We start from the raw sequence: 288,358 nt of genomic DNA, 5'->3' as shown, positions 1-288,358 counted from the left end.
GCGAACCCCAAACCCAACCACTGTTTTGAGTCCAACAAACCTTTTGATTGGTGAGCATGAAGTTTTGACCCCTCATAGCTTAATCTAGTTAGGTATAGGAGGTGGGATAAGGATAAGGGGATTGTTAAGATAGTTGTTTTCCCTCAATGTGCCATGTGTTCCCCATTCCCTGTATAAGTATAGTTATTATTCTTTGTATTTTCACCTGTAGAAGTGTACACTAGTAATTTTTCCATAAGATTGTATCAAGTTTTTCCTCTTCAATAAAATCTTGGTTTTTGTTTACATCCAACCACCTGTCTACTCGAGTCTTCTCTGTACCGTCGCCTTGTACCTAAGTCTGGTGTCTAGAACCCAGGGGCATGGGAGCGATTCGAACCGCTCACAAAACAGTCAGGGGCATAACTGACTGGGCGTACGCGCCAAACACCACCACACGCCACCCCCTACAGAAATGGCGACCATGGCAGGACACCGGCAACAAGGTTGCGATACAGTAGACCACTTAGCTGCTGCATCTATCGGACGCCCGGCCCTTAACGCCACCCCCTACAGAAATGGCGACCGTGGCAGGACACCGGCAACAAGGTTGCGATACAGTAGACAATGGTTCAGATGAGCGAACCATGATGGAGGAAAGGAAAGGTGAATATCACTAAGAAGTGGATCACCACTCTGTTAAGGGCTGGGCGTCCGATAGATGCAGCAGCTAAGTGGACAGAGGTAAAGGAACACAAGAAGTCCTTAGAGAAGGCAGTTTGGCTGATGTGCTTTAAAAAACAGGTCCAGCTCTTGGACGGGCTCGTTGCAGCACAGGCAGTCGAGTTAAGGGAGTCAGCCCTGGAGATCCAGGATAAGGCTCTCGCAGGGGAAAAGTTATTAGTAGCTTTGCAGGCTTTGAACCAAGAAAGAGTACATTTAGTGGGAGAACACAAGGCCCAGTTGGAATACCTACGGTGCCAAGTCACCGAGGCCAAGGGAAATGAGTTCAGGTTGCAGGAGAAGAACGCCCGCTTGGCAAGGCAGATTAGGGAACAGGAAGAGAAAGTGCAGGAGGTAAAAGCCGCTTATAAGCTAGCAAGTGAACAGGGGTTTGAGGAGGCAGACCACGGCCCCTGTAGAGAGAGGACAGAAAATCTGAGCCGGGCCCTCCGGAAGGCAAAAGGCATGGTATGCCTCATAAGCCCAAAGGCAGGCCAGGCAGATTTTATGGGGAACGAGGGGAGGACAGTTCCAACGTCACCGGTGGTGCCCAGGGACGACCCAGTTGAGAGAGAGGAGACCTCACGGCCGCCACCCGTAACGCTAAGTTTCAGTGAGGTTTGGCAGCAAGGGGGGGTGGAACCGGGGATGGAACCCAAAGTGGAGCCAGAGGTGGAGGCGAAGGTAGAGCAACCCCCGCCCGAGAGGCCGGAGCCGGGACCGATGTGCCCAGTGTAGTGTATGTACCTTTAAGAGAGAACTACTTTTACAGCTCCTGTATACTGTAGTACCACAGTGACCACACCTGTATATAAGCCTTGAGCATGCCTCTGTACTGTTAGTCTTTGGACTACCCTCCTCCAGTAAACACCTGTTGATTGTTAATTTACAGCCTCCGTCTAGTTATTGGAAAATATCATACTTTAAGAATCACGGATTCAACAGTGGTGACGAGGTCGATTCGAATCTACCTGCAACTCTGCATTTCCTTTCAAGGATTCGCTCCGGGAGGACGGTGGAAGAAAGTCGAGGCCAGAAGCACGGGCGTCGACCACGAGCAACCGCCCAGTCATCCGGCAGAGAGTGAACATCGCAGGGGAGGCTGTTGAGAGCTGGGCTTGGTTCTCCAGCCACGACGATCCAGCAACAGACTGGCGACAGGTACAGCGCAGACCCTTCACGGACAGCGGCGGCTGGAGCCGACCGACGGCACAGAAAAGGCCGAGCAGCGTCGACGGGGTAAGAGAGAGGGTGAAGCGCACAGGGCGCAGCCGGGGGTTGAAAACCGAGCGGCGTCGACGGAAAACAAAAAGAGAGAGAGGGTAAAGCAGCAGCCGGGTTCAGGACCGAGCGGCGGCAATGAGAGAGGCGCACGGGAGAACACGCAGAGCACAGCCAGGGCTCAAGGGCTGAACAGCGTCCGCGGGGGAAAGAAAGCGCGGGAGACGCCATTGAGCCGCGGAGAAGAAGGGAGGGCGCGGGAGATGCCATTTTAGAAGCCGCAGCGGAGAAGAAGGGTGAGCGCGGGAAGAAAGGAAAGCACGGGAGACGCCATTTTGTGCCAGCGGAGAAGAAGGGAGAGCGTGGGAGACGCCATTTGAGACAGTTTAATCACACCCAGGGATGCCGAAGAGTGGCAGTATCACTGCATTCGACAATGAAGTCGAAGATTGGGCGACATATGTGGAACGCATTGAGGTGCACTGCAAGGCAAATGAAGTGCCAGATGCTAGGAAAGCACTGGTTTTGTTAAATTCCATGGATGCAAAAACTTATGGCTTACTGCGAAACCTAATAACCCCAGAGAAGCCAGTGGATAAGAATTTCGAAAGCATAGTGGAAATCCTACAGGACCACTTAAACCCCACACCACTGCTAATAGCAGAAAGATTTAAGTTCCACAAAAGGAACCAGCATAAAGATGAAAGTAATGCTGAGTACTTAACGGAACTGCGCAAGCTATCGAAACACTGCCAGTTTGGATTTGGACTAGCAGATGTGTTAAGGGACAAGTTTGTGTGTGGGCTTCAAAGTGAAGGAACCCAGAAACGGCTTCTATCAGAAAAGGATCTTACGCTGGAAAAGGCTTTCAGCATGGCAGTATCACACGAAGCAGCCGCACAGGGCGCTGCAGAGATACAACGGAGACTGCAAGAATATGGCACCAATGAAATGTCATATGGAGCAGGGAAGTGTTATCGCTGCGGCAGAACAACACACGACCAGAAGGATTGTTGTTTCAAGGACCAAGTGTGCAGACAGTGTGGAAAAGCAGGACACATAGCAAGAGTCTGCAGGTCAGGGAAGAAAACCAGCAGCAAGAAATCTCCACAGGAGAAGTACAAAAAGGTACATAAGGTGATGGACAGTAGTTCAGATGAACAGAAAAGTGATACAGACTCCGGAAGCAAGGAGCTGGGTTGTCTGAAACTACATAAGGTAATCAAAATGGCGGATCACCAGACTATCTGGGTCACGCTCAAGATAGACGGAGTCCAAGTGAAAATGGAATTGGACACAGGATCAGCCCTAACAGTCATAAACCAAAGGGACTACAAGCGGCTATTTTCACATATACCCTTGAAAGCTACAGGGATTGTCTTGAAGACGTACATGGGGCAAAAGGTCTACCCGAAAGGAAAAATAAGGGTGAACGTGATATACAAAGGCCAGGAAATACCCAAAATGGACCTATATGTATTGCCAGATGGAGGACCACCACTACGGTTTCCTCCGGGTGCTCCGGTTTCCTCCCACAGTCCAAAGATGTGCGGGTTAGGATGATTGGCTATGATAAATTGACCCTTAGTGTTAGGGGGATTAAATACGTGGGGTTACGGGGATAGGGTGGGATATGTGTTGGTGTAGGGGTTACAGGGATCGGGTGGGATATGTGTCGGTGCAGGCTCAATGGGCCGAAATTGCCTCTATCTGCACTGTGGGGATTCTGTGATTCTGTGATTCTGTGACTAGGACGTGAATGGATCCGGAAGATACAATTAGATTGGCATTCCATACAGGCACTGAAGATTGAGGCCAAAAAGGATGACGACGTCACACCTGAACGACTGTCAAAAATGCTAACTGACGCACAAGAAGTGTCCCAGGAGGGACTCGGAACACTAAAAGGCACAACAGCGACGATTAAAATAGAGGAAAATGCAAGCCCAAAGATTTTTAAGGCCAGACCGATGCCTTATGCAATCCGACCAGCCGTCGAAGCAGAGCTGGAAGGGTTGGAACGCTCAGGAGTACTGTCCAAAGTAGACTGGAGCGAGTGGGCTACACCCATCGTTCCTGTAATGAAGAGGTCATTGAGTAATACGCCTGGGGAACCAAAGAAGGTCCGCATCTGTGGGGATTTTAAGGTGACAGTGAACCCAGTCCTTCACACGGTACAATATCAACTTCCACGGATTGAGGATATTTTCGCCTCGCTATCTGGAGGTAAACGCTTCACCAAAATTGATCTGGCCCAGGCGTACCTGCAAATGGAGGTAGAAGAAGCCTCGAAACAATACCTCACGATAAACACTCATAAAGGTCTCTACCAATACAACCGGTTGGTGTTCGGGGTAGCATCGGCTCCGGCTATTTGGCAAAGGGCAATGGATCAAGTCCTGCAAGGGATTCCAGGGACCCAGTGTTATTTGGACGACATCCTGGTCACGGGCGAAAATGACAGTGATCACCTCGCCAACGTCGAGAAGGTGCTCATTAAATTAAAGGAATATGGGCTACGAGCTAATCGCCACATGTGCGAGTTTTTCCAGAAGCAGATCTCGTATTGTGGTCACGTTATTCATGAAGAGGGGTTACATAAGTCCCCTGAAAAGATTGAGGCAGTAGTCAAGGCTCCAGCACCGGAAAATGTGTCACAACTGAGGTCGTTCCTCGGGCTGGTGAACTACTACCATAAGTTCTTACCAAATTTGTCTACAGTATTACACCCACTGAACACCCTACTGCAAATGGGGGTACCATGGAAGTGGAATGACGAATGTAAACGAGTTTTCCAGAAGTGTAAAGAATTGATCACATCAAAAGAGGTGTTGGCCCATTTCAACCCAGCACTACCAATTCGGTTGGCATGTGATGCATCACCCTATGGTATTGGAGCGGTGCTGTCGCACAAATTCCCAGACAGGTTGGTAGCCTTTGCGTCTCGGTCACTAACCTCAGCCGAACGCAACTATGCCCAGATCGACAGGGAGGCCCTCAGCCTAGTATGGGGAGTAAAAAAATTCAATCACTATCTGCATGGGCAGAAGTTCACCTTGCTGACTGACCACCAACCACTTGTCTCCATCTTTAATCCAAAGAAGGGCGTTCCGGTGATGACTGCACAACGGCTACAAAGATGGTCCCTTTTTCTAGGGGCGAACCAATATGAAATAAAGTATAAAGGCACGAAACAGCATGGAAACGCTGATGGGCTATCACGCCTGCCACTGCCTACTGTGGAGGAAGCACCAGCAGTGGACCCTATCGAAATATTTTATTCGTCGATAATTGAACGATTTGGTTAAGTTGATTGGCTATGAAAAATTGACCCTTAGTGTTAGGGGGATTAAAATATGTGGGGTTACGGGGATCGGGTGGGATATGTGTCGGTGCAGGCTCGATGGGCCGAAATGGCCTCTATCTGCACTGTGGGGTTTCTGTGATTCTGTGATTCTGTGATTGCCAGTAACCAACGCGGATATAGAGAAGGAGACCCGCAATGATCTGACACTGTCTCGGGTATATGATTTGACGGTGAAGGGATGGCCAACACATGGCGACTTCACTGTTGCCAGCTTTCTCATCCAGAAGAGAGCAGCTGTCAGTATGCCAGGGGACAGTGATGTGTGGATCCCGAGTGGTAATTCCACCCAAGTTAAGGGAGAGAGTGCTCAATGAGCTTCACGAAGGCCATCTGGGAGGGGTGAAAATGAAAAGCCTTGCTAGGGCTTATGTGTGGTGGCCGGGGATCGATCAACAAATCGAGGACCTAACAAAGAGCTGCTCAGGATGTCAGAAGGTCCAAAATGCACCACCACATTCCCCTCTACACCCATGGGAGTGGCCCTCATCTCCATGGCAACGGGTGCATATTGATTTTGCTGGTCCATTCATGGACTCAATGTTCTTAATAGCAGTGGATGCGCACTCGAAATGGCCTGAGGTGATCAAAATGTCCTCAACCACTACAGAGAAAACGATTGCAGTCCTACAGACCATTTTTGGCAGGAACGGCTTGCCAGAGCAGATTTGCTCTGATAACGGACCACAGTTTGTGTCCGAAGAGTTTCGGAAATTTATGAGACGGAATGGGGTAAGGCATTACACATCCACCCTGTATCATCCAGCCACAAATGGATTGGCTGAGAGGTTCGTACAAACCTTTAAAAAGGTGGTAAGGGCCATGTGCGATGATGAAATTCCACTACAGCATAAGGTGGACAATTTCCTGTTAGCCTACAGAAATGCGACACATGCAGTTACCAACCAGACCCCGGCCATGATGTTCTTTAACCGAAGGTTGAGATCTCGTCTGGATTTGCTCAGACCAAATGTGCGAAGAAATGTTGAGGATAAGCAATTCCAGCACATCAATGAGAAGCCGACAAGGAGCTTCAATGTAGGACAACCAGTCTTGGCCCGCGACTACCGAACAGAGAAATGGCAACCCGGAACGATATGCACACGGCAGGGGCCATTAATGTACACAGTGGATGTTGGGAAGAACATTGTGAGACGCCACGTCAACCAGATCCTAGCGTCACAGGAACGAGTCAACCCCATGTCTCGCGTACCTGGGGATGAACCCGACATACCGGTAGCATCTACCTCAGAAACAGTAGCAGCGGAAACTGATGAACTAACCGACGAAAGGGGGCCAGAATCGCCTCCGCACCAAGAACAAGAACCTCAGGAAAGGCGCTATCCAGAAAGATCAGGAAGCCGCCCCAAAGACTGAATCTATAAATGGACTATTTCAGTTTAATGTGCACGTTAAAGTGTTAACTGTTATTTGAATGTTATGGGTACTGTTAATCTAAAAGGGGAGGAATTGTAGTGTATGTACCTTTAAGAGAGAACTACCTTTACAGCTCCTGTATACTGTAGTACCGGCAGTGACCACACCTGTATATAAGCCTTGAGCATGCCTCTGTACTGTTAGTCTTTAGACTACCCTCCTCCAGTAAACACCTGTTCATTGTTAATTTACAGCCTCCGTCTAGTTATTGGAAAACATCATACTTTAAGAATCACGGATTCAACACCCAGCACGGCATCGGAGGTTCGGCCCACCCGCCAACGGCGACATTGAGGGACCCCTCCAAAACCAATTCGTATTACCCTTTGACACCCAACAGCTCAGGGTTATGGTCAACCATATCCCGAAGCTTTCCGTAAGGGGAGACCCCTCGATCCACTTCAGAGAAATAGAGCAGACCGCCAGCGTCAACAACTGCGATGACGCTGAGAAGGCCAAAACGCTGCTATTCTCCCTGGAGAGTAATCTCCTCCAATCCCTCTCTGACGAGTGTAAAAGGGGGCAGAGTGGGTACGAGGAGCTTAGAGATGCGGTTCTAGAGGCCATGGGGATGGATGAGTGAAGTCCCTTCTCCCGCGTGGAGAAGACAATCCAGCTTTCTGGGGAAACCCCGCAGGCTTTTGCGGACCGGCTGTGGCCGGTGTACCGGAAAGCTTGCCCGGGGACGCCAGGCTGGACGTTCCTGAATGGGGATTCCCTGACGCATTGGCTTCGTTGCCTGGTGGCGAACAGCTTGCCACAGGTCCGGGCCAAGGCAGAAGCCTGGTTCGTCCCCAATGATCCCCAGACCACAGAGCTCACGGTAATTAGGCAGCTAACCCTAGCCTGCAAAAATGGCAGGGGAACCGATGCACATCCACCCAAGGGGAAGGTGCATGAGATAAAACCAGGAGTGCAGAGTAGAAAGGAGTGGCACCAGGAAGGGAGTAACCCCCCCAACACCAGTAGACCAATTGTTACGGGTGTGGGAAGGATGGTCACTGGCGGAAGGAGTGCAAAAACCCTTGGAAGGATAACAAGGGAAAGCATCCCACAGCCCCAGCCCAAAAGGCAGGGGTAGGGACCCCTTCCGCAGAGGTCGAGTCACTTTTAGATGCCATGAGGTCTTTACTGACTGGCCAGGGGAGAGTAGCAGCCGCCACCGGTGCTCTCACCCCGTCAGCCCCATCCAACCCACAGCCGTGACTAGAGCCGGTGCAACCTGTTTATCTGTGTTCGCTCCGATATGATGAGTGGAGGAGACCCCTTTTGGAGATGGAGGTGGAAAAGGTGACAGGGACCTATCTGTTGGACACGGGGGCATTGCGCACCGTGATCTACTCAGCTAACCCTATCACCTCACCTCTCTCCAGCGGGGTCCCATACAGTCTATCGGGGTTCACGTGTAGGGAACAGGCCGGCTCGGTTTCCATCCCGCTCGCCATTCGGATAGGACCGCTCCGCTCCAAGTGGACGTGTGTCCTGATGAAATGGGACATGGAGGATGGAAGAGGGGTCCTGGGGGCCGACTTTATTGTGGGCCATGGGATCCTAGTGGATTTGAGGAATCACTGCCTTTGGGGGGCAGGAAAAGTAAAGAACGGTGAGATCATAGTTATCTCGGGTAAGGAAGGGAAGGGGACCCTCTGCACCATGAAGCCCAAAGAGGATTATAACCTCGGGCTCATGGTCAGCATCACCCCACCAGAGTTCCAGGCATTTGTGCAGGCCCACCTGGCCACATTTGCCACTCACAAACACGACTGCGGGAGGGTCACAGGGTTTGAGGTCAGCGTAGACGGGGACCCCATGGCCCAACTACAGAAACAGTATAACTTCCCCAGGGAAGCAGAGCCGGACATGGAAGCAGCCATGTCCTCGTTAGTACAGCAGGGAGTTCTGAGACCGATAGCTACCCACGTGAATTCTCCGTTATGGCCGGTCAGAAAGCCGGACAATTCCTGGAGGGCCACGGTGGACTATCAGGTGCTCAATAGCAACATCCCAGCCTGCGCACCCACAGTAGCAGCAGTTGCCGACCTCATCGGGAGTATTCCAGCATTCGCGACCACTTTCACGGTGCTGGATATTTCAAATGGGTTTTGGTCCATCCCTGTAAGGAGGGGGGACCAGTACAAGTTTGCCTTTACGTTTAAAGGGCAACAGTACACATGGAACTGTTTGCCACAGGCTTCCACAACAGCCCCAGCATTTTCCATCAGTGCATGGCCGACAGTTTGAAGGATTTTAGCCAACCTAGACAGTTGGTTCAATATGTGGATGACCTGCTCCTGTTCACTGATTCGAAAGAGGAGCATGGCCCACTATTGGCCGAACTGCTGGTGCTGTTAGGGCAGAAGGGTTTCAAAGTAAATCCCAAGAAAGCGCAGATTGGCCAGCAGGAGGTGAAATTCTTCGGTCTGACCGTGCGCGCTGGAGAAAGGGCCATAGATAAGGCTGGGGAAGGAGAGTCCCGGGACCCCTATCGGGCAGGTCCAGAAGCCGCAGTCCGGGACAAGAGAGGCACACAGGGGGTAGTTTTGGCCCCGGACCTAAAGCGGGTCCGGGCCCAAGATCCCGTCTGTAAGACCGTCCCGGTGAGGAAAGAGAAAGGGGAGCCCCTAGAAGGTCCGTTCGGGGCAGCGGGCGAGCCTTCAGCACAGGTTTTAAAACAGGCCACTGGTTACATCAACCGGTGTAAGCTGTTTACGCCTGAAAGGGGAAAGGAGCCAGTTGGAAAAGGGTCTGAGGATAAAGATCCTCAGCCTGCAGCAGGAGCGAGTTCGCAGACTGCACAGGCAGGCGCTGTGGCTTGCTTGAAGGGAGGGGCCATCCCACCCATCGATTGGGACACTCCCCCACTCTTCTGGGATCCAGACGAGGGGGAAAGACCTGAGGGCGAAAACCCCGCCCCTAACCCAGGTGTAGAGAGGGAGGAACCTGAGGTCAAAAACCCCGCCCCGGACCCAGCCATGGGACCTGGGGGCGGAGACTCTCAGCTCACGGCAGCAGGCTGCGAAAAGTTACCTGCCCCCAGCCCAGGTTCGGGAGGGGTCAAGCCTGGGGGAGCAGCGGTTTGGATAAAAGGCCCAGCGGCCGAGAAAGCCCCACCCGTCAAAGCCCCTAGAAGGTCCCCATGGACGCCCCAGCCGAGAAAGCCGTGGTCACCAGCCCTCCAGTTACCAAGGGCCACCCCTCGAGTCAGGGAGAGGTCCAAGGACACAGGCCCTCAGCCAGCAGCCACGGGCTGCGAGGGACCAACAGTCAAGGATGGTGCGGTCACGCTGGGGGTAGCGGCGAACCGCAGTCCAACCAGGGATTAGCCTGGCCACCCGGAGACGGGCGGCGCATGTATATAGTTTTAGTTTTAAGTTTAAGTTTTAAGTAAGTGTAATTATTTAGCTTAAGTTTGGGTCCTTTTGATTTAAGTTAAATAAGGTGATGGGTAGTTTTATGTAAGTAGTCTGTTAAGAGTGTATCTTTGGGTCGAGGTCGCAGGACCCGACTATGCTTCACCAAGCCAGAGAATCTCTTAGGGACCTGGCTGCATGTTCTTTTACATCTTTCTGCAGAAAGATTTTCGGGATGGAATGGATCGTGATCCTATTCGCCCTGATCGGGATGAGTGTGGAGAGGAGGGGCGACGTCCAAGACTCCCACATCTACGGGTGTTTGGGAGACAAGGTGCCCCTGGCGATCGATGGGAGCGGTGAACGGGATGCGGAGGAGACCGCCGTTTACTTCCACGAGGGAAGGTGGCCAGGATGGCTGGGGTCCAATTCGTCTCAGTACTCCAGCCAAACAGGATTCACGTACGGGGAAGCCTCTCTCCTGTGCCCCAGGGTATGAGTTGTTACCACGAGAGTCAGCGTCATCGTTGGAAAGCGAATATGTTTGACGTGTAAAGGACACATTCCACTGGGTAGGTGGTGGTGGCTCAGGAAGTTGAGCAAGGACATGAGGAACCCCGAAGTCGAGTGGGAACGGTTGGGAAATAACACCCATCGGACGATTACCGGGGCTCATGGAGGACTAAGCATGTGTTGGGACAAGTGGTGGGAACCGGATCAAGGGATTTACATCTGTATGTGGGGGTCAGAGAAGGTCTGCCCCACAGGCATATCCATTGTTTTCCACCGGCAGTGGCACAACACCGGGGAGGGGATGAAGTGGGCTACCAGCCTGAAGGTGTGTGCGGTCCCTTACACCCCGATCCCAGTCAATGCCACTGAGCTTGTGCCCCGCCCACGGCGCAGGCGGCGAGGTTACCCAAGGAAGGTTTCCCCACCACCATCAAGGGACCAGGGAATGGGTTGGTACTAATTCCCACTGATCAAATGCTGTCGCAGGATTCCCAGTTTCCTGTCTCCGGTGGCGGTTTCGGCTGCGGCTATGGCAGTGGATGAGTTTGCAATGAAAAATTCGAAGCATTGGAACCAGTGTCCGAACTGTGTGGCTGCGTCTGAGGCATGGGGGTCCAGATCCAAGCGCTCTGGTTTCAGGAGTCGATCCATCCTGGTGTTTTAGTGATTAAAAGCCTTAGTTGAATCCTTTAAATTCCTTGGCCTAGAAATTCGGTGGGGTTAGCGCCCAATTAGAGGCGTTAGAGGGTCTTGCGCCGGAATTATAGCTGGTAACGAAATTGCGTTGAGCCCTACCATCGGCGTTAGCCGGTAGCGCTGCGCCGGCACCGATGACGTCATCGGTGTGCGCAGCGTCCCGGTTGCCGTGGTAACCCGGCCCCAAGCCCAAATACAGTTGCGGCCGCCTCGCCCGTGGCAGCCGCAACCAACGATTGTTGAAAGGGATGTTACACACCTTTGCGCCGGCGCATAAAGGTGGAGCGGCGGCCAGCCGCTTTCCCGGCGGCCGCCTGCCCGCACCTCCCTCCCCGGACTCCTCCACCACCCCCCCGCGGCACTGATGTGTGTGGCCCGCGAGCCAGGCTCTTCCCCGAGGTGCCGGGCTCATTTGTCGGGCGAATCGACCGGCCAGCGGTCGGCTGCAGGCAGCTCCTCCTTAACAGAAGGAGGAGGCCTGCAGTTCCCCAGCCTGCCGCACCGCCTCGGGTGCCGCAGCGGGGGATTAGCGCCTCAAAACTGCACTGAACGCCCATAGTGAGGCGCAAAAACCCTCCATTAGCGCCCGCCGCTGTCTGGGCCCGGGGCAACCGAATTTTCGTCGGGCGCAGCGGCATTAACGCCGGTGCAAAATTTCGGGCACTAAAGCCCTGGCGGACCCACAACCGAATTTCTAGGCCCTTGTCTTTGAGTTATTGAAGGCACATCAATTTTAATCACTAAGAACATAGCAGCATTACAGGTCTTCCCACATCGGGCGTCTGGTAGGAATGACTCATCCAGCTCCTGAGACCTTTATATGGCAAAAGACAGGGGCGTAGCCAATACACACAATAGGAACAAAAGGGGGCGGTTCACACAATACAAGCAGGTGAAACACATGGGCTGATGAAGGCATATATTTCATCACATTATATCCAGACGGTTAATCTATACACCCAGCTAGACGCCTACCCTCTGCCCCGCATAGCGGATATGGTTAACCAAATCGCGCAATACCAGGTGTTTTCCACCATCGACCTAAAATCGGCATACCACCAGCTCCCCATTAGGCCGGAGGACCGTCCATACACCGCCTTCGAGGCGAACGGACGTCTCTCCCACTTCCTCAGAGTCCCCTTTGGGGTAACGAACGGGGTCTCAGTCTTCCAGCAGGAGATGGACCGCATGGTCGATGAGAACCAGTTAACAGCCACCTACCCATACCTAGACAACGTCACCATCTGCGGCCACGACCAGCAAGACCACGACTCGAACCTCGCGAGATTTCTGAAAACCGCCCTCAGACTCAATCTCACCTACAACGAGGATAAGTGTGTCTTTAGCACCACGCGCCTCTGTATCCTGGGCTGCGTGGTGGAAAACGGGGAAATCGGTCCGGACCCCGACCGATTGCGCCCCCTACGGGAGCTACCCCTACCAAACACCCCCAAGGCCCTGAAAAGGTGCCTGGGGTTCTTCTCCTATTACGCCCAATGGGTCCCCAATTATTCCGACAAGGCCCGTCCCCTCCTGAAATCAACGTCCTTCCTGCTCACGGCCGAGGCCCACGCCGCCTTCAACAGCATTAAACACGACATTGAGAAGGCCGCGCTGCGGGCAGTGGACGAAAACATCCCTTTCCAGGTCGAAAGCGATGCGTCCGACTTCGCTTTAGCAGCCACCCTCAACCAGGGTGGGCGGCCCGTAGCCTTTTTCTCAAGAACCCTCCAAGGGCCCGAGATCAGGCACTCCTCGGTAGAGAAGGAGGCCCAGGCCATAGTGGAGGCAGTGCGGCACTGGAGGCACTACCTAGCCGGCAAACGCTTCACCCTGCTTACTGACCAGCGGTCGGTAGCCTTCATGTTTAACAACAAACAGATGGGGAAGATCAAAAACGACAAAATTCTCAGGTGGCGGATCGAACTCTCCACGTTTGAGTACGACATAATATATAGGCCGGGGGCCCTCAACGAATCCCCCGACGCCCTATCACGAGGGATGTGTGCCAGCATCCAGGGGGACAGGCTACAGGGCCTCCACAATGGCCTCTGCCACCCGGGGGTCACCCGGCTATTCCACTTTATAAAATCCCGTAACCTGCCCTATTCCATCGAGGAGGATGACCAGGGACTGCCGCACTTGTGCGGAATGCAAGCCCCGTTTTTTCAGGCCCGACCGAGCCCACCTGATCAAAGCTACACGGCCATTCGAGCGCCTGAGCTTAGATTTCAAGGGACCACTCCCCTCCACCGACCGCAATGTGTACTTCCTCAACATTGTGGACGAGTACTCCCGCTTCCCATTCGCCTACCCCTGCCCAGATATGACCAGTGGCACGGTCATCAAGTGCCTCGGCAACCTGTTTTGCACGTTCGGCATGCCCAACTACATCCACACTGACAGGGGGGGGCGTCGTTCATGAGCGATGAACTGTGCCAATACCTGCTGTCAAAGGGGATAGCCACGAGTCGGACCACTAGTTATAACCCCCGGGGTAATGGGCAAGTGGAGAGGGAGAACGCGACAGTGTGGAAGGCGGTCACCTTAGCACTAAGGTCTAAAGGCCTCCCCACCTCCCGCTGGCAGGAGGTCCTCCCAGACGTACTCCACTCGATAAGGTCGCTACTGTGTACTGCTACTAACGCCACTCCTCACGAGAAGATGTTTGTTTTTCCCCGCAAATCAACCTCAGGAGTATCCCTACCCTTGTGGCTCTCCGCCCCAGGGACAGTCCTGTTACGGAAACATGTGAGTGGCCACAAAACGGATCCCCTCGTGGAGGCAGTACACCTGCTCCACGCAAACCCACAGTACGCATACGTCAAGCACGCCGACGGGCGTGAAGACACCGTGTCCATAAAGGACCTCGCCTCGGCAGGAAGCGACGACGACGACCCATCACCACCACCCCCAGAAGAACCTCCACCATCCCCAGAGGTATCCTCACCACCCCCAGCAGTACCTGCAACACCCCCAGCACATGGGTATGCCCAGGAGGGCACCACGGACTCCCGGTCGGAACCCGAGGTACTGTTGCGACGTTCAGGAAGGACTATCACACCCCCGGACAGACTAAATCTGTAGAAGGGGTGAATGTGATGAAATATATGCCTTCATCAGCCCATGTGTTTCACCTGCTTGTATTGTGTGAACCGCCCCCTTTTGTTCCTATTGTGTGTATTGGCTACGCCCCTGTCTTTTGCCATATAAAGGTCTCAGGAGCTGGATGAGTCATTCCTACCAGATGCCCGATGTGGGAAGACCTGTAATGCTGCTATGTTCTTAGTGATTAAAAGCCTTAGTTGAACCCTTTAAATTCCTTGTCTTTGAGTTATTGAAGGCACATCAGGGTTGGTACTAATTCCCGCTGATCAGATGCTGTACCAGGGGGTACACTATGCGGTAGCCTCCGTGATTTTAAATCTCACCGAGGTACATTTACCGGAGCGGTGCCCCACAGAAACAGAGCAGTTATACCAGGGCCTATTAAAGGACATGTTCAAGAAATTTTACGAGTTCGATTTTGCCCACGTGGACAAGACCGAACTCTACACCACACACCGAGAATTTTTGGGTAACCCAGGGAGGCAAAGAAGGGGTGTATGGAATGATGTTTTTACTGCGTTTAATACTGGGTCCTCTGTCATCAACAGTTTGGATGACATAGAGCTGCAGACCCAGATAAACGGTTTAAAAACACAGTTAAAAAGGATATTACTGGATGAGAACAAGGTAGTGGGCTCGGAGTTGCATGAGGACCAGGCCATGACGGTCCATTTAAAGGAGATCATAGCCGAGTTGGAAAAGCAAGCAAAGACGGTAAATGCTCTCATAAGGGAGGACAGAAATGCTTCTGACCAGGCTGCGCAGAATGAGGTGTGCGTGTTATATGGGACATGGTTTCTGGGCGAGGGCCGCAGTAATCTGCAGGATTTAAAACAGGGTTTGGTCCCCTCCTGGATTAGCAACAAGCACCTCGCAGCCCTCCACCCTTTTGAGAATGCATTGAGCCCGTGCCAACTCCGGCTAGCCTCCGAAGCCTATCCAGTCCCCATGGATTGTGGACGGTCCAACCACACAATCATGGGAGTAGTAGTTAGGATGCCGGTCATGGGTAGGACAGCCCGACCCGCACCAGTGTAGAGGGTTGAGAACATTGGAGTCATTCAAGGGGGTGCACACATTCGTTTCACAGCGGTCCCGCCTTACGTCATTAAGTGGGAGCACGCTATGACAAGTACTGACCTCTCAGGGTGCCGGAGCCGGGGAGCACACATAATCCTGTGTCCCCAGCACTTGAATGCCTTTTCAAAACTGTAGTGTGGGTTCAGAGCTGCTGACGCGAAGCCTATAAATTGTACCATGGAGGCAATGGCACATGGCCATGTTCCCCCGCAGGTAGCATATGTAGGGGGTGGGACATATTGTGTCACCACTGGCACGTCCCACTACCAGCATGGACAGCATAGCTGGTGTCCGGTTAGTGACAGCAGTTTCTGTTTTAAACCCAAGGCAGAAGTTCAAGTGGCCCAGGAGCGAATTGTCCCCATTCCTGAACCCTCCACTGTCACCTCACTGTGAAGGAGAATTTTACGGATTTGCAAAAGTACGTAGCGCACTTTGGCTACGAAATTCCCCCTCTCCCTGAACATCTTACCAAAATACTCAAAGCCGTTATAGTTTCGCAGAAACATTTTTATACACTCGAACAGAAAACAGTAGAGATAGGGACTAAGATATTGGATATTGTGACTCCACCCTGGTGGAACATTTTCAGTAATATAGAGGTCCCTTCGTGGATCAAACTGGCTTCACACATTCTCGTGGTTTGCCAGTTAGGGATAGTGTTGTATTTAGTTTGTACTCAGTGTAAGGGAAAAGGTCGGTGGTCAGAATTCCGAAACCAGAGGATTTGGAAGGAACACTATGTAAAGGTGGAGGGAGATACGCCGGTTTAAGTCTTTTTCCCTGTATTTTGATTAAAGGATTGTCGTTTCTTTTGTGTTTGTTATTTTTAATAAAGGTTTTTCTTTTGTTTTTTTTTGCGATGCTGTTTAATAAAGACATGTGTACCAAGTGGTGCAGGGGTGTTGGACCCCCTCCATGCTTGGATGTGTGTGTAAAGTCTGTAATTTTACTCTCTGAATGCTGATGTACACTACATTTTCGCAGAATGGGAAGTGCATGTGTCGTAGGTATATTAGACAGGTAATTACAGGGGAAGGTTGACTATGGAGGGTCAGAAAAATTTTGCTCACCTTAAATGTATGATACTTCAAGCAAGTTTTAGTATCACAGGGTGGAATGTAAGATTTGCAAAATTTCTGCATTTCCCCGAAGGCTGTTATTAATAAACGGGACCCTGCGTGGACATTTTTAAATCAAAAAGGGTACCCAAGATGGCGTCCATGCCTCGTGGCAGAAAGCCTGTGAGATTTTAAAATGGACTTTGCAACGCAGACAGCTTGTGGATCGAAACCAAAGCTGCAGTGTCTGTGAAGAGAGAGACTTTGTATTTTGAAACCAGACAGGACTCTGAATTATGCATTAGACCAAATTGGAGACAAATCTAAATTCAGTTTAGGCCTATAGTTAAGGCCATCAAGCAGTCTACATATATTATCGGAAACAGATTAACAGAGCCATCGAGGCTGGACAGGCCCATCAAGGAACTTTCATGACAATACAAGTCAATTATCGGGCCGGTAGATGCGATTACCGGCCATCTAAAAGCAGTTAATATGGATTGCTACCATTATTTAAAATAGCCCACCAAGATTAAGACAAAGAACTAACCTGATTTGGCGTGCAGATAAGGGTTTTCGACAAAGGTATAATTGAAGGCCTCCGGGTAGCAATCGCTCTCTCTGCTCTTCAGCCCCTCACCCTCGTGGCTGCCGCTCTTTCCCCGTCCCGCGCTTACCCCCTGGCCTTTGCCCGTGCCTTTTTCCCACTCCATCTGGAATTGCCCCGGCACCGGGTTGGGCGGACACGAACAATTCAGGCCAGGCGAGGTGGGACGCGACGAGGGGAGGAGGGAAGACCACCGGAGGGAAGGCCACCTGAGGAAGACCGGCTGAAGAAGACCAACTGAGGAGACGAACTGAGGAGAGGCTTCGAATTATCGGGCCTTCAGCCTCGGCCGACCTTTGAATATCTGTACACCAACTCAAACTGGCGGCTGGCGACGAAGAATCATCCCTGCAAGGTAAAGTACCCAAACAGAGACTTTAACTTTGGGGTACTCAAACCTGGACAACGCCCTTACAGCGCCCAGAGACCACGTGATGACGGCAGGCTCCAGAGAGCACCAAGAGCGAACCCCGAACCCAACCGCTGTTTTGAGTCCAACAAACCTTTTGATTGGTGAGCATGAAGTTCTGACCCCTCATAGCTTAATCTAGTTAGGTATAGGGGGTGGGATAAGGATAAGGGAATTGTTAAGATAGTTGTTTTCCCTCGATGTGCCATGTGTTCCCCATTCCCTGTATAAGTATTGTTATTATTCTTTGTATTTTCGCCTGTAGAAGTGTACACTAGTAATTTTTCCATAAGATTGTATCAAGTTTTTCCTCTTCAATAAAATCTTGGTTTTTGTTTACATCCAACCACCTGTCTACTCGAGTTTTCTCTGTACCGTTGCCTTGTACCTAAGTCTGGTGTCTAGAACCCAGGGGCATGGGAGCGATTCGAACCACTCACAAAACAGTCAGGGGCATAACTGACTGGGCGTACGCGCCAAACACCACCACACGCCACCCCCTACAGCTGTGAAGTTCGGGCTTGCTCAATGGAACTGGGACATGGCTAGGCTTTAAGAAGAACATAAGAACATAAGAAATAGAAGCATTAGGCCATTCGTCCCCTTGAGCCTGCTCCGCTATTCAATAAGGTCATGGCTGATCTGATCTTGGCCTCAACTCCACTTTCCTGCCCACTCCCCATAACCCTTGACGCCCCTGTTTTTCAAAAGTCTGTCTATCTCCGCCTTGAATATATTCAATGACTCAGCCTCCACAGCTCTCTGGGGTAGAGAATTCCAAAGATTCACGACCCTCTGAGAGAAGAAATTCCTCCTCATCTCCATTTTAAATGAGCGACCCCTTATTCGGAAACTATGCCCCCTAGTTCTAGATTCCCCCACGAAGGAAAACATCCTCTCAGCATCTACCAGGTCAAGCCCCCTCAGAATCTTATATGTTTCAATAAGATCACCTCTCATTCTTCTAAACTCCAATGAGTATAGGCCCAACCTGCTCAACCTTTCCTCATAAGACAACCCCTTCAACTCAGGAGGCAACCTAGTGAACCTTCTCTGAACTGCTTCCAAAGCAAGTATATCCTTCCTTAAATAAGGAGACCAAAACTGTATGCAGTACTCCAGGTGTGGTCTCACCAACGCCCTGTACAGTTTTAGCAAGACTTCCCTACTTTTATACTCCATCCTCCTTGCAATAAAGGCCAATATTCCATTTGCCTTCCTAATTACTTGCTGTACCTGCATGCTATATTTTTGTGTTTCATGTACGAGGACACCCAGATCCCTCAGCATTCTGCAGTCTCTCTCCATTTAAATAATATTTTGCTTTTTTATTCTTCCTACCAAAGTGGATAACCTCGCATTTTCCCACAATTTTTTCCCACTCACTATATCCCTTTGCAGACTCTTTGGGGGGAATTTTGTCAGCCCTGGGGAGGCGGGTATCATGAATCTTACCATTCATGTAGAAATGACTCATGAGATAACACTGGGCGGCCAGCTGGTGGTGCCGTCCAAGGAAAGTATAAATACTCGGGCGTGGGCCCAGCTTGCTCAGGATGTTTTTGTAACCAGGAACTAGTGATGTAACGAGAAACTCATGGTTGTGAAACAGTTGATTAAAGCCTTGTTTTATACTCAAACCAAGTGCTTAGTAGTTTCCTTATATCAGCGGGTATGGAGGCGGTACTGATGGAAAAATGGCAGAAACTGGGAGTGGGTGCCGAACCCGCTCCTAACCAGCCTCTGTGCCATCTTCCTAGGAGGCTGGTCCCTGACTCGTGCAGGGACCCGTCTCCTCGAGGCAGGAAGGGGATTACAGCCACTTAACTGCCTGCTAACAGGTAGTTAACAGGCAGTTAAGAGGCTTATCCCCATTTTACCCCTGCAAGTGCGGGCTTCCCGATGGCTACGAACCTCGCCAGGTTCAACAAGGCGAGCAGTGGGTCTGCGGGGGTGAGAGGGGTTGAAAAGTGCGCTGTGGAGGTGAGTGATGGGTATAAGTGTGGATAGGTAATATGAGAGGTGAGTGCAAAGTGTTAGAAAAAATTTACTTACCTTTGCTTCTTTCTGCAGGCTTCAACCCTTGGGGACCTGGAGGTGCCTCATCTCAATGGCAGAGATGACAGAATGGCTTCTGTATTCTCTGATGCAGCAGCCATCTGATTTCTGCTAAGGAGAGAGGTCTTAGTGAGTCTTCAGTACAAGGACTCACCTTAGGACAGAGATTGTCAGTGTTTGACAGCTGACGTCCTCTGTCACCGGCTTTCCCTTAACTAGTCGGCTAAGACCGCAGGGCGGGCTTAACAAGGTCAATCAAGGAAAAGTAGAGTGGGTTGGCTGGACGTCGTTGGGGGCGGGACTGAAACCCGACAACCAGCAGTCCAGCCCCCAACGCACTCTGATTGACAAAATCCAGCCCAGAGAGTCGAGATAAATGGGTCATTTTCAGGTTGGCAAACTGTAACTAGTGGGGTGCCACAGGGATCTGTCAGGGTTGGGGAGCCACGGGGCCGTATAAATACGAGGCCGTGCTCTCCGGGCGAGGTAGGTTCTGGACCCAAGTGCAGAAACCAGACAAGAGACACATATACAGTACTTTGTTTGAACTTTACTAGATTCACACATAACTAGATTAACACAGCAATATACATAAGAACTAAAGACAAGAGAACTCGAAACAGAAACATAAGAACTAGAGACAAGTTACAAGACAGCTAGTCAAGATAGGAACTCAGGACAGCTTCCATGAGGAAGCCCACTTGTCTATACTGAGCTTGCGACAAGCTACCACAAGGGGCAACCGGCTTGCCGAGGCTAAACTCCAGACAAGCTACCCCAAGGGTAATCGGCTTATCAATGCAAAGCTCAAGACAAGATCCCAACGGCTCCCACATAGCAACACGCTAGTCCAAACAGCACCTTACCAAGACAAGCAACTTAACAGAACAACAGACTTAAGAACATCTTTAATCCAGAGACAAGAACACAGACTTAGATACATAGCTCGAGAGAACTAGAACACAGACTTAGATACATAGCTCAAGAGAACTAGAACACAAACTTAGGTACATAGCTCGAGAGAACTAGAACACAAACTTAGATACATAGCTCGAGAGAACTATGGCAGCCAGCTTGTGAAGGCAAGCTGCCATAGAGCAAAGGCTAGTCACACAGAGCACCTAGTCAAGACTAACTCCCTGGTTCACCCTAGTGAGGACTGAGCAAAGAGTGAAATAACAACAAAACTTATATACCAAGAAAACCAGGTGCCACCCATAAACAGCCAACAGGCTGTTTAAAAACTAACACAGGGTTAGGAACAATTAACACCAGAGACTAAGACAATTAACAAAAGAACACCACAAGTGAAGGCGCCATCTAGAGGTTACAAAAAGGAACTGACTGGCACCCTCACAGGATCAGTGCTGGGGCCTCAACTATTTACAATCTATATTAATGACTTGGATGAAGAGACCGAGTGTACTGTAGCCACATTTGCTGGCGATACTAATATAGATGGGAAAGCAAGTTGTGAGGAGGACACAAAGGGCTGGATTTTATCAATTGGGAAAATAGCATGGGTTGGTCGTCATTGGGGGTGGGATTGCTAGTTTTTGGGTTTTAGTCCCGCCCCCAATGATGACCAACCCATGCTATTTTCCCTTGATTGACTTTGTTAAGCCCGTCCTGTGGGCTTAGCCGGCCAATTAAGGGAAAGGCGGTGACAGAGGATGTCAGCGTATGACGTTTCATCTGTCAAAATTTTTTTTAGAGAAGCTGTCAAACACTGACAATCTCTGTTTTATGGTGAGCCCTCACTGAAGGCTCACCAAAACCTATTTCCTCCGCAAAAAGCAGATGGCTGCTGCATCGGAGAATGCCAGTAAGATGGCATGGAGGCAGGTTGGAAGTGGGTTCGGTACCCACTCCCAGTTTTGCCATTTTCCCGGCAGTCCCGCCTCCATACCTGCCTCCCCAGGGCTGGCAAAATCCTCCCCTCTGTTTTCTGTTAGTTAGCCAATCCTCTATCTAATCTAATATATTACCCCCAACACCATAAGCTCTTATCTTGTGCAGTAATCTTTTATGCGGCATCTTATCGAATGTCTTCTGGAAATTCAAATACACCACATCTACTTATTCCCCTTTATCCACCCTGCTCGTTACATCCTCAAAGAACTCTAGTAAATTTCTCAAACACAATTTCCCTTTCATAAAACCATGTTGACTTTCTAAATGTCCTGCTACTATTTCCTTAATAATGGATTCCAGCATTTTGCCAATGATAGATGTTAGGCTAACTGGCCTATAGTTTCCTGCTTCCCGTCTCCCTCCTTTCTTGAAAAGGGGCATTACATTTGCGGTTTTCCAATCCACTGGGACCTCTCCAGAATTCAGGGAATTTTGGTAGATTACAACCATCCACTATCTCTGCAGTCGCTTCTTTTAAGACCCTAGGATGTAGGCCATCAGGTCCAGGGGACTTGTCAGCCTTTACTCCCATTAGTTTGCCAAGTACTTTTTCTATCGTGATAGTGATTGTTTTAAGTTCCTCCCTCCCTTTTGCCCCTTGATTATCTACTATTATTGGGATGCTTTTAGTGTCTTCTACCGTGAAGACAGATACAAAATATTTGTTCAAAGTCTTTGCCATTTCCCTGTTTCCTATTATTAATTCCCAGTCTCATCCTCTAAGGGACCAACGTTTACTTTAGCTACTCTCCTCCTTTTTATATACCTGTAGAAGCTCTTACTGTCCTTTTTCATATTTCTTGCTAGTTTACACTCATAATCTATCTTCTCCCTCTTTATTATTTTTTTGGTCAACCTTTGCTGGTTTCTAAAAATTTCCCAATCTTCTTTGAAACACCAAGAGAAAAAGAGCTGTCCTTATGAGACCTCTTCATATATAACTTTTAATAGAATGAATGACTTGGTAAAATACCTGAGTACATGTTTGTTGCTAGTGAGTGAATAAGATAAGAAGACAGGGCAGGAAGACCTTGAACTAGGGGCAGACCTCCTAATTTTTTGCTCCTTCTTTGCTTCTGTAAATGCATATTTTGTTGAAGCAGAAGCTAAAGTATGGCAAAGTTAGTACTCTGTTGAGTAAAGGAGATTTTTTAGATTTGGAAATGGAACAAGCTAAAAGAAAGACAGAGGGATACGATCAGCTATTACCATTGATGAGTTTACTACACCTAGTTTCCAGTAATCATGTCCTTGTGACCTAAACTGAGGTTTCATGTATTATTGCAAGTCATCACCCTTAACTTAATCCTCACGTGGTCATTTTTCTAACCAAAAACAGATTGGTATTGTGGCTGTAATCAAAATTGTAAAGGGAGAGGAAAACTTTTCTATTACATTCAAATACTTTTCTCGTAATAGCCAACTCAGATTACTCGAGAAAAGCAGTGGCATTAGATTCAGCAGCTTTAATTCAGTAATATATGAAAGGATGCTTGCATTCTTAGAAACTGGTTTACTTTTTTGCTTGCATTGATGGGGAATTTGAGTTTCTATCATTTGTATCACCATATTGTAATTGCTTCTTCAGGTCAAATTGTTAAAGTTTCGCAGCCTCCCATCTACAGCCCACAATCAGTTGACTATATACTTCCGTGGTTACATAACTTCTTAATGCTTGCAGAAATCCATCTTTCTTTAACCCTTTAAATACTTCATAAATTCCTTACTCTCTTTGTATAGGCTATTAGGTATGACAGAATCATAAAGCTCCTGGGTATTTATGTTCATATTGCAGTCTATGTAAAATTAGGGTACTTACTCATTACAGTTAGCAAATGTTTTTGGCTCTTGAAGGATGTGCTTTAATGATAGTAGAGTGCCCTGTTGTAATTTTGATATCATTGGCTTATTTTTTCTCTGTTTATTTAAATTGTGGTGTTTAGTTACTTCCCATTCTATTGACCCGGATTTTGCAAAGGGTCGACGCTTGCCGCTGACCTCGAAGAAAGCTGCCCACAAAGGCTTAGCGGGCTCCAGAGTGTCGATTTCCCCTATTCCAACATGACTTTCAATCTGGCGCCATCTATTGGGCATCTGTGGACTTCAGCAACAGTGACATCATCAAGAAGACTGAGCAGCCAATAAGATTGAAGAATTCTCAGTCAGCAAACCAGGAAGTAAAAAGCATGGATTATAATTTACTTTTTAAACATTTTACAAAAAGCAAAATAAAGATTAGGACATACACATGGGATTAAGGTAGAAACTGAACTATCAAAAACAAACTTTAAATTAAAAAAAAAATGATTTTAAAAATCATGGAATGGAAGGAATGACACTCCACACTTCTAAAATTAGTTTTTTTTAGGATCAGAGAGGTTGTTCAGCAATAATTATGACTTAGTATGCCGTTAAAAACTCAGTTGCACCTCATTAAACAAGGCTTAATGTTCTCAATGGTTTTTACAGCGAGAATAGTGCGTAAAAGGTTGAAGTTCACGTCAAACCACTGATTCTGTGTTGATTGCATCTGTGAAGTCTGTAACAGCGCACCCTGTGGAGGAGCAGGGTATCACTGACAGCAACGTCTGGATTTCCACGTTTAACTGCACATGTGCAAACACCAGAAGTTGCTGTCAGTTTTACACAGTAATGACAGCGAAGGCAGACAGTTTCACTGTCACCATTACTGCAAAATTCTGGGCCATTTTTTAATAGACTATATTCAGCATTAGAATTCAATGAAATATGTAATTGTTATGAAAAATAGAATTCAATAATCCAACAAAATAAATGAGCATTAACAATTAAGATTTTAGCAGTCTGTAATATTTAGAATGTTAAATATTGCTTAAATTGTTAGGTTTCCAATCTCCCTCAGTGGTAATGTGATGCTAAAAAGGAGCAATTATAAATCCACTTGAGACAAAGTACAAGCAGCACTGACAACTCAAAAGGAAAAGGAAATGTCAACATTGTGACACTTATACCCTGGTTTGTTTTTTCAAATGCACAATTACATCATTAAGCTTTCTTATGCAGTGCAGTAATTCTGAAAAAAACCATCCAGTGTATTTTTAGTGTAATTGTTGCATGATTTAAACTCTCACAATTGATTTTCATGATATATTCCAGAACCTAATTGTTAGCATGCACTGTATTTATAATTCTTTGTGTGTGTGTAATTCAGCTGCGTTTTGCATAATTACTGAATGTTCCAATAAATATCTTGTTTTCTTTAGGCTACTTGAGCCTTTTTTAAATCTGTAGAATGTAGTTGTAGCCTTTATGATCCCCTAGCTGAGATTCCTGGTTAAGTACAAGTACAGCATTTGAAATAAGTGTTTTCTCAAATCGTGATGAATAATTTTATTCCATTTTTTAATTTTCTTTTGAAAAATTTAAGTCCTTTTTTTAATGAATTATTAACATGTAAAAAACGATTCTATTTCTCATGCCTATACCAAGCTATTTAGAAACCGCATGCAAATGACACAAATTGTGCATCTTTGCATGGTTGTAATTGGAGGATTCTGAGAATCTCTTGAGGAAAGTCCTTGAATATGCTATGGAATAAGATTCACAGATGCCCTATATAAAGAGAATGCCATCCTGATGTCCTATTGCTTGGACTGAGACAGTTTTGATGAATACCCTGACATCTCTATCCTCGGCGCATTCTGACCTCTCTGTCCTCGGCCTCCTACACTGTTCCAATGAAGTTCAACGTAAGCTCGAGGATAAGCTCCTCATCTTTCGATTAGGTTCTTTACAGCCTTCCGGACTCAACACTGAGTTCAACAATTTCATATCATAACCTCTGCCCCCATTTTTTTGGATGGCAGCTGTTGATGATTCTGCTATTCCCATTTACACCTCTTCTAGACCCATCTTTTGTTTCTTTACTTGTCCCATTGCCATCTCCTTTGCCTTGCACCATCATCCCTTTTGTCATTTAATCTTTCCTGCCTTCCACCTTATCACAGACCTTCCCTTTTGTTCTTTCCTCCCCTCCCCCTTTCCCTGCCTCTGCACTCGCTTAAAACCTGTTATATCTCTAACTTTTTCAGTTCTGATTTTCCAGTTTTTCCAGTTTTTCCAGTTTGACCAGCAAGGTCATCAACCTGAAATGTTAACTCTGTTTCCCCTCTCCACAGATGCTGCCTGACCTGCTGAAAATCTCTTTTACATCCTGGAGACATGCTCACTTCCTATGTATGTGACATATTCTATCAGAAAGGAAAGTTTTAGTACCATGACTGGACCACTCTATAACTGAAAACCCCCAAAACCAAGCAGTGCAGGTAAATGTCATCCTTATGGTATCAATGAAATATTAGTTGAACTTCACTATAATGAATCCCCTCGGGACTAGCAGGAAAGTTTGTTATAATCAGGGTGTTCACTAGAGTAGAGTTTGGTGATTTACTGCATCAGAAAAATGAAGAAATTACCAATTTGAATTGAACATAATTTTATTATATTTTTTAAAAAAGCTATGCTTCGTGGTTTTCTCAATGCACGATTTCTATCTTGTTAACAGTCCAAAAAGATCCTTGGTTCTAGGAATGACTGGTAAGTTTTTTGGCCTTTGCTTCATAACACATTGCCCAACACTGGAACTTTGCTCTCTCTGGCTGTTCTGAAACAGCAATAGACTGCTTCATGAACATAGAAACATAGAAACATAGAAACATAGAAGATAGGAGCAGGAGTAGGCCATTCGGCCCCTCGAGCCTGCTCCGCCATTCGATGAGATCATGGCTGATCATCCAAACTCAGTACCCCGTACCTGCCTTCTCCCCATATCCCTTGATACTTTTAGCTCTAAGAAATATATCTAACTCCTTCTTGAATATATTTAAAGACTTGGGCCTAGAAATTCAGCTGTTTGCGCCAGACGTTAGCGCCAGATTTCCGGCGCTATCCACTTAGCGCCCGGGCACCGCCGGATCTGCGCCTACGCCGAAATTCAGCTGGGCTTTAGCGCCGGCGCAAAGTGTTAGCGCCCGGTCAGCTGCGCGCGCATCTTATGACGTCATTCCGTCGTGCAACGCCGTTTGTGCGCCCCAAACCGGAAATTCAGTGGCGCCCGGCCGATGTTGGCGTGGCGCTACTAAGAACTGTGAAATGGAACTCAACAGAGGCCCTGTGGGATTCGGGGAGCGCTAATTAAAGGGCACATCCACTCACCCATAAAAGCTAGCCATTTCGCTGCAATGACTTGACTGGTTTGGATTTCTGCACAGAGAGCAAGGCACAGAGATTACTGATTTCGGACACCATAGGAGAGGTCTTTTTGGCTTCGAGCCAGTGCTTTGACATTTGCATCCTTGTGATTTTGCTGGTTGGAACTTTGTAATGGGGGCTGCATGGGGGGCCAACCCTCAGTTGCGACATTTTGTGCGAAGGGCTGGCATACGCTTTGAGACAGGCCCAGGCATGGCTAGACGCAGAGGGGCCATTAGGCATCGCCAACGTAGGCCTTACCCAGTCAGGCAATACCGGGAGCAGGTCTCATATCTCACCATGACTGCGGCGCATTGTGTTAAGAGGCTGCGCTTCAGAAGGGAGGTGGTTGAAGAGATCTGCCAGCGGCTTCATGCAGATTTGCAGCCACAGCTCATGTCCAGGGCGTCTCTCTCGGTGGAAGTGAAGGTCACGGTGGCTCTCAGCTTTTATGCAAGCGGCTCCTTCCAAGCCGCTGCTGGGGACATCGCGACCATCTCCCAGTTCGCCGCGCATCGCTGCATCCGACAGGTCACCGAAGCACTTTTCGCGAGGAGCCACCAATTCATCTCCTTCCCCATGACCCAACACAAGCAGGAGCAGCGTGCATTCGGATTTGCCAGGATCGCGGCCTTCCCCATGGTGCAGGGCGCCATTGACTGCACGCATGTGGCTATGCGGCCACCTATCCGCAATGCCGAGCAAGACCGCAACTGGAAGGGCTACCATTCCCTAAATGTGCAGCTGGTGTGTGACCACAGGCAGCGCATCCTAGCTGTCAATGCCCGCTTCCCAGGAAGCATCCACGATGCCTTTATCCTGCGACAGACTACTGTGGCTGACATGTTCCAGGCACAGCCTCAACCAAGGGGATGGCTTCTCGGGGACAAGGGCACCCTTTGTGCACATGGCTCATGACCCCGCTCCGCGCGCCCAGGACCCCAGCGGAGCTGGCATACAACAAAAGCCATCAAGCCACAAGGAACCTAATAGAGCAAACGATAGGCGTCCTCAAGCAACGGTTCCGTTGCCTGGATCGTTCGGGCGGGTCTCTTCAGTATTCGCCGGATAGAGTCTCCCAGTTCGTCGTGGTCTGCTGCATGCTCCACAACCTGGCTATCCGCAGGACTCAGGCACTGCCACCTGACATTGGGCCACCACCTCAGGAGGACGAGCAGGAGGACCCTGAGGAGGAGCAGCACCAGGCCAGGAGGGAGCGACAAGGTCCAAGGGCCGTCCGCCGGGGGCTTATTGCTCGACACTTCTAGGCCCCCTGTCAGGGAATGGCCTGGCCCACTGAACGCAGCCGCTTCGCAAGCCCTCAGCCGGTTAACCCAACAACCACTTGAAACATGACACCTGCACATGGTGAATAAATAAACATCTTTATTTGAAAACCTCAGGGCCCTTCCCACATGGAAGAGCAAAACAGAGAAGACCCCCAAAAAACAGTAACAAACTTCTGTCACTCCCAAAACCTGGGGAGGACTAACATAACATCAGCATCCAAATGGCCTCGTCACTGGCCTAACAAAAACAAGCCCCCCCAACAACACAAAGACCCCCATAAAACAAAAACACATAATGCCCCCCAGAACAGAAGCCCCCGCATCACCCAAACCCTCGGTGAACACACTCTATTGGGTGTGGCGAGAGGGCGAGTGTGTGGACAGGCGTCTTTTGCCCCGGCCCGTCCTGCTGCTGCGCCTCAAGCTGGGCCGTGAGGCTGTGCCGAGGCTGGGGGAAGGATCCTCAGGGCGACAAGGCGTCTCGCCAGATGCCCTTGGGGGTCGGCCTACACAAGGGCGGGCCCGGGAGGGGCCGGCTGGTGGCTGCTGCAGCTGTGGGTGGCCCTCTTCAGTGGCTGCAGGAGCTCCTTGCACCGTGGCTGGGGGAGTGGCAGGCTCGCCTGCACCAATGGGTGCAAGGTGGGTGATGCCAGGCGCGCGCTGGTCGCCAGACACACGTGCACTCGGGCGGCCTGGCCGGGGAGCAAGCGCGCCAAACTGTGGGTGGCCAGACCGGTGTGCGGCAGCAGGGCGGCGCCTGGCCTGGCGACGCCTCCCCGCCAGTGCGAGGGTCGCAGAAGTCAGTGCCCCAACTGCGCCGGCATGTCCCCGCATCTGCAGTCCCATTGTCTGGACAGCACCTCTCAGCTGGCGACTGGCGTGCTGCGCTGCCTCGAGTTGCTCGACCCCCCTCTCATGCGCTGCCACAAGGAGCTCCACCCCCCTGGCGTGCGCTGCAGCGAAAACCTCGAGGCCCCTGGCCTGGGCTTGGCCGAAAGCCACCACACTTTGAGAGAGGCTTTCGATGGCCTGAGGCATCTGTGCCAGCACCTCCATGATTTCCACGTGGCGGCGCTCCGACGCCGCCGACATCTCGTCCAGGAGGCGCACCTCCTGGGCGACGTCCGAGTCCGGACTGGAGGGCGCCTCCACCCTCTGGCCAGAAGGCTGGCGTGCCGCCGGAGCGCTGCCGCGTGCGGCCACGCCACTGACACCAGGTTCTGCCCTCCCCTCCACCGCCTCCCCCCTCTGGGCAGAAGGGTCGCGTGCCGCCGGAGCCTTGCCGCGGGCGTCCATGCCACTGGGACCAGGTTCGGGGCTCCCCTCCCCCGCCTCCCCCTGGCTCTCCGGCACGCCAGACGTATCCCCTTCATTGGCATGTCCTGGAGCGGAGGAGGGTTCCCCCGAGGTGGCGCCTTCCTGCTGCTCCTCCACGTCCTCCTCCTCCGAGGGCCTGGCTGTGTGGGCTTCAGGGAGCACCTCCTCCTCACCAGCTGAAAGCAGGAAGGCACAAGTGTAGCTTTAGTGTGAGGACAGGCCGACAGCGAGGGAGGCCGCACTGGTGCATTATGCGCATTTATCGGCCACTGGGGAAGGATGTAGATCTGATGCGCGAGGGCAAGGATAGAGGTGCAGCCGGTCCTGTCCTTACCAGTGGGCTCCAGTATAGGGTCGGCGTCGCCGATCGCCACAGGCCCAATCACCGGGTGCCGCAGCAGTCGGGCCACCCTCTCTTCCAGAGGCGTCAGCTCCTGGAACTCGTGAGGGCCTCCACCAGTGACACGGAGGCTCCTGGCGTTCCTCGCCAGCTTGGCCTGCAAGAGAAAGGAGGGCGTCTAAGTACAGTGTGGTGCCCTGTAGCTGTGTGTGAGGCCTGCCATGGTGGAATAGCTTGCACAGTGTGGTGCCCTGTAGCTGTGTGTGAGGCCTGCCATGGTGGAATAGCTTGCACAGTGTGGTGCCCTGTAGCTGTGTGTGAGGCCTTCCATGGTGGAATAGCTTGCACAGTGTGGTGCCCTGTAGCTCTGTGTGAGGCCTCCCATGGTGGAATAGCTTGCACAGTGTGGTGCCCTGTAGCTCTGTGTGAGGCCTCCCATGGTGGAATAGCTTGCACAGTGTGGTGCCCTGTAGCTCTGTGTGAGGCCTCCCATGGTGGAATAGCTTGCACAGTGTGGTAAGTGCAGAAAGAGCTCTTGATTAACATGCAAGTGCCATTGCAGCGGCAGCAGGGCTGGCCATTAGACCTTGGATGTCCCTTTGGCCCTAATGGGAGGTGCACATGCAAGGATGAGGGGGACATTGGAAAGGGTACTCACCTTGACCAGCCGACATAGGTCGTTGTATTTCTTGCGGCACTGGTCCGCACTCCTGGGAACATCTGAGCTGGAGGAGACCCTCCGGGCAATTTTGGTCCAGGCCTCCCTGAACTGGCTCCTGGGAGCCTTCCTGCCACTAGCCGGGCAAACGACCCGCCTTCTTTTGCGCACCCCATGAAGGAGCACACCCAGCGCATGTTCAGAGAAGCGTTCGGCTCTTTCACGGGCCCTCTCCATGTCCTCCAGGCGTTGATATGCCACACAACCACTCCTGAGGCCTAGTTGCAGGGCTACAGCATGCAGGGTGTGGCTGCAGTCAAAGTTGACCCTTCCCCCTTTAAGAGCTGGCCGGCGTCAGGGTGTCTGCTGACACTCACCACATGATCGCACCTGCGCTGCGCCCGGAATCGGCGTTATTAGGCTGCATCGCTGGATTAGCGCCTGAACACAGGGTTCCAACGCCTTGTGCAGCGCTCGGCCAAAAAGTTGGCCAAATCTACTGAATTTCGGCGAGCTCGCCTGCACTTTCCGGCGGGCGCTAAATTTGACGAGCGCCCGACTTTAGCGCCGCAATAGCGTCAGAACTGAATTTCTAGGCCTTGGCCTCAACCGCCCTCTGTGGTAGAGAATTCCACAGGTTCACCACTCTCTGGATGAAGAAATTCCTCCTCATCTCTGTCCTAAATGGCTTACCCCTTATCCTTAGACTATGACCCCTGGTTCTGGACTCTCCGACCATCGGGAACATTCTACCTGCATCTAGTTTGTCCAGACCTGTCAGAATTTTATAAGTTTCGATGAGATCCCCTCTCATTCTTCTAAACTCCAGCGAGTATAAGCCCAATCAACCCAATCTCTCCTCATACGTCATTCCTGCCATCCCAGGGATCAGCCTTGTGAATCTTCGCTGAACTCCTTCCATGGCAAGAACATCCTTCCTCAGATAAGGCGACCAAAACTGCACACAGTACTCAAGGTGTGGTCTCACCAAGGCCCTGTACAACTGCAGCAGGACATCCTTGCTCCTGTACTCAAACCCTTTCGCTATGAAGGCCAACATACCATTTGCCTTCTTCACCGCCTGCTGCACCTGCATGGTTACCTTCAGCGACTCATGAAGATCTTCATGAGTCGCAGTACTGATTCACTTTCTCTGAATCGGCATTTCATTTTTGATAGTAGAATTATTTTTTCCTCTGTTGACCCACATGGTTGCAACAGTGCTCTTTGGTAAGTCCAGTTCTTTGCAGATATGGTCCAGACCCAGATCACCGATGATTTGAAGTTTTGTTTTCAGAGACTAAGATGATCTCTTACTTGCTATCTTCACACATGTTGCCTCATATCAGTTTCCTTGTTGCAGTTCCCTTCTTGCGCTTGTCTGGTTGCAGTTTGTATGTGCAAATGGTATGCCATTTAATCAGGCAACGAATGTATACGTTATGCGGGATTCGCGCTACAATATGTTAATGTTCAATTAGCCTCACCTTCAATTCCATTGTACCTGAGTCAGTCCAGGCAAATCTTGCTTAGTAGGGCTGATTTCCATTGGAAAAAAAAAACAGGTCTTGCTGTTGAGATCTCCAAAACCGAGGAATTGTTTTAAGCAGGTCTCATTATAGTGAAGTGAGACTGTACGTCAAAGGTCTATAACAGTTCAATAGCAAGGTGATATATGGCTGGATGAACCAGTAGGTCTTCTTTCTGTCTGTCATTTTCCGGATGTTCATATGTTTTCGTAAAATACAATTCTAGGTACTAGGATAGGGAAGAAGGTTCCAATCTATAGTATTTCTAAATATTCTGTCATACCTACAGACCTGTTAGATGAAGAGTTTCAGCATATTTGTATACATGTATGCAACAGTATTGGCATTCCATTTCCTTTACAAGACCTTTGATTTACATAACGACACCTATTTCCGGATAGGAGTCTAGAAAATTAGGCAACTCCTCAAACCCAGCTCCAACATGGGATCTGAATATATCGTAGAAATAAAACCACTTCACCTTAGAACCTGTGGATTCGTGTGACGGGAAAACGATCATTCTAGTCACTGATGTTTCCGTAAAGAGAGTAAGTGAATTTCAGGCCTTCATCACTAAAAGCATCCAGAATTGTTATCACGGTGATGGCGTGCATCTGGAATCGAGAAATTGTGCCTTGCTTTATATAAAATTGAAATATTTCTGCCCATTATGTTGTGGACATGGGAAGAACTGTTACTGTACAGATAGTGAAACATGGTAGGGTATAAATGCACAGTTGTTTGTGCTCCATAGAAACAAAGCATTTGGGAAACCTGATCAGTTGATAAGATTATGCATTAGAAATATGCATTTATTTTAGAAGCAGAATATTTTTTGTTTGCAGCATTATTTTTATGTTTCATTGCGCACACCCCAACATTTGTACGTTTTCTTGGTAATTGGGCCATGAGAAAAAAAGTGGAAAAACAATTGTGGACTAAAAATTTCCATTGTCATCACTTTACATATTGATCTGTTCTTCTCTTACCATCATGTGTAAAAGTATTGGGACAGAATATTTTCTTAAAGGGACAGAATATTTTCTTAAAAGCAAGAAAAACTAACTGAAAATAAATTAACTTTTCATGTGTAGAAAAAAGCAAAAGACATTGACAGAATTGGTGGAGCAATACAAAGATTGAATTGTACACCTAGTTCAAGTCAATAATTTTCCGCTGTGCCTGAGATTTAGTTTTAAATACTGTTAGAGGACATTTGCAAAGAGCCTTTTATTTTGAATAAGCTTCTTTGTTTGGATCTGGCTACAAAGAAAGACATACATTTTTGGTAGCGCAGAGCATCAGATGAAGAAATAAAGTCAGTTATTCACTTCTAATGGCATTCTTATAGCTTTCAAAATATGTTATCTGCTACGTACTGAATTCCCCACCTTCCTTGCCTCTGAACCATTTAGTATTGATTGGATTTTCACTTTGGATTCTGATTAAACTGTAAAACCTGCAAAATGTATTGGCCCAGAAATTCGGGTCGGAGGCTTCCCGCGGGTGCAAACCTCCGACCTGCGCCTACCTAGCGCGCCAGCCGTTGAGCTGTGGGCCCGCGTGGGATTCCAATCCTGGGCCTGCTCCAACTGCCAGCACGCAGTGCTCGCGTATCCCAGGGGCGCAGTTAGTTCGATGCGTTCCCTGGGATCACGTGGGCCATGGAGAGCCAATGGTAGCAGGGAAATGCCCATTCATAAAGTTGACAGGATGAGCTGTCAAAACCATAAATACTAAAAGCCCCAAAACATCACTAAAACTTCAAATAAATTTTTTAAAAATCACATTTTTAAAATAACTATAAATTATATAAAATATCTATTTTAAACAATAATTTAAATTTTTGAAAACATTAATTACATTTTCTAACGGGGCTAAAAATAAACTTACCTTTCTTTAAAGTATTTAAAAATAATAAACCTGTGGAAAAAATGTTTCAATTTTAATTAATTCACCACTTACCTTGTTAAAAGCAGGCCTTGCGACTGCTTTTTACATGTGTAACTCCTGGAGACTTACCCTCCTGGAAAAACCTGGAAAAAAAACGTAAGTTCAATGCGCACGCGCTGCCTCTCCGGCGCACGCGTTCCACCTCTGAACCCCTTCTTTCAAGGGAACGGAAGTTCCGGTTTCCCACGCACGCACGAAACCGGCACTTCCATTGGGCCTACGGGTGAGTAACTTATGCGTACTCACCCGTGGAGACCTGAATTTCTGGGCCATTATGTCTATATATGTTTCACAAATTAAGGATACAGATCATTCATACATTTTTGTTCAACTTTATTTGCATAATTAATTCAGTTACAGGGAATGGGGCTAATGCCTGTATTCCTATAGTTACTGGAACTGCCTCAATTAAAGCTCTGAAAAGAGTTTATTTTATATCGCACTTATGGCTTAGACAGAACGATCAATGGTGTTCTTTCTTGCTCGTATTTGAAACCTATCCAATTAAATTAAGCCCGAGGATTTATTTGTTTTTTTTCATTGTTGGAATAAGTCCTCATTCACTAGCTTGCTATTAAGTATCCCCGACATAGGAACCTCTTTAGATATGTTACAAAATTAACCTGCATCATGTCTGGGCATCAATCCTTCAGCAAACAAGCAAGCTTTAACAATGCCATTTCTGCTGCAACAGAGAGTGAGATGATGAGAGTTATTCTAATTGGTTATTTTTTTTTCAACACTGATAATGGGAACCTCTCAATGAAACCCGAGTACTGCTGAAACTGGTTTAAATATGGTTGTCAGCTTTCAGTATCAGCAACTGGTTACATTTAAACTGCAGCCGTGCTGTGTGCAGTGCATTTTTGCCATCAGGCTGTTCATATAAAATCAGTGTTAACATTATGTGAAAATTCTCATAAAATCTATGGTATTGTATAAAGCTGTATAGCATTAGAATTAGAATTTGTTTCTAGGAAAATGTGAGCAGTAAGGTTTTCAACACTTTGCGTATATGATTACTGTTCCTTTATGGGACATTTATTAATGAAATCTGGATCAGTAAAGATCTAGGAGGATCCATTTGAATGTATGCAACTTGATTAGGACACTCTAAATTAATTTCATGGGGGACTCTTGCAGCACAGATAGCAAACTTCAGTCTGTGCTGGTTTCGAATCCAAGTCCCAGAGGTGAAAAGACAGTATCTAGCCCACTACATCACCTGGTCATCTTATCAAGTAGTTTTATTTCACATACGTGAACATTTATACTTCTAATTTTCCCTTTGAAGTATAGTGTTAAATATCAAGGTGACACATGGTAAGCAAGTAACGTTGGTCTAGAATTTAATCTTGATTTTAAAAGCTCCTTAAAATGATCTTTGTGCTCATCAAGGTGAAGCTGTCATTGCTGAGAAAATGGAACACGTTTCCATTGTGAGCACCTGTTTGTCAGCACTGAGCACTCTCAGGTCAGGTATGATATGGACAGATGCAGAGGAAACCATCATCTATTTTGCCCTAGCACTGCGCCATGACCATATTTTCAGTAGAGCAACCAATTTTATACAAGGGTGAGATTAACATTTCTGAGACCAACCAACTGGTAGTTGAAGTTATAGGCCCATATTTTCTGATCCCTACGGGTGTGTACGAGCTTTGTACCCACCCGTAGGGACCTCGCAAGTGCTGGTTTCAGATATGCGAAGAATACTCTTGACAGATCGCACGCCTGCCCAGGAGAAGGGCCTCTGTGGGTGGAGAGTTCCACTTTCTGCAGAACCTCCGCCCGCTGAAAACCCTTAAAAATCTTATGCCTGGTAAAAGCAGGCATAAGACCTGCTTTTACCAGAGTAAGAGTTTAAAAAGGTAAAAAAATAATTGTGTTTTCACTCATTTATAACTTGAAAATAATTTTAGAAAAGGTAAGTTTATTTTTAGCCCTGTAAAAAACTTTAATTTTTTTCAAAAAATTTAATTTTTGTTAAAATATTTAATTTAATGTAATTTTAACAAATTTTTAAAACTTTAAATTTTTTTATTTAGGCCTAGAAATTCACTGGCGCGCCAGTCTCACCAGGGCGCCAGAAGTACCGCCCCGGAAGGAGTCGCGAGCGCCCGCCGGAAATTCAGTTTCAGCGCCCCAGACGGAAGCGCGGCGCTACTCGAGGCGCCCCGCATCCCTCTTGGGGCGCTGCAACTGAAAATCGCAGCGCAATGTGTCGCAGCACCACACTCTGCGGCACGGCGCGCTGCGGTACTGCAGGCCTTCCTCCCCTTCTTAAAGGGGAGGGGCCTGCTGCAGCGCGATTGGAGATCGCGAGTGCCAGCAAAAGAGCCCGGCACCGAGGAGAAGTGCCGGGCTCTTGGGACACAGCCGGCACAACACGGGGGGGGGGGCTCAAGAGGCTGGGGATGGAGGCACGAAGAGGTGCTGGCAGGCGGCCAGCAAAAACAATGGCCGCCCCACACCTCAGCGCCTCTACCGCCGCAGGTAGGCCCCCCTGAACCGGTCGCAAATTGCGACCAGCGTTACAGCAAGGGGCGCTACCAAATTTGGCGACCGGGGCGGTAGCGGGGCGCTGCGCACACTGATGATGTCATCGGTGGTGGCGCAGCGCTAACGGCTAGCGCCGCCATTAGCGCCCCGCTAAATTTAGCGGGAGGCATGGCTAGTGGCGCAAAACCCACTAAGTGCCCTCTTTGGGCGCTAACAGGTGGCGCAGCCCACTGAATTTCTAGGCCTTAATTTTTTGATGTGTTTTTTCAGTGATCCCCATTATACTTTTGACAGGTCTACGCGTACACACCCGTAGGGATCGGAATAGCCGGCCCAATGTTCCTTGTTTCTGTCTTTTCATAACTTGTTCTATAGTTATTTATACGGTGTTTTTTGTTTATATTTTAGTTTTTTCTATATCCATTTGTGTTATTTATCCTTTCAGTGTTTTAATCTTTTTTCTATGATTATTTTTCATTTCTTTTATTTTCTTTTGTTCTCTCTTGTTTGAGGTGTGTTTCTGCCAGCATGTTTGTGTATATCTCTTAAAATCTATATGCTATCTATTTCTCCATTGCCCTCTAATTTGGATACTTGACAAATCTAAAAATTATACTGGAACTTAAGCTTTTTAAAAACCTAATTACTACTGCAGAATCCATTTTAGTATAACAAGGTGATGGTTTCATCCCTCTCCGATCATTTTAGCCTTTGTAGTTTTAAAGTCATATCTAAGATTTTCTTGCACTTTCGTAACATCTGTCGCATAAAACGATGGTTGTATGGCATATTTGTATGTTAATACACAGTACTGCAGAATGGTAGAGCGTAAGGGTTTACCTAAGTATAGAGAGCACAATTTTGAAGTTTGCGGATGATACAAAACTAAGCAATGTAGCAAATAGTGAGCAGGATAGTAGCAGGCTTCAGGAGGACATAGACAGACTGGTGAAATGGGCAGACAGATGGCTGATGCAGTTTAATGCTGATAAATGTGAAGTGATGCACTTTGGGGGAAACAATATGGAGAGGCCGTGTAATCTAAAATGATACTATTTTGAGGGAGGTGCAAAAGCAGAGGGACTTGGGGGAGCATATTCACAAATCCTTGAAGGTGGCAGGGCAAGTTGATAAGGCAGTTAAGATGGCGTATGGAAAGCTTGGCATTGTAAATAGGGGCACTGAATACAAAAATGATGAAGTTATGCTAAACCTTTACAAATTACTGGTTAGGCCTCAGCTGGAGTATTGTGTACAATTCTGGGCACTGCACTTTTAAAGATGTCAAGGCCCTGGAGAGGGTACAGAGGAGGTTTACCAAGATGATACAAGGGATGAGGGACTTCAGTTACGTGGAGAGATTGGAGAAGTTGGGATTGTTCTCCTTTGAGCAGTGAAAGTTAAGGGGAGCCCTAATAGAGGTATTCAAAATAATGAGGGGTTTTGATAGAGCAAGTAAGAGGGAAACTGTTTCCTCTGGCAAGTGAGTCGGTAACCAGAGGTCATAGATTTAAAATAATTGGCAAAAGAACTAGAGGGGAAATGAGAATGATTTTTCATACAGAGGGTTGTTAAGATCTGTAACCCATTACCTGAAAGGTGGTGGAATCAGATTCCATAGGAATTTTTAAAAGGCAGTTGGACATGTATTTGAAGGGAACTAATTTACAGGGTTATGGGGGAAAAAGCTGGGGTGTGTGACTAAATTGGACAGCTCTTTCAAAGAGCCGGCACAGGTTTGACAGGCCAAATGGACTCCCTTCTGTGCTGTAAGATTCTAAGATTCTGTAACTGCTGATTATCCATGTTCAAATACATAACCAGTGGAGGGAAGAGAACAGGGCAGTGTGATTAATTTTGGATTGCTCTAACAAAGACCTGTAAAGGACACAATGGACTTAAATGGTCTCCTTCTATGCTGTAAACCTCTATGGTTCAATGGCATGAGGAGGTAATGTCTAGCCCTCCTACTTTCCAAATTTTGGGGCAAGGCTTATGCCTCCCTCTTCCCCCCGCCACCCCCCCCCCCCCCACCTTAACACTCGAGTTGCGTAATTTCCCCTAATGTCCTTCCTCACGAAACACTTGGTAGGTGTTGCATCTCTATCTGCATTCTACATCATTGAGGTCAGCCGTGCCTGTTTTTTGTTTAGAATTGGGAGGAGGGTGTTTTTGAACATAAGCCAGACAATTTCGTTTTACAGGAAAATTGGAAGGCACAACCTCAAAAATATTGTTTCTTGGTTTCTCTAAAGCATCACAGGTTTCTGTAAAGCATCACAGGTTTCTCTAAAGCATCACAGGTTTCTGTAAAGCATCACAGGTGGAAACCTTGGAAGAGGTTACTTCCTGCCCTTTCATCTGGGAAAATCATATGTGATGCAAAGAAATTGAAAACAAAAAGGAAAATGTGTAAATGAGGAAAAAAAAAACCTCCCAAGACCTTCAGGCATTGATTTTTCTTTTCCTTTTCAGGTACTCCGTGTTTCTCCTGGGAATCAATAACTTGATGTCTCCAAGCCATTCTTGTCAACATTTTACTGGTTGTTGATAGTAGCATCCATACTAACATGGTAAGTGCAGATTTGAGTGGCATTTATGCTTTTTAGGAAATATATGGGAACATAAAATAGCTAATACTATCTACTAAATAGTAATATTGTGTCACCTGTGTTAAACATTAGTTGCTGTCTTTTCCCTTGATTCATACTATAAGAAAACAAAGTAAATTATTAGACCTAAGTGATGCCTGCAACCTAAGATCAGCAGGTGAGAAAATGAGTCACTTGCTTTCATTATCCTCTATTGTTATTGTGCTGAAACGGGTATTTTTTTTTTAGGCCAGATGGACAAGGTCTCCAGCATACTGCTGAGTTTACGGATACCATTTAGCCCAAAAATAATAGAAATCAATAATGGGGGAATATTTCCTTAAAGGTGGATGGAGCAGTCGAGTGTAACATTATCCTTTCTTCCTTAAACCTCTGGGATCTTGTTTCAAATCTAACCCAAGTGAAGGTAAAGGTCATTTGTTTCTGCTGCCTGTTCATGGTCCAAAGTAAAATGAATCTGGGCACTTTTAATTCCACTCTCAGGGAACTTGAGTCTGCAGCACAGAAGTGGCCTCACAGTGCACCATTAGTATTCGCTAACTAATGGCCACAGATAGCTATGAGTTTCCATTGCTTGATTTTGATTTTGATCTTTGGGGAAATAAAGCAGAAGCGTGTTAATCAATTCTTGGATGTACTTTAGAAGAAACTTGTACCTACCCCTTCAATGCTTTCTCTGAGCTAACAATAATATATATACGTATTCTGTTTTTCTGTTCTTTTGGTATAATTTAGCTGATGTAAGTCATAATTTTACAAAGTACAATAACTTAAGTCAATATGTGGTTGAAAACATTATTTGGTGCAAGCTACAGAACAAGTAAGGTACTCTGAAGATTAAAACACATGTGCAGAAGGTTGTAAATCAAACAGCAGTTTATAAATTTACATTAAGGCTTCCAACATTTTTATATTGAGAAATGTCTAGCATGCTAATTATATTAGGTCATCATTTTCATTTGGAAGAAAGCAATCTCTGGCTGGATTCTGTATAGATGAACTATAGAATGGTGGTATGTTGCCAGTTATTGTACTGAGGTCTTGTTTGAATTAGTGTCTGCTAAATGAATGCACCCCACTGTGATGTAAAGACTGTGCTCCCAGTGGTTTATACTATCTTTAGTGAAAGGCATATTTATATCTTCCAGACTGGTAATTAATCACTCAGTAGGTTTTTGGGTACGTGCATTCATAGATCTTTTTGTACTGCCAACAACCACAAGCATGGCCACAATTAAAATGCTGATTTAATTTATAGCATCAAGGCACGAAATGTGCATGTTTTAAATGATGCTGACTCAAAAAACCACCTATGTTATAAATGGAAACAAATGCTGGAAGAAATTAAATAATTTTAATTGCATTTTTTAATCCTGGGGAAAAATAAACATAAGCGGACATTTGCAACTCACTAATGCTGTAATAGATCTGGGTTGTCAAATTATTTTTTGCATTATGGAGGTCATAATTCTTTTGTTGACCTACAAAGGATTGTTAATATTAAACCCTGCATAACTGGCACATTTAAATATCCTTTTCTCTCTTTAATATTCAGGGGTGTTTCAAGTAATTTTATATAGTAGACAACTAATAGTATTATTCAAAACAAAGGCATCCAATTCCATTCTTCAACTATAAGAGGACCTCTAACTTCAGAACCAGATTTTACAAACTTCACTAAGAAGCTTAAATTCCCTTCAATGTATTTCCATGCAGCTAAGACAAACATTTTATACAATACAATAATTGGCTTAATGGGAGGAACTTTGGGTCTGAATTTCTTGAAAGTTTTTATGGCAACACATGACCTATTTTATGCTCAAAATAATTAAAAGAGAGGGGAACTGCCATAGAATATATTTTCCTTTTGTTTTAAAGTTCTCCAAGGTCAATGAATTAAGAAGTGTTCAATGTAATATTTTGAGTTTATATGTTTACAGAAAATAATGGTTGTAGATTTGAAAGATTTGAGTATTTTGAAAGCCAAAAGGATTAAGAAGGCAAACAGCAGAGTAACATCTGATGTTATACCGTGGAGCAGCAATGTGCAATGCCGTTGGGTGAGCAGCATAGGTTTGTTTCCATTTCCGCTCCTCTTCATTCCTAATCTGAAACAAGTGTGCATGGAGTTTCTGAGTGGATGCCAGGATTTCCTCTGTGGTTTGGGGGAGGAGGTAGGAATGGAAATTAAAGAATGTGGCTGCTTATTGGGGTACAAGTGAATTAGCAAGATGGTTTGTTGTTTGGGAACAGGTCACCTCTTGGCCCTCAGTAGTAAAGGTGCATGATTCACAAAAGATTATACAAGGCAGAAAATGAGAAAAATCTAAGAATTTGTGCACTTTGTTCAAGTGCAAATAGAGCACAGAAAAACTTTAATTATATTTTATCCATAAGAACATAAAAGTCAAGCTCAAAAAACCCATCCCTCCACCATTCCACTTTGCCCAATCTACCATCCAATTGGATCTTGAACTTCCCCAGTGTGATTGACTTTCCTTATATCATTGGATCAAAACCTTACCTGGTAGATTATTTTTAATGTTTTTCAACCTTTCAGTAGGGCCTTTTTAAAATTAAGTTTTCACTCATTTTAAAATTAAAAGTATGGACCAAATTTTGAAAATAAAAGTGCATTTTGTTATTTTGGTGTTCCCCTAACTCATCCCACAATATACATCTTCAGTTATTGGGACTGTATATCTGCAAGACCCTTTTACCTCTCTCCAAAGGGACATATGTTGGAACAATAGTGTTTTTCAAAGTTGTGAAACTCTGGCACTCCAGCTGACATTTAGATACAACATATTGAGTTACATTATTCAATGAAAACAATTTATTTTAGTATTTCAAAACAAAACAAACTATTTACTACTTCACTGATTCTAAAATTTCAATTTCTTTACCTGATCTGTAAGATGTAGCTTCTGTAAAGTGATGACCAGTTCTGCTTTCCGTAGTTACGCTGGAAAAATTGGCACTTTCAACATTTATGCGAGTGCTTATTTAAGTAATAGATTCATTGTGTGGATGTGGAAATTTCTTAAATCTCTACAGATGCATTGAAAATGGCAAGATATAAATTTTCACCACAAATATGCATTGTAATACAAATATGCCAAAGTTACAGTGGAAAAATGAGAGAATTTCTGCGGCCATTTACCCCCTTGTGTCTACATTTGTACCTTGTGTACAAAAACTAAATGCAGTTGGGGTAGTGCGGATTACTAAGGGTATTTCAATAATCCTTGTACACTTGTTCATGCTCTGAGGTTTTCCTTCCTTTATGAATAACATTTTTAGGTTTCTGTTTCAACAGAGATTAGAATTATATTTTTGGTATAATGATGACTGCTACCATCTTAATTCGGCCCATTAATATTGCACTGCTGCAGATGACTAAGTTTTTATAGAATCTACAAGTGTGTATTAGGGATTTTGAATAATTAATGACTTTTTTTATATTATTGAATTGTTCAATTTTGTTTGAAAAATAGTGTAGGTCATGAAGCCATAAAACAAGTACTGTACGATGTGTCAAAATGAATAAGCCTGTAGTGGACTTGTTGATATGAGCACTGAACGGTAGTGCACTGTCTTGGGCATATTGTACAAAGGATTCCTTGCATGTTGTCCAAATGCTGAATCATCCTTCTCAAAATGTGGAAGCCATTTTGTATTTAATGAGTGCCAAGGTAATCATAATTGTCATTTAAAATAAACTTGGAATATCATTATTACAGTGGCTATGTTATTTTGAATAACATTCTGACTTTGTATTTAGTCTGTAACTTTCCATAATTTAAATTTGGAGCTAAGTTTTGAAGCTCTTTGCCAAAGAAAGCAGTACAAAAGTATACAGCTGTAGGTAATTTCAAGTAAGCTTTGCTATGGCTGGAAATACAAAGTAAACATGGATTCTGTCCATAGTCAACAACATTCACAAATGTATGCCAAGGAAGCTACTGAAATTTGAAAATCTGCTGCATGAAAGAAAATATAAGCATGAAACAGCAGATGGCGATAATTAAATCCATACAGTGAAGTAAGTGCGGACTTTTTTTTGGAAAATAATGTCACAGAAAAGATAACTACTTGTTCTAATAAGGTAGCTAAAGGATTTGTAGTCCCTGGAGGTCTGCCAAGCTAACTATCGGCAGGTGACTACAATATTAGGTTTTCAAATGAAAAGCTTTCTTCGTATTTGCTGAAGTCTTCCAGTTATTACCACTTCTTTCTTTGTTGAGATGTTTTTGTTAAAGTCGGTTCTCTAGCTTGGCAGAACACACCGTCTGGAGTTGCACAATTAACAACTTCCTCCCGTGTGGTCGTGTTGAACAGTGACTCCCTATGCGGGAGGTAATTGTGAATTGCATAGATGCTGCAGAGTCTTTGTGTTTTGAAATATGTTCCAGAAGTGTGACAAATTTGGGAATTTTTTTTTAATCCATGGGAGGATACATGTTGAACAGCTGTGACTGAACACTGGATCATAGGAATTGTTGTCCTATCTGGAGCAGTGAAATTTAAATGAGAAAATCCTTAATATTCAACTTCTAACATGAACCAGATCGCAAACTGTTCTGTTTGTTTTGAAACAATGTTTATTGAAAAATACGATTTGTACATTTATATATATACATTTATAATAAACATTTGGATGAATTACAGTGCATGCAACCCTGAGTTGAGTTTGGGCCAACGAGAATGCAAGGTTTCAGACTTGACTACACCTACTGTAGAAGTCTGAAACTATCGAGACCCTGTTCAAACCTATAATTTTTTATTTGACCATGTGTTATTTTTTATACTGCACACAGATTCCTTTTGTTCCTTGACTGAGAAAGATAGCTGGGCTTTGCATCTGGTTACATTAACTGTACAGGCGATGAGGCACTGACGAGCTATTGGTTTCTGACATCAAAAGGGAACTGGTACAATGGAAGACTGACGTCAGGAGGTGCCGAATTACAGGGTTACAGACTGATAAAGGATATAATAATGAATGAATACAAGATGGTAAAGCAACTGATAATATATCGTCGATTGTTAAATTATCACAACTTACAAAATACAAATATACATGGAGATGGAGGAGAAATGGCATAGTATTCCCAGAGGGTGTTTTTACCTTGTGATTGCAGACACATTTTTAAACAGCTTGAATAATTGCTGAAATGTGTTACCCAACTGTGCTCTGGTATTTGAGTGACAGCTGTTGGTGAGTATAATCATCAACAGATGAGTTTTACCATTGTGAATAATCGCTGTAGAAGTGAAAGTGATTAATTCTGTTTGCTTTAAAGGTTATAAAACAGTTTGGATTATAGAGACAGTATTCCTTTCAAAAGCAGACATAAGTTGAATTACAGTAGCCTAACCTATACAAGTGGGGATGCATAAAAGATACTGTTTCAATCAGCTGGTTTAGAAGACTTTTCTTTGAAGTTCATTTTTCACATATTTTTAAATCCCATTAAAAATGTTCCCCTTCATTTTGGATTTCAATTATCCATTATGCCATTTCCCAATTGAGAGGGCAGGTGCTTAGGTGGGCAACCTACTATTGTAACATCACCAGGGTCATTGTTGAACTGACTGCAGAGAAGCGCATGAGTGGGCTAGGGTCTTTCCCACTCTGCAGGGATCTCCTAAGATGTATTTAAAACTAGGAAGTAGATATGTGATGCCACTCTTCTGTTATGAGGTTTAAATTTTTGCTAAGATAGAGTTTTCGATAACTTTACTTTTTTTTCAGTTACTGAAATTATTGTTTCGAAAAAATTTTTACTGGCAGGTCAGAAATGTTGGTACTTTGAGATATCCTGAAACAAAATATCCAAAATTATTGAAGCTAAGTTCAGATATGGATAATGTCCATCTACAGAGTTTGATATTTGATGTTTGTACATTAAGTTTTGACCTCCCACCTAATATTTCATCCCAAGACCTTTTTTAGGTAACGGTCAGTATATTTTTGGTGCAGTGCTCAATGAAAATTTCCCTGTGAAAGTGAAAAACGATTGTCCCCAAATCTGTCACAATAGTAAGCTTGAAGCACAATAATTTAACGAATTATTGGACAGGAAACATTTTTTAAAAACACAAGGAAAAGTTCTATACAAGTCCTCTCCGATACCCAAGTATAATCAAGCAAAACTTCACAATATGCAGCAATCCATATATCTTTACCGTTGAACTCCCTTTCCAATTTGAGTGATAAATTTTGATGGTAGTGAAAGCGTATTGGAGGAAGGTGTCACCAGGAAGCTAAAACATAGCAAAAACATTAGCATTTTGTCTGTGTAATAGTAATCCACTCTTGATAACCTTTTTACAATGCAGCAAAATCAGCATGTGAATGAGGCCTGCTAAACATAATTAATAATCCAAGCATTTCTGAAAGAATTTATCCTTTTGAGACTTTTTTTGTGTGTGTATGGTTTACAAGTCCCCAATTCAACCCAAGGGTCCAGGGTCCTTTCTGTCCTTCTGTACATGTCAGTGTATTTTTTTCTGGAGACAGCTATGCAAAGTTAGAAGGATAATTTCAGAATGGCATTCAGTGATTTTGTTCCTACTGGAATGCTAGTTTATTCTCAAGCGGTGGAAGACCTACCTTCTGAAACTCTCAGCATGGCCACATAGGACATAGGAACAGGATTAGGCCATTCACCCCCTCAAGCCTATTCTGCCATTCAATGAGATCATGGCTGATCTGTATCTTAACTCCATCCACCTGCCTTGGCTCCATATCCTTTTATACTCTTGTTTAGCAAAAATCTATTGATCTCAGATTTTAAATTATTAATTGATCGAGCGTCTACTGCTGTTTGTGGGAGAGAGTTCCACACTTCTATCACCCTTTGTGTGAAGAAGTGTTTCCTAACTTCTCTCCTGAATGGCCTGGCTCTGATTTTAAGGTTATGTCCCCTTGTCCGAGACTCCTCCACCAGTGGAAAAAGCAACGCATATTCCTCTGTAAAAACTTCCAAAGGAAAGAATTTCTGAGACAAAGGTTCCCTCTTTCCCACAGTTTTCAGCATTCTAACCTCTCTCTATGAGAGACACCAACCTAGCATATGTTGACCTCTAGTCAATGTCAGAGTTTACAGGTTTGAACAAACCACCCTTATTTCTACATTTCCTTTCTTCCCCCTCCCTCCGCTACAGCTGAGGTGCCTTCATATCAAAAGATTTCCAGAGCTTTTAGAAAGACAGATATACTTGCTAAATGCTGATGCATTATGATAACTTGCTGCACTTTCTAGTTCTACCATGAAATCTGTAATTGGAGAATCATAGAAATTTATGGCACAGAAGGAGGCCATTTGACCCATCATGTCTGTGCCGGCCGAGAAAGAGCTCTCCAGCCTAATCCCACTTTCCAGCTCTTGGTCCGTAGCCCTGTAGGTTACGGCACTTCAAGTGCATATCCAAGTACTTTTTAATTGTGAAGAGCGTTTTTGTCTCTACCACCCTTTCAGACAGTGAGTTCCAGACTCCCACCACCCTCTGGGTGAAAAAAGTTCTCCTTAACTCCCATCTAATCCTTCTACCGATTACTTTAAATCTATGCCCCCTGGTTATTGACCTCTCTGCTAGGGGAAATAGGTCCTTCCTATCCACTCTATCTAGGCCCCTCATAATTTTATACACCTCAATTAAGTCTACCCTCAGCCTCCTCTTTTCCAAAGAAAACAACCCCAGCCTATCCAATATTTCCTCATAGCTAAAATTCTCCAGTCCTGGCAACATCCTCGTAAATCTCCTCTGTACCCTCTCCAGTGCAGTATTTATAATCATAAAGCTAGTATTTGCTTTATCATTTGTTAGGTTTTTACTGTTGGGTTTACTCCTAGAAAACTATATTGTTCGACAAAAGAATGACATTGCAAGATACAATAAAAGTTAATTCAATTTATCCATCGCTAGATATGTTTTACTGGCTCGGATTTTGCTGCAAAAATAATGGTGAAGCTGTCAGCACTCGCTGTTATTACAGGGTAAGTCTGACAGCAACTGCTGGCATCCACACACGCGCAGTTAAACTCAGAAATCCAGAAGTTGCTGTCAGTGATACCCTGCTCCTACACAGGGTGCGTTGCTACAGTCCTTGCCGATAGACTCGGCACTGAAATCACTGTAATGGCGTAAACTTGGGGTACTTACCCATTAGTTCTGCACTAAAGATGGCTGTAAAAGTTAATGTTGGTGCATTTAGGACTAAGTGAGTTTTTAACTGCATAATAAGTGATAATTACTGCTGAACAACCTCTCTGGCTCTGAAAAAGTAATTTTATAGTGTGGAGTCACATTCTCTCAGAAGAAAATTAATGTTGCAGAAAATTAATGTTGCAGATTTTTTTTTTAATTAAATTTTTTTTTACTTTTGATGTTTGTCTCTTTATCTCTCTCCCTTAATCCCATCTGTATTTCCCAATCTTTATTTTGCTTTCTCTACATGATTTAAATATAATTTATATTTCCTGCTGTATACTTCCTGGTTTGGACGCTGCGTGTCTGTGAGGATACTTCAGTCTGATTGGTTGAAAAGCCTCGCTGTTACTGGCCCTGTTCAGAGATGTCACAGATCCACTGTAGAGGGCGCTGCACTGGAAAAGATGCCAGATTAGTGGAAATCTCCGTTGACAAGCCCGCGAAAAGTCTGTGGGCAGTTGTTAGCAAGGTGAACGGCGAAAGCCGTTCCTTCGCCACTCACAGCAAAGTCTGGGCCAATGAGTCTTGCTGCAGCATTCATCCCTGACATGCCATGCAGTTCTCTGTTTATTGTGTATACTGCTAATTGTTTCCCATAGCACTGGAGATGGCCACAGTGATATAAAAGGTTAACTACCTGTATTTGGAATGAACTAGGATGGACTTGCGACAGAACAAGGGTTTTTGGTGCTGCAGTTGGTGTGGGCCCGGTACTTTCAGAGGCTATCACTTGTGCAAAGCTATGTAGTTGCACAGAACTACTGTTGAAGCTAGTGCCAGTGGTCTGAGCATGTGCTAATTCACTCATGTCACTGGTGGAGGGCTTCTCTTCAGGTTGCCCAGTGATCTGTATGAGCCTAGAACACTAGGTTTTTATTTGGTTTTTTAATCCCTCCAAAAGTGTTTGCCAATCTAGTTGAAGCCAGTTGTTACGAATTTTCAGATTTTCAATCCAAAGATCTTACAGGAGCCACGTGAACATTCATGCAAGATGCTCCTATATGATCTATAAGTGAGGTTTTCACTTGAGATGCCACTGGCATATTTGTGTGCTCAACCTAACCTAATCATATTACCTTCCAGTGTTCAACATCAACCACATGTTCTAATCTTCTCTCTAAGGATTGTATCGACACCCAGTTTAGGATGGGCACACCACATGCTTGGCTTCTGCTCTTCAACAGGTGGCCCCTCATCACCCATGATCATTGCTTCTCCTTCTCAGTGTTGTGGAACATTCATGGAACATTTTATGTAAATCATGGAATATCTAATTAATGAGTAAATAGCTCAGATTTGAAGCTAGTACCAGCACAGGCACAATAGGTCCATACTAACAGTTACATGCACAAGACCTTCAAGCCTTTCCAAATTTAACAATTATGTCAATTTTGAATTTTGTCAGTGATTTGAAAATGCATTACAGACTAGTATTTCTTCTAAATTTAACAGCTCTGGGGATTGAGGTGTAGTAATTTACTCCAAATGCCTTATTACAGTACATTCATCCATTTTGGCATATAAAAATGTAATTCACACAAACCTGCTATTTTCTCTTTTGGTTGCTTACTTATTACATTCTGGCTTTTTGATAGTTGCAATTTTGTCATGTGCATATATATGCAGTGCCTCTATTTCATAATTGTACTGTACTTTCTATAAAAAAAACTTGTCATGGACCTTCATCTTGACTCTTCCCAAGTCCTTCAAATCCCATATACTGGGGTAGACTTTCCGCTCCTTTATGTCAGTAATATCCATGCAATCTGGTCAGAATCGGTCAAACCAGCGCAGAAGATCGGATCATTTTAAATGTGAGTTACCCCAAAAACACTTGCATTCATGTTTTCCACGATCTTTACATTCAAGGAGATATTTCACAACTTTCAAGAAAAATATATTCCACTGAGGAAAAAGGGGCGTAAAAGAAAAGACAGCCATCCGTGGCTAAGTAAAGTAATAAAGGATAGTATCTGACTGAAAACAAGGGCATATAAAGTAGCCAAATCTAGTGGGAGGATAGAAGATTGGGAAGCATTTAAAAGCCAGCAAAGAATAACTAAAAGATTAATTAAGAAAGGGAAGATAGATTATGAAAGTAAACTAGCAACAAATATAAAAACAGATAGCAAGAGTTTCTACAGTTATATAAAAAGAAAAAGGGTGGCTAAAGTGAATGTTGGTCCCTTAGAGGACGAGACCGGGAAATTAGTAGTGGGGAACATGGAGATGGCAAATATGCTGAACAAATATTTTGTATCAGTCTTTACAGTAGAGGACACTAAAAATATCCCAACACTGGACAAACAGTGGGCTAAAGGGGGGGAGGAGCTAAACACGATTAAAATCACTAAGGAGATGGTGCTCGGTAACATAATGGGACTTAAGGCGGATAAATCCCTTGGACCTGATGGCTTACATCCTAGGGTCTTGAGAGAAGTAGCGGCAGGGATTGCGGATACATTGGTGGTAATTTTCCAAAACTCCCTGGATTCAGGAAAGGTCCCAGCAGATTGGAAAACTGCTAATGTAACACCCTTATTTAAAAAGGGAGGTAGACAAAAGGCTGGAAACTATAGATCAGTTAGCCTAACATCTGTGGTTGGTAAAATGTTGGAGTCCATTATTAAGGAAGCAGTAACAGGACATTTGGATAAGCATAATTTAATCGGACAGAATCAGCATGGTTTTATGAAGGGGAAGTCATGTTTGACAAATTTGCTCAAATTCTTTGAGGACGTAACAAATAGGGTGGATAAAGGGGAACCAGTGGATGTGGTGTATTTGGACTTCCAAAAGGCATTTGACAAGGTGCCACACAAAAGATTACTGCACAAGATAAAAAATCACGGGATTGGGGGTAATATACTGGCATGGGTGGAAGATTGGCTATCTAACAGAAAACAGAGAGTTGGGAAAAATGGTTCATTCTTGGGTTGGCAATCAGTAACTAGTGGTGTTCCGCAGGGGTCAGTGCTGGGACCCCAACTCTTTACAATCTATATTAACGATTTGGAGGAGGGGACCAAGTGCAACGTATCCAAGTTTGCCGATGATACAAAGATGGGAGGGAAAGCAGTGAGTGAGGAGGACATAAATAACCTGCAAAAGGACATAGACAGGCTAGGTGAGTGGGCAGAAATTTGGCAGATGGAGTATAATGTTGGAAAGTGTGAGGTTATGCACTTTGGCAGAAAAAATCAAAGAGCAAGTTATTATCTAAATGGAGAGAAACTGCAAAGTGCTACAGTACAAAGGGATCTGGGGGTCCTGGTGCATGAAACACAGAAGGTTAGTATGCAGGTACAGCAGGTGATCAGGAAGGCCAATGGAATCTTGGCTTTTATTGCAAGGGGGATGGAGTATAAAAGCAGGGAAGTCTTGCTTCAGTTATACAGGGTACTGGTGAGGCCACACCTGGAATACTGCGTACAGTTTTGGTTTCCATATTTAAGAAAAGATATACTTGCTCTCGAGGCAGTTCAGAGAAGGTTCACTCGGTTGATTCCGGAGATGAGGGGATTGACTTATGAGGAAAGGTTGAGTAGGTTGGGCCTCTACTTATTGGAATTCAGAAGAATGAGAGGCGATCTTATCCAAACATATAAGATTGTGAGGGGGCTTGATCGGGTGGATGCGGTGAGGATGTTTCCACTGATGGGTGAGACTAGAACTAGGGGGCATAATCTTAGAATAAGGGGCTGCCGTTTCAAAACTGAGATGAGGAGAAACTTCTTCACTCAGAGGGTAGTAAATCTATGGAATTTGCTACCTCAGAGAGCTGTGGAAGCTGCGACATTAAATAAATTTAAAATGGAGATAGACAGTTTCCTAGCTGATAAGGGAATTAAGGGTTATGGGGAGTGGGCAGGGATGTGGACGTGAGTCTAGGTTCGGATCAACCATGATCCTATTGAATGGCGGAGCAGGCCCGAGGGGCCGTATGGCCTACTCCTGCTCCTACTTCTTATGTTCTTACGTTTTACGCTGGTTCAAGATTCAATTCACCTGAATTAGGCCCTGTCCCCAGGTCGACATTGCGAGTTTCCGCCGATTGTGCTGGTTAGGGAAGGCTCTTCAAATTGTACTAATTTTATTAGGCGCACAGGCACTAATGGGTTTTTAAAGTATTTTCATATCAAAAAATATTTAATTTACAAAGAAGCTGGCTAGTGTATACCAATGATGAAAGTAATAAATGGTTCAGTATAGTTTTCTTTACATCATTTTCAGTGATTTTGAAATCAGATTACTGACAGGTGAAGGACTGGAAACTCTTTTATTAAAGGCGATTTTTTTTGTGATGAACCCATTTTCAGCTGTTTTAATAAAACTGCAGCAGGTTACCACTCTTCAATACATCAAGGAATACTTTTTTAATGGAAAGAAAAAAACATAAATTATTACGTTGTCCGATTGCGCTGGTTCATGGAAGATTTTATGTTGGTGATTATGTAAATGATTTCTAGCGGAAACTTGAACTGTAACCTAACCAGCGCATTTTGGGCACAATTTCTCAATTGTGCCTGAAGTAATACTTCTACCTCACTATGTTTAAGCTCTAAATAACAGTCATTCCTGGGATCTCTCCTCTTTATAATGGGTATTGACTTCATTTGTATCTCCCACTCCTCTTCCCGTTTATCCATCACAGAATCAACCAAGTGACACCAATCCTTGTTGCTGAAACTAGATTTATGATTTTTTTTCTACCGCTTTGTGCAGAATTGTGCATTTCAACATACGACTCCCAAACTTTTTAAACTTTATCGAGGTCAAGTGACTCCTTAACTGCTTCAGAACTGTGAAAATATAATTATTGTACCTGTGTGTGTTTGATACCTTTTTGTTGCTGCTTATAAAAATCACATCACAAATTAAGTGTCATATTTCCATTTTGTTAAAAAATGTTGCAACATATCTGACAAAATTGAAGCATTTTAATCGGTTACATATTGTCACTGCCTTTCTTTCTTTTGAAACCCAATTTCATTCACAGAAAATGGCCCACTTGCTTTGAAAGATAATAAATAGCCCCAGAGAAGACTTTGGTCCTGATTTTAGTATCTGTTACATCTCAGTTTTCAAGTGTAGCTGGGATGTAACAGACGGTAATATTTGGCAGAAAGCAGTGACACCTGATCTCCACCGCTTCCTGAACAAGTTAGAGTCTCCAATGATTTGTGGGTTGGGTGGTGAAAGCTCCTGTCCAAAGCAGGCAGTAGCTACATTAGCGTATTCAAAAGGGAGTCTAGAAAGCACCTGCTATATTTCCTGCTTGGCGGGTATGCTTGTAGCCAAGTCCAATGCAAGAACAGGAAACTTGGCAGAAGTTTAGGATGGACCAACAGGCAGGGGGGATGATCCTAGTATAAGTAAGTGTTTTAGATTATTTCTGGGCTCCTTTTGCTATTTTTACCTGCTCCCTTCCTGCTGCAACTTAAGCTTTTTAGACTTTGTGCCAGTTGTCCATACTTATTCTTTTTCTCCCTCCAACTCTCTTTTTTGCTACTAGTGGGTTTGCCAATAGGCATCCTCCAAGCTGACATGTTCAAAAGGAAAATCTCTAAAAGGATGCCAGGCAGGCTAGGCTGCCTGAGCGATCCTCTGTGCCCGAGTGCCGACACTCGACACTTGCATTTGCCGAGAGAGTTGAAATGACCTCACTTTGGCAGAGAGTGCTGGTGAAGATCTCCTTCCCAAAGAAAACTGCACCAGGAGACCCCATTACTATGATATGTGAATGCATGACTAACTACATTTGTACTGCATGAAATAAGACACGCCAGGGTGATCAAAAGCTAATGTTTGATAGGCTGCATTTGCCAAGATGCTACCAATCATTACTGCAGGCCCTGGAACACCTACTGGCCAATGACTGTAGGGCTTTGTCTTTTGGGGGTTTGCTTGTTGTTTTGTTGTACAGACCACAGAAATTCACATTATAATGCAATCTGACTCTAATGTTACGATAGCAAAATACTGCGGATGCTGGAAATCCAAAATAACAACAGAAAACGCTGGAAAAACTCAGCAGGCCAGGCAACATCCGTGGAGGGAGAAATAGAGTCAACGTTTCGGGTCGAAACCCTTCTACAGAACTGAGAGAAAAGGCAGGAAATGAAACAAAAGGCAGTTTGGGAGCTGGGAAATGGGGGAGGGGATGAAAGAAGATACATTAAGAGATATTCAAGGTGAGATGGGATAGTAATAGGACAGGTAAAGAAACAGACAATGGCTCTAAATGAAGTGTGAAATGCGCTGGCAGAGTGAAAGACAGCTGCCATGTGGGAGAGAGAGGCAAAGTCACAAACCAAAAGTGTGGATAAAAAATATAAAAATATAATAGGGGCCGAGGTTATGATCTGAAGTTGTTGAAATCGATATTGAGTCCAGAAGGCTGTAAAGTGCCTAATCAGAAGAATGTTGTATTGTTTGTCGCAGCTGACGCCATGTCACCGTAATCTTAGAATTTGAGATTGTTGTGTGCTTATGGTGACCCAGAGGCTACTGATTCACATAAATTACCAGTCACCAGTGGAAATGTAACACTATAATCCACAGCCGTAAACCTTTACTACAGTGTTTTAGATGGTTAAACCTTTTCTTTCATTGAATCTGGATAGCCATTGGGCTAATAATTTAACTGAACAGCGATCATCATAGCTCAGCTGCACACTTTAATAAAACAGTAATAACTTCATATTAGCATTTTTGTTCTGGATATTTTGGTGAACACGTACAGAAAATAATCAAAAAGGCTAATGGAATGCTGGCCTTTATATCTAGAGGACTAGAATACAATTAGAGCCAGACCTTTCAGGAGTGAAATTAGGAAACACTTCTACACACAAAGAGCGGTCAAAGTTTGGAACTCTCTTCCACAAACGGCAACTTATGCTAGATCAATTGTTAATTTTAAATTGGAGATTGATAGCTTTTTGATAACCAAAGGTATTACGGGACATGAGCCAAAGGCGGGTATCTGGAGTTAAGTCCCAGGTCATTTTTATCTGAATTGCCAACTGGGGAATTTCCTGAGGTCTTGGGCTCCATAGTGAAGGATTGTCTTGATACTGGGTTGAAAGCCACATCTATTTCCTGATTTCAAGTCTTGAAAAAACAGATTACATCCACAGCTAAATTAGTAACTTAACTACTTAGATTTTTGTCTACCATTTCTTAATCTACTGCCCATCAGTCTTGGTAACAGAGAGGCTGGTGCAGAGCTTTTCTGTCTGCAAGCCCACTGCCAGCTACCATGCAGCAGAGGGTTAGAATATGCGATTTTAAGAATATGGTAATTTTAAGAATATGCTAAGTTTGTCTGGCCAAGTGCCGCCTTGTACAGGGGGATGGATCAGGGTTTTGGTTTATACCTAATGTTGTACTGTGGTATGGAAACTGTCTCTACACAGCCATTGAAATTTAAAAAAACTCTCAGAGAAAGACTCAACTCAACACTTTATGTACGACAAACTACTATATTTGACCTAGTGCAAAACTACAGTAGTACATCTTTGATCATCTAAAGCTACTCAGACTAGGATCGGTGCTGGGACCACTGTTGTTCATAATTTACGTAAACAATTTGGACTCGGGAATCGGAAGTACAACTTCAAAATTTGCGGCTGACAGCAAATTAGGGGGTATTGTAAATACTGAGGAAGACTGCAACAAAATACAAGAAGACATTAGTAAACTTGCAGAATGGACGTGTAATTGCCAAATTAATTTCAATATAGATAAATGTGAGGTGTTACATTTTGGTAGGAAGAATGAGGCCACATACTGCTTGGATAATAGACTAAATGGGGTAGAGGAAGAAAAGGATCTGGGGTACAGATACACAAATCACTAAAAGTAGGTTTTGGAGTAGAAAAACAGGCACTGGGGTTCATTTCTAGAGGGACGGAATTGAAAAGCAGAGAAGTTATGTTTAAGTTGTATTGAACTTTAGTTAGACCACACTTGGAGTACTGTGCACAATTCTGGTCAACATATTATAAAAGGGATATAGAGGCACTGGAGAGAGTACAAAAAGATTCACAAGGATGCTACCAAAACTGAGAGGATATACTTATCAGGAAAGGCTGAACAGGTTGGGGCTCTTTTCTCTAGAAAATAGAAGGCTGAGTGGTGACCTGATAAAGGTCTTTAAGATTATGGCAGGGTTTGATAGGGTAGACATAGAGAAAATGTTTCCACTTGTGGGGGAGACCAAAGCTAGCGGCCATAAATATCAGATAGTCATCAATAAATCCAATACTTGCCTTAGAGAGGGTGCAACGAAGGTTCACTAGATTGATTCCTGGGATGAGGGGGTTGTCCTATGAGGAGAGATTGTGTAGAATGGGCCTATACTCTCTGAAGTTTAGAAGAATGAGAGGTGGTCTAATTGAAACATGTAAGATTCTGAAGGGGTTGACGGGGTAGATGCTGAGAGGTTGTTCCCCCTGGCTGGAGAGTCTTGAACTAGGGGGCATGGTCTCAGGATAAGGGACCGGCCATTTAAGAGTGAGATGAGGAGAAATTTCTTCATGAGAGTCATGAATCTTTGGAATTCTCTACCCCAGAGGGCTGTGAATGCTCAGTCATTGAATATATTCAAAACTGAGATAGATAGATTTTTGGACTCTAAGGGAATCAAGGGATATGGAGATCGGGAAACTGGGGTTGAAGTCGAAGATCAGCCATGGTCTTATTGAATGGTGGAGCAGGCTCGAGGAGTCATATGGCCTACTCCTGCTCCTATTTCTTATGTTCTTGTGTTATGTTCAATAGGGAATTCAGGAAAAAATTCTTTATAGGGAGTGGTGAGAATGTAGAACTTGCTACCATAAGGAGTAGTTGAGGCGAATAGCATAGATGCATTTGAAGGGAAGCTAGATAAGCACATGAGGGAGAAAGGAACAGAAGGATATGCTGATAGAGTTAGATGAAGAGGGTTGGAAGGAGGCCCAGCTGGAGCATGAATGGCGGCATAGACCAATTGGGCCAAATGGCCTGTTTCTGTGCTGTAGACTCTTTGGCCCGTAATTTCTGATGCCTACAGGTGTGTACGAGCTGTGTACACACCTGTAGGGACCTCGCAAGTGCCGGTTTTAGGCATGCGAATGCTCTTGACACATCGCACGCCTGCCCTGGAGAAGGGCCTCTGCGGGGGGAGAGTTCCGCTTTCTGCAGAACCTCCGCCCGCTGAAAACCTTTAAAAATCTTGCGCCTGGTAAAAGCAGGTGTAAGGCCTGCTTTTACCAGCATAAGAGTTTAAAAAAAATTTTTTTTCACTCATAGAATTTTAAAATACTTTTAAAAAAAGGTAAGTTTATTTTTAGCCCTGCAAAACATTTTAATTATTTTTTTCAAAAAATTAAATGTTTATAATATTTAATTTAATATAATTTTTAAAATGTGATTAAAAAATGTATTTAATGTTTTAGTGTCTTTTTTCAGTGATCCCCATTCACACTTTTGGCGGGTCTACCTGTCAAAAGTATGAAGGGGGATTCCCTTCTCCCATTGGCTCGCCTGGCCCACGTGATCCCAGGGATGCTTGTGAACTGCCTGCACCCCGGGATACCTGGGCCTCCGCACGCATGCACCAGGAGAGGAAGAGTCCGGACCTCGGGAGCCCTCAGGTAAGGGCGTAGATTCTTTCCCGATAGGAGGCGTCCGCACGCAGGAAGCCAGCGATCGGAAAATACGAGCCTATGTAATTCTCTGTAATTAAGCTTTAGTGTCATGGATTGCAGTAATACATTACCAACGATGACTGATAATTAATGTGAATCAACAGAATCCAAATCCCCTAGACGCAGCCATAATCTCCAATCCTTGGATTACTGTGACACAAACAACTCCACATGATAGTCAGATTGCATTCTAAAGTTAATTGCTGTGGTCTATACAACGAGATAACAAATACAGACATCTGTACTAATTGCCCACACGACATCATATTAAAATAAGATGTACAACCACGTTAATTGGATGACAGGCTAATTAATCTGTTGACCCAGTTCCGGCAGTGCCCAGCTCCTCTGTGGAGGTTGTAAGCAATCTGCCCTCTGGTTTGGTGCCATGTGATGAGTGTACCTTGGGTGGTGTAAAACTTGAATGTTAAATATACGAATACTTTTCTCATTCAAAGGTAACATGTCTTTAATAAATTGACAATTTATCTCAGTTTTAACTGTCCACCCAGTTCAGTTATTCAGACGTTGCTCCTTTCATTCATATAACTTGTTCGTTCACACTCAAACTCTCTCTCTCTCCATCTTCCTTCCACGCTCATAAATCTTTCTATGTTCCTCAGTCTTTTTATGTAACCTTCACTGTATCCTATATCTTCCATATAACCTCCAACTTGAAAAACAGTGTTCAAACTTAAATAATTTAAATTAAAATACTATTTTGGGCATCAGGCAATCTGATGAATCTTAGTCAAACCTCCTTGTCATTGGTTTGTAAAGATCCAATTAAACCTATATAAATGTGCCCTAGAAATTGTAGCTGTCCAGTTAACCTTATCTCCATAAATTCTTCAGTTTGGCACTTTCCACGTGTGACAGCATTAGCAGGGTTGCTTACTTTTGCCGATAAGCCTGTCTCCAGAATTTAAATACACAATGTTATCTGACCACCAACAGCACTGAGAAGAAATCCCTTTTTGTCTTATTTACACTACTTGCTCATTACTGTGTTCCATAGCTTCAGTATTTTCTTGCACTGTGATAGCAATATTGATTGAAGGAATGTGAAATTATTAATAATGATGTAGAGGGAAACGTGGCTGTTGGCATTCCTATATTGATTTAGTCACCTTTTGCTATGCTATTTATATCTTCTATTTTGCTGCACCTGGCTAGTCTTTGGACTAACAACCTTATTTAAATTGAGATCAGCATAGGCCAGATGCATACTTTTTAATGAAACAGGAATAACTTCATATTAGCATTTATAAATTCCGGTAAGTGCATGAATTCTGATGTAAGTTTCTGTACGTCATAACTGGTACATGTGTTCTAGTGCTGTTATGAACAATCTGTATATAAGGATATGTAATAGATTGTTACAAGTATTGAATATGTGTAAAAACAGAAGTTGAGTTTATAGTTTGAGAGGAATACCTACCTGAATGCTCGCTGTAAAAGTGTCCTTTATTTTATGTGATACTGTGGTGAGCATGAATTGGGTATGGTAGTTTTATTCAACATGTTCTTTCACAAAGACAGGCATTCCTAGCTCATTTTAACAGAAATACCAACTGGGGAATTGCCTGATGTCTTGGGCTCCACCTGAAGTACTGTCTTGATACTGGGTTGAAAGCTGCAACTGTTTCCTAACTTCAGGTCTTGAAATTGCAGGTCACACTCAAAGATTGACAAGCTCTTAATGGACTGTAACCTGAAGAGCACCACTTCAAAGTCAGTGGACCACATCACCCTGCCTCCCAATGAACTCCACCATAATGGGTGCAGGGGGACAATGAAGAAATGTGGACAGGTTGTCAAATTTCTTTAATTAGTGATTAGTCCCAAAGCAGTTCCCATCAGGAGTTGCAGGATGTGAAGTTACTGAGCTGTGTCTGTTTACACTCTAAACCTTTCATACTTTTTTACATTACAAAGTGTACATGCAAAACGTTACTGAATTATAACTTGAGCATAGTTTGGAGCATATCAACCAAATGCAAAAAGTAAAATGCCACAAATGATCAATGTGCAATACCTGAATAAGCTAAATTAGTGTAACTGTTGAGGCTAGAAGAATGTTAAAGTATTTGATCCTTTCCTCCACAAAGCCAAAGTGCACCTCAGAAATGAATGCCCAAAGCTATGAATATGAAGGTGCAATGGGAGGTTTAGCAAAATCATCGCTCAGTTGTAGCTAATCTACATCACACATCTTGGGTACCAGCATTGTATAATTATCCTCAGTTCTTTTTATTTCTTTTCCCACATTTTATTTCAAGAAACTAAACATTATACACAAACAGATTACAAGCTGGAACAGGAAAGCATAACAATCAACACTAAGTATAAACAATTTTATTTTCCCAGTGCCATACTGTTTTTGATTTGTTATCATTCCACTATTTTATCTTGGAATTCTTGTTTTTTGTGCTGGTTTCCACCTCACTAACTAACTTTATTAGAGAAAATGACATTGCCAAGAGCTAACCTTAACAGGTAGAAACGCCATCGGTCTTGGGTTTAGTAGATGAGTTTAATAAATATGCTTCTTCCTATGCATGTTTGATATATTATCTGTGTGACAAGGTTGATATAATCATTGTTTTTAACTATCCCAGACTTTTTGCTACGCTCATCCTTTACTTTTCTCTATCGTGACTGAAGACAATTCTTCTATGGGGAAAAACAAAGGTAGATGTTCATCAATTTAGGAATAATCATGGCATATCAACCACCAAGAGCTAGTTACAGTCTCCCAGGTCGACCCCATCTTCTCTGACAACCATGCATCCAGTTACAAGTGCTGAATGGCAATGGCATGTCTCAACCATAATGCCAGAAAGGTGATTTGTTTTGTCTTCCTGTTCCAGATGTCAAATTGATCACAGAAAAAAACCATATAACTGTTGGCATCCCTGTTATGAGGGAACAGAAAGTGATATATGATCCCATGTCCAAGGAAAGAATATTGTGAGGAAAAGACATTTTCACCTTGGTATGACTGAGAGGTGGGGGGGGGGGGGAAAAGAGGTGGGGGGGGGGGGAAAAGAGGTGGGGGGGGGGGGGGAAAGAGGTGGGGGGGGGGGGGAAAGAGGTGGGGGGGGGGGGAAAGAGGTGGGGGGGGGGGAAAGAGGTGGGGGGGGGGGAAAGAGGTGGGGGGGGGGGAAAGAGGTGGGGGGGGGGGGAAAGGAGGTGGGGGGGGGGGGGAAAGAGGTGGGGGGGGGGGAAAAGAGGTGGGGGGGGGGGGAAAAGAGGTGGGGGGGGGAAAGAGGTGGGGGGGGGAAAGAGGTGGGGGGGGGAAAGAGGTGGGGGGGGGAAAGAGGTGGGGGGGGGAAAGAGGTGGGGGGGGGGAAAGAGGTGGGGGGGGGAAAGAGGTGGGGGGGGGAAAGAGGTGGGGGGGGGGAAAGAGGTGGGGGGGGGGAAAGAGGTGGGGGGGGGGGAAAGAGGTGGGGGGGGGAAAGAGGTGGGGGGGGGAAAGAGGTGGGGGGGGGAAAGAGGTGGGGGGGGGGAAAGAGGTGGGGGGGGGGAAAGAGGTGGGGGGGGGAAAGAGGTGGGGGGGGGAAAGAGGTGGGGGGGGGGAAAGAGGTGGGGGGGGGAAAGAGGTGGGGGGGGAAAGAGGTGGGGGGGGAAAGAGGTGGGGGGGGAAAGAGGTGGGGGGGGGAAAGAGGTGGGGGGGGGAAAGAGGTGGGGGGGGGAAAGAGGTGGGGGGGGGAAAGAGGTGGGGGGGGGGAAAGAGGTGGGGGGGGGGAAAGAGGTGGGGGGGGGAAAGAGGTGGGGGGGGGAAAGAGGTGGGGGGGGGGAAAGAGGTGGGGGGGGGGAAAGAGGTGGGGGGGGGGAAAGAGGTGGGGGGGGGAAAGAGGTGGGGGGGGGAAAGAGGTGGGGGGGGGAAAGAGGTGGGGGGGGGAAAGAGGTGGGGGGGGGAAAGAGGTGGGGGGGGGAAAGAGGTGGGGGGGGGAAAGAGGTGGGGGGGGAAAGAGGTGGGGGGGGGAAAGAGGTGGGGGGGGGAAAGAGGTGGGGGGGGGAAAGAGGTGGGGGGGGGAAAGAGGTGGGGGGGGGAAAGAGGTGGGGGGGGGAAAGAGGTGGGGGGGGGAAAGAGGTGGGGGGGGGAAAGAGGTGGGGGGGGGAAAGAGGTGGGGGGGGGAAAGAGGTGGGGGGGGGAAAGAGGTGGGGGGGGGAAAGAGGTGGGGGGGGGAAAGAGGTGGGGGGGGGAAAGAGGTGGGGGGGGGAAAGAGGTGGGGGGGGAAAGAGGTGGGGGGGGAAAGAGGTGGGGGGGGGAAAGAGGTGGGGGGGGGAAAGAGGTGGGGGGGGGAAAGAGGTGGGGGGGGAAAGAGGTGGGGGGGGAAAGAGGTGGGGGGGGGAAAGAGGTGGGGGGGAAAGAGGTGGGGGGGAAAGAGGTGGGGGGGGGGAAAGAGGTGGGGGGGGGGGAAAGAGGTGGGGGGGGGGGAAAGAGGTGGGGGGGGGGGAAAGAGGTGGGGGGGGGGGAAAGAGGTGGGGGGGGGGGAAAGAGGTGGGGGGGGGGGAAAGAGGTGGGGGGGGGGGAAAGAGGTGGGGGGGGGGGAAAGAGGTGGGGGGGGGGGAAAGAGGTGGGGGGGGGGGAAAGAGGTGGGGGGGGGGGAAAGAGGTGGGGGGGGGGAAAGAGGTGGGGGGGGGGAAAGAGGTGGGGGGGGGGAAAGAGGTGGGGGGGGGGGAAAGAGGTGGGGGGGGGGGAAAGAGGTGGGGGGGGGGAAAGAGGTGGGGGGGGGGAAAGAGGTGGGGGGGGGGGAAAGAGGTGGGGGGGGGGGAAAGAGGTGGGGGGGGGGAAAGAGGTGGGGGGGGGAAAGAGGTGGGGGGGGGAAAGAGGTGGGGGGGGGGGAAAGAGGTGGGGGGGGGGGAAAGAGGTGGGGGGGGGGGAGAAAGAGGTGGGGGGGGGGGGAGAAAGAGGTGGGGGGGGGGAAAGAGGTGGGGGGGGGGAAAGAGGTGGGGGGGGGGGGAAAGAGGTGGGGGGGGGGGGAAAAGAGGTGGGGGGGGGGGGAAAGAGGTGGGGGGGGGGGGAAAGAGGTGGGGGGGGGGGAAAGAGGTGGGGGGGGGGGGAAAGAGGTGGGGGGGGGGGAAAGAGGTGGGGGGGGGGGAAAGAGGTGGGGGGGGGAAAGAGGTGGGGGGGGGGAAAGAGGTGGGGGGGGGGGAAAGAGGTGGGGGGGGGGAAAGAGGTGGGGGGGGGGAAAGAGGTGGGGGGGGGGAAAGAGGTGGGGGGGGGGAAAGAGGTGGGGGGGGGGAAAGAGGTGGGGGGGGGAAAGAGGTGGGGGGGGGAAAGAGGTGGGGGGGGGAAAGAGGTGGGGGGGGGAAAGAGGTGGGGGGGGGAAAGAGGTGGGGGGGGGAAAGAGGTGGGGGGGGGAAAGAGGTGGGGGGGGGAAAGAGGTGGGGGGGGGAAAGAGGTGGGGGGGGGAAAGAGGTGGGGGGGGGAAAGAGGTGGGGGGGGAAGAGGTGGGGGGGGAAAGAGGTGGGGGGGGAAAGAGGTGGGGGGGGAAAGAGGTGGGGGGGGAAAGAGGTGGGGGGGGGAAAGAGGTGGGGGGGGGAAAGAGGTGGGGGGGGAAAGAGGTGGGGGGGGGAAAGAGGTGGGGGGGGGAAAGAGGTGGGGGGGGGGAAAGAGGTGGGGGGGGGGAAAGAGGTGGGGGGGGGGAAAGAGGTGGGGGGGGGGGGGGGAAAGGAAAGGGGAAGGGAGGGAGTTCCACAGATGAAAATCTGTCTGAGTGGACATCCAAACACAAGCTACAGAACTTTGCTTTCAGACTCCTGATGATGGGAGATTTGGCTGATAATAGCATTTCTTTCCTGTACTACAAGGATTATCCTTTAAAGTAATTCAGCTTGCATTTGCCAAACTTAAGTAAGTGCAGTCACACTTGATTGACTTTTGAAATCTTTTTCATTTCGAATAACTTTTTTGACGCTCCACATTTTTTTCTTATTTCATTAAATGCATTTCTTGCTTTGCTTTTAAAACTACTTTCTTTCATCTCATTTAATGTTTGCGCCAGCAAAAAATCCTGTGAAGCGCAGAAAGATAGTGAATTTCATTATGTCTTTGCAAAACATTGCTGGACTGTTGGGTGGTGCTGTAATAAACATCTAGACTGAAATGTGTTATATTTTGTGCTCAATTATATCCAGTGGTTCAAAACCCAGACAGGCTGTGCAATTTACTGCAGTTCTGCTTCTTGACAGTGCTACTCAGTTGCAGGTGTCACTCTTCAGCATAAAAGGTCACTTTTGCACTATCCAGTGATAAGATGTATAGCATGATGAAACTGCTCCCTAATGGGTTTCAACAGAGTATTTTCTGCTGGCTGAAGCAAAAATTTCAAGATGATATTTCAAAAAAGTAGTGGATATTATTTTGTTCAGTGAAATGAGATTAAATGTTGAGGTCTATCATATTATAGGGATAAAGACATCAAGTGCAGAATTTTATATGTATCCTTTTGTAGGTCACTCATCTTATGTAAATGTGCTGCTGCTAAAAGAATTTTAAAAAATCCTTGTGTCAGGTAAAGGTAGATCACTTAAAATTTCTGGAATTAACTGTAGAAATTTTCACTCAGTAGAAATCGCCTGCAAAGTTTCAGATAATCCTGATGAACTATATTACAAATTCAGCATCCAACAAGATAGTCTGTCAGCTTCAAAAACTTGAACTTCCTAACAATTGTAACTGTTAGCACATCAAATCCTGCAAATTTATATTTGGGAAATCAATGCCAACCACAAAACTGTGGAGCAGTCGGTTATTTAAATGTTTTTTTTGGTCCTCTTTCCTCCTCAAGGCATTAACTGCTTCCCGCCGTGCATTCCACGGGGGGACAGTTTCTTTGGACATACGAGTCCATCTACAGTAAGGGTTGACAGGCTGTTAAGCCACAAGATCTATTGCAGCCATCCTTGATTCTATCCACAGAGGTTCACTTCCAGCAGAGGTCGCTGCATCATCTCTCCTCAGTCTCATCACACACTCACCTGCCGCCGCCCTCACGACAGGTACACGCAGCATCTTACTTTTACCTCGGAGCAACTGCAAAGCATTTCACTCCTTTGCTAACTGCTTTGACATTTCACACTGGAACCGCTTCCTGGCTCAGGACTCTACTGCTCGCATCTTCCTCTCAGCACGCACTGTCTGAATGAAGCTGTCTCGCCCTTCTGCACAAGAACCGCACACTAACTCACTCCAACACATGTTGCAGGTGAAGTTGGACGGAAGTTGAATTTCCCTCTCCGCGCCTGCCCCGCCATGTGCTGACAGGTAATGTAGGACACAGTAGAATGAGAAAATGGCATCATGAATGGGCTGTCCTCTCCTTAAAGGAAAAACGCGTAGTGAGTAATTTTACTTTCCATTACCATGACATGCAGTAAAACCAGTGTCTACATGCAGCCCATAATTGTGGGGGAGGGGCAGTTAGGGTTAGAAAGGTGTATGCACCAAGCAATTAGATTCTATTGAGGGCTTTTATTGGGGTGGTTGTATATAACTGGAGTGAAAGAATACGCTCATTGAAAGCTTGGGCTGTAATGGCCACCCTGTCAACGGCTGGGGATTGATGGTAAACAATTCAAGCAGTTTAAAAGTGTGAGGGGAGGTCACATTGTGTTATAAAGTGTCTGACATGCTCAGTACTATGCATTCTTCAAAGCTGTGACTGACTTATTTTACTGGTGTAAAACTTCACACAGGCCTCTACTCTCAGATTACTGATATGTGCTTCTGTCACTTGAAGTTCTGTCCCAGGAATGCTAGCAAAAAAACATCTTCCCAAATCTTACCCTCATTATTCCATGAATTTGAAGATAACATTTGCCATTTTTTACTTCTAATGACCTATCAATGATATTAATATTCCCATACAAGATAAAACATTACATTTTATTCCATTAAGTATGATATATTCTAGTTATAGAGCTATGCGGGTTACATAAGAACATAAGACGTAGGAGCAGGAGTAGGTCATTCGGTCCCTCTAGCCTGCTCCGCCATTCAATAAGATCACGGCTGATCTGATCTTGGCCTCAACTCCACTTCCCTACCCGCTCCCCATAACCCTTGATTCCCTTATCGTTCAAAAATCTGCCTATCTCCACCTTAAATATATTCAATGATTAATTTTGCAAAGCTCCACTATTGGTAGGGAGCCTTGCTAGGAGTAAGCACAGATCAGGGAATCGGGACTTGTGTTCTAGCCCTATCCCTGACTCGCATTGATGCCCAGCATGACTCTGTGCCAGCACCAAGGGCGGTGTGAAATTACCCCTGATTATCGGCCTGTAATGGCCAGTCTTTCTTCTGATTCTTCCAAACTCTCAATCACATCACACTAATTAAATTTATTCTGTTTAACATTAATGTCTCTTTTTAACCTTTTATAAAAGAAAGACTTGTTTCTATAGCGCCTTTCACAACCACCGGATGTCCCAAAGCGCTTTACAGCCAATGAAGTACTTTTTGAAGTGTACTCACTGTTGTAATGTAGGAAACGTGGTAGCCAATTTGCAAACAGCAAGCTCCCACAAGCAGCAATGTGATAATGATCAGGTAATCTGTTCATCAGAAATTGGTTCATTGATGTGAAGCTGACAATGGGCTAAATTGCAATACCAAATCTAAATCAATTTACATAGAAACATAGAAGATAGGAGCAGGAGTAGGCCATTCGGCCCCTCGAGCCTGCTCCGCCATTCAATGCGATCATGGCTGATCATCCAATTTCAGTACCCGGTCCCTGCTTTCTCCCCATACCCCTTGACCCCTTTAGCCTTAAGAAATATATCCAACTCCTTGAATATATTTAATGAATTGGCCTCTACTGCCTTCTGTGGTAGAGATTCCACAGGTTCACCACTCTCTGGGTGAAGAAATTCCTCCTCATTTCTGTCCTAAATGGCTTACCCCTTATCCTTCAACTGTGACCCCTGGTTCTGGACTCCCCGACCATCGGGAACATCCTTCCTGCATCTAGTCTGTCCAGTCCTGTCAGAATTTTATAAGTTTCAATGAGATCCCCTCTCATTCTTCTAACTCCAGCGAGCACAAGCGCAATCGTCCCAATCTCTCCTCATACGTCATTCCTGCCTGGTGAATCTTCGCTGAACTCCTTCCATGGCAAGAACATCCTTCCTCAGATAAGGAGACCAAAACTGCACACAATACTCAAGATGTGGTCTCACCAAGGCCCTGTACAACTGCAGCAAGACATCCTTGTTCCTGTACTCAAACCCTCTCACTACGAAGGCCAGCATACCATTTGCCTTAACCGCCTGCTGCACCTGCATGCTTACCTTCAGCGACTGGTGCACAAGGACACCCAGGTCTCGTTGCACTTCCCCTTCTCCCAATCTATTGCCATACAGATAATAATCTGCCTTCCTGTTTTTGCCACCAAAGTGGATAACCTCACATTTATCCACATTATATTGCATCTGCTATGCTTTTGCCCAATCACCCAACCTATCCAAATCATCCTGGAGTTTCTCGGCATCCTCCTCACAGCACACACGCCCACCCAGCTTTGTGTCATCTGCAAATTTGGAGATATTACATCTAGTTCCCTTGTCTAGATCATTAATAGTGAATAGCTGGGGTCCAAGGACCGATCCTTGCGGTACCCCACTAGTCACTGCCTGCCACTCGGAAAAAGACCCATTTATTCCAACTCTTTGCTTTCTGTCTGCCAACCAGTTCTCTATCCAAGTCAATACCTTGCCCCCAATCCCATGTGCCTTAACTTTACACACTAATCTCTTATGCGGGACCTTATCAAAAGCCTTCTGAAAGTCCAAATACACCACATCCACTGGTTCTCCTTTATCTATTTTACCAGTTACATCCTCAAAAAATTCCAGTAGATTAGTCAAGCATGATTTACCTTTTGTAAATCCATGTTGACTTTGTCCGATCCTGTCACTGTTTTCCAAGTGCTCTGCTATTACATATTTTATAATGGACTCTAGCATTTTCCCCACTACCGATGTCAGGCCACTACCGATGTAATTCCCCGTTTTCTCTCTACCACTTTTTTTGAATAGTGGGGTAACATTAGCTACCCTCCAATCCATGGGCACTCTTCCAGATTCCATCAAATGTTGGAAGATGATCAGCAATGCATCTACTATTTCTAGGGCCACTTCCTTAAGTATCCTAGGATGTAGATTATCAGGCCCTGGGGATTTATCGGCCTTCAATCCCATCAATTTCCCTAACACCATTTCCCTACAAATACTGATTTCTTTCAGTTCTTCCCTTTCATCAGACCCTATGTTCCCCGACATCTCTGGGAGGTTATTTGTGTCCTCCTTTGAGAAGGCAGAACCAAAAAAATATATTTAATTGGTCTGCCATTTCTTTGTTCCCCATTATAAATTCCCCTGATTCTGACTGCAAGGGACCTACGCTTGACTTCACCAATCTTTTTCTTCACATATCTATAAAAGCTTTTAGTCAGTTTTTATGTTCCCTGCAAGCTTACTCTCATATTCAATTTTCCCCTTCTTAATTAATCCCTTTGTCCTCCTTTGTTGAATCCTAAACTGCTCCCAATCCTCAGGTTTACTGCTTTTTCTGGCCAATTTATATGTCCTCTCCTTGGATCTTATGCTATCCCTAATTTCCCTTGTTAGCCATGGTTGAGTCACCTTTTTTGTTTTATTTTTATGCCAAACTGGGATGAACAAATTCTGTAGTTCATCCATGCAGTCTTTGAATGTTTGCCATTGCCTATCCACTGTCAACCCTTTGAGTGACATTCCCCAATCAATCCTACTCAACTCGCGCCTCAGACCATCATAGTTCCCTTTATTTAAATTCAGGACCCTAGTCTCTGAGTCAACAACTTCATTCTCCATCTTAATGAAGAATTCTATCATTATGATCGCTCCAACCCAAGGGGCCTCGTACAACAAGATTGCTAATTAATCCTTTCTCGTTACATAATACCCAGTCTAAGATGGCCTGATCTCTGGTTGGTTCCTCGACATATTGGTCCAGGAAACCATCCCGTAAATACTCCAGGAATTCCTCCTCCACAGTATTGTTACTAATTTGGTTAGCCCAATCTATATGTAGATTGAAGTCACCCATGATGACTGCTGTGCCGTTATTGCACGCTTCTCTAATTTCCCTTTTAATGCCATCCCCAACCTCCGCATTACTGTTTGGAGGTCTATATACCACTCCCACTAATGTTTTCTGCCCCTTGGTATTTCTCAATTCTACCCATACAGATTTCACATCATCAGAGCTAATATCCTTCCTTACAATTGTGTTAATCCCTTCTTTAACCAGCAATGCTACCCCACCACCCTTTCCTTTTTGCCTATCTTTCCTGAATATTGAATACCCCTGGATGTTGAGTTCCCAGCCTTGGCCACCCAGGAGCCATGTTTCCATAATCCCAATCAAATCATATTCGTTTACCTCTATTTTCGCAGCTAATTCATCCACCTTATTACGAATGCTCCTCGCATTAAAGACACAAAGCCTTCAGGCTTGTGTTTTTATCACTCTTAGACCTATTAGAATTATTATTTACTGTGGCCATGTTTGATTTAAACCGTTGATTTCTCTGACTGCCGCTTTTGTTTTTCTCCTTCCTATCTTTTGCTTTTATCCTTGTTTCCCTATCCTCTGTCCCCCTGTTCAGGTTCCCAACCCCCTGCCATTTTAGTTTAAACCCTCCCCCAGAGCACTAGCAAACACTCCCCCTAGGACATCGGTCCCAGCCCTGCCCAGGTAAAACCGTCCGGTTTGAGCTGGTCTCACCTCCCCCAGAACCGGTTCCAATGTTCCAGGAATTTAAATCCCTCCCCCTCACACCATTCCTCTAGCCACATTCATCTGAAATATCCTTCTATTTCTACTCTGACTAGCACGTGGCACTGGTAGTAATCCTGAGATTACTACCTTTGGAGGTCCTATTTTTTTAATTCACCTCCTAACTCCCTATATTCAGCTTTTAGGACCTCATCCCGTTTTTTACCTATATCGTTGGTACCTATATGCACCACGACAACTGGCTGTTCACCTTCCCCTTCCAAAATGTTCTGCAGCCGCTCTGAGACATTCTTGACCCTTGCACCAGGGAGGCAACACACCATCCTGGAGTCTCGTTTGCAGCCGCAGAAACACCTATCTATTCCCCTTACAATAGAATCCCCTATTACTATAGCTCTACCCCTCTTTTTCCCCCCCGTCCTGTGCAGCAGAGCCACCCCTGGTGCCAGGAAGTTGGCTGCTGCTGCCTTCTGTTACAGGTGTGGTAGTGGACCCAAATGCAGACAGGCAGCTAGAGATTTGAGATGGAGTAAAACTCAAAAGATGCTTTACTAGAAGGCTCTTCAAATACAGGATGTACAGAGAATTCTTCAAACAAAAGATCAAAGTAACAATTCAAAGAAACAAAAGCGTGTATACAAAACGCAGGGCAAGGACTAGAAACTAACCTGTAACTTGCAGGCATGAGAACTCAAGACTAAGTGACTGGGGCTGGAAATAGTCAGCTTAAATAACAGGCCTGATTAATCTGATGAGACAATTACTCTAATGAGACACAGGTGAGGAGAGAGGTACAGAGACATGGCAGCAGTGTACTGAGGCCTCCTAAACTGCCCTCTGGCAGCCAGCAGAGGAACGTGTAGCTGGGATCCTGACAGTACCCCCCCACTAGGGACGGCACCTGACGTACCCACAGTAGCCTCTGGCTGGCGCCGGTGGAACTGCCGGATAAGCCCAGGATCCAGGGAACCCAGGAGCAGTCCTCGGGGTCGTAACCCTCCCAGTGCACCAAATACTGGAGTCCCCCGCGGACCCGGCGGGAGCGAAGGAGACGGCGGTCAGTGTAGGTGGGCTGGCCCCCTACTAGTCGAGGGGCTGGAGGTGGTCTGGTGGCTGGAGATAGGGGACTGGTCCACACAGGTTTGAGACGGGAGACATGGAAGGATGGATGGATCCTCATGGATCGAGGCAACAGGAGACGGTAGGTAACTGGGTTTATCTTCCGGAGTATCTTGAATGGACCGACAAAGCGAGGAGCCAGTTTGCAGGACTCGACCCGCAGGGGAAGGTCCCGGGTGGAGAGCCACACCATCTGCCCGGGCCGGAGCAAAGGGGCAGGATTGCGTTGTCGGTTGGCCTGGATCCTCTGTCGACGTGATGCCAGTTGCAGTGCAGAACGGGCCTTTCTCCAGGTCCTCCGGCAGTACCGGACGAACAACTCCGCCGACGGTACCCCCACTTCAGGCTCCTGCTCGGGGAACAAGGGAGGCCGGTACCCGAACTGACACTCGAACGGGGACATCCCAATGGAGGAGTTCTGTAATGTGTTGTGAGCATATTCCGCCCAAATGAGGTGTTTGCTCCAAGTAGAGGGGTTGGAGGAGGCGAGGCAACGCAGATTCGTCTCCAGGTCCTGATTCACCCTCTCAGTCTGCCCATTGGACTGGGGATGATAACCCGAGGAGAGGCTGACCGCCGCACCCAGGAGACAACAGAAAGCCTTCCAGAACCGGGAGGTGAACTGGGGACCACGATCTGACACTATGTCTAGGGGGAGGCCGTGTAGGCGGAAGACGTGAGTTCCGCGGTTTCTCGGGCGGAAGGGAGCCTGGGCAGGGGGACGAAGTGGCAGGCTTTGGAGAACCGGTCGACAACAACTAGGATGGCAGTGTTACCCTGGGACGGTGACAAAGTCCAGGGAAAGGTGGGACCAAGGACGGTTCGGAATGGGGAGTGGGTGAAGGAGGCCATGTGGTCGTGTCCTGGGGTTCTTCTGCTGGGCACAGGTGCTGCAAGCTAAGACAAATGACCGGACATCCTTCTCGATCGACGGCCACCAGAATCTCCTGCGGATAAACTCGAGCGTCCGGGCGACCCCTGGATGCCCAGTCAGCCGGGACAAATGCCCCCACTGCAGGACTTGGGATCGGACTGTCGTGGGAACAAACAGTCGGTTCGGGGGTCCGCCGCCTGGATCGGCCTCCCGCCGTTGTGCCTCTCGAACGGTGGTGTCGATGCCCCAGCGAACCAGAGCCAAAATCCTGGTGCTCGGAAGGATGGGTGTCGGGGTTTCGCTTATGTCCGGGGGGTCGAATTGTCGGGAGAGCGCGTCAGCTTTCAGGTTTTTGGACCCGGGGCGGCAAGAGAGGATGAAGTTGAACCGAGTGAAGAAGAGCGCCCACCAGGCCTGGCGAGAATTGAGGCATTTGGCGTCCTGGATGTAGGCAAGGTTCTTGTGGTCGGTCCAGACCACGAATGGGTGTTTGGCCCCCTCTAGCCAGTGCCTCCATTCCTCCAACGCCAACTTGACAGCAAGCAGTTCTCTGTTCCCAATGTCATAGTTGCGCTCAGCAGGCAAGAGCCGCCTGGAGAAGAAGGCGCACGGGTGGAGTTTCTGGTCAGTGACGGAATGTTGGGACAGGACGGCCCCCACGCCAATGTCAGAGGCGTCCACCTCGACCATGAAGGGAAGAGAGGCATCGGGGAGGACCAGAACGGGAGCCGTGGTGAAGCGCCGGTGGAGTTCTTTGAATGCTTTCTCCTCCATGGGTGACCAGTGAAAACGGGTGGATGTTGTCTTGGTTAAAGCCGAGAGGGGTGCCGCTATGGAGCTGAAGTTTCTGATGGACCTTCTATAGAAGTTGGCGAAGCCGAGGAAGCATTGGACCTGTTTGACTGAAGCGGGTGTTGGCCACTCACGGATGGCCTGGGTCTTGTCTGGGTCCATCTGGATGCTGCCGTTGGTGATGACAAAACCCAGGAAGGAGACAGTGGGGACATGGAACTCACATTTTTCGAGCTTGATGTACAGGTGGTTTTTAAGAAGCCGGTGCAGTACCTCTCGGACATGCTGAACATGTTCTTGGGGGAGCTCGAAAAGATGAGAATGTCGTCGAGGTAGACAAAGACGAACCGGTTAAGCAGATCACGGAGAACGTCGTTAATCAGGGCTTGAAAGACCGCGGGTGCGTTGGCCAGACCGAATGGCATTACTAAGTACTCATAATGGCCAGTAGGGGTGTTGAAAGCTGTTTTCCACTCGTCTCCCTCCCTTATGCGGACCAGATTGTAGGCATTGCGGCGATCCAGCTTGGTAAAGGTCGTGGCCCCCTGCAGGAGCTCGAACGCCGTGGACATAAGTGGGAGGGGGTAGCGGTTCTTCACTGTGATCCGGTTGAGGCTGTGGTAATCAATGCATGGGCGGAGACCCCCATCCTTTTTTCCCACAAAGAAGAAGCCTGCCCCGGAAGGAGAGGTGGAAGGTTGGATAGCACCAGTGGCGAGGGCGTCACGGATATACTCCTCCATGGCAGCGGTCTCGGGAGCGGAGAGAGAAAAGAGGCGACCCCGAGGAGGACAAGTGCCGGGTAGCAGGTCGATGGCACAGTCATACGGGCGGTGAGGGGGAAGGGAGATGGCCTGTCTCTTACTGAAGACCTCTATAAGGTCGGTATAGGCAGGTGGAACTCGAGAAGGATCGGGGGAAACTGAAAGCTCGGGAGACTCGAGAAGTGGCGCCGAGAACAGGCAGGTGGCATGGCAGGTAGGACCCCATTCCATGAGCGCCCCGGTAAACCAGTTGATATGTGGATTATGGAGAGCCAACCAGGGAAAGCCCAGGGCTAGAGGAAACTCGGGAGAATGAATGAGGTGGAACTGGATTGTCTCTTGGTGGTGCTTCTCCACACATAGCCGCAGGGGGGCGGTAATTCAGCGGACGTTACCAGGGCCAAGGGGTCTACCATCAAGGGCAGTAATTGTAAGAGGATGGTCGAGGTCGACCGTCGGGAGCTGTCTAGCGAAGTTGATATCCATGAAATTCCCTACCGCTCCGGAATCCACGAAAGCACGGAGGGTGTGTTGCTGATTACCCCAGGAGAGAAAAAAGTAGAGACGGACACCGGAAGAAGCAGATTCGGGAGTGATGTTTTGACTCATCACAGTTCTCCCGCTCCTGGACGAGTCCTGGCTTTTCCCCGCCAACTCGGGACAGGAATCGCGGAAGTGACCGAATCCCCCGCAGTAAAGGCAGCAACTCTCGCGCATTCATCGCTCCTGTTCAGATTGGGAGAGTCGAGTTCTGCCCAGCTGCATGGGCTCCTCCACGGCGGTAGGTGGCGTTGGGCTCGGGGGTGCTGCATTGGGGTCTGGGGGTGAGAGGAACGGACGGCGGCGTTTTCTTCGCCGCCTGCGGAGTCCGAATGGCCACATCGATAAGAGCTCGAGATCATCGATAGATCTGCGAGAGGCCAGTTCATCTTTGACCTCCTCCGAAAGTCCGTGAAAAAAAGTGGCGATGAGTGCCTCCATATTCCAAAGACTTTCTGTGGCGAGAGTACGGAATTCTATGGCGTAGTCCGATACACTATGATTCCCCTGATGGAGATGGAGCAGCCTATTGGCCGCCTCTCGCCCGCTAACTGGATGGTCGAAGACTCGCCTCATCTCCTCGGTGAACATCCGACAGTTGGAGCAGGCAGGGGTTTGTCGCTCCCACATGGCTGTGGCCCAAGCGAGGGCTCTCCCGGTGAGCAGGGAGATGATGTAGGCGACCCTAGAGCGATCGGAAGGGAATCTGGAAAGCTGGAGCTCGCATGCCAGGGAACACTGCATGAGGAAGCCGCGACACTTGCCCGGGTGACCGTCGTATCGTTCGGGAGCTGGAAGGTCTGGATTCTTGTCTTGTCGAGGATTAGATGCTGGAGGTTGTGCGGAAACCGACTGCTGGCCGTGCCCAACAGCCTCGGTTAGGGAATGCAGGCTGTCACGAGTCTCCCGCAGCAGTTGGTCATGCCTCCCGACCGTGGCTCCCTGGCTCATCAGGGCAGAGCGCAGTTGATTAATCTCCTCCCTTGGTTGGCTGGTTTCTGCTGGGTCCATGTTGACCATTCAGTCTTGCTGTTACGGGTGTGGTAGTGGACCCAAATGCAGACAGACAGCCAGAGACTTGAGATGGAGTAAAACTCAAAAGATGCTTTACTAGAAGGCTCTTCAAATACAGGATGTACAGAGAATTCTTCAAACAAAAGATCAAAGTAACAATTCAAAGAAACAAAAGCGTGTATACAAAACGCAGGGCAAGGACTAGAAACTAACCTGTGACTTGCAGGCATGAGAACTCAAGACTGAGTGACTGGGGCTGGAAATGGTCAGCTTAAATAACAGGCCTGATTAATCTGATGAGACAATTACTCTAATGAGACACAGGTGAGGAGAGAGGTACAGAGACATGGCAGCAGTGTACTGTGGCCTCCTAAACCGCCCTCTGGCGGCCAGAAGAACGTATAGCTGGGACCCTGACACCTTCCTCTGATAAGCCATCCCCCCCAACAGTACTCAAAGTGGTGTATCTGTTTGAGAGGGGGATGTCCACAGGGGACCCCTGCACTACCTGCCTGTGCCTAGTACTGTGTCTGTTGGTCACCCCTTCCCTTTCTGCCTGTCCAACCTTTGCCTGCGGTGTGACCAACTGCTTAAACGTGTTATCCACGACTTCCTCAGTATCGCGAATGGTCCAGTATGTATCCAATCGCAGCTACAGCGCCGCAATGTGGTCTGCCAGTAGCTGCAACTGGACACACTTCCTGCACACATAGTTGTCAGGGACACAGGAAGTGTCCCTGAGTTCCCACATAGCGCAGGAGGAGCATGCCATGGGGCCGAGCTCCCCTGTCATGACTTACCCTTTAATTAATTGAAATTAAATTAAATCAAATCAATCCCACCAATTACACTACAGTTAAATTGTATATTTAAGGGCCCTGGTTTACCAACAGTCTCTGCTACACCACAGAGACTTTAGAAACTATAAACCACAGAGTTAAGGTTTAAAAAGAGAGAAATACTCACCAACCAATCACTTACCTGCTTTCTGGTGACGTCACACTTCGATTACTTTTTACTTCTCTCCCTCCCTCTGAGTTCGGAGATTAGTACGCTCTGAGGCCTACCTGGTCTCTGGCGCGCTTTTAAACCCGCTGCTCTGCCGCTTCTCCCGCAGGTCCGCTGCTCTCGCCAATTCAGCATTTGTTAAAGGTACATTGAGCCAACTTCTTGTTTTTGTAGAAAACAGAGCCTTTGGGCTGGATTTTCTCATTGGGGACCTTTTGGAGGCGGGACTCCCACTTGTCGGGTTTTAGTCCCACCTCCATTGACTTGTGGCCAACCCACGCTATTTTCCCTTGATTGACCTAGTTAAGCCCGCCCAGCGGGCTTAGCAGGCCAATTAAGGGAAAGCCGGTTACAGGTGATGTCAGCGAGTGACGTTTCATCTGTCAAGAGCTTTTGACAGACGAAATGTCAGCGTTTGACGGTTCTGTGAAGCTGTCAAACACTGACAATCTGTCCTCTAAGTTCAGTCCTGCCACTCAGGCTCAGTTAGAGAGCTCTCCTGAGCAGAAAGCAGAAAGCTGCAGCTTTTGACTGTTCAGTGGCCATTCTGCTTTCTGTGCCGGTGAGCTGAGGGACTCCCGAGACCTGAAGGGAGGAAGCCTGCAGGAAGAAGTAAAGGTAAGTAAAACTTATTAAAACACTTTACACACACCTCACACACTTACCTCTCCACACTTGCACTCATCACTTACCTGCACACCGAACATCTCGACCCCTCCGACCCCCGCAGACCGACGGCTCACCTCGCTGACCCTGGCGAGGTTCGGAGCCGTCAGGAAGCCCACACTTCAGGGCTGAAAATAGAGATTCTCCAAAAAACTGGCTGTTAACTACCTATTAACAGGCAGTTAATTGGCACTAATCCCCTTCCCGCTTCGGGGAGGCGGTTCCCAGCGCGGGTTGGGTACCCGCCTCCTGGGAAGATGGCATGGAGGCGGGTTGGGGGCGGGATGGGTACCTGACCCCAGATTCTGCCATTTTCCCGGCAGTCTCGCCTCCAAACCCGCCTCCCCAGGGCTGGGAAAATCGCCCCCTTTGTTTGAAATGCCTAATTGTACAGCATCATCCACAATGAAAGGCAAACTGTGATTGCTGACTCGGGTTTTGTTGGTGTACCTCGAGGTTTATATTTAATCCAGTCTATCAAAGTTATTCATATGGATAACACAGCAGATACATTAATAAAAAATAATTCACTAGAAATAATTAATACCTTGATGATGCAATTTGAAAAGTACAAATAACACTTAAAAATTACAATTGTAGTTCAAAATTCTCCCAGCCGTCATATTCCACTGATGGGTCACAAGGTCAAATGCATTTTCACATTTCATACACATCAAGGTAAGCGTAAACAATTGGAAAAAGATCTATCTTGTCAGTACTCCGCCCATTGAGTGTCATGTTCAGGTTTAACACTGAAGCAGGAAGCATTCACCAGTTTGCTGGCTATAATTTAAAATGAGTCCAAAATTATGTAATAGTGCCTGGGGGACACTGGGCAAGGGGTCACCAGTACCAAGGACAAAGGTGTCTGATTTTTTTTTTTTAATTCCCCTTCAGCGACTATTTCAAATATGTAATTAGATAGGCATTTCTTAACAAATACCATCTGACTTGGGAATATATCGCTGCTCCCTCATTGTCACTGGGTTAAAATCCTGGCATTCTCCACCTTTGTGGAAGCATGATTACTTTAAAGACTCCAGTGGCTTAAGGTAAAAGCCCAGCAATAGCTTCTCGCGATGGTCAGTATCATCCACCAGACAAATTTTAAAAAAATGTTTAGGTACAGATCCTGGGTGTGACCACCATGTCTCAAAGGGCATTGAGCTTGTATTTGTTAGCCTCTCATGTACTCACCTTCTTATCTTTATCATGCAGTGTGTTTGAAACTCCCTAAGAAATGCTCGTCCTCACCTCTGTAAGATGCAATGTCAAAGCCAGTAACAACCAAGTAGCAAAGTATTGTTAGGGGAATAAATGCAAAAATGGAATACTACCCAGCAAAGCCAACTAATGAATGGAACAAAATGCAAGAAAAGGTGCAAGGAATAGCAAAAAAAAATCAGAGGGCTCAGGTGGTGCCTTACCCACAGGCATAAAATTCAGTGCAGGACCATTTACAACAGACTTTAATGTTTAAATGAGGCTGCGCATGCTACAAACTCAACCTCATTATTTGCACCCAAATTGCCAGTTGGAAATTTTTCCAGGTCCCTTTTTAATTCTCTAAAATCCTTTGAGTAACCTCTAGAATTCGATAATTACTGAAGATATCAAGGAACCTCCCCATGGCACTAGATGACTCTCTTAATGACATAACGTTCATTGCTGTCTCTGTTAAATATTGCTTTCTCATACAATTTAGCATGTTTGAGAGGCATGTTGACTTTTATTTGTCCCTGTGTATCATTAACAGGAATTTATAAATGTTATGCACTTTCCTCCAGATTGCTGACTCAATTTGTACCTGAGGATGCTTTCTTTATCCATAACTCAGTTGGTAGCACTCTCGTCTCTGAGTCAGAAGGTTGCAGGTTCAAGTCCCACTCCAGAGATGTGAGCTCAAAAATCTAGACTGACACTCCAGTGCAGTACTAAGGGAGTGCTGCACTGTTGGAGGTACCGTCTTTCGGATGAGACATTAAACCGAGGCCCCGTCTGTTCTCTCAGATATACGTAAAAGATCCCATGGCACTATTTTGAAGATGAGCAGGGGAGTTATCCCCGGTGTCCTGGCCAATATTTATCCCTCAATCAACATCTATAAAAAACAGATTATTTGGTCATCATCATATTGCTGTTTGTGGGAGCTTGCTGTGCGCAAATTGGCTGCCACGTTTCCAACATTACAACAGTGACTACACTTCAAATAGAACTTCAAGGGCTGTAAAGCGCTTTGGGACGTCCAGTGGTCATGAAAGGTGCTATATAAATGCAAGTCTTTCTTTTTCTTTATCCAGAACTGAACATTTGAATGTTGTTTATGGACCCAAGTGTGGGCCCTAGGTACAGTCGTGTAGTGGTTATGTTACTGGATTAGCAATCCAGAAACCTGGACTAATAATGCAGAGAGTGTGAGTTCAAATTCAGCCATAGCAGTTTGGGAATTGGAATTCGGTTTGGGAAAAAAATCAGGAAATAAATAGTTGGTATCAGTAAAAGTGATCATGAAGCTGTCAGGATTGTCATAATAACTCATCTGGTTCATTAATCCCCTTTTGGGAAGGAAACCTGCTGTCCTTACCCGGTCTGGCCTAGCAAGCCACTCAGTTGTAGCAAACCATTACAAAGACTACTACACGGACTGCAGTGGTTCAAGAAGAAGGCCCATTACCAACTTCTCATGGCAACTCGGGAATGCTAGCCTTCCCAGTGATGCCCACATTCCTGAGAATAAACTTTAAAAAAAAAGTTGATTTCCATTTAACGTGTTCATACAACTTGGAGGGCGCAGTCCAAAATTTGTGCTTAAAATTCTGCATAAAGGACTGTTAATAAATAATTATGTTACTCAACTTTTACATTTTTAGTAATGTTGATTGACAGGTTCAGTATGTTAACAAAAATCTTTTGGAATGTTGAGTGACAGCCTAAGAATGCTAACGTAAACAATACTGTCTGTTGAACCAAGATATATAGGTTTTGTATAGCTAAGTTTGTTTTGGTGTGGATAAGACATGAGCGATTTGGTCTGTCATTCTATTTTGGGTTTGAATAAGGAAGTTTTGTCTAATTGTGTGTTGCCTATATTTTTACATCCCGCATTACACAATCACAGTTTCCAATGCGTAAGCACTGATTGCTTCCTTTATAGTACTAATGACAATATAGAGTACAATAATAAGCTGATGGACCCATTTTTTTATAGAAATTATTTTTTCTTGACAAATTGTTGTTCCTATCAGGTGTCTGAACAGAGCCAAGTGAGAAATGTTCACATTATTTCTTCCTTGGAAAATTGAAGTGATTTGCATGCTCGCTGGTAATGTACTTTTCAAGGCCTTAACAATTTATCAAATATGTTAATTCGCCAATGAAGAAGAAATGAAATTAGACTGGAAATGCACAACTGTCATTAAAAATGTAATCAAACATAAAATGAGATCAGTGAGAGTTTATCTGGCGTTTGAGGAGAAAGACATTCTGTCTGACAGAAGATTTAATAGACAGGATGTTAATTTAGTTCATCTGTAACAAAATTCCTTCAGGCAAAATAAAACAGTTTATCTGACAGCTATTGTAAGTCCAGCTAATTTTCTACACTGCTTTTTAATACCCTGCCTTATCATTTATTGCAAGGGTTATTTGAATGGGTTTAAGACTTTTCACCTCATACATTTGTCAGTTCAGAAATTCATTTGCATGGTAAATATTCTTATAAATGAGAGGATGAAATGCTTCATTTTTTTTTGCTCTCGAAGCAACTCAAATTGAGTGGATACATTTTGATTTGTAATACTTTGGGTTAGTTGTGCTGAACATTTTGTATGCATTGAAATCATTTTCTGCAAACTTAAGAAACTTGCATTTTGGTTGTCTTTTTCACAGGTCATACTATTTGCCAGGATGCTGCCCATATCACTGTATAAGTTTTGCAGCATTCATACCTTTTATAGTGTGACAGTAACTGATAACTCTTCATGTAAGGATGAAGATTTGCATAGTATATTTTGAGTGAATGCAATGTATTATTTCTGAAAATGTGTGTTTGGAAATATTAGGCTACATGAATGCGTACAGTGAACTCTTGGACTTGTTATTTCACTTTCTTATGAGCCCCTCCCAAAGCACTAGTTTTTGGTTTTTCAGTGTTCTCTCTCCTTGACCCTTGTATCTTTTAAAAAAATATTCCTGCTGTTTTGCATTGTCACAAGTCTTCGAAACAAAGAAACAATTTTAGCACAGGAGGCAAACCTTTGATCCTACTTGCCTGCATTGAATTTAGGTCCCTCTTGGGGCTGATATCAAATGGTCTTAATTTTTTTTTTCTCCCCACATCTCCATATTTTTTTCTTTAAGTAATTATCCAGTACCTTTTTGAATGCTGTAATCAATTTAGCATCATTAATTGCCGCATCATTAATTACCACTTGTGGCAAAACATTCCACATTCCGACAACTCTTTTTCTGAAAACATTCCTTCTAATCTCTCCCTTTGTATCTAGTGCTTATCTTGAGATCATGTCCTCTTGTATTGATTTACCTATTAATAGTAATAACCTATTTCCCTAATCTATTTAAAAAAATCATTTTGAACATCTTTGTCAAATCTCCTTGATCTTCACAGTTCCAGAGAATACAGCCTTAGTTGTTCTAGCCTTTCCTTGTAACTCAGACCCCTCAGCACCCTGGTATATCTGCATTACATTGTCTCCAGAGTGAAAATACTCCTCTAAATGAGGAGCTCAGAATGGCATAAGTATTCCAGATGTGGCCTAAGCATCATATTGCAGACATCATGACCTCTTTGCTTCTGTTTTTAATCCTCTTCGGTTCTAAATTTCAAAGTTCTATCTGCTTTCTTTATTGTCATTTTGACCTGTTCCACTTACAAGGATGTATGTATTTGCAAACCTAGATCCATTTCTCCTGCACTGCATAGCCTTTACGATCTTTTACTTCAGTAAATTTCTTTGTATTATAACTTCCATACTTAGGATTCATGCCAAGCAAAATTGTTTTGTTTGACTTAGACGACTTTGGTGAGCATCACTAAAGCTTTGTTTTCCCTCCCCTTTGTGCTGAAATGTATCTGCTTGCTTGTAAGCCTTTGGTGATTCTTACAACCTCTGCTCATTCTCTTTTCTCCAGTCTCCAGTCACATCTTGATCATTGGGAGTGGCTTTAGGAATCTCCAACATTGACTCTGGACCCCATGAAGTCTCATGGCTTCAGGCCAAACAAGGGCAAGGAAACCTTCTGCTGATGACCACTTACCACTCTCCCTCAGCTGATGAATCAGTACTCCTCCATGTAGAACACCACTTGGAGGCATCACTGAGGCTAGCAAGGGCACAGATTATAATCTGGGTGGGGTACTTCAATGTCCATTACCAAGAGTAGCTCAGTAGTACTAACACTGGTCGAGCTGGCCGAGTCCTGAAAAACATAGCTGCCAGACGGGGCTTGTGGCAGGTGTTGAGGCAACCAACACTGTACAATGATGTATGATAGCAAAATACTGCGGATGCTGGGAATCCAAAATAACAACAGAAAATGCTGGAAAAACTCAGCAGGCCACGCAACATCCGTGGAGAGAGAAATAGAGTCAACGTTTCAGGTCGAAACCCTTCGTCAGGACTGAAAAAGCACAGGAAATGAAACAGATTAAAAGGCCAGTTTGGGGGCTGGGAAATGGGGATGAGAGAACAAAAGAGAAGTGAAGAGACATTAAGTGGTATTCAAAACCAGACGAGATGGTGATAGGACTAGTGGAGAGACAAAAGACAGCTGTCTCTCATTCTGCCAGCGCATTTCACACCTAATCTAGAGCCGTCTTTTGTCTCCAAACGTTGACTCTATGGCCTAGAAATTCAGTGGCCTGCGCCACCAGTTTGCGCCCAAAGAGGGCTTTTGCGCCACTGTGCAAACCTACCGTGATATTTAGCGGGGCGCTAATGGCGGCGTTAGCCAGTAGCGCTGCGCCGCCACCGATGATGTCATCGGTGTGCGCAGCGCCCCGCTATCGCCCCGCTGGCCATATTTGGTCGCTGCCGCCTCCCCCGCGCCGGCCGCAAACAGCGACCGGTACACGGGGCCTACCTGTGCCGGTAGTGGGGCGAGTTAAGGTGGAGGTGCGGCCAGCCGCTTTTTCGGCGGCCGCCTGCCCGCACCTCCGTCCCCGGCCTCCTACACCTGCCCCCCCACGGCATTGCCGGCTGTTTCCAGAGAGCTCGGCACTTCTCCTTGGTGCCGGGCTCATTTGCCGGCACTTGCGAGCGGGGATCGCGCTGTTGTAGGCACCTCCCCCTTAAGAGTGAGAGGAAGGCCTGCAGTACCGCAGGCTGCCGTGCCGCAGCGGGTGGCGCTGCGGCACTTTGCACGCCGATATTCAGTTTCAGCGCCCCAAGCGGGGCGCCGAAACCCTTGTTTAGCGGCCGGCTTCCACTTGGGGCGCTGAAACTGAATATCCCGCTGGCGCAAGTGGCTCCGCGCGCAGCGGTAATTCCGGCGCCCAGGCGAGCTGGGCGCCCCTAACTGAATTTCTAGGCCTATTTCTCTCTCCACGGATGTTGCCTGGCCTGCTGAGTTTTTCCAGCATTTTCTGTTGTTATTTCTGTACAATGATGTACTTGACCCAGTCCTCACCAATATACCTGTCACAGATACATCTGTCCATAACTGTATTATGAGCTCTGTAGCTTAAAACTAGGCATCCATGTGGGCCATCAGCAGCAGCAGCAGAATTGCATTCCACAACAATCTGTAACCTCATGACCTGACATATCCCTCACTGCTCCCTCACCATCATGCCAGATGACCAACGAATGTAGAAGAGCAATCCGGGAGCACCACCAGGCGTACCTAAACAAATGATGTGCCAACCTGGCAAAGCTACAACGCAGGATTACATGCATGCTCAAAAGCAGAAGAAGCATGCTATAGACGGAGCAGCACTCGATGCCAGTGGCTGGCACAAAGAAAGATAGTTGTGGTTGTTGGAACCTGTTGGGGTAAAAGAGAAGTCTCCCCTCCTCTCAAGCGGACCCCCTGAGATAAGGAGTCAACACTTGCCCTATAGCAACCACAAATTCACCAGACGGACACCTTGGATTAGTTTCACGATCTTTATTCAAGCATATGCAGGGGGAAAATCTCAGTCTCATCCCAGAGAAAGGATTCTTCCCCCGAGTATCAAATACATACAGCAATTATACCCTAACTTGAGGCGTGCACCCCTCGTGCACCCCCCTTCTACGCTCATTGATTGGTCTATAGAATCATGCTTTGAGAATCTGTCTGTCCTGTCTTATCTTAAGCAAGGACACAAGACCAGCTTATTAGCTTTACAGTTCCTGTTTTGTCTAGGTCCTACATTCCTAAGCAAGGATAGGAGACAAACTTATCATCCTTCTAGTTTCCACTAATTTTAATTCTAAGAAGTTATAGTTTCTTCTAACTTTTAATTCTAAGAAGTCATTTTTGTCCCCTTACAGAGCCCAATCATCTCAGCCCCAGGACATTGTTACAGGAGTTTCTCAGGACAGCGTCCTAGCCCCAACTATCATCACATGTTTCATCAATGACCATCCCTCCATCATAAGGTCAGAAGTGGGCCTGTTCACTGATGATTGCACAGTATACAGCTCCATTCACAAGTCCTCAGATAATGAAGTAGTTCATGCCTGCCTGCAGCAAGACCTGGACAACACCCAATGGAGCGCAGTTATCTCGGGGGGGGTTGTGGGGCTGGAGGAGATTACAGAGATAGGGAAGGGCGAATTAAGGAGGGATTTGAAAACAAGGATGAGAATTTTGAAATTGATGCATTGCTTAACCGGGAGCCAGTGTATTAAGGGATATGGGCCAAAGACGGGTATATGGAGTTAGGTTGCAGATCAGCCATGATCTCGTTGAATGGTGGAGCAGGCTCAAGGGGCTGAATGGCCTACTCCTGTTCCTACATTCCAATGTAGGTCAGGTCAGCGATGATGGGTGAATGGGACTTGGTGCAAGTTAGGACACGGGCAGCCGAGTTTTGGATGACCTCAAGTTTACGTAGGGTAGAATGTGGGAGGCCAGCCAGGAGTGCATTTGAATAGTCAAGTCTAGGGGTAACAAAGGCATGGATGAGGGTTTCAGCAGCGGATGAGCCGAGGTGGGTGTAATGTATGTACCTTTAAGGGGGGAACTACTTTCTACAGCTCATGTATACTGTAGTACCGGCAGTGACCGCACCTGTATAAAACGCTGAGTAGTAATCTGTTGTTTCAGTTGCAGTTTGAACCACGTTGAGTAAACACCTGTTGTACCGTTCTCTGCAGTCCTTTTCTTATTATTACACGGACGTAACCGTGGGGCAGAGACGGGCGATGTCATGGAGGTGGAAATAGGTGGTCTTGGTTTTGTTGTGGATATGTGGTCGGAAGCTCATTTTAGGGTCAAATATGACACCAAGGTTGCGAACAGTGTGGTTCAGCCTCGGACAGATGTTAGGAAGAGGGATGGAGTCAGTGACTAGGGAATGGAGTTTGTGGCGGGGACCGAAAACAATGGCTTCGGTCTTCCCAATATTTAATTGGAGAAAATTTCTGCTCATCCAGAACTGGATGTTGGACAAACAGTCTGACAATTTAGAGACTGTGGAAGGTTCAAGAGAAGTTGTGGTGAGGTGCGGAGCTGGGTGTCGTCAGCGTACATGTGGAAACTGACGCTGTGTTTTCGGATGATGTCGCCAAGGAGCAGCATGTAAGGAGTACCTTGACCACGAGGACTGCAGCAGAAGAAGGCCCACCACCATCTTCTCATGGGCAATTAGGAATGGAAAATAAATGATGGCTCTGCCAGCGATGTCAATATCTCGAGAATGAATATTTAAAAAAAAAGTTAAACTGTTCTTCTTTGCAGTCTGCCCCCATTATTTCTACCTTTCTCTCTGCTAATGGTGTCAGGAAAAAACAAAAACAAAAAATGTGACACACAAACAAAATTGAGATCAAGACAAAATGCAATAAAAACAAAGTAGAGCAAAAAGCTAGAATTAAAAATGGGAAGTAAAGGAGGAAATAAAAGCAAAAATGAGAAAATAAAGTTATCTGAGTAAAACAATTGAGGAAATTAAATGGGAAGAACAAAAGAAATGGGAGATGAACCTCTTGTATAAAATTATCAGAATCTATGATAGATTACCTGAACCCATCTTTATAACACATGCTAGCCACTTCTTTTATATAGTGTAGTTAATTCTTGATATAATTACATCAACCCACTACCTCCTACTTCGGTTATGGTACCATTGTGTACAGAATTCCAATTGCTCCTTTGATTCAGCTGTCAGATACTGCTGGAAAATCTAAGTATAACTGTGATGTAACCACCATATTGCCCATATTGTACTGTACAGTACCCTTCACAGAGGTGTGTAGTGTCAGACATAGAATCATAGAAAGTTACAGCACAGAAGGAGACCATTTTGGCCCATCGTGTCCGCGCCGGCCAACAAAGAGCTGTCCAGCCTAATCCCACTTCCCAGCTCTTGGTCCATAGCCCTGCAGGTTACAGCATCCCAAGTGCACATCCAAGTACTTTTTAAATGTGGTTAGGATTCCTGCCTCTACCACCCTTTCAGTCAGTGAGTTCCAGACCCCCACAACCCTCTGGGTGAAGAAATTTCCCCTCAAATCCCCTCTAAACCTTCCACCAATTACTTTAAATCTGTGCCCCCTGGTTTTTGACCCCTCTGCTAAGGGAAACAGATCCTTTCTATCCACTTTATCTGTGCCCCTCATAATCTTATACACCTCAATAAGGTCTCCCCTTAGCCTCCTTTGTTCCAAGGAAAACAGACCCAGCCTATCCAGTCTTTCCTCATAGCTAAGATTCTCTACTCCCGGCAACATCCTTGTAAATCTCCTCTGTACCCTCTCTAGTGCAATCACATCTTTCCTGTAATGTGCTGACCAGAACTGCACGCAGTATTCTAGCTGAGGCCTAATTAGTGTTTTATACAGTTGAAGCATAACCCCCCTGCTCTTGTATTCTATGCCACGGTAATAAAGGCAAGCATTCCATATGCCTTCTTAACCACCTTATCTACCTGGCCTGCTACCTTCAGGGATCTGTGGACATGCACTCCAAGGTCCCTTTGTTCCTCTACACTACTCAGTATCCTACCATTTAATGTGTATTCCCTTTCCTTGTTAGCCCTCCCCAAATGCATTACCTCACACTTCTCCAGATTGAATTCCATTTGCCACTGTTCTGCCCACCTGACCAATTTATTGATATCTTCCTGCAGCCTACAGCTTCCTTCTTCAGTATCAACCACACAGCCGATTTTAGCATCATCTGCAAACTTCTTAATCATACCCCCTATGTTCAAGTCTAGATCATTGATACATACCACAAAAAGCAAGGGATCTAGTACTGAGTTGACATGTGGAGTTGATTTGGACCTCAGGCTTGGTAATAATGTTTAGAAGCTCTCATTCATTCGTGCACTGGTTAACAGAAAACAAAATAAAGTTGCAATACCAGATAAATTTCAAATGTAACGAACAGATTTTCCATTGTGTTACTCATGGTAAATTGGAGGGTGTGGTATAATGACAGCATCATTTTGCCATGTGACTGTATTATAAGCTAGTTCATCTCCTGTGGTGCTGCTCACGACAGGAAATACATATATCTGCCTCCATTCTTGCACTCTTATTTTGTCATACATTTTCTGTTATGGAACCTATTTCTTGACTTTTTCTATTTGTTTCTTTCTCCTCTTCTGTATGTCTCCAATGTCTTGGTGCATCTCATGCATGCTGCTTTACTCTCTAATTTTTTTTAAGGCTTAGTACATATAAGGAGATGATTGGCAACATATACTGAGTTGGACACGATGGTGGAGAGAGGCAGTCAGAAAGGTACTGGAACATGGGTGGTTGAGTTGACGGTTAGGTCAGGAGGGACTGGGAATCTCTGGGAGGGAGGAAGCTGGGTGTTTGGAATTGGAGCATGGGAGAGGGGGCTTTTAGCCTGAGAGGGAATAGGGGCAGGCTGGACCTAGGAGTAATCATGGGGAATGGAGTGCAAGAATGATGGGGCCTGGGAACCCCCATTAGGATTGTGGTTTGGGGCCTGGGAATCTATTGAGAGATTACTGGCCTTTGGCAGTGCGATGGGAAGCTTGGGAGCACGAGAGGGAGCAGAACTGGTAACTGGCAGTAGTTAGGGGAGGGGGTGGTTGAGACTGGGAGGAGATGGGATTCAAGGTTTAGGGGAGGCAATGGAGTTCATGGGTAGTTAGGACTTTGGGGGCTTGGGTTCCCCATTGGGGAACAATAGGATGGGCTGGGGTGTGGAAGTGCTGGAGTAGAAACACTCGAAAATGAAGTGGGACTGGATTTTGGGAAGGCAACTCAACAATTAAAGCTCAGGCCAAATCCTCCAAATTGAACCCTAGGCACCTATCACGGCAGTAGGCCTCTCTGAGAAAATGTTTTCCAGGAATTTACAAAATTGAATAAGCAGCTGAATAAGCAGTTAATTTTTTCAGTTTCTTGTTTCATGAATGCTACTTAAAACAGTATGAGCTAGAAATTCAGTTGGTTAGCACCCCCAGTTAGTGCCTTTTGCGGGCACTAACGGGGCACTCAGGCAGTAGCGCGTGGCGGGGAGACTCCCGTGCCGCATGGCAAATTTGCCGGCGATAACAGTTAGTGCCTTAATCCCTTTTGCCATGCAGATCGTGACGTCAGCGAGCTGGGCACCCGACCTGCAAACTTCAGTAGCGCCCCCCCCCGCCTTACCGCCTAGCGTCGGCAGCGCCAGGGAACGGAGGTGTGAACCAGCCGGCTGGTGGGGCGCTACTTAAAGGGATGCGCCTCAGCTGTCAAGGAACTTCCGTTGCAAAGGTCAGTTATGAGTGGCAGAGAGCGCAGGATGTATCTGCAGACAAATAAAGGCAGCTTAGTCCCTGGAGTGTAGCGGTCCATCAAAGGACTTTGCATTTCATCCCACAGCATATCGCCGTTCTGCAATCCCCGAATGACTGGGGGCTGGTGTGCAGACTCCAGTGACCTTCCCATTTAATGGCTGGAAGGCGCCTGTGTCAATGCTCACTCCTGATTACACAACACCTCATATTCATTATCGCTTGGAGCCTAACGCCACTCACCTACACCATTAGTGCCTGATTTAGCACTCCCCTGCCTTCTTTGAGCGCTGAGACTGAATTTAGTGGGCAGCAAGATTGATTAGCGCCTGGCGCTAAACTTCTAACTTCTCAAAAGTTAGCGCCCCTTCCTGGGCACTACTGAATTTCTCCCCCTATATTTTTAATTGTGAAAAATCACGATGATTGCTCAAACCAACTTCACAAAATTATTTGAGTGATATGATTGGATTTAGCTAAAGTCAGTACAAGACTGGGAACTTTGAAACCCAAATTCAAAAATTAGATTTTCAATTTTCTGATATTTACTCATTCCTCATTGGCACTCAGTGACAGAATAGAATTGTTTTCTTAATGTTAATGTTAGTACATTTAATTGGTAGCTTAACAGGTAAGTTCTCATTTTGATAATCACCCACTCTTTTTCGTGTGGGCTTGTGATGTTCTGGCGGCTACATTTTCAGGTGTGATGACTTTGAAAGATGTAACACAAAAGATATGTACTAGACACAAGAATTTGAATTATATAGATTGTGGGAGTAAAATTATGAAAACCAGACAGTGCCACTATTTAAACACTCTGATCTTGGGCAGGAGAGAAAAGAGCATTAAAGAAAAAGTTTTACTGGCAGGTTCAAGTATATGCAGTTAACTTGGAGAAAGCAGTTTTTCAGAATTCACAGCAATATACTGAACAATGAGTCTGATATAAAGACCTCAATATTCCATTCCTCCCCACCCCCATTTCTCAGGTGTAGGGCAGATGGAGCACAACAAATGTAAACATTCTCTAGGTGCTACAGAGAAGAATATCTGTGCTGAAATGTTTTCGATAAAATACTACAGTACTTTTGGACTTTGTGGAGGTGTTAACCAGTTTTATTGGTGTGTACTTGTAATTCAAAACCATTTTTAGAGTACTGGATAGAGATGGTGCTTTTTGAGGTTGCAAGTTTTCAAATATGTTTACACCATGAACATTTCAACCTACTGACTTCAACATTTTGCATAAATTAATTCCAGGAAATAATGCTTTGCTGTTTTCTTTTATTTGGATTGTTTTTCCTATGGGTGACACTTGTCAATAATGACTTTGTTCTGATCATAAAATGTAGGCCCCGATGACAAAGAATGTAGGGCATATCCGTATTTAGGCAATCAAATGTTTTCATTAAATATTACATTTGCACTCAAATAAATTACACAGTTTAATGAGGCAGCAGATGCATTTGTTGGTATTCATAGCAATGTGCTTCACTTCTAACGAAGTATGTTGCTGCTGTGAAGCATAAAAGACAAATGGAAAGCATTTCCTGAGAGAACATTTGGGCTCCAACATTCTGCACCCCAAGGATGCCTGAAAAATATCCAACCTGAAATTGGATCAGGCCATTTTTCAGCCACCCCTGGTGGCCACCTAAAATGGGCGTTAGGTCCCTTAATTAAGTACATGTGGGAGCAGCTCCATTTCCCACTCTGTTCCCACCGATTTTGAATTTTGACACTGACCTTTGGCAGTGAATGCCGAACTCAGGCAGGTGCCTCATAAATTAATGCAAATCAGGGTCCCTGATTGCGTTTTAACCTAGTCGTGAGTGGGGAAGCCGCTGTGTGGAGAATGGTGAGGTCCTCCAAGATATTTTAAAATGTTTATTTTGTTGGACTCGGGTGAGCAACAGTGCTCCTCCCAGGTCTTGCAATGAAAGTTGTGGACTCCCCTGCCTAGGACTCCCCTCTTCACACCTGTGAGACCCTCTCGAAAATCCCTCTGCAACTTATTGGACTAATGGTTGTCTGCCATGGAGCACATGGTACCTCTTTTAGCATCAGCAGTGGAGGCGGCAGTGTTGCAGGGCATTGTGCAGTGGCAGCATATCTCATGAATGCCTGCACTCTAGCTATAGGGGCTTTGGGTTCTATCATTAAATATGCCCGCTCTGCCAGCTCCAGCATGTTTGGAGATTGGATTCAGACAACTTTGAGTCAGGGATTCACAGATCTCATAGCTGCCCGAAGCTCTGCTCTCAAACAGATCATTAGACATGTTGGGTAAGTGGATGGATGTATGCAATGGATGTATGCCTGTAGTAGTCACAGACGAGGCTGCTGGCTCTCAATGGGATCATGAAGCAAATGACAGTAGATGTGCCAGAAAGCCAGCAGGGCGAGGCAGCCACAATAGTACTGGTTATGGCTGACTCAAATGCAAATCCATTGGCGTGCACCTGCAGTGCTTCCATGATTACAGCAGGCTGGCTGTGAAACCTGCAGATACCAGCAAACTTACACTCTCATACTCACTTTTTCCATCATTGAATCACTGAGAAGAAGTAGTAGGTTAGGTGTCACCTGTCGCAAACAATTTGCAAGTATAAACGAGCAGTGCTGTGGCAAATCATGCTGATGTGGCGGAGCCACCAAAGGACTCAGATCATTTGTACATAATTCCTTTAACAACATGTTAGCTACAGTCTGAGTCTGTATCTTTATTTATGCTGTTTAACTGTACAGAGTGTGGTTGCTTTAACAGCACGGCTAAAACATGATGACGTCACGCCGTTCATCACTTGATCCCCCACTGGCGGGAAAACGTGATGACGTCATGACGTCAGCCACAGGACTGCAGGGGCAGTCCTCGTGTAGCCTCCAGAGAGATCAGACCTACATTCGATGTTATCCTGCAGTTTCTTGTTAAAGCCTGTTTGTTTCATTAAAGTTCGTTTTGTTTAATCGCCTGAGTAGAACTCAGTCTTTTAGTTAGGAACCCACGTTCCTACATTGGTGACCCTGACTTTCATGAACGGTTTTTGCGGAAGATCTTCAACATGGGCACGAACGCCGTGACTCTGAAACTGCCACGGTTCTGGGAGCAACAACCAGCCGTTTGGTTTATCCAGGCTGAAGCCCAGTTCGCCATCAGGAACATCATCGCGGATCAGACCCGTTATTACTACGTGGTCTCTGCCCTTGATAGCGCCACTGCCTCGCGGATCGTCAGCTTCCTCGGTAGTCCTCCTACTGACTGCAAGTATGATACGTTAAAAGCGCGGTTGCTACAGGTCTTCGGGCTCTCGAAGTCAGAACGCGCTTGCCGGCTCCTCGCTATGCCCGGCCTCGGGGATTCCAAACCATCCGAGCTCATGAGCCAAATGCTCACGCTCTTGGGTGTCGAACCGGAATGCTTCCTCTTCCGGGAGCTATTCCTCTGCCAACTGCCGGAGCAGGTGCAGGCTGCCCTAGCCAGATCCAAGATTACAGACTGTGCCGAGCTTGCTGCAGAAGCAGATAAGATTTTCACAGTAACCCAGCAGTGCTGCGCGGCCACGAGGCGCCCATCCCCCACAGACGTGGCTCCAGCTCCTCCTGCAGCGGGCTGGTGCTCCTACCACGCCTGTTTTGGCGTGAAAGCACGACGCTGCCGCTCTCCCTGCAGTTTTTCGCCCCAAAAAAAACCAACAAAGCTCCTGCAGCGTTCCTGACGAAGGAGGACCGGGTCTAACGGGTGCTCCGCAGCTGCGATGGCCATCGGATCTACGGGGAAACTTCTTTACATCACCGATTCCCTATCGGGTCGACGTTTCCTTCGTGACACCGGGGCACAGTGTAGCATCCTACCTGCGTTGAATCTCGATATGCAAGCTGGGAACCACAGTTTTTCCCTCATGGCGGCTAATGGTGCAGCCATTCGAACTTTCCGAAAGCGGCGGGTCCAAGTCTGTTTCGGTGGTCAGCGCTTCCATTGGGAATTCGTCATGGCCACAGTCTCGCAGGCCATCCTAGGGGCGGATTTTCTGTGTGCCAACGGCTTCCTCGTCGATGTCCGGCACCGCCGGTTGATCAACGCGGCCACCTTCCACTCGATCCCGTGCCACCACGGTACCACCATGGCGCGCTCTATCGTCTGCACTTTCCCTTTTCCGGACGACTTCACTCGGCTCCTCGGAGAGTTCCCGGAGCTGACAAGGCCAACTTTCTCCTCCTTGGCCACGAAGCATGGTGTTGAACATCATATCACCACTACTGGCTCCCCGGTTTATGCACGGGCTAGAAGGCTCGAACCCGGCAAGCTCGCAGCTGCGAAAGCGGAGTTCAACACGATGGAGCGGCTGGGGATTATTCGCTGGTCGAATAGTCCCTGGTCTTCGCCTCTCCACATTGTTCCGAAACCGGGCAGCGGCTGGCGGCCATGCAGTGACTACCAACGCCTGAACGACGCCACTAGTCCTGATCGGTACCTGATCCCGCATATTCAGGATTTCTCGGCCCATTTGGTGGGAAATTCTATCTTTTCTAAGGTTGACCTCGTCCGGGGGTATCACCAGGTTCCCGTGCATCCGCAAGATGTCCCGAAAACCGCAGTCATCACCCCTTTTGGCCTTTTTGAGTTCCTGAGGATGCCGTTTGGCTTGAAGAACATGGCACAGGCTTTCCAGTGCTTAATGGACTCCGTGCTCCAAGACCGTAACTTCATCTTCGTCTACCTGGATGACATTCTCATCGCCAGCGCTAGCAAGGAAGAGCACATCTGCCATCTGCGTACCCTCTTTACTCGCCTCAGCCAGCATGGTTTGATCATCAACCCGGCCAAGTGCCAGTTCGGCCTGCAGCGGATCGCTTTCTTGGGACATCGCATAACATCAGACGGCGCCGTCCCCTTACTGACGAAGGTAGAAGTTGTTACCTCTTTCCCGCGCCCGCCAACCATCAAGGCCCTGCAAGAGTTCCTGGGGATGGTCAATTTCTATCATCGATTCGTCCCTAAGGCGGCTCAGCTAATGCAGCCTTTGTACGGGGCCCTCCAGGGCAAGTCCGGTAAGGATCTAATCAGCTGGACGGCCGAGATGGACCAGGCGTTCGTCAACACCAAGAACGCTTTGGCCAACGCAACCATGCTGGCGCACCCACTTCCAGGTGCCACCATCGCCCTTACCACAAACGCGTCAGACTACGCCATCGGCGCAGTGCAGGAGCAGTGGGTGAACGGCACATGGCAACCGCTGGCGTTTTTCAGCCGTCAACTATGGAAAAATGAAAAAAAATACAGCACCTTCAATCGAGAGTTACTGGTCCTTTTCCTAGCCATTCGCCATTTCCGGTTTTTATTAGAAGGACGTCCCTTCACGGCTTTTGTCGACCACAAGCCTCTAACGTTCGCCATGGCCAAGACCGCCGAACCGTGGTCCGCTCGTCAACAACGTCACCTGACGTTTATTTCTGAATTTACCACGGACATTCAACGTGTGTCTGGTAAAGACAACCTGGTGGCGGATTGCCTCTCCCGCGCGACGGTCCATGCGGTTCACCTGGGGATTGACTACGCCCTCATGGCTGCGGATCAGGCCTCAGACCCAGAGGTCCAATCATACAGAACCGTCCCCTCTAGTTTCCAAGCGACCGACGTCAGTTTCCAGGCCGCAGGCACCACGCTCCTTTGCGACATCTCTATGGGCGTTCCCCAACCTATCGTGCCAGTCGCATGGCGCCAGAAGGTGTTTGACGCCATACACAGGTTGTTGCACCCTGGTATGAAGGCTTCACAACGGCTAATGTCGGCGAAGTTCATCTGGAAGGGTATGCACCTCGATGTCCGTGACTGGGCCAACACCTGCGTGGTCTGCCAGAAGGCCAAGGTCCGGGGTCATGTTAAAGCTCCAGTGGCTACGTTCGCTGTTCTGGAGCGTCGTTTCGACCACGTGCATGTGGACCTTGTGGGGCCACTTCCGCCTTCTCATGGTTATACGCATCTCCTCACCATGGTGGACCGCACCACTAGGTGGCCAGAGGCAATTCCTTTTGGTTTCCACCACTGCGGCAGACGTCGCTAGAGCTTTCATCTCCTGTTAGGTTGCTCGTTTCGGGGTACCGGCGGACATCTCTTCTGATCGTGGGCCACAATTTTCCTCGGAGCTCTGGAATGCTGTAGCTCAGGGGCTCGGCCCCAAACTTCATCGCACCACCGCCTATCATCCACAGGCGAACGGCCTTTGCAAGCGATTCCACAGGTTGCTTAAATCCGCCCTACGGGCCAGTCTTCAAGGTGCAGGGTGGGTGGACAGACTCCCATGGGTCCTTTTGGGTCTTCGTATGGCGCCCAAAGAAGACCTGCAATCGTCCTCAGCCGAACTCGTTTATGGCCAGCCGCTCCGAGTACCAGGGGATTTCCTCCCTTCTCCCACAGAGCCATGGTCCGCCTCCCAGCAACTCATCAGCCACCAGGAAGCGGCCAGATGCTTCTCTCCGGTGCCTACATCAAATCACGGCTTACAGAGCTCCCACGTGCCAACAGAGCTGAAGAATGCCGAGTACGTATTTATCCGCCACGACGCTCACCGGGATCCACTCAAGCCCCCTTACACTGGTCCTTTCCGCGTCATCGAATCAGGAGACAAATCCTTTTCGGTCGACATCGGAGGAAAGCCGGATCACATTTCGGTGGACTGGTTGAAGCCGGCTCACCTGGACCTGGACCACCCAGTCGTCGTCGCTCAACCGCCGAAATGTGGCCGACCGCCCGCAACCGCCGTGCCAGATCGACCACAGCCGCCCACCAGCTCGACCACACTCGCCGCACCAGCTCAACCACAACCGTCCGCCAGCTCGACCACCGTCCATCAGCTTCCTCTGCAGGGTTACCGAAGTCGCTCGGACAGACTTGTCAGGCCCCCTCGATGTCTCACTTTTGCTGTTAAAGACAATTCTGCGGGGGGGGGGGGGGGGGCGCATGTCGCGGAGCCACCAAAGGACTCAGATCATTTGTACATAATTCCTTTAACAACATGTTAGCTACAGTCTGAATCTGTATCTTTATTTATGCTGTTTAACTGTACAGAGTGTGGTTGCTTTAACAGCGCGGCTAAAACGTGATGATGTCACGCCGTTCAGCACGTGATCCCCCAGGGGCAGTCCTCGTGGAGCCTCCAGAGAGATCAGACCTATATTCGATGTTATCCTGCAGTTTCTTGTTAAAGCCTGTTTGTTTCATTAAAGTTCGTTTTGTTTAATCGCCCGAGTAGAACTCAGTCTTTTAGTTAGGAACTCACATTCCTACACTGACAATATTCACACAAAATACATTAGTTGAAATAAATGCAGTGCACTTGATTTGTACATGGCACAGAGTATTTTGTGTCATTGGTCAGAATAAAGGAGCATTCCAGCGCAAAATGGGAATTGGAAAGACACAAGATATGGTTTTAAGGTTTCTGTAAAAAGGTGTAAATGCTAATGTTCCCTTTATGTGCACTGAGAACACAAAAACATGCAATAGAATTCCAGTAGTTTTATTAGACAACAGCTCAAATGGCTGACTTTTCTTAAGTGATTCGTATTATCGGTTGGTACATCATGATGCATCAGTGATCTGTAAACACCCACTTGCATTTGAATACTGCCTTTAATGTAGTAAACTATACCAAGGTGTTTCACTGGAGCGATTATCCGCGAATTCTATTTACTGTACAGAAAACGTTTATTGGTATTAAACCCTGCCCCAAATGTAACTTATAACACAAACTGCACCACTAGGCTGGACTTGCAATGTGAAGCATAACATGGGGTTAACAGCATAAAGATGTACTTTCATGCTGTCTATGATTTTTGCTTTTTTTAGAATGATACTAAATTGCAAAAGTGACCAGCATTGGAAAGATAGCCCCATTGTTTATGTTTTTTTTCCTGTACTTCTGATGTAAATCAATGTGGATTCCTATGATAATTAAAATATAGAATAATGCATCACTCAATAACCTCTTAATTACAATTCATTTATTTTAAATCCATCTAGTCATTTGTTGATTTTGTTTAGATTTTAAAGTCAGATTTGAAGATAAATTCTTTATTAAAATTCAATGCATCATTTGTAGAAGAGGTTTTTAGTAAAGAGCAAAAAATGAATTCATCCTTAAATTATAATTGTATTATTGTTCCTTTTTGAAAAGGCATACAAGCCCTACAATTATCTGGAAGAGCTACCCCCTGTACCATAGAAAACCACATCACAATTCATTACAGAGAGGTGACAATGATTGTTTCATACTTTAAAATAAATGGCCTTTTCAGATGCTAATCAGTCCTTACTGTGTTATCTGACTCATTCTTCAGTTATATGAGTTAATAATTTATGGAATGAATTGTGTTATAATTTTACTGTGTCAGAACTGTGTTGTAATTATACTAATGCTACATTTGAATTATTTACAAAAGATGGGTTGATGGTTATAATAACACAGTGCATTTTGCCTTTCCTTGCACTAAGCTTCACTTAAAGATAAAAGGTTTGTAAAATACAAAAGAAACATCAAACCTTTAAGGACTATATGGCAGGAATTGTGTTGTACATCAGCAAATTTAACATGATTAGGAGTTTTATGCAGAGAACAGTATTCTGGAAAGTTCTAGGTGTTCCTTTGTTATTGTCTTTATAATGGTGATGTCAAGTTGTACGAAAGTACATCTTATAAAATTGTGTTATGAACAAAATGCGTTTATATAGAACAAAGCAATTTTTGTCAGTTAAATAACCGCATTGTTGAGAATATAATTTGGAAGTTCTTAAGAATCTCACACCTGTTGTCCCATTTTGGGGAGAGTTTATACTTTAAGTGAGTAAGTCAGTATAGATGTTGAATGTAATTTGATTTACAGAGGTTGTGTTATGGGAGATAATCAGCACTTCAACCATTAGCCTAAACATTCACCCGCTCCGTCACCGGCGTACCATGGCTGCAGTGTGTACTAGTTATAGGGTGCATTGCAACAACTTGCAAGGCTTCTTCGGCAGCACATCCCAAACTCGCCACCTCAACCTCCCAGAAGAGCACCATCACTCCACGTTCCACTCTCAAGTCACACACCATCCTGACTTGGACATATATTGCTGTTCCTTCAAAATCCTGGAACTCCCTACCTAACAGCATTGTGGGAACACCTTCATCACATGGGCTGCAGCAGCTCAAAAAGGTTCACGACCACCACCTTCTCAAGGACAACTAGGGATGGACAATAAACACTGACCTTGTCAGCGATGCCCACATCCCAAGAATGAGTAAACAAAAAAGAAAAGCAGAATGAGAGAGAAAATAGAATCCACAATGTTGACTGTTTATTGCTTTGCTATGAAAATTGAATTTTAATTCCTTGACGATTGTGCATGTAAAGATTTCTATTTTTTTATTTTAAATTTTTCAAATAACTATTGCCAGTGAGCTCCTAATCAGCCATGGTGACGTTCGTTGGCGGAAATGCTATTTACCAGTCTTCTGCCAAAATTACAGCGGCTGATTGATAGAACTCTCAAGGAAATTTCCGGTCGAAGTTACTGATACCACACTCCCAGTGGAAGCCATGCTCAAGTCAGAAAAGCTGTGCCATCATGTAACCTTATCTGTGTCCTGGGCATCCTTCAAGCTCAGCTCCCTATCGAAAGGGATAGGTGAATTTATCATCTAAGTTCTGACTTTTGGGGAGGGCTAACAAGGCAAGGGAATACACAATAACTGGTAGGATACTGAGAAGTGCAGAGGAACAGAGGGACCTTGGAGTGCACATCCACAGATCCCTGAAGGTAGCAGGACAGATAGATAAGATGGTTAAGAAGGCGTACAGGATACTTTCCTTAATTAGCTGAGGCATAGAATATAAGAGCAAGGAGGTTATGCTTGAACTGTATAAAACACTAGTTGGGCCACAGCTAGAGTAGTGTGTACATTTCTGGTCACCACATTACAGGAAATATGTGATTGCACTAGAGAGGGTACAGAGGAGATTTACGAGGATGTTGCCTGGACTGGGGAATTTTAGCTATGAGGTAAGATTGGATAGGCTGGGGTTGTTTTCTTTGGAACAGAGGAGGCTGAGGGGAGACTTATTTGAGGTGTATAAAATGAGGGGCCTAGATAGAATGGATAGGAAGGCCCTATTTCCCCTAGCAAGAGAGGTCATAACCAGGGGGCAGAGATTTAAAGTAATTTGTAGAAGAATTAGAGGAGAGTTGAGGAGAACTTTTTTCACCCAGAGGGTGCTGGAGGTCTGGAACTCACTGCCTGAAAGGGTGGTAGAGGCAGAAACGCTCATCACATTTAAAAAGTACTTGGATATGCACTTGAAGTGCCGTAACCTACAAGGCTACGGACCAAGAGCTGGAAAGTGGGATTAGGCTGGATAGCTCTTTGTCGGCCGGCACAGACACGATGGGCCAAATGGTCTCCTTCTGTGCTGTAAATTTCTATGATTCTAAGTTAGACACCAATGTTATAAAAAATGGTAAATGCCAGTGTTCCCATCAGTAAATTTCCTATTTTCAACTGACTTGCCTGACCATCTTTTTGAAAAACAGAATCCAACAGGGCACCATCATTATAGGATATTATCACCCAACAGGTAGGGATTATCAATAATTGTTTACATTAATTATAGGGTAAAATGTAAAATCTCTAAATTTTACAACAAAACCTTAATCCTAAAAAGAGAAAGGATTAACGGTTCTATATTAAGTGGTTTATATATATAATATATATGTATATGCAATGGGAATATTGCCTAGATACTCGGTGAAGGACTTGTGATGTATGCATTAGTCTCTTTAGTGTTGCCTTCATGATTATGATGACCTGCCTTTATTTTCTACCTATTCCTCAAGGCAGGTAGATGACCCACAGATTCATCCATAAGCTTAAACCTATGCTTGGTCATACTTTAATTATTGTTTTAGGACAAAGTGGAGGATACTGGCATTTACCTGTATTGTACATTACCATCATATTTAATCATCTAGGAGTCATCAAAAGGTACAATTAGACAAAACACTGCTTCCCTGCTAGATAGGATATGTTAATTAGGAAACAGTGAGCATTTCACACATCTTGCTGTTTATCAGTCAATCGCAAATGATTTACTCTGCACACATCCTGTGAGCAAGTCATCGCTAAGTATTAGTCTGCACTTTTGAAAATGTCATTTGCCATTATTGCCACAGCATTATCTTCAAGAGAAATAATGAATTGCAACCTGATCAGAAGCATAATTTGTCTTTATTTGTGACTTAAATAAATGCAATTTCTATTCGATTGAACTCATTTTGTTGTTTCAGTTCACCAATTTCTCTAAATTGCAGTAGATTTTTATAAATGATGGAATAACTAATGAGTTTCTTGTTGGGAATTTTCTTGGGCCTAGAAATTCGGTAGGCTTAGCGCCGCATTTGAGGCGCTAGAGGGCCTAGCGCCGGAGTTATGGCCAGTTGAGAAATTCCCTGGGGCCCTAAATCGGCATTGCACCGGTAGCGCTGCGCCGGCACCGATGACGTCATCGGTGTGCGCAGTGTCCCGGTTGCCGTGGTAACCCGGCCCCAAGCCGAAATTCAGTTGCGCCCGCCTCGCCCGTGGCAGGCGCAACTAAGACTCTGGCAACAGAGTCTTCCCCCAGTGTGCGCCGGCGCATAAAGGTGGAGCGGCGGCCGGCCGCGTTCCCGGCGGCCGCCTGCCCGCACCTCCCTTCCCGGACTCCTGCATTCCCCCCCCGCGGCCCTGATCAGTGTCTGATGCGAGCCCGGCACTTCCCCGAGGTGCCGGGCTCAGATGTCGGGTCAATCCGCCGGACAGTTGTCGGCTGCAGGCAGCTCCTCCTTAACAGGAGGAGGAGGCCTGCAGTTCCCCCGCCTGCCGCACCGCATCGGGTGCCGCAGCGGGGGATTAGCGCCGGGAAACCCAAGTTCACGCCCGTTTTGAGGCGCTAAAGGAGGGTTTTAGCGCCCGCCGCCGTCTGGGCCCGGCGCACCCGAATTTTCGTCGCGCGCTGCCGCATTACCGCTGGCGCAAACTTTCTGGCGCTACAGCCCTGGCAAGACCAAAACCCAATTTCTAGGCCTTGGGGTTCTCCCAGTTGGCCGCCGTAAGTTTGGCAGAAACCCCGTTTATCCAGAGTTTCTGTCGATCTTCCGCTGAAATTACGGCAGTCGATCAGGAGAACCCTTGAAGAAATTCCCGGTGTCTTTTTTTCCCCAGGCTCTGTATAGTTTGCCATACCATGGATTCTACCCTTATCACCTTAGGGAAGATTTACAAAATTTATTTCTGATCCCTTAAGATAGTTGAGCAAAATTAGAGTTTCCTATCCTTTTCCAAGTTTTATATAGAATATACAGCATAGGAACAGGGCATTCGGTCCAACCAGTTTATGCTCTACTCAAGCCTCCTCCCACCTTTCCTCATCTAACTCTATCAGCATAACCCTCTATTCCCTTCTCCCTCACATGCTTATCTAGCTTCCCCTTAAATGCGTCTATACTGTTCGCCTCAACTACTCCCTGTGGTAGCGAGTTCCACATTCTGGTGGCGAGTTCCACATTCTGGTGGCAAGTTCCACATTCCTACCTTGTGGGATCTTCCTCATTTTCCACTGGAGTTAAGCCGGTCTAGATCACATTCTGGGAAAACCACAGGATGGACCATGTCTCTAGAGGCAGTTATAATGTTACAGTGCCACTATAACAGGCAAAATTCAGGAGGCAAACACATTCTTAATACCCATACTGTAAATACCTGGGTAGGTTGTGGAGTGGCAGATAACTTTTAACTAATTGACTTAAGGACAAATTAAGAACTGATGTCAAAAAACAAAATACATACACAAAAAAATGTAAAAGAGACTGTATAAAATAAACAGACCACAAGGATTCAGGGGATAGATAGGAGAGATCATAGTATGTGAAGGATATAACTATTAGAAGAATGAGAAAGACCCAATGAGGTGTTAGAAATTAGGGTATCCAAAATATATGGGGTTATGCAAATGAAAGCGTGACGCAAATAAGACTGTGTTTACATGACTGTACAGGTTGAATGTCCAAAATCCGGAGTTCCAAAATCTGGAGTGTTCCAGAATCTGGACTCCGGGACAATTGGCAGGGTTGTCTGGAATCCGCAAAATGTTCCGGAATCCGGAACTCTGGCTTTTGGGCGCGCAACCTGTACTTCAAAAAGCTCTTAACTTCTGTTGTCTTTTTTTGAAAAATCCTATGGAAAATGCGAGTGATGCAATAAAACTTTAGTGTTGTGTTTTATCCTCCTTAATCTGCACAGCTCCACTAAGTGTTTCTGCCAGGCTGCGGCCACAGCACCAAGCCGCCCTGGTGGCCTAGTGTGGGCCATCGGATGCTCTGCAGAGCTCGCAGCGTCCCTCCCCTTTAACAGAAGGGGAGGGGCGGAGAAACGCGTCAGCGCTACGCGGAGCAGCCCAGGCATTTCCGGACTTGGAACATGTTTCTGATGTCCGAAGTCCGGAAACGCTCGAGCCCAGGTTGCGATATTTCCGGACTTCAGACATCAGAAACACGTTCCGAAGTCCGGAAAAACACGAAAACCGGCTTGGCCTCGGTCCCAAGGTTGTCGGATTCAGGACGCTCAACCTGTATTAGAACTTGAGACAAAAGTGTCTCTTCAGAATAGCTGGATAGATGCTTAGAATTTGCTTATGTTTTTGGTTCCCTGCACATGTTATAACATTCTGCACTGTGACTGATGTATATAATCTTGTTTCCAAGCTAGCTATCTGCTGTTTGTAAGTTAGGATTTCAACTTTGTTTTAAGTATCTTTAATTTGACCAACTGAGGCTCAATGCCTATGTTTCTTCCATTACTGCTAATAACCATATTATAATGCTAAGTTAGGATTTTGACTTTGTTTAACAAAGCTACTTTAAAATGCTTAAGTTAACCAGTGTGTGACAATAGAATAGAGGATATCTTTGGGAATTTACCGATTCATTCCATGTCTGATGGAATCAGACAATAGTCTGATAATGGAATGAACTAGTTCGTTTTGCATAGCAAAAGCTACATGAACAGCGTGAACATAAATAACTGATAACAAGCAGCTACGAACATCTGAAGGCCGAGAATGGCATATCTAACTCCAAACTTGGGAGGATAAGAAGGAAAGATAAGAGGAATTCAGATGGTGGGCCTTCAGAATGCATAAACAGAAAAGACATGTGAGGGAAAAGCATGAAACCCTTTAGAGGACAGCTTTCATCTGAAAGTTCAGACAAAGAACTCGACGTGCCATTGGGCACCTTGGTTTAAGAAGAACCCTTACAGGTCATACAGTCCTGTCCATATTGTATATCAGGCCCACCCCTAAAAAAGGGAATAAAAGCAAGACCCCAAAAGCCCTTAGCACACACGGCGGATGGGAGAGCCATACAAGAGTGGGGCTGGCCTAACACTCTTCCAGGAGTGAACCCATTCTTGGAGGTTCTAGACGAGAGAAAGAAAGGCCGTAAGCCGGAGAACTGTTCGCGCACGCCAGCCGTCTGTCCAATCGGAACTGGTACCAGCTACTTGTCATGGTCGTATGTTTTTGCTGTATAACTAGTGTGTTATATTCCGTCTTAAACTCTGATTAAACACAATATTCTCACCATATTGGTTTGCAGTCGATCCTGATTATCTGAAAGACCAGAGATAATTTAATCTCTACAGAGGTAGGTTGTCCCACCATCATTAGTACCAGTCCCATTTGAGAGTTATCAGTGAAGAACGTAGAGTGATTTTTCTCTGCTTTGTGCCTATGGAATAAAAAGCAGAGGGAAAATGGGCAGATACTAGTTGTGCAGGGACTTCACCCTTTGTGTTGCTCATGGGCTTTCAAGAGTTTCCTTGGACGTGGGGGATGGAGTCCTTGGGCTGGATTTTGCCAGCCCCGGGGAGGCAGGTTTGGAGACGGGACTGCTGGGAAAATGGCAGAATTTGGGGGCGGGTGCCCAACCCACCTCCATGCCATCTTGCCAGGAGGTGGGTAGCCGACCCGCGCCGGGTCCCGCCTCCTCGAGGCGGGCAGGGGATTAATGCAAATTAACTGCCTGTTAACAGGTAGTTAACAGCCAGTTTTTTGGCTAATCCCTATTTTGAGCCCTGACGTGTGGGCTTCCTGACGGCTCCGAACCTCGCCAGGGTCAGCGAGGCGGGCAGTCGTCTGTGGGGGTCGGAGGGGCCGAGATGTCCGGTGTGCAGGTGAGTAATGGGTGCATGTGTGCAGAGGTAAGTGTGTGAGGTGTGTGTAAAGTGTTTTAATAAGTTTTACTTACCTTTACTTCTTCCTGGAGGCTTCCTCCCTTCAGGTCTCGGGAGTCCCTCAGCTCACCGGCACAGAAAGCAGAATGGCCGCTGAACTGTCAAAAGCTGCAGCCTTCTGCTTTCTGCTCAGGAAGGCTTTCTAATTGAGTCTTGAGTAAAGACACAACTTAGAAGACAGATTGTCAGTGTTTGACAGCTTCACAGAGCTGTCAAACGATGACATTTCATCTGTCAAAAGCTCTTGACAGATGAAACGGCACTCGCTGATGTCACCTGTAACTGGCTTTCCCTTAATTGGCCTGCTAAGCCCGCTGGGCGGGCTTAACAAGGTCAATCAAGGGAAAATAGCGTGGGTTGGCCGCAAGTTGATGGAGGCGGGACTAAAACCCAACAAGTGGGAGTCCCGCCTCCAAAAGCTCCCCATTGACAAAATCCAGCCCATAGTCCCTACAACAGAAGCAAGCAGTGAAATAATATGCAAATGAATTAGGAGTGATGTCATCACACCTACTGCCTCATTTTCCTGGGCCTCCACTTGGTAAAGACCCAAAAGTAGGGGATCCCACTGATTGCAGGCCTTACGCCTTGCATCTAGCCCACTCTGATCAGAGAGCTTGAATAGGCAAGCAAGAAGGTATTTTTTTTCTTCTGCAGGGCCAACAGGATGGACATAGGAGATGCAAAACTTCTGGCTAGTGCTTCAGCACAGCAGTTATTTTGCCAGCAACTATATGGCCACCAAAACAGTGGCTATTACTGCTGCTGTAGGCTTTTCTCCCCACTTTCAAGCACTAGACCCTGCCAAGATGTGAGTCCTGACCAGGGGAACACCAAGCTTAGCTGAAAATACAGGTGGTGCCATATCAGAAGGAATGCACTAAGGATATGCTAGCCTACCTTGTGCCCAGGCAAAGGGTAGGAGGAAATCAGTTTTTGTATCTGTTAGCAGTAGCAATTATTCCCTGCCAATGTTTACAACTGCCATTATATTTTCCAAGATTTGAGATTGTATAATGGGATGTCAGGGTATCTGTATATGGTTATATTAGACCAAGCTTATGTTGTCTTGGGAAAAATTCTATTTAGAGACTGGAACATATATACATGTTATGTTTTACATTACTTCCTTTGGCTATAAGTATGCATGTTTTTTAACCTATGAAGAAAATAGGAGAAAACTAGAAATTTAAAAACCTACCCGCCTGGATTTTGCAGTAAAAATAACAGCGAGGCTATCAGCGCTGAACGTTATTAAAGAGTAAATTGGACAGCAACTTCTGCCAACCGCACATGCAGAGTTAAACATGGAAATCAGGAAGTTGCTGTCCGAGTTGCCCTGCTCCTCCAGAAGCTTCGCTGTAACAGTATCTTGCCAAGAGATTCGCTATTGAATGGCGTGAAGTTGGGTGACTTGTGTGATAAATACCCACTAAACACACCAGAAAATGTTAAGGCTTGTCCATTCATAGAATCACAGAAATTTACAGCACAGAAGGAGGCCATTCGGCCCATCTTGTCCGTGCCGGCCGACAAAGAGCTATCCAACCTAATCCCACTTTCCAGCACTTGGTCTGTAGCCTTGTAGGTTATGGCACTTCAAGTGCATATCCCAGTATTTTTTAAATGTGATGAGGGTCTCTGCCTCTACCACCCTTTCAGGCAGTGAGTTCCTGACCCCCACTGACCCCATTCAAGTGTAAGTGAATTTTTAATGGCAGGATCAGTCATAATTATTGCCAAACAACCTCTCTGGCATTGAAAATTAACTTTTAAAAGCATGTAGTCTCATTCCTTCTTTATTGTTGGATATTTTAAAAAATGTAAATAATTTTTTTTACTTTTACTTTCTTGTCTCTTATCTCGCTCTCTTAATCCCATCTTTCTTTTCCTCTCTTTATTTCGCATTCTGTACATGATTTGACATTGAATTAACTATTCCAACTTACACTTCCTGGTACAGACTCTGCATGTTTCGTTAAGGATTCTTCAATCTGATTGGTTAAGGAGACACACTGTTGCTTGTCCTGTTCATGCAGGTCCTAGATCCCCTGTAGAGGGCGCCATGCTGTTTAGAATTTCTAATCACTACACGTTCCGTAGAAAGTCTGTGGGTAATTTTAATGGCCCAGAAATTCGAGTCGGGGGCTTGCCGCGCGTGTAAGCCCCCGATCTGCACTTACCCGACGCGCCGGCCGTTGAGCTTCAGGGACGCTTGGAATTGCTGTTTTAAAATGTTGACTCCCGGGCAGCGTCTGACATCACGCCGCCCAGGAGTGCAGCCAGCGCGAAGCCTGGAGCGCGCTGTGCAAGTGAGACACGCCCCTTGAGGTCTCAGTTTAATAGGACACGCCCCCAATGTTTCTCACAAGCTGCTAAGCATTTTTACATGCAAAGCAGCATTTTAAATAGGCTTTTGGTATTTTTATGAAGCTTTTGGTAACTTTTATAAACTTTTAAAAACGTTTACATTATTTTGAAGAATCTGAAGTAGTTTTAAACAGAATTAAAGCAATTTAAAGACTTTTAAAAGCCCTAAAAGAATTTTTTAAATTCCATTTATTTATTTAGCAATGTCGTCATCATACGTGTCTTCACACTGTTCCCTTTGGGGAACTGTATGAAGTGGTGGAAGGATTTATGGCCGTGATTAACGCTCATTCCGTGACCGTAACCATCTTTGAACCAGCCATTAGGGCGGTTAGCCCTATGGCGGGAGGGTTTTACGGGCTCCCACAAGCTATACAAGGAGCGGGGGGCCACCCACACCCACGGACGCAAATATCCCACTGGATGTCAACCCAGAATTTAGAGCCGGAGCTCCGACTCCACTTGCCGGGACTGTCTGGAGCGGGGTTCGAAACCCTACCCTGATCTGGCCCAGCGGCGGGGATCCTACCGCTATGCCAAAGGCCCAATCCGATTAGCAAAGTGAAATGGCTTGAATGAGCACAATTCACGGCATTAAAAGAACTCACAATTGAACTGATGATGACCTCAGCAATCTCCTCAAGGAGGTGGAGGCGCAGCGCCTGCTCATCATTGGTAATGAGAAGTCAAAGGCGCCGCAAAAAGGGCAGATGATAGCTTGGTCTTTCAAGTGGCAGCATAGGGCTCCAGTCACGGGGAGGGAAAAGGCGCAGGAAACGTATGGGTGTCACCTTTTGTGCGGAGTGGGCCTTTTGCGTAGCAGTAAGCATCCCTGCCGCTGGGCCAGAAGGAGTAGGGTTTCGAACCCCACTCCAGACAGTCCCGGCAAGTGGAGTCGGAGCTCCAACTATAAATTCTGGGTGGACATCCAGCGGGATACTTGTGTCCGTGGGTGTGGGTGGCCCCCCCCCTCAGATGGGTTGTGGGAGCCCGTAAAACCCTCACGCCATAGGACTAACCACCCTAATGGCTGGTTCAAAGATGGTTACGGTCACGGAATGAGCGTTAATCACGGCCATAAATCCTTCCACCACTTCATACAGTTCCCGAAAGGGAACAGTGTGAGGATACGTACGACGATGACCTCTTGCGCAATGCACCTCCTTGGACCCTCAGTCGCAGATGCGAGGGGGCAAATCGTGCAATTGTTAAATTTTTCATTTTATTGACATGTAAAATGTTGGCCCAGTAATTCCATTCCAAATGCGCGAGTACGGTCGGGGTACTTACGCGTCTGGCCGGAGGAAATGCCGGTTTTCAGCATGCACAGTGCATGTGGGGAAAACCGGCATTTCCTGTCCTCTGAACAAAGGGGTTCAGAGGCAGAACGCATGCGACTGCACAGGCAGCGCGTGCGCAGTAAAATTCGCCGCTTTCATTCATGCTTTCAGTGAGGTCAAGTCCTTACAACTTACACATGAAAAAAGCATGGGTACAGTTGCTCCAGAGGCTGCGGAGGAAGATATTTCTTATCGTGGAGCTTCTGAAAGTGTGTATGTCTGTATATATTCCTTTGTGTGTTATGTATATATTCCTTTACTTATGTGTATGAATGTATTATTTAATTATGACTTTCAGAGAAAGTAACTTATTGGAAAATCATAATTAAAAACATACATTCATACACAAGTAAAGGAATACAAAACATACATACATATACGTAAAGGAATATATGCGGACATACATACATAATTACTTATTACTGATGAAAAGTTTCTTTCTTAAAAGTGCTGGAAATGTTACATTACTCATTTTAGAACACTCATTTTCACATTCCATTCACACAGCCACAATTGCTCCTTCTACCTACCGTTCTGAAAACCCGTTTAAAAAAAAAAAAAAAAATTTAAACTTTAAAACTTACTTAAAATTTCTTAAAATAACTTCCCTCCCTTTCCCAAACAAAAATATTGCCTTTCAGAAGCTCCACGATAAAATATATCTTCCTCCGCAGCCTTGGAACAACTTTACACATGCTTTTTTCAAGTGTAACTTGTAAGGGCTTACCCTCACTGAATCCATGAATGAAATCGACGAAGTTCACTGCGCAAGCGCTGCCTGTGCAGTCGCACGCGCTGTGCCTCTGAACCCCTTCGTTCAGAGGACTGGAAATGCCGGCGTTCCCCCAGACCGTACTCACGCATTTGGACACGAATTTCTGGCCCAATGAATGGCTAGTGCACTGGAGCCAGTTAGGTACCTAAAATACCACCAGGAAGACAAAATAAGGTACAAAAACAGAAAATGCTGGAACTACTCAGCAGGTCAGGCAGCATCTGTGGAGGGAGAAACAGAGTTAACGTTTCAGATCGATGATCTTTCGTTCTGACGATGGGTCATCGACCTGAAACATTAACTCTGTTTCTCTCTCCACAGATGCTGCCTGACCTGCTGAGTATTTCCAGCATTTTCTGTTTTTGTTTCAGATTTCCAGCATCCGCAGTATTTTGCTTTTGACAAAATAAGGTGATTGCTCTCCAAATTACTGTACATTTTGGCATTACTGAATGAGAAAGCCAGTTTGGCATACCAAAAACTGCAAGGCTTCTGAAAGGACTCTGTGGAAGAGAAGGTATGCAATTTAGAAAGACTGATTTTCTCCCCCCAATCAAGAAGCACCTGGTGCATCACGAACAATAGTTTACATTAACATGCCTTTAACAAAGAAAAATATCACAGCGGCGAAAGGAGCGAGCACTGAGTCTTTGTGGGAGGCTTAGAAGAGGTGACTAAAAGATTTATCAAAGAGATGTGTTCAGACAAGGTTTTGAAAAATGTGAAGAAAGGTAGAGGGCATAGGTTCTGAGGGGGGATTTGCAATGTGTTGGATGCTCTGCCACCAAAGGTGAAGTAGAGGGAGGGGGAGAGGCACAGGAGGCCAGCGGGCATAGGAGGGGATATAATGTACTGTGTGCAGTTTTGGTCTCCTTACCTAAGAAAGGATATACTTGCCATAGAGGGAGTGCAGCAAAGGTTCACCAGACTGATTCCTGGGATGGCAGGACTGTCGTATGAGGAGAAATTGGGTCGATTAGGCCTGCATTCACTAGAGTTTAGAAGAATGAGAGGGGATCTCATTGAAACGTATAACATTCTGACAGGGCTAGACAGACTGGATGCAGGGAGGATGTATCCCCTGGCTGGGGGGTCTAGAATGAGGGGTCACAGTCTCAGGATATGGGGTAGGACATTTAGGACTGAGGTGAGGAGAAATTTCTTCACTCAGAGGGTGGTGAACCTGTGGAATTCTCTACCACAGAAGGCTGTGGAGGCCAAGTCACTGAATATATTTAAGAAGGAGATAGATAGATTTCTAGACACAAAAAGCATCAAGGGGTATGGGGAGAGAGTGGGAATATGATATTGTGATAGAGGATCAGCCATGATCATATCGAATTGCGGAGCAGGCTCGAAGGGCCGAATGGCCTACTCCTGCTCCTATTTTTCTATGTTTCTATGTTACTATATGGTTTGCGAAGGTTGCAGAGGTATGGTTGAGTGAGGCTATGGTTTGAGGATGAGGTTGAAGAATCTGTTTGGCCAGCAAACCAGTGAAGGTAAATGAGAATGGGGTGATGATGAGTGGAACTTAGTGTAGAGCAGAATGAGGGCAGCAATCTTTTGTATGTTTTGCAGTTTATGGAGAGAAAGGCATTTGAGAAGTTAAGTCTAGAGGTGACATAGGCCATGGATAAGAGTTTTGGTGGCATTGGAGCAACATAACAACAGAGGAGTGTAGCGGTTCAAGAAGGCGGCTCACCGCCACCTTCTCAATGGCAATTAGGGATGGGCAAAAAATGCCAGCCTTGCCAGTGATGCGCACATCTCGAGAATTTTTTTAAATTCGTTCATGGGATGTGGGCGTCGCTGGCAAGGCCAGCATTTATTGCCCATTCCTAGTTGCCCTTGAGAAGGTGGTGGTGAGCCGCCTTCTTGAACCGCTGTGGTCCGTGTGGTGAAGGTGTGCCCACAGTGCTGTTAGGGAGGGAGTTCCAGGATTTTGACCCAGCGGCGAAGAAGGATCGGCGATACACTTCCAGGTCAGGGTGGTGTGTGACTTGGAGGGGAACTTGGAGGTGATGGTGTTCCCATGTGCCTGCTGTCCTTGTCTTTCTAGATGGTAGAGGTCGTGGGTTTGGGAGATGCTGCCGAAGAAGCCTTGGCGAGTTGCTGCAGTGCATCTTGTAGATGGTACACACTGCACTCACAGTACGCCAGTGGTGGAGGGAGTAAATGTTTAAGGTGGTGGATGAGGTGCCAATCGAGCAGGCTGCTTTGTCTTGGATGGTGTCGAGCTTCTTGAGTACTATTGGAGCTGCACTCATCCAGGCAAGTGAAGAGTATTCCATCACACTCCTGACTTGTGCCTTGTAGATGGTGGAAAGGCTTTGGGGAGTCAGGATTTGAGACACTTGTCGCAGAATGCCTAGCCTCTGACCTGCTCTTGTTGCTACAGCATTTATGTGGCTGGTCCAGTTAAGTTTCTGGTCAATGGTGACCCCCAGGATGTTGATGGTGGGGGATTCAGCGATGGTAATGCCGCTGAATGTCAAGGGGCGGTGGTTAAATGCTCACTTGTTGGAGATAGTCATTCCTGGCACTTGTGTGGCGCGAATGTTACCTGCCACTTATCAGCCCAAGCCTGAATGTCATCCAGGTCTTTATTATCTGCTTCATTATCTGAGGAGTTGCGAATGGCACTGAACACTGCAGTCATCAGCGAACATCCCCATTTCTGAACTTATGATGAAGGGAAGGTCATTGATAAAGCAGCTGAAGATGGTTGGGCCTAGGACACTGCCCTGAGGAACTCCTGCAGCGATGTCCTGGGACTGTGGTGATTGACCGCCAACAACCACAACCATCTTCCTTTGTGCTAGGTATGACTCCAGCCAGTGGAGAGATTTCCCCCTGATTCTCATTGACTTCAGTTTTACTAGGGCTCCTTGATGCCACACTCAGTCAAATGCTGCCTTGATGTTAAGGGCAGCCACTCTCGTCTCATCTCTGGAATTCAGCTCCTTTGTCCATGTTTGGACCAAGGCTGTAATGAGGTTGAGAGCCAAGTCAGGTGTGATGTAATAAAACTCACTACGCACTTGGTTTGAGCATAAAGCAAGGCTTTAATCAACTTGTTTCAGAATATGGAGGTCTAGTTGTACTTCACTAGTTCCTTGTCTTACAAAATGTCCCTGGAAAGCTGGGGCCGACGCCTGAGTATTTATACTCCTTGGACGGCGCCACCAGCTGGCTGTCCAGCATTATTTCATGAGTAGTTTCTTGATGAATGATGAGATTTATAACAAGGAGTGTGATGGAATACTCTCTACTTGCCTGGATGAGTGCAGCTCCAACAACACTCATGAAGCTCGACACCATCCAGGACAAAGCAGCCCGCTTGATTGGCATCCCATCCAACACCTTAAACATTCACTCCCTCCACCACCGGCGTACCGTGGCTGCAGTGTGTACCATCTACAAGATGCACAGCAGCAACTCGCCAAGGCTTCTTCGGCAGCACCTCCCAAACCCGCAACCTCTTCCACTTAGAAGGACAAGGGCAGCAGGCACATGGGAACATCACCCCCTCCAAGTCACACACCATCCTGACTTAGAATTATATCACCGATCCTTCATCGTTGCTGGGTCAAAATCCTGGAACTCCCTACCTAACAGCACTGTGGGAGTACCTTCACCATACAGACTGCAGCGGTTCAAGAAGGTGGCTCACCACCACCTTCTCAAGGGCAACTAGGGATAGGCAATAAATGCTGGCCTTGCTAGCGACGCCCACATCTCATAAAAATGAATTTAAAAAGAACTCCTCCTCATTGAACCAGGGTTGGTCCCCTGGCTTGATATCAATGGTAGAATGAGGGATATGCCGGGCCATGAGGTTACAGATTGTGGTGGAATATAATTCTGCTGCTGCTGATGGCCCACAGCACCTCATCAATGAATTTAAAAAAATCATAAAATCTTACAACCCAGAAGGAGACCATTGTGCCTATGCCAGCCCTTGGAAAGAGCTGTCCAATTTAGTCCCACACCCCAGTTTTTTCTCCATAACCCTGCAAATTAGTTCTCTTCAAGTACATGTCCAATTGCCTTTTGTAAGTTCCTGTGGAATCTGCTTCTACCACCCAGTCAGATAGTGGATTCCAGATCTTAACGACCCTCTGTGTGACAAAAATCCCCTCATTTCCCCCTCTAGTTCTTTTGCCAATTACTTTAAATCTATGACCCCTGGTTACCGACTCACTTGCCAGTGGAAACATTTTCTCCTTATTTACTCTTATCGACACCCCTCATAATTTTGAACACCTCTTGTAAATCTCCCCTTAACCTTCTCTGCTCTAAGGAGAACAATCACAGCTTCTCCCATTTCTCCACATAACTGAAGTCCCACATCCCCAGTATCATTCTGGTAAACATCTTCTGCACCCTCTCCAAGGCCTTGACATCCTTCCTAAAGTGTGGTGCCCAGAATTGTATACAATACTCCAGATGAGGCCCAACCAGAGATTTGTAAAGGTTTAGCAGGACTTCCTTGTTTTTGTATTCAATGCCCCTATTTACAATGCTATGTATCCTATACACTTTCTTAACTGCCTTATCAACTTGCCCTGCCACCTTCAAAGATTTGTGAATATACACTCCCAGGTTTCTCTGCTCTTGCACCCCCCTCAAAATAGTACCATTTAGATTATACTGCCTCTCCACGTTGCTCCTCCCAAAGTGCATCACTTCAGACTTATCCATATTAAATTGCATCTGCCATGTGTTTGCCCATTTCACCAGCCTATCTAAGTCCTCCTGAAGGCTGCTATTATCCTCCTCACTATTTACTACATTGGAAAGTTTTGTATCATTCACAAACTTCAAAATTGTACTCCCTATACCCAAGTACAGGTTATTTATATATAACAAGAAAAGCAATGGTCCTAATACTAACGCCTGCGGGACCCCACTGCATACTTCTTTCCAGTCAGAAAAACATCTGTGTACCACTATTCTCTCCCCCCTATCCCTTAACCAATTTTGTATCCAAGTTACCACTGTCCCTTTAATACCATGTGCTTCTATTTTCCGCATGGGTCTGTTATGTGTTACTTTATCAAATGCCTTTTGAAAGTCCATAGAAACAACGTCTACTGCACTACCTTCATCAACCCTATATTTTATTTCATCAAAGAACTCAATCAGGTTAGTCAGACATGATTTATGTTTAACAAATCCGTGCTGGCTGTCCCTTGTCAACCCATGATTCTCCAAGTGAGAATTAATTTTGTTCTTGATAATGGTCTCTAGTAGTTTTCCTACCACTGATGTTAGACTGACTGGCCTGTATTTACCAGGTTTATTCATCTCCCCTTTTTTGAACACGGGTATAACATATGCAATCCTCCAATCCTCTGGCACAACTCCCATACCCATCACTCAATTTAGTCGGTAATTTTTTAATGATGGTGCTGAGGATAGAGTTGCTAAAGGTGTTTTGAACCAATTCCTTTGTTAAGTGTAGGCAGCAGGTTTCTTTAAAAGGACAGTTCAGGCATTTAGCTTAATCTTACAGCACAGAAGGAGGTCATTTGGCCCATCGTGCCTGTGCCGGCTCTTTGAAGGAGCTGTCCAATTTAGCCCCACATCCCAGCCTTTTCCCCCATAATGCTGCAAATTAGTCTCTTTAATTGGTCTTGCACCTGTATTTTATTCTTTAGCCCACAGAATCCATCTCCTGCTGTCAGCAACTCGCAGTGTGGCGGTCAGTGATCAGGAACCATGCAGCATATTTCAGTGGATTTTCTTGCTGCTTCTCCCCCATTGCAGCTGGTGTAATCAATAATGTCTAGACTTGAGCTAGAAAATAATAGGAACGTGGTTTCTGTTTGCAATTCACTATAGAGTGAATGACTGCATTGGGCGGGGGGACATTGAAGGGAAGCCAGGCAATTTCCCATGGGAGGGAGCAAAATTCAGTGGGTTAGTCATTCTGGGTTACATTTCAGCACCTCCGAGTAGTCAGGCTTAGGGTTACATTGTCACTGATTTGGAAGGAGGCTGCTTATCCACCCGGCCAGGGAATTATGCATGGTACACAGATTTAAAAGGGAGAATAGAAAAAGGAAGGGGAGGGGGGAGTAGAAGGGAGAAGAAGCAGGTTTGACATCCTTTGCCAAGTCCAAAAACCTGAACAGAGGGCAGGATAGGGAAAGGAGAGCCGAGCATGATTTGAGTTCTAATGTTTCTTTGCTATTAATAAAAAAAAATTGTTTAAATACCTTAAAGTCTTCATATTATGGGATACCAGTCGAATAACAGACTTCTGTGTTTAAAATGCAATTCTGATGTTCAGTTTACTGTTTAGAAATTTCCAGCTGGACTGGATGGCACCTTTCATATACATTACATCCTTGTGATAAATTTACAGCAATCTGTTCTGGATTTAGCTTCTGAGCCTCACATTTTGGATTGTTTAAGCAACAAACTTGTTTTTAGAAAGCTATTGTCACTGGTAACTTTATATTTACCTGTAAAAATATTGTCAGCAATTGATTTACTTCTGTTGAAGTTGTAAATATAGATTAAGTATTTTAAATTATTTAATCTTTGATACTAACTTTTATGAGTCCTGAGTGTATTGGTGTGCACACAAGCCTGTTTTGAAAGGATTTGTAAGTACTGTAGTTCTTCTGCTTGAACTAATATACAGATAAAATTCAACGAGAGCGGTGGAGGGAAAATATTGCTGTAAATTTTGCTTTCTTATAACATAGTGAGGTTCTTGGGATGTTTCACAATTTTTGGAGTGGAAATACTTTAGCTTTAGTGATTTTTCACCTTCATGTGGCTCTGTGTTTTTCACATTTCAATTTTTTGTGCACCCAGATACTAAGAAGAAACTTTTGACCTTTTTTTCCAAACAAAGAAGTGATAGAAGTCCCACCACATATATGGTTGTGTGGGAAAGCTGTTAAATTTTTAATACAAAGTTCATTTGTCCATTCGATTGATGTAATTGATGTGCATCTCTTTCGCCCCAGGATACAGGTTAATAACCCTCTAACCTGAGGAAGAAAGGATTAAAGCAAGATACCCTGTGGTTCAGGTGACTATTAGTTTTATTTTATTGCAAAGAGTTTTCTCTGGATTTTCGCTAAGATCAAATGATATCTTTGTTCTTTTGTCTTTTTCTGTTTCGAGCTTTCAAAAATAATTTGAATAAAAAAATTATTCATTACAACAAATCCAAAATATGATTATTTTTGCATTTTTTTCCTGCCCTTTAAAAAAATATATCAAGTGATAACAGACTTTTTTCCTTAACCCCATTAGTACTGAATTTCGTTTGACTGTGTGGAACCATACTTTTGTCACTGTATGATACAGCACATGTGAGAAAGCATAATTTTATAGTTAAAATGCTAAGTAATATAAAGTGAATAAACCTGTCAGCAGGGTGAAATGCAGAGATGGAGTGACATTACTTAATTTGATATTTATTCAGTGCTGTCAGTGTGAGAGAAAATTATGTCTATGGGTAAAAATGGAAGGTTGTCAAGTCTTACCATCAACCTCATCATTTTTAATAAATGATCACTGTGGGATACTGGGGAGCACACTGACATTAGAATACTGCCCCTGCACCTCTTTGTACTTGAGTTTAAATTCAGTCTAGGTCAACTTGGAGGGAGAAGAGGAGGAGAGGGAAAGAGTCTCTGCTCTCTCATGATTCTAATACTGTAGCTCCTTTATAATAGGAACTAGGAGTTAAATTAGCCCATCATCCAGCTCCTGTTTGGTACCAGAAATACAATGATTTTGTTGCAGCATTTGCTTGGACAAGTTAGCGGAGGTGATCAAAGGTGTGGTTGAAGAGATTGGTTTTGAACAAGTCTTTGAAGGTGGAGAGCGATTTGGGAAGGCAGAGGGGTTCAGGGAAAGAATTTAAGAGTGTGAGGCCTTGAGGGCTGAAGAGTGTGCCACTGATGACAGATTATAGGGAAGGGGGGATTCACAATAGTCCAGACTCAGAAGAACAGAGGGTGCGAATTCGGATGAAGTTGCAGAGTTAGGATGAAGTGAGGCCATGGAGGGATTTGTAAATGAGAATGAGTATTTTCAAGTGAATATATTGGCGGGGGGGATGAAATCCCATGGACAGCAATGAGGGTTTGCTGGATGGGTGAATGCAATTTGGTGCAGGAGAATATCTGGGTGATGGAATTATGAGTTCTTGGGAGGCCAACTAACAAGATGTTGGAAATAATCGAGCCTGGAGATGTTAGGGGATAAGGTAGGAAATGAAATGGGTGATGTTTCAGTATCAATGTAAATATTAATGGTGTTTAAAGTAAAGACAGGGGAAAAGGAAAGGACTTGCATTTATATAGCACCTTTCACAACCTCAGGGCATGCCAAATGCTTTATAGCCAATGAAGTATTTTTGACGTGTAGTTACTTTAGATATACAGTGTATATAAAAATACATATCTAAACAAAAAATGATCCCACCACTTATCTTTACAATTCTCACTCAATGATTGATTGAAGGCATTTTTGGGACTATTAAAAAAGAAATAATTAAAAATTAACTTATTCTGGCTGAAGATGGTTGTAAACGTTACAGCCTTTTCTTTTGCATTCGTGTGCTAGCCTCTGCCGTCATTGAGGATGGGAATCCTCCTCTTCCTGTTAGTTGCTTAATTGTCTAGCACCATTCACAACTGGATATGGCTGGGCTGCAGAGCTGATGACCTGATTCATTGGGTGTGGGATCACTCTGTCTATAGCATGCTGCTTCCACTGTTTAGCATGCAATAGTCCTGTGTTGTAGCTTTACCAGGTTTCTACCTCATTTTCAGCTTTGGTGCTGTTCCAGGCATGCTCTTCTACACTTCCTCATTGAACCAGTGTTGGTCATCTGGCATGATGGTGATGGAGGAGTGAAGCATATGAGGTTGCAGATTGTGATGGAATACAATTGTGCTGCTAATGGCCCATAGCGTCTCATGGATACCCAGTTTTGAGCTTCAAGACCCACTTAGCGCGATGGTAATGTCACATGACACAAGCTTCTCACGTGGCCATTCTTCAAGTGCGCCAAGACAAGTGAATGTTATTTATCAATCGGGGCACCGCATCCAATGCCCATATACACACCCTTTCCAGTTAGGCACTTTTTTGCAGCAATCAGAAGCTAGAATCCTAGCTGCTTATTTTTTTTCCCCTACTCAGCCCATGTTTGCTCAGCCAAGTGCAGTTCCCCATGCTGCTGCTGCCATACACTTGACTTTTAAAAAAAAACACAAGCATTAGTATTAGAAAAGCACTTGCATTTGTCAGTATATTCATTGAATAAGTCAACCAGTGGATAGATATGCAGGGTGAATTTCATCGGGCCTTCTCCCGCTTTGCCGCTGGAAGTTCAGCCGAAACACTGTTTATGCACGTGAACGGGATTTTGGCCAAACCTCCGCTAAAATTACAGCAGTGGAGCAGGAGAAGCCCCGAGGAAATTCACCCCTATAGTGTTTCAAGAGTTTCAGATTCTAGCACACTCTTGACTCAATGCGGCAGATTGGATCGTTTGGATGCAGCGCATAGAGAAAAATCAGATAGGGAGAATTACCTAATTTTTCCAACCATTAAAAATTAATGGCAGAAAAATTAGGTGAACTGCCCTCACCAGTGTGAGAACGTCCCTTCCAAATGTTCCTCTATGTGCTTCATCCAGGCAGATCCAATATACCCAGATGCAAGAACAGGAAAATCTACCACAACTTTTCTTGCGTTATAAGGGAAGGTACATGCTAACAGTAATCTACTGTCCTCTTGTATATTTTACATAATCAACATGAAGTACATAATATTACTTTTCCGATTACATCATAGGTGGGCGTATTTTCAATGGATAGTGACATGAATCAGTCATTCATGAATGAAAGACTTATGAAATAATACTGAGCGGCCTGCAGGTGGCGCTGTCCAGGGAGAGTATAAATACTCGGGCATGGGCCAACTTGCGCAGGACATTCTTAACAGGAACTAGTGAAGGACACAACTAGACCTCCATGTTGTAAAACAGTTGATTAAGGCTTTGTTTAACGCTTAGATCAAGTACCTAGTAGTTTTCTTACATCAGAAAGTACAGATTTTAATATGACCCAGTGACTGTAAACAAGCAACTCCTCATGAGTAATGTTTTTTCACATATGTTTTGTAAGTATTACATTTTAGCAATTTTTGCTTGTTTTACTCATAACTAATAAAGAAGGCAGTATTTTTCTTGTTTTGCAAAATAGTTTTAGCTGATGAGCTTTGACCTATAAATACCCAAATTTGTTTATCTCACTCTGAATTTCTAGTCATTTGTCTTCCATCACAGTTATTAAGTAAACTAAATGATATAATATTATTAATTATTATTTTGCTGCCAGTTTAAGATGAACTTGCAATTGCAAAGTTAGGATAGATAGTGGAATAATATCTCACAGTCAACAGAGGAGCTGCTCTCAAGGAACATGTGCATTTAGGGTCAATTTACGTTGTTCCATAAATTTTGAGTAGTATGTGCAATGTGGAGTTCATAGTGTCAGAAAAGTAGATGCTTGTGTATTTGGAATACCAAACCAATTATTTGCAATATGAATGACAGGGCGTTTGAAGTATTAAACTTGGTGTTGAAACCAAGGGGGCGATTTTGCCAGCCCTGGGGAGGCGGGTATGGAGGCGGGACTGCCGGTAAAATGGCAGAATTTGGGGGCGGGTGCCTAACCCGCCCCCAACCCGCCTCCATGCCATCTTCCCAGGAGGCGGGTAGCCATCTTCCCAGGAGGCAGGTAGCCATCACGCGCCGGGTCCTTTCTTCTTGGAGGCGGAAAGGGATTAAAGCCTATTAACTGCCTGTTAACAGGCAGAAAATAGGATTATCCCCTTTTTGCCCTCACAAGTGCGGGTTTCCTGAAGGCTCCGAAATCCACCAGCGAGGCGAAGCGAGTACTGGGTCTGCAGGGGTCGGGGGGTGCAAAAGTGTGCTGTGAAGGTAAGTGATGGGTGCAAGAGTGTAGAGGTGAGTATCTGAGTTAAGTGCAAAGTGTTATTAAAAGTGTACTTACCTTTGTTTCTTCCTGCAGGCTTCAGTCGGTGGGTATGCGGAGAGTCTCGGACCTCCACGTTGGGAATGACAGATGGCATTCTCAAATCTGTAAAAGAAAGAAGTTTGATGAGGTCTTGAATTCAAGAACTCATCAAACTACAGAGAATGTCACTGTTTGACAGCTTCACAGAGCTGTCAAGCGATGACAATTCATCTGTCAAAAATTTTTGACAGATGAAACGTCATACGTTGACGTTCTGTGCAACCGGCTTTCCCTTAATTGGCCTGCTAAGCCCATTGGGCGGGCTTAACAAGGTCAATCAAGGGAAAATAGCGTGGATTGGCCAGAAGTTGTTGGAGGCGGGACTGAAACCCGAGAAGTGGGAGTCCCGCCTCCAAAAGCTTCCCATTGAGAAAATCACCTCCAGAGTGACCGATGACTATTTTTAAAAAATGGAATCTGTGAACTGTGCAGTAATGGAAAGAGATGCTTGCAGTGATCACATGGGGTGCGATAGAGAGAGAAACTTTTGCTTCCTTTACCAAAGATGCTTTACGAGCAAAATAGAGCCCTGTTGATCTGTATTAAGACCTACTGCATTTCTTTTTTACAAAATCTCGATTAAATCCCAAGCTTTAATGTGGTGCTAATAAATGATTTTGAAAGCTGTATTTACATCAGATTCTCAGTCATTTATGCTTGTGGAGAAGGAAGCTTTGAAGGAACACATTGGTGTTGACGTTAATGCTGAGCTATGGCACATTGTAGCTACAGACAAAGCCAGTTATTTGGTGCCTCAACTTAGTATGATCCAAAGCCAGGCAGCCCAGTGGACTTGCTGAGCCTAGCCTACACTGCAACAGAGTCAGCTCTTTCTGACATTGAAAAATTGTGATAAAAGAAAAACCATGAATGCTGGAAATCTGATATAATTGAAAATTCTGGAAATACATAAAGGCCAGTCAATATCGAAAAGAGAAAACTAGGTTAATATTTCATCCTTCAGCAGAATTTGTGTTGAAGTACGTTAGATGGTTCGGGTGTAGCTTTGTCCATCCTTACACCGTGAGCTTTCTCTGAAGTATGGAGAGTTATGGCTGGGTTAGCAATCTTCTACAAGATTATGATTGAAACAGCATCACAAAAATGAAGGGGCCGATTAATGCAATGTCCAGTGACCGTTGATTTTGTTTTTAGAATGTGGGTGATACTGGTAAGATTGCATTTATTACCAGTGTACTGGGAGGCTGTGCACAAAGTTTGAGCAAGGTTCATTAAGACTTTAATAGTTAGTTAAATTTGGTGTTTTTTCAGAGTTTCTGACAATTTTGCATGGAAAGGATTTGGATATGATTACTGTCAAAGTCTTGCTTTTTAAATTAAAGCAAGCTCATAATAGTTTAAAACCCATCTTATGGCCACATGCTGGAGCTGCTGGGATTCATTTCTGATGCTCTTAACAAATATTTGCACCATAGGGGCTTGGAACATGCCTCCATATTGAGCTATGTGCGAAGCTCGTTTTAAAGGGGAGGGGCAGTCACAGACTTGATTGGCAGCTCTACTAGCCAATCCATGGACAGGAGGAGGACTGAAGCTCCCAAATTCCTGTGGGACAGGAAATAAAGACTCAATGCGAAGGGATCTGTTCCAACCAGGCCTGCAAGAGGCAGGCTGTGGCCTTTACTAGGAATTGAGATATAGCCAGTCAGTTTACAGCTAGATATTGACCGGAATGAAAGGAAAGCAAGTGTAAACATTTCAGCCCACATATGGGATAGCATAGGAGGTAGTTTTGCATGTTACAGGAAGCATTTTAGATGTTAAAGGTGTCTGGAATTACTAACATGTTGAGTCACGTGTTTTCTACAATATAGACCAGCTTCTTGATTTGACATTGACATTGGTTGATCCAAGTGTTCATCAGTTCTGCCAAATGGAAGATTGCAAAAGTGCACTGAGGACACGTGAAGATCACAATGTCCAATTTGTATGAGAAGGCCGATTGCCTGAAGTGATAAATGCTACTGAACTCAAGTGAGTATCTAGTGCAGGCCTGACATTTGTAACAAGGGGCCTCCCCATAATTTGTTTGGAATGGGCACTTCAGAGAAAATCCGGGAGTAAAATCATTGATGGTCCTTCCCCTTAAGATAGGGTAACCCTTACTTTGTGGCGCCTCTGGTGACCAATACTTCATTAGGATTTTATGCGCCACCAACTGCAATAAAAAAAATAGAAGTGTTCCACAGGCGGCAACTCATTGGGTGCTGGTGTCCAATCTTCCGGCCAACTGGCTCCCACCAGTTGTCGTGCGCTTTGTGGTGGGAGTGCCATCAAATTATGTAAATGAGCTGCCCCTGTCGTATGGGGTCAGCTGCTTTGAATGCGGACATGGCCAGCATCTCTGGAGCAGTAGCCTCAGTCGTGCTTTGCAGGGACAGCATTGTGTAAACTAGATCTTTGTGCTTTTCCAGGAATACAACAGTTGCTGAAGCAATCTATATGAATTCAAACAACTCTCCACAGAATGCCAGTGGCAAGGCTTGTCATGCTGTTTCTCTTGTCCAATCAACCTCTCTCCGAGACAGTGCCACTGCCTGCAACATAGGATTGTTGCTGAGCAAGAGTTGTGGAGTCAGACATTGGGTTAATGGAAGTCTGTTGTCTGATCATACTCAAGTACGATTTCTCCAAGTGCTTAAGCAATTAGAAAATCTAATAGAATTATAAGATAATAGTTGAAGGTAGAGTCAATTTTCTGATTGGGTACTCTCGGCATGGAACCCTGCCTGTCAGACATGCATATCACCCATGCCCCCATTAATTTTCGATCAGTTAATATTGATAGATGTGAGGTGGTGTCAGCAGGTAAGGCTCCCTGCCTGGAACATGCAACCAAAACATCTAGCCTTCTAAATCTTCAGAAGTTATGCTAAGACTTTATGATGTACTGGTTTCTATCATATTTAGAATACTGTGTCGGTTTTGGTCACTGTACAACAAACAAATTGCGTTAGTTGCGGTACAGAAAGACCAACAAAACTGACTCAAGTTTAAAGGAAAGAAAGTGAGAAGAGCAGGACCTCATCAAAATATAGAAATTATTAAATGATATAGATTCGGTAAATCTAAGTTTTTACTTCAAAGTATAGCAGGAAGTGCAACTGGACGACATCAAGGGAAAGTAGTGAAAAATACATTTAGAACACAAAAATGCTTCTCAACTTAGAATGCTAAATATTTGAAGCAATGTACAGGAAACTTTCGTTTAACCGGAGGTTAAATGTCCGGAAAGCTCTATCTACCGGCAAAATTCAGGAGCCGTTTCCTATAAGTTTTTTTACTTCTCGTTGCTTTTTTTTTCCAGTCAGGCTCTGCAAGGTCTAGCTGAAGCTGTTGCTTAGCTACAGAGACGCTTTTAAGCTGCAGCCGACTGTTTTGAAGCTGTTGCTAAGCAACAGGGTTTGTTGATTCACGTGGAGCTCAAAAGCTCCATATGTTTTAACATTAGCGCTGGTTTCTACGGCAGTTTTGATGGTACGGCACCAGCTCGGTCCCGTCAGTGCCGGATACCAGAAAGTTTCCTGTACCAGGAAAGGCAATAAAGGCAAAATATTGGGGTTACTTGCTTATAGATACAATTAGATGCTATGATGGGGTAGTTAATGTACTGTTGGGGTGAATGGCCTTTTCTCATCCTTGAATTTTCTGTTCTTGTGTACATGTCTATTTATGTTACCAGTAACCACCAATCAATTTTGTAAAGCATCTGCAGTTGTGTCCTGCTGCACCCTGATCTATACACTGTCAGTAGGTGGAATTTGCACATACCTTGCTGACTATGCAAAGGAACATTTTTGGGAATATGCGGTTTCAAAACTGTCCAATGTTTGATTGATAGGTTCTGGTTTAAATACATTAAGAATTTAAATACTTTAAAATATTAAAGGCACCAAGGGGAGCATTAGTACAAAGGAACTAAATTTAGCCCCATGTCTTTCAGTTCTTATCATCTAAATCAGTGTAATATTTGAGAATTCTGATTTTGTGATGGGATGTAAATCAGTTAAACAAGTACCACATATTGGGTTAACTGGAAATGGGGTTAAATTAGTTTAAAATATCACATTTAGCTGACACAGTAGGAAGAAACGGGTTAAGAGATAAATCAACTTTGCAGCATTTGCATTTATCCTTGAATATTCGGATTTTATATGCATATCTGACCTTTGGTCTTTCTGCATAAAAACACCAATAATTCTGAAAAGAGACCTGGGCCCATGAATCCTTTTTTATTTATTGGCCCTGTGAATATAAAGTGCTTCCTGTTTACAAATATTAAGACCTGATGTTTGTTCTGAAATCTGGCAAGTGTGATACATACATTTGAATAACAGCAGCAGAAACATTGTCAAAAAGTGAGAATTGAAACAACTGTTTCATTGGAATCCTGCAATCTGTCAGCCTGGTCATTGACGAACTAAAGATATAGAGGCCCATCATTTAAAAGGATTTTTTTTTTAACAGTAGTATCATGCTCAGGGTAATGTTTTCAAGCTCCAACTGATGCAACCAGGGTAATTTTACGAATGTGTGCTTATTATATGTGTAATAATAGTCTTATTCTGTGAGGAATTGACCATCAAGGGGATTGGTTCCTGGTCCACAATAAAGAGTTGTTATATTCTGTTCTGTTCATGCGACAGATTGAGTTTAGTGTGGAGGGGGCTGCTTGGCGTGGAATACATGGAGCACCACAAAGTATAGCCAAAAGCCATCATCATTGTTTTTAGTATAATGGCCTGTAATTTGAGGTCAATGGCAATGCGAAAGCAGTTGCCGCTGATCTTGAAGAAAGCTGCCCACAGAGATCTTGCAATCTCTGTGGTGAAAACTTTCGGTTTCTCTTAGGTGTAACAGATTGCAGCGCTGTCATCAGGGGATTCCTTGCGCGATGCAGCAGTGATGCCATCAAGCTGTCACATTGAAAAGTTCTCACAGACCACAAACCAGGAAATGAAAAGTACTGATTATCTGCACTTTTTAAAAATGTTATAGAGAGTGAAGATTGGGACATACACATGGGGTTAAGGTAGAAGCTGAAATATCATGAACAAACTTAAAAATATATATATATTTTAAAATCCAGTAATCTTTATCAAAATGGAGAAATTTGACATTCCACAAATAATAAAATTAGTTTTTCAAGGCCAGAATAGTTGTTTAGCAGTCAATAAGCTGTTAAAACTCCAGTTACACCTATTCCAATAAGGCTTAACATTTAATGGGATGTTTAACAGTGATATCAGTGCGGAAAAGCTCAAGTTTTCATAAGTTTCACTGATTGCCGGCTATTGGGGGTGGGGGAGGGCATCCACAGCGCAGTCTGTGTCAGAGCAGAGAATGACTGACCACAACTTCAGGATTTCTGCATTTATCTGCGCATGCGCTAAATCCTGAAGCTACGGTTGGTTTCAGAGATGTAATGATGCCGAACGCTGACAGTTTGCCGTCATTACCCACCGCAAAATCCAGGCCAATATCTTCAAGCAATGGTGGTTGTAGCATAGATTAAATATGACGTTAAATTTAATCTGATTAAAGTGATCAAATAAGTATTACAATGATGCTGGGAAGCACAAAAGTCTTGCAATCTATTTTAGTTGAATGGTTTGCAACATTTGAATGCATACACGCTTGTGTCCTATGATTTTGGCAGTGAAAGAAGTGCCTGTTTCATAGATGAGTCGCCACAAGTAAGCCATAGATATTCAATGCACATTTACAGTATAAAGTGAAAAATTTTGAGTGCTTTAATATCTGTTAGCAAGTTTTATATAACTTATCTTTCATTGCTAATTTGTCTCTTTACATGGTGCATGATTACAGTATTATGGACATATAGGTCAGCTAAAATAACACAATCCTTAACTTACTAAGGATGATAGGAAATTATCTGGTTAGTTCACTCAAGAAAACAAGAATCATATCGCATAACACCTACAGCATTATCCTCCTAAAGAGAATTTTGTGTGTTCATACATTGTGGCATAAATAAAAGTTTCTAACTTGCAACTTAAAACACTGTCTCGTTTTAACTAAATAAAGGTTAATCCTAAAAGGCAAGTGATTTTATTGGGGATGAAAGCAGTAGACAAATAATCATCTTCACTTTCCAAAGTGTTGTGTTCGGAGAGAAAATTATTTTTAGAATCAGAACTGCACTTGTGAAGTCTTCATTTTACTATTAATCAAGATTATAAAGTAGTATCATAAAGAGGTCTTTTTTTATTGAAATGGCTGATGAAAACAATAAAATTCCTTTGAAGGTAATATCAGTGAATCACTCGGTAAAAGTTGCTATTAGTAGAATAAGGTGTAATTTTACAGAATAAAAAATGCAATACTGACACATAATTGCCTTGTATGCTGACATCTTTGACAGGGGACTTGGCTTGTTTTATTCATGGTATGTAAAACAGAGCTGGTATTCTGCAGCAAATTTAACTTTAAACTTGATCTTAAAAAAATGGCAATTTTTCTCAATATACTGGTCTTGATGTGAATTTCACTGGTTGCTATGTCACTTTGTTCAAGTGTGGAGTTACAAGCGTCATTAAAATCTTTGGGGGTACTCCTTATATTGTCCTATTGCTGGACTAATCCCTGAAGAGATTCAACATGGTCTATGCCATCTTTCCATTTGAGTCTTTTCTGAAGATGACATTTGCTGAAATGACATCTTTACTGTACAGATTATATTTGGTGTATTTTGGTTGCAAAATTAACTTTGAAGTGACCCAACTTAAAATCGTTTTTTACAACAACAGTACATTAACACTAATGGCAAATGTTTGAGAGCATAGACCAACAACAGTTTGTTTCTGACGTTATCTGTATTTTACCTTTTGTGATTTAATTATCGGACTATTTCTGTATTGTAGTAAACACTTTGTAACACATGCTGATTATCGTGCACTTGTTTCTCTTTTGCATTTTTATTTAGAAGAAAATATCTAAGCGTGAAGAAACTGTTCATATATGTTTCTGTAGCTTCAGCTGATATTAGTGCAGGGAAGTGCAACTTGAAAGATTGATTGATCGTCAATCAGAATATGGGATTGTTCACATATAATGTTTGATGTACAAATTACTGAGTGAAATTTTATGTTATAAACATGAACAAAAAAGAAAACTTGCTACCGATAGGGTGCTACAGTGAGCTCCGAGTGGAAAACGCATCAAATCGATACCAGTGCTTCCCCACAATGAGGGCAAGAAAATTATCAAGCATGTCACTCTGGGCACATTGGCAAATACTCCAAAAATCTGGGATTAGATTACCTGCCTTCCCTTCGCTAGGGCATGGTTTGTGGAAGAGCAAATATAGTTTTTAATAAGATCATTTTGATTCTATTTATTTTGAATCCGGACATATGGTATGACATGTATCTTGTCATTCATGTTGAAATGACTCATGAAATGATACTGGGCAGCTTGCTGGTGGCGCTGTCCAGGGAGAGTATAAATACTCGGGCATGAGCCCAGCTTGCTCAGGACATTCTTTAACAGGAACTAGTGAAGGACACAACTAGATCTCCATGTTGAAAAACAGTTGATTAAAGCCTTGTTTAATACTCAGACCAAGTGCCTAGTAGTTTTCTTACATCAATTTAATCAACTGCAACCCGCTCCACGCGCTGAGTGATTTGGGAACAGACAGCTACGATTCAAACTGTAGAAGGGAACTCGGACATAGTAATCAATCCATCATGGAGAAACTACTCAGACCCGCCCATCTCGACCTGGACCCGAATTCACTTACAGCTGCTAAGGTATGGAAACACTGGTAGCTTACCTTCAGCAACTTCCTCGAGGAGTGTGGTGAGAATGTTCCTAATAAGTTGCAAATGCTTGCCAATTATGTATCCCCTCATGCGTTTGACTTTATTGAAGACTATGTAGACTATGACTCCGCTATCCAAACACTACAGCAACTATATGTTAAGGCCCCAAACAAAATTTTTGCTCGGCATCTACTGGCCACAATTCGACAACAACCCGGGGTATCACTTGACGAATTCCTTCAAGAGCTTCGCAGGCTCAGCAAAGATTGTAACCTTAAAGCTGTCTCAGCTGAGCAGTACCGGGAGGAATTAATTCGTGACTCTTTTATTAACAGAATTGCTTCTCTCCTCATACACCAGCGTCTGTTGGAGAATAAAACCCTCGGGTTACAAGCTGCCTATAACCAGGCATATTCCCTGGACTTAGCTCAAAAAAATTCATATGCCTATTTTTTACCATATGCACGGACTGCTGCTACCACTTTTAGTGACTCCCCTGGTAAGCCTCAGGCGGAAGCCCTCACTGATGACGACCCTACCCTAGCGGCATCTTGGCAATCTAAAAAGAAATGTTTCTTCTGTGGAGGTGCATTCCATTATAGGAAATTTTGTCCTGCTCGTAATGCAACCTGCAATCATTGCAGTAAGAAAGGTCACTTTTCTAAAGTATGCCTGTCAAGAGCCTCTACTAGTGTTGCAGCTGCTATCTATAAAACTGCTCCTCCCCCAAGAGCCACTACTAGTGTTACAGCTGCTATCTATAAAACTGCTCCTCCCCCAAGAGCCACTACTAGTGTTACAGCTGTTTTTCCCCAAAGCCTGTCCCATGCAACCATGAGGGTTTTGGTAAATGGACACATTTTGAGTGCATTAATTGACTTATGTAGCTCTGACAGCTTCATCAGTGAGCGGGCTGTCAGTAAGTTAAAACTGCGCATTTACCCCTCAGGGAAATTGCAATGGCTCTGACAACACTGACCACTAACTCTTCCGGCTTTTGTCTTGTTGACCTTATTCTCAATGGCTGCACTTATTTTTCCACCTAGTTTGGGGTGCTCAAAAACCTATGCACTGATGTGCTCCTGGGACAGGATTTCCAGAAACAACACAAAAGACTCACTTTCGAGTTTGGAGGGTCAAAGCCGGAGCTTACTATTTCCAAAGTACCGTTTTGTGCGCTTTCGGTGGCTTCGCTCAATGAGCCCTCCTTGTTTGCCAATCTTTCCCCCTGATGTAAGCCCATAGTCACTAAATCATGACGTTTCAGCCAAGATGATCTATCCTTTATCGAGGCAGAAATCTCTCACCTTCTAGCTGACGGTATCATTGAGCCATGTTCATCTTCCTGGCGAGCTCAAGTCATTGTTGTTAAAAATCCTCTGAAGCAACACAAGAAACGTCTTTGCATTGATTACTCGCAAACTATTAACCAGTATACCGAACTGGTTGCCTATCCACTACCACGCATCGATGACATGGTCAATAACCTTGCCAACTACAGGGTATTTTCAACTTTTGACTTAAAGAGCGCATACCATCAAGTACCATTAAAGGACTCTGACAAAAAGTATACGGCCTTTGAGGCCAATGGTCGGCTTTACCAGTTTTGTCGCCTTCCATTTGGGGTCACTAATGGGGTGGCCACCTTTCAACGGGCAATGGACAGCCTAGTCAAACAAGAGAACTTAACAGACACTTTTCCATATCTGGATAATATCACCATTGCTGGTCATGACCAGAAGGAGCATGATGCCAACCTCCAGAAATTTCTTGACGTTCTCCGTCGTCGCAACTTAACCTTAAATGAGTCCAAATCTATGAAATCAGTACCATCAGTCAACATCCTTGGCTACTGGGTGGGCAATGGTGTCATCAAACTGGATCCGGAGCGACTTCATCCACTTCAGGAGCTCCCTCCTCCTACAAATCTCAGCTCTCTTCGTCGGGCCTTTGGCATGTTTGCCTATTATGCGAAGTGGATACCCCACTTTTCCGACAACATCCAGCCCCTGCTTCACGCAAAGTCATTTCCGTTGGAGACGATGGCTATTTCAGCTTTCGACTTCCTCAAGCAACAACTGGAAAAAGCCACGCTTCGCTCCATTGATGAAAATCTTCCTTTCGTGGTCGAGTGTGATGCATCGGAGGGGGCGATCTCGGCTACCTTGAATCAAGGCGGTCGTCCCGTTGCATTTCTGTCCAGAACTTTGCAGGGTAGCGAGCTCCATTATCCTCCTGTCGAAAAGGAGGCTACGGCTATCATCGAAGCAGTACGTAAATGGAGTAATTTTCTCGCTCGTCGCCATTTCACGCTCATAACTGATCAGCGCTCTGTGGCCTTTCTGCTGGATAACCGGAAATGCACTAAGGTCAAGAATAACAAAATACAGCTCTGGAGGATGGAATTGGCCGCCTTTGGCTACACCATACATTATCGACCTGGCAAAGAGAATGTGGCCCCAGATACCCTCACGCATGCATTCTGCTCTTCCATGTCAACTTCGACTCTTATGGATCTTCATACTGACTTTACCCTTCCTGGCGTTACCCTTATGTTGCACTTTGTGCGATCTAAAAATCTCTCATTTTCTACGGAAGACGTGAAAAGAACATGCTCCACTTGTAGAATTTGCGCAGAATTAAAACCGCAATTCTTCCATCCGTCGGATCGCTCGCTCATACACGCTACACAGCCTATGCAGCGACTCAGCATTGACTTTAAAGGGCCATTGCCTTCCTCAATGTGAAACACCTACTTGCTTACTATGGTGGACGAACATTCACGTTTTCCCTTTGCTTTCCCCTGTCCCAATATGCTTACTTCCACAGTGATCAAATGCCTCGATCAGGTCTTTTCTCTTTGTGGTATGGCCAATTTCATCCACTCTGATCGGGGTCCCTCCTTCATGTCAAGCGAACTCAAAAGTTATCTTTCCCAACGGGGAATCGCCACAAGTAAAACGACACCGTATCATCCTATTGGAAACGGACAGGTTGAGAGATACAACACCATCGTTTGGAACGCTGTTCGTCTTGCACTGAGGTCACACAACCTATCAGACCAGTAGTGAAAAACTATGCTCCCTGACGCGTTGCAGTCCATCAGGTCTCTTCTTTCTACATCCACCAACCTCACGACCGATTCTTCGGGTTCCAGCGTCGCTCCACTCATGGGACATCCCTACCATCATGGTTGGCAACTCCTGGCCCCGTGCTGCTCCGAAGATTCGTCCGATCCTCTAAGAGTGATCCCCTCATCGACGAAGTGGAACTGATGGATATCAATCCCACGTACGCGCACGTGCGTACCCTGATGGCCGGGAATCCACAGTGTCACTTCGGGATCTGGCTCCCTGCCCAACCGATCCCACGGACCCAATCGATAGTGGGATCTGTATTAATGGCGCCGATACCCTGCGCTCCTCTGAGGATGACGCCCTACCCGGGACGTCAAGGGATCTGCCAGCTATTCCGCCGGATCAACCCGGGGGACAGAGCACTCCCTGCGGGATGGCCACCCGAAGCCAGGACGCTGGTCAGTCACCGACTACTGAGCAGGGTGAAGCCAGCTCTGCACCTGTGGGGGCCCACACCAGGAGCCACGATCTCCCCAGTCCCCCTCAGGTCGATGAAGGCGACACGGACTCTGCCAGCCTGCCGGTACACACCAAGTGACCCAGGGACCAAAACACGGTCCGAGGAGACGTGCCTTCCGGCCTCCAACGGAGATCCAAACGACTGCACCTATTCTTAGTCCAATTAATTCGGTAAAAGGAAGCCGCCAGACTTCCAATCTTTCAGACGGGAAGAATGACATGAATCTTGTCATTCATGTGGAAATGACTTATGAAATGATACTGTGCGGCCTGCTAGTGGCGCTGTCCAGGGAGAGTATAAATACTCGGGCATGGGCCCAGCTTGCTCAGGACATTCTTTAACAGGAACTAGTGAAGGACACAACTAGATCTCCATGTTGAAAAACAGTTGATTAAAGCCTTGTTTAATACTCAGATTAAGTGCCTAGTAGTTTTCTTACGTCATGGTATACATGTTGAGTGGCAAAGTTTCAGTGCAGAACCTCGTCACTGTACCCCTGTTAGTTTAAACTTCTTATTCAACTTTTAACTTCAGTTGCATTCTCTAATACAAATCTATATTCAATAGATAGATTTACTTAAATCAAACTGCAATAATAATAATTCAGTATTCAAGGCCACCTGAAGACTGCTGGTATTAGTTTCTGTTTGATTTTACATTTTAAAATTGCCTGCCAATGACATTATAATGTGTGCACATTAGTAAATGAAGCTATAAACAAATTGCTTTTAGATTGGATCCTACGGAATATAATCCATGTTTTTTTGTGGGAGAGGAGGAGCTGCTCAATTAGCAGTGACAATCGTTGTAATGCACCTACAAAGTGAAGGAAGACTACTTGTGGTGTGGGAGATCTAACGTTTCTGGTGGTTGAAGTCATGCAGAATACATTCAAGCTGTTTGGGCCTGGTATTTAATGTTTCAAATCTAGATTGCACAATAAATGAATGTGCACATGAAGGGTCAGAGAGAGGATGAGGATCTTCGGAGGTACTAGAATGATCTAAAATGGTGGGGGAAGGAAAATATGACTAAGATAAAAAGGAGGCTGTGACGACAATATTAGAGTGGGGAGAAGAAGAGAGTGGAGGTCTAATGTAGTTCATATAACTCACATCTGTGGAGAAGAAGCCCATTCCTTGCTCATCCCCAAGAAAGTTGTGCGTGCATCAGTAAATAGTGACCGTCCTACAGCAGTGGTAGATGCTGTGTGAGTAAACAGTTGATGCAATGTAGCACATCAGTTTCAATGTTCTGAATGGCAGTTACAAACTGTAACTGTAAAGATCCAACAGGTGGAAAATCCATAACATTTGTTGAATTCAATTTAGTAGAAAGTCCTTTCATTGTGTATTCCATTGGACTAGCAGAACATCCATCAAGACAGCAGCCTGTCACTCTGCAGCAAACCAGAGTTACCACACCATCAGTATGGTGGTGGCTGATGTGCCTCAATGAATCCGAGACTCAACGTTAACGGAGGAAAGCAAGGCTTTTATTAACTCAGAAAGTAATACACAGTGGAGAAGTGTCTCTCATCCAGAGATCTGCTGTACTGCCTGTGAGACACGCTGGGGCCTGCTTAAGTAGGGGCCAGGTATGGGCGGAGCCCTACACACAATACAATACAGGTAAGGAAATGAAACTGAAACTAAACTCCCCTGCTTGTCACAGTCACAGGCACAATCAAACACAGAGAATACAGAGTGCCTGATGAATGGCATATTTCATCACAGTGGCCCATTCTTGAAATGTGCAGTTTTCATCTCAAAAACGGAAGCTGCACTGCGGATGAAGGCAATGTGGGCTTCCAGCTTAATTTAGGATGGAAGTCACTGGATCTGTGAGGAAGAAAAAAAAGGTTCATTTAAATGTTTGTTGGATTGAGGCAGCCCATAAGAGGTGGTAAAAATAATAGAAGAGAATAGGTGGATAGAAACATAGAAGATAGGAGCAGGAGATTCGGCCCTTCGAGCCTGCTCCGCCATTCAACGAGATCATGGCTGATCATCCAAACCCTAGCACCCGGTCCCTACACCGACAGCCATCCCACCCAAGCCCTAACCCCGTAACCCCACATATTTAATCCCCCCTAACACTAAGGCCAATTTTTATCATGGCCAATCAACCTAACCCGCACATCTTTGGACTGTGGGAGGAAACCAGAGCACCCGGAGGAAACCCACGCAAACACGGGGAGAATGTGCAAACTCCACACAGACAGTCACCCGAGGCCGGATTTGAACCCGGGTCCCTGGCGCTGTGAGGCAACAGTGCTAACCACTATGCCACCGTGCTGCATAGTGGAAGCTATTGTGGAGAGGATGAGAGAGGTTAGTGAGGCATTGGTGCAGGGGCTGAGAGTAGTCGGAGGGAATGCCATTTTTTTAGCACTTGAAAACAAAGTCATTTCAATACATATTGTCATGCAGCTACATTTAATGCCATCCTTGCATCTGAAAGTCCTGATGCTCCTACTCAGCCATCCTCGCAGCACGAGGGGAGAAATGAAAGGGCCCCAACTCTAAAGGGGATTTTTATACTAATCAATTTAACATGTGAATATAACATTTATTTTGGTTTTTTTTTGTTGAATTGTTATAATTTTACATCCTGCGGTTTAGTATTCTTTATGTTCACAAAAGTTCTCCAGCCCCATCAGAGTTTTTAATTGCTTCCTGATTGTTAAAACTTTTGCCACCTCTACCTTACTCCGAAGATCATTCCAGAAATGAACTACTTGTATGCGAGAGACTGCTTCCTGACATAAGCTCTTAACTTGCGTTTTTACAGTTTGTCCTTAGGATCTATTGTCCTGCAGCCATAGTTTAACTTGTCACCTTTCAAGGGGCATTTTGCATCTCTCTACTGCCCCATTTGCCCTCCAAAAACAGGGCGGTAGCAGGTGGAAATGAAAAACATCAGGGCCTCCTGCCCGCTTATTAGTGCTCTTACAGCGGGTCAGATTTTCCAGGGGACATGAATCTTGACAGTCAGAGGGTCCTGTTTGAAACAGGCTGGAGCCTCATAAATAAATTGAAAGCGAGATCAAGTGATGCCATTATTACGTGGGTGACATTTTCCACCTCACCGCTAAACAATGCCACTTCCTGTTCCTGCCCACCAACCAGGGCAGTACAAGTCCTAAGGGATTCTCAGCTGTTCTTGGGGAAAGCTTTATAGAGCTTTGGAGACATTTTTCTTGCAATAGCTTCTGGGTTTTAGAAACTGCTTGTAGATTTTACTGTATGTACTGAACTGTTACGGGGCTTCTGGCAGTGCAGTTGTTTCTTGGCTTGGGTCCTTCTAGGAGTCCCACTCTAGGAGAGGGAGGAGGTTGAAGGAACAAATAGAGTTGCATTTGGAGTGAGAGCAAATTACTTTTTTGGTGCTCAGTAGCCATTGCAGGGATGTTAGTAAGCTGATATAATGAAGTGTTCTCTTGAGCAAAGCAATTTGATTTGAGCAATGACTTTGGACTGAACATTCGAAGTTGTTGGAGTGCGGTCTGAAAGATACCACTGACTTGGAAGAAGAGCACACCAGTCACAATCACCATCCAAGTTAATGTGAGCCTGACAGACACAAATCTTCTGTATAACTCATCATACAGGTCATCTAGTTTCATGCTTATTAAACTGAAATCATTATAAACAGCAAGAGTTTGATCAATTAATCAAACTCATTTGACTTGTGTAAACCCTGAAGACTATGGCTTGGATTTTGCTGTACTAATAACGGCAAGACTGTCAGCGCTCACCGTTACTATTGGGTAAAACTGGCAGCAACTTCTGGCGTCCACATATATGCAGTTAAACGCGGAAATCCGGAAGTTAATGTCAGTGATACCCTGCTCCACCACAGGCTGCACTGTTAAAGTCTTCACCGATGGAATCTGCACAGGGATCACTGTCATGGTGTGAACATGGGCTAATTACCCACTATTCTTGCTCTAAAGACAGATGAAAAAGTTAGGGCTCATTCAATCAGGAGTAACTGAGTTTTTAACGGTTTAGTAAGTGATCATTACTGCTGAACAACCTCTCTGGCCTTGAAAAATTAATTTAATAAGTGCGGAGTCTCATTCCCTCAGAAGAAAATTAATGTAGCAGATTTAAATAATATCAAAATTAAAATATTTTTTATAGTTGTTTTCCTGTTTTGCTCTTTTATGTATTTCCGTTAATCCCATGTGTATGTCCGAATCTTTATTTCGCTTCCTGTACAATGATTTAAATGCAATTTATATTTCCTTTGTTTTTTACTTCCTGCTTTGCTGTCTGCGTGTGTCAGTGAGGATTCTTCAATCTGATTGGTTGATCAGTTTCCCTGCTGCTTGTCCTGCTCACAGACGCCACAGATCCCCTGTAGAGGGCACTGAATTCAAACTGACACCACAAGAGAGGAAGGGCTGGATTTTCCATGCCCCGAGGAGGTGGGCATGGAGGCGGGACAGCTGGTAAACTCAGCGAAAGTGGGGGCGGATGGCAAAGCCGCCCCCATCCCGCCTCCGTGCCCATTTGCCAGGAGGCGGGAAGATGTGTAGCTTCGGGTCCCGCCTCCTGGAGGCAGAAAAGGCATTTAATCCTTTTAACTGCCTGTTAACAGGTAGTTAACAGACAGAAAAAAGGATTAGTGCCATTTTACCTTCACAGGTGAAGGCTTCCTGACCTCGGAGAACCCCGCCGGGTTGGAGGAGATGTGGAGGAGGTCTGCGGTGGTCGGAGGCACCTGGAAGTAAGGTGTAGAGGTGAGTGATGGGTGCAAGTGTGGAGTGGTAAGTATGCAAGGTGAGTGATAAGTTTAAAAAAGTGTTCACTTACCTTGTTTTCTTTCTACAGCCTTTAGCCGCGGTGGATTGGGAGAGCCAACATCCTGCTTGTCAATTTCACAGAATGGCTTTTGGAACCTTCATTCCAACAGCCATGTGAAATTTACAAATTTGAAAGGTTTGATGAGTCCTGAACACAAGGACTCGTCAAACTAAAGAGAATGTCAGTGTTTGACAGCTTCACAGAGCTGTCAAATGCTGACATTTCTTCTTTGAAGAAGTCTTGACAGATAGCATGATAGCAAAATACTGCAGATGCTGGAAAAGATAGCATGTCCGACGTTGACGTGATCTGTCAGTGACTTCCTCTCTAATTGGCCTGCTGAGCCCGCTGGGCGGGCTTAACAAGCTCAATCAGGGGAAAATCCCTCTGGTTGGTCAGGCGAGGATGGAGGCGGGACATTGACACGACAAGCAGCTGACCCGCCTTCAACTCGCCTCCATTCACAAAATCCGGCCCGAAGTCTCCGCTGACAGGCCCGCTAAAAGTTTGAGGGCAACTGTACGCGAGGTTCCTTCGCTGCTCGCAGCAGAATCCAGGCCATTATCTTCCAAAAGTTTTAGTGTGCATGGGCCACTAATATTTGGCATTTTTCTTAGCAGTCAGCTTCAAAATTGTCATCCATTTTACACTGCACCTCATCATTTATTGTAGGGAAAAGTAAAAACAAATGAGGCTCAGTGCCGAGACAGTACTATCACTTTTGTGTGGACTGAATCTAAATTAGTTCCAAAATAACTAATCTGCAAGAACATAAAATTTAGACCAAAAAAATTGAAACCTGCATATATTTCAGAACAACATACTACGCAAACTGCCTTGAAATATGGTGTATGTTGCAGACTGCCTCGAGACATGTTGTAATAGAGTTTAGGCTGTTATCATTACTGGCAGCCTGGAACATTCTCACAGCAGGTTTTCTGAGCTAGATTGCCCCCTGCTGCTTGTATACAATCGAAGGAATAGAAAACATCATTGGAACTCTGCCATAATCTAAAGCATTTTCAAAATAAAAAGAAAATTCTGATCTGTTTTGAATGTGTTATGGAACAATTTGTACAGAGTGAAGCAGTGTACCGGGGGAAAACCCTACCACATAATGCAAGTGGCATTCTAGCATTGGGTATCTTATTCACAAGTGTGGCACGCCTACGAGAGTTAGCTAGCATTTAATTCATTAAGCTTAGTCACCAGTGAACTGAAGGGGAAAACAACAGTGAATTTTATATTTTGAAGGGTTTTATTAACTTAACTTACTCTCAAAACTGTTTTGTGATGTGAGCTGCAAATTGTCAGTGTAAGTTCGATATGTTAACAACTCATCTCATTGTTTAACTATTTTATCCAATCAAAGTATGATCCACACAATGTCACTGACGTACAGGATATGCAAACAGCACTACCTGTACTGCTTTAGACACGTTATGCAGCAACATTTATTGGGTGCCGAGCAAGCACAAAAGAGGAGCATTACAAAAAGTTTTGAAAATGGTTGTAGAAGAAAATATACTTAATGAACAGAATTGTATGTTTAAGGCCATTGTTATTTTATATCATTTTTATCCTAACCATAAAAGCCCTGTTTTGGTGATTATGGAAAAAAAATTATGATGCAGAAATGATACTTTTTCAGTTAGTTAGACTGCAATTTTTAAAATTGTGATGAAACTAAGAAACCTTCAGATTTTTTTCAAAGAATGGATGTAGAATCACACACTCAGATATGAGGGTAGATAGTGGGCCGTATTTTCTGATCGGAGGCTTCCCGCGTGCGGAGGCCTCCGATCTGGAAAAAATCTACGAATTTACCTGAGGGCACCTGAGGTGCGGACACTTCCGCTCCTGGGCCTCTCCAAACTCGAAATGCGCAGGACCCACATATCCCAGAGGCGCATGCAGTTCGCAAGCGTCCCTGGGATCATGTGGGCCATGGGGAGCCAATAAGAGAAGGGAATCTCCCTTCATACACTTGACAGATAGACCTGTCAAATATATGAATGGAGATCACCCCAAAAACACTGTAAAACATTAAATAATTTTTTTTAAATCACATTTTTTAAATTAGTTGAAATTACAATAAATTAAATATTTTTAAACATTTTTTTACGGGGCTAAAAATAAACTTGGCTTTTTTAAAGTATTTTTAAATGATAAATGAGTGAAATTTTTTTTTTTAACTTTTTTCAAATCTTATGCTGGTAAAAGCAGCCCTTACGCCTGCTTTTACCAGGCATAAGATTTCTAAGTGTTTTCAGCAGGCGGAAGTTCTGTAGAAAGCGGAACTCTCCCCCCGCAGAGGCCGTTCTCCAGGGCAGGCGTCCGATCTGTCAAGAGCATTCTTGATAGATCAGAAATGCCGGTTTTCAGCGCATTTCCGGCATTTCCGATGTCCCTACGGGTGTGTACGCGCTGTGTACACACCCGTAGGGATCGGAATATCCGGCCCATTATGATTGGTTACACCCAGCTAATGGGTGTCAAAGTAGTCATCACTAGTTAGAAAAATGGGCGGAGATCTATAATGCCAGATTTCCACCCTCTTAGTTCCCTGTTCAATTTTCCAGTTGGTCTTTATACTGACATCAACAGAACCTGTCAGTTTGCAATAAATGATATTAAAACTGAGTCATTTAAATGTGCGCGCAATTTCCCAACATTTACGCTGGCATAGCGTCAGCCATCTAAAATAAAATATAATTGGTGCCCCCGGCTGCGAGGATATGTTGTTTATGGAAGTCTAATTAAAGATCCCTGTAGTGCGACTTGGAGCAGAATTTGGGGACTATATATTTTCTTTTCTGTTTCCATTTATTTGTCAGGAGATTTTGTGCCATTTGTTCAGGCGCTACCTTTTTTTTAAGCTACCTGGCCTAAAATGGTCTGGGAGCTTACCCACCCCATGTCAATGAAGTTGACCATGCAGATCAAATCTAGGTAATCTCCCAGCCCTTTTGGGCCTGGCATTGGGAACTCCCCAGAGTAGGGTGAGAAATAACATAGTAAGTTTAAAGGGTTATGCGGTCTGCCTCTGGTGCCTACCTGACGAACAACAACAACAACGTGTATTTATATAGAGCCGTTAACATAGTAAATTGTCCCAAGGCACTTCACAGAGGTGTTATCAAACAAAATTTGACACCCAAATGGTGTCTCAACGAGAACGCCCAATCCTTGCTGCTCAAGGTGCTTTGAGTTTTAGTTCATTTGAGTGGTACAAACTGAGGTAAATAATAAATAAGTTTTTTTTTTTAAATTCTGGAATGTTTTCTCTTCATTTGGACAGGATTTTGAGGTGACTGGCATGGTACAGTCAAATACTACAGCGATTTCACATACCTCTGAGAAATACGGTTAAAATTGTCTTGCGGTGCGGATAACCAGAATTCACCATTTTAAATTTCTGTCACAAATACTTGAGGGGGTGGGGGGGAGAGGAATATTTTCCAGTGTGATTTCAGAGCATCTTAGACCAAATTTGCTTTGTCAGCTCCCAGACATAAATTCCAGTCTCCTGCTCCTTTGCAGTGCACTGCAAAAATAGACGTGCCATGGCAATTGGAGAAAGCAAAAATAGAAATTGTTTGTGAGGCACAAACATATGCTTTTTGTTGCAAAATGTAACACAAATTAAATTGCCACAATTGTAAAAATTATAAAATGTAGTCTGTGCTGTTAACTGGCGGAGCCAGGTCTGCATTGCATCTGCCCAGAATGCAAGTTAAATTATCCCTTTCAAGTCTTGGAAGTCAATTACAGCTTTCAAAATACACACATTTTCTGTCAAATTTTCCTAAATGTCGTTCCACCTGTCGAAGATCCGACAACTGGGAAATGAAAGAGATACCTGCTCCTCAGAGAGAATCTCACCTAGAATGCACGTGACTTTTTCTGCACGCCATAAGAACATTTCCATGTGGCAGAAGTGTACAAAAAATTGAGGGACATCAGGCGTCTCTGTGGCAGTGGGAGCGAAAGGGAGCTCTGACCCATAGTTGCCTGGCTTTTTCTTTGTGTCTCTTTCTCTCTTTGTATCTTTCCCTCTGTTTTTTTCTCTCCCACTGTCCCTGTCACCTAGTGATTAGAAATTAGAATCTCTGTCCCACAGCTATGCGTAATTAGCACTGACCTTTTCTAACTGTCAATAAAGCACATGTGAGGTAATCAGTTAGCTTTAAAATTCAACTGGTGTTTCTTTTGAAAATTAAAAGTAACATAAATAAAAAAGTTTTCAATGAAATGTGCCACATTTAATATATCCTGTAGAATTAATTTTGTTACTTGTAGTTAAATTGTAAAACTAACAGTAATTTGAGTAGAATTGGTTGAAGCATTGTAGTTTGCCTGCCGTACAGTTGGAGGAGCAGCAAAGGCTGAGGTGCTACATTGCTACCACTGGTGGAAGGTTGTAATTACAGCATAAGTTTACATGGGTATGAAATGTGGACGCAGGAACTTATCATAGAAAATGTCGACACAAAATGAAAGACAAAACCTTGACCAGAGGACGTAAGGTTTTATAGACAGGAACTCTGCACACAAGATGTAAGATTTTTTTATCTATAGATCTAGGCATGTGTATAGTTTTATTTATAAAATACCTCCCGCCTTTCCGATAAAGTTCTGTACATGGTAAGTGCATTTAGTCAAATAAAATAACTGTAATAATCAATGATATGACCTAATTTGCACTTTGAGAAAGGTTACTTGGGAAGCATAAGCAATAAGATTTAAATGCTGAGAATTTTGTTGGTGCACTGTTTGGTGGTTCCTGGTGAGTTACTATAGTTTGTTGGGAGTACTGTAGCCTTTCTGTTAGCACTGGAATCGTTGTTTTCTGCTGCATATGTAAACACTGTGATCTTCCACTGACATAGCGGGTTGCCCAGTGAAACGTTGGGCTCAATCAGACTACTGAGCAGCACTTAAGTGAATTCATCAAGCATTTAAATCCTTGCATTTACATAGATAGGGTTGGCCAAGGGTTAACACTACTATATACCTGTAAAAATGGAGGTTAGCAGAGTGAGAAATGCTCGATATGACGACCAGGGGCTGCAGATCTCCATCCATGGAATGCAGGAAAGGAGAGCTGTCCTATATGGGTTCAGCAGATACCTTTGTATAATGTGGGGAAATGTGAGGTTATTCACTTTGGTTGGAAGAATAGAAAAAAGAATATTTTTTAAATGGTGAGAAACTTTCAAATGTTGGTGTTTAGAGAGATTTGGGTGTCCTTGTGCAAGAAACACAGAAAGCTAGCATGCAGGTACAGCAAGCAATAAGGAAGGCAAATGGCATGTTGGCCTTTATTGCAAGGGGGTTTGAGTATAAGAGTAAGGGAGTCTTGTTTCAATTGTACAGGGCCTTGGTGAGACCACACCTGGAGTACTGTGCACAGTTTTGGTCTCCTTATCTAAAGAAGGACATACTTGCCTTGGAGGCGGTGCAACAAAGGTTTACTAGATTGATTCCTGGGATGAGAGGGCTGTCCTATGATGAGAGATTGTGTAGAATGGGCCTATACTCTCTGGAGTTTAGAAGAATGAGAGGTGATCTCATTGAAACATACAAGATTCTGAAGGGGATTGACAGGGTAGATGCTGAGAGATTGTTTCCCCTGGCTGGAGTGTCTAGAACTAGGGGACACAGTCTCAGGATAAGGGGTAGGCTATTTAAGACTGAGATGAGGAGGAATTTCTTCACTCAGAGGGTTGTAAATATTTGGAATTCTTTACCCCAGAGGGCTGTGGATGCTGAGCCTTTGAGTATATTCAAGGCTGAGATAGGTTTTTGGACTCTAGGGGAATCAAGGGATATGGAGATCGGGCAGGAAAGTGGGGTTGAGGTTGATGATCAGCCATGATCTTATTGAATGACGGAGCAGCCTCGAGGGGCCGTTTAGCCTACTCCTGCTCCTGCTTCTTACGTTCTTATGTTCTTACTACAGTAATAGGATAGTAGAAGTAGTGGGAGAATCTATAGTCAGAGCTATAAGCAGCCATTTTTGTAGTCATGACTGGGAGACCCGAATGGTATGTTGCCTCCATGGTGCCAGGGTGAAGGACATCATGGGATGGGTGAAAAAACCTCCGGAAAGGGAGACCAGCCAAAAAGTTGTGATCCATGTTGGAACTACAGACACAGACAGCATTATGTTTGATCTCTTGCAGGTGAGTTTAAGAGTTCATCACTAAATCAAAAAACAAACTTCCAGATAGCTTCTAGTGGCACACGCTGGATAGGTTAAGGAGAAGAAAATAAAAAAAAGTCCATGCAGGGCTGATGTTGGAGGGAAGGGCTCACATTCTTGGGGTAATGGTTGTAGAACAAAAGAAGGCTATATTAGATGGACGGCCTTCACATGAACAGAGATGGCACCAGTGTTCCTGCAGAAAGAATAAATAAGGGAATGGGGGACGATTTAAACTAATATATCAACAGGGTGGGGAAAGTCTAGTTTTGAGATGAGAGAGGGAAAGTAGGATTAATAACGTTGGAATAGAATCAGAAGACTTGTCTGAGATAAATAGTGAGAATGTTATCAGAAGAGAAAGGGAAGAAAAATGCTATGAAGTACCGAGAGATAATAAAAACAGTAATGTTGAAGGGGCAAGGGATATCAAAAAATTAAATGAGAAAACCAGGAAAAACAATAAGGGTCAACATAACAAATTTGGGGTCAGGATTAAGTTGTATGTATGTGAGTACACAAAGCACTCAAAACAAAATTAGAGAGTTAGAAGCATTAATAACTATAGAGGGATTTGATATAGTAGCTACAATCTAGACATGACCTGGGTTTGGACAGGACTGGGAATTTAATGTTCCTGGTTATAACATTTTCAGGAGTGAAAAGGGGAAAAGAAGGCAGGTGGCAGTGTTAGTAAAAGATTCTATCACTGCCACTGCACTCGAATGTGAGGATGTCCCAGGGGATGCATTCAGAGAGAATGCATATGGGCAGAGTTAAGAAATAGTAAGGGAAATGGTACAATTCTTAGCATACATTATAGGCCACTAAACCGTGAAGATGAAATCGAATTGAAGATCTGTAGACAATTTGGAGAGGTATGCAAGAACAATGGGGTAATAATATTGCGTGATTTTTAACTATCCCAAGATGAACTGGTGTAAAAGTAATGCATGTGATCAGAGTTGGGAACGCCTTTTAGAATGCATTCAGCACAGCTTGCTAGATGAGTATGTTTTTAGTCCAAATCTAGCATTGCTTGATTTAGTTCTGGGAAATAAAGTGGGGCAAATAACTGACATGAGAGTAGGCGAACATTTGGGAAACGGCAACCCCAACATAGTTAGGATCAATACAAAGATAGAGAAGTTCAGCGGGATAAGAAGGGTTCTGGTCCAAAATATCCAAGTAGAAGAATCAGTTGTAACAAACCACTACGACAAAGTCAGTAACTTCACCACAAGGACTGCAGCGGTTCAAGAAGATGGCTCACCACCACCTTCTCAAGGGCAATTAGGGATGGGCAATAAATGCTGGCCTTTCCAGTGACGCTCACAACCTGTAAACAAATACATTTAAAAAAAACTCCACTTTCCTGCCCAATCCCCATATCCCTTGATTCTCCTGGAGTCCAAACATCTACCTATCTCAGCCTTAAATATACTCAACATCCACAGCCCTTTGGGAAAGAGAATTCCAAAGATTCACAACCCTCTGTGAAGAAATTCCTCTGCATCTCAGTTTTAAATGGCTGACCCCTTATCCTGAGACTATGCCTCCTAGTTCTAGACTCTGCAGCCAGGGGAAACAACCTCTCAGCGTCTACCCTGCCAATCCCCCTCAATATCTTGTATGTTTCAATTAGATCACATCTCATTCTTCTAAACTCCAAAAGTATAGGCCCAATCTACTCAATCTCTCCTCATAGAACCACCCTCTCATCCCAGGGATCAATCTAGTGAACCTTTGTTGCACCGCCTCGAAGGTATGTCCTTCCTCAGATAAGGAGACCAAAACTGTGCACAGCACTCCAGGTGTGGTCTCACCAAAGCCCTGTACAATTGTAGTAAGACTTCCTTACTCTTATACTCCAACTCCTTTGCAATAAAAGCCAACATGTCATTTGCCTTCCTAATTGCTTGCTGTACCTGCATGCTAACTCTCTGTGTTTCCTGTACGAGGACACCTAAATCTCTCTGAACACCAACATTTAATAGTTTCTCACCATTTAAAAAATATTCTATTTTTCTATTCTTCCTACCAAATTGAATATCCTCACATTTCCCCACATTATACTCCATCTGCCACCTTATTGCCCACTCATTTAACCTGTCTATATCCCTTTGCAGGCTTTTTATGTCCTCCTCAGAGCTTAGTTTCCCACCTAGCTATGTATCATCAGCTAACTTGGATATATTGCACTTGGTCCCTTCATCTAAGTCATTAATATAGATTGTAAATAGCTGAGGCCCCAGCACTGATCCTTGTGGCACTGAATGAGTTACAGCCTGCCAACTGGAAAATGACTCATTTATCCCTACTCTCTGTTTTCTGTCCGTTAACCAATCCTCTATCCATGCGAATGTATTACTCCCAACCCCTTATCTTGCATAGCAACCTTTTATGTGGCACCTTATCAAATGCCTTTTGGAAATCCAAATATACTACATCCACTGGTTCCCCTTTATCTACCCTGCTAGTTACATCCTCAAAAAACACTAATAAATTTGTTAAACACAATTTCCCTTTCATAAAACCATGCCTGATCATATTATGGTTTTCTAAGTGCCCTATGGGGAAAGAGCGGGGGATTGAGACTAGCTGAAGTGCCCTTGCAGAGGGCCAGCATGGGCTCGATGGGCCAAATGGCCTCATACTGTGCTGTAACCATTCTATGATTTTATTCTATGATTCTGTTACCACTTCCTTGATAATGGATTCCAGCATTTTCCCGACGACTGATGTCAGGCTAACTGGTCTGTAGTTCCCCATTTTCTCTTTCCCTCCATTCTTGAATAGTAGGGTTACATTTGCTGATAAAGTTAGAGCTAACAATACTAAAGTTAATCATGAGGAATATGGAAAGTTTAGCAGAGAGGTGAAGAAGATTAGAAGGGCTAAAAGGGAATATGAAAAAAGGCTAGCAGATGGTCCAGAAATTCGGGTTGGGGGCTTCCCGCGGGTGCAAGCCCCCGACCTGCACTTACCTTGCGCGCCGGCAGTTGAGCTGCAGGGCCCCGTGGAATTCCGATCCGATGCCTGGCCCAGCTGCCGGCGCACAGTGCTTGCGTGTCCCAGGGGTGCAGTTAGTTCGATGCGTCCCCTGGGATCACGTGGGCCATGGGCAGCCAATCGGAGGAGGGAAAAGCCCATTCATAAGTCTTGACAGGAAGACCTGTCAAGACTTATAAATACTATGGGCCCAAAATAGCAGTAAACCTTCAAATAATTTTTTTTTTAAATCACACTTTTTAAATAAATTATAAATTACATTAAATAACTATTTTAAACAATAATTTAAATTTTTGAAAAAAATAATTTTATATTCTAACGGGGCTAAAAATAAACTTACCTTGCTTTAAAGTATTTAAAAATAATAAACCTGTGGAAAAAATGTTTTAATTTTAATTAACTGACCACTTACCTTGTAAAAAGCAGGCCTTACGCCTGCTTTTTACATTTCTAAATTCGAAAGACTTACCCTCCCGGAGAAACCTGTTAAAAAATTTAAAAAAAAGGAAAAAAATGTAAGTTCAAAGCGCACGCGCAGACTCCCCCGCGCACGCGTTCGACCTCTGAACCCCTTCGTTCAGAGGAACGGAAGTGCCGGTTTCCCACACATGCGCAGTGCATGCAGAAAACCGGCTCTTCCATCGGGCCCACACACGAGTACCCCGTGCGTACTCACCCGTGGAGACCCGAATTTCTGGGAATATAAAAAGAAACACTAAGTGCTTTTATATAAGTATATAAATAGCAAAATAATGCCTTGAGAGGGTAGGGCTGGTCAGTGATGAAGGTTTAGTGGAGATATTAAATATTTTGCATTGGTTTTTGCAAATGATGTTGGAAGTGGGATTGTCAGCATACAGAAGAGGATAGTAATCAATTGTCAGAAAGAGCTGTGGGAAAGGAATTGGTTCTGAAAAACTAGTAGACCTCAAGGTTGTTGAGTCACCAAGCCTTGATGGCATGTATCCTAGACTGTTGAAAGGAGGTAGTGGAGGGTTTGGTTATAATTTTTCAAACCTCATTAACTAATCAAATTATGCTAATGGGCTGGAGATAGTTTTGTCAAGAAAGGAGAAAAGAATAAACTGGGTAAGTTAGTCTAACATCAGTTGTGGGCAAGCTATTCGAATCCATAATTTGAGATAAAATTAGCGAACATTTAGAAATGCATGGGTTAATTAAGGACAGCCAACATGGATTTGTTGCAGACAAATCATGTTGACAAATTTAAATTTTTCCTTGAGCAAGTGAACAATTGGATAGTTAAAGGAAATGCAAAACATTAGTGTATATGGATGTTTAAGAAAGGTGTCTCAAGTAGTCGGGCATATGGTATCGGAGCCATTGTACAGGAAACTCTTTTTTATCTGGTCCGGATTACAGAGAGGTGTACTTACCAAGGTACGAGAGCCCCGTACACAGCCACAGGTGCAGGAGGCCCGGTTACACGGCACTTGTGCAGGAGCCCCGGTTACATAGAAACATAGAAGATAGGAGCAGGAGTAGGCCATTCGGCCCTTCGAGCCTGCTCCGCCATTCAATGAGATCATGGCTGATCATCCAAATTCAGTACCCTGTCCCTGCCTTCTCCCCATATCCCTTGATCCCTTTAGCCTCAAGAAATATATCCAACTCTTTCTTGAATATATTTAATGAACTGGCCTCCACCGCCCTCTGTGGCAGAGAATTCCACAGGTTCACCACTCTCTGGGTGAAGAAGTTCCTCCTCATTTCAGTCCTAAATGGCTTACTCCTTATCCTTAGACTATGACCCCTGGTTCTGGACTCCCCGGCCGTCCGAAACATCCTTCCTGCATCTAGTCTGTCCAGACCTGACAGAATTTTATAGGTTTCGATGAGATCCCCTCTCAATCTTCTAAACTCCAGTGAGTATAAGCCCAATCTACACAATCTCTCCTCATACATCATTCCTGCCATCCCAGGTATCAGCCTGGTGAATCTTCGCTGCACTCCCTCCATGGCAAGAACGTCCTTCCTCAGGTAAGGTGACCAAAACTGCACACAATACTCAAGGTGCGGTCTCACCAAGGCCCTGTACAACTGTAGCAAGACATCCTTGTTCCTGTACTTGAACCCTCTTGCTACGAAGGCCAACATACCATTTGCCTTCTTAACCGCCTGCTGCACCTGCATGCTTACCTTCTAGTCTGTCCAGACCTGACAGAATTTTATAGGTTTCGATGAGATCCCCTCTCAATCTTCTAAACTCCAGCGAATATAAGCCCAATCGACACAATCTCTCCTCATACGTCATTCCTGCCATCCCAGGTATCAGCCTGGTGAATCTTCGCTGCACTCCCTCCAGGATGGCCACAGATCCAGGAGCCCCGGTTACACGGCCACTAATATATAGTAAAACTTACCTGAACCTACTCCTGAATTTTGCCGGTTAAGGGAGATTTCCAGATAGAAACGTAGGAACGTAAGAATGACGAAGGCCCATCTAGTTCACCTTCTACCACCCTGGTAGTCGCATGATACAACAATAATGGAGTTGTTGACTAATCATAGCAATCAATCTCTATCAATTAATCTACAACAGACATGGACATGACGTGAGGAAAACGCCAGTGGATAGATGGGGAGGAGCTCGAGTGCTCATATGGGCTCCACAAAAGCAACATGGTGTTCACCCCCACAAACCAACATATTCCAGGCTCAGAGGCCTGCCGGGCCACACGATATTGCAGTGGCCGAAGCCAGTGTACTGCCCCGGGGTTCTCGTTTTCCACCCGTAACCCACTGTCTGTACGTTAATAAGACCCAGCCCTCAAAATGGACCGAGCCTTCCACCGTAACTATCGGGCAGCGGTCAGCGTGCTCCACCAATTGGCTGCCCGAAAACTGCACGTGGTGGGGCGGGGAAAGAGTCTACCCCATGGTATGTGAGTATGCCTACTGTGTACCTTGAATTTAAAATTGCCGGTGTAGTCTTTGCTTGCTTGCAAGAGTGTTGGTGTGCCATAGAGGCACAGACAACAAGCATTAGGGAGGAATGTGTACCAAACTGGTGCAAATTAATGAAAGGAGATTTTTTTGAACGAATAGGAAAAGGATGCATCATTTGGTAAGTCTGGCCTCATGCAAGTTGCACACTGGGACAATAGTGGGACACAGTACAGTAGGTACATTTAATCAGCCCAGGAAATATTTGGGCATATCCACAGGGTATATGGGATTGTATGTAACTTTGTATCAAATTAAATACTTTTATTCATTTTTTTCCCTGAGTTTGTTATGTATTGACATTATTAGGGATTTCCACCACCAAGAGGTGGGTGATCTGAGCAGCAGGTAGGCACAGTTACCTGCAAAACTCTAAACAAACACGTTATTTTAAGCTAAAGCTATTGTAACTGCAAGGAATTTTTCAGTTTCTTTTCAGGAGCTCATTATTTTTTCTGCTTCCAAGAAAAGCGTGTTGGCAACATTTAAAAAAATAAAATAAAATAAATAAATAAAAAATCTCAATTCTATACAGAGGGAATGAGTTATATATCTTGTGCTGGAAATATATTTAAGAGGGTCACCCCTTTTAAATGCATAAATCACATTAGCCTTTCTCTAGACAAAACGTGATGGGGTGAATGAAATTAACAGTAAAAGTATTAAAATATTGATAGCAATCATTCCATGTTCGTGCTTTACCAATTAATTATTAATTTCACCTTGAAGGTAGTATAAGAGACGGGCTTCATTTTATCTTTACTGTTCACAGCAAGATGTTTGATGCCTTTCACATCATTTTCTAGCAGTCACCAACATTTTGACTTGTAATTATTGGAATCTTTTATGTTGCTCTGTGGAAGGGACTACCCGTTATTAGTTTTCTATGGAGAATGAATTAGAACTTAATCTTTCCTTCAATATCAATAAATTATCACTCCTTTGTATGAGAAGAAATGAATGTGAACTATTGGTCAAGGCACTAAAGGAAAGCAATAAAGTAGGTTAAAAAAAAATCCTGCGGGACACTGTCACACATTAAGAGGCATATATATTTTGTGCAAGTTTCTTTTTTTTGATTTTTTTTTTTTGTCTGTATCAAAGGGTCGGTGATAATTCTAACCAAATTAAAATATAGGTATAGGGAGTTCATCATTGCTGCCACCAAACTTTAGCCTTTAATGTAGTTATCGGGGTTGAATTTCATTTCTGGTACAGAACAGGCAGGTGGTGGGCATCTGTGCATTCGCTCTGTCCATATCAGTGGGGGATGCAGTCCATTTTTGTGATCAGGCTTCATTGCAATGTGACTGGTGAACTACCAGTGCTAATCGTGCTACTTATAGACAGTTTGCTCTTTGGGAGGTCAGGAATTCTGGCAGGCTGGCCATTTTTCAAAGCCAGACTGCACTTTTTAAAGGGGAGGCGTAGTTTTCATTAGTTGTCCGCGTAAAGTGTGTTTGTGAAGCACCAGGAAAGAGGTTCTGTTTCTTTCAGACAGCAGACAGGTGCCATGACAAATAAGCCAGAATGCATGAAGAGTGGTGATGCTCCAGGACCTGGCTGTGGTGCCGGAAAATGTTTAATGCCCGGCCAAGGTTTGATTCCTTTTCACATCTCTCTCGTTCTGAATTCGAACCTGCAACTTTACTCCCAGCACGACCAATCCTTCCCTCCCCAACTGCGCAAGCCACGCCTCCAGTCACGACGGACACTTTGCCACGCCTTCTTCATGGCATTAGTCACCTGCTTAATGCCAGCATGAACTGCAGACTGACTGATGTTGCTGCTGATATCCTCTGCTGTACGCTGGAAAGAGCTGGAGGCAAAGAAGTTGAGAGCCATGGCAACCTTGACTGCAGCAGGCAATGTAGTGCCAGCTCTGGCAACGGGTTGCAGGTCTTGTTGCAGGGAGCGACATAGGCCTGTGATAATCTGCCTGGAGAAGCGCAGGCCCCTTATATACTGCTTTTCTGGGAAGTGCATGTCTGTAACTCTGAGCCTTTACACCCATGAGAAAAGTCAGGATTTCTGTAAGCTCCTCTTCCTCCTATATCTCTTCTTCTTAGGCATTCCCTCGGAACCGAGGATGACTTGCTTCCACATTAAAAATGAGTTCTCAGGTGACTGATGAGTCCAATGCGGGACCTACAGACTCTGTCACAGGTGGGGCAGACGGTGGTTGAAGGGGCGGGTGGGTGGGGTGTTTGGGTTGATGTGCGCTCCTTGCGCTGCCTGCGCTTGGCTTCCGGCGAAGAGACTGCTTTCTCCCGGGAGATATGCTTTCCTTGCAGCTGCAGCGCCATGTGGCCCTTCCACCAGTTGCTGCTGCTCTTCTTCCTCCAGACAGAACGGAATGGCAAAAAGGATTCCCATTTTCAGGAAAAGAACATCGCCAGTATCCCTTTAAGTTTCTTGAAGGTTGTCCAACCGTTATAAGCAAAGAAATAAAGTGATACTGCGTCCAAAAATGACTGTGAAATACAAGCATGAGGTCTGCCAAATATTTTTCGCAATTTAAATTAGAGCAGGCGAGTGTCGATTTACATTTCGTGTCCATTTCCCCACCCTGTACCGCCCATGATCTGTGAAAGGGTTCAGGAAGCAGTGGTGGTAATGTTGACTCACACAATATTGGTGTCTGAGTTCCATCACATCACGGGACCCTAATTTAAATCTATTTATTCGGCTCTTTCCTGTCTCCACCAGGAGTGCTGGCCACCTAGCTCGAGGCCCACTTGAAAACCACACCGAGCAGACCTCCAGCAGGAATTCTGGGTTTTTCTGTTTGCGAATTTCATCTTGCTACGAAAATCATGCCAAATAACGGGGCGGTAGGCAGTGAAGAATTGGCCCCATGGTTTTATTGTTTGCTTGTAAAACTTGAGACGTTGGCTATATCTTTCAAAAATTGTTTAAATGAATCCTTTCTTTAAAAAAATAATAAAAGAACATGGCAGCCAGGCAGTTGCACTGAAAAGTTACATTTTAAAGTAGATCCTTAACATAACTATAGTCAAAAGTTTAGTGAAAAACCTTCAGGCCTAGAAATTCAGTGGCACCCCGTTTGGGGCGCCAGCCTCGCCTGGGCGCTGGAAGTACCGCCCCGGAAGTAGTCGCAGCCGCCCGCCGCAAATTCAGTTTCAGCGCCCCAGAGGGAAGCGCGGCGCTACTCAAGGTGCCCTGCATCCCTCTTGGGCCGCTGCAGCTGAAGATCACAGTGCAACGTGCCGCAGCGCCACACGCTGCGGCACGGCGCGCTGCGGTACTGCAGGCCTTCCTCCCCTTCTTAAAGGGGAGGGGCCTGCTGCAGCGCGGGCGACGATCGCGAGTGCCGGCAAAAGAGCCCGGCACCGAGGAGAAGTGCCGGGCTCTTGGGACACAGCCGGCACTCCGTGGGGGGGGGGGGGGGGGCGCAGGAGGCCGGGGACAGCAGCACGGAGAGGTGCTGGCAGGCGGCCAGCAAAAAAAATGGCTGCCCGCACCTCAGCGTCTCTACCGCCGCAGGTAGGCCCCCCTGAACCGGTCACAAATAGCGACTGGCGTTAAAGCAGGGGGCGCTACTAAATTTCGTTAGCGGGGCGCTGCGCACACCGATGACGTCATTGGTAGCGGCGCAGCGCTAACGGCTAGCGCCGCCATTAGCGCACCGCTAAATTTAGCGGGAGGCGTGGGCAGTGGCGTCCAACCCACTAAGTGCCCTCCTAAGGCGCTAACGGGTGATGCAGCCCACTGAATTTCTCGGCCTCAGTGTTTTTTATGGGGAACTGGGGATGCTAAAAGATCTGTTGATTTAATTTTTGTTGTAATTTGAAGACAAACCTTAGTGGGTTAGCAAAAGAGAAGCACAGGTCTCTTGGCATTCTCTTGCTGAGCGGATATTTTTTTACCTGAAAGGTGATGGAAGAAAATGTAAGGATAAGTTTAGAACTCAACTTTCAAGACACATTGGCTGGAATTTTCTCAGAAAAGAACGGGAGGGGTGGAGGCATGGGCGGAGGGGGGGAAGTGAAAGTTGTAAAAATGTAAAACCTGACCCCAACCCGCCCATGGAGGAGGTTGGGGGTGGGGGGTGAGCAGCCAACCTGCTGCCAGGAAGCAGGTTGGCAATTTAAATATCACAATGAGGCCTGAAGCCTCCACTTATCTGATTTGCAGGTTTTACTGCAGGCGGCTAGGGATCCTGGGGCTCGAATTCCCAGAAGCTGCAATGAGGCGGCCTCCGCCTCGGGAAGCAATCCTTGTGGGCCGGGAGGAGCAGGAGTGCTTCCTCCCAGTCCCCCAAGCTCCCCCACCAGCAGCCTGCACCCTCCCTGGGGTCGGGGATTGGACCCCTCCCGGGGGGATGGGAGCCCCCAGGCTTACACCCCCACCCCCACCATCCTGGGCCCAGCACCTACCTGGTCCTGTGGCCTCCTTGTCCGCGATCCCCGCATGACTGGAAGTTGATTTCCGGGCGGGGAACCCACCCTACAGGCTGGATTTTCATTCAGAAGTCGGGCAGGAGGCGGGACTACAACTTTCGGGGTTGTAGTCCCGTCTCCATCGAGATGCGGCTAATCCACGCGATTTTCACTTGATTGACCTTGTTGAGCCCGCCCAACGGGCTCAGCAGGCCAATTAAGGGCCACCCGGCAACAGGTGACGTCACAGACTGAAATTTCATCTGTCAAGACGTGTTGACAGATGAAATATCAGTGTTTCACAGCTGCTTGAAGCTGTGAAACACTGACAGTCTTACTTCTAACCTGAGTCCTTCTACGCAGACTCAGTTAGAAATCTCGCCGGCACTGAAAGCTGCAGGCTGTCACTTTTGACAGCTCGCGGCCATTCTGCTTTCAGTGCCGGCTGAATGGTGGACTCCCGGAGCCTCGAGGAAGGAAGGCTGTAAAGGTAAGTACAGGTAATTTAATCTTCTTTACACACTTTAGACACACCAAACACACTTACCTTTGCACTCATGCACCCATCACTCACCTGAACACTGACATCTCGACCCCTCCAAGTCCTTCAAACCGACGGCCCGACTCCTCTAACCTGGCGAGGTTTGGAGCTGTCGGGAATCCCACACGACAACCTTCAAAATAGGGATTAGGCTAAAAACTGCCTGTTAACTACCTGTTAACAGGCAGTTAATTGGCACTAATCCCTTCCCGCCTCGAGTCGGCGGGTCCCAGTGCGGGGCGGGTACCCGCCTCCTTTGAAACTTACATGGAGGCGGGTTTTGGGCGGGATGGTGTCGGGACCCCCGAATTCGGGATTTTAGCCCCCTGCACGCCTAAAAGCCCGCCTCACGGCACACTGAAAATTGACCCCTTTGTGTCGCATGCACTCTGTGTAGTTAAAACTCCACAGCGTGCTGGGAAACCTGAACCTCCAGGTTTACTGCCATCTCCCGGGTCCCCCTGTACCGTGCGGGTGGGAGATGGGAAAATCCAGCCCAATATATTTAAACAAATCAATGTGCCCACATTTCAGTGTTTATACTTCACAAAAACTGAGTATATCCGTCTACTACCACAACAGTAAATGGATAATTTTTGTTCCACTTGTAAACAGAATAATATAAAGCAGACCCATGCACAAGAGTCTATAAAGTGCATTACCTCACCAACCGCTGTAAGCACATGAAGCCCCTATTTGTAAACTTTCAAGCTCAGTTGAATTTTGTGGTGTAGTGTACCTTCACAGTTTTTCTGACACTTTTCAGTAAAAAACTAAGAAACCACTCCACACAGAAACAAAATGGAAGCATTCTCAAGAACACCGTCAAAATGCTATTTGGATTAAATGAGATGCATATCATTCAATAAAATGAATGTAAAAGCATTCAAGTTATTTAATCAATGGAAGCATTTATTTAGCATACACAGCTAGCTGGTATTCCAGTGTTACTGCAGCAATAAGCTATTGGTAGAATAGTCAAAATGTTGAAACCATGACTCTCAACATGCACAGTTATCAGTAGCGATGCAGGGCCTTTGAAGCACCAAGGGAATATAATAATGCTGCCTAAGAGTACAGGTTTATTATTTTGATAGCAAAATACTGCGGATGCTGGAAATCCGAAATAACAACAGAAAATGCTGGAAAAACTCAGCAGGCCAGGCTACATCCGTGGAGAGAGAAATAGAGTCAACGTTTCGGGTCGAAACCCTTCTACAGAACTGTGGAAGGGTTTCGACCTGAAACGTTGACTCTATTTCTCTCTCCACGGAGGTTTATTATTTTGTCTGGGGAATGCTGTCCTATGCCCCATCACCATTTACAATGCATAATTACGAAAATTTTGACTTAGGTGGGTGAGTGGTTTACAATGGCCTTAGTTGCTGTTTTTTTGGGGGGTCAATCCTATGGATTTACTTAACTGACTTAACTGTTAAAAGCTGTTTTCTCCTTAGACCTTGTATATAACTCTGGCATTCTAAAAATATTTGTATTGGCTCAGGAAAATTTTATGGCACGAACACACACATTTCACTATCAAATCATTTTTGCAGCAGTGTGTAGAAGGGGTGCAAAGCAACTAGTGCCCAGGCGCGGCGTGGCGCCTCTAACGCCTCCCACGAAATTCAGCGGGAGGTTCGCCGCGGCGGTGACGCCCCGCGCGATGATGTCATCGCCGTGCGCAGCACCCCGCTCGCAAACTTGGGTCGTTTCCCCCCCCCCCCCCCGACGTACCACCAGATGCTATGTCCGACAGGGTCAGGAGGGCGTACTTGCGGCCGGGGTGGTAGTATTTAAAGGGGAGGTGCCGGGCGGCCATTTTTTTGTGGGCTGCCTGCCAGCACCTACCCCCTCTGCCCTCCTGCCGCGGGGTGCCAGCCGCGATCCGTCAGCCTGGCACTCTTCTTGTGTGCCGGGCTCTTTTACTGGCACCCTGCACCCTGGTGGCCCAGCATGGCCCTGGTTCGCGCTGTGCAAGGCCCTGCCCCTTTAATGAGGGGAGGGAGGCCTGCAGTAATATCCAAGTTTGCAGACGACACAAAGCTGGGTGGACGTGTGCTGTGAGGAGGATGCAGAGAAACTCCAGGATGATTTGGACAGGTTAGGTGATTGGGCAGATGCATGGCAAATGCAGTATAATGTGGATAAATGCGAGGTTATCCACTTCAGTGGCAAAAACAGGAAGGCAGATTATTATCTGAATGGCAATCGATTGGGAGACGGGGAAGTGCAACGAGACCTGGGTATCCTTGTGCACCAGTCGCTGAAGGTAAGCATGCAGGTGCAGCAGGCGGTTAAGAAGGCAAATGGTATGTTACATAGTAACATAGAGATAGGAACAGGAGTAGGCCATTCGGCCCTTCGAGCCTGCTCCGCCATTCAATGAGATCATGGCTGATCCTCGTCTGAGATCATAGCTGATCTTACCAGTTCAGTACCCCGTCCCCGCCTTTTCTCCGTAACCCTTAATCCCCTTAGCCTTCAGAAATATATCCAATTCTCTCTTGAAAATATTTATTGAATTAGCCTTCACAGCCCTCTGTGGCAGGGAATTCCACAGGCTCACCACTCTTTGAGTGAAGAAATTCTTCCTCATCTCTGTTTTAAATGATTTGCCCGCTATTTTTAGACTGTGGCCCCTGGTTCTGTGCTCCCTGGCCATTGGAAACATTCTCTCTGAATTCAGCCTGTCCAGGCCTGCCATAATTTTATATGTTTCGATGAGATCCCCTCTCAATCTTCTAAACTCCAGTGAGTACAAGCCCAAACTATTTAATCTCTCTTCGTAGGTCATTCCCGCCATTCCAGGTATCAGCCTGGTGAATCGCCGTTGCACTCTTTCCATGGCAAGAACATCCTTCCGCAGATGGGGCGACCAAAACTGTACACAATACTCCAGATGCGGTCTCACCAGCACCTTGTACAGCTGTAGTAAGGTATCCCTATTCCTATACTCGAACCCCCTTGATATGTTGGCATTCATAGCGAGAGGGTTTGAGTACAGGAACAAGGATGTCTTGCTGCAGTTGTACAGGGCCTTGGTGAGACCACATCTTGAGTATTGTGTGCAGTTTTGGTCGCCTTATCTGAGGAAGGATGTTCTTGCCATGGAGGGAGTTGATTAGGCTTAAATTCGCTAGAGTTCAGAAGAATGAGAGGGGATCTCATTGAAACTTATAAAATTCTAACAGGACTAGACAGACTGGATGCAGGAAGGATGTTCCCGATGGCAGGGGAGTCCAGAACCAGGGGTCACAGTCTAAGGATAAGGGGTAAGCCATTTAGGACTGAGATGAGGAGGAATTTCTTCACCCAGAGAGTGGTGAGCCTGTGGAATTCTCTGCCACACAGGGCAGTTGAGGCCAATTCATTAAATATATTCAAGAAGGGGTTGGATATATTTCTTGAGGCTAAAGGGATCAAGGGATATAGAGAGAAAGCAGGGACAGGGTACTGAATTTGGATGATCAGCCAGGATCTCATTAAATGGTGGAGCGGGCTCGAGGGGCCGAATGGCCTACTCCTGCTCCTATCTTCTATATTTCTATGTACCGTGGTGCTACGGCACATAGCATCGCAATATTGAACTGGAGTGCCCCAAGAGGGAGGGGGAAGTCTTCCAGTAGCGCCCCGCCTCCTGCTTGGGGCGCTACCATTCATTTTCGGGTGCGGGGGCGCTAAGCTTTTCAGGGCGCTAGCGAAGTTAGTGCCCCAAAGGGGGCGCGAGCCAATTTTTCCCCCTAAGTTTTTAAGTTTTTTTTTTAGAAGGTCTGACTGCTATTATCTCTCCTTCAATTCCTCAGGTCACCACTTGTAGTTATAAAGGCAAGCAGGTGACCTCTCTGAAACTGGCTACGAGGAGCTAATTAAGAGCAATCTGATTTCTCAGCCTATAATTGCCCCCACACCCACTTTGGAGAGGCATGTCTGGCCTCCGAGGCATCCCTATAGCAAAATAGTGGAGAGTGTTTGAATCTGCATTACCCAACTACCACGAATTGGCACTCCTTTGCCCCGAGCTCACAGCCCTTTTATTAAAAAATATATATTTTTCTCAGCAATTTTGTCTGCCAATTTTCTCCCCTCTGCTGCTTGTTATTTTGTACAGTTCAGTGGGCACTCGTTGCCTTCTGGTACCTTGGCCAAATAAGCATTCTTCATTTCTTTGCCTTTTCAGTGAGTGTTGGTGGGGGCTATTTGAGCACAATGTGTGCCACAGCCAGGCCTGATCCTATCTTCACTCAACATCCACACGATGCATCTCCAGTCAGGGTCACTGAATGGTGATCAGGACCCATTTGCACTTTTCCTCTCCCTGACCCAGGGCTATTACAGGGAGTAGCTGTACTGCCATCCTTGTTGAGATCAGTTGACCAAATGAATTTTTGGCTGAAAGTATAATGTTTACATCTGGGCTAATGTAAATGTTTTATTGGCCCATGCTACAAATAGACGATTCGTACGAGCAACATGAGTTATATTTGGCTCTTTCTATCTAAACATTAGAATAGGAAGCGATGGTAGCTCTTGCAGCCCATGAAGCTGCTTCCATGATTCTGCAATAGCAAACTTTACCACATAAGACAAGTCAACACCATTTTTATTTCCTTGTGCAAAATAAGGTATGAACACCATTCAAGGAGGAAAATATACTCACTTTGTTCATTTTTTTCAGTTGAGGAGTTTGGTAACTCAAACGGTTACAGACGTAAATGTGTTTTAGCTTGATGAATGCAGAAACTGGAGCAAGGGAGATTGCATTTCTGATGAATGTTTCAACTGAGTAGCCACATTTTATCTTTTGAGATCCTCAGCAGCATATAGTTTTAGATCTACGAAAAGAACAGTAAATAATTATCGCCTGAACTCCATTTAATGAGGTGTTTAATCAGTACGTATGTCATCATTCGTGCCACTCACAGCAATGGGCTTATCGGGGTTATAATCTCAACAATCGGTACAGTGGTCAGAAAAATAATAACTTTGAATAGGACATTTTTCCTGGAATGAAATTTTAGCGATATTTTCAGTTAGATGTTTATGTAAAAAAAACATACTGACATTCCCAGCAGTTTTTGCACTTGGATTGTTAAATTGGTTTGTATACATCCTGCATAAGACAAAAGCATTTCACCAGTATGTTGGCTGTTTAATTACTGTGGGAACAAAACTATAAAGGGCCTGAATATAGCTTTAATTTCCTTTCCAGCCTCTTTCTGTTTTCTGTATTTTAATATGAAAAGCTGCCCAGTGAATATCTGCCTGATGATATGCCTCATACAGGTTACAAAGCAATACTGTTTTTTCTGTTTACTGTTTAATCAAGAATTAAGGAGCAAATTTAGATGAAATTTGGAAATCAGAGAAGGAGGCCATTCGGCCCATTGTGTCTGTGCCGGCTCTTCAGTAGACCTATGCAATTCATCCACGCCCCTGCTCTTCCCCCATAGCCCTGTAAATTATTTCTATTCAACTATTTATCCAACTGGTTTCAAATCAAGAAAGGAAATCCCTTTCAAATCTGCTGTCATCAACCTCCTTAAAAAAAAAACACACCTTTGGACCCCTCTGTCCTTGCAAACTACCACCCCATCTCCAACCTCCCTTTCCTCTCAAGTCCTTGAATGAATTTTGGGGGGTGGTAGTGTAATGGTTAGATTACTGGACTAGTAATCCAGAGGCCTGGACTAGTGACCTGGGGATATGAGTTCAAATCCTACCATGGCAGCTGGGGAATTAAATTCAGTTCATTAAATAAATCTGGAATAAAAAACTAGTATCAGTAATGGTGACCATGAAACTATTGGATTGTCGTAAAACCCCATCTGGTTCATTAATGTCCTTTTGGGAAGGAAACCTGCCATCCTTACCTGGTCTGGACCCACAGCAATGTGGTTGACTCTTAACTGCCTCTGAAATAGCCTAGCAAGCCACTCAGTTGTTCAAAGGCAATTAGGGATGGGCAATAAATGCAGGCCTTGCCAGAGACGCCCACATCCCATGAACGAATTTTTAAAAAAGTTGTCACCTCCCAAATCCATGTCCATCTTTCTCGCAACTCCATGTTTGAATCTCTCCAAACAGATTTCCACCCCTGCCACAGCACTGAAATGGCCCTCATCAAAGTGACAAATGACATCCTATGTGACTGTGACTGTGGTGCACTACCTGTCCTCATCCTTCTCAATCTGCCAGCAGCCTTTGATATGCCTGACTACACTATCCTCCTTCAACGCCGCTCCTCCATTGTCCAGCTGGGTGGGACTGCCCTTGCCTGGTTCCATTCTTATCTATCGAGTCCCTCCCTAAACCTCTCCGCCTCTCTACCTCACTCTCAACAACAACTTGCACTTATAAAGCACCTTTAAGGCACTCCACAAGAACGTTACCAAACAAAATTTGACACCAAGCCACATAAAGAGATAATAGGACAGATGACCAAAAGCTTGGCCAAAGATTATGTTTTAGGGAGCCTCTTAAAGGAGCGGAAAAAGGTAGAGAGGTTTATGGAGGGAATTCCAGAGTTTAGGGCCTAGGCAGCTGAAAGCACGGCCGCCAGCGGTGGAGCGATTAATATAGCAGCTGCGCGTGAGACTAGAATTGGAGGAGAGCAGAGATCTCGAAGGGTTGTAGGGCTGGAGGAGGTTACAGAGATAGCGAGGGGCGGTCATGGAGGGATTTGAAAACAAGGATGAGAATTTTAAAATTGAGGTGTTGCTCGATCCAATGTCGGTCAGCGAGCGCAGCGGTATAGGGAGAGAGCGGGAATATGGTATTGAGGCAGAGGATCAGCCATGATCATATTGAATGGCGGAGCAGGCTTGAAGGGCCGAATGGCCTACTCCTGCTCCTATTTTTCTATGTTTTATATGTTTCTTTGTGATGGGTGAATGGGACTTAGTGCGAGTTAGGATATGGGCAGCAGCGTTTTGGATGGGCTCAATTTTTTAAAAATTCGTTTATGGGATGTGGGCATCGCTGGCAAGGCCAGCATTTATTGCCCATCCCTAATTGCCCTTGAGAAGGTGGTGGTGAGCCGCCTTCTTGACCCGCCGCAGTGCGTGTGGTGAAGGTACTCCCACAGTGCTGTTAGGTAGGGAGTTCCAGGATTTTGACCCAGTGACGATGAAGGATCGGCGATATATTTCTAAGTCAGGATGGTGTGTGACTTGAAGGGGAGCCTGGAGGTGGTGGTGTTGCCATGCGCCTGCTGCCCTTGTCCTAGGTGGAAGAGGTCGCGGGTTTAGGAGGTGCTGCCGAAGAAGTCTTGGCGAGTTGCTGCAGTGCAAAAGGTTGGTCAAAGAGGCATTTCAGATGATGTTGCTGAGGGGCAACAAGTGATGAGAAGTCAGGGATGCTCGAGGCCAGAATTAGAGGAGCGCAGATATCTCAGAGGGTTGTGGGGCTGGAGGAGGTTACAGAGATAGGGAGAGGTGAGGCCATGGAAGGATTTGAAAACAAGGATGAGAATTTTAAAATTGAGGCGTTGTCAGACTGGGAGCCAATGTAGGTGGCGGGTGGAAGATGGGAGGCCAACTAGTAGAGTGTTGGAATAGTTAAGTCTAGAGGTAACAAAGGCATGGATGAGGGTCTCAGCAACAGATGAGCTGAGGCAGGGGTGGAGTCAGGCAGTCTTATGGAGGTGGAAGTATGTGGTCTTGGTGATGGACTAGAAACTTGGTCGGAAGCTCCTATTAGGGTCAAATAGGATGGCAAGTTTGTGAACGGCCTGGTCCAGCCTCAGACAGCGGCTAGGGAGCGGGATGGAGTCGGTGGCTAGGGAACGGAGTTAGTGGCGGGGACCGAAGACAATGGCTTCAGCCTTGCCAATATTTAGTTGGAGGAAATTTCTGCTCATCCAGTACTGGATGTCAATATAGAGACAGTGGAGGGGTTGAGAGAGGTGGTAGTGAGGTAGAGCTGGGTGTCGTCAGCATACATGTGGAACCTGACTTTGTGTTTTCGAATGATGTTGCTGAGGGGCAACATGTAGATGAGAAATCGGGGATGCTCAAGAGGCCAGAATTAGAGGAGCGCAGATATCTCAGAGGGTTGTGGGGCTGGAGGAGGTTACAGAGATAGGGAGGGGTGAGGCCATGGAAGGATTTAAAAACAAGGATGAGAATTTAAAATTGAGGCGTTGTCAGATTAGGTCCCCTTTAAGATCGACTTAAAACCTATCTCTTTGACCAACCTTTTGGTCACCTGTCCTAATATCTCTTTATGTGGCTCTGTGTCAAATTTTGTTTGATAATGCTCCTGTGGAGCACCAGGGGACATTTTTACTATGTTAAAGGTGCTATATAAATGCAAGTTGTTGTTGCTGTTGAATCCAGCTTTGTTGTAGGCTACATGTCTTGTTCGTGCTTATATGTTTTAGCTTGTCCCTTTAATTTTATACAGCAGAAGATGTAAAGTCGTGTTATGGTCTACATCAAGGAGCAGGCAGTGGCGCTTTTAATTTAGGTTTTGATAGTATTTCCATCTTGTGTATGGGGGGAAAGACACAGCTAATTATTTCAATGCTTGCCGAGCAAGGCTAAATTGCTGCAGCAACATTTTCTTCAGCAATCGACGGGGAGAGCAGTTAGGAGCAATGGCCATGCAACACATTTATTCCACCCGTTTTTCTGATGGCGATGCATTTTCCACTGGACCGCCCTCGGCCATTGCTAGTGCCAAATGGGAAAAATGAGTAACTACTGAAGATAGGGAACATTGGAGGTTGAGCCAGATCGTGGGTCCCCAGTTATTGCCAAGTAGAAAACTAAGGTACCGCTGGTGGTAGTATTGCTAAAAGTAAAACCATGTATGATGCATCTAATCCTAACCACATCAATCACACCACAGGATAGTGTCGTAAAGTCTCTGACCATCTATACCAAAGTAGTACTTTGCAAAGTTAGTTGCACATTTTAATTTATTACAGGAGAGATCTCTGGGAACAATCTAAGAAGACATAAATTTCCCTCAAATCTTTTTTTTTTCCAAAGAACAGTTGCTACCAAATAAAAGCACTTTGACATTAATAACTTTTAACAATTGAAGCAGAATTTAGGAGATTAATTTTAAAAATGGCCCATAATGCAGCTGATGAATCAAGGATTCTCCTTGAGCAGTGGTGAGAATCATCGGGAAGTGCAACAACAACTTGCATTTACATAGCACCTTAACGTAGAAAATAAAGTCTCAAGGCACTTCACAGGGGGGGTGAGGGAAAAAAATGGACACTGAAGCCACAAGGGGAGATATCACGAAGAAGTGGATTTTAAGCAGTGTGTTGAAGGAGGAGAGGCAGAAGGGTTTAATGTGTATGGAGTCCAGGCAGCTGAAGGCTTGGCCTCTGCCGATATATAAAATAGTCCCTATAGATTCATACAAAAGAGGAACATGCTTGAGAAAACGACAGAGAAGAGCTCGGAAGGAAGTGAATAACTGTTAGCTGACAGTTCATCGGGATGGGGCTAAGACTTGCATAATAGTGCTGTAAATTAGTTCCAGCAGTGGTATGCTAGACCTGTAAACTACTGCACTAAAACCTATACGGGTGGAATAAAAAGTATATGGAAGCTTGTAAAATATGAAGGCGATTTTTCTTTATTGAACTGACCTGATGATTCTTAACTCAGTTGCATCTGAGTTACACCAAAGCATAATCTTCCAATTTCACACCTTCTGATGCATTCTTCAGTTTATCTCACAAAACCAAGTAATTTCTTGGTTTAAAAAATGATTTAGGAAATTATTTTAGAAAAAGTTAATAGAAATTGTTTTCTACAACAACTACTTGCATTTATGTAGCACCGTTAACGTAGTAAAACGTCCCAAGGTGCTTCACGGGAGCATAATTACAAAAGTTGACACCAGGCCAGATGAGGAGATATTAGAGGTGGTGACCAAATGCTTGGTCAGAGAGAGAGGTTTTATAGAATGCCTTAAAGGAGGAGGGAAAGGCGGAAAGGTTTAGCGAGGGAATTTCAGAGCTTAGAGCTGAGACAGCTGAAGGTACGGTCACTAATGGTGGGGCTTTTCTAATTATTCTTCAGATAATAGGAGCAATTTTAATTTCCCCTACCCAGTGGGAATGGGTGGTTGTGGATTTAAAATAGCAATGGAAGGCCTCCCGCACCACATAGCAGGTGAAAGGGACTGCTTGAAGAAGGCCTAATATTTACCTGAATATCACTCCAAGTATCATCACCAAGTTCACAATCCACCATGGATTAATATCATTACAACCTACTGTACATGGTATCAGCTTATAGGGTGTACAGGTGCAGAGTGAGTATCCTGGATTGGTTTGGTTGACCTGATTCCCCTCAAATGTTCCAGAATACCCCTCTGCATTAACAGTCTTCATTTTCTCCTTTGCTACACCTTCAACCCTGAAATAAAAACATTGAAACCATTGAACCACAGAGATGACCACACACTTCATGGTAGACTGCAGAGTGCAGATGCCCAACAACAGAACACCACACAAGCAGGTAGCGGACTCCTCCAAGACACAGTACGGCAACTCCTTGGCTGGTTTTCCAATACATTGTACAATTTTAATGTGTGCTGAAATGAGTTTTCATTTGAAGACTAGCCCCTGAAGTCAGAATCTTTGTCCTCCTTAGCAGAGCTTGCCTTCCAGCGAGCCGTCACATGTGCTGTCATTTCCTCTAGTCGCTACTCCTGTTCACTCGTGCTGGGTGCTTCACCAAGCTCAAAGCCCACTAAAACACTATCTAACCCACCTGGAGTGCCAATCTCTGTGCTGGTGCTTGGGAGGGATGGTGCTTCATCTGGACAATTGCCTTCCTCTAAATTTCCTTCCATAGGGCCCAGATACTGAGAAATATCTAAAGAAGAAGGGACAAGAGTTAGCATAGCATTGACAAGCTACACAGTAGCAGCATGAAGCTACCAAACTGGTTGTGCAATTGCTTGAGGTTAAGGGGTAAGCCATTTAGGACTGAGATGAGGAGGAATTTCTTCACCCAGAGAGAGGTGAACCTGTGGAATTCTCTACCACAGAAGGCAGTTGAGGCCAATGCATTAAATATATTCAAGAAGGAGTTGGATATATTTCTTAAGGCTAAAGGGATCAAGGGATATGGGGAGAAAGCAGGGACAGGGTACTGAATTTGGATGATCAGCCATGATCTCATTAAATGGCAGACCAGGCTCGAGGGGTCGAATGGCCTACTCCTGCTCCTATCTTCTATGTTTCTATGTTAATGGAAGCGTACAGTAATTGGCAGACACCCTGCTCAGTGTCGTCCTCAGCCACACAATCTCTGACGCTTTCTGCTCTTGATTGGCCTCTCATTTCCAGGGCTGCCTGCTCCATCTCGTTAATGGGCCAATCCCGACTTTTTCCTGCAGAAAGAGAGGAGGAGATTTAGTGCCTGCCTATTGCAAAGGGATGTGCACATGTGTGGGGCTGCTTCATACAATGTGCATGCTGAAAGCAAGTTGCAAGCAGGATGGGGAGGTGTTCGAATGGAAAAAAATGTAGCTGGACGATGAAGCAAGAAAGGAGTTATCAGAGCAATTAATTGTTTTGTAATTGCTAACGGGTGAGAATTGACTACTGTTCATGCCTGCTGTGAAGGCAGCAAGAATCGGGTTAGAGTATGATTGGAATGAGAAGGAGAGGTAATACAGTGGTCACTTGTGACTGGTGAACAAGGATACGGTGCAGTGGAGGGAAGTGTTCAGACTGCTGGGAAAATGCAGTTGCCCGTTATAATGCTGAGAAATGGATACGTGAAGACCTGTGCTCACCTTTGCGGCTCTGCTTGGGTTGTTCAACTATTTTCTGCATTGAACCCAGGGTTGATGCTCCTTTGACTACCTCCGCCACCTCTCTCTAGGCTTGTTGAATGTTCTGCTTGGGCATCTTTCTCCCATGTGATGGAAAGAGGATGTCCATCCTTGCCCTCACTAGGACCTCCATGGATGTATCAGAAAACCTGGGGGCTTGCTTCTCATCTTCCAGATTGGTCTCAGCACTTGCTGGAAATATCTCAATGTCAGCAGTGTGAATGCAACCTTCCTTTTATCATAGAATGGTTACAACACAGAAGGAGGCCATTCGGCCCATGGAGCCCGTGCCAACTCTCTGCTAGAGCAATTCAGCTAGTCCCACTCCCCCGCCCTTTCCCAGTAGCCCTGCAAATTTCTTTCCTTCTGGTACTTATCCAATTCCCTTTTGAAAGCCACGAATGAGTCTGCCTCCACCACCCTTTCAGGCAGTGCATTCCAGATCCTAACCACTCGCTGCGTAAAAAAGTTTTCCCTCATGTCGCCTTTGGTTCTTTTGCCAATCACCTTAAATCTGTGTCCTCTGGTTCTCAATCCTTCCATTTACGCTTTTAATAGCCCATAGCAGGTCTGCTGGAAAATCCTGCCCCATAACCAACACTGTTAGCTGCCCCTCACCAACACTATTGGGCGGGCAGCTCGTCAATCATAAGTTAATCAGATCCAGCAAATAAAATCCACAGAATGATGATGTTGGGTCCACATGATACCCACTGAAACCCATTGCCTGTTATAATTACCCCCCCCCCCCCCATAGCATCATTGCAGCTTGATGCATTATCACTGAGGAATATATAAATTTCCCCATTATAGCAACTCACTTGTGTGATGGTGTTTATTGGATGAACAAAAATATGCACAGGGACAAGTTTTCAGGGCTACACAGGTCCTTGAAGTGAAGAGGGGAGTGGTTTGGTAACAAAAAGGTACTAATTGCAAAACTTGTATATTCTCTTAGAGACTGATGGGGGACCATCATACCTTTAAAGTGATTGAATATCTGATAAGTAACTGAAGAATCAAGCCACAGCAGACTTAAGCCATTAAACTGCTGAATGCTATTGAGAAGTCGTTTTTTTATATAAACATGTCTGTTTTTCTTTGTTTTGAATTCCTTTCCTTCTCAGACTTTTCTTTCGCCAAGTTGAGTTGCTGCAAATGACATTCAGATCTGTCTGTACATGTGATTATTAATTAGGGTGAAAACTAACAAAAGCTGCAATGCTACATTTAAATTAATAATCACACACTTCAAATACTTATCCAGTCAAAATGTGTACTCTTTTTTTTTATCCCATATTTTCACACAGCAAATTTTGTTATATTTGTAAATAATTCCCTGCTTCAAATTTTTGACTTACAGGAGAAACAAAATGTTCTCAGTCAATTACAGTGATTGCCGTGACATACCGACAAAGCAATATTTCAGATAACACTTCTGGTTCGATCTGCTGCATTTCTGGGAGAAAAACTAGCTTTAAGGGGGGAATAAGTGTTGGCAACTGAATGAAGGAGAGACACAGCCTCTATTTCCATGTTTTGTAATTATAGTTACCTTGTTTAGCACTTGGGTGCTATCTGAGCATTTGTTAGAATTTTTTTTATTGCAGCGCAATAAGATTTAAAACATTGTTTTTTTGACTAAGTAAAATTAATCTAACAGTGGTAGGGAAATGTAGTTAAATTTAGTCTGTTGTTGAGTGGGACAGTAACTTATTCAGTTAGGAGAGAGAATTGATACTTTACCAAAAGCCGTGGTAAAGCTTCTTTTTGTCATTCATCGCATGACTATTTTACATTTCACGTATTTCATAGAATGCAGTCTATTCTTTGCTGGTGAAAATGTAACTAGTTTATGAAGCATTTGCTTTGATAAACAACCCCCTCCATGGACGTTTCCTACAAAAACAGAATATCAAAGCACTTGATGTCTCTGTGATTGCAATAGCAGATCGTGCCTGCAGGGGCTAGTCTTGCCTACAAATAATCACTGTTTCTTATGCTTTGGGAACTGTGCCTGATAGACTATGAAAATAATGTTTGCATTATGACAGAAAGCAGTTAACCTGTGATGTTAAAGGCTATTTGGGGCAGCAAAGAAAAAGGCCAGTAATTACTTTAATAATCTGCACTTGCTGACCGGTGTGCAAAATTATAAAATCATCAAAAGATTGAATTGAATGTCAAGCACATATATTTTAAACAAATGCAACACTGCACAATAGGAACACATCGAACTGCACAAATCCATTTTGTTTTTGTTTTATAGGGTGGAACTTGTTATGCGTGAGACGATGATAACAAAGGCTATAGTTTTAGGTGTGGAGAAGGTTTAAAACTGTGTGCCCATTGGAGTATGAGTGTACTTTATCTTTACTGACAGACAGTTTGACCAGTGTTAGGTTATCCTGATCCATTCAGCATACCTTCATTGCATCATAAATAAATCAGACAAATGACTTTTTTCCTAGGGTGGAATAAGCGCAAGGGGGAAATCTCTCCAGACGCTCTATGAATCTCCTGATGGCAGCTGTGAACAATGAGTGAACTGCAGCCAACCAATTACCCAGAATCCTTCCTTATCCAGACGCAGAAATTATATTGCTGTATGATGGAGTTTTTGTATATTGAATTCAATAGCCCAGAGAATAAAAGACTGACATAATAGGGGCAGAGGCTATTTAGATGAGTGCCACTTGCTGCTTAGGGCAGTTGTACCTTGATTATAAAAAAATTTACTTTAATTTTTTCCCCCCCTTGAACCCTTGGCAGCAATCGAAATGAACAGAACACCCTGCATTAGCTAGCAGTAATTTAAATATTACATTAAAAAAGCATTAGTGCTGTTCTTTCTGTCTAATACAATGACTATAATTTTTGTTTGTATTTTTCAGTTTAAACTTCATATCATACATATTGTAATTTAATGAGTTTACTGCCATCTTTCAGTAGCTAGTATTATAGAGAATATGGCCAAATCTCATTATCATATATTTCAACAGTCCTTAATATTTTATACTTACCATCAGGAGTAGTTATGCGGTAGCTATTATTTTGAAGCACATTGATTGAAACAACATAACTACTACATGCTTATGAGACAAATGTATGTGAATTTCAGAGAGTATAGTGACTCAACTGTACATTACAAGGCATTAGTGACTTTGTGTGTTAATGTAGAATATTTATGCGCAAAAATAGGATTTTTAGGCTTGATCTTGCAGTTAAGGTGTTAGCTAGAAGTGATTATTCCATCTGATTACTATGGTAAATGTGTCACCCAGACACTAGCAAAAACACTTTAAAAAGGCATTTTAGGGTCTATGGATTTTTTAAGGCAACCTAAATTGATGCTAAAAGTAGATAGAATCACTATAAATATGTATTATATGGTAATTATCTTAATAACTATGGTTTAAATTAAAGTTGCTTCGTATTCTGGAAGCCACTGAAAAGAACCATTTAAATTAAAAGACAAATAACAAAAAGTGCCAAAGAATTTGCTGTTTTTTTTTTCCTGGCGTGCCTGCCCAATCATATTGTGAATATAATCAAAAAATAACCTTGAAGAAATATCATGTCAGATGTTTCCTTTCCCAAATCCTTGGCAACATTATTGTTGAAATGGATGAAGTATCTGGTTAAGCAGAATTTTGGACTACAGTATGTCAAAATGGACAAATAATTACCTTCATAAAAATACTGTATGCATGTTAAGTTTGTCAGTATCTAAATAGTGAGCAGGTATACGTGTGATTCATGAGAACATAATTGGCTAGGATCATTAAAATAAAACTAGTTTTAGGGAAGCTAACTCTATTTTCACCAGTGCACAGATCAGCCTTAGAGCATGTGGGTGAATATAGATGTAAGTATAAAATTTAGTTGATGTCGAAATAACCCTGAATGGGTTCTATTTTGTTCCTAATAGAAAACTTCTTTTCTCGAGTTCAGAGGGATAAAAAGGTTACAGTGATGAGCATTGGAACCATGGGCAGCACACAGGCTACTTGCAGAGGTAAAATGATTGTGTTGTCACACAGAAGGATTTTCATACACAGTGTAATGGTTCACAACAATCGTATGCAGCTGGCTACAAAGTAGAATTTCTCATGTTGAAGTCCCAGACAGAAAAGATGCTGAGCCATAAATAAAACAGCCACACACCTGGAATGAATAAATTGCTTGTGTTGCCGTTGCAATATACTCTAGATTTATGCCCAGTTAGTGGATTTTAGGAAATTGGTGAGAAATGTGTTAAATTACCACGTAGATTGTCGGCAATCTGTAGTTTTGTTTTACTTAGTTGGCGCAAAGATTCTAAAGTGGTTCCAAAGTGCTTCAGTAATCAACCATGTCAAAGAAAAGGTGCTTAAGCAGTACCAAGATAAGATGGACTGCTTGCGAGCTTTAGCAGTGTAAGAAACCTTTCTAAATATATCATATTACTATTGTGCACCTCATGTGCCAGTGTATTAGAATTCTGTGGAACAACACAGACAGGGCCAGTGTAAATTTGATGATGAATACTGTGTAGAAACAGAAGTCCAGTACATAACCTATAATTGATTAGGTGGTAGATGAATTAATATCCTTAATCTTTTCCATATTGCATAAAGTGGACTTGTGTGCCATCTTAAAAGAAGTGTAAGCCTTTAATGCACTGCCAGATTTGAAACAGTGCTTAATGTCCTCAATCCATCCAGTGTATTTAGCCAATCCGTGTCAGCGCTCTCGTTTTTTCCCCCCTCTTTTACTAAGTGTTTACTCCTTTGGCAAGGAAAAAGCATTTAAAACTGATGTTCATGGTCTGATGCTTCAGATTCCTTCACTGCTGGTTTAAAAGGCTCCCTGTCTGAAATTCATCTCTAGTTACCATACAGCAATCCCCCAGGGTCCTCCCAATATTTAGCAAAAAAGGATCCCTGCAACCACTTATGAGTGGGGTTTAATAATAGGCAAATGTGTTTCTTATTTTGCATCTTGTTAAGAAAGATGCATGCTATCAAGTAGTCTCCCGGTGTAAGGTTTAGTGCAGTGCCTGCAAGTGTAATGATGCTCTGACTGTTAACACCAGCATCCCTCAACCACTTAAAATCCCAGCTGAGCTGAGACAAAATTACTTCATTTGTGCACTGGGCCGAAGATTGTGAAAGTTCTTCATATCTTGTCCTCTGCCGATTTGTGCAGCATTTAAATTTTGAAATATGGAGTGCAGACATGGCTACAGTGCTATAGTACATGCTTCTGATGGCAGCTAGCGCACCAAGTTTTGCTCAGCAAAACCTTATTGCATGTTGATGTGTCAAATTAAGTGGATTCACCTAAATTCAATGCTGCGTTGCACTGAATTAAATATTCTGAAAGAGTTTGGATGTGTTATGGCAATATCTCCCTGTGTAATGCACATCCTCTGTTCTGAATAAAATAGTGCAGTTAACAGGAATGTAACAATCAAGAGAAAATCAAATATGTTTAAGAAACCATTGACCTTCTGTCAAATGTAAAACATGTCCAACTAGATAGCAGAAATAGTATTCCTTCGATATGACCCCACCCTATGCCACTCGTTTTAGTATATGGTAATGAGCAAGTACAGAACTTATGCTCTGCATTTATGGCTATGTTCTCATTTGTCTCAGAAAGTATGATGTAAGGCACAGGGTACAAGATAAGTAGCTAAATGTCCTTAGGAATGTTGCTCACCCCCCTAACGAAAAGATGAGGTTTTTAAAAAATGCCTTGTCAAACCTACCCAGGGAGAATAATCTCACTGGAGGCAGCAGGAGGGTATTGCAATTGGCTCCAGCATTTCTCTGTTAACGAGTGAAAAATTGCCAGAGTTTCCACTACTTGCCACTTATCCATGTTGGACCCCTGCTGGAAGAGTGCATGTGTGAATGTCAGGTGATGACAGGATCAGGCTTGCTTGTGATGCCTCCCATGACCAAATAGCCATCCGCCATTCACTGTCTGTTCTCACACATGAATTAAAGGCCACTAGGCCAAGATACCAGAGGGCAATCAGAGCCTGTGGACCCAGGCCCCTGCAAGCAGTAATCTCCCTCCTAGCGGGTGTGAAGAAAATTGGCACAGAAAGAAAAGCATCATTTATCAACAAACATTCAGGACATGAATGAAATACAAGAAAGAACAAAGAGCGAGTTTTATAAGTACCTATTTATTTGCATGTTACATTGTCATGTTTCTAATATCTATTCACTTGTGTCTGCATCAAATAACAGTTTGTAAAACCATGATATTTTTTAAGAAACCCACATTGTTCCTGGTCATGCTGAGGAGGGAGATCCATTCAGAAATATTTCAACATATTTTTCCACTTTGAAGCCCAGAGATGCAATAAGCTTGCTTTTCTCCAATAGCTGTATTTCTACTCAACCGGAGAGTGAAAACAGGGGCCAAAGTATGATGGCAGATGACTCACCCTCTGTATTTACAGCAACATTGGGAGGGGAATCTCGTGGTCATTCTGACTGGCCCAAACCCTCCATTTGCGGTAGTACCAAGGCCAAAATAGAGTTGTGCTGACGCATACGTCTGTGGAACACTTCCTTCATTTATATCTTGCAAATACCATAAATAATTATTGGCTTGACCAGATTTTATTCGCATGATGTGGCATTTTCTACAGAGTTGACAGAGATTTAAATGATATATTTTTTAAAAAATGGTTTTAAATATTTTAAACTGCAAAATCCCAAAGATATGCCATTATCAAGTGTAATAGAAAGAGAAGACAACTGCATGGTGACTGATTTCATTATTTATATTAAAAATATCCTAAGCCATGACTATCATTTATTTTTAATTTAATGCATTTTACTTTGTTCCTAGCGATGAAAAAGATTATTTGATTGAAATATTTCTGTTTTCCATTAATGTCTTTATAGCTTTTTGCATTTTAATCTACTTTATTTGTGTGTTTTAGGATTTATAGATTTGCCTTAATCCTTTGTCTAATAGCAGAATATAAGTAAGAAGCACTGAATAGGCAAAGCTTAGCGCTTAGATTTAAGAGTATGCTTGCAACATCATGCTACATATTAAACAAGAGAAATATTATTTCCTAACTAGTACTTAATTTTTCTTTTTTCCCCTCATTTTTATGCTTACTGCTAAGTTTGTTGAAATAATATACATTTTGATCACATTTTTAGGAATTTGTGTTGTTGGCTTTTTTAAAAATATGATTCAAATTAAATGAATCTTCAAACATGCATTAGCATTTATCAGTACTTGTTTTCTTATCTTTAGCAATAAGACCCATAAAGAATAGTTGAGTTTGAAATATATTGAGCTTTTAAAGTGTAAACAAAAAAAGGCATGTAGTTAATTTTAAAATGGTGTTCATGATTAATGCCGGCACATCAATGAAGCTTCAGATGCAAATATAAGCGGCTATAATTCATGTCACATTCAGTAAAATATGGGGGAAAATGCTAAAATAATAGGAGGGTAAGAAAAAATAACAATCTCTGAAGGGCAGCTGTCTCATGCCCTAGCTTGGAAAAAGGCTGTTCAATAGGATTACTGTCCTCTCTCATAACCTATCAGTCTGCTGATCAGAAATTCATAATGCAGGCCATCTATTTTTCAGCTCCTGCAAGGTTGCATGATTGAATTTAAATGAGCAAATGCCAGAAGTGGGCTTTGACATTCACTCCTCATACTGTCTTTTTCTTCCCCCTGCTTGCCACCATCTCGTAGCATGCAAATAGGAAGCTGCGATGATCACAAGTGATCACAAAATGGAGGATTTCAGCAGAGCGAGGGGAGAGAGAGAGAAATAAAAATAATGTAAATGGTTGCTGACATGCTGTCAGAGGAGAAACTGCTGTCCTGAAACCATTTGTGTTGAAATTAGAAGAATTAAAATTATCTCAGAACATCTTTGGACTGTCCTCCATTTCAGCCAGCCATTTGCAATCTCTCTCTTTGATGCTATTGATAAATTATCCCGCAGCAGTGTATTTGTAAGTGTCTGAAATAACCAAAATTGTCTTGGAAGTGTAATGATACATAATACTGCGAGAAACAGCAAATTTAGATCCCACTAGTGCACAAATAGACAAATTCTGCAGGAGAGCGTAATGTCAGTGGTGTCGCTTATGGGTGTACCTTATTAGTTCTAACAGGCTGGTTAGCATGGGGTCACCTCCACGGCTGCTGCTCGCCACAGCAGGGTCATGCGTCTTCAGGCTAAAACCAGGGAAAGCAAGCTGAAGATTCTGTCAGATCAGTCCAGCATGCAAATTTTGTCTTTTTTTCTTTGTGTGTGTGTGTGTGTGTGTGTGTGTGTGTGTGTGTGTGTGTGTGTGTTTTTTCCTCTCTCTTTCTCCACCCCCCCCCCTGCTCTGTATCTGCAGCACCATGTGATCCTGTTCAGGGCACAGTAGATAAAAGAAGTACATCAACAGGGAAAGAAAAAAGGGCATCAGCTTATCTCTGTTTCTTATTTCTCCACCGCCGCTTCTTAAATTTGTGTGAAATTTAAAACTATTAAGCATTTGTTTGTACATTTTGGGCAAATGACACCAAGTTTTTCCACCGGTTTATTTATTTTTTCTTAAACTGACAAAAGGTTTTCTTTTATTTGGCTTACTTTCAATATGGCTGACTTCTTTAAAAAAAAGAGTAATTTATCATCCCTTGGATATTTTGTTTCAGAATTACATCTTATCATTTGAAACTGAATTTATTCTCTTTTTAAAACATAAGAATGCATTTTTTTTCTAGTTATGGTTTTCTGTTGCAGCTATGGCCCCTGTCATAAATGTTTTCATCAAATTCAGTTGCACAGAAGAGAGAGAGTCTGCAGACATGTGATTAAAATTACCTTTTACTTAAAGATGTTCGATCAATCCAAAGTGTACCTCTTTAAGTGGCATTTTTGTCTGAATTTGTGCCATAGATTATTTATTTATTTCGTTATTTTTGTACCTAGCGATCCCGATTTTGAATATATATTTAAGATTTTTGCTTTCAATTTTTTAACCCCAGGCACATGTTTGCATTGTGGTTCCAGCCCCAAACCACCAACTCCTCAGAGCAACGTCTGGAAAAGTGACTCTTACAAGTTGTGAAAGCCTTCAGGTTTCCCTTTGTAAAGCGTTTAACTGTGACCCACCCCTCCTCTCTTCCCTCCCCCTATCCAAGGCTTCATGATGTCTTGCCTGCTGGCTTAACATGTAGTTGTCTTTTTATTTTTTTATATACCAGTCACAACTCAGGGAGAGGAGGGGAAAGCAAAACCTTGAAGGATGGAGCTCAAAATTCAAAGCAGCCACAGGGAATTCCAAGGCAAGAGCACAAGGCAAACAAGCTGAGGTAAGGCAGGTCTACCCTTTTCCTCGTTTTATTTATGTCTTCATAGTGCGAGACTTTAAAAAACTTGTACTTGACTGCCAAAGCAGATGAGCATGGAAATCATGTGAATATGCAAAGTAGGCACACAGGCTGCGTTTGTGACACGTGTATGTGTGTATCCATCTCCCCTCCTCCTTGCCTCAGTGTCTGATCCTCAACAGATTGCTGTTGTTTCTTCTGATCACAAGCCCTGTGTGCAGAGGGGGGCTTGAAGCTCAGAATCATGACATGATTGCGGTGTTTTTTAATGTGCGCTTTTCTAGCTCATTTGCATGTCAAAGCCACGGAGGTGTGAGGGCAGAGATTAGTATGGATATGACATAATGATGTAATGAATTGAATGTGATCGCTTATGCAAGTAAGCGGGAGAGGGCTTTTGATTTACTGTACAAGGTTGATTAGTTGCTAGGGGCTGTCGGAATGCATTCTTTATTAGGGCTGATTTTTTTTTTAATTGATAGTACTTTTCAGTTTTATTTGTTTTCCCTTTTCTTCAGCATCATTTTTAAACCTGATTTTATTTGCATTGAATTTTATGATCATTAAACATGGAGCACAGCCTGACAATCAGACATTTATTGCTGAAATTTACAGAATCTGCAACAGTATTTATATGAACAAAAGGTGCTGAATTAAGTATATAACACACAAATATTTCTATTTGTATTATTGGTATTTTTATTTATTGATACAGGAAAATCTATAGCGTTTTTATATTTTACAAATCTAAAGCCAAATTGTAACAATACTGTCAGGAGTGACTTAAACAGAGGTGTGTTTGCAATTGAAGTCCTGATGCTGTGAAGGTTCTACACAATCCTACATATGCAAATTTGTTGAGAGTTGACAGAATTTAATGTAAATGTTGAATCAACTGTTATTTTTGTTCATTTACAAGAATTCACATTTTAATTTTTAATCGGTTTTTCAAATGAAAATAATTTTCTAAAATAAAATCTAGTCTACTATTGAACAGTGTAGCAATTCAGACAAATTGAGAAAAACAGGAGAAAGCTTTGTTTTTCATGGATTTAATCCCAGACATGTATTAGTTTTTATATAATCTTAATCACAAATCAAGGAAACTAAAACTTCTAATGTGTAAAGCAATGAAATTCTGTTTATTCTCTACCTGGCGTTTTAACTTGTAGAATGTTTGCTTTACAGCACTGTAAGCTTGCAATTGCTACAGAGTGCCCACCGAAACCCTAGTCTGTAGTGCCAATAAGAAAGAAAGGCAGAAAAGAGGATTATTACTATTGATCCACCCAAGGGGATCATTAAACATCAGTATCAATCCACAAATCAGCAGTCTGTGGTAGTTGCTTGGGCAGTCATTGGCAATTTGTCCCTATTAGATGGCCTTGCCCGGAGGTGTCGATGATGAGAGTGTGTCTTTATCAGAACTTCAGATAGTAATTTTAGATTTTTTTTTAAAATTTCACTGGTCATATCAGAATGTGGAAGCACAATATTTCAGCCTTTTAAAAGTGATGTAGGATTAATAAATGCACTGGAGTTGTATGATCCTTCATCTCCATTGTTTTTCAACAGAAGAGGATTATTTTTTTTTTAAAGTTTGCAGCTTGTTATTGGTTAACTATAAAATTAATCAGTCATTCCCCTGCTACTGAAAACAAAAATTACACTGATGTGAGATATAAATATGAAAAACGTGTTACATCAATTGGGTTATGTATACTATGCCAAAGAAAATACTCATCTGATCTCATTAGTAATTTACTGATCAATAACTGATATTGATTTTCAGTAATCATAAATCCATGGTAGTTATTTCTTTGTACTCCTCTACTTTCAGGTTTTGATTATGGACAATTTTGATGTCTAAAATACAATGTAGTAAAATACTTTCTACCATGTATTTTATTCATTTAAAGACTTTATTTTGGAATATCGATTTAATGTTTGCATGTATGTTTACCCTTAAAACTAGATTGGTTATATCTTTTTCAGTTGGAATGCTGTAAAGAATTTTTCCCTATAATGAATCTGTGGGCACTTTACCACAAAGGTGATAACAATTGTTCTGTATCCAACCCTATGCTGTAAACTCCCCATATCAGTTCTTGTGTTTTTTTCCAGTTTATTTATAGATTTAGCATTTGGTACTCGGTGGTAACCTGATTTGAGCTCCTGTAATCAGGAAGCCTTTTTCACAAAAATAATTTATAGATAGAATTGCCATTATACACAACACAATATTTAAATGTGAAGAAATTTCTGTAAAAACCTTTATTGTTTATCACGGCAGAGGTGATCTCATTCACGATGTCACTGTTGCAAAGCAATAAACAGCTAAAGTTATAGGTACACCTGAGCCTCATTATTGGGATAAATGATTTGACTGCAGTGAGTTAATTGAGGCCTATTACTGGTTAAATAGTTTCTTTCAACCCAAGTCCAGACCCCAGTATTTACACAAAATGTTATGTGATGAATATTTTTCTTGAGCAATTGGTATGAGTAGCATAATCTACACATTTTACAGCTTTTTTTCCCCCATCGTGGGGGACTATATGCCGATGGACATTTAAAATCATATTTTCCTATGGAAATGCAGCAAACATAATGAAAAGAACAATTAAGAATTAAAAAGCAGATCAGAAATTTGAATTAACACAAACCAACAACATAATAGCAACTTACGCCACTACATAAAAGCAATGCAGGATATCTCTGCTTGCTGTCCATTGTTAAGGACGACTACACGAAGCAGCGACTTGAACGCAGAAACCTTGAGTATTTTAGAAAGTTAGCACTAAGCAAAGGGTTTCTGCTGCTTATTTTTAATGGCTATGCCAGACATTGACTTTTTATGAACAAAAGATTATTATTCACCTGTACATTTTTTATAAATTTCATCTATTATTTAAGTTTGTGACATTTTCAATACAGTTCCATTTCCGTAGTTGTAATATTCCTGCTAACAAAAGGGCTTGATCATTTTTAGTAAATTCTATGTACTGTACCTCGCACACCGATAAACAGTATTTCAGAATATCCAGCATAGATAATGTAGATGTTTTGCTTTGATAATTTTGTCAATAATTTAGATGCTAGATTTTGTTGGGTTTTTTTTCAGGCTCAAAAATCCTTATTTGCTTCATCTAAAAGTCTGATTTCTGCATTATCTTTGAGGAAAGTTTTTCAAGTTAAACTGCAATTCCCACAACATAAATTGCTAATTATTTTTCTAATTTTTACTCTTTTAACAATAGGACCGGAAGTGCCACAAAATTATTTATTATAGGTCACTCATGGGAGCAGATCCATTATTATTGTAAATTCAGAACAAACTGAAAACAGGTAATTGAACATTAATATTACACCATGATAGCTACTGCAGAAAGTGCGACGTTATGGCGTGAACAGGCAATTCAGTTTAGTGGACAAATCATATGTCTGCGAGAGCATTAATGTAAACACATGCATGAAAATAGCAGTAAGAATAATTCACTAGAAAAAACAGAGGCAATTTAAATAAACCTGATGCCCCTGTCCTTTGTAACATGTCACATACTATTCGCATGTAAACCTTTTCTACTTATTTATAAATCTAATAACAAGCAATCATTAACTTTGCACTAACAAAACTTGCAATTTCAACCAATATCTTATTTAATTGTATATTTAAGTATAGTTGCTGCCTGAAATATATTCATACAGTCGTTTTTAATTTTATTCCATAGCTTTACATACTTCGTACATGTTCATGTAGGCCTTAGCCATCAACAATTTATGGAGTGTACAGTAATTTTCTTTTAATATGACTGTGTAAAAAAAATACCAATCCTTACTGTGCACAGTTTTCACACAGATTTTTATAATATTAATTATAACCTACAAATTACTGACAAGATCAGAAGTAATTCCATAATGCTGTCAAAGACTTCATTTTCTGCTGTAGATGATGGATGTAGCAGAAGAAGTGACTTCCTGGATCATTAATGTATATCGTAGCTTTAGAGTTTTATTAAACTCAGGGCATCCTGCACACTAGTAGTCACTCTCCTTTCCATGAACATGATTTCTGTATTACCATGAAATAACATAAGATAGGCCTTTTCTTGACTACAAAAATGGTACCACGTAAATATAACTGAAAGGAAATTAATACTGACTACTAGTCTGGCTCAGCCAACCCCAACTGAATATCTTCCAGATTTCTCTTCCTGCAACTTTCTTGGCTTCCTCAGTTACAGTATAATTATTTAACTCTGTTGACCTTGGATTTTGTCATTGAAAGTTAACATATATTTATAAGATACTTCTATGCCTTTGGAAATTTGGATTTGATTATTGTTCCAACCCTGAATTTCAGCACCAGGAATGTTGAAAATTAATGAACACAATCCCGTTTCTTCAGTTGAATCAGTGAGCTTGAATTGGGCATGTAATATTTGTGCTAAATAATGAATTTGCAAAGTCAATTTATTTATGAAACAATGATATACACCAAGCTTTGCACTTCCAATAAAAACAGCGTTAAACTAGAAACGAAATCTCCATTTACACTGTTCTATTCACAATTTCTGTTAAGTAAGGAATCTTGGAGCCATACAACATAATGCACGACTAAAACACATATATATATATTTATATGTGTGTGTATACACCAACTAATTATAAATAACTATGCATCCCACATCTTTGTTTCTCAAGCAAAGAATATTTAGATTTTAGATGACTTGAGTTCATAATTTGAAATGGCTGTTTTTGCATTCTGATGCCTGTAGATGGCAATGCAGTCTATCTTTGCTTCATCAAATCCTTTGATTTTAAGGCTGTACGTATCTCACTATTGTGTAAAATGACAGCTTTTTAGACAAAGGATGGTTTTTATTGGAACCTAGTGATATATTTGTAATTTGTTTATTTTTTTAAACCTGGTATAGGGAGTGGCATGTTTGCTCTATTGTAAATGTTCTTTGTTTCTAGTTTTAATTCTAAAACAGTAATAAATACAGAGGGATTTTATATTTGACTCATGCAAACAAAGGAACATTCTGACTATTATCCTTGAAAGATTTGTAGTTGCATGTTTAGATGCATATAGACAATACGTACATTAGACTATTTGTTTAAATACAGAGACAGCTTCATACAGCTTTTGACTATCAGAAATTAACTGTTTTCAATACATTTTTATGAGTTTTTTTTCAAGGGTTCGGCTAATTGTGTTTCTGTTCAAAATTTGTGTCTTTATTTTTATTACTGCCCCTCTATTTAATAGAGACTGTTTCCAGGGTAATATACAGGGGTTATTTTTAATTCTTTTCACATTTTTAAACAGCATCACTCAAATTTAGAATTGCTTGACTTAAAACTGCAATGTCTGGTATCCTATACTATGTGTTTCTGTTAATATTGAGCTTGGATGTACAGTCCCTGAAGAATCACACTTCTCACATAGAAATGAAACAAAGAAAAGCTCAGTTAATTTGATGTGTTCTGTTAATTAAAGATAGAATTCTTTTCTTCCAAAATAAGCTCTAATGTTCCTTACTGCTGTAAAAAAAAATGTTGATTACTTATGAATTAAGCAAGCTTTATTTTTTTTTTTATTGCCTGTCTCCTTGACGACTATTGATGTCAGTTCAATTTTTGACATTTTCTCATTTGGTAAGATTTCAAAATTGCCATCATCCTGCCAACGTGTCATGAAAAAATTGTATGAAAAATCTAATGGGTGTCTGCTCCGATCGCCTTCACCCGTGGCAGGAAAGACAAAACTGATGAAATGTGAAATGTATTCAGAGTGGTTTGAGACAACAGAGTGTCAATAACCCCTTTCGTCTTGTTATGCTCAATGCAGCATACATGCTTGTCGTGACACTTAGGTTTGTAGAATTTAGATTAACATTTTTCACATTCACCTAATGTACGGATTTATTTCTAAATGAAGGCACTAAAAATGTGTAATATAAGGAATGAAAATAAAGGATTCTTTCACGGTTGAGGTTACTATTCATTTTATTTTGGTATGTGTACGATTTCAAACAACGCGCGTATAGTATGTGTTCCTGGACTATGGGATGAGGTCAAAAAAGGATTTACCTTTTCCATTCGTTAAATTAATGTCATTTATTTCCTATAGTTCTTTCAGTCTAATGGTTTCTGTAGTTAAATAAGAAATTCTTGATAATCCTTCAGTTAGTGTTTTATGGTTTATAGTGGCAGTCTTCGGTATGAGTAGGAATTGTCCTATTCAGCGAGCAATAATTTCATTACTTGCTTTAGCATGCCATGCTTTAGTTCTGAGGTAAAAAGCATGCCCTTGTTATCTATTTTGTAGGGCTATTTCTACTTCTATTGCTTACTAAACTTGGCTGCTGTGATCATCCTTTTGTGTTAAAAGCCAATCTGATAAATTTCCTTACTATTTGATTAAAGTTTTACTATATTTATCATCATATTTTTATAAACATTAAGTCAGATCTTAATGAATGTTAAGCGAGACACTATTTTTAAATAATGAACATAAAATAATATGTTTCCTTTATTTAATTTGAAATAGAGAAGCAACCTACAAAATGGAGGCATTGGCATTTGTTCCTTACAGGATTAAATGGCTATAATGCAACTATACTATTTGAGAATATTCGCAATTTTTGCTTTTACTAAAATGTGCGATATGCTGGTCATCAACTGACAAAAATAAATGAATGCCTTTAATGAATTTTAACCCCAAAAAAAGGTACAACATAGCATCTTTGCAGCTTAAAGATGATTGGCTCATTATCTGTCAACTCCAGATTCACTTTAGATTTGATGTTGCATGCTAATTTATATTTTGAATTAAAATAAATTTAAGAAATAATTTTTGACAGAATTATAAAGTATAAAAATTAAAATGTAATTGATATATTAATAGGTAAAATATTTCTGTTGAAATCTTTAATGTGCATTATGCTGCACCATTACATATTTATAAAATGGGTATTTTGTGGTGCATCGTTTAATTTTTTGAGGTTCTGCATATTATTTCACCAAATAGTAATTTCCTAGTTCGGTTTGATTATATATTAATGTAATGTGCGCTATTAATAGAAAAATAAATTTTTAGTAAAGGTATATTTTTAGATTTTAGTGTAAATATATGCTTCACTTTAGTGACTGAAGCTGCAAGGGTTTTCCTGGTCGATGCAATAGATTGCATTGTATTTAATGGCTCACATTTGTTGCACTTGTTTGAATTAGTGTGAAAATTATGAAGCTTGTATATGGTAGTCTCATTCATCCCATTATTTTTTTCATGGGTCTAGTGAATGGTCTGTGAGGGGAATATGAGAGCTGATAAAGCATTTGTGTTTTTTTTGTCAACCAGTGAATCAAATATGAGAATTTGGAAGATGAAATGCCATCACCGGGTATCATAAAGGAATGAGGGTAAAAAGGGGCTAGTGCTGAGACCAAAGATGCATATAGTGCCTTCTAAAATATACCTTATTCATTTTTTCTTTGAACTCAGTCAGGGGTATAATTGGAATCCAGACATCAAAGAATTCCACCACTCACTCTATCTCTTTCATTGTGTATTTCAGTCGTTTTCATAATTCTATATTAATCTTATATTTGTTAGATTCTGTCCTTAATTTTTTGCCAATTCATTTTGTTTAGTAATTGAAATACAGTCTATGAATTATTTTGGCCAACATAAAGCACAACTGGTGGAATGTAGGCTGCTATACAGCCTGTCTATTGCTTACAATGTGTTTGCTTAAAACGCACTGCTTTTTTTTGTGTTGTGAATTTTGATATTTTTCAAATAAAAAGTGAGAATGATGAAATTGGTTAGTTCAAGGCTGTTTCAGAAATGTAACAGTAGTTGAGTCCAGGACAACATTTCATGCAAAGAACTTAGTCATTTTACGGTAGACATTGAGAGGCTATTTGGTCCCTAAAACAAGCCAGCTTTGTAAAGGATTAGAAAATATTGAATCATCAGTTTAATATGCATATGATCGCCAAAATAATATGGCCTTGCTTGTACATATGGAAGCCTCATTCTTTCATATGATAAATAACACAAAGTGTCATTTTGTTTATTTATTATAGGTAATGATGACTTCTATGAAAAATGGCATTTAAGTATAGTTCACAAAAAACACCACCAATAAAATGCAAATATATTACACCAGGAGCTTATGGTACTGTAAACTAGGTATGAACTAAGCAGTGACGACACTAGTGGTCCACCTTGCTAATATATCCTTTTCATTTGAAGTAAAGCCTTATTATGATGCAAGAAATTTACAGCTCCTTTCCATTCATATGCGGATTGCCAAACAAAGAATTAGACATTGTATCTGATATGAAAATACGCAGTAACCAGACGTACTGCTCCTAATTTATTAAAGCTAATCTGACAAAACCCATTCCTTGGCTAGGCCTAGATTACACCATACTTGCAAGGAGAATAAAATATTTGTGTCACTTGGGGCTATTTTAGGGGGCATATAGTAACTAGTTACTTTTATCGTTCTTACAGCGAGCAGAATTTGAACTTAATATTCCATGAAATAAGGCAACACCATCAAGTCATTGTAATCACTTCAGGTTAATAGAAGAAGTAAAATTGTCTTTCTCGCACACATTAGAGCAAGACAGCATTATTAAAGTTTTGTGGACAGGCAGTTAAAATATATCCTCTGTGGCTTGACGCAAGTCTTTTCAGTTTGGATGACAGCTTTTCAAATCTTAATAGGCTGCTCATTTCTGGTCTGAGAGTTTTCAGCACTTCTTTCGAATGTGGGCTGTAACATGAGGTAAAAACTGACATAACGAAGTGTCATGTATTGCAGAAACCTTTATTCAGTAAGTGCCCCGTGATAAATTGGTGTCAATAAGCAAACAATTAGAAATAGTTTGTGCCACCCTTAGGGCCGTTTTCATGATTTGATTTCTAAACCTTTTTTCCTACTCTTGTTAGCTATTATGCAAAATAGAAATAGTGTGCAGAAGCAATGAATACACACACACACACACACATATATATTATATATATGGTTAATAACAAAAATGTATTTCCTTTAAATGAATAAGCTTGTAACATGTTTTTTTTTAAATATGGCTCCGTGTTACATGCATATTAACGTGCTCACTGGCGGGTGCTAGTAGCTAATAATGGTGTATACTGACCTTGTTATAAAAGTGTGTTCTGACTTCCCTGAATCATTGTTTTGCTTGCAAATGTAAAGCAATAGGTTAGACATTTTAGAAATTAGATTATATGTGATAATAGATTTATCATAGAGTTTAAATACATATAATGCAACCTTAGGTAGCACTGATTCAAATCTTCTGCACTCGAAGAGCTCATTTTTAATGCCAGCATTTTGTTGTGTTATTTATCTGCTGTGCCTGTTTGTAATATCCAGCTATGGATTACACTATTAGCTAGGTTTCCATTTTGATGTGGAACTATTAAAGATTTGTATACGCTTTACTTTTTTTTGTAAAGCTCACAAGGAATATCTTCCCTGAATATCATGTACTCTCGTATTAGTATGGATGCAGGATTGTGTACTGTGCAGGTTATAGGTCAGAGGCATTAAATACCAAGCAATTTTCTACTCAAAAATGCAGTAAACCACAGCTTAAACGTGCAAAAGTACCAACATCAGTACAGAATAAATATCTTTTTTTTTATATATCGGCTGTCACATTTCCGGCTGCTTTCGTTTAATATTAGTGCACAGCCAAAATTGGAAAGGATGGCCGTTGGATACAAATATACATCAAATATGTATGCTTCAAGATCACAGTCCACAAAAATGTTGTCTTACCCTTCATGTGCTGAACTGTTATGTTCTGTGTTTGAACATTTTGTCGGCCATATATCACAAAATTAATATTTTGATAGCATGGGCATTAATGCTCTCGGCGTTGAGAAAATATATTTACATATTTTTACATCTTCCACAGCAATGTTATGTGATTAGTACATTCTAATCTGAATGCCAAATCCAAAAATAAACCATAACCAAATACATCAGAAATGTCCGAAGGAAAACACACATTTTTTTTCACTGTAAAATTAGGTTGAAATTATTCAGGCAAAGGATGATTCAAAATGCGTATCAAATTCAGTAAAGAAAATCTAACGGTAGAAATGGCAGAAAGATGTGAAAGAAAATCTCGGTTTTGAAATGTAACCTGAACCTTCTGTACATTTTACGAATGATATGAGACTGACATTTGAGCAGCCAAAAATGATGGTTAATTCTGGAGAACTGAGGCCTGTTGTGGGGGCTCGGGCTCACATTATTACAGCTGAGATGCTGCAATAGCCTCAGACAGCACTCGTAGCAAAAAGCAATCCCTTTTTTATTTACTGTGTCCAATAATGTGAAAACAGTCTGAAAAATCTAAAATTAATGAATGCGATTACTTTTAATTTTACTGCATCGAACAGTCAAATCGTGTTAAATCAGTCTAACTTTTTTCCATTGGATGTGAATTTGTGAAAAAGAATCAACATTTAGCATCTGGTTTGATAACAAAGTTCCTGAATCACCTTCAACAATAATGAAATATTCATAAAATATAAACTTAAAATACTGTTGCTTGCTGAATATTGGGGAGGAAACTAAAACTACCACAACAGCCACAGGGTACATGATGTTCAGTGTGGTTATGATTAATACAATCTATTCAAACAGTAAAATCTGTAATTTGGGTTAGTGCTTACGTTTCTAATAACACAGTAGCAACATTCAAACTGACTGAAAAGCTTTCTGCTGTTCTAGGCCTGGTGGAAATTTCAATATCATATTTGTACAACGTTTGTTGCTGCAGACTAACGTACATTTAAATTAAGAGTCATAAGTGACCACAATTAAAATGAAACATTAAAAAAAAACTGCAAATGGGGAAGGGGTAATGTTGGCATATTACCTTAGTAGTCATTTAGCTAATACTTCACTGGTACCATTGTCTTTTTGTTGCAGAAATGTGTATCAGAGCAACTTAAAAAATGCTTGCACATACTACACTGCGCCTTTCAACCTGTTTATGGTTTCATTCATAATGCATCATTTTAGGATCAGTAAATCATCTCTTTAGCTATAAACAGTTTCAAAAAAGAATAAATCCTGATTTTTTCTAATGTTCTTGCAATAATGTCAATCACTAACACATGGAGTGATTTATTTAATAGATTGATTATTTCATAGCTGGCCTTTCTAGGGCCCAAAAAGCACTTGAAAGAATAAATTTAATGTGGCCTTGTGCTCCAGGAGCTGAGGAGGTGACAGAAACATGAAATAATTTATATGTCTCACACTCTTCTATCTGTTTTATATCCTGCTTTGTGGTCATCCACAGTGCAGCATTAAATTCTTTCAGCAAGTATCCATTTGCAGTTCAGGGTATTGTTTAAATTAGCAAAATGTAAATTGATGGTTTACCATGCAATGTCTTATCATAATTTATTTATGAGATGTGTCATGTACATTGCAAAAGAACAAGTGCATGCAGAAATCTACATAGGTGCATGAGCAATACTGTGTATACAGTGATTAGAAGCATGTTATGTTTTTTTTCCCCCTTTCGGAAGTGTTAAACTGGAACACAGCGTGTAACATTAAAGATTTAGAACCTTTTTATTCCAGTGCACAAAAGTATATATGGGTTGCAACACTGAATGAAATTTAAAGGTACTATAACATAGTGCCTTGTGTTGTTTTTTTCATTATCATGAGCCTGGCATGTTATCAATGGAGTACCTATATCATGTCTTAATGGTATCTTTTAATGTTGATGCAGCACATGTTCAAGCCATTTTGAGACTACCAATGCAGCTGTGTTAATAACAAACCCTTGGAATTGTGCGTCATTATAGGCCTCTTGATTCGGCCATGACATGTCATTAACTTGATTTTCCTCTGTATTGAGAAACGTTTGGGAGAGTCTCTTGTTAAATCAGAGCGTTGCACATTTGCACTGTGCAGATTTTAATATCTGGGAACTTAATGACCTGGCCTAGTAGCATACGTCAGCGCTAAACCACAAAGTAGCTACATCTGTTTTGGCTTTGTTCAAGATACTGAGGGAGTGGGGAGCATTCCATGGTCAGGGGCCAAACTGCATGTCATATTTCATTACCTTCATTAGCTATTACAGAAGGGTCTATTATGAAGAGGATAGCAACCTCTGTTAAAAAATAATTTCAACCTAGGAATCACAAAGTCAAGCACAAAATTGTTTGGTTAATGGAAAGATTATTTTTTGAAAACACTTTTGGTCTGTGCAGTGATATTACATTGATTTGGATGTACAGTTTTAAAACTAGGAAGGGGAAAAAAAACTGTTGTTACATCCTATGATTTGTAACTATTAAATAATGCTGTAGACACTCACATTTATTTTTCCATTAGTATATGTAGTAACACAAACCCCTCTAATTTAAATAATAATCCACTATCCAAATAAGTAATTAACCTTTGATTTGTGGGGGTAGGAGCAGAAAAAGAGCTGCAACAGAATTTGTAATCAATTGTTAGATCTACAAATTGCATCTTGCAAATCACTTTGATTTACATGATAATTTTGAGAAAGCTTCATTATTGTCAGTAGGCTGGGGGGGGGATATCAAAGGGAAAAAAATCAAACAGAAATGTGTTGCTGTGATTCACAAATGTTAAGTGTTTTCCAGCCAGCTGGACATTTGCAACCTTCTGCACACCTGTGATTGCCATGTCGATCCCCCCCCCCCACCTGCCCCCACTCTTATTTCATTGCTAGCCCCTCTCTTTTGATGTATGAAGTTTTTATAACTATCCTGCCAAAATTCATCACAGGCACAATGTTGGACGGTTCTCAAATAATTTATAGCAGTAGTCTGTAAGAAGCGGTTGTGGGAAGGCCCATTACTAAGTTGCTTGTTGCTGTGGTACCAGAAGAAGACAACACATCAATCATGAGCTGTAAGACCCCAAAAGCCCACCAGATTTACAGCATAATAAAATTACATTACGATGAAACTACCTGTAACTTATTCTGTAACTTGCTGGACAAAATGCATGTTGAATACAGTATTGGTGTCTCTTTATTCCAAGTGTGTTATGCAGTTGAGATTGAAGGGCTGAATACGTCTTTTAAATCAGCTGAACGTGGCATGGGGCACATGAGCTGTGCATTTTAATTTAGCCATGAAACTGCTTTTAACAGAATCTTTTAGCAGCTTGGCATTTGAGGGTTAAACCTCACTGCAGGGATTTTCTCCCAAGCATCGAAATTCCTGTTGTTTTGCAGATGAGACATTTATGATTATCAAGGTACAGGGATGGGTGTCACAGGGAAAAAAAAAAGGGAAAAAGTATTTTCAGTATTGATTGCTTTTTTGAGCTTAGGCACCTTAAGGACTGAAAAGGATCCGGGGAATATAATAAGACAGGGGACATCAGCAGCACAAGGGGCATGACCTTTATTTGCAATCATAGCCGAGATTTACAGTTTATTACTGATAGCTTTCATAAAGAGCCATTCAGTTCCGAGGTGAGTGGTTTGTCATCTGGAAATGCAATTAACTTCGTCCTTATCCCAATCCCTGGTCTAGATGTGAACAGCGCTCCAATAACATCACATTTTCCCTAATTTCATTTTATTCTCACGGATCTATCCTTTGAGCATTAGTGGAGTTGCATATTATTATCCGTCCACAGTGCCTAAAAGGCACTTGTGAATATTTTTAAAATTGATTACATGATTGTTCAGGGTCATTGTGGCACGCACTTTGCCTCTCTGTGATAAAAAAAAAGGGTGAATCATGCTTAGAGTAAATGCTTGGTGAGTTAATTAAAAAATGCCTGGACAGGTAAAAGAAAAAAATGAGAGTTTCTCAGAAAAACAAAAATAAAGTGGCACAATTTTCATACAACCAACCATAGTAAGTCTAAAGTTGGTGTTATACTGTGTCATCTTTGTCTGTTAATCAATGTTCAGTTTTATGAACAATTTCTGCCTGTTAAACTGGTATGTAATAATTTAAAGGATATAATTATTTAAATATTCTTGTTTTTGTGATGCCAAAGCCAAAAAAATGTTTTTGAGTAAGGCAATGATTTTGTTGTCTAATTTTGTTCAATGCATTTTCACATTGTTATGAACATAATCATTAATATTAAAAGATATCAGTCAAAAATTGGTGAACCAACCTTTTGGAAATGGTGTAGAAAATCATTTGGATGTAGAATTTGACTCTCATATTTTTCATTAGTATATGTTTGTCAATGTAAATGTGTCTTACATTTTCTAATTAAAAATCAATGATGACTCTTCATATTTGCTTTTATGTTTAATAGCTTTGCCTAAGTTCTAATACCTTTTCCAATTAATCCTTAAATATGTCTGCTAATGCAATCAGTTAGTAGTCTGAAATGCAAGATCATAAAATGTGATTATGATTTGATAATGTTTGGGCAAGTTGATGGAAGAATATGTTGATAGTTTGAATCCTTTCCTGATGTTTCAACTGAATTTTTTTTGGTAGAAAGCACAATGGTATTCAGGCTTATGAGCACCCTTCTGCATGATGTAGTGATTGAGTACAGTTGTTTCAAGATGATGGTAAATATGAAAATTATCTCTAACATTATCAATTTGTAAATCTTCTATTGAAGCATTTTTGAGTCTGAATAAATTTTATACAAGTTATCAGTATAATAAACTAAATATAGTATATTCTTGACATGTAATTCTGTTTTCCATATTTTTTGCAGCTATTTCATCATTAACTATTGCAACTACTGTGCATAGTATGTGCCAACTATTTTTCATGGAAGTACTTATAGTGAAGGCACCAAAGCACCAATACAGTAAAGTTGAACAGGTAAATATTTCGTGATAGAGATATTCCTCTTAACAAGCTGTTGACTTTCTCTCATTCTCTTTAATTATATACTTTATTTTTTGTAATTGTCTCATATACTTAGCCTTCCAAGTTACATTATATTCTCCATGACTCTGTCAGTTCTGCTATTTAGGTGATTTTTTTGGAGATGCTCACACTCCACTTATATTGCTTTTATTATAGTTAGGCTACTCTCGGTGCTGTTGCCGCTTTCAGCTGTGTGCGGACCGAGGTATTGCTGGCTCTGGAGGAACCATTTCATTAGGATTCTTGGCTTCTCCAACAGCAGTAGCGCTGCTCCATTGTCATGTAGGAAGGTCACTCTCCTCCTCATCCTGCCCCTCCTCTGCTTGCACTCACTCCCTATCAGTTGGTACTCACTGCCCATCAGTTTGCTCTGAGTCCCCCATCAGTTTATTGTCATTCACCATTAATTTTGCACTCACTTCCCATCAGCTTGCTATCGCTTCCGCTGAATGTGCTGTGAAATGACCAACTGCAAGCTCTAGAGAAAGCTCGGGTGGAAATACCAGTCAAATATTTTTGCATGTGGACTATTCCGTCTGAGCTCACTAGCCTCCCGGATAAGTTCCATTTCCATGTTGTGAATGTGTGGTAAATTTAAATAATGCACGTTTGGAAGTCTCGTAGCTCTCGCTGTTGAATCCTAACTTCTTTTCACAAGCCTCAAATCATGGTCAAAATTGATCCCTTTCATGGGTGGGTTCTTCCTTAATGAAGCGTTTTTTGGAGGCATAGTAATTATCTGAAGGGAGATGCAGTTATAAACACCAGTTCTGTCCTGTAGGAATATACAAGCAAAGCATGGGTGAAGTTTACTGGATCTAAGGAGAAGCTTGTAGGGGAAGACTGTCCTGCCTTTCCAGATGAAGAAGAAAATATGATGGCAGGTGGCAGCAAGTAATAATATAACACAAGAAAAATGTTTGGGGAAAAATATATAGAGAGAAATAATTTCATTATTTTCCACTTGAATATCCAAAATTATCTTTCAAAGGAATAGAACCAACACTTGACTGGGTTGAGATTATAGTCATGTTGATACGAAACATATGTTTGTTATTATAAAGAAAGTTTTATTAGCAGAGAAGTTAAACATTTTATTATATGAGATAATTAGAAACTGCACTGTTTTCTCACACCTCGCCACTATATGCCTAACATTAAAGGTACACATGTGGGACATCTGCAGGGTCCCCATTGAAGTAAATCTCTTATGTGAGACATTTAACAAAAGCACTGTGATGTTTTAAAACTTGTATAGATGTGTCATTTGAGAAACACTTCAGGTTTTTGGTAAGAAAATGTTTCGAAATGCACAGATAGTGGGACTTCTGAATCGAATTTCAAATCCATGCTATCGACATTTTAAAGCTTGAGAAGCTTTGGTGACTAAACATGAACAAATAAACAGCAGGTTGGTTTAAACACATCCACGTTGACTAGTTCTGCAATTTCATTAGCTATGAACTGTTCAGTAAGTGGTTTTTCTGTGTTAACAAAAATAAGATTTTTAATTGAATAGAAATGTTTTCCATTACTAAATAAATTCCAATGTTAATTCAGAGAATTTTTTAACAAAGAAAATAATTATCAAATGAAACACCTGCCATCATGTTCACAATTGAAAACAGGAATGAATAATATAACCACAGATCACTGAATTTATTCTGTCGACTTCTGAGTTTTGCAGATCCTTTAATCTGGTCATAGCCTCTTGTGTGAATAAAGGTTAGTTTGACAAAAGATGTAAGTAAAAATACAAAGATGGATTGTTCGTCTGATCTGTGTAATCATGCAACTTTGTCTTCATCTTCACTTGTATTTATTTTGAATAAAGATTGAATCATTTTATATTTTAGTCGTCTTATTCCAGAAGAGTTTTTGTTTTGCAAATGTGGTTCGATGATCAAGTCGTCTGTATACTTGGGGGCGGGCGGGGGGAAGAGTGGAGGGGCGGGGGGGGGATGATTACAATATTCAAAAATGAAACCCAGCTGTAGTAGGGTGTGTTTTGAAAACGTTATTTATCACTGAAAGCATTCATAACCTAATTTGTGTTACTGGAGAATCTCAGTCATGTTTTTCATCTGGAGCAACAGTTAAAGTACATCTTAAATGTCTCCCAGAAAATATTATGGTTTATTTTATACATCCTAACTACATCTCTTTATAGATGGAATGCCAAGAGACAAATCAGAGGCTAAGACATATAAATCAAATTCCTCCTCATTTTTGGGTAGTACGTTTATTACATGTGCAGGGCCTTGAAAAGTTTGCTTCCTTGTCTCGCCTCCACCAAGAATTCCCTGGAGGTGCAACTATGGCATTGTGTTCATTTGCCAGTCATTATACCCGCTGCACCATGATTTCCTGGGACTTGTGCGGCACTCCACTGATATCTTCGCCAAAACCATGAAAAGTTCATTGTCATAGCTCAGCCCCATTCAAGTGAGTTGGCGACCGCGAGTTTCATCGATTTACGCTCGTTTTCTCGCCGTTGCCGCTTAGACTGAAAAATAATGGCTCAAGTGGGCCCTGGGTCACCTGGTATCTACATGATTTATGACTCTCACATGATCCTCAGCCTGGGAGGACCATAAAAGCTGCGAGGCTTCATCTCTGCAGTCTGCAATCATGTGAATGGACTTTTATGTATATATAATAAAAATAGGCTTTGATATTTCACCATCAGAAATAAGTTATCACTGTGTTCATTCTGAAATAGGGCTAGCGAGGTAAGTGCTAAATCATTAACAGGGAAGTCTTGCTTCAGTTACACAGGGTACTGGTGAGGCCACACCTGGAATACTGTGTGCAGTTTTGGTTTCCATATTTAAGAAAAGATATACTTGCTCTCGAGGCGGTTCAGAGAAGGTTCACTCAGTTGATTCCAGAGATGAGGGGGTTGACGTATGAGGAAAGGTTGAGTAGGTTGGGCCTCTACTCATTGGAGTTCAGAAGAATGAGAGGCGATCTTATCGAAACATATAAGATTGTGAGGGGGCTTGATCGGGTGGATGCGGTGAGGATGTTTCCACTGATGGGTGAGACTAGAACTAGGGGGCATAATCTTAGAATAAGGGGCTGCCCTTTCAAAACTCAGATGAGGAGAAACTTCTTCACTTAGAGGGTAGTAAATCTATGGAATTTGCCACCCCAGAGAGCTGTGGAAGCTGCAACATTAAATAAATTTAAAATGGAGATAGACATTGTCCTAGCAGATAAGGGAATTAGGGGTTACGGGGAGAGGGCAGGGAATTGGACGTGAGTCTAGATTCAGATCAGCCATGATCCTATTGAATGGCGGAGCAGGCCCGAGGGGCCGTATGGCCTACTCCTGCTCCTATTTCTTATGTTCTTATGTACATCAATTTACTTGATCTGCAAACGTGTTTAAATTTGTGTTCAAAATAATTTAAATACAATAAAACAAAATCTCTGCTCTTTCTTGATATATTTAAATTCTGAGCTAAAACCCATGAAAAGACTTAATTGTGTGTTAGCTTTAATATATGTTGTGTGCATGGTGTGGGGCACTGAAGTGCCTTGCACATTCCATTGATGAAAATTAGGGTTTTTAAAGTCTGAGGGCTAGAAATTGGGTACCTAAACGCCTCCGGGGGGCGCTAATGGGGCACAAACAACCAGGCGCGGCGCCGCTAACGACTCCCACTAAATTCAGCAGGAGTTGTGCAGTGGCGGTAACCGGTAGCGCCGCTGCACAGGCGTGCGCAGTGCTCCGTTTTCGCCCCGCCTGCAAAATTGCCGCACGCCCCCTGAATCTGCGCCAGGCGATGATGGCGACCGATTCAGGGGGCGGGAACGGAGCAGCAGGAGGATTGTGGGACACTAACTAAAGGGGAGGTGGCGGGCAGGGGGGGAAAAAAATTGGCCGACTTACTTGCCGCGGCCTGTTGCGTCTTTGAACGCAGGGTCCGTGCTGCGACCTGGCAGCCCAGCACTCCCCTTGAGTGCCGGGCTGCTGGCATGGCACCCTGCTCCCCGGTGGTCCAGGTAGGGCCCCGCAGAGTTGTGGGCTTGGGCCTCCCCTTTAATGAGGGGAAGAGCCCTTCCATGCGGCAGCGCTACGTGGCCCAGTGTGTAACGCTACAGATATTCGGGGTTAGCGCTCTAAGAAGGAAGTGGCGTGCTTGAATTAGTGCTCCACCTCCCTCTTGGGACGTTAGAACTGAATTTCACAGCTGCCGGCACTAAAGTTAGCGCCCAGGCGATGTTAACGTCCCAAAATGGTCGCTAATGAATTTTGCCCCCTGAGAATTTTTGGGTAACTTAAATTACTAATAGCATCTTCTAAATAAATGATTAAAAAATCCCTAACTTTGAATGTTCCTGGAAACTGAATACAGCAGCTGAATGTGTCAAAAATGCAAACAATTTTACTGTAAGTGATCGAGTTCAGCATAGTGAAAGGATTCTATCATTCAGGTCATGCCAATATTAATCTGCTTAATTAGCTTATTGATGCAAATGGGCTAAGCCATTGCCTGCACACTTCTGAGTCCCTTAATTTGCAATTATGTTCGCTGCGGCATATTCAAATAACTCTTCCAGGAAATTCAGTGTAAGCTCGCAACGGGAAGATTGACGCACGGAAGTGCATAATTTATACGTCACAGATCGTGCTGTTCCAGGGAATTCTGGGATTATAAATCCTGTATGTGTCCCACTCATATAAAACATGAATGATCAATGTTTTGAGCTCTATCCAAAATGCTTTATGGGCTGGCCATCATATTCCGATTCCTACATTTAGTGCTCCAATGCCATTTGTTTAGTGTACAGATCCGACATGCCCTTAATTAAAAGTGTATTGAAACGTCACAAATTTATTTTTGACTCTCTTCGTTCACCATTCGGTTGTCATTCAAGTTATGCACCTGTTTGCAATTAAATTGAGAACTCCTCATTATGCGCAGAGTTAGTTGGTAACATCATTCAATAGTTATTTAGTTAATCTTTTTGAGACGGAATAACCCTAGTACATCATACAGTAAGAATTATATCTGATAAAATTGTAATGCAATATATCATAAAGTGGAACAAAACAGTGGTTCAGCATTCTTTCAGTAAACTTTTTAAAAATCCAACAATTAGTGTTATGAGCGTGTTCCAATGCTGCCCTTTCATCTGTGACCACAGTTTAAATGCAGCCCATCGAGCTAGAATGTAAGTATCCTCCGTTTGATGCTTTTAAATAGTTTGTGGTATAAGGAAACTGAAACAAATGACATTTGCAATTCCTTTTATGAGTTGGTGTCGGTATCGAGTCAGATGCTATTCCCATCAACTTTTACATTTAGATTTAAATGTAATGTTAATTTTGTTAAATTTTGTGAATTCCTGCATCAAAATAGCTAAATCAGTATATAGAATTGCCTCCTTGGAGTGGAAAAAGACTTTATCCACCTGTGCAGCTGGTGGTAAATCAGTAATCTCTTACATGGCCATCATAAGGAAGGTTTGTGTGGGAAGTGGGATTATCAAATAATTTTAAGTTGCTGTACATCTCTGCGCCTATTGTCATGTACAACACTATAATCTGCTTTCCAAGCTTGATCACCTTACTGGGAATCTGGAATCAGGCTTGAATGGTGTTATCATACTACAGTGATAATCATTCAATCAAGTACCTTGAGTGAGGTGATTTGTTCTGCATCAGATTTTGCCTTCTCCACAAAGTTGGGAGCTATGCAAGAAGCTCTGCTTTTGCACTGTTTACTTTTACTGTACTTCTATGTACAGTAGTGAATGCTGCAACACTATATGCTATAATGAAATCTGGTGAAGCCATTTTTTTTGCTGCACAGTGACAGAGTAATTTTAACCTAACCCAGCCAACGGGAAACTGACTGGATCAGATCAGCTGCCCATTTTATACCCTGGCCAATTTTACTTTCAAATTCAGCTTCCCATCGGGTGCATTAGGTTAGGTTAAAATTACCACCTAAGAATATTTTGTCTTGTTATCTTTTATATTCTAAAGTAAACAGTTATATGACTGACTGACTGTTTATTCAGCGTTGGTAAAGTCATCCCTGTCTATATGCAGCTTTTCTTCTATTCACCATGCTGGGATTGTTTGTTCCTAAATGTTTAAGAACAACAAACTCCGAACTGTCAATTTTTGCTGTGTTCCAGTTACTGTCTCTTGTGGGAAACCGTATCCACATTCTGGGCATCCCACTGAGTCTCCAGCTATGTTAATGTCAGTGGTATGTAATCTGTTGATGTTTCTCTGAATGTCTGTTTTCAATGGTCTGGTAGTGCTTAAAACTTTTTGGCAAAACTAATTGCTGTGCATTAATTATGACCAAACATTAAAAGTGAATAACTTAAAATAGAAAATGGCCCAGGCAGCAGCGAAGGAACGGTGCTCATTATGCTTACAGCTGCCCGCAGACTTTTCACGGGCTTTTGAGCAGCAACTGACGGTATTTCGAGATCCTTTTCAGCGCGGCATCCTCTACACAGATCTGGAACCTGTGTGAGCAGGACAAGCAACAGCAAGCCCCTTCAACCAATCAGATGGAAGAATCCTCCCTGAGACACTCGGAGTCTAAACCAGGAAGTGTAAGAGTTAGAATATTTAATTCAATGTAAAATCATGTATAGAAAGCAAAATAAAGAGAGGGAGGGAAAGATGGGATTAAGAAAGAGATAAAAGAGACAGAAAGAAAAAGTAACAAAACATTTTTTTTAACATCACCAACAATAATTAAATTCTGAAGGACTAAGACTCCACAATTGTAAAATTAAATTTTCAGTGCCAGAGAGGTTGTTTGGCAGTAATTAAGACTTATCACGCCATTAAAAGTTCACTTATGCTTGAATGCGCCAGGCCTAACTTTTTCTGGTGTGTTTAGTGGGTAAGTACAGCAACTTTTCACCTTTCATGTGTTTGAATGATGAATCTATCAACGGTGCAGCAAGGCTTGTGGAGGAGCAGGGCAAATCGGACATCAACCACCAGATTTCCGCGTTTAATGCCAGAAGTTGTTGTCTGATTTACTCCATAATAATGGTGAGTGCTGATAGCCTCACCATTATTTCTATCGCAAAATCCAGGCCATTAAGATTGCAGCTTTTCCAAATTTTGCAACAAATCAAATGTTTTCCATTTTTTCCTTAATAATTAACTTAGTAACCCAATCATATTCTCGTTGCAGATTTTAATGTATGAATAGCCCCCACCCCCATTATAATTGATTTTTTGTTGTCATTTAAATCTTTTCCAATTCTGTTGCAACATGGTCAAATATGGTATAGCCATTCCTGTGTACTACTTGTGCCTCTCAATCAATTACATATAACTGTTAAACCAAGTAATTATCTTCACTCATTCAAAGTGATGTTAGATTTCTCTACAATATTAAGCTTTAGAAAGTTACGGAAAATAAGTTTGAATAATTGATAGAAAAAATCAATATTATTAAAGATGTTACAAACATTGGATTTTTTTAATTAATGAAAAATTATTTTTGTTACAAATTATTTCTGATTAGCTTGAAATGACAGCAATTTTTACAGTATCACTCAAATAATAGAATATTCTCAAATTATATTAAAATGTAACGAGAAACAGACTTCAACTTTTTTGTGACATAATTTTGCTAGGCAAACAATGTAAGTCACTGTATTCAAGGGATTGGTTACTTGTCAAATATAGCATATTATCTGTTTGACAAATTAAATGGCACTTATAAATATTTATATTTTGTAACAGCAGCTACATTTCTTTTATTTAGGTGCATTGAGTAAGAACTCAAAAATCACAGTTGACATAAGAAACAAATTCTAGAAGGTCTGTACCAGTTTGGAGGGAAGTCCCAAACGAGCTCGAATTTAAGCTTGGGTATTTAAACAGAATCTTTTAGTTTTGCTAAATACTATTGTAGAGCTATTTGGTAAAGAAGGAAAGAACCAAATTATTTTAATCTTTTCCTACATTTTACATATTGCTTGTCCTTCAGTATAAAAGCATGTACCTTGAGCAGATGATAAGCAATGGAAAAGAACTACTCGCCATGTTATGTGTAGAGATTTATTTATTTATGCAACTGTGATATGTGAGAACAAATTTATTTATTTATTTATCTATCTACCATGAGTGGGTACGGAAAATGTTATTTATTTTCTTGGGAAACTATCAAAAGAACACTTCCTTTACTATGTCTGAGGAGGTCTCGTACAAACTTCTTTCCAAATCCTTTCAGTGGACATATGCACCCTTCCCCCTACTTCCATTCCCCAGCACCCTTCTTTGCAACTACGTAACCTCTAACTCATTTAAGAAACATTTTTAGGAAGCTCAGTAGCTGTAATGCTAACATATTGGAATCCTGATGTCAGACATTTAAATTTGAGTTTTCTCTCAGTAGAGGCAGTTCTGCCAGTGTTTAAAGGAAGGAGGAAAATTAACCAAAGAAGCACAGATTTGATGCTATCTGTGGTCTGAATCATCTCTCGCTCGGTAGAATAGTATTAAAAGGCAGATCTGGCATGTGGAAAAAGCTGGAATTAAATACTAAGCATTTTTAATTCACAAGTCTCGACAGTTTTAACTGTGTTTAAAAATATTGCAGTGCTGAGTGATAGTTTCAGATTGTAAAGGGATCCATTTTGAAAGCAAATAGAGTTAGCAAAGTAGAAAGATGAATTGTAGAAAAAAAATAAACTTAAAGTACAGAATTTGAGTTTTGAGGAATTAAATGTTGCTGAAACTATGAAAGTAATTTAGAGCAACATAACACTTGAGATGAAGAGAGAGAGAGATGGAGGTTAACACAACTGAGAAACAATGTGCATCAAAACATTATAACCCCTTCCTGTTCCATTGCACTGATGTGAACACTTTTTCAACGCATTACATTTGTATAGTTTAAAAAAAAGTTTAGTGCCTTTGATTTTTTTTTGATCTGAAGCAGGTAGCATTTCATTGAATGACATCCATAGAAAAAAATAGAAACATAGAAGATAGGAGCAGGAGTAGGCCATTCGGCCCCTCGAGCCTGCTCCGCCATTTAATGAGATCATGGCTGATCATCCAAGTTCAGTACCCTGTCCCTGCCTTCTCTCCACATCCCAGGTATCAGTCTGGTGAATCTTCGCTGCACTCCCTCCATGGCAAGAACATCCTTCCTCAGATAAGGCGACCAAAACTGCACACAATACTCAAGGTATGGTCTCACCAAGGCCCTGTACAACTGCAGCAAGACATCCTTGTTCCTGTACTCGAACCCTCTCGCTACGAAGGCCAACATACCATTTGCCTTCTTAACCACCTGCTGCACCTGCATGCTTACCTTCAGCGACTGGTGCACAAGGACACCCAGGTCTCATTGCACTTCCCCTTCTCCCAATCTATTGCCGTTCAGATAATAATCTGAATAATAATAATAATAATCCATTCCACATGTACTTCATTCACGGAATGCTTTAGCTCTGTGAGTTGTAATGGTTCAGTGATTCAAACCTGTATACAAAGTGAATTCCCTGCATTCTATTAAAACTTTCATGCAAATTTATGATCATGAAGTAATTCACCAGGCAGGTTTCTTTAGGCATAAATATCTGATAAATACAATGTGTAGCTTTAGTTTAAATATGACAATACTTCAAAGAATTTTTAGTGAACATGCTTCGCTCTGACCACAGTATTGTGAGTCGATTTGTATTCTGGAAAACTTAGTATAATAATGGATATCTGCTCAAATTCAGTTAATCCGAACAGTATATATTGATTGCAATATATTTTCTCACCAGATTTGAAGGACTTTATTAATGATATCTAAATCCTTGTAAATGGGGACTTTTGACAACATTATTTTTTCCAGTCAAAATATATATTTAAAATGTAGTGTCACTTTAGGTAAAGGTTATGGTGAAACTCTTCATGTTTCTGCACTGAAGCAGGTGGAATTAAAATCAGATCCATGATACTGCATTTCTCATCTCATCTGGCACTGCAACTGTATTATTTAATTAAAACATTGAAAACAATGTTGTATAAATCCAGCCTGCAGAAGCTATTCTCTCTATGGTGGTTTCATAGCAGTAAGGTTTTCACAGCAGTCCATTTTAGGAATTGAGCCTGCCTGAAAACTCTGTGATACAGCGACACTGTCACTTTAATGCCAAAGGCTTTGTCTCCAGGGCATACTTGGTAGTTCAGTTGAAACTGCTCCAACCACAGAAAGCTTTCTTGTTGGTAATTGTATAGAAATAATTAAAAAGACATAATCTACAGCTGAAGATTAACCCTTTATAAACCAGTATTCTTGTAAATTACAACCATTCCATTTGTATGACAATTTTACTTTCTGTTAGATATAACTTTTTAAATCATGTATATCTACAAGATGCACTGCAGCAACTCGCCAAGGCTTCTTTGGCAGCACCTCCCAAACCCGCGACCTCTTCCACCTAGAAGGACAAGGGCAGCAGGCGCACGGGAACACCACCACCTCCAAGTTCCCCTCCAAGTCACACACCATCCTGGCTTAGAAGTATATCGCCGATCCTGCATTGTTGCTAGGTCAAAATCCTGGAACTCCCTACCTAACAGCACTGTGGGAGTACCTTCACCACACGGACTGCAGCGGTTCAAGGCGGCGGCTCACCACCACCTTCTCAAGGGCAATTAGGGATGGGCAATAAATGCTGGCCTTGCCAGCGACGCCCACATCCCATAAACGAATAAAAGGAAAAATTAGCGGATGAGAATTGGCGGGAGCTGGAATCTATGTTTTAAAGTGTGCCATGTTGTCCCTTATCCTCCTTCGATAAAACAATTTTATAAGGAGCAAATGCAGTTGTTAATATATTTTTAGTGGGGGTGTATTTGAGGAACGTATTATTAAACTTTGGAGATTTTTTTTTCTTTTACTCATTTTTTTCTTTTCTTCCCAATGTTCTCCAGGCTGCTAACCACGAACCGTCTTCCTCCAGCTGGGAGGCTTGAATTGTCTGGACCACGGACATCTCCATGACCACTGTCAGTGCTGCTCCATGATCTGCCAGCATGAGGCACAGTTCACGCAGGGCAAGATGGATCATGTCAGTTGTTTTTTTTCCCCATGAGATATGGGCAAGGCAATCTGGCCGAGAGCCAATTAAACTTACCCGACAAAGGTATGTGAATTCGAGTGACAGATAGCACTGGAACTCGAACCTGCAACTTTTGGTTGGGAGGCAAGCATTCTGCTGCTTGTGATACCAGGCAGCCCTTTTTCCTACTTAAAAAAAAATCAACACATTTAATAGAAATGTACTATACAATGTGTTTGTAGGTGGTTAATATTTTATGTCGTAGCATCCATAGTGTTCATAATCATTTCATCTTTCTGGTCCTAAGATAATAGGTCTGTTAGGAACCACTACTTTAGTGTGTATCCCATCTACCTGTGTATTTGTGTACATAAGAACATAAGAAATAGGAGCAGGAGTAGGCCATACGGCCCCTCGAGCCTGTTCCGCCATTCAATAAGATCATGGCTGATCATTGACCTCAACTCCACTTTCCTGCCTGATCTCCATATCCCTTGATTCCCCGAGAGTCCAAAAATCTATAAGAACATAAGAAATAGGAGCAGGAGTAGGCCATTTGACCCTTCGAGCCTGCTCCGCCATTCAATGAGATCATGGCTGATCTTCTGCCCCAACCCCATTCACCGGCCCTATCGTCATATCCCTTGATGCCCTTACTAGTCAGAAATCTATTGACTTCTGTTTTGAATATACCCAATGACTGAGCCTCCACAGCCCTCTGGGGTAGAGAATTCCAAAGATTCACCACCCTCTGTGAAGAAATTTCTTCTCATCTCCGTCCTGAATGGCCTACCCTTTATCTTGAGGTTGTGGCCCCTGGTTCTAGACTCCCCAGCCAAGGGAAACATTCTCCCAGCATCCATCCTATCAAGCCCTGTAATAATTTTGTATGCTTCAATGAGATCCCCTCTCATTCTTCTGAATTCAAGAGAATACAGGCCTAGTTTACTCAATCTCTTCTCATACGACAGTCCCACCATCCCAGGAATCAATCTCGTGAACCTTCGTTGCACTCCCTCTATGGCAAGTATATCCTTCCTTAGGTAAGGAGACTAAAATTGTACACAGTACTCCAGGTGTGGTCTCACCAAGGTCCTATATAATTGGAGTAAGACTTCTTTACTCCTGTACTCAATTCCTCTTGTAATGAAGGCCAGCATACCATTTGCCTTCCTAATGGCTTGCTGCACCTGCACATTCACTTTCAGTGACTCATGTATAAGGACACCCAGGTCCCTTTGAGCATCTGCATTCCCCAATCTTTCACCATTTAGGAAATACTCTGCCTTTCTGTTTTTTCCTACCAAAGTGGATAACTCCACATTTATCCACATTATATTCCATCTGCCATGTTCTCGCCCATTCACTGAGCCTGTCGAGATCCCCTTGAAGCCTCTTCACATCCTCTTCGCAACTGACACTGCCACCTAGCTTTGTGTCATCAGCAAATTTGGAAATATTACATTTAGTCCCCTCATCCAAATCATTGATATACAGGAAACTCTTTGGTATCTGGCACCGACGGGACCGGGATGGTGCCGGTTGATTAAAAATTCCGGATGACGGAGAGGGTTATCTACCGAGGCTATTTTTAACAAACAAAAATAAAAAAATCAAGAAATGTGCAGTATACAGTAATTGGGTACTCACCTACAGAATGTTGTGTTAAATGGATGGTGGAAGATGCTTGATTAAGTACAGTACTGCCAGTTGAGTGTAATCCATAACTCTTTAATCACTTCACAGTAAAACAAAACTTATACAGTAAACAGAAAAATGGCAAATCGGAAGAGACTACTGGCAGTGCGGGAGAGTCAGACTCCTGTTATTGAGGTGTTCGGACTTCCGACAGCGCCAAGAAACCGAGTAGTGGCAGTTTGGAAAACTACCCCCACTGACTAACTCGGCCACCGCGGGAGACTCAGACTCGGCAACATTTCCGGTTATTGAGGTGTTGTTTTCGGAGTATGAATTTTGCTGGTTAATAGAGAATTCTGAATATTTAGGTGCCGTTTAAACGAGAGTTTCCTGAAGATTATGAATAGCTGGGGCCCAAGCACCGATCCTTGCAGTACCCCACTAGCCACAGCCTGCCATCCTGAAAAAGACCCGTTTATCCCTACTCTTTGTTTTCTGTCTGTTAACCAATTCTCAATCCATGCTAGTATATTACCCCCAATTCCATGTACTCTAATTTTGTTCACTAACCTCTTGTGTGGGACCTTATCAAAGGCCTTCTGAAAATCCAGATACACCACATCTATCGGTTCCCCTTTATCTACTCCACTAGTTACATCCTCAAAGAACTCCAATAGGTTTGTCAAACAGGATTTCCCTTTCATAGATCCATGTTGACTCTGCCCAATCTTACTATTAGTTTCTAAGTGCCCAGTTATTGCATCCTTTATAATAGATTCCAGCATTTTCCCAACTACTGATGTGAGACTAACAGGTCTGTAGTTCCCCGTTTTCTCTCTCCCTCCTTTCTTAAATAGCAGGGTTACATTTGCTATCTTCCAATCTGCAGGAACCATTCCAGAATCTATAGAATTTTGGAAGATGACAACCAATGTGTCCACTATTCCAATGGCCACCTCTTTCAAAACCCTAAGATGTAGGTCATCTGGTCCTTGGGATTTATTGACTTTTAGTCCCATTAATTTTGCTAGTACTGTTTTTTTACTAATAATAATTTCTTTACGTTCCTCATTCTTGTCACGCCCTTGGTTTTCTCGTATTTCTGGGAGGTTTTTTGTATCTTCCTCCGTGAAGACAGAAACAAAGTATTTATCTATCTCAGCCTTGAATATACTCAAAGACTCAGCATGCACAGCCCTCTAGGGCAGGAAATTCCAAAGATTCACAACCCTCTGAGTGAAGAAATTCCTCCTCATCTCAGTCTTAAATGACCTAGCCCTTATCCTGAGACTATGCCATTTTGTAACTGATACTTTACATAATGAAATGCGCATTTACTTTTTTTAATAAAAAATGGAAAATTCTGGAAATACACAACAGGTCTAGCAGCATCTGTAAAGAGAAAAGACAGGTTATGATGTTTTAGGTCTTTACTCATCATTTCTTGGTGAGGTTCATGTTTCACTGAAAGTCTGAGTGTTTTCTGAAACTGAAAGCCATTTCCACAAAACCAAAATCAGTGAACAAACCTTTCACACTCTTCACCTAGAACTCGAGCACGTCAGGGCATCATGGATCAGAATCACACTCACCAAAATGTCACTACAAAACATTGATGCATTTGCTACCAGCACCAGACCTATAAGGATGTTAAGGTGTAAACTCACCATTATATCAAAGAAAGACGGATGTGTTCCTAACCACTTTTCCCTATTGAAATATCAGAAATCATTTTTTTCTTCTACAATTCATGCTGGTATTGATGTTTGGCCAGAATCACCCAAACAGACAATGCTCCAAATTGACCAAATTTGTTAATAAACCCTAATTGGCCCACATTACAAATTCAATTCAGTAGCCATTCTTGAGCCTGCAGTCATGAAATTTGATATAATATCAGTATAATGTCAGTAAAAGTTAAGGCAATTCTGACTTTGCAAACAGTTAAAAAATTTAAGAGTGCACACACACAGCAAGTGCACATGTGTATGACAGATGTGTGGACATAAGCTTGGCATTCTCTGTGGACCACCTGACAGTTACATGGCTATTGGTGGTTCATTTTATTAATACATAAAGGTCAATCACTAAGGGAGTTATACTCTACCAGAGAGAGTAGAGATTTTCTGCTGCATAAGTTGTTGTTTAGTGGCAAAGTAGGGAGTACACTGAAACACTGTTGTACATTGATTTTTGTGCGCCATGAATCTACTTCTGTTATCTTAAAAAATGATAGTTCTTAATTTCTAATTCGAGGTGAGGAAAAATCAAGATAAATGATGATGAACATGAAGAGACTGTAGTGTCGTCAGTTTAGTACATCTTTATGAATTGGTGTATTTTTGTTTTACAAAAAATAGGCAGATGGGAAACTGGCTAATCAATTATGGTGGACTTGGATCAGTCTTACTTTTTAAATATTCCTATCTTCTAAATTAAATGCCACCCTTCTTTCATGGCACACTATCGGTTATAATATCCTGTGGAGTACCAAAAAGATTTTAAGCTAGTTTAAAATGGACAATCTGATTTTACTTTTCTACAGGAAACCTACCTAGCTTGATTGAAACATCAGGCACTATGATGCGATTGGACAGCACCAATATTCTGTTCTTTGGCTTGTCCTGTTTTTATATTAAAAGCAATCATGGTTAACAAAAATGTTTGCTTTGTTGCACACAAGGCAAGTAGATACATTGTGACACGCACAGAATTTTAGTAGGTTCATGTATTAATATAGTTTATAATGGTTTTAACACCCTCGCTGTATTATTGCAGCATTCTTTCATCTTGTTTAATATAATTCAGAAATTGTTTTTTTTGTGTATTTGGTCTATTCTGTAATGAAAGATCCTGAAGTCTTGTTACAGTATCTAGAAAAGCATAATATTTAGTTTGATTGTTAGTAACCCCTACAATACCTGGCAGATTTCCGGAGGCACTTGCATTCAACTGATACTAAATCCACTTTCTCCTGTGCCCTGATTCTTTTCAAGAATGGATTTGTTTTCTACTTGCAACTAGTATACAAGGAAAGAAAATATTGATTTTACCATGGGTCCATAATCAATTTAGCTCATCTTAACTTTCTCCTTCCTTGGCCGTGGCCCTCTCAGAAACATAATACCTCTTTATTAGTAATATTTCTTATGAATAATTTGTTACAGATTGATTTGAATTTCCCCCTAATCATTAACTAAATTCCAGAGGTGGCTCCCTATGACTCCAACAGCATTGGGTTGTAGTGAATTGTATTAGTCAAGTTATCTGACAGTATGAGAACAGCAATGAAAAACAGATAAAAGTACAAACAACAGTAAGTCTAGAAAGAGTAAAGATACTAAAATGTTGACTCTATGTTTCATAAATGAATAAGCCTGAATTCCCTTCAATTTTAGTGTCCTTATACAGGCGATCAGATCCTGAAGTTGATGAAACCCATAAAACTTGCATTAAGGGAGCTCATAAGCTACCTGATAACAATATGTGACTTTCCCTACTAGTTTTTTTACTCGTTTATGGGAAGTGGGCGTCGCTGGCAAGGCCAGCATTTATTGCCCATCCCTAATTGCCCTTGAGAAGGTGGTGGTGAGCCGCCGCCTTTGAACCGCTGCAGTCCGTGTGGTGAAGGGACTCCCACAGTGCTGTTGAGTAGCAAGTTCCAGGATTTGACCCAGCAACGATGAAGGAATGACAATATATGTCCAAGTTGGGATGGTGTGTGACTTGGAGGTGATGGTGTTCCCATGCATCTACTGCCCTTATCCTTCTAGGTGGTGGAGGTCATGGGCTTGGGAGGTGCTATACTAATAACTCTAGTACTTAGAATTATAATGTTTCAAACCCCTTTACATTGCAGAGAAGCAAATGTTTGACAACTCATTTGCTAATATCAGTGAGGCCCATGCTGCTGCTATCCCTAGATTTCCAGCTCTTGCTGGAATACAAATAGAAATTACAAATCATAATGCGTTACTCTGATGACCGCGTTATGCTTTATAGTATTTTAAGTACTAGCATCATGGGTAATTGAAATAGCTGCCTGAATCATAAATCTGAAGTATAGACTTACAACCTTAATAAGCTGTATGCATCGTATTATTTTTTCTTGATATTTTGGATGATGGAAAATAAAAGGCCACTTGGTCTATTTAATTCATTAATGCTGCAATACTACATTCTGACTGCGTACTCCAAATAGGCATTCCTATTGCCATTTCACTCGATCCAAATTCATACTCCATTACTCTCTCCATAATCAGGAATATATTCAGTTCCTTTTCGAATCAGCTTCCCTAACTTCAGCAAAAGAGCCTTGGAAACCTCGGACAAATGGCATAAATCGGGAGAACTGTCTCAGAATGTTACCCCCGTTGTCTGCAGTTGATTCTGCAAGTCTGTAACAAAAAGGGGTAGAAATTGCCAAGTGTTGCGCCCATTTTTCGTGTGTTGGGGAGGCAGGCGGCCTGAACTTGGCTTCTCCTGTTGGGCTAGCTGCCTGTGGAGGGGCGACCAGCAGTGGCAGCTTGCCCCAATTATTCAGATGAGGTCCGAGGACCAATTTTTATCGATATTCTGGCCTTTTGTTGCAGCATTGAGTCCACTGGGCCCAGACTAACTTCGACCTCAAATAATTTCTTCCTTAAATGATTGTGTTTTAAATTTTAATTATCTTTCTTGGACTCTCTGCTGGATCGGTACAATCCACTTACCACGTTCTCTCTCACTCCCGTCAAATTTTAAACACTTGACTCATACACTCTGCTATCTGCAAATAAATCTCCCAAGATGACCCCTATAATTCACTGGCCTAATTCTTTCTTGCCCTCCTTTGCAGTCACTCCAAAGTTCACCACACCTTTTTTGAGGTAAGATTTGGCGGTGAAATATTGTGGGACAAATTTGAATCGTTGGCACTTTCTGATCATGATTATCCCAAACTCCAAACAAATGTAACTTTTAAATAGGCAGCAGATTAATTAAACTAGTGCTCAAAGAATTGCTTTTACAGTTTCCTCTGCAGAGACATTTATTAATGCCAATTATCTCTCAGGTCTAAGGAAGGTAAGGGAAGATGTTTGTAACTGTATAATTTCTCCGCTCCCCATTTCCTTATGGAGAGAGTATTTCTGATGAACAAAATACTTCTCTGAATGTGAATCATCTAAAATGCAATTGATTGCTCATAAAACAATTTTGATTGAAAATGTTTGACTTGAAAATGTAATTTGTTTCCATCAGAAATTTGCGTTTACACTGTTTATAGCGAATGTAAAATGTTATACATGGTGGAACATTAAATACACATCATTGATCCATTGCGATCTCCATGTGGCAGGTGGAAATCCCTTTCATTTTAGCAGATTCAGAGGTTTTTTTTGGGGGGATTACTTCTTTGGATGTCTAAATGACTTCTGTACCTGGACAGTGCTCTGAAGAAAACAAGCCTTTATGGGTACAAGTTGACTACTGAAGCTGAGCCACGCGGCTGAACAAGATGAGATGTCTGTTCTGCATCAGAACTGTGATGTGCGATAACCTGTTTTTTCAGTTGGAGCCCAGACTTTAATCCTATCTGTCACAGGATTGTAATGAAGACATACAAAATGTTAGCATGTGTTCCTAAGGATATGATAGTGGCCCAGATTTTCTGGGGCATTTGACCGCTGCGCCTGCCTGAAAACCCAGAACTTGCGATCTGTTAAGTTTCAGCTTGACAGCATCCCCGGGAAATGGGCAGTCGCTGGCGGAGAGTTGGGCAATTTTGCCCAACTACTGCCCAGCGAATGCCCGTGAAACTCTTACGCCTGGTAAAAGCAGGCGTAGGGCCTTCTTCTACCAGCATAAGAGTTTAAATAAATAGTAAAATAATTTTAAAACATTATTTAAACATAAAAGAAACATCAAAATTAATTATAAGTTATTTTTAGCCCCTTTAAAATGTTTACATTTATTTTTCAAAGAATGAAATTTTTGTTTTAATTGTTTAATTTAATTGTATTTTAATTCATTTTGAACATGTAATGATTTATTTTTATTTTAACTGGAGAGTAATTGTGTTTTTTTGGGGGATTCCTATCACGCAAATGGGGATTCCGAACGTAAATGGAACCCCCATAAGTATAATGGGGATCCCCCTTTCTGATTGGTTGGCCTGGCCCACGTGATCCCAGGGGCGCTTGCGAACTGCGTGACCCCCTGGGATACGTGGGCTTTTATGCACGTGTATGCGCGAAAACCCGGAACTTGCGATCTGTCAAGATTTCCACATGATCCACATCCTCAGGAAAAGGGCCTCCGCGGGCGGAGAGTTGCGCTATTTTCCCAACTTCTGCCCGCTGAATGCTCATGAAATTCTTACGCTTGGCCTGCTTTTACCAGCATAAGAGTTTTTTTTTAAATGTTATCACTCATTTATACATTAAAAACCCTGTCCAATGAGGCAAGTTTATTTTTAGCCCCATTAAAACATATTTTAAAAAATTCCAAAAATTAAATTTTTGTTTAAAATATTTAATTAAATGGCATTTTAATTCATTTAAAATATGTAATGTTTTTTATTAATTTATTTCATGTGCTCGTGTATTTTTTAAGTGATCCCCATTCACACTTATGGGGATTGCGTTTGTACGGAACTCCCATAAGTATGAATGGAGATTCCCTTCTTTTATTGGTTGGGCCGGCCCACGTGATCCCAGGGGCACTTGCAAACTGCCTACGCCCCTGGGATACGTGGGCCTCTGCCCGCGCGGACCCAGAGAGGCCCAGGATCGCAAGCCTCCATACCTCCCGGACCACCAGGTAAATTCGTAGATATTTTGCTGGTCAGAGGCATCCACCTGCGGGAAGCTTCCGACTGCAAATTTTGGGCCAATAGTAGATAAAATATAAGCTGGTAAATTTGTTAAAATTAATCAATCATTGGACAAGAGAACAAAGCTTTCATAATTAAGTCACCAGCTAAACAACTGTTTAGAAGAATTATCTCATTCATCATTGGCCAAGCTTATTCCATAAATTGCCAATGTTCTTCTAGTTTATTAGAAACATTACCCAATTTATTTTGAACAATAAAACACAAATTAAAATATAAAATTTCTCAATGACCAAAGCAAGTGAAAAATCTAATTTTGTAACTGGGTTGCACATGTGCTTTTAAAAAAAAAAAATATTTTACTCTCAACTCAGAGAATCTGGTGTGACTTAGAAGCGATTTCATAGATTAATGTGTATCTGCCAAGTTTACAATATGCAAAAGCACTAACAGATTAGGAATTTATTGACAGCTCTATTATTCTTAATTCCTTGAAAGTTTGGAAGGAAAGCGTAATATTTTGACATGATGACATGAATTGTCAATGTGAGCTGCAAAGCACAAGTGGTTTGTAACTGTCATCTGAACCCTGAAGTGTTAACTGCAATATGCTCAAATACTCTTTAGCTTATGATTTATTTCATGATCGTAATAGAATTGGATATGTTAAACACGGTTTGATCAAAAGGCTTTAGGTTTAAATTTCCAACTTCTGTAACATTGTCACAGTGTGTTGATGCTCCCAATACGCTGTTCCGGTAATCAATCAGATATAAGTTCATGCCCAAGATTGCCCACTTAGAAAACTCTGATTTCATCATTGGTGTGAGAAACATAGAACATAGAAAAATAGAAAAATAGGAGCAGGAGTCGGCCATTCGGCCCTTCGAGCCTGCTCCGCCATTCAATATGATCATGGCTGATCCTCTTTCTCAATACCATATTCCCACTTTCTCCCCATACCCCTTGATGCCTTTTGTGTCTAGAAATCTATCTATCTCCTTCTTAAATATATTCAGTGACTTGGCCTCCACAGCCTTCTGTGGTAGAGAATTCCACAAGTTCACCACCCTCTGAGTGAAGACATTTCTCCTCATCTCAGTCCTAAATGTCCTACCCCGTATCCTGAGACTGTGACCCCTCGTTCTAGAGCCCCCCCAGCCAGGGGAAACATTCTCCCTGCATCCAGTCTGTCTAGCCCTGTCAGAATTTTATACATTTCAATGAGGTCCCCTCTCATTCTTCTAAACTCTAGTGGATACAGGCCTAGTCGACCCAATCTCTCTTTATACGACAGTCCTGCCATCCCAGGAACAGCCCTGCCATCCCATGAGGAGAGACTTCACACTTTTCCACAGGAGGTAAATCAAAAGCAGATGGCAAATTGCACCCCCTCCCAATCCTTGCTGCCCTGGACCCCTTAGCTATTGTCTTAAAATCAGAACTGGTTGAGGCTTTGGCAGGAAGCTACCTGTGAGAACACTTTGCCAGGGAGAGCTTCATGGCCAGCAGAATTGTAAAGAAAATAGGGTAAAAAATGAATTTTTGAGTAGGAACGAGGTGTGGAGCAAAAGTTTTATCTGATAAATGTTGGCCACCTTTTTTTAAACGTGCAGCTTGTGATTTATTTTAGAATGCAGTTGAATCCTTGCACTAATGTATAATACAGCTGGCACATTTCTTCCTGCTTCAGTTTACTGTGCGGCAAAGTGGTAGAACAAGTGCATATCCCCACACAAAGAGCGGAGGCCAAGCGTTTTCCTATAGGAAAAGAAAATCAATGGCTTCTTTCACACAGCTTCTAGTGACCAACTCAAGAGTAGCAAATCAACTAAAGGATGTTAGACTATTGGCTGTCAGTCATCTCTCTTAGATAATAGTAAATCATATGGGTGTAGGTTAGGACTTACAGGACATATTTATTTTAAATGAGCAAATAAAAAATGATTTTTTTTTAAACTGATGCAACAGATGAATGAAGGAGTAAAAATGATAAAGCAGAAGATAGTTAACGCATGAGAAGGAAGTCAATTAAAGCTGGAAACAATGGGAATCATTTTAACTTTTATCGCTGGCTTGAAAAAAAGGTGACAGTAAATCAACAGCTTGTTTTACACCTCGCCCGATTTTCTCTCCCATTCGGGCAAGGTGTAAAACACGCAGCCTATTCACTGTTATCTGTTTATCACCCAGCGATTAAAATTGAAAATGGCCCCCAATGTGGTGGAACAAAACAATTTAAGTCAGTGTAAGAGAAAAAAAATCATTATTCAAAACAAATGAATGGTTGTATGATTTAGCTAATCATGTCTGTGTTAATATGGTGTACATGAGACTTATACAAGTGCCAGAATGCCAATATTCACCCAGTCATGTTATCTTACTGCATACAGTGCAACCTTTATTGTGTAGCGTGTAACTTTTATGGAGCAGTCATCTGCCCACTGTTGCCACTTTTTACAGTTCTAAGTAAGTTCCAATAGAAGTTGGTGGTACATTTCCTCTGTTGTGGTATTTCTTTCTGCCCCAAAGCAGACGGAGATGAGCGTGCACTGGTTCCAAGCGATCTTTATTCAAGCACGCGCAGGGAGAGGCCCTCTCAGTCCGCGCTGAGATGGGAGTCTAATTTTTACATTTGAGCAGTTGGCTTATATACAATCTTACATCTTGTTTCCTTCACATCTCCGGGACTTGGCCAATTAATTGTCCAAGTCACGTACACGTAATCACATCTCCACAAAGCACATCGGCCTAGAAATTGAGTGGGCTTAGCGCCCATTTTGCGGCGCTAGAGGGCATTGCGCTGGACTTACAGCCGGTTTTGAAATTGACTAGGGCCCAACATCGGCGTTACACCGGTAGCGCTGCGCCGGCACCGATGACGTCATCGGTGTGCGCAGCGTCCCAGCGCCGAAATTCAGTTGCGGCCGCCTCGCCCGTGGCAGCCGCAACTAAGACTCTGGCAACAGAGTCTTGCACGACTTTGCGCCGGCGCATAAAGGTGGAGCGGCGGCCGGCCGCTTTCCCGCCGGCCGCCTGCCCGCACCTCCCTCCCCGGACTCCCCCACCCCCCCCCCCGCGGAACAGATGCTTCTCGGCTGCGAGCCCGGCACTTCCCCGAGGTGCCGGGCTCATTTTTGTGGCGATTTAACCGGCCAGCGGGCGGGTGCAGGCAGCTCCTCCTTAACTGAAGGAGGAGGCCTGCACTTCCCGAGCCTGCCGCACCGCATCGGGTGCCGGAATAGCGCCAGTTTTCAGGCGCAAACAGCCTTCAGTAGCGCCGGCAGCCGTTTGGGCGCGGCGCTACTGAATTTTTGGCGCGCACAGCGCGACTTAGCACCGGCGCTAAATTTCCGCCGTTAAGCCCCGGCGCAGCGCAAACTCAATTTCTAGGCCATCTTGTTTATCTCATTTGCCCTGTTTCCACATCTGCCATTGTTCTATCCAATTTACGTACGCTTAACCACATCTTCGCAAATCACATCTTGGCGGCCCATTGTTCAATGTATGGCCTCCTTGCCTTCTTTTACTCCCCCAATCATCGTGTAATATGCTTTTTCCAACTGTCTTTGTTCTGCCAAACTTCTCCTTTATTACATCAGCCAGCTAGTCAGTTAAGCCGCTAATCTAACTTTTAACCCCTTCACCTCTATAAAATGGTCACCTTTGCACTCCACATTGCAGCCACCCATTATCTACATTATGCCTATATATTCTACCTGAATGTTGTTGGAAGATACTGTGGTGTGAAGTCAGGACCTGAAAGGTGGACCAGAATCAGGGCCTGGAGATGGCTGTGGGGTCAGATCTTGGAGAATTGATCTGGATATAGCAGAACCCGTGTATTGTGGAAAATCTGGTAGGTCCTTTGGATAACTGTAATAGACTGTTACACTGTAGATGTATTCTCAGAGTTAACATTGCACTGGGTGTGAAGTATTTTGATTCATAGTTAATTTGTTCTGCTTAGCCAGTAAAATAAAACAATACACTATGGTAGGTGGCAGTTAGAGAAGAGAAAATAAATGTGGGTACATTAATATTCTACAATAAGCACTGCACAGTGAATTTATTGGTAATCAACTGGAGATTATTTATTCCTAAACCTATACTAATGCTATATTATTTTCTGAATATTATCACACATTTAAAATGTGAAGCTGTCTTAGTGTGCACATTGATGACCATTGTCGTGCTCTGTGACTATTAGCTCTAAATCACCCATTCTATATTTATACCACTTTGGTAGTGAATAACTTTCATGAAATAACAAATTAAACTGGAAACTCCCCACATGCCAAGTTCAGTCAAACAATGTAGTCTGTTGCAGCTCCGAATATAGCTTTATAGTTGATCACAGTGCTAATTTAAAATGTATTTTTATGACTAATAAGCACTTCAGAATTATAAGAAAAAATATCATGCATTTCCAGTGTGTAGTGAAATGTGAATTGCATAAATGTTGGCATTGAGGATAAGGCTAAATCGAACAGCAACTTTTACTTAAGAGCTCAATAATATGGCAGTTTCCTGGCCCCAACCGTCTCCTTTTCACTATGGATGTCCAATCCCTCTATACCTCCATCCCCCACCAGGATGGTCTGAGGGCGCTCCACTTATTCCTTGAACAGAGGCCCAACCAGTCCCCATCCACCTCCACCCTCCTCCACCTGGTTGAACTTGTTCTCACATTGAACAACTTCTCCTTTGACTCCACACACTTTCTCCAAATTAATGGTGTTACTATGGGAACCCACATGGGTTCTAGCTATGCCTGCCTTTTCGTGGGCTAGGTGGTACATTCTTTGTTCCAGTCCTACTCAGGTACCCTCCCTCACCTCTTTTTCCAGTACATTGATGACTGTATCAGTGCCATTTCCTGCTCATTCACTTTGCTTCCAATTTCCACCCTTTCCTCACCTTCACATGGTCCATCTTCAACTCTTCCCTTCCCTTCCTTGACTTCTCTGTCACCATGTCACCATTTCTGGGGCTAGGCTATCGACAAACATCCACTATAACCCCCTGATTCCCACAGCTATCTGGACTACACTTCCTCCCACGCCACTCACTGTAAGGACTCTATCCCATTCTCCCAGTTTCTCCATCTCATCTGTTCTGACGACGCCATCTTCCATACTAGTGCTTCTAATATTTCTTCCATTTCCCTCAACCAAGGATTCCCCTCTACTGTGGTTGACACGGCCCTCGACTGTGTCCGTTCCATTTCCCGCACTTCTGCTCTCGCTGCTTCCCCTCCCTCCCAGAACTACGATAGGGTTACCCTTATCGTCATCTTTCACCCCACCAGCCTCCACATTTAACGGATTATCCTCCACCATTTCCACCACCTCCAGCATGATCCCACCACCAAACACATCTTCCCCTCCCTCCCCTTTCAGCATTCCGAAGGAACCACTCCCTCCGCGACACCCTCGTCCACTCCTCAATCACCCTCAACACCCCTTCCCTTTCCCATGGCACCTTCCCATGCAAACGCAAGAGATGCAACACCTGCCCTTTTACCTCCTCCCTTCCCACTGTCCAGGGCCCCAAACACTCCTTCCAGGTGAAACAACGATTTACTTGTACTTCTTGCAATTTAGTATACTGTATTCGCTGCTCACGATGCGGTCTCCTCTACATTGGGGAGACCAAATGCTGATTGGGTGATCGCTTTGCGGAAAACCTCTGTTCAGTCCGTAAGCGTGACCCCGAGCTTCCGGTCGCCTGTCACTTTAATTCTCCGCTGCACTCCCACTCTGACCTCTCCGTCCTCGGCCTATTACACTGTTCCAATGAAGCTCAACGTAAGCTCGAGGAACAGCACCTCATCTTTTGATTAGGCACTTTACAGCCTTGTGGACTCAACATCGAGTTCAACAATTTCAGACTATAACCTCGGCCCCTATTTTTTCAGATGGCAGCTGTTGATGATTCTGACATTCCCATTTACACCTCTTCTAGACCCATCTTTTGTTTCTTTACTTGTCCCATTACCATCTCCTTTTGCCTCGCACCATCATCCCTTTTGTCTTTTAATCACTCCTGCCTTCCACCCTATCACAGACCTTCCCTTTTGTTCTTTCCTCCCCTCCCCCCTCCACTTGCTTAAAACCTGTTACACCTCTAACTTTTTCCAGTTCTGACAAAAGATCATCGACCTGAAACATTGGTTAACTCTGTTTCTCTCTCCACAGATGCTGCCTGACCAGCTGAGTATTTCCAGCATTTTCTGTTTTTATTTTATACTCAATATATGGCAGTGGCTTCAGTAACAATATTTTGCAACAACTGCGTTATGTTTCAAGCTTGTTTTCCTCGCTGTTAACATGCAATTCTTGTTCCGTTCTTTAGGTCATCCTGTGGTACAGCATTCCTCTGCAGGTGACCCGCTCCCTGACCTTTACAAATATCACTCTATAATTGGCTACTCACAGACATGCAAAGTAGCTCAATTTGTTACACCCTTCTTCCATTTTTTCTTCTTCCCTTCCCGCTCCCTGCCCCTTCTTGGATAAGCTCTCCAGATGGCTTATCCAGCATTGTGAGCTCACTCTGTTAAGAATCACAGCTGCAAACCCTTACCCTACCACGCTGTTGTGCTGTACTCACTTACACCAACTAGCCCTGCAATCAACCCATTTTATGAACGAACATTTGTTTAATTAAAAAATAAAAGCTGCTCAGTCATGGAGCTAATTGTTTTACTCCTCCCCTGTGGGAGTCCAACAGTCTAAATAGTTTAACCTAAATTCCCTTTTAATTTTCAGTACAGCAACCAAATATCTTTGAGGAGAGAGGAAAGCTGGTTTGCATGATTATGGGAGTAAATAATAAAGAACTCTGCATGCTTAACACTCCTACCCTACCATAATTAAATGAAAGGAACTTTTAAAATGAATGAATTATTTTGTAAATAATGAAACAGAATGTAAAGAATAAAGAGAGTACTTGAGGAAAAAAGAATTTATTGCACAAGTTAGGACGATCTTGATAATTTGCATGAATTACTAAATTCTCATGCTGGAATAAATTCTGTGCTAACTCTAATAATTGTGAATTCAGATCTTATTGTGCAAAAGATCATCATTGCTCACTTGCCTGTCCACGGATTATGGAACATGTTTTCCTGCTTTATTCTTGACAGTGAAAATAATATGTCGATAAAATAAGACAATAGTGTGAACAAAATAATGTTGTTTTCCTCCAATTCCATGCTTCTGATCCTCCTCTCCTCCCATGCTTCTCCCTCCTACTTCTCTCCGAATACCAACCCATTTGACGAACAAAAGCCAGGCTTTGCCTGCAAAAGAGTCACTGAACTTCAGAGTTGTATGTGAGGTGCTCTAAGTGACATCACAAGGTGCTCGATAAATGCAAGCGATACTTCTTTACCTAGAGGTAATTCGTTAAGCTGGTAATCTCATCAAGGAATACGGATGATTATCTACATTGTGAGTGAACCTTGATCATTTTATAACTGTTGTTAGCGTCCTGAAATGAGACGACTACTTGGTAATCACTCCACATAGCGATTTTTTAACACATATATGCTGTGAAGTTTGTGGGTAATTATATTTTGACTTATTTTCTACTCATCAATTTCAATCTCCTTGTCCTTATCTATAAATCCCTACAGAGCCGTGCCCCTCCTACCTCTGCAGGCCTATGTTCCTGTGCATGCCCTCCGCCCTTCTGATTCTGGCCTCCTTTTCATTCTCCCTTCTCTTTTCTGTATTTCAATTGGAAGGCTATCAGCCTTTCAACCCCACACTGTGGAACATTTCACTCTGCCTCTCCACTTTGTGGCTTCTTTTCCCCTGCTTCAAAAGCCTGATCAATGCCTATCTGTTCAATCTTGTTTTCCGTCAATTCCCCTAATTCTTCTTCCTGTATTTGTTGTTCTCCAGTTTTATTACATTAAAGGCACCACACAAGTGGTTGTGAAGGCTGAGGCTGTTGACATAAATAGCCAGGATGCTTCATGGCATTAATGCAGAGTGACGATGCCACGACTGGGTTAAATAATGTAATGTAGATAATGTAATGTACATATAAAATCTCCAGGGATTCATGGCCAAGTGGAGTCTTCAGGTGAAGCAATGCTAGAGAATGGGGGATACTTGGACCAGGGCGTACAGTCCCTTTCTTACAGTCATACATTCTCTCATTTTATATAATACTTCTATTTTATATTATTATTGTTCATAGTTAAGTAGCAAAACTGAAGATTATTTGGGAAGTGGGAAAGCAGAATTGGATGGACTAAATGAGTTTCTCTGCCGTACAAGCCGAGTAATTGAGATGTAAAACTGAGCTGCTTCAGCGCCACCACTGGTGGGAGAGTGTAATTACAGCGTGCTAAGTTTATATAGGCAGTTTCCATTATGTATGTGGACATAGCAACTTATAATGGAAGACATTGGGCTAGAAATTCAGTTGGTTGCGCCAGCCGTTAGCGCCTTAGGAGGAGTAGATGTCGAGTGCTAGGCGCTTAGCGCCCGGGCGCAGCGTGATCTGCGCCTCGCCCCAACTTCAGTAGACATTTAGCGCCGGCGCAAAGTCTTTGCGCGCGCTCAGCTGCGCGCGCAGATCATGACGTCATTTTCTCGTGCAACGCCCTTTGTGCGCCCCCAACCGGATCTTCAGTCACGCTGGCCCATTGTGCGCCTGGCGGCCCTAGCGACTGTTGAGTCGAACGGTGCTCAGCCGATGCGGGCCACGGGGAGCGCAAATTAAAGGGCACTGCTGCAGTAGGAAAGGCAGCCGTTTTGCAACACTCCTTCTTTGTGAGAGACAAAGGTAGGAGGAGGAGGAGGAGGAGGAGTTGTTGTTGTTGTTCCAGTGTTAGCGCCCCGGGCCGCCGGCTTAGCGCCTAATGATAGTCGTGCATCGCCTGTTTTAGTGCAGCAGCAACCTCTTAGGGCGATGCGACTGAATATCGGCGAAGGGGGCTCGACTTTGCGCCGGGCGCAAACTTTAGCGGCCGCCCGACTTTACCGCCCCAAAAGTGGCTATACTGAATTTCTAGGCCATTGACTCAAATGTTTGACAAAAACATGCAAACGGGGAGTAAGGTTTTGTAGACAGGAAAGTGCTTTCAAATGTTAAGGTTTTAATATGATAAAGATAAAGGATACAATGGACTCCAGGGGGTGATTGCAAAGCACTAATCTCATTGAGGAGTTTAAATGACTATAAAAATATTAAATATGTTGAACGTATGATCATGAAAACAAATGGAGTTATACTGTAAAATATCTTTTAAGTATTTAAAAAGTATTTAAGTTGTAAGGAGCACTTAATAAGAAAACATTTTGGGGGGGAAATTCGATAGCTTAGCGCCTCCCATTAGTACCTGCAGAAGGCAGTAACGGGGCGCTGATGCAGTAGTGCTGGGCCGAGGCGCATCCAACAAATCCACTCCCTCCTGTTGCGCTGCCGGTAAAAGGTACCGCCGGGGACTTCAATGCCAGGCAGATTGTGACATCAGTGAGCGTGCAACGCTCACCAGGTGCCTGAACTGGAAAATTAATTGTCACCACTTATCTTAGCACCTCAATCAGACAGCGACATGGAGAGCTGGCTTGCAGCTGCAGGAAGCCGGCTCCAGCAATGGTATTTAAAGGCATCAGCATTAATCACTCGCAGCTGTCAGGGCAGGTTAGTTTCAGTGGTTTCTTGTCAGTTTCACCCAGTGGAACAGTTTGTATGAGTAATTTCAAGCTTTTGTATCCGCAGTCTTCTGGCAAGTGCAAAGTACAGGAAACTTTTTTTTATCCGGCACCGACGGGACCGACGTGGTGCCGGTTCATCAAAAATTCCGGATAACCGAAAGCTATAGTAAAAGATACGGAGAGCTGAGAGCTCCATATAAAGCAACAAACCCAGTGCAGAACAATGGCCACAAGTTCCAAGCGTCTCTGTAGCTTAGCAACAGCTGCAGCCACACCCTTGCACAGCAACAGATCGTGGAAGGCAAGTACAATATGAAGTAAAACTTACCTGAACCTACTCCTGAATTTTGCCGGTTAACCGAGATTTCCGGTTATTTAGGTGCCGGTAAATCGAAAGTTTCCTGTAGCTACATTTATTGCTCAAAGCTTCAAACTGCTACACTTGGCAACATTAATGGGGGCTGTACTGGCATGCCACCTCACCCTCCAGGATCTATGGTGGTTGGAGCATAGGCAGTGAGAAATAGGGGAACATGTGCACAGAGGTATGAGGAGGGACATCAGGGCTCTCACCAGGAGGCCTTGTCTTACCCTCGAAGGATTTTCCGACAGCACTTCTCCTACCTTCAATTAAGCGAGGAGCAGTGCATTAGATGGCTCTGCATCACCAAGGTGGTGGTCACAGAACTCTGCCACCTCCTCCGAACAGACCTCAGCCTCACACCAGGATGACTTAAACCTTTTTTCTCACCACATGCTCATCATACCATCCCTGTGTCATGCCATATCACAGTGTCCTCCTGAGTGCAAAGGTGAAATGAGAGAGACCACAAAATATTGCAAACTCCATTAATAAATTTATGCATTAACATATCACACATCACATTCATTCTAATAACTAATGACCCTTGTGCCTGCCACAATTGAATAGCTGTCATTGTGTGCAAGGCATGAGATGTGGGTGTGAGTGTTGGTAGGTACAGATTGTTGGTGGGTGAGTGCTGGGGATCTGGTGCTTTGGGCAGTGTGTGAAGCTTGTGGTACAGACGGTGGTATGTAGCATTTGTTGAAGCATTCAATCACCCTGACCATCCGACTGAGGTGGATCTGCCATGAGCACACCTGCTTCAGTCCTCCGGCTCCTTCTCCTTGTTGTGCTTCTCCTTGCTGAGGCAGCTGCACTGTCAGCAATGCTGAGAATGAGGTGCTGCAGTATCAATGAACCTCCCCTTTAATTACTGGGAAAAGACTGTGGCAATGATGAGTTGTGATTAGAGTGCACCCAATATTGGTCCACCCTTTGAGTTTAACGCAATTGAGCTCGGCCTTTAAGACTTGATTTAGCGCTCCAATCATTTCTTTGAGCAGTGAGAATGAATTTTGCGTGCAGTCTAAAGAATTAGCGCCTGGCGCTAATTCTCAAACTTTTTTAAAGATACCGCCCATTCTTGGGCTATAATGAATTTCTAGCCCTTTATTTTCATTTATATGTTCTAAGCTTCTTTGATATGCAAATTACATTTTCACAATTAATCACTCCCATGCTAAAGTTATGGACCTCAACTAAAACAATTTTCAGTCCCAAAATACTTTAAATCATAAACATTTTAGCCACTTTTCATCTCAGTTTAATAACTTGTGTGAATACACTTTTATTTAAAAACTGAACTTTTACATGTAACTCTTTTCTAAATCGTTTCTGTGGCAAAATGATCAAAAAATCCTGAAAAGTGACTTTGCACTGAATTATTCATCACTATGGCATAATTACTGCAAGTTAAATGACTAATAATCAACAGCTAATTGCCAGGAAATAGTAGGGTCTATAAAATGAGCAAGTATGGAACTTTCTATTTTAATTTAAAGGCACATATCCCATTCTAAAAATTCAACCCTTGCCCCGTTATGCAAGATTCTTGCACATGTGCTATATTCCTAAATCTGTGCTACTCTCCCGGATACCACTGTGCCCTTTACATTTGCTGGAAAAAGCACTGTACATATTATAAGAAACATAAATATATTAGGCGATTTTTTTTTTTGACTTGGACCTTAAGAATGAAATAATGCCCTCAATGTTGCAATTGAGTGAATCCCTGCAAAGCAGTTCAACCCTCCCTGTTGTGTGTCACTCCAATCAGTTCTTGTTATTAATGCAGTTTTTACGCTACAATTATTATAACTAATACATCACTGTACCATGATTGATTGTACAAAATTAGCTTCCTGATTGACCTTTTTCCAGGATGTTCTCACCCTGCTCTCCCCAATCAAGTTGTATAAAATCTAGAAATATTTTGGGCATGTAGCATAGTAAGTTGGTCAGCAATTCCACTGCCTGAAAGACAGCCAACATATAGTTCAAGCTGATTATTCCTACAATTTCAGATCTTATATAGAAAGAGTTCCAACAGGTGGGGCCCATAGATGAACAGTAACGTAATTTAAAGTGTGAGATTTCGTATGCATACTGCAGGCCCATGGAACCTATTTGTGAATAATTACTGGGCTGCCCTTCAGTTCTTCAAATGGTTATTTGAAGGGAGACCCATCAGAGAGTTCACAGCTGAAACATTAAAACCAAAGGAACTTAATTATAAACCAAGATTATTCTTAACCTGTGCTCTTTTTGTCTTGCTTATTATTTCTCTTACGGTGAAATGGTAAGATAAATATTATCTAGTCCAAAACAAAATACAAATTGCACTCAAATTTGTCCAGATGGGTTTAACCTAGGGGAAAACGGAGATTTTAGGTAACGGTTGAACTACAGGAATAGCTCGTTCTGTCATTAAAGAAGATGCTGAGTGCCATTAGTCTTACTCACATTGTTAGTAAAAGTAGAATGGAAGTGTGCAGATTTCTATTAATGTATTTATGATATTTAGCACTAATTATGGATCCTATCAAGGAAGATTAGTATGTCGGTTTATTAGTATGGGCAAAGTTTGTGGTTGAATTATTGCTCCAATTTAAAGTATTTTGGGACTGAAGATTGTTTTAGTTGAGGTCCATAACCTTCGCCTGGGAGTGACATCAAAGAAACCTAGAACATATAAATTAAAATTAAATGTTTCCTTATTAAGTGCTCCTTACAGCTTGAATACTTTCTTGGTCAAGATGTCTTACAATATCACTCCATTTGTTTTCATTAACATACGTCCAACATATTTAATATTTTAACACAGTTTGTTAGTTAACTTGAGCTCAGATACAACTAGTTTAGTAAATTTAAAGTGAAATAAAAGTAAGTACTGGAAATCGCTACCACGATTTAATAGTTGATATGAAAACCTTTAACTATCCAAAGTTGCCTTTAAATCTGCTTGTACTTCATCTGACATTGACATCTGGTAAAAATCAGTTTAAAATTCTGCAGGGTCAATTCACTAAAAATGCACTCAAGTAAAACTATAAATAAGATAAGATGCTGGATTTGTGCAATAATACAGCATACTTTAGTTAAGATAGTGAGAGCTTTTGATTGCCTCTGGTTCCTTAGCACTTTCTCCAAAGGAGATCGGTTTGCATAGGTTGTTGTGTACTTAACGTTGAATTGGTCTCCAAAAATATTTTGCTGAATTTGCAATTTCTTTCTGCATTTTCAGCAAGATATATGATTAATCGAGAACATCATGTACTGTGCACCCTCTCTCGATTGTGTCTTTGGGAGCCAAACAAACTGTGTAGTGCGGCAATGTGTGTGATGTCGACTAGTATTCTGTGATCAGTTTCTTTAGCAACTGTGTAAAACCTTATTATCTATTCCTTTGTATCAACCACTGCTAACAATTCTCAACCATCCACTAATACTTTAGTACTTTGTAATATTTATTGCATGTATTGCATTTTTCATTCTTGTACAATTTATTGCCTCATCTATGTTTGACCGTATTTGGTAAAAAATCTGGCGCTGGAGTATTTACGCTGTGTGAATATCAAGGATCTTTTCACCTGAGTGATAATTTCTGTTATGATGTCTTATTTAATTTTTATGAACAATAACAAATGACTAAAATCAAAATACTGCCAGTTCTAGAAATCTGAAATTAAAACAGAAAATGCTGGAACCATTCAGCAGGTCAGGCAGCATCTGTGCAGCGAGCAAGGTAGGGTTAACATTTCAGGTCGATGACCTTTTGTCAGAACCATCTGATGATAGGCCATCGACCTGAAATGTTAACCCTACCTTTCTCTCTCCACAGATGCTCTGTGACCTGCTCAGTTCTTCCAGCATTTGTTTTTATAAATGACTGAAATTACTATTTCTATTTTAAAGGACTATTGATGTAAACATTTTAACACAAAAAATTAAACAATTGACTTTAGACTTTTTGTTGAACCAGCTAATATAGAATGCAGTACTATACTGTACACATTGATCTGGTTATTTGTATTTGTCAGAATACAGGAGACATTGTTGTCATGATAAAGCAAACAATCACATTTATTTCTGCCTTGATTGTTGACTGATGTGTTGATGCACATGAAGGAGCCAGGGCTTGGCTAGTACGATGTCAATGTGCAAGGCATTCAGTATTTAAACAATGGGCAAGAGTTTCCGCTGTGGGCACAGTCAGCAATCCGGGTGCAAATTACGCTCAAAATTGCACTCGTTTTCAGAAGTGATTTTTTTTTTGCTCAAATCATTTGCATATCACTGATGTAAAATCTTCCATGATCAGCATAATCAGGCAACGTTTTAGAATGCAATTTTAAAAAGAAATTTTTGCATTATGAAATATTCCTGCTGCAGTTTTATTAATACAACTGAAAATGGGCTTATCACAAAAATTAAGCATTTTTAATTAGAGTGTCTAGTCCACCACCTGTGAATATTTCAATTTTAAAAAAATTGAAAATTACTTTCAAAAACTACACAGCACCATTTACTAGTTACATTGGTGTACAGTAGTCAGTTTCTTAGTAAATAAAAAAAAATTAAAAGCTTTTAAAACATGCCTATTAGTGCCCTTGCACCTAAGCAAAAAAGCTTAATTTTAAGAGCCTCCTCGAAGACCCGCAAACGGGCACAATTAACGGAAACTCGCAATGGTGATTAATTCGATCTTTGGGTGTGGCCAGTTTTGTGGGCGGGGCCAGCTTCTAGCACGATGTTTTTTTAAACTAGCATAAAAGATTGCGCAAACTCGATGTAATTTACACTTGAAATTCCGTGATCTTTTGTGCTGGTTTGGCCAATTTCGGGCAAATTGCATTGAAAAAGACCAGCGTAACCGAGCGGAAACTCCAGGCCATTGTGCTTTCATATCAAAAATATCTTGTCAATGGTCAACTACAAAATAATTATTTGTCACAATCATATGTATATCATCGCCAATTTATTTCACTTGTGAGGAAGACCTGTATAATATACCTAGATATGTGGTATTTCTCATTCTTACAATAAGGAACAGATTACACAGTTGGCTATATATGATTTCCATGTTATATAATGTAAAATGTTAGTGAATAACTTATTGACTTGCTAAAAACAAAATCCTGTAACACTCCACATTCTGCCAATGACATGATCAATATAAAAGTGTTCACTGTGTTCAGCCCACAAGGATCTTTGGAAGTTCCGATCATTGATAAGTCACTATGAATTAACAGTTTTGATGATTTGAAAGTAAATGAACATAATATAAAAAAATTACTTGTAAGAAGTTAAAAGTGGCTTAGAATTCATTCATTAATGTGTATAAATCATCGAAATTTTGTTCTCAACATGTGTGATGCTATTTCAATCTATTGATTTTCTTACTCCTTGTAGCTCAGTCCTAATATCTGCTCTGTTTATAAAAATCTATTAATTGTTGATCATAATTTGACTTTAATCATTCTTTTTATTTCTACAACAGATGAGAAATCTATAGACTTTAAAGGGGGAGGGGTTGGGAGAACTCAACCCAATTTATCAAATAATCAACTAGAGTAATTTTCTCAAACTCATTCCTTTTCTGTATTCTGAACGAAGTGTTGTAGTTTTGTGAAGAATTGCAGTTTGTGACATTGTACCAGGGTAACATTATCGTCTCTGCTTCCTCTTGTTCATGTTTTAGTAATAGCCCGTATTGGCGACTTGCACTCTGCAGTTTTGCTGCAGAAACAAATCATATCTTAAAAAACCTCATTTACTGACCTGCAAAAATTCAGTTTGCATTTGCAATTTTTATGAAAATTCTGTCAGTTATGACATTTTGTTTAATTTAAAAGTATTCTTAATAAACAAAGTTCTGTGAAAATATGCAAAAGTACAGGCTATACATTGCATTGGTGGACATGATTAATTCACATGATGGAGTAATGCTGACCCCAACCTACCTTTTTTTCCTGGTACAATGCAATGAATTGGATTTCTCCACAATATGATTGCACTTGCTTCAAAGCATTTACTGAAGGACTGTGCTTATGGGTAAATGGGTAAATCATTTAAATTTGCAATCTTTTCAAATAAGGTTGGGTTTCCTTTAACAAACCAAATGGAAGAACAATATCTGAAGGCAGAACTTGCATATTATGTGATTACTGTTATGAAATCGATAGATTTCAAATTTTGAATGATTTGTCACAGTGCGCTCTTTGTAATAAGTTCAGTAAAAAACCTTGAGGAAATAGTGGTCAAAAAACATAAATCTCGCCATTAGAAGAGGGCAGTGAATTTTTTTTAAAAACACCAGCAGGAAAAATGATTTAGCTTGTGGAGAGACTTTAAGGATATGAATCTTTGCACTCTTTAGCGGAACAAAAAAAAGACATGCTAATGACGAGAATAAAACTACTGCTAGTTTATTGTAAATAGATGGAAATTTGATTGATCCTGTTTGTTTTTGGCATTTTAATACAACAATAACAGTTCAACAATATGAGTGGAAAAATAAAGCTTGCTATATTCTGACTGTACAGTAAGAATGCCATTGCACAAAGAATTATCTGCCACAAGTTTGCTGTTTTTGAAATTTAATTTGAGCCTTTCAGCAGCCATTCGGAAAGATCAATTTCATGACCATGTGGCTACTGTGATTTGGTAGTTTGTCTTTTTTTGACCATTGAACCTGTCTCACTATTTTGAAAAAAGAAAGTTTGTGTTTTCCGCACACTGCCACATCGATAATTATTAGTGTTTGAAATAATTCAAAGCTGCCCATCTTTTGATATTTGATGCATTCTGCTCATATCACAACCCTTGTTAATTAGTCAGAAATGTGTTTGCTTTGATCAACAATAGTGACATTAATGTAAACCACAACCGTAACAGAGGTATGCACCTGGCCTGTGTTTTACTAATGTTTTGTATTGCTTTACAGCTATTGGTGAAATGTTTTGCATTTTATAATCAAAGTTATGCAAGGAATTTCATTAAAGATCACAACACAACTTAATTTTCAGTTTTTTGTACCTTGCTGCATGTCATAATCATGAAGAAGCTTCATTCTAAGGCAGTTCTGTTATAAATCCATATTTTACAAATGATTCTGTCTGAAAATGCAAATGTATGAGGTTTTTGTAAACTTTACAATGGAGACCTGCAAGCTTTCATTAAATTAGAAAATTCATTGTTTTCATGCAAATGCTTCTTTTGATGTCACTGCTGATTATGAAAAGTTACTTTTCAGAATTCACAATAGAATTTGCTGAATGAGGACAGATCTGTCACATTATGACAGATTTTTGCATACACTATGCTTTGACTTTTTAAAAAAAATCTGTTGACTCAATTGAAAAGTGACAGGGCAATATTTAACCTGAATAGAGGCACGTTGACTCCTCTTATTAAAAGTGACAGTTAAGGACATTTCTTTCTTTGTTTTCCTTGATGTACACAGACAACTGTGCTCTACTAACTAGTACGTAAGTCTAACAAACACAAAGTCAGATGACTTTTTTTAAACAATTTTATAAACAATCTCTTTTGAATGCCTCTTGCTGGTTTAATGTAATGAGGCAACATTTCTTTTTAAGTATCAAGTTTTTTCCCCCTGGGTTGGGCTTTAGTAGATGAGCTTCAACAGACTCACTAATCTTCCAGGGGTCAGGACTGACAAGCCCCGAGGCCCTTACTTTTGCATGTCCTATTTTCCACAAGTAATTGTTGACGATCTCATTTCATTCTGAAGCTACCACTTGAAAGGGTTTGAATTTACAAATCCCATTTCAAATTTTTTCTTGGTAAAGCTAGTCTTCATTTTTTTCTATATAAGTGATATACTAGTCAAGTTCCACATTGCTGTCCTAATTAATATTCCTTTAAAGAAAAATAATGCACCTTTTATTATTTGACATCAAAAAAAATATATCACAGGAGTGGCTGAGGCAAATTAAAAGTAAATTATCCTTCACGAACCATTTCCTTCTGTTTTCTGATTACCCTCTACTTTGTTACCAGAAGGCATTAAGAATAATTTCAGTGGTAGGCACAGCCATTCTTCTCTGTAGCAAGGTGAAAATAATTTTATTTTCATCACCTTTTTCTGTGATGGATTTACTTGAAAAAAATAATGACAGGCTTCCTCACAGCAGCTGACAATCCTGATGTTGAGAGTGGGCAGACTGAACAGGCCAGAGAGGTACCTCTGTACCTATTATGGCAAAAATCGATAATGCACTATCTAAATTGCACCTCCCATAGGAGCAGAACAAATCCAGGAGGGGGAAGTCATCATTCTCTGTGAAAGCTCCCGCAAATTCAGCCAGCACAATTATGAACAGATTTTCAGCAAAAGAAAACTCATCCACCATAAAATTAATTGTGCACTCAGATGCTGTGAAGTGTGCAAGAACACATGTGCCTGATTCCTAGGGAAAAAAAAAATCATGAGCAACTTTAGCTGCAAGTTATTGTATGCCTTGTAAAATCTACAATGTACAATCCTAAGAACTGCTCTGACGTATGAGTGGAGAAAATGACCAATATTTTATATAATAGAATGACTGAATAAAACCTCAAAATAGTGTGTTTTATTTTTGCTTTGCAAGTCTGTAATTAACATTGAATAACTACCTTCGTCCTTCAGCATTCATTTTTAGAATAAAACACACACAGAACGGAAAAATAAAAGGCATGTGGGTGCATATAAAATTTAAATTGCTGAAGCAAAGATTATGAAAAGTTGAATTGATGATTATTGGCAGTGAGTAAAACTCCATGTGACATAACACACTGTAGATCGGAAAGGGGCATCAGACAAGGTGTCATCCATCAAGCGGCTGCCACCAGCTGAATATTGGCGATCTGTTTCCGCTTGCAGTAGTTATCCTACTGAAGGAAAATCTCTAAACAAGGCTGTGAATTGGTTTTCATGCTTGCATTGACAGATTGGAAAAGCAGTTTGTTCTACCAAATTTAACAATGATATATCATTATCACAACTTTGGGAGAAATCTATAAAATCAATAAGTTTGTAGCCTAACTAGGATTTGTATTGCTTACATGCTGAGCTTCTGTCAAAGTAAGAGTGTATAGATTGAGTCACAGGCAGATCAATGGCATTTGTGGACACTAAGCTCAATAACAACCCTTCTGAAAAGAAATAGATGTAAAAATCAAATTTACTAGGAAAAAAGCTAATATCCTTTCCGTTTGTAGCTGAAGCACTTTTCTGCCGCTATTGGTGCTGGCAGCTTTAATGCTTGCATGGTATGTGCCTGCCATGCCGAGTGCTGCTGCTGCTGTTTTAGATTCTTGCTCTGTGTGTACAGTTGAATGCTCCCATTTGCAGGGCATGTAGGAAACTGCCCAAGAGAAAAAAGGGCCTTTATTGTAAATTGAATAAAAACCTCAGTCACTGCTGTTGCTCAAGAAACTAGGCAGCTTTTATTTACTTTGTACTGGCAAGGATTGCTAATGGAGAAAAATAAAGACACGTAATTAAATAGTTTAATGAATTTGTATGTCTTTTGTTTGAGTGAGACGTGGAATGTGTGTGGCTGCAGGGCTGCACAAAGAACTTGGCTGGTACTAAGTAATGTAGGAAATTCGTCCTTTGAATGATACTAAAGGTTTTTATACTTCATTATCACAGCATGTGAAATTGCTTGTAGTAAATGATTTGGATTTTTTTTCTTTGATTAAACAAAAGAAGCATTCAGTCCCTAGATTGTATTTTTCTGTATTCAGAAGACAATAAATCAGGTTTTTCTAAAGGTGACATGACTGCGAATGTTAGAATTTTAGCGTTTAAAAAAAAATCTTCCAGAGAGAATACTATTTTTCTTGGAAATCATAAATATGGATTATTTATATTTTTATTCTTAGCTGGATTATTTCATTGGCTATGCATTTTGCCTTTAGTTTTGTTGTATCTCAAACAAAGCCTTTCAGTCTGTGAGCTAAATTTCTAAAATGATAGATGGATTTTAAAATAATCAGGCTAATCACTGTCAGGGGGGCGTTTGCCTTGCGTGCACCCGGTGCAAAGGTTCAGTTTGGGGCCCTTACGTTTAACTTGACAAGCTTATCTCTGAATCCGCTCGGGCCCACTGACTGGTTGGGGCCCTGTACAGTTGCACGGTCCTAACACGGCCCCTGATTACTGTGTTATCTAACTTGCATCTTACAATTAGTGTACAACACTGTATTCAGATATTCTAAAACAAAACTCAAGATACCCCATTGATGCTAGAAGGAAATCAACTCCTGTTTTGAAAAGTTTACTTGTTCCTGATTACGCTGCCAAAGTAGGGAAACGTGAGTGCTTACATTGCGGGTGCTGCAACATGCTGCATAGCACAGCGATAAGACACAGGTTCCTGTGCATGACTCCTTACGTGGTGAACTCTCTTTCAGCCATGTCAATAAGGAAGCTGATCCTATTTGTTTCGTCAAAGGTGAATGGGCCTTTCAGCATAAATAACCCAGTGCCATCAGAGGCACCAAAACTCTCCTTGGGAAGTAGTTTCACTTTGTGTCTGTGATGGCAAAATGCTGTCAATAGTAAAAGCATTGACTGCCGCCAATAGTACTTGCATCAGCTCAGTCATTTGCTTCTACCTACAGGTGGGTTGAGCTCACAGCACACATATGCAGGCAGGCAATATGATTTTTCTTTACTGGTGTGTAAAGATCCTCCCACAACATCAGGGAAGACCAGCAGCTTGCACGGATTTTTGTGAGCAACGAGAAGAATATAAATATGTAGCAATGAATAAAGGCCATCCACCTTTGTCTGCCATCCATATGCTTTTCTGTACATGATTAGACCTTTTTAAATCTTTTTTTACTCCAAACTCATACTCTTCTATCCTTTAATAAATCAAGAATTGATCCAATTCCCTTGTGAATGTTTCAATGGAGTCAGTATTTACTGCATTAGTTGGCAGTCTATTTCATAAGGCAATGATTCTAACTGAAGTTATTTCTGATGCCAAGTCAAGATGTGGCTTTCTCATATTCCCTGGTTCTGCTGTTTGGATTGTGTACAAAATACATCTGTACTTCCACTTTATTTCTTTAGCAGTTTGAATGCAGGTATATCCTTTCTTTAAATTATTACACTGGGTTTAATTTCCTTAACGTCTCTATCACTCTGTGCTGGAAAGCATGTAGTCTCTTGCTGCTGTTCTCTGAATCTTTTCCATTACCTCTAGATCTTGTGTATTGCGGCCACACATGCATGCAGTATTTCATGTGTTCTCTCTAATGCTTTATAAAACGGCAGTAGTGTGGATCCTCCACAGTACAAATTACATTCGATGGCCGTGATTTCGCCTTCCGGGGCGGTGTCGCGGTCCCAGCCCACTGCCTACTGCAGCCCGCACTCTCCAAGTGATTTTTCATTGATTGGGCTCGTTAAGTCCGCCCTGCGAGGTTCCCAGCCAATTAATAGGAAGCAGGTCTGATGACATCATTTGATGATGCATTATCAGCTGGTTTCCTTAAAGGGGCCATGTCCAAGTTGATTTTGACAGTTCTGCTCTCAGTATTCTACAGCATTGAAGTGCTGCAAACACTGACAAGCACTGCACAAAGGTGCACGGCTGCACCGAGGCTCTCCCATGACTCCCTCCATATGCTTATGGAGGGAGTCACAGCATGCAGGGAGGTCCTCTTCCCTTCCAATGGGCGGAAGAGACCTCCCCAGGAGATCAATGCAGCCTGGTTGCACATTGCACAGGAGGACCAGGCTGCAGTGGTGCAAACCTTTCAATGATCTGAGCAGATCACGAAACATTACTGCCAAGCCACATTCAAACTCATCCTGCTGTGCCACTCATCACATACACATCACTCTGCCTTCACTACCCTACTCCTGCACATCTTTACTCACACCAACTATCTTGCACCTCCACCCATCCCGCTCTATCTACATTATCACTTCCCCATCTCACTAGCCACCCCTCACACTTGCCCTCAACCTACTGCAAGCGTACAAACTAACAACACACAAGGGTTGGCACCTGGGTGGTTTAGCCAATGTTCATGTAAAGTTTCTGTTAATGTGTTGTCAAATATTGAAATCTTTATTTTCAACACTTTACCTTATTGGACAGATCTGTGCTTACCTTTGGAAGTGTCTTAGTGAGGTCCAGTGAATGTTGAGACATAACTTCACTCCACCCGCCCCCCCCAGCCCAATTGTGATGAGTGCGAAAGGAATGGCTTGGACATTATAGGGATGCTCTTTGGTGCTGGTGTAGGGTGGTGTCAGCCTGGCGCATCATGTGACAGCCAGGGTGTACAGCCTCAAGTGAAGTAAATCTGGCCATGGTGATGCCATCGCTAGCCTCGCGGGCAGCAATGTTGTCAGGTGCTGATTACCTGTGTCCTGTGCATCATCAGGTGATTGCAGAGAAGGTTGGTATTGTTGTTGGTGATGTGGTGTACCTGGTGATGTTGGTGTTGGGGCTGATCGTGGAGGGATTCAAAGGACCAAGGTGAGATTTTTTCAAGGGCTGGACTAGATGGCAGCTGAACTTGGGATGACAGAAGCGATCTGTCAGTGGTGAGAGAGCCTGCTCCAAGGAGGTGACACTGGATAGAGTTTCCTCCAAACACTTCCAAACTGCATACAGCTCAAAAGTGTCTTCCAAGTCCTCAAGGCTCAAGCTTCTGACATTGGAAAGTGACCAGCTGTGAAATGGTAGCTTTCATACCACTTTTGCAGCTGTCACCTATTCACAGCAATGGGGAGACATAGAGAACCCGACCTACTTACCTGACGTGATCTCCGAACGACGCGAACCCCGTTAAAAAAGTGGGAAAATAGAATTAGGCTGGCAAAATAGTAGTTAACAAGTGTTTAACAAGCATTTAATTATCTTAAATGCCTCCCCGCCTCTTGGTGTCGGGTGTGTTCTGAAATTGCAGACCCGACACTTTGGAAACTTACATGGAGGCGGGTTCAGAGCAGGCTCCCAACTTGCTGTCAATCATTTTGATTTTGACTGCGGACCCGCCTCCAAACCCGCCCTCTGAGCACTGGCAAAATCGCGGCCTCTGTGACTGGAAAACTATCCCTCCTCATTCTTCTCGACCTATCTTCACATGAACATTGGCTAAACCACTCAGGTGCCTACCCTTGTGTGTTGTTAGTTGGTATGCTTGCAGTAGGTTAAGGGTGAGTGTGAGGGGTGGCTGCATGGTTAACCACTCCATCCTCCTCCAACGCCTCTCCTCCATCGTCCAGCTGGGTGGAACTGCCTGACGTAAGAAAACTACTGAGCGCTTGGTTTGAGTATAAAACAAGGCTTTAATCAACTGTTTCACAGCCATGAGATTCTAGTTACATCACTAGTTCCTGGTTACAAAAACGTCCTGAGCAAGCTGGGCCCACGCCCGAGTATTTATACTTTCCTTGGACGGCGCCACCAGCTGGCCACCCAGTGTTATCTCATGAGTCATTTCTACATGAATTGTAAGATTCATGACACTGCCCTTGCCTGGTTCCACTCTTATTTATTGAATCATAGCCAGAGAATCACATGCAATGGCTTCTCTTCCCACTTCCACACCAGTACCTCTCGAGACCCCCAAATATCTATCCTTGGCCCCCTTCTATTTCTCATTTACATGCTGCTCCTCGGCGATATCATCCGAAAACATGCGCCAGGTTCCACATATACGCTGATGACACTCAGCTCTATCTCACCACCACCTCTCTTAACCTCCACTGTCACTGATTTGTCACACTGCTTGTCCAATATCCAGTACTGAATGAGCAGAAATTTCCTCCAACTAAATATTGGGAAGATCAAAGCCATTGGGGGAGAAATTCGGTACCTTAATGCCTCCTGTTATCGCCTCCGGGGGGCGATAATGACTTACCGAAATGAACGACTCCCGCAAAATTGGCCGAGAGGTTTGCGGCGGTGGTAACACTTTGCGCCACGATCTCCAGCGCCTGGAGATCGTGACGTCATTGCCGTGCACATCACCCCGGTAGAGCCCCGGATCCAAACTTCGGTTCTGCCCCCTGCAGCATCGCCGGGCGAAAACACCGACAGCTGCAGGAGGTGTTGTTCGGGAGGCCGGGAGCTTCGGAGGCGCAAATAAAACTGGTTGTTCGTGCGGTAGGAGAAAAATTTTACCAACGCTTCAAGTGATTTTTTTCGATTGCTCCTGGGCCACGATCGATCAGCCCGGCACTCTGCTGGAGCGCATGGGGCTGATCGGGCCGGATCGCCGCCGCCGTCAGGGACCAGCTAATTGGTCCCAATGCAGAGCCTGCAGCGATGGCCTTTCCCTTTGAGGGAGGGAAGGGGCCTCGGATCGCGGCAGTGCTGCACGGGACATTGTGCAGTGCCGCACCACTACCGACCCGTCTGCATCCTTTAGTGCTCCAGGAAGGAAGTGGAGTGCTTGATTTAGCGCTCCACTTCATTCCTGGAGCGCAAACACCGAATTTTGAAAAAGCTGGGAATCATTAGCGCCTGGCATGAAGTTTCCCAGATTTCAAAAGTTAGCGCCCCAAACGGGGTGATACTGAATTTCTCCCCCATTCCCTGGCCATTGTTTCCATCCCTCTCCCTGGCAACTGTCTGAGACAAAGTGTTCACAATTTTGGTGTTATGCTTGACCCCGAACTTCCGACCACATATCCACTCCATCCCCAAGACCGTGTACTTCCAGCTCCGTAATATCACCTGACTCCGCCCCTGCCTCAGCTCATCTGCTGCTGAAACCCTCATCCATGCTTTTGTTACCTCTAGACTTGAATATTCCAATGCTCTCCTGGCTAGCCTCCCATCTTCCAGTCTATAAGCTCATTAAAAACTCTGCTCCCATATCTTAATTTGCACCAAGTCCCGTTCACCCCGAAGGGATAATCACTAGTCCTAACCCCTTTAGGACTACCCCAGATCAGGCGTATTCCTCAGACGTTCACTTTCAACTAAAGTTTGAGGTAGCCGAATCCTAAAGACGCTTAATTGGGTCTAAAGGTCCGGACTATCTCTCCTTAAAGGAAAGGAACAACCTGAAAATGTTACCGTCCTCCAGATAGCACTTTTAATAAGTTTAACTAGACTGTAATGTTCCGGATATTATGAGGGTCCGGAAAACTCCCCCAGAATTCTGCAACTCCTCACCAAAGAGTGTACAGAGATTGAGTTTGCGAGTTTGATACAGAAGTATTATGTTAGACAATTCTAAAAATATATAGATTTATTAAAGAACCGACATGTAATTTACAGTTGGTGAGCCAATCGCAACATTAACAGTTCCAAAAAGAGAAAGCTTTACAATCTTATTATCAGAGATCCTTACTCTCAAATCTTAACTTCGCTATAGTTTTACAGTTCTTAGTCTTATTCAGGATATCCAACAAAATCAAATACAGTACCTTTGATCCCCGAGGTACAAAGAGTTGTAGACTTACAGAGCCGCCTCTGAATCCTGAGAATCACTTTGCCCCTTTACAGCTAATCTACTATCCCATTTGAGAGTTCAATATTTATACCCTTTTCCAGTGTTATTCCCTTTAAGGTTTTCTGCTGATGTAAGCTGATTACCTCTAGTCATTTTTCTGCTGACTTCTGCAATTCTTAGTCACCTCAGCTGGTAGCAATACAGAATCGTGTCTCATCTCTAGGTGTTCTAAGTTTACCATAAAAAAACGGTGTAACAGCAGGTGCGTTTTATTTGATGTCATTTTTACTAAAGCATATGTTTGTGCTTCTTTACGAAGTGTAAATTAGAACACCTTAACCAGGGTGCACCATTATCTTGTTCCCAAAGGTTCAGACTGTCAGGAGCCTTTAACCTTCTGTTTCAATAAGGCTATTTATTCAGTGTCAACAACTTATCTTATCTCTATGGCCAGAATGCTTTCACAGCTTCCCCAGAAGTTCGGTTTCCAGATTTCCGAACCCATGTTTTAATAAGGCCAGAATTCTTTCATAGAATGGTGTATTTTCCTGAATAGGTTTTATGGCTCCTTCCGTCACAACCCATCACCCCTGTGCTTGCTGAGCTACACTGGCTCCTGGGCTGGCAACATCTCAATTTTAAAATTCTCATCCTTGTCTTCAAATCCCTCCATGGCCTCGCCCCTCCCTACCTCTGAAACTTCCTCCAGCCCTACAAGCCTTTGAGATCTCTGCACTCCTCCAATTCTGGCATCTTACTCATCCCCGATTTTAATCGCTCCCCCCATTGTCAGCCATACTTTCAGCTGCCTAGGCCCTAAGCTCTGGAATTTCCTCCCTAAACCTCTCCGCCTCTACTTCTCGCTCATCCTTTAAGTCCTACCTCCATGTGGCCTGATGTCTCCTTCTTTGGCTCGGTGTCAAATTTTGATTGATGACGCTCCTGTAACGTGCCTTGGGGCTTTTTGCTACATTAAAGGCGCTATATAAATGCAAGTTGTTATTACTTATGTAGTAAGATTTAGTTTGCCTTTACAACTGCTGTTATATGTTATGGTATTGCTTTAAATGTATGGTCAACTGTTGCATCCATGTTGGCTTTATTGACTTGCCTTATTTTATAATAGTCCCTTCACTTTGAAATTATATTTGCCTTCTTTGGAATCTAGATGCCTGAGTTAGCTGCCCTGCACATCTGGTGCAGCTCGGAATGAGTTTTAAGGAAATGTGCAAGAGCAGCCCAATGATGACTCTGTCGATGATTTTCCCTCCTTCCTTGTGGGTTTGAACTTGATGTGAAGCATCTACACAGCAATGCTGTGATTGGGAACTGAGCGGTGTGGGAGATTGTCAATGTAAACTTATAGTGCTGGTGTTCAAACATGCTACACCAACTTCGCACCGAATTCAGTTAGTTTTAATTAATTAGTATTATGCAATGTTATACTGTACTGGCATAGCTCAAGTAACACTTTCATCTAAATATAAAGATTATTACAAGGTAAGCAGAGTAAATGGTATGTGATTCATGTTTGTTACAGTACATTTTTGCCAATGGAACATAAATCATGAATTTATTCCCTTGTTGGTTTTATGTATGTGTGGAGAATACACCGACTGAAGGAAAGAAAAATTAAAGACAGTCAGCAAGATATAGCCAGATTCAGTGAGACCCAAGTTTAAAATTTCAATTTCTGATCAAATCCTATGTGATATGGTTTTAAAAAATTGTTCACGTCCAACAAGATATTTGAATACGACAACGTATCCCTGAAGATTTAACATAGAATCAATCTAAAATGTATTCTGAAAAGCTTTACTTAAAAATTATATATAGTAAAAACAATTACCTTATGTAAAATAAAGTAAAATTCAGTAGCTTTCTTCTGCTGAAAACTTCAGTTCATAAACTGTGAGGTTTAATAGTCAGCCTTTAACTGAGGAACAAGTGCCGGTACAATTACGTGCGCCCAGTTGAAATTTCTAGAATTAATTTCATGAAAATAAAGCTATTTCTAGCCATTTTCCAAATAGAAGTATTATTTATCTGACTCAACTCACAATGCTCTAAGGAATTTCTTGTTGGTTCTATATGCCTTTTTTAAAATTAGCAAAGAAGCAGTGCATTTTCTGATATAATGAAACAGTTATAAGGTAATTTAGAACATTTGGCAGCACATGTCTACCTTCTGCTGAGTAGCATAGAAACACCATGAAAGTGACTGGTCTTATTGATTATGCTGGCCACAGAGACCCTCACCTCTGCCACTTAAGTGGGCAGAAAACCCAAATTGACCAATAATAAAGTGTTGGAGGTTGTACTAGCTGGCTCTTGGGGACTGCTGTACCAGAAGGGGAATCTGTCAATTATGCTTGTTGGACTGGCTCTAACTGTGCACACTGAAACAAGTGCAGAGATTGAGGACATCAATGCAACTGCATCAGTTAGTGCATTAAAAGAGTCTCAAAGTAAAACTGACAGCTGATAAGGTTGAAACGGCTTAATAAAGAGGTACATTTACAAGTCCATTAGTTGGTAACCAAGGCAATTATATACTCAGCTCATATTTGCCATGGAGTAGATGTTCCTATTTCTTAGCAGTTTTAGTTATTTATTACCCTACTGGGTGGGTTTGAGACATAGTTGGGAAAGCACAATGCTTCATTTTGATCAGCAAACGACATTGCTGTAAACCAAAGTAAAACCTAGATGACTAACAAGTGCGAACTGCCCACTTAATTGCAGGAAACTATAGAAAATAGAATATGGATCTAGAAATATGATAGAAACATAAAAATGTCTTTCTTTAATATCAAAATCCTGGCAATGGCAAGTATCGCTAAGCACTGACTAGTTTTGGTGTCTTACAAGGAAACTCAGATGTTTAGGAGCTAATTGCTGCTAATGACATTAAGATTTGTCAAATATTGGTGGATAAAGCTGTAAATGTAATTTAGTGCTTTGGATCTGACATGAGTTTCTTTAGCCACCATTTTTTCCTGGGATAGCAGCTTTGTCGGTTCTTATAAAGTACAGCTTGCCTTCTGGCATTTTAAGTAATCATTTGGGAATTTAATACCTTGTGGAGGATTAATGAGCACAAGCTAGTAAGTGAGATGCTTCCCTTGTTAGATTCTGGTTAAAGAACTATTGAATGACTCCCCTGATGGCTCAGTAGGTAATTACACTGTTCAATGTGGGAGCAAGCCATAACAACTAGGAAGGTCCCAACACAAATGCTTGGTTTGTGCAGAGTTAGTTAATCTTAGCCAGAGTATCGGAGGAGCACTACAATTCACTTCAGAATCCTTCAGCTGTAAATGGGGGAAAATCAGCCAGAGTGTCAATTCTTCATTATTATTTAGCGGCCCTGAAAGTGTCTCCAAATCTGCTTCCTGTAACGGCTGTATGAGAAATGATTTTGGACAATCTCGAGACAGCTTTGAGCAGACACCTGTCCACAGCACAAAACTCAGGCTAAATTGATAATCTCATTCCGAGAGATCCATAGGAATGCTGGTGTTAAGAAGTGGAAGAATTTGTGCTGGTGTATTCGAGGGTGCTGTGCTGAGGTCACATTGTTTGGGCAGAGTAGAGGGAGCTTTTCTCTGCAACTGACTGTGCTAAAACTGACTTAAGCTGACTTCACACATCCTGAGGAGCACCAAACACAACAACAAAAAACATTTTTTAAATGGGTAATTGCACATTCAATGTTTTGCATGCATAATATCAAGATATTGCTTGTGCATACCAAAATCCACTTTCCATTTGCCATTCATACGGTTTATTGTAAGTATACATATTTTTGCCTGTCCACTATTTTAAATTTGGTTTATACCATGATCAGCTGTTTAAAACAATTTCATGGATATTTTGAAAAAGTAACTGTCCATGAATCAAGCAGTCCATGGTCCATTTCAGTCCCCAACCTTCTGATATTGTAAATGTAGAACAAGTAAACCACTATATAAAAAGGCTAAAGATTCTGTGCAAAGCCAAAAGAAACATCTGATGTTCATGCAATTCTTAACCAATGCCACAACCAGCTGGCTTAAGCTCATTCCACAAATTAAAGGGTAAAACAAAATTAACAATTGTCCCTTCAGCAGTTCCAGAAAACATATCTGCTGAGAATTAGTAAGGGGAGTGGCAAGTTCTCAGACATCTCATTTCACTTTTTCCATTCTATTTAAGAGCAAAAGAAATACAGCACTTCATAGTTAAGCATCTCAATAATGGCCTACCAGACCTAATTCAGTGGTGAAAGTGCCGGCATGCTCTATTGCCATTGCTACCCATCCCTATTTTGTGGTAAACCTAATTGTAATGCACTGAGTATCCAGATGTTTTCAGTTGGCACACGTAGACTTCACCTGCCTGGCATACCAGGATTCCCAAATCAATACAACAGCTTCTCTGTCAGACACTTAAGACTATCTGTATTGATGTTCAGGGTTTCTTCCATTTTATCGGATTCACGTACTTTTGCACACGGTTTCCCCATGCAATCCTGAAGGCTTCCCATATGGTTGCCAGGATGACAGCTGAAAGCTCCCTATCAGGCAGTCTTCCCTGATGACAACATTTCATTCCCAAGTGAAAGCTAACATTTTTTTTCTCCCAGGTTACTGCAGTGATGTCATTGCATCAGCAATGTAACTTCAGAAGATAAGTAAAACTACACTACATTCAACAGAAAACCACAAGTATATGACGAAAACTTGTAGATCATAAGGGCCCGTATTTTCCGATGCCTACAGGTGTGTACGCGCTGTGTACACACCCGCAGGGACATCGGAAATGCCGGTTTCAGGCATGCGAAGCGCATGCGCTGAAAACCGGCATTTCTGATCTGTCAAGAATCCTCTTAACTGATCGCACACCTGCCCTGGAGAAGGGCCTCTGCGGTGGGAGAGTTCTGCTTTCTGGAGACCCTCCGCCCGCTGAAAACCCTTAGAAATCTTATCACAGAATCACAGAATCTACAGTGCAGATAGAGGCCACTTCGGCCCATCGAGCCTGCACCGACACATATCCCACCCTATCCCCGTAACCCCACGTATTTAATCCCCTAACACTAAGGGTCAATTTATCATAGCCAAATCAACCTAACCTGCACATCTTTGGACTGTGGGAGGAAACCGGAGCACCCGGAGGAAACCCACGCAGACACAGGGAGAATGTGCAAACTCCACACAGACAGTCGCCCGAGGCCAGATTTGAACCTGGGTCCCTGGCGCTGTGAGGCAACAGTGCTAACCACTATGCCACCGTGCCCCCCTGGTAAAGGCAGGTGTATGCCTGGTAAAAGCAGGTGTAAGGCCTGTTTTTATCAGCATAAGAGTTTAAAAAGAGTTTTTTTTTAATTTCACTCATTTATAATTTTAAAATACTTTAGAAGAAGGTAAGTTTATTTTTAGCCCTGTAAAAAACTTTAATTATTTTTTTCAAAAAATTAAATTTTTGTTTAAAATATTTAATTTAATGTAATCTTAACTCACTTTAAAAACATGATTTAAAAAAAAATGTATTTAATGTTTTAGTGTCTTTTTTCAGTGATCCCCAATCATTCTTTTGACAGGTCTATCTGTCAAAAGTATGAAGGGGGATTCCCTTCTCCCATTGGCCCGCCTTACCCATGTGATCCCAGGGATGCTTGCGAACCGCCTGCGCCCCTGGGATACCTGGGCCTCTGTGCGTGCGCACCAGGAGAGGCCCAGGAGTGGAAGAGTCCGGATCTTGGGAGCCCTCAGGTAAGGGCGTAGGTTGTTTCCCGATATGAGGCATCCGCACGCCTCCTATCAGAAATTACGGGCCAATGTATTTACCGCCAATATTGTACTGTGCATGCTTTTAAAGAAGTTAGTTAAATATAAATTTATATATTCTAATCATTTCAATTATAAATGAGAATACAATAGAATCCTCTTGCTGATTTTTAAGAAATATAATAGAAACATACAGCACGGAAGGAGGCCGTCTGCCCCATCATGCCTGTAATGGCTCTTTGACATAAGCACAAATTGGTCACACAACTAGTTCCCCACTATATAAAATTATATTCCCTGTTACTTTCTCTTTTTTCAAATTGTGTTGAAATTCTACACCATCCCATACAAGCCATTGAACACAAAATGTTGTCAGGGTGGTGAGATTGCGGGAAATATGAAACTAGGTGGAATGGCAGGATCTATATCAGAGAGAACACCAAGTCTGACTCAATACTCTGCCAAAAAAATGTTGGTGCAGTCTGTCACTGTGCCTAACTGAGGATAACATAAGGGACCAATTGTACTTATAAAATTGAGGATTTTATACGGTAAAATAAATGTTGAAAACTACAAGCAAAAGGATAAAACCTCTCTCAAAGTGACGTGTGTTATTTTAAGGATTTATCTGACTGATTCACAATTGTTAATACACTGATTCCAACCTGTAAACGTATACCTCTAAATCAATTAATTAAAAAGGTAAAGCACCTTTAATGTAAAATAAATAAAATGAACTAGCAGCTCCTGCTTTTCGGTCAGACCCACGTTTATGGAATTGTTCCAACTGGCAGAGGAGCAGCTGTCTGTTCTTTGCCACTGGTTGTGTGACTCTGTTTTCTCCACAGCACAAGTTGAGGGTAGATTTGATGGGTTAACCACTGCATCTGTCTATCTGTTATGACTGTGAAGGCCAGCAGAACTGGCAAAAGGAGGATTTAATACTTTTTAAGTCAAAAAACATTCAAGATTGTTGTTTAAAAATGAAAGCTAATTTTTTAAAATTATACAGTATCAGTTTTATAATCCCATTTTTGTTTCTTTCTCAATATAAATAACATTTTATCATCTCTCATGATTTCTTCCATGAAAGTCCAAGTTTTATGTTCACTGCTGCATTGTTTTTAGTTTATGTAACTAATTCGTGCTTATGTTTATATTCTGTTTGTTTCTTTTACTCTACTTTTCAATCTGACTTTTTTCTCTTTATGCGGCAGTCGTGTTTTTGGCACTCCTAAGACAGAACTGACATGAGCCAACAGCATAGAACTGAAGTGAATCTAAAGAGACAAGCAACATATTAAAGGGGAACAATGTACCTTAATGCCAGATTCAGAGGATTATTCCTCACTGCACCAGTATTACCATTTTCACTTCCTGCAGTAGCCATACTTGTGTTCTGTTGAGTAAGACTACCAATTAGTGTTGAGTAATGGGCAATTTTTGGGATGAATTAATTTTCACTGGGCACAGAGATATCTAGGCTCAACCGGGCAGATGAAATTCAACGCAGGAAAGTGTGAGGTGATACATTTTGGTAGGAAGAATGAGGAGAGACAATACATGCTAAATGGTACCATTTTAAAGGGGATGCAAAAAGAGAGAGACCTGGGGGCACTTGTGCATAAATCTTTGAAGGGGGCAGGACAGGTTGACAAAGTAGTTAATAAAGCATATGGGATCTTGGGCTTTATAAATAGAAGCATAGAGTACAAAAACTAATATATTATGCTAAACCGATACAAAACCCGAGTTTGACCCCAGCTGGAGTATTGTGTCCAAGTCTGAGCACCACACTTTAGGAAGGATGTGAAGTCTTTGGAGCGGGTACAGAAGAGATTTACTAGAATGGTTCCAGGGATGAGAGATTACAGTTACGTGGATAAACTGGAGAAGCTGGGGTTGTTCTCCGTAGAGCAGAGAAGGCTAAGAGGAGATTTGATAGAGGTGTTTAAAATCATGAAAGGTTTAGACAGAGTAAATAAAGAGAAACTGTTTCCAATGGCTGAAGGGTCGATAACCAGAGGGCACAGATTTAAGGTGATTGGCAAAAGAATCAGAGGCGACATGAGGAAATCATTTTACGCAATGAGTGGTTAGGATTTGGAATGCACTGCCTGACAAGGTGGTGGAAACAGACTCAATAGTAGCCTTCAAAAGGAAATTGGATAAATACTTGAAGGAGAAAAAGTTGCAGGGATATGGGGAAAGAGCAGGGCAGTGGGACTTACTGGATTGCTCTTCACAAACAGCAGTACAAACAATCTTGCATATAAACTATAACTCTTGGCTATTGACCCCTCTCGAGTTCTTTTGAAACCAACAAGTGTATTGGGGAGTGCAAAGCATGCACCCCCATTTTTTTCTTAGTTGCACTAGTTCACCAGGCTACAACACTGTAGACATCATGGCCTAGAAATTGAGTAGCCTTAGCGCCGCATTTGAGGCGCTAGAGGGCCTAGCGCCGGAGTTATGGCCAGTTGGGAAATTGAGTGGGGCCCTTCCGTCGGCGTTAAGCCGGTAGCGCTGCGCCGGCACCGATGACGTCATCGGTGTGCGCAGCGTCCCGGTTGCCATGCCGACGGGCCCCAGCGCCGAAATTCAGTTGCGGCCGCCTCGCCCGTGGCAGCCGCAACTAAGACTCTGGCAACCGAGTCTTCCCCGAGTTAGCACCGGCGCATTAAGGTCGCGCGGTGGCCGGCCGCTTTCCCGTCGGCTGCCTGCCCGCACCTCCCTCCCCGGACTCCTCCACCCCCCCCCCGCGGAACAGATGCGTCTGGCCTGCAAGCCCGGCACTTGTCCGAGGTGCCGGGCTCATTTTTTCAATATTTGAACGGACAGCGGGCGGGTGCAGGCAGCTCCTCCTTAACTGAAGGAGGAGGCCTGCACTTCCCCAGCCTGCCGCACCGCATCGGGTGCCGCAGCGCCGGATTAGCGCCGCAATTCGGCACTCAGCGCCCATTGGGAGGCGCTCACGCCCGCCAGTAGCGCCGGCAGCCGTCTGGGCGCGGCGCTACTGAATTTTTGGCGCGCGCAAGGGAATTAGCGCCGGCGCTAAATTTCCGGCGCTAAAGCCCTGGCGCGGCGTCAACTCAATTTCTAGGCCCATGTTTTACATCATAGCTGCTACTCTGATTGCCTTGGTGAATCTTCCCTGTATCTCAGAGAACCTTTTCCTTGATGGTTCAACATTGAATCACTAGACAGGCAAGACGTGCTGCTGGCACCACTAAACTGTCATTTTCTAACCTCACCGTCACACACAAGAGGAACCATCATCAGAACCTTTACTCAACAATCAACATTTTTCTTCTAAAAAATCTTCTATGCCCCAAGAGTGTTTTTGAATGCCCATTGTCTGATGGGTGTTTCATGATGTCAAGAAACAGCATACGTCAAAGAGCCATGTGTTTAATGACACTCCCATCATTATCAGTCCTCTCAGGATGTTTGATTGAGGTTTCTACGTCATTATATTTTGTATCTACTCTCTGGTGCAAGTAAGGTTGACAGAACTACCTTGCCAAATGTTACAGAATGGGATGTGAAGAAAATCAAATGTTAGTTGTATGATAGATATTACTCTTTTTAAAATGAAAATGCAATTTGTAACACATTACTGAAGAACCAACCATCTGATAAAGTAAATGTGCCAAGTTTGCTGATAGCAAATTTACATTATTCATCACAGGAATGCATATTTGGACTTGTCAAATGGACTAGCTTCGACCTGCCAGGCTGATTGGACATTCAACCCACTCTTCGCTATCAAATGATTCAAAGAGTCCCTGATGAGCACTCATCGTGCAAACTGGCATTTGCCACCACCCAGGCTGAGGTAAGTTCCATCCTTTGCTGATATTGGTTTGCTAGTTGTTTTTGATAAAGACAACCTAACTTGTGAATGCAAGATATCCCATTTCTCAGAAATGTCCCCAAAAAATTTACAAACAAATAATGATTTTGCGGTGCAGCCACTGTTGTTATGCACATGGCCAATCTTCTTGTTTGTTTTAATTTTAACAATAAAGAGACTTTGAAACTGTTGCCATCGTACTTGAAGGACAGCTTTTGTCTGTCCAAGAAATGGTTAACTGAACATTTTTTATGCTCATTTTAAAATGGCACGAATAAAAAGTGCTAAATATCATTTGCATTAAAAATGCTTATCACCTACCTTGAAATGGAAATGTTTCATTTTAATAATGACAGAGTTTTTTATATTCATAATTAATGCCACTCTCCAGGGTATCGGTTGATTTTTATTATTAATTAATAGCTCCTCAATTACTCATAGATTTATTGAAAGAGAAAAAATAATTCATCACAGTTTGAGATAATTGTCTAAAATTGACCCAAAGTTCACCTGAATTATTTCTTCTGCATCATATGATTTCTTCTGTTTGTGAAAATTATTTCTGCCTGGTGTTTGGAAGTTTGCAATTATATTAAAAACAGGCAGGTACTCAAAGAAATATACATGTCGGTGTGAACCTTTTTCTTACTTCATAATTCATAATGATAGTTTCAAAGTTTTTGCCAGGAGAATTTATTTACTTGCAGAGCGTCGTTCTAAATAAAAGGGTCTGCATGTTTGAGCCGACTCAGACCTTATGACAGCAGCTACAAAAATACATGAATAAACAAAAGATATGAACCTACTGTTGCCAATTTAAGCAGATGAACCATTAATGCACTTATATGCCATTCCTCTGCCTGCTATTTTGTTGGAGGCATTAACCCATCCTGGATTAACACCTCTGTTAAAACAGTGGACAGAGACTGCGAAACTGTTGGCATCATACTCAAAGGGCAGTGTTTGTCTGCCAGGGCCAAGAAGTGGTTAACAGAAGCTTTTGTCTGCTAAAACGATCAACAGTCATTTTGAAGCTATGTATACATTTGGGGGAAGTATAATCAGTGGAGGGTAAAATCAGCGCTCCCAGCAAGGGCCACACTCAAAGGCAGAATTGTAGCCATGATTCTAACAGGCCGCTTCTTTTGAGTGCAGCTCCCCACTCGGAACACGGGATCGCAGCATTTGCTCTTGTATTTCATAAAATCAGTCGCCGGCACTTACAACTAATAGAGTTCCTCACTAGGAAATTGTAACCGGACGAGAGAGCTATTCTGTTGAAATGTAGTTTCCATGGGCTGAAGTATTTAGAATATACAGAGATCTGTATTTTGTAAACTTATTTTTCACTCGCTCCTAAATGGTTTAGCAAAACAATTTGATTTTACCATTGATGCCAGGGTGATTTTGTAATTTTTTTAGTTGACTTAAACACAAATTAAATACAGTCCAGGTGATTCTTTATGTTATCAAATATTGTCTTGAGGCAGACATTATGGTATAGATATACTATAATTTTAAATCTGCCCATACTCTATGGAATATGAGGGCACAAGTCTGCCTTCCATAATGATTTTCGGTACATTGAGGATAAACCTGTTTATTTACTGCGATTTTGCATGTTTTCTGGAAGGGCGGCTTCTCTCTTGTATTTTTGCTCATTTTCTTTTTGCCCACACAATAAATGCCGTTAAACCCAGGTCACCCTCTAGCAATCCTTTAGGATTTGGAATTTGCCTTTTCGAATCTTAGGATTTTGTCTCATGTCTTATGGACGCTACTCTCAGATTTATAGTTTATTGAAAGGCTTTCCAAACAAATTAAAGATGCTGTTTCATTCCACGGCATTTTAATAGAAAATTAAAGGATACTTTGGTATATTAAGGGTGCCCCAATAATTAAAATCAAATTGTGATTAAGAGTGTATAAAAACTGTTACCGCTGAAGTAAAAAAAAAAAACCCTTTTAAGAAATTCTCCAGTGACTTTTGTCTGGAGTTTTAATTATTTCATTTGGAATGATTGATGTTGTAAAATGAACAGTCATGCTTGTCATTCTCTGTATTATATGGGAAAAGGTGGGCTGAAGTTGTGCCCGATTTATTGCTTTAACTTGCCATAGAGAAATTGTTTTAAATGTTTTGTGCTTGAAACCCTCAAACAAAGGTTGCAGAGGACAAAGGTTGTTATTTGTGTGGGGGAAAGTGTGACATTTTATGAAGCAAAATTAAATCCGAGCATATAGGGATTACATAAAAAAACACATACTCAAAGAAATATGAATGGTTTCTATGATACGGCAATTAATATATATATATATAGAGAGAGAGAGAGAGATTTTAAAATGTTTTCATGGAGGAAAAAAAAATGAAGTTCTGTATTGTTGATCCAATAAATCTAAAAACATGTGCATTTATATAAGTTGTGTACACACCATTGTTGCCTGTACAAAGTACATCAAAAGTTTATTAGCAGTCTTGTATTATACAATAGGCATGACATGACTTGGAGAAACAAATGTGTTGTTTCATCACTTAAGTCCACTTGTGCATTGATTTTGTTGAAAGCAAGCAGAAAACAATTGATATACAAATTTTGTTAAAGTGGTATGTGTGTATTTAACTGTTTTGTGATGATTTAATAGCTAATAAACCCCAATATTTGTACGTGATTTATATCTGGTAAGAATATTGAAGCTATTAAAATCCACAGGAGATTTTTATTCATTAAGCCAGTAATACAGACCTCATCATTCATGTATATGGCATTGTTATACCTGTACATTTTCTTGAATTCGGGATGGATAAATGAGCTATTTTTTAACTAAAACATCCATTTAATAAAACTAATTGTAAGCATAAAATGCTTCATTTAATTTATCTGAAGCATTGTTTTCCACATTACCATGATTAAGGTATGCAGTTTATTACTGTGACAGGTTCTTAAGGAAAGAATTCACTTTCAAAGGGAAATAATACATGGCTGTGTTTCTCATGTATAATTGTGTGCGTGAACTATGCAGTAAGTTTTTGTATCACAAGGACACATGTCAAAATTCTCAAAGTAACTGTTTTGAAAGCAGTGATCCTTTCAAACCTTGTTAGTGAAAATGTAGAATTGATGTTTCTATTGGGAAGATGATTGGTCGTTCCAATGGCAGTTAAAAAGTGAAAAAAAGTACAAATTCTGGAAAGCTGGAATAAAAGCAAATGTTGGAAGTGCGCAGTAAATCAGTCAGCATCTAAAGAGAGAAAACGGGTTAACTTCATGGTAGAGACTGTTCTGTCAGCTTTCTTATAAAAGGTCAAACACCTGAAACATTAACCTGCCTTTACTTTTCTCAGCTGCTGATCTGCCAGCTGTGTATATCCAGCATTTTGGTTTTCTTGCTACCAGTGTTGACTCTGAACTGGAGAGTCCCAAGTGTAAAAACTGGCAGTTACACTTAAACTTTCCCGAGGGATTGTTTCACAGTCTTGTCTGGATTGTTTGGGATAAAGGGAGAAGGTACATCAAATGGGATCTCTTTCAACATCACTCAATCCTGCTTCCTGGCAAGTCAATCGAGAAGCAGCATTGATGGTGTCAATGGATATATCTGCAGGCTGGCAATTTGACAAAGGTAGTAGATTTATTTGTCTGGGGTAGAGAGGGGAGGGAAAATGATGTGGAGCAGAGAAGGGGTAAAGAGACATTGGCACGGATTTTGCGGTCAGCGGCGAAGTGACCGCTTTCCTCAAAGAAAGCTGTCCACAAAGTTTTAGCGGGCTCTGTGGTATCGATTTCCCCTTTTCCAACGTGACTTTCCACCCGGTGCCATCTATAGGGGAGCTATAGCGTTCAGCAACAGTGATGTCATCAAGCAAGCTGAGCAGCCAATCACATTGAAGAATTCTCACAGACAGCAAACCAGGAAGTAAAAAGCAGGTTTTATCATTTACTTTTTAATCATTTTACAGAAAACAAAATAAAGATTGAGACATACAAATGGGATTCTTTTAAAAATCTATGGAATTTTTTATCATGGGATGGAGGGAATGACACTCCACACTTAATAAATTAGTTTTTCAGGGCCAGAGAGGTTGTTCAGCAGTAATTATGACATGGTATGTCGTTAAAAACTCAGTTACACTGCATTCAACTTAACTTTTTCAATGGTTTTTACAGTGAGAATAGTGCGTAAAAAGTTGAAGATCCCGTCAAATCACTGATTCTGTGTTGATTGCATCTGCGAAGACTGCAACAGCGCACCCTGTGGAGGAGCAGGGTATCGCTGACAGCAACTTCTGGATTTCACCGTTTAACTGCGGACATGTGGATGCCAGACGTTGCTGTCACAGTTTTACACAGTACTGACAGCGAACGTTGACAGTTTCGCGTCATTACAACCGCAAATTCCGGGCCAAAGTAAACTGTGTGTATATTTTTTTCAATTTGTGGAATCTGCTTGCGATATTGCAACTCAGTTTGTGAGATTGTGTGCTATTCTGTGGAATGTTAGCATGTTGGTTCACATGTAATTCATCATACACATAAATTGCAGTCTTAGCCATGCCTTCTATGGAAGGTGCTGAGTAGAGGCATTGTGCCTTCTCCAGAATGAGGGAGCAAAACAATCTAAGAATGAGTTAACTCATACTGCTCTAGTGCATCTCCTTTTAGTTCAAGTGGTATTGACAGAAGCCTGAGAATAAATTGCTTTACTGGGAATTCTGAGCTCGGGAATGGCATGTGGTGTGGGTTACTGTGAGGCAACAGAACATAATGTACAAAATGGATGGAGGAGAGGGACCTTATTTTAATGGGAATAGTTATCCTTATATTCTGGATAAAAGGATATATTTCATTTACAGGTCTTGCGCAAAGGTTATATAGTATTTTAAGAAAATCATGAGTGGAGCGTAGGGGAAAAACTGATAAACTGAGCTCTTTATAGGACAATATAATAGTGCTTCCACAGGTCCTCTTTTATTCTGCATTTTGCATGATTTTTACAGGAAAATCATGCCTGAATTACACATAATAAGAAAACCATCAGAACTGCCAGATTAGCTGGGTTTTAGAACTCCCACTGTTTTCTCTCAAATTCTTTCTGATTGCTGTGTTTCCAAGATCTAAAATGGCACAGTGAGCGGCCTGCCACTCGCAGTCTGCTACTCTTGTCACCAGTTTTGTTTGTCATGTTGCGGACCGCGTCCAACTGACTCGAGAGCAGCATGCAAGAAGCGATTCCTTAATCATTTGTAGTATATGGTGGTTCAGTCACATTAAAGGCATAGTTGGTTGATGCACCCTGTATGAAGTTGCAGAAAAGAATATATTAAAATTGTGAGGAGAAGCCATTGCCTTGGTGTGTTACATTACTAAACAAAATTGTATCTCCTGGTTCACTGGTGGGGAGAGAGTTAAGAGATGTGCATGGAAGGTAGACTTCCAAATATGAAGTATATCATACTTTTTTTCTCCAATAAAGTAATACAGGAATTTTGGCAAGGGCTTACCTGATTTAATTTCATGCATTTTCTCTGTATCAAATGCAGTATTAAAAACACAGTTTTGGAAACACTGTAAACTATTTGGATATTATCAATTATATATGGCCTTGTCAAATACACAGGGTGAAAAATAACCAAATTTCTAGATGCACCTAATACTTTTCTACAAGTCACTAGCCAATTAACACACCTTCTTATGTCGATATGTAATGCCCAATTAGCAACATCACCTTCCCCATAGTTTGATGACCTAGAAAAACTCTACATGCCATTTAGTAACTGACAGTTTCCAAACCGAAGGAATAAATAGTAACTATAAAAAGTAACAGGTATTTTAGCATAGTAGTGATAGGAGATTCAATAGTTAGACAAGCTGCCATGATCTTTCGCAATCCGGACCAACAGTTCCAGATGCTTTGATGCCTTGCAGGTTCGAGGATACAGGACATATTACATAGACTGGAAAAGGGGAGGGGAAAAACAGTTATTGTGGTCCATATAGGAACTAATAATGTAGGTGAAGAAAGGCCTGATATCCTGCAAAAATGCATTTATGAGTTTAAGAAACAAGTTTAAGAGCAGGACTTCACAGGTGGTAATCTCAGGATTACTTCCCCAACCATGTGCTAGAATAGGGAAGGACAAGAAGATTAGGGAAATCAATGCATGTCTAAAGATGTGGTGTCAAGAAGAGGGATTCCAATTTGTTGGGCTATGAAGCCAATTCTGGGACAGATGGGAGCTATTCTGCAAGACTTGGCTACATCTGAACAGGGGTTGTGCCCATGTACTGGCAACATGTTCAGTAGGGAATTAGGGATTTAAACTGGGAAGGAGGGGGCACTGGGAAAATTAAATCCAACAGGATCAGCTGATAGTGAAGGGAGAAACAGATGAGGATATTAGTCACGCACATAACTATCCAGTAAGAGGGATATGGAGTAGAGGAATAAAGTTAAATGGACCAGTTATAAACTGGGAAAAGACTGATGTAAATATAGGGGATAGCTTAGACAAAAGAATCATGAGAAAGGGATAATAAAAATCCATGCTGTAGAGAGGCTTTATGCAGACAAGGAATTTGGAGGAGGATAGAAAACAGGATTAAAAATTGATTAGAAGGGAGAAAACAGAGTATGAATTAAGGGAAGTTTTTCGGAGCCTTTGGAAGTGGGTAGTGGTGTCCCACAGGGTTCAGTTCTGGGACCAGCTCTGTTCGCTCTGTATATCAATGATTTGAATATAAGCTTAGAGGGAGTGATGTTGAAATTTGCAGATGATGCCTAAATAGGAGGTATAGTTAATTCTTTAGAAGACCAAAGGAAGCTGCAAAGGGATACTGATATGATGGTGGAACGGGCTAAAAAGTGGGCAGTAGCATTCACTGTCAGTAAGTGGGAGGTGATCAATTTTGGTTAAGAAAAATAACAGTAGTAATTATGCTCTGAATGGAAGCAGACAGACTTGGTGCTATGGAAGAGCAGAGGGATTTGGGGATACAAGTTCACAAGACATTAAAGGCAGCACTTCACGTTGATAAGGCTGTAAAAAGAAAAGCTAATGGGCTGGTTGGGCTGAAAGTGAAAGCTGTAATTTCACTTTTACAGCTGTAATGTCTTCTGCACCTCTTAGAATCATTGATTCATCAAATTTTACAGCACAGAAGGAGGCCATTTGGCCCATCGTGCCTGTGCCGGCTCTTTGAAAGAGCTATCCAATTAGTCCCACTCCCCTGCTCTTTCCCCATAGCCCTGTCCCTCCAAGTCATTCGCTATGTATTAACTTTATTTGGACTGTTGACTTCAGTATGACATTGCTTCCACTCTGCAACATATGCTGTGCTACAAAAGTTGCATCTTATATACACGAGCTTTTTCAATAGCAGACAACGTTGAGAACTATTAGGTATGTTTTATTCATCAAATATTTTCAAATTCCTACTCAAAAGTTTGATTTGTGTTTGCTGGTAGCATTTTTTGGAAATTTGTTTTAAAATTAACACAATTGTTGGAATTGCATATATCCTGAAAAATATGTTAAGATATATTATTTGAATTAATAAGAACTGTATCAAGCATGTACATATAACTTGTGTTTAGCATGCATCATACTGTTAGTGCATCTACAACCTTTGTCAGATACTTCTGATTGGGCCAATCAAAAACCATTGTTCAACTGCTTTCCCGTCTCTCACCATGGCCCAGAATTTCCTGTCAAAATGACGGTGAGGCTAATGGCGCTTGCCGTTATTTATATGCAAACGCTACAGCAACTTCAGGCGAGGGGCAGATGAGCGATTAAACGCAAAAAGCCAAAGGTTGCTGTCCCAGATGCATCGTTCCACTGTTAGCTTTCAGAAAATTGCATCTCGCCGTCTGCCTCGCCGTTGAAACGCGTTGAGTGGCGTAAAGTCGCTGTATTTGTGCGGTAGCTATGAACTAAACTCACCACAGAAAGTTAGAGCTGGTCTGGAGTGATGCAAGGAGCCGGCTTGGAAGCCATTTAAGGTCCCCGTATATTTAATGAAGTCCGGTTTCCCTCGCAGCGCCGTTATCATCTTGCACTGTCAGCAATTTGCGGCGTAAAATATCGCCGCAATTAAACAGGAAAGGGCAAATCTAACTAATGGCAGGCATCGTTAGATTCATTTTTACAGCAAATTATGGCCCCATATCTTTCACATACCACTGTCATATCCTTTGCTCACCATGAACAATGCCATGGGAGCTCACAAATACATCATCAAAGATTTTGTGGCAGGTGAAGCACACAGACTCAGTTTTTACAGCGGCTAATCAAAAAAAGACAAACCATGACACCACTACCTCAAAATATTCCCACCTACAATAAAAGATTCAACTAAATCCCTCAAATTAACTTTACAAGTCCTTCGAGTAGCCTTGCTGGTTCACCACCCAAGACAATCCATACCTCAAAGAATTAAACATAATATTGAAAACAATTTTTAATTCTAGGTTAAAAAAATCACAGAAACTTGCTCATAAACTTATTTATCTATCTCCTCTTCCAATACCTAAAACAATTTTCACCTGTGGAAACCCCTTTTCTCAGGAACCTCGTGCTCGCCTTTTGCTTTCTTCCTGGAGCTTGAATCCTGTGCCTCGGATAAGCCTGTTTCTCAGGCCTCTGAACATGCACCACCTCAGTGCTGGCACCTGCGACATTTATGTATTGTATTCTTCAAACTTTTGCCAGTGATATTTTTCTCATTCTTTCTAGGCTGAACTGTTCCTACGTCTTTATTTAAATCTTTTCGGCTCACTGCTTCCTGTTTATTTCATTCTTTGCAGGCTCAGCCATTTATTTCCATGTATTTATTTAATTCCTTGTCTCGTTTGGTGCTCCTCTTAATTTAATCAATTTGGGAACTTCAGTTTCTTTATTTCACTCCTACCATCTGGGGTTGTTTATATCAATCGATTGATTGATTGATTGATTGATCGATCTATGTGCTCTCTGGTGGTCTTACTTTAAAAAAAAATCTTTACAGTCTGCCCAGTTGTATTTATTTTATTTTATTCTTTCCAGCACAAGCTATTCTTACCTACTTTTCAGTTACTTTTATTTACTTCTTCGATGCCTCGGCTCTATCTATTTATTTAATTCTTTCTTCCCACATTCGCAGCCAAATGGTACCAATCCTTTTTTTTTCATTCTTTCCAAACTCCAACCTATAACAACACGCCAAACCCTGCATCATTCTCTCTCACAGATCTGACCCCCATCCTTCACCAGTAGCATGCCCCACCCATAGAAATGCAAGAACACCACCACAGGACATCCACTGGCTATGTTATAACACATTGGCCTAGAAATTCAGTGGGCTGCGCCACCAGTTAGCGCCCAAAGAGGGCACTCAGTGGCTTTAGCGCCACTGGCCACGCCTCCCGTGATATTTAGCGGGGCGCTAATGGCGGCGTTAGCTTGTAGTGCTGCGCCGCCACCGATGACGTCATTGGTGTGCGCAGCGCCCCGCTCCCGCCCCCGATTGCGATATTTGGTCGCGCCCGCCTCTGTAACGCCGGTCGCAAATCGCGACCAGTTCACAGGGCCTACCTGTGGCGGTAGTGTCGCAAATTAAGGTGGAGGTGCGTGGCGGCCATTTTTTCCGGTGGCCGCCTGCCAGCACCTCCTCGCGCCACCCTCCCTGGCCTCCTGATCCACCCCCCGGGCAGTGCTGGCTGTGTCCCAAAAGCCCGGCACTTCTCCTCGGTGTCGGGCTCTTTTGCTGGCACTCGCGATCGGTGATCGTGCTGGTGCAGGCCCCTCCCCCTTAAGAAGGGGAGGAAGGCCTGCAGTACAGCAGCATGCCGTGCCACAGCATGTGGCGCTGTGGCACGTAGCGCGGCGATATTCAGTTTGAGCGCCCCAAGCGGGACGCGGGGAGCCTCGAGCAGTGCCCCGAGTCCCTCTTGGGGCGCTCCCACTGAATATCGGGAGGGCGCAAGCGGCTCTGGCCGGAGCGCAAATTCCGGCGCCCAGGCAAGCTTGGCGCCCCAAACGCGGCGCCACCGAATTTCTAGGCCATTGTGTGTTATATGATATAACACTCCTGTCATTAGAAAACAGCATATCAGCTGAATAATGGGAGACCACCTAGTTTGGGAAATATGTATCTCATCTCATTTCAGCATAGTCCTTTCAGTCAATAATGATGAAATGTACATTTAGAATGACTGTCTGCAACATAACACGGCATAAAATGCAGAATGAAGAGCTGAAAAGCCTTGTAAGAATTTTCTTTGTAATAACCCAAATGTGTCCTCAGAAAACAGTCTACTTGATGCTTAGCATGTACCTGTGCTCAAACCTTTGTAGTCAGGTGCTTTGGAGAGATTGTAGCGATGGAATTTAGGAGTTAATAAAGCCACGGGGCTATGGTAGAAATAAAAGAAAGTCACGAAGGTGTAGGTACTGCATTGCATCACTATTTTTATATTGCACTGTAGTTCAGAAATGCTGGAGATTCCCCAATGTATGAATAAACTCTGGTAAGCCATACGCTTTCACTAGAATTTCTGGGTGCAAGAAAATATATAAAATGTCATCTCTAAAGGCATGAGTCTTATCTGTATATTGTGCTATTCATTAGAATTTAGGAACATGTGCATGGAAATCTTGCTAGCCAGTTATGGTTTCACAGTATGGCAAATACAAGAATTTGAGTAAGCTTCTCAGTGACTTGTGTAACTTTGCTGTGAAACATGCTCTGAATGGCAGGGCATTACCTATTTATGCATGTGGCTTCCTTGAGGAATCTGTAGCCAGGATTGAAGGTAACACTGGTGTTTAAGTGGATTTTTTTTAACAATAAAATACACGTCAGATCATTATTATATGTTTTAAATAAAGTTCTTTCAAAGACACTGATGCTAAGAGTTTGATATTCTGCAGCAGGAATTTTCATATGATTGATTCTTTAATAATTCAATAAAAAGAGATGGTGAATGAAGTGATAAGATGGCCCATTAGCTTTAACCTTAGCGTGTTGAATTTCCTTTGTCACATGCTACAGAGTGCCAGGTTGTCTACCATTTAACAACATTAAAACTGTAATTTGCAATGCATCATTTCAAAGAAATATAATGAACAGGCAGTACCAAATTTACCAGGTATTGGCCATTTCATATTTGGTATCCACTGTAACAGATCCAGTATTGCACAAAATTTGCCCATTGTCTAGAAGTACTGATTGACAGTGCAATATCTGGGAGCGGGAGGACATAAAAGGCATAACAGTGAGAAAAGGTATTGCTTCAGGAATCGTTCAACAGAAGTGTATCTTTCATCAGTGAGTTTCTTGTACTCATACAGATAAATGTGTAATGCTTCAGATTGAGTTATCTGCATACTCTTAATTAGTGAGTTAAAGTAACAAGACCTTTACCTAAAAAAACAACACTATGCTTTAAATATGAATACAAAATAATCATTCTATTTTAGAAAGATGAGAAATTATTTGTCATCAAGTTAAATAAAGTTCAGTTAAATAAAGTTCAGTCAATCCATCCTCTATTGATTATGAAATGATTAATCAAATATTTTGATATGTTAACAAGATTCTGTAACATTTTTGTAGTTTAATGTGTCTTTAATATTGCACTGGATTAACCCTTAACTCATTCAAATATTTTTCAGCCCATACTTAATGCCAGCTAATAAAGTTAAGACGACTTTCCAATATTGCTTTTATTGTAACACCGTCTTCTATTTTGTGGAATAGGGTTCTGAACTTCTGTGTCAAATTGTACAAAACATTCCAGCGCTAGCTGGCAAGGTGCCGTCGCAATTAATTTGTTATTTATATTTCTGTGAATTAAAATATGTAATTGATCAATCTGTTACTTGCAGTGAATCAGCATAGCATGAGATGTCATGGTGTGTGCAATACATTGTGTGTTTTCTTTTGTTAATAATTCAGTACAATCTTCTTTGATTTGGAAGAGTACCTAACCGAGCAGTGTGTCATAAATAACGTACTGTACTTGTGTACTTACAAAGACATAAAATGCAACATGAAAAAGTGTGATGCTGAGGTACAACAGGGGAAAACAAGAGACCATTATAATGAGGATGGGGTGTGCTGATAAAGATTGTGGGCAAAAAAATGAAACATATAACAAATTGAATGAGCGTCTAACCTCCACAACAAAATGGTTGAACTGGTCTCCATTTCATAAAGTTAGTGCACTCGAAGCCTTTTCATAGAGAACACCCTGTGGCAAGCAAAATGTTTCCTTTTTACCCAATTGAGTAAGTGCTATACAATGTATAGGAAAATGATTGGTTGCCATTAGACAGATGTTCTCATAGACAGATGTTCCCATTAATCTGCTAATAAACAGCAGATCCAGCAAGGTGACAGTATTCTTATCATTCAGCATCTCGAAAAGGGCTGAGAACCAGTGATAGAATACTAGTCACAGAGTAATTTTATCATAAAGTTTGATCATTTTTTTCTCTCCTTGTAAATGTGTAATAAATCTCTGCTAAGTTATTTTATTATAGTAATATATATGAGAGATTCAAATATTCTTGTTTATTGTTTTTATTTGATAAAGCTGCATTTGCTATATGAGAACAATCAAGAGGCATGGGGCTGGGTTGCAATGTACAAACTGCATATTTTGTGTGGCAGGTCACAGAATAAAACATGACACAATATAAATATTTCATCTAAAAAAAGATGCTTCATTGGAATGTTTAAAAGCAGATGAGAATAATGTATATTGGTAGCCTTGAATGTTTTGCGAATTAAGTACTTTTAATCGTTCATCTACAGCTTACAACTTAACTTTTTTGAGGGGGGGGAAAAGGTGCAAATATCAGTCATAAAAAGCGAAGTGATATGGGTAAACAGTAAACCAGACCATTCCCTGTGTGGTGTTTTCCTAACAAATAGAAAGGTTTCAAATGGCATTTAGAATTATTGACCATTGAAGGATTTAAAATGTTTGCTTTCTCTTTCATTTTCTTTTTTTTTTACTTTCTTTGGCCAAAAATATAAAGCATCATTAGAGAAAGCATTCTAATGTGAGCATAGGAATAGTATACAAAACTAAAAGAATGGGGGGGGAAATTGTATTCACGTAGCTTTCAATTGCACAGAATGAAGGCATTTTTTAATTTCACAACGTTTAATATTTTATCTTAAATGGGGAATAAAACCACTGTAGTCTTGACCAGAACATGAGCTGGACTTTTTTTTTTGTTTCAGAAATACAGCTGTGGCCCACATAGGGTTAAATCTTATGTCAAGGTAAACCTTTGAAAATATTGAGAGCAATATCTTTTTTTTTACCATTTTTCTTGGTCAATGCCAGACTTTGCTGACCACTGTATCTAGTCAGGGAGCAGAATCTAGGCAGCAGGTGAAAGAGGAATGAATTTTCCCAAGCTCCTGGCTCTGTTAAGCTGCTAATCAGGGACTGCTTGCAAGTGGCCCTGCTGGGTTTCAGAGTATGCCGTTAGCTGCTTTTAGCAAATCATACTCGCAGCGGTAGGCTCGACTTTGGAATGGATTCACAAATTTTCTGCTGGTACAAAAAAAAATTATCATCTCAGGCCAGGCTTCTTTCTGAAATTAATGATTGGGACATGTGGAAAAGGTGTCAAATTGTGATAAAATGCTCAGCCAAAATTACTTGTGAATTTTGTCTGGAATTGAAGACAAAATGAAATCATTCGCTTTGCCTTGCTTTTTGTTTTGTGTCCATTTCTGTCAATTCTCTGAGGGGAAAAAATATATCCCCATCTTTTATTGTCATCAAATTTATCTGGCATGTCTTACCCTTTTAAATTACTTATGCTACAGTTGTCTGGCCACTGGTATGTTTTAGTGAGTTTATTTATTTATTGTTCGAAAGTGAAGGTTTGTGACATGTTGTGCTCAGTTCTTCCTGAGGGACTTGAGAAGAAAACATCAAAACTACTTTAAATCACAAATTGCTACTTTAAAATGTTTGGAATCTCCATCCCTCAGAAAAGAGAAAAAAATGGTTCGGGGGGAGGAACAATCTTTTAAAACATTTTGTTTTCATTTTTAATTTGTGCAGCATTTTCCTATAGAGACGGAATCAGTACTATGGTACATGTAGTCGGAGGTGCTTTTAATTCTTTCATTTTTTTCCCCAAAATGTATGAACTTTGACCTAAACCTATTAATTGCACGGCATGTTGGAGTGCGTATCTCCTAAGCTGCCAGCGCTGACTCCTTTTGTGTGCTCTGTCAAACAGAAAAAAGGCAACAGATCAAATGTATACAAATTACAGGTACTTAACTTGTTACCTAAAAATGTTTGAGCTCATTGTTTCTGGAATGCCTGGGCCATGGTAAGCGGCATTGGCCATAGCACTTGCGTTATGGGGAAGAGAACTTGAAGTATTGTGGGCTGAATGGGAACACCCCATCTTTTGTTTTCAGATACTCTGAGCATTTCCCCTGCATCGTTGACTATTGTCAAAGTTTAGTATTAAGTCCGCTTTGAGGAATAGACTGTCACAAACCAAACTAGCAAATATAGAATTAGGGAGATAAGTTTTTTTTAATTATTTGATAAATTTTGCTTAAATTTTAGACAAAATTACTAACAAAAAGCAAACAATTAAGAGAAATTTGTAAGCACAAAAACGTTTTTATAAATCACATTTAGTGATAGAGAATATTCCTGGTTTAAACCCTTGAGACTGGCTGTTTAAAGTCACCTGAAAGAAAGGCATTTCAGACATCAATTGATTTTCAAGTGTAGTGCCAAAGCTATGGAATAGACTATAGTTTAGTTGTGCTTTGGATATCTTTTGTTAGGACATTTTTGTCTATGAATACATTTCTTTCAAAACAAGATGCATTATTAATTATTTCACTTTGTCCTTTAAAACATTAGTTTATTGAGACAGTATTTTGACGTTCATCAATTGCCTCGACTTGTACAAAATAACATGTGTTGCATGATCGGAATGCCTGAACTTCTGTTTCAAATCTTTCTCATTTTTTTTCCAGTTTTGTGAGTGTCTAGTACAGAAACAGTCTTTGTTTAAAATCACAAGGGAAAACTTAAAAAGTTTCAAGTGCCTTAACTGCTGACATTAATTCTCCTCCCTTTTAAATGAGGACTGTTGTGAAGCACACTAAAGATGAATTTACTAGTGTAATTAAAATAAAGCATATTGATCAAAAAATTGAAGTTTTTTTAATGAATGCAGACATGCATTCATATGTTTCAAATTATGTGTGAAACCATAGGATTTCTTTTGGTGCTCTTACTGTATCATTATTTAATGCCTCTTCAGTTTTAAAATCTGCCATTAAAATGCCTGCCAAGAAGTAGTTGTAAATACAATTCTAATCTTTGACATCAACCTTTATGTTAGTGCAATATGATTTTAGGAACTTAAGGATTCGTTTAGTTTTCTTGAGGGATTTATACTGTTTCAAAAAATCTGAATATATACAGCTTGTGAGCCATAGATTGTTTTACGTTTTGATTTAAGAATAGATTTATGTTGCATTTCATTTTTGTAAATTGTTCTAAATTATATGTCTACTAAAATTAATTCTGCAGACTTGTTAAACCCTGGTTGATTGTAGCTTAATTTAATTGATACTTTCTCCTTTATTTAATATTAAATATGCTCATGCTATTTTTTGTCGATTTGACAAAATGCTTTTCTAATTATAGAAATAATGTTATGCCTTGGAGACTTTATTAAGAAATATAGATAGAGAAAGAAATCGTTTAGCAAATTACATTATTTCTTAAAGCAAACTATTTAAATTCTAAAAGTTATGTCTGCAGATTATTAAAGCAAATTGTGATTAATATTTTTGCAACAAAATGCTTTCTGACCTTTTCTTTAAATAAGAAAACTGAATTTGGAAGTAATTAATGTTTCTGTTTTTAAAGCGTAACCTTTTCATTCATTTAAATAAAATAGAAGATTAGTCCAGTTGAGAAGTGCTTTAACCTGGCACATTGCAGATTTTTTAAAAAGCTCATGAACCAAATGCACAGCTAAATCTGGGTTACATTAGTGGCTCGAGGCCTCTAACTGTGACCTGCTGTTAAATTGGATCAGACCTTACTCAGAAGATGGTGCTAAATTTTCTGCTTTGATCAAAAGACTGACGGGGGATGGTTTTGGCGGGAACACCAGGAGAATCCATTTTGTTCTCTCAGTTCTTTGTACATGTGAGGAATGAGTTATCATTTTCCATATTTTTAGACTTAATGTTTTTTTCATCTGATTCTCACTTGGTGGCAGGTGGCTGGTACTTTATTACATTTAAAAGCCAAAACCTATAAATGGTTATACATATTGAAGCTGAAATCAACTGAATTAAATTGAGATTTATGCCCAGGCAAAGTTGCTCTGTAATGTGTAATATCAGGAATCACTTCTTTCTGGATTTTATGAATAAAGTTAACCAGAAACTGTTGTAAATGTTTAAAATTGTGAAATTGGTAAAAGCATTGGATTCTATAAAGGAGAATAACGGAGGTTTAGCCAGATAATTATAATACATAAACAAAACAATGTGTGTGTCCTAATTTTGTCTAAAATTTAAACATTCAATCTTTTATTTTACTATTGAAACCAAAATATTTAAACTAAAGATGTAGGAGCTAATAACTAAGAAAAAAAATTGCTGATTTTCATTAATACTGTTAATAATTAGATACTTCTCCATCAGCAAACATGAAGTGAAAAGATTGTAATATTTAGATGTTACAAGCAGAATTTTCTAAATCCCTTTTTTCATTGTTCATTTGTGCATGATTAGTCCTCACCTAAATAGTTAGCTCTTAAGAAATGCATTAAACCATTTTTAGCTATTAACACCAGAATTGCCTGGAATATTTGAAAAACAGACACTGCTAAAAACTGACAGTCTTCATTGAGATTTTAACCGGAATTGATTTAATTTCTATGTATATGGCAATTCAAAGCATTGCAGCCAGGTTTTAAGGACTTTCCTTGCAATTCTCTGTTTCTAAAAAAGCACGAAATATAGTTTTCTTCTTTTCTTCGATGTATTTCTATGTTGTATTTCTTCCCATTCTGTATTGGGTTCTGTTTAGTCCTTGTACGATAAATCATTACTACATTATTGAACTAATACTTTGTATTAAAACTTTCATTATTTATTTTAAAACGAAAATAGCTTGCAACAATTTCCAGCGTAACAAATTTGTATAGTGATTAATTTCTGGGACAAATATATTTAAAAGAACACAATGTAATGCTTGTTCCATTTTGAGTGCGTACACTTAGCAACGATACATGGTTAGGAAGATAAACGTTCACTTCAGGTTTTTTTACGCAGTGCCCATATTTTGTTCCCGACCTTAATTCATGTCACCCTATAGTAAATGAAGTTGCGGGTGCTTCAAGGGTTAACTGCTTTATTTTGTATTTGCACCAAATCCTTTAAGCTAATGGAGCCAGGTGTTGTCATCATAAAATCACCATATCACATTACAACCAAATAAACTATGAATGAATTATTGTAGAAGCTATGTGATTTAAAATGTGATCATCAGGACATTTCTGTGTGATAGCTTTCTCAAAAAAAAACAGCCATGTATCAGAAAGCTATTGTCGATATTTCATTATTCCACAGTTAACGTCCTGCACCAAGGTTAAAAACATGGAAAAATGTATAACTATTTTGATAGGTATTATAAAAATATATTACAATTCACCTCCTCCTTCCAGAAAAGGAAATTGCATCAAAGGATTTGCAGCTTCATGATATGAATTGTATTTACTACTTCAGTTTAATTATTCACGTTTCTTCCTTCTCTGTGTTTATCAAGGTAAAGGATGTAAGTGCTGGAGAATAAAACATATTTCAATTTTTTACCCAGTGTGAGCAAGGAGACACTGCCAGATCAGGTATAGCACAGGTTAGATATAAGGTAGATTTTCCTTTGCTCTTAGCCAAAACCTTGCATGAGCACAGTGACAGAAAAATACCTCGACTGCCCAACTTCTTATACTGGGTAGTCTGCTCTATTCAAACTTATGCCCAGGAGGTGAAAGATTATGTGTGCTTTTTCTCTTTTTTTCTTTTCCCTCTTTTTCGCTCTTTCACTCTCACTCTCTGCCAGCAGGATTCAATTATCTACCATCATGGAAGAGACCCGAGGTGTACCATAGGAATGGACGGATAATGAAGAATCCCTAGATTTTGGTCTTGTTTTTATTGTACAGCGAGACCATGGCACTGATATTCACCAAGAAAAGGCAATGAAATACAAATAACAAAATATACAACGCAATGAGGTGATACCTCACACAAGGCTTTGTTTTGTGAAAATGTTGGTGAATAATTGGGAAAGTGGATAATAGGATAATGGAGGTGCCACTGCACAGGATATTTCAACAAACTCTTCTAGATGTAAGAAGTTTCACACATCAATTAGGTGCTAAAATAGATTTCGTTTTTCATTTGCATTTCATGTGTGGCAGTAATTTTTTCACCATGTCATAGGTTTACATTGATTATTTTATCATGGAATCAGTAATTGATGACAATTAAGAATTCTTTATTGAAAATTAAAATATCCAAATATTTTAACTTTAGAGAGGGGCTTTTTTGTTCATTAGAACAACTGACCGAGGCAAACTGGACTGTACTGACTTATGATAGGTCCAATGTCAGTTGATAAACAGATAAGAATTCCCCTCCCCAACACACTCACAAACATGCTCACAGAAGCCATAACCAGCAATACCACCTTGTATATGAACTTGTGTTCCTACACCTGTGTAACTTGTATTTTCTGACTAATGCACCTTGTGTATCTGAAAACATCTCCAATGTACCAGTACCTAGCCTAGTCCTATGCCTTTCAGCTGAAGTGCCAAATCTTAACATTTATGCCTGTCCCAATCCTGAAAAGCAAACTCATCTTTTCAAGAGTTACTGGTTTGTTTATTACAGATGATTTCTAGACTGAAAATGATTTTTTTTTTGCCACCTTTTGCTTCACTCATCACAATGTAACTGCCCTTTATACAAATATACTATAAATTCTAAAACTCGAATTGTTCTCAATTGCACATGTGTTGGGAGGCACTGCATGACGGAAGACAGTCTGCCGAATGCAAGAGGTATATTGCACTGAAACCAAAATGTTCAAGCACAATTTTCAGAATACATTGACAAAACCATCGTTTTTTAATAACAATGAGTCATTTTGAACTTTCCACTCTCTTTTTAAATATTTGTCTTTTTTTCTTCAACTGCAGATCTCCTTACATAGTGCACTAATCTGAAGCCAAAAGTATGAGCAGGCAACCTGCTCCCAGACCTGGCCCTGTGCTGTTTCCCATTTGGATGTAAGGAGGGATGCAAGAGTAACTTGAAATGACTGGAAGCCTTAACTTTCTAATTGCTCTGTGAGAAATGCCTGCCTCTGCTTTGTAGCTCTACATATCAGCTTAGCTGAAATGAGGAACTCACGGTGGGAGTACACTCGTCATGCACACTCGTGCCCTACTGTGGCACAATGTGCTGCAGAAGCAATATGCTCACCATGGTGCCAGCAATTGATGAGTGATGAATTGTTGGCATTTCACTTCATCCTGGAATATGTCACTGAGCTGTGTCACCTACGCAGCATTAACTTAAACTCCACACCAGGGCATGGACAGCACTGCCTGTCACTGTCAAGGTGACAGTGACCTTTAATTTCTATGCCACAGGGTCAATCCAGCCTGCAAGAGGTGACATGAGCGACATCACCCAGTTTGCTGTCCACTGCTGCATCCAGGATGTGACGGGAAGGGCTGTACTCCAAGAGGAACGTTTTTTCCTTTATCTCCTTCCCCATGGAGGCAATGAAGCAAGCCAAAAGATCTGCAGTCTTCACCAAGATAGCAGGCTTCCCACATCATAGACTTCATAGAGCATCTGCTGGTGTATATTGTGTGCCAGCTTCTCCTGCGAGAGAGAAGGGAATGCGTTATTGGTAGCCTAGTGAGATGTCTTGAGGATGTGCATGTCATGGTGGAATAGTGTTAGATGTTGCGTGAAAGGTAGTATAGGTGTGGGGAAGTGAGGGAAGTAATTGTGAGGTCAGCAGCAGGTGTGGCAGTAGCCGTGGAAGGTGGTGGAGTGGAGTTAAGGAAAGTGGGGGAGAAAAGCCTTGAGTACTGGGGATACGGGAGGTACAGGGCTCAGCAGAGAGAAGCAGAGATAAGAGTTAGGGATCTCACCTTAGCAACCCTAGTCAGGTCATTAAACCTCTTTCTACATTGTAGCCAGGACTCTTGTCGGGAGACGCTTTGCCTCCCCACCCCCTCCCCCCAGCCCCCTGGCAGCAAGAGTAACTCCCTCCTCCTATCGAGCCCCTGTACCAGGACCTCCAATGCAGCATCAAAGAATCAGAGGGCCTTGACAGCACCAGCTCTTGCTGCCATCTTAACTGTTGTAAAGAGAATTCCAGCTGCCTGCAGCCTATGAGCACCTTGTCGGCTGCCTTTGTGTCAGAAAGGCCCGATTTTTGCCCCCCTTTCCCCCCCCCCCCGCCTCCCAGCATGCGAGCTGCCAATCAGCAGCATGAGTAGCGCTGGAAGTTCACCTGCTTTAACCAAATGAGGCACGGGAATTAAAATTGCATGTTTCAACTGCTCCGCGCAGTTCCCGATTGAAAACTGGCTTAAATGAATGTTGCCCCGGGGTTTCTGAAGGAACACTGCACTTTAATGTGAATATTAAATATCAGGATGCATAGGGATTGTCAGTGTTTGCTAATGCCAATAACAAACTTCATCCAATTGCAAAATAGTCATTTATTTTTAGAATATACTTATATTTTGTTCAACAATTGCTCATATAAATACTGCTAATAATACATAAAATAATCTAAAACTATTTACAAGCAATCATAAATATTGGAAAACTCTGCTGCTTTGCTTTTTAATTTCTAATACTGAACTGAAAATTAAAATTTGAAAAGTGTCTCTGTTATTTTTCGACAACACTTGTGCAACAATCAAAGGAAAGGAAAGTCTGTCGTTCCACGTCTCTTTGAACTTTCCTTTCGAAGGATCGCACTGAAAATCTGGCCAGTATTAATCAGTGATCACATAAATCTTGAAGCTTTTGATAAAATGGAAAGAATAATGAAAATCCCAGGAAAGAAGCAAAAGCAAACCTTGATCTTGACGTGTTCTTCACTCACAAAGTCTGCACCTGACAAGTACACGCAGTAACTGTCTGTCGTAATAATAGGCTTCACAATGGTCTTCTGAAGATTTTGAAACTTTTTGTCAGGGGCAGTTTTGTGAATGAAATGCGAAACCACGGAACAGTGAGTGCATTTTCAAAAACCACAGAGGACCCTTATTACTGTTGTGCATATGGCATTTATTATATTTTATTTTTCTTTCTTTAATACCATGTGTAGATAGGGGTCAAATAAAGTGGTGCAAATGTGTTTACTTTTATTAAGACCTGTGTTTGTTCAGTACTAGTTATTATCGGTCAGCGATTCCAATTAGATGTGTGACTCATTTTAAATTTACAATTCAACTGAAATGACGGGAAAATCATGTTATGCTAGGACAGGAGGTACAAAGGCCAGTAAAATGTACAACTTTAAATTTAGAAATTGAATTGCATCTTCGAAACTAAATTGGCCGCATATCTGTGGTCAAATCAATTTGTAACATGATCATGTTGGAGGGTATTCAGGGCAGTTTCCATGAGTCGCAAGGAAAAGGTGTGCTGGTCTGTATTCCTCACTTTACTCACATTTCGTGTGTGCGCTTCATTGAGCATTCGACAAACACTTGGGAACTGCTGCAAACTCTGAAAGCCACAATTTCAAGCATTGTGCACAACCATTTCCCTTTGCACAAATTGGGTGAGAAATTGAATATCGTTGCACCCGTTTTTTGGGGAGTTAATTCACCATTGAGGGCGGACAAATTTCAGGTCACCATCTCCCATGCCCGATCACCCCAGGAAGTGCGCTGGCTGTCAAATTGGAAGCCGGTGACTTCTCGGTTTTCAGGGCACAAGCGTGAGGCACCTTGCCCATGCAATTGAGGCCCTACCGCCGCTTGTCGGACCCCTATAGAAATTGGTCATCAAATGGGCTGAATTAACACACCACGCATGCTCCACCCAGTTGTTCCGGGTCTTCAGCAATCTAACCAGTGGTCCTTAAAGGGACAGCTGGAAGCCACCCAGAAAAAGCTATTTTTAATACATTCTTTTCTGTGGAGCCAGGAGTGTTCTCCCTGGCTCCACAAAAATTCTGCGCATGCTGCCGGCCCGGACTCGACCCCCTCTGCTTCGCCATGACCTACCTGCGGGCCAGCTCGGCATTGTAGCTGACCGCTGTGTCCAAGGCCCTGACCGGTGAGCTGCTCGCCGGTTTCATGCAGTTGAGGCCAGAGGCTAAATTTACATGCATTTGCATCGTGCCGCCCATTTTGCACGAGTTGAATTTCTCCCCCGCACTGTCAATGTGCCTAAACTGCATGACACATATGTTGAATTTTGAAATGAAAGCTGAGGAACAGTAAACCGATGCCGAGCTGTCCAAACCGAAGTGCCCCTTTGATGGCAGATCTGAGGCGATAGCGGTTAAGGACTTTGTTTATTGCCTCTCATGTGCCATAAAAACTGCAGTAACTGAGAGGAGAACCCAGGCCACTATTGTAAGGATAACCTTGCAATTCATGTGTGACAAAGTTTCAGATATTAAATATTTGTGAAGTAGCTGAACATTCTGTAATGATTAGGTCATCAGTTGGAATAAGAAATTATATGATATTAGCCTCCAAACTATGTCAAGTGAGAAAGAATTTAAACTTTATGGGGAGTGAAATTGGTCAATGCCAGTAGCATGGATCATTTTACACCGTGCCTGATTTGGCAGCCAATTTGCTATCAGCCCGTTGTGCTACTGATGTTGACCAGTTTAACCCCCTGCCTTTATTCTAAGTTTTGATTTTTGCAGCAATACAAGTAGAGTTTACCCAATATAGCCCTGGAATGCTGATTCTGTGTTGCAATGTCGTTAATGTGTCCTATTCTTAATGTTCAGTGCCCAGTGAGATATTCTATTGTATCTGTCATGGGACCACTTTTATGGTTACACTTCCATCGCTCCAATCTCCAAACGCATTACATTTAAAATTCTTATGCTTGTCTACAGATCCCTCCATAACCCTGTCCCACCCTATCTATGCACTTCCTCCAGGCATATATCCCCTCCCACACCCTTCAGTTCTCCAACTCCACCTCTTTATACATTCCCTCTTCCATTCACCCTACCATTGGCAGTACATCTTTCAGGCTTCTTGGTCTTATTCTCCAGAATTTCTTCCCTAAACCCCTCTACCTCTCTTCTCATTCCACCTTTTAAAGCCCATCTTTTGACCAAACCTTTGGTAATTTATCCTAATCTCTCACTCCGTAGCTCACCATCTGTTTCCTTATCTGTATATTCCTATTGTTTTCTTTCCCTCTGTAAAGTGTCTTGGGATGCTTTCAGCATTCAAATTTTAAGTTGCTCGCAGGCATGACAATAACAATATCTGCAAATTGTGGTGTCATTAATACATCTTCAGAGCATTTTGAAATGCATCGTTCCCCTCAAATTCCTCTTATGATCAAGTCACAGGCACAAAAGATGTTACCTATAATACCACACGCAAAAGTTTATAGGCAGGTGGAAATCTGGCATCAAACACATTAGGGCCATTTTTTCCAATCCTGGCGGTTCAGCACCAAGGCCAAGTGAGCCTTGTGCATGCTGAATTCACGCAAGACCAACATCACAGGATCAACGATGTGAATTATTTGCAGTGAGCTCCCAGCCCGGGTTGGGCTCGCCAGTGGAAGCTTGTTGTTAGCAGGTGATGAGAAATAGCCCGCAGTTACAGCATCGGACCCGGCCTGCATATTTAACGGAGGACCCGCTTCCTTCCTGCAGGTGTCCTGTTCGCATGCTCAAAACAGCAGGTTAAGATTGGGACACGGTGGAAAGGTAGTAGGATCAGAGGGGATAAGTGACTCGCCTTATTTTTTAACTGCTAGGCTTCCGCCAGGTGGGAACCGTTAAAAACGGGGCCCGTGAGTTCAAATCCCACCATGGCAAGATATGAAATTGAATTCAATACATTTGGTAATTTGTAGAAGACCAGCAGAAAAAATGACCATGATCACTGCTGCATTGTCATTGAAATGCAACTGGTTTACTAATGCCTTTTAAAGAAAGGAACCTCCAGCGATAACCACTCTGCACATGACTCTTGTTCACACTACAGGAAATTCTTTTTTATCCGGCACCGACGGGACCGGCGTGCGGCCGGTTGATCAAAAAGTCCAGATTACAGAGAGGTATAGTTACTAAGGTACGAGAGCCCCATACACGGCCACAGATCCAGGCGTCCCTGTTGCATGGCAACAGGAGCAGGAACCCAGGTTACACGGCCACAGATCCAGGAAACCCGGTTACACGGCCACAGATCCAGGAACCCCGGTTACACGGCCACAGATCCAGGAAACCCGGTTACACGGCCACAGATCCAGGAAACCCGGTTACACGACCACAGATCCAGGAACCCCGGTTACACAGCCACAGATCCAGGAACCCCGGTTACACGGCCACAGATCCAGGAACCCTGGTTACACGGCCACAGATCCAGGAAACCCGGTTACACGGCCACAGATCCAGGAACCCCGGTTACACGGCCACAGATCCAGGAACCCAGGTTACACGGCCACAGATCCAGGAAACCCGGTTACATGGCCACAGATCCAGGAACCCCGGTTACACGGCCACAGATCCAGGAACCCCGGTTACACAGCCACAGATCCAGGAAACCCGGTTACACGGCCACAGATCCAGGAACCCCGGTTACACGGCCACAGATCCAGGAACCCCGGTTACACGGCCACAGATCCAGGAACCCCGGTTACACGGCCACAGATCCAGGAACCCCGGTTACACGGCCACAGATCCAGGAACCCCGGTTACACGGCCACAGATCCAGGAACCCCGGTTACACGGCCACAGATCCAGGAACCCCGGTTACACGGCCACAGATCCAGGAACCCCGGTTACACTGCCACAGATCCAGGAACCCCGGTTACACGGCCACAGATCCAGGAACCCCGGTTACACGGCCACAGATCCAGGAACCCCGGTTACACGGTCACTAATATGAAGTAAAATTTACCTGAACCTACTCCTGAATTTTGCCGGTTAAGAGAGATTTCCAGTTATTTAGGTGCCGGTAAAAAGAGAGTTTCCTGTACATGGTTTATTCTTAATGCCTTCTGAAGTGGCTGAGTCAGCCACTCAGTTGTATAAACAATTTCTCACCAAAACGACTCACCACTTTTCTCTAGGCAAATAGAGATGGGCAATAAAATGCAACCTTGCCAACATTGCCCACGTCCTAAAAAAAATGCAGACTTCCCAGGGTCTACATTTAAAAGAAGAATGCTATTCGATCAATCAGATTGCTTGCTGTCATTAGAGAGTGTGCCAAACACATTGCAAGGTCTGCTGGTGACTGTGGAGGAATCCACTGCCCACATCCTTGATTATACATGATTGTGCAGTCCAGCATGGAGTCTATGGCAACTTCAGTGCCATCCTGTGTTAGAGGCCCTAAAACTGATTGGAGTACTTCTGGTGAATACTAAGATGCCTCGTGCGCTCAATTACAAAAGGCTTTCCTATCTGGCTTCAACATGCGCTGGAATATCAGATGTAGAGACCCATTACGCAGAGCTTCACTGCCCTCAGAAACCAGCAGGGAGCCGTGATCGTAGACAGCATGGGCCAGGATACAGTCTTGTAGCCCAATGCCCAGACTGGGTTCCCTGCAAACATGGCTTTCCCACTGGGATTGAGATTGTGGAATCACCACAGATCAAATTGGCATAAAAATTTGAGCACAAATGTTAGTCGCTTGGGTTAAAATTTCCATTAAGACTCCCCACTAGGATTATAGGGCATAAACACTTGAATGAAGGTGAAACTGCTCCCTGCAGGCATCATGGAATCGTCCCTTTAGACTGGGTTTTACACACTGGTCATTTAAAAGTCAGATAATCAAAAAACTTTCAATAATGAAATAATGGCCTAGATATTCCAATCCCTACGGATGGGTACGCGTTGTGTATTCACCCGTAGGGACATCAGAAATGCCGGTTTTAGGCATGCACACTGCATGCGCTGGAAACCGGCATTTCCGATCTGTCAAGAATGGTCTTGACAGATCCTCCGGCTGCCCGGGAGAAAGGCCTCTGCGGGCGGAGAGTTCTGCTTTTTGGAGACCCTCCGCCCGCAGAAAACTCTTACAATTCTTACGCCTGGTAAAAGCAGGCGCAAGGCCTGCTTTTACCAGGATAAGAGTTCAAAAAAGTTTTTAAAAATGTTCACTGATTTATCATTTAAAAATATTTTTTTAAAAGGTAAGTTTATTATTTAGCCCCGTAAAAAACTTCAATTATTTTTTTCAAAAAATTACATTTTTGTTTAAAATACTTAATTTATTGTAATTTCAAGTCATTTTAAAAATGTGATTTAAAAAAAAAATGTATTTAAAGTTTTACTATGTTTTTGGGGTGATCTCCATTCATATATTTGCCAGGTGTATGAAGGGAGATTCCCTTCTTTGATTGGCTCCCCATGGCCCATGGGATCCCAGGGACGCTGCGAACTGCCTGCGCCTCTGGGATACGAGGGCCCTGCGCACTTGGAGTTTGGAGAGGCCCAGCATCGGAACTGTGCGCGTCCCGGGAGCCCTCAGGTAAGGGTGCAGATTTTTCCAGATCGGAAAATACGGGCCAATAATCTTACTCTAAGAGAAATAGACAAATTCCTTGACAGTTTAATTTTTCTTATATTTTTCTAGTGTTTTATAATGCATTGTGTACTTGTGCTAGAAGTTCAATACACAATAAAGATCATTTTACAACAACAACAACTTGCATTTATATAGCGCCTTTTAATGTAGTAAAACATCCCAAGGCGCTTCACAGGAGCATTATAAAACTAAATTTGACACCGAGCTACATAAGGAGAAATTAGGGCAGACAAAGTGGTAGGTTTTAAGTAGTGTCTTAAAGGAGGAATGAGAGGTAGAGAGGTGGAGAGATTTAGGGAGGGAATTCCAGAGCTTAGGGCGTCGGCAACAGAAGACACGGCCACCAATGGTGGAGCGATTAAAATCGGGGATGCTCAAGAGGCCAGAATTAGAGGAGCGCAAATATCTTGGAGGGTTATGGGCTGGAGGAGATTCCAGAGATAGGGAGGGGCAAGGCCGTGAGAATTTTAAAATCGAGGCGTTGTTTAACCGGGATGCAGTAATTGTGAAGAAACTGTGGGCGCAGCTGCACAGCTTAAGTTCTACATATGTCACATGAATTCCACAGTACTATTGGTTGAGATTTTTTGCACAAGCCTTATTGATTGTAACATTGTGATTGCTGAGTACAAATCACAAAGTCTCTAATGTAGCTCCAAGTAACAACAGGATTTGGTAGTTTCAACGCCTTGTTGAATGCTTATTAAGAGGATACTCCTTTTATACTGCTCTGCAATTTGCATAACTTTTTAATATTACAGAAGAAATAATCTTGAACCAGATTTTTGAGTTAAAAATCCCCAAACTTCAGGATACCAGGAGCAGTTATCATGAAATGTTTTTCAAGCAGCTTGTCTTAGCCCAGCCAAACAAAAAGCCTGTGTTTAATTCTGTGAGCTAACTTGTAATCAACTTTTCAACTGTCTTAATGCCTTATTTTATAGGCTGTCAAGCACACTGAATTCTTTTGTCTGATCAAATAACCTTTTTAATGTCGCACATTATAGGATTTTTTTTGTCATGACATTGCGTGTCATAACAGGCTTTTTTAATGTTTCTTCCATGTCAAAGATGCTGCATATGATTAAAATAAGTTGTTAAGAAAGGCTGATCCTAATGAAATCAAACTGTCGTGCCCTCTGACACACTACTTCATGTTCAGGTCTGTCCCCTGCTGCCACTTCATTCCTTAGGCTTACTGTTGTTTTCCGAGGGTCATCACTCTTTCCCTCCCCAACATCATTGCTACCCTCCCGTAGAAAATTCAATTAGTATCGAAATAACATTCCCCAAACTTAATTGCGAGGTGTCACCAACAACGGTAACATTATAAGACATCATTGTATTCCTGTCCAAATATTTTAAGCCTGAAATTTTTTTAATCAGGACACCTTCCTTGTCTGAGTGCCAGCTTCTGCACTCAAAATAAATATTAAACAACAAACTTCGAATTCAGACAAGTGAGAAGGTTTCCCACTATTTGTTACATTTCGTGAACTCAAATTCTTAACAGAAGTAATCAAAAAATGTCAGGGAATGTTAATCCAGGATTAACATCACAAGAAATAATGATACATACTCACATTATTTTTATGTTTAATATGTAACACATTTAAAATAATTATTTTGGGGTACAGATGTATTTTTTATGGGGGTGGTGCTAGATGTTGATAACTAGCTGTAACGGCACAGATATATGGGTGGAGGTAACGTACGCTGGATCTCTCCTCATGTAGCACTCCACTTAATTTTCTGGTCAGGTTTGCAACCAGCACTGGAAGCATCTGCCAGTTTCTCGGTTGCAACGTATAAATGAGGCCCCAGAGTTTGCACTGGAGCAGCACCGAGTTATACACCATCACATATAAAATGGACTTCCAGGACTGCTGAGCACTGTGTTGTATGTGTAAATGTACCTGAAGAGGCTTTTTAAAGGCCTTTTACTGTTTTCTAGCTTTTTTTAGTTGTATTTTCACATCTTTCCCAGTCAACTCAGAGAGCCAGGTGTTTTAGAACGTCCACAGTGTTGCCACAATGGACAATCCCATGGGAATGCGCCTTTACATCTGCCTTTGGGGAGAAAGGAGAGGAGGGGGGAGGAATGCCAGGCAGCTCGGACTGCACCAGAGACACACTGCACTAATCCATCTGTACAGGCACAGCCACGTTTACTGGCAGAGGCACACATATCTGGATTCTCTGCCTGCAGATGCTGCAAGTCACCAGTGAATAGTGACCCAGCTAAACCATCTGCAGCAAGGACACCTGCAGATAATATGGATCATGGAACTGGCATTGGCAGTAGCACTAAAGGACAACTGTGCCCTCAAATTCTCTGCCTCTGCCTCCTTCCAGGCCTGCTGCTATGTATCCTATGGGCACGATGCCCTGGAATAGCAAGAAGCACCATCAACTTCACTAACACCTCATGCAACACCACCTCCTCACTGCCAGCCATGTAAGTGAGGGTTCAATTTTTGCACCACGCTATCCCTTGGCTTCCTGTTTCCACATTATTGTGCCAGCTTCTGGGTTCTGCAAGACATGCTTGTGATCCAAGCAGTTTTTAGAAAAGGTAGAAATATACATTGAAAATATTAGAAGCCTTTGTAAAGCCTACCACCCCATATGCAGCCACTTACCTTTAAATTGTCTTTCATCCATTTAATTTTACCCATCGCTTATTATACATGTGATTGCCCATGCAATAGATTGGGAGAAGGGGAAGTGCAACGAGACCTGGGTGTCCTTGTGCACCAGTCGCTGAAGGTAAGCATGCAGGTGCAGCAGGCGGTTAAGAAGGCAAATGGTATGTTGGCCTTCGTAGCGAGAGGGTTTGAGTACAGGAACAAGGATGTCTTGCTGCAGTTGTACAGGGCCTTGGTGAGACCGCACCTTGAGTATTGTGTGCAGTTTTGGTTGCCTTATCTGAGGAAGGATGTTCTTGCCATGGAGGGAGTGCAGCGAAGATTCACCAGGCTGATACCTGGGATGGCAGGAATGACGTATGAGGAGAGATTGGGTCGATTGGGCTTATACTCGCTCGAGCTTGGAAGAATGAGAGGGGATCTCGTTGAAACTTATAAAATGACAGGGTACTGAATTTGGATGATCAGCCATGATCTCATTGAATGTCGGAGCAGGCTCGAGGGGCCGAATGGCCTACTCCTATCTTCTATCTATGTACATTCTTGTGTGTGTGTGTGTGCGTGCGTGTGTTCATTACATGGTGTAGGACTACTGTCCTTATAAAACAGAATGGGCCAGATATTGCTGCGAAAATAACGATGATGCAGTTAAATGTGAAAATGCGAAAGTTACTGTCCGAGCTACTCCCTAAACTGCATAAAAACACCATCTTGCCGTCTGGCTCCCTGGCGTGAAATTTGTCTACTGACGTTGTAGATACGGATTAAACTCGCCACAAAAATTTAGGGCTTGTCCATTTCAGTCCAAGCACCCTTTAAACAGTGTGGTAAGTCTTAATTACTGCCAAACAACCTCTCTGGCGCTGAAAATTAACTTACAAATGTGGAGTCTCATTTCTTCAGCTTTTAATTATTGTTGGAGATTTTAAAAAAAATCTTTTTTAACTTTTTCTTTCTCTCTTACCTTTCTCTTAATGCAATCCTTTTTTCCCTCTTTATTTTGCTCTCTGTACCTGATTTGACACTGAATTTACTATTCTAACTTACATTTCCTGGTTCAGACACTGTCTGCAAATTCTCAATCTGATTGGATAAAGAGATACACAGTTGCTTGCCATGTTCACACAGGTCCCAGATGCCCGTAGGGGGCGCCGTACTGTTTGTATGTCCCGCTGACAGCAACTTGCCATGCAAAACCCCGGAGAAAGTCTATGGCCAAGTACAAGTCTAACAAACGGCGGGTGCCATTTGTTAGCGAAATCCAGCCCACAGAATTACTTCCAATCTAGTGTGAGCTTTTCCATGGGAGATTCACTCATTTGTTAAATTGTTTGCAACAGGAAAGAATTCATGAATGTATAAGAAAAATTGCAAAAATCTCCACTCGTTTTAATGATTCATACATTTTAAGTGTGACGAGGTTCTTATGGTTTGCTGCTGGTGTGACAAGGCAAGACATTAGGGGGGTGAAATTGGACACTGATTGGGACACGAAACGAGTGGAATCCCGCCGGTCGCTTGTTACACGCTCCACCCGATGTTCAGTTCCGTTGACTTTAGTAGAACTGAATATCGGGCGTGTGGTATAGCGGGTGGCAAATGCAATTCTGCCTGTTTTGCGTACCCCCCTACCCATGTCCAATTTCACCCCCTAGGTTTTCTAGCTATATAGGCCTGGAAAATCATGGGGCTGGTGTAAATACAATGGAGCAAAACCCCCCAGCCACCCATGCCCGGAGACCATGGCCCAAATCTCTGGGAACTGGCTCGTTTGCATAGCTGAGGCAGGCTGCTGGCACCTATTAAGGGTGCATCAGCTTGATTTCTTGGGGTATAGTGCCACAGGTTCCCAGTCATCTTCCAGTATCTCACCCAAATGGCCACTCTTCATGTGTGAATGTAGATAGTGAGCCTTGGCAGGCGGAGCTTTCTGCCTAGTATGATCCAACATCCACTCATGTACTTCCAGCAGAGGTGCCAGGTAGTGCTCAGGAGCGGGAGCCCAACCAATGTTCCCCAAGCTAGCCCAGGGATACTGAGACCAGTTGTAATACCACTACCACCTGCTGGGCTGAAATGAGCTAACTCAACACAGAGCAAGGATTGAAGCCGGGAGATTCCTAGGGCTGGATTTTCATTGGGCCGTGGAGTCGGGATTGAAGGCGTGTGGGGGTTTAAAATCCTGAAATCGGGGGTCCCGACCCCATCCTGCCCCTAACCCGCCTCCATGCCACTTTCAAAGGAGGCGGGTACCCGCCCCGCACTGGGACCCGCCTCCCCGAGGCGGGAAGGGGATTAGTGCCAATTAACTGCCTGTTAACAGGTAGTTAACAGGCAGTTTTTAGCCTAATCCCTATTTTCATTGTTGAAATGTGCGATTCCCGACGGCTCCAAACCACGCCAAGTTAGCGAGGCGGGCCATCGGGCTGAAGGGCTTGGAGGGGTCGAGATGTCCGGTGTTCAGGTGAGTGATGGGTGCATGAGTGCAGAGGTAAGTGTGTTTGGTCTGTGTAAAGTGTTTAAAGAAGTTCTACTAACCTTTACTTACCTTTACAGCCTTCCTTCCTTCAGGTCTCGGGAGTCCCTCATCTCACCGACACAGAAAGCAGAATGGCCGCCAGCTGTCAAAATCTGCAGCCTCTGCTTTCTGTTCCGGGGAGATCTCTAAATCATCCTGAGAGGAAGGAATTAACCTGGAGTACAGATTGTCAGTGTTTGACAACTTCAAACAGCTGTCAAACGCTGATATTTCATCTGTCAAAAGGTCTTGACAGATGAAATTTCAATCTGTGACGTCACCTGTTGCTGGGTGGCCCTTAATTGGCCTGCTGAGCCCGCTGGGCGGGCTCAACAAGGTCAATCAAGTCTAAATCGCGTGGGTTGGCTAGGACTTGCCTCCTCAATGCAAATCCAGCCCCTGGTCTTTATGGCTTAACTACTCACATTAATTAACTGAACTGTCAGAGGAGACTTCTCCAGGTATTGCAGAATAAAGAATTGGATATGTTTATTTTGTGTGTTTTCGTTATATTTTCCAAATCAAAAAAACAACAGGGAATCACAGAAACCCCACAGTGCAGATAGAGGCCATTTCGGCCCATCACCAACACATATCCCACCCTATCCCCGTAACCCCACGTATTTAATCCCCCGAACAGTAAGGGTCAATTTATCATAGCCAATCAACCTAACCGGAGCACCCGGAGGAAACCCACGCAAACACGGGGAGAATGTGCAAACTCCACACAGACAGTCACCCGAGGCCGGATTCGAACCCGGGTCCCTGGCGCTGTGAGGCAACAGTGCTAACCACTATGCCACCGTGCTGCCCGAATGTGCTCCAACAAATGACTGGTTTTCCATAAAGGTGGAAAAACACATTCTGCTTTGGTCAACCCAGAGATATTTGTCAGCAGTGTCCTTTTTTCTTATTGTATTTATTTTTTATGCCAAACCCGCTCTTTTTTTTGTCCTTTCTCACATCAAGGTGTCTCATCTCCATCTTCATTCAGTTGAAAGGGAAAGCAAAAGCAATTGCAGATTTCCCCAGCACCAATTCCATTCACTCCTACTGCAGAGTGTGAAACAAGAATCACATTTGCTCCAAGGCGAGGCATCCTACCTCGTATGCCCAGTGAGAAACAGAAATGTTTTTATTAAAACTAAGATAAAAATGATAAATCTTAGCACTAGGTGCAATCAGCAATGTAATTGCATCACCAATTGTGTCCTCTGTGTGTAGTGCAGAATAGTGTCTTGTAACATCTCCCCAGTAACAAAGCGCAGCTATATGTAGATGTTTAATGCTGCATTTTATTAAAGAGGTGTTGAACAATAAGGGCAAAATTTTCTCCTTCATCAGAACTGAGGTTATTTATAGCATACATCCCATGCAAATACACTGTGTTCACATTGGAACAGGAAAATTCTCCCTCGCAGCAGCTGGAATTTTAACCTTTAAATTGGGTAGTAACACCGAAACCAAGCTTTTATTTTTTGTTTGCTATTTTGAGGTTTGCACAGTAGGACAGAATACTGATCCTGTTGCAAGGCAAATATGGCAACCTTCGATTTTAACATTTTCCCCCAAAGCATTTCATTCTGTATTGTTAAACGTCTCTGTTATAGGAATCCAGTGTATCTTTAAGAAATAAATATGTTTTGTATAAACTTTCACCGTTGTGCTTCAGAAAAACTGGATCTTGGATGTTTTCATAAGTGTAGTCTTGTGAATTCAATGTCATTTTGTTCAAAAAACATTCAAATTATCTAGTTGTATGAACTAAGCAATTTGAATAAACTAGAACAGGAAGATTTTTTTGCAAGATTCCAATTCAAATTAGCAGACAATTTGAATTAAGCAACTTTGAGTTCAAAGGAGCAGACCTTATATGCGTTATATTTCATTAAGTCATACCTTATAACAGCATGCCTCTACATTCCCACAAAGTTAGATTTCTAATTTTGGGGCACAAACATTTGCAATGGTTCCCAGGGCAATAGATATATTTTGAGCTTTTTTGCAAAAGTGAACTCTCTGCCCATTATTTCTTAATTGTCAGTCCTTTCTTATGAAGTAAACTATTTAAGTTTGCTATAGTATGCTGCAGTCCTCTTGGTTTAATAGTCCCTTGTCATAGCAACAGAGCTGACAACAGTTTCCTTCCACAGTAAGCAATAAGGTACTGCACACTTGGGTTGTTTTACCTTTGGTTTACTTATTAATTCATTTCTACGAATTACTTAAATAAATATTTTTTTTTACCTTTGGTAATCCATTGGTTGCAAAACATTGAGATGAATTGAGGACTTGATAAGATGCTATATAAACACAAGTATGTTTGTTCATTCAGTCTTGCCTTATATGGGTGCTGTCTTTACTGTCATCAGTTATTGTAGTATCTGTATGTCAAGTTTTCATGTCTCTTGAAATATTATGTATGCCTACAAGAGGCTTGAACCATATTTCTACTTGAGGACTAACTTTAACTTACATTTTAAAATGAAGTTAATTTTTTTTGCCACTCTCGCCATTTGTCCTTGTGCCATATCTTACTGTTCCCATTTTGTTTTATGCACTATTCAGTTTTTGTGTAATTAAGGACTGCCCCATATGCAACCTCCCTTCCCTCTCTAAGGTTCTTGAATGTGTTGTCATCTCCCAGCTCCGTGCTCACCTATCCTGCATAAATTCCTTCAGTCCAGTATTAACGCAAATCCCTTCAGTTCGGTATCCAACCTGCCCATAAGCCAAGGCTTCCTTGAACAAAGCCACTAATGACATCCTCTGTGACTACAATTGTGGTGTTTTGTCCCTCCTTGCCCTTCTCAACCTCTGAGTGGTATTTGCCATGGTTGACCACGCTATACTCCTTCACCACCTCCTTCTTGGTCCAGCCTCTGTGGGACTACCCTTACATTTTTCCACTGCTATCTGGTTTTATGCAGCCAGAACATCTCCAAAAATGGTGACTACTTCTATCCCCATATGTTCATCTCTCGAATTCTTCAAGGATCCATATTTGGCCCCTTCTTTTGGATCAGCTTCTATGTGTATGCTGATTACACCCAGGTCTACTTCTCCACTGCTTCCCTTAACCCCATGACCATTTATGTGCTGCAAGTTTCCATATTGATGGCAAAAATCTGAAAATGCATTTTGCATTATAGAGATTGTTCTTAATGATATTGCCAATTTTTTGCTCTGTATCTTCTCTCCATCTACTATACCAATGTTTTGATTATAAAACCAGAAGTGATCTATTTGTGGGCTTGGTACCTGCTCTTTATTTCTATGAGCTTGCGTGCCTGTCTATCATCTAGATAACCATATTCATATCTTCGTAAATAGAGATACTGCATGCTTGTCTGTGGGATATGGAAGATTTTTCACGGGGGACCTGACCTCCCATTACTTTGGTATATATGGTTCATGTAGTCATGAAAAGGTAGGTTTGGTGTTAAAATGAGCATCAGCGTAGGTTGTTCTATACTGATGCATTCGTGCTGGAAAATTATCTTTAGATAACTCATTTCAGTTTGTAAACTATTTTTGAATATTTAAATGGTGTTGGTACTTGCTTCCATGGAAGTGAGACAATGGGTGATGTGTCACTGGTCAGTGCAGTGTGTAGCAGATCATTGCTATCGTGCGCCACTGGGCTGCATTGTGCCCACAGATTCACTGAATGTCTACTTGCCCACGTGGGCTCTTTCATTATATTTTCTCAGTCTTTACAGTATCCTGTTTTAATTTTTGTAACTGCCGCCAATCAATTTTAAGTTACCTATCGTTAAAGTCTTTAAGCGTCGTTTCCCTGCAGAATACAAACTGGTTATCAGCTACAGTGAAGTAATGATGCTAAAAATTATAAAGCTGGTATGAATAAAGATGACAACATGAAGTGCACATTTGTGTGAATAATCAGAAAATATGAAGCTTGTTATATTTTTGAAATTGAGCAAAAATGCTGCCAAAGAGTTCCTAGTAGTGTATGTTCTTTCAGTAATTCAGTTAACAGTTCCAACTGAATACACCAAAATCACAGCTTGATTGATTTTCAATGTATAAAATCAAGCCATGTACACATTTGAAAGGGATACTCTAGCTTTAAATTTTACTTTCACCTGGATAATGAGCAAGTTGCATTCGACGGTACAGTTGTCGTTCTTTAATCAAATAGTGAATCCTAAAAAAACAACAAATTTGCACATTTTAACCAGTGAATTCACAGTCAAAGCTCTATACCCATGCATCATATTTACGATGTCGACAAACTTTAATGCATGTAATCTCTTAGCACTAGCTCAAGATGGAGTACTTCTATTTAATGCAGTCGATGCAGAAAATGGTTGTGTGGTCAGATTATTCAGAATATCACACTGAGTGCACAGGATCTGTGAATATGCATTGTTGATTTGTGTTTCCATTCCGAAGCAATTAAGGACATTCCTGCTCATGTTGAGAACAACGTTTTGAAAAATTAAAACAATTTTGTTTAAATGCACATTGCTGAGTCCAAGTCCTGCAACAATGCTTTTTAGAAATCAAACCAGATGCTAACATTTGCATTGAAATATTAGCCTCATTCTTACAAATCGGAGTTCTTTACATTTCGTGGTAATAACATTACTCGTGTAGTAAAGCGTCAGACAAATATATATTGCAAACGTGCCATATAAATCAAGGGTTCCTTTAAAAATGTGTTTACTTCAATAAAATCAATAATACTGGTGTTAGAAAAAATATATTTATATGTTTGGATTTCATTACATTATATCTTTATATTCCTTCTATCCTTAGGGCCTTAAACCCCCTACAACAAGCACAAATATTTCTATTGATTCACAAGCACACCTGCTGTCTGCTGTCAGTAAGCTGATCGGTGTAATATGTGCCTACACAGGCACGTTCCAAATATTTGCGACTTGTGTCGAGCACACACAAAACATGTCTAAGGATTCATGAACGAATACTCGAGACTTCTGTCCTATTGCTTTGTTAATAGGAAGAAATGCACATGGCCCTGGTGGGCTGGTTTTGCAGATATGCCTCACGCACTACTGTTAATTTTGGACTCTAGCCTGAATTGCATCACAAAAATTTTTTTTTTAAATATTAAAATGTAACTTGTACTTAAAATAAGACATTAGCCAACGTGGATTTGTGAGTGAGGGGGTGGTGGTGGTGCGGGGGGGGGGGGAGGGGGAGGGGGAGCGGCTAGAAATGCTTGCTCAGAAATAAATTTAATTCAAGATTATAAGGGCCCTGAGATTATAGCATGAGTACCAGCTTAAGGTGTTCCGTTTTAATGGCTGAATGTCTCTTCTACGATAGCGGAGATCGGAATTTTGGACAATTGCAAAGCATTTGTACACGAGAAACCCACAGCATAATACATGGAGCTGATTACAAATCATTAACTTGATAGCCTTATTATCACTATCTGACAGAGTAATTGGCATCCATTTAGAAAGCTTTAACTAAAATTAGTAAGACAAAATATGGCATGTTATGAATCATTTTTATTTAGTATGATTCCTCTTTTTTTTTGCATGCAATGTGCCAAATTGCTAGATCTCACATGGCAAGATGGAGAGATTGAATAAAACGGTATACTCGTGTTAAAAGTCTGTTCACGAATCATAGTTGAAATGGAAGCAATCTTACACTTTTAGTCTAAGAAGTTCTGATTTTAAGGACCAGTCAATTCTTACAGAAAAAAATGAATGTTTATTGAACCACCTTTTTTGGCTGGGGAATGGTATATGGCTTGAGGAACATAAGGGAGGAGATGTTTGACAACCCATGTACCATTCCCCAGCCAAAAAGATAACCTTAACATAGAAACATAGAAGATAGGAGCAGGAGTAGGCCATTCGGCCCCTCGAGCCTGTTCCGCCATTTAATGAGATCATGGCTGATCATCCAAACTCAGTACCCTGTCCCTGCTTTCTCCCCATATCCCTTGATCCCTTTAGCCTTAAGAAATATATCTAACTCCTTCTTGAATACATTTAATGAATTGGCCTCAACTGCCTTGTGTGGTAGAGAATTCCACAGGTTCACCACTCTCTGGGTGAAGAAATTCCTCCTCATCTCAGTCCTAAATGGCTTACCCCTTATCCTTAGACTGTGACCCCTGGTTCTGGACTGCCCCGCCATCGGGAACATCCTTCCTGCATCTAGTCTGTCTAGTCCTGTTAGAATTGTATAAGTTTCAATGAGATCCCCTCTCATTCTTCTAAACTCTAGCGAATATAAGCCTAATCGACCCAATCTCTCTTCATATGTCATTCCTGCCATCCCAGGTATCAGTCTGGTGAATCTTCGCTGCACTCCCTCCATGGCAAGAACATCCTTCCTCAGATAAGGCGACCAAAACTGCACACAATACTCAAGGTGTGGTCTCACCAAGTCCCTGTACAACTGCAGCAAGACATCCTTGCTCCTGTACTCGAATCCTCTCGCTATGAAGGCCAGCATACCATTTGCCTTCTTAACCGCCTGCTGCACCTGCATGCTTACCTTCAGCGACTGGTGCACAAGGACACCCAGGTCTCATTGCACTTCCCCTTTTCCCAATCTATTGCCGTTCAGATGATAATCTGCCTTCCTGTTTTTGCCACCAAAGTGGATAACCTCGCATTTATCCACATTATACTGCATCTGCCATGCATCTGCCCAATCGCCCAACCTGTCCAAATCGTACTGGAGTTTCACAGAATCACAGAATCCCCACAGTGCAGATAGAGGCCATTTCGGCCCATCGAGCCTGCACCGACACATATCCCACCCTATCCCCGTAACCCCACGTATTTAATCCCCTAACACTAAGGGTCAATTTATCATAGCCAAATCAACCTAACCCGCACATCTTTGGACTGTGAGAGGAAACCGGAGCACCCGGAGGAAACCCACGCAGACACGGGGAGAATGTGCAAACTCCACACAGACAGTCGCCCGAGGCCAGATTTGAACCCGGGTCCCTGGCGTTGTGAGGCAACAGTGCTAACCACTATGCCAACCACTATGCCACCGTGCCCCCTCTCTGCATCCTCCTCACAGCACACACGCCCACCCAGCATTGTGTCATCTGAAAACTTGGAGATATTACATCTAGTTCCCTCATCTAGATCATTAATATATATTGTGAATAACTGGGGTCCTAGCACCGATCCCTGCGGTACCCCACTAGTCACTGCCTTCCACTCGGAAAAAGACCCGTTTATTCCAACTCTTTGCTTCCTGTCTGCCAACCAGTTCTCTATCCAAGTCAGTACCTTACCCCCAATCCCATGTGCTTTAACTTTGCACGCTAGTCTCTTATGCGGGACCTTATCGAAAGCCTTCTGAAAGTCCAAATACACCACATTCACTGGTTCTCCCTTATCTATTCTACCAGTTACATCCTCAAAAAATTCCAGTAGATTAGTCAAGCATGATTTACCTTTTGTAAATCCATGTCAACTTTGTCCGATCCTGTCACTGTTTTCCAAGTGCTCTGTTATTACATCTTTTATAATGGTCTCTAGCATTTTCCCCACTACTGATGTTAGACTTACCGGTTTATAATTCCCCTATAATTAAGATCAGCTCCCAGTCCTCTGCAGGTATTGCTGTGTAATTAGCTGCTGGGAAGTGGATGAGAAAGACCTGGGTAGCCTTGCCTACCAATTTTCATTCAGCGTTTACTCTCTGACTCCCAACTCAGATCAGGAATGTATGGGTGGGGATCATGGACGTAACCCTGTGTTCTACTTACCCATGGTAAGTGTATTGTGGTAGTCAGACTCAGTTATAAGTCATCGTATATGTAGCCTTCTAAAACATGTTGTAGCCCAAGTTCTAAAATTGTAAATGACCAAATCATCCTGGGGTCCGTGCCTATATTTCAAAAGCACATTTTCAACACGATGAGTGGAGCAAATATTTGCCACTACATCGATCTGTAACTGTTTAAAAAAAGAATGTCTTCCCTCAACTTCAGCAAACCGCTTTCCCTCCATTCCACAGATGGCCAGGCCAAGACTGGTGAATGTCACTCACTAGGGGAAGCCAAAGTGCAAATGTCACTGGGATTCAAGCTTAGGTTTCCAACTCAAAGACTCAGGGGTGTGAATTGCATCTTGCTGTGCCCATTTTCCAATTTAGGGGGCAAACCTTCCATGCCGCAACAGCGACAGAAGCACGTCCGAGGCCATATTGGTCCGGGTGCACTGGAGGCGAGCCTGTCAGCTGCCTAAAACAGACGTTGGATCTCTTGAATATGCTATTGCCTGTTTTAGTACCCAAAACGAAAATTGGTTTGCCCTGCTCATCAGGCATGCTGCATTCAGGTCGACCTGATCCACATGCTGTCTAACCAGCAGTCCTTAAAGGGAGCACTGGAGGGCGCCACCAAAAAAGCTCAGTTTAAAAAAAATACCTTAATGTGGAGCATCCCAGCTAATCGATCTTGCTGCACCTCCATGACCAGCAAGCTGCCTCTGGGGTGGTGACTGTTGCCCTCTTCTCCCCAGCACTAGAACCATGGGGCTGGCCGATCCAATTTGCTGTGTTCCTGCCGCCAGTCTCATTAGAACGCGATCCAATTTCTGTGTTCTTTTTCTCGTGTCAATTTCATCTCTTCAAAATCAATGCAGTATTAATGTCTGTGTACTTTAGTTGATTTAGAAACAGAATAATCAGTAATGGATTACTGTAAAAATATAAATATTTTTAATAATCGGAAATATTTATAGAAGTCATGAAAATGGTAAATTTTTTAATATTTCTCAACGCAGGAATAGATATTAAATAATAAAATGTGAGATGTAATATTTTATAAATGAAGTATGGGAAACCTTTCTTGGAATATATAAAACCTGGTGTTGGTTAATAAATGAGTAGGTCATTTCTAATTATTGACTCTCATGAAATCTTATGCTGCGCTCTTTTGAGCATAGGCTCCATTTCTAGATTTTGACATAATTTTCGACTTTATTTCAGGATATTTTCCCATGGTGTAGAGAAGCTATTATATTCCAATGCATCAGTCATTGTATTAGGGTATCATAAGATGATGAACCATGACCCATCAGACTCCCGTGGTACTGCCTTAAACAGATTTCAGTCTATGTGAATTACAAAATGCAGTGCGCTAAGCTGGAGTCTGTACCAAGGGCTAATATGACTTGCCTAATTTGAAGATACTTGTGCCGCCCCCCAACCAACAAGAACTCAAGAAAACGTTAGCTCTTTGGGTTACCAGGGCTACTTTGATCAAGGTGTTCTACTGTATTGTTTCCAAAGAAGAGTATCAACACAATACAGATATATAGATTTGTATTATAATGGCCCAGAAATTCGGGTCTCCGCGGGTGAGTACGCACGGGGTACTCACCCGTAAGCTCAATGGAAGTGCCGGTTTCCTGCATGCACTGCGCATGCGCGGGAAACCGGCACTTCCGTTCCCCTGAAAGAAGGGGTTCAGAGGTCGAACGCATGCGCAGGAGAGGCTGCGCGTGCGCATCGAACTTTGTTTTTTTTTGCAGGTTTTCCCGGGAGGGTAAGTCTCCAGAAGTTACACATATAAAAAGCAGTCGCAAGGCCTGCTTTTTACAAGGTAAGTGGTGAATTAATTAAAATTAAAACATTTTTTCCACAGGTTTATTATTTTTAAATACTTTAAAGAAAGGTAAGTTTATTTTTAGCCCCGTTAGAACATAAAATTATTTTTTTCAAAAATTTAAATTATTGTTTAAAATAGTTATTTCATGTAATTTATAGTTTATTTAAAAAATGTGATTTAAATTTTTTTTAAATTTGAAGTGCTGTTTTGGGGCCGTAGTATTTATAAGTTTTGACAGCTCTTCCTGTCAATCTTATGAATGGGCATTTCCCTGCTCCGATTGTCTCCCCATGGCCCACGTGATCCCAGGGGACGCATCGAACTTACTGCGCCCCTGGCATACACAAGCACTGCGCGCCGGCAGCTGGACCAGGCCCCGGATCGCAATTCCACGCGGGCCCACAGCTCAACGGCCGGCGCGCAAGGTAAGTGCAGGTCGGGGGCTTACACCCGTGAGAAGCCCCCGACCCGAATTTTTGGGCCATTGGCCCGGAATTTGCGGTCAGCAGCAAAGCGACGGTGTTCACTGCTGTCCCCAAAGTACGCTTTGTACAAGGATCTTGTGATCCCTGTGTCGAGAACTTCGGGTTTTCCGACCTTCAATTCAAATCAACGGAGTATAGTGGGAATGCCCTTGTGCGAACTGTTGTGACGTCAAAAGGCTGTCTGAGCAGCCAATCAAAACGCAGATTTCTCACAGACAGCGAACAAGGAAGTGAGTAAGCTCTTAAAATTCTAACTTTTAAAAAATGTTAGAGAGAGCAAAGCAAAGATCGGGGCTCTCACATGGGGAAAAGGCAAACCTGAAATAAAGATGGACAAACTTTTTAAAAAATTCCCAAAAATTTTTTTTGAAGAGTTTCTTAAAAACTAAATTTTTATTAAAATGTACAAATTTCACACTGCACAAAATTAAAATTCGTTTTCCAGGCCCTTAACCTTTGTTTATCAGTCAATACGCTGTTAAACCCCCCCCCCCCCCCCCCGCCGTTACACCTAATCCCTTTGGGTCTATCGTAATCACTGTGGAAACGCAGAAGTTTTCATCAGTTTCCCTGATTTGGGTGATTATGCAGATTGCCGTGTGTGTGTAGCGTGTGTGTGTGTGTAGTGTATGTGTGTGCGTGTATGTGTGTGTGTGAGTGTATGTGTGTGTGTGCGTGTTGAGTGTGTGTATGTGTTGTGTGTAGTGTGTGTAGTGTGTGTGTAGTGTGTAGTGTGTGTGTGTGTGGCATGTGTAGTGTGTGTGTGTGTGTGTGGCGTGTGTAGTGTGTGTGTGTGGCATGCGTACTGTGTGTGTGTGTGGCGTGTGTAGTGTGTGTGTGGCATGTGTAGTGTGTGTGTGTGGCATGTGTAGTGTGTGTGTGTGGCATGTGTAGTGTGTGTGTGTGGCATGTGTAGTGTGTGTGTGTGGCATGTGTAGTGTGTGTGTGTGGCATGTGTAGTGTGTGTGTGTGTGGCATGTGTAGTGTGTGTGTGTGTGTAGTGTGTGTAGTGTGTGTGTGTGTAGTGTGTAGTGTGTGTGTGTGTGGCATGTGTAGTGTGTGTGTGTGTGTGGCATGTGTTGTGTGTGTGTGTGGCATGTGTAGTGTGTGTGTGTGGCATGTGTAGTGTGTGTGTGTGGCATGTGGTGTGTGTGGCATGTGTAGTGTGTAGTGTGTGTAGTGTGTGTGTGTGGCATGTGTAGTGTGTGTGTGTGGCATGTGTAGTGTGTGTGTGTGGCATGTGTAGTGTGTGTGTGTGGCATGTGTAGTGTGTGTGTGTAGTGTGTGTAGTGTGTAGTGTGTGTGTGTAGTGTGTAGTGTGTGTGTGTGTGGCATGTGTAGTGTGTGTGTGTGTGTGGCATGTGTAGTGTGTGTGTGGCATGTGTAGTGTGTGTGTGTGGCATGTGTAGTGTGTGTGTGTGGCATGTGTAGTGTGTGTGTGGCATGTGTAATGTGTGTGTAGTGTGTAGTGTGTGTGTGTGTGGCATGTGTAGTGTGTGTGTGTGTGGCATGTGTAGTGTGTGTGTGTGGCATGTGTAGTGTGTGTGTGTGGCATGTGTAGTGTGTGTGTGTGGCATGTGGTGTGTGTGTGGCATGTGTAGTGTGTAGTGTGTGTGTGTGGCATGTGTAGTGTGTGTGGCATGTGTAGTGTGTGTGTGTGTAGTGTGTGTAGTGTGTGTGTGTGGCATGTGTAGTGTGTGGCATGTGTGTGGTGTGTGTAGTGTGTGATTGTGTGTGTGTGTGTGGCATGTGTAGCGTGTGAGTGTGTGTGGCATGTGTAGTGTGTGTGTGTGTGGCATGTGTTGTGTGTGTGGCATGTGTAGCATGTGTGTGTGTGTGTAGCATGTGTGTGTGTGTGGCATGTGTAGCATGTGTGTGGCATGTGTAGCGTGTGTGTGTGTGGCATGTGTAGCGTGTGTGTGTGTGGCATGTGTAGCATGTGTGTGTGTGTGGCATGTGTAGCGCGTGTGTGTGTGTAGCATGTGTGTAGCGTGTGTGTGTGTGTGTTTAGCGTGTGTGTGTGTGTGTGTAGCGTGTGTGTGTGTAGCGCAGCCTGTTTCGGAGCTGTCAATGATGGACCTCAACTTGCCAAATCCCAAAGTTGCGGTCAGTTTCAAAGGCGGAATGACGTTGAACGCTGCCAGTTCATCCCGACCGCAAATTACAGGCCAATGTTTATTCCACAAATGAATGAACACATGACCAACAAAGTCATAAACAAATTACACAGATCTCGCTACCAAATGAATTAATTGTGGTACTTACAACTTCAGATGCAGCATTCTACTTACACAATGGGGTCACTTTCACCATCACCACTTGGGTGGTGAACAAGCAGAGCAGATTGCCCACCCATTATAGAAACCACCTGATAGAAAGAGGCGATTTCTACAACCCAATCCCGCAACATGAGACTGATGTCCGTGTGTCTAGTTGAAAAGCTACACCTATGTGTGCAGTGGTTTTTTTTAAATTCAAAAATAAAAAGTTACATTTTGAGTGGAATTTTAGTCTAATATAGTTTTCTGTTCCTGCTGTGTTGTGCAGTGTGCGAAGTAGCGCCCCAGAATGTCGATGGGGCAGCCTTTGTGTGCTCCTGACATCATTACTTGTCATTGGGTTGTGAAAGAGAATGCAAGGATGGAGCGTGTGTGTGTGTGTGTGTGTGTGTGAGTGGAGCTGCTAGGAGTTCACCTAAGGGCAAAGGTTTATTTGTTTCTCATTTTATTTATGTGATGCTTGTATAAGTTTATTTCAGGTTGTATAAGTGTTTTGTGGGCCAGCTGGATAGCATCAGTAAAATATTTTTTTGTGCGCAATTGATTGTCCAGAATGCTTAGCGGCAGTTATGGTAAGGGAGTTGTCATGCTGTGTACTCGGTGATGGTCCGAGCGACACTACAGCTGTGAAATTTAGTTTTGTTAGTTTATTATATCATTTTAGTGGAATTAAAAAAAAACATATTCTAGGTGTATGAGATGATGTACGTATTACATTTAGTTCCAGGTCTTATACATTATATGGAATGTAAGTTTAATCTACTTGGTGTGCATTGCAGATCAGGTTCCAGGGGCCGTGTGGCCTACTCTTATTTCTTATGTTCCTGTTCTGCCATTTCAGTCAATTTGGTGTGTGCCACTTGGTTATTTTTTCACATAACCACATCAGATCTAGATAAATGGTTTTAAGTACTAAGATGACTAAGACTATTTCTCATACTAATTCATAAATGATTTTTAACTATTTAACTGGTTATTGGATAAAAATGTAGTTCACTAGGGCACTCTGGTAATGCAGCACAATGGCAAGTGACATTGGCACATCAACACACTATTTAGAGTGGTAGGATGCAAGTGAAACTCTGAATCCACTTTGTGATTTCCAGATCTTACTCGCCCACCGTGGGCAAGCATTGAGTGAAGGCCAACAGATCTTCACAGAGAATCACCCTGGGTTGCTCTCGGGTGTTTCCAAGTTCTTAGAATCATAGAAATTACATGACAGGAGACAATTCGGCCCATTTATGATGGCCCTCTTCAGCTGAAGCTATCTACTATAATCCCATTGCCTTACCCTTTCCCAATGTCTTATAAAATCATAAATATCAGTTATAGAGCCATATTGGTGGAAGCTTAAGAGCCAATCACTCACCTGCCCTTCCACCCAGGATGGTCAATTCGTTGGAAGCTCCCACAAAGGAAAGTTGAGAAGGGGCATCAAAATGAAAGGACATCTCATTCACCCTCAACCACCCTATCAAAAATTGAATTCACCATATAACTTCCAGTTGTTGTGACTGTCAAATGTAGTGATCAGGTACAAGTATTAAAGGAATTGTTGAAATCTAATTTTGTGCAATGGGTCGCAGAGCCTTTTATTATGTGAACAAAATTTAGCAATAAATTGGTTTCACGTTTT

The 288,358-nt window shown here is 42.8% G+C and overlaps 1 long non-coding RNA gene across 1 annotated transcript; it reads left to right on the top strand.

The window, feature by feature from the left end:
- The first annotated feature begins 63,781 nt into the window (after nt 1–63,781).
- Nucleotides 63,782–189,541, top strand: LOC147116642 (uncharacterized). Its single transcript, XR_015078848.1, has 6 exons — nt 63,782–64,140; nt 114,147–114,211; nt 172,652–172,759; nt 187,314–187,390; nt 187,543–187,652; nt 188,482–189,541. It is a non-coding gene; the product is annotated as an uncharacterized LOC147116642 (long non-coding RNA).
- Nucleotides 189,542–288,358: the final 98,817 nt, after the last annotated feature.

Source organism: Somniosus microcephalus, chromosome 6, assembly GCF_052327205.1.
Source record: "Somniosus microcephalus isolate GS21.2 chromosome 6, FLI_Smic_1.0, whole genome shotgun sequence".
In the NCBI taxonomy this organism is placed as follows: domain Eukaryota; kingdom Metazoa; phylum Chordata; class Chondrichthyes; order Squaliformes; family Somniosidae; genus Somniosus; species Somniosus microcephalus.
This window is presented reverse-complemented; position numbering and strand designations above follow the sequence as displayed.